Source organism: Athene noctua, chromosome 1 (genome assembly GCF_965140245.1).
Source record: "Athene noctua chromosome 1, bAthNoc1.hap1.1, whole genome shotgun sequence".
Taxonomy (NCBI): domain Eukaryota; kingdom Metazoa; phylum Chordata; class Aves; order Strigiformes; family Strigidae; genus Athene; species Athene noctua.
In genome coordinates this window covers 206615208-206853834 of record NC_134037.1, presented here as the reverse complement: position 1 = coordinate 206853834, position 238627 = coordinate 206615208, and the positions used below count along the sequence as shown (strand labels likewise).

General features: G+C 40.5%; 1 protein-coding gene across 9 annotated transcripts; it reads left to right on the top strand.

Annotated features, from left to right (window-relative positions):
- The first annotated feature begins 15876 nt into the window (after positions 1–15876).
- FARP1 (FERM, ARH/RhoGEF and pleckstrin domain protein 1) lies at positions 15877–233094 on the top strand. Of its 9 annotated transcripts, none has more exons than XM_074911249.1 (28): positions 15877–16189; positions 49875–49947; positions 58432–58627; positions 164904–165008; positions 169218–169260; positions 170363–170441; positions 172840–172937; positions 177695–177809; positions 178940–179087; positions 181698–181793; positions 182292–182455; positions 184096–184164; positions 184896–184959; positions 187140–187380; positions 201332–201519; positions 203346–203435; positions 205625–205758; positions 215515–215596; positions 218241–218478; positions 220321–220451; positions 222804–222872; positions 224829–224918; positions 226041–226123; positions 226504–226616; positions 227101–227264; positions 229685–229792; positions 230877–231028; positions 232158–233094. In XM_074911249.1, the coding sequence occupies exons 2-28, from the start codon at positions 49895–49897 to the stop codon at positions 232237–232239; spliced, it is 3195 nt and encodes a 1064-aa protein (XP_074767350.1). In that variant the 5' UTR covers positions 15877–16189; positions 49875–49894; the 3' UTR covers positions 232240–233094. The 9 variants fall into 9 exon arrangements, with proteins under 9 accessions (XP_074767350.1, XP_074767342.1, XP_074767333.1 ...); XM_074911241.1 differs by having other exon boundaries at positions 201329–201519; XM_074911232.1 differs by having other exon boundaries at positions 184896–184971.
- The last annotated feature ends 5533 nt before the right edge of the window (positions 233095–238627 follow it).

Here is a 238627-nt window from a genome sequence, read left to right as displayed (position 1 = left end):
CTGTTCAGCTTCCAGCCCTTGAATGTGAAGTCTCTTTGGCATGTCTGACAGTATCTCATTCACTCCTCAATAAATGACATTGAAACACAAGAAGCTTGTGTAGAAGTTCAGTGATGTGTGGTTCTTTTAATTTCCTCTGGTGAAAAGATGCAAGTAACAAGCTCTACAAGTCATGATTTTATATTTGAAACTTTGTATGTTGATGCTTATTAGAGATTTTACGCATTTTTGTTTCTTGACTTTTTAACAAACTTTTTGCCTGAGTGTGTAGAATGGAAACTTAATGGCATTCCTTTTATGACAGTAAATTTATGTATCTTGACTTAATGTTTTTCATGCTCAGATGCAGTTGCATTTCATAACTTTTAAAATATAGTGTTCTAGCTGCAAATGTGCAACATGATCTGGCAGCCAGTGATACTGTTATGGTAGTCTGTTTTGTTTAAAATAATCATATATTTGATAGCCCGACCTGAAAGAAACAAAAAACTTTTTTTTTTTTTTTGGTACTGCAAGAGCAATAAATAAATCATTTACCAGCTAACATAGCAGCAAACTTAAGCGTAGAGCATCTGATTTCTAACAAAGGTGAGTGATGCTTTTGCACTCTATTACTTTGAAGATGTTAGTAGAGGCATTGATCTTTAAAAACTTCAGTTTACTGAATTATTCTTCAAGTCAATCTCAGTAGTCTCTAAAAACATACAAATATTTTCACAGAGGTTGTAAGTTTTCTTCCATTATAACAAGAAAAGGTAGAACTTCATGTGTAGTAAATTCCTCTCTTACTAAAGAATAAACTTAGTTTTGCCCTTGGAAATGTTTAAAAACAAAAACCAGTACAGGATGAGGTGTACCAAAACCAGCCCAGGACCATTATATCCAAATGTTTGTGACACAAAACTGCCATAACCATATGGGTTGACACTGTAGTTTGTTTAGAGGCAGCTGAAAGTGTAATAAAGTATCTACTGGTCCAGTGTCTCCTTTGTTAAATATTATTAATCTTGTATTTACAGAAATTCAAGCATTCATACACCTGGAAAATGAACTGTTAAGGATTAGATACCAGTACTGTGAGAGAACTAGTAGGTCAGATCAGTTATCTCAAGTGCTGGTCCCAACTACAAAAACTGTGCTGTATTATATCCATCCCCTTTGCGTGTTTTTTTTGGTGTTGGGTTTTTTTTAAGTATTTTTTATTTTAATTTCCCCTGAGCATTTACATTTTCCCCTGCATCTTGCTCTTTGTCCTTTTTTTAAAAACTTCAGGCTTAATTTTTTTTTTTTTCTCTTCTTTGGACTACCACTTTGTAGACAAAATAGTAGCACAGTTGGTATTTCCCTGAAACAGCATCAACTTTGGCTCCCTGTAAGAGAGCAGTATTTGAATTGCTCTCCTAATGGACCCACTTTAATCTTCTTTCCTTCCTTTCAGTCCATGTGAATGAGAACATATAAAACTAGGAGATGGGGTTGCTCTGTGTGCCAGAGCCAGCACAGAGTAACTTTGTGCAATTGCTTCTACCTTGTTAATTGTTTTCTCAAAGAAAAGGGCACTGAGTGAGTCACTGTGCCAGTCTGACAGCTAGGTCAGTTCCAGAGAGTACCGGGAGATCTCATCTTGCCTGTCCCCACTGAACTTGTCAGGGTTGATCCAAAAGCTCCCGTAGCATTCTCTCAACTCATGCAAGCTTTAAAAATTCTAACTTGCTTTCCACCTATTTAAAAGCTGTCTGAATCAATCTTAGCCTTTCAGGTTCGTTAATTGATGATTGCAGTACAGAATTTTTAAGCAACCATTCTTTATCTTCCACAGTACTGAAGTACTGTTGACCAAAGTACAGTGGAACAGTAGCTTTATCTGCAGCTATCAAAGAATGAGAAGTCACATTAGGAAGGAGATGAAGCAATCTAACTGTGGTACTGGTATAAGGAGGGGTCATAGTTTTACTTTATTTTTCCTGAGTGTAACTCCAATCATGCTTTATCAAAAAGCTCAGCCAGTGCATTTGGTAAGAGGTGTACCTAACGTTGCAAACAATAGCAGTGCTCTGATTTGTCAGAACAAAGAGGTACTGAATCCACCCAATCCATCCAAGCAAAAGTGTTCAAAGCTTTACTTGATAACAACAAAACACAACTAGAAAACTCCCCGTGCTTTGGACAGTGTTCCAGTACTGCAGTTTCATTAGCTTATTTAAGCATATAATAGTAACTAGTATTTGTGAGCATTGCTTTCGGAAGTAGCTCATCTGAAGCTTAGGTGAGTTTCCATCTAAACACTCATCTGTTCTTACTGTTCTGAAGGTGAAACTGCTTGCTTTTTGTTTGCAGCTCTAGGTTATTCATGGAAGATACTAATGCAGATAAATGTCTAGTCTCCTTTGCCTGGCTTTGTCTATAAGATCTCCCTGAGAATCCAGTGCAGAACCTGTAGGAAAGTGACTTGTAGACTGCATCTTTTCAACACGGGGGTTTGTGTACTGCTGTGGCATTCTGTAATTGCTTTTTCTCTGCAGAGACCTCAAAGTAATGCTGAGTGCAGGGGCTCTTATTCCCCAGCATAGAGCAGTTGTTATTAGGCCAGTTGTCTGTTGTTCTCTACACATCTAGAACTTACAGTCTCATGTATGGAGTACACATGTGAGAGTAAGAAGTGTTGCACAGTTGGAATTTTTGATGAAATAAAGAACTGAGGAAGGTGAATTTCCTGATGACTCTGTATGCATATATGTACTGGATATGCAGCTGCCTTGAGCTCTTGAACTGGAGCTTTATTTTTGCCTTCATGGTATCTATAGGGGTACATGCATACCCTGAGTCCTCCAAATACAATGAGGGTGGTATTAATATGAAAGTCAAGTATTTGCTACCCCATGTTTTTTTCAACTTTGAAGTATTTCACTGTGCATCATTGGGGAGCAGCTTTAGCCTTTGCTGTTTAATCATTTATTCCTCTCTTATTTTGCTAACTTAGCCAATTGTACTTACTTGTATGGGGCTTGATGGTCCTTTAAATTCAAAGAAATGCATTTGTTGTCTTCCAAGGAGCAGTAAACAGGATCTAATCTTCTGTCTAGTGGAGGTCCTTTCCCATTTTTTGATTATCATGAAGGTGTTTGTATTGCTGCAGGAAAAAACATCTCTCAGGACAGCTTACCCCATCTGTTGAGACTTCAGAGATATGAGCTCAATATTGGATAAAAGTCACGGGATTTGTCTCACCCGATACTGGATATCTGTAGCAGTTTGTCATAAATAATTGTCTGCAGCCCTATTCAGTGGAGGAAAACAGGTGTGTCTAGATGATATATTTTGCATAAGGGAGTGTTTGACACTAAAGGAACTACTATCCGAGTTGGTGCTGATAGATGAGAAATTGTTAGTATCTTTGGTGGTTCTTGGGATGGTGTTCATTATTGGCAGTTTAATGGCTCACTGAATAGCCTCAGTACTAGTTCTATAATACAACTACTCAGAAACACTTTGATTTCCTGGAATTTATTCTTTTCCTACTCTTAGAATCAATCAATTTAAAAAAAAAAAAAAAATCCTTTCTGTAAAAGTCCACACCCCTACTGCCTCCTCATATCAGCTCTCAAGGAGATTTCACTAACTCTTGAGGTGTTTCACATTGACAGGTAACCTACCTGCTATTCCCCATTCAAAGGTGTGATTTTGAAGATGCTTCTGTTTCTGGAGAGTGTAAGCTGCCTCCATTGATACCCCCTTTTGTTATCTATTTAGACAGATTTCTCTCTGGTTTATGCCTCAGACTAACATACTAATCACATGCTATTAACATGTATAATAACAAGTTTGTGCCTCTGCCACTAGCGAATTAATTTTCCTCTTTCACAGGAGCCTCATCCAGGAGACACTACCCACTGCTGTAGCCCTAGAAGCCATAAATTTGGTTTGCTCTTAGTTCAGGAAAAGGTTTCCAGTGTATCTTCTCTGACACAAAACATACGTGAGGAATGGAGGCCCATTCAGGACATGAGACTGTTGTATGTTTTGTGATTTTGAATACTAAGCTCAGTAACAATACGGTTATTCCAGTAGAAATCTGGGTTTGTCTCCCAAGTTTCAGAACACTTTTCTGTATCAGAGTATTTGCTTTTCAAAGGCGATGTCTTGTTCCTTCACAGCCCAAGTATTTGATCTTTACATTGGTTGGAAGTTCACAGATTTTGCTGGCAGCATTGATTCTGATCTTTCTAATTACCTGATAGAGAAGAAACCACATAGCCTCTCAGCTCTTCTATTTAGAAAATCAGCCTGGGAGTGACAGCCTGGGACGATGAGCTCCAAGTGCTCTTGCAAGGCTGGAGTTAGTGTGAAATTCACCTCTTCTGTTTGGAGACAAGGAACAGCAATTTATGCTCTGGGGAGGCTGTTTCTACAATCTCTGAGAGATCTTTTCCTATCATTCTGGTTCAGACCAGTGATGTAATTTTCTCTGTTTTCAAGAAGGTAAGGTAGGACATAATATGTTCATGTCTTGATTTTTATGATTTTGCTTTCTCATTCCAGAGGCTGCCCATGACCTCACTTCAGGTACAGGGAATTTTGCTGCTAAACCGTGAAATTAAAATGTCTTCTGAGTTTAGTATTGGTACCACTCTTGGTTTAAGAATAACTTGAGCTAATATAACACTAGATGCACACAAGTATTTGTAGTGGAGTTTCACTTATTTAGCAATAGATACTGAAAATTAACAGTAAGCAGTGAATGCCTTAAGGGTTGGTTTTTCTGGAGGATGTGGTATATGTTGCTGCTAGCAGAGGAGGTTCAAAGCTCTCCTGAAGCACTAGATGAGCAATACCAGTTGCTAGAGTGGAATTTTGAAATTTTCTTCCAGAAAAGCAGGAAGGATTCATGTTGGCAGATGCCCCCTAAGGGTAAATAGTGAAGTATTCCCAAGTTAGTGGTGACTGGTGGGCATCAGAAATTTAACTTCAGTCAGTTTTGCTCAGAAGGTTGTTACTTGTCTCTCATTTTACCAACACCATTACCACTGCTTCCTACCTTTTGTGGGTGGCCAGTGTCTTTTGAAGGCAAGGAATGAGGCAAAAAGAAAAAGCATATTTCTTTAACTTACTATTTCTGCATTAGTGTGTGACTGCTTTTTTTCTAAGTAACAACAGAAAATTATATTTCAAATATAGCTGAAGTATGTTTTTTCATGTCATATGTGCTGGTAAAAAAATGTTAGACTTTAATAACTGCACTGTCCCATCTTGCAGTGACAGGTTTTTATGTAAATTGATTAAAAGATTTCATATTCAGTTCATATACTATCTTAAAAACTAATGTTAATCTTCCAACCAAAAAAACCCCTTGATATAAAATTCGTGGTTTGGATTCAGACTGGTGAAAAATATGGTCATAACACAGGATCTTGAATCAGGGAAGCAAACCTTGTCTGAATTACTTGAAGTAAAATTATGCAACATCACCATTTTTAAATATTTGAGAATAAAATGCCAAGAGATGTTTTTACTGTGGAATCTTGTCTGTTTAGAAGTTGCTATTCCTGGAAGAAAACCCCAAAAAAAACCACCCCCCCCCCCAAAATTCTAATTTTTGCCAATAGTTAGCATGAAGAAGTGTGTGGATGCAGTGATTATATTTCACCAGTTCTGTGCTCCAGCTAAAGTTTCATCTGGCCAGTAGATGGAGATGATACAATTGAATATTAGAGGGCCATACACTTGTTCTGGGGAAGTTTGCTACTTTACAGTCCCTATTTTTTTGGAAGGGTGCTTCTTAATAGGACCATTTTATAGGCGGAGTGTTAAACTATAACTTCTCTTTACTGGAAACCTGTGCACAGAGTAGGTAGTTTGTCTCAAGAACAGCCTATTATAACCCCAGAGAAAGAAAACAAGGAGAAAGGGGGAGTGTTAAATCAATACAGGTTTAACCAGGTCTTCTCCCTATCCCTGTTTCTCCCATCATTAAAAAGCCTGAATAAAGTACATGCATGTAAATAAAGGCCTCATTGTAAAATGAGACAGCCATAGCAACCTTCTCCTTGCCACTATGAAGGCAAACTCTGTCTTTGGAACCTGTCACCTCTCCTTACCCACAGGGTATGGAGGAAATTAGTTTCATTTGGGGTTGCCTGTCAGTCTCTGAGAGCAAGTGAAAAAGAAGGGCAACTTTGTGGATGAGCTCCTGAGGCTCTGTATTAACGTCAAAAAGTGTGGAATCCTGTCCCTAAAAATGAGTAAAAGCTTAAAAGACATTGCTGGAGGTGGCGGAGTGGGACAAGAAAATACATTTCAAGTGGAAAGTTAAAAAGGCTTAACTGGAAAAAAAAAAAAAGCTATGACATCTGAGAAGATGGAGTATTCTTTTGCCCTCATTGTTATTAAAATCTTGTCACATAATATTTATTACCCTTGGGGAAAACAAACAAACAAACCCCACAACCCAAACAAACTACATATAAAATGGCCTAGCCCAAGCCTCCAAGTTGCTGGAATTGGACTCCTCACATCACTCTTATGCCTGAGCATAAAACAGAACTCTTGAGTAGTTGCCTGCTGTAACTTCTGTTTTCTAAATAAACATTTAATAATGTTTTAAAGGTCCTAACATAAGTGCAGTAGATAATTTTTGTCCTGCCTCATTTTTCAGCCATCTTGTCCGTAGTGTTTGGTTTGCTGGAACCCAAGACCCTTTTGGTCCTGTAGAAAAGATGGTCTGTTTCAGTTGGTGCATTTTGTAGGCCTATTTTTCTTCTTTGACTCAGCCACCAATGTTTTTCCTTACAAAAAGGACAATGAAAATTCAAACAACTTTGCAAAAAATTAACTTCTTGATAAGAAATAATCTGGACTTTGTGTTTAAGCTATGCATGTTGGACACCTAAATATTTTCCCTTGCCCTTGTGCTGTAACACCTGTCCTAACCTCAAAAATGCAAGCAAGCTTCCATTAGATCATCTAAAAAAGAATCATAATCAATTTTCCCCAAAATCCTAGATTTCTCTGGCACTACTGTAATTATGGTGGAAGAGAATGATTGCTTTTGTTAGAAAAAGGGCAAAACTGAATGACTTTAGGCTGGTTTTCCTTGTGAGAACTCCTCTTCCTTCCTAAGGAGGTAGTTGAGCAGCAGGTGCTGCGGTTGCCACTGCCAGGGCTGCTCTGTGTAAACATCTGCACATATCTACCTTGACTTTGCATGCAGTCCTGATGCCAGGGCCAAAAGGATAGAGCAGAACTGGAAAGGTTGAAAAAGAGGTGAGAAGTTTAAGAAGTATGCAGTGAAGCTATCTGAGGTAAAACTGAAGAGGTTAGGGTTCTTCAGATTGGAAAAAGGTGATACCTCGAGGGAATAGGATACATATCTACGCAGTTGTGAATGTAGGGGAGTAGGTGAATAGGGAACGATTCACTGTTTCTCATAACACAAGGTCAAATGCTACCCAAATAAACTATTGGGATCTTTAAAACCAACAAGAAATATTTTTTCATACACTGCAATTAAAGTTTGAAACAGATTTCTCATGGATGTGTCTGGAAGTCAGAAAAAGAATTGGACCAATTATTTAAGGGTGTGTGAATGGTTAATAAGCAAGGTGCTCCAGAGGAAACTACTTGCTGAAGAAGTCCATAAATCGTTGGCTGTCAGAAGCTGGGAGAGTAAGCTAGAGAAAGGATCACTCTATTTGTCCCATTTCTTGTATTCTTTCCCTCAGGCTCTGTTACTGTAGCTCCTGTTAGACACCCGGTTCTCTGATCAGGCTTCATGTGGCCGTTTGTATGCATCCTTCATTACAGCACTCTTCTCCTCGCTTTACCTTCCTGGTTTTGTTTATACAGATCAGAATCTCCTCGCTGTGTTGGCGTGGGACTTTGTGAGATACAAATAACTCTTCACCCAGGTTGTACAGGATCAACTAGAACAGGAATCACTTCGTATAAAACATATCTCAGTGCTAATGCTCATGTAGTCACTTGCTCTGGGGCCTGAGAAGGAAAAAATGTTTTCTTATCTTGACACTGTTGAGCATTACGTGGATTCTAATAAAAGACAAAGAAGAAATGTATAACAAATAAAAGCATAATAAAATGTTCTGTACTTTTTTCCTTGTACCATTTTGAAAGACCTAAAGGATTTTTCATGCATTCAAATGTGATGGGTCTGAAATGCTGAATTTTAGTAATTTACACAAAGGATCAAGGTGCAGTAGAAAGCAAGGCGCATGGTGAGACATTCTGGCTTTCTCTAGTAGAAGATTAAACCATTTTGATATTCAGGCAGTTTTATGAGAACTGCAGCTCCTTTGTTACTGATCTGTGTCTTTAGAAGGATAGATTACAGCAGGAAATAGGGATTAAAATTTCCTCCCCAGTGCCAGAGGGAGATACAACACAGTACAGATGTGCAATACCCAGTGTTGTCAACAACTGCAGAGACTGCTGAGGCAACAAAATAAACAGGCAATGGTGAAGCAATTGGAAATATCAAAGAAAATAATGCTTTTCAGAATGTAAAAGTATGAGATGCTAGGTATCTTTATATGAAGAGCTGGTTAAATTTAGTACAGATTATTATTAAAACTCCTGGTGCTTTAAAATATTTCCTGGGAACTATTCTAGTTAAGCCTGTCCTATTTCAGCAGAGTGAATTCAATCCATTTATATTAAGCTCATGTTCATTTTGAAATCTAATATTTAAAAAATAAGACGTTCCTTGTTTTGTTGTTTCTATTGCAAATAGCAAATAATCACTACAGAAAATTAAGATATTTTTAAAGGACAAATTATCCTAAAGATTACTGATAAACCAGAAATTATTGTTTTCTGTGTTTCATTGTCAGAGCAAACAGGGAATCTCACATTTTAAATATTTATAAAGTGGAACACTGTACAATAAACTTAAAGACTATGTAACACCATAATGCTGAAGGGAATGCAGACATACATGACATGCAGACCATTAACTGAGGAAACTGAAAAAAATACTAGTAACAACAGACATAAGGGAATTTTCTTCTCTTAATTAAAAGTGGGAAAATTATCTAATGAGAAGCAGTGGTAATGAATTATGAATGATTATGTTAGGTGGAAAAAACTAGGCATGGGAAAAACTCATGCTGCCTTTGCCTGTACCCTGCACCTCAGCAAATTAAGAGACTGTAAACAAAAACTGTTTTCCATCCATCTTTCAGCATCAGAACCTAACCGGGGAAACGGGAGAGCATTCATCACTCACACTTGAAACTCACAGGCAGAGCCCAAGTTGCTACAGACATAGAACAGGTTAAATAGGATCTTTGACAGTGGCAGACCAGCTAACGTGGTTGCATGGGGAAGAACACGACCAACAGTTCTGCGTAATGTTGTCAGCAAGTTGATGGGAGCTGATAGGACAAAAAAGCATACAACTGATCTACCTGATCTTTAATGAAAATTTTCATTCCTGATTTTGAAAGTAGACTATAGCAGAAAGTAGATGATGTCATTGTATACGATTTTTCTAATCAGTAAGATGGAAATGATACTTCGTATTTTTTTAGTCTAAATTCCACCTTTTAGAGCAGTTATTGTTTTCCTTCACTGGAATTTTATTTCTGAGAAAAATAACTGCAGTGGATAAAAGATAATAAGCAGGAAAATAAATACTTTTCAAGTCTCTAATCATTTGATTATTTGATTTTATTAAATGTAAATTATGCAGATCTTGCTAAGCTTTCTACTGTGAAATATTATTTCTGTAAATTATTTAACACCTTTCACTTTCTGAACAGAAAGTTTTGCAGATCGCTTTTGAAAAAGGAATTTCATTAGTGATATTATACCAAGATAGAAAATAGATGGTCTAGTTTCCTCTTCACTCTGCTATGTTTCTCAATGGGAAGCAAATAAATTACCACCCTTAGAAGACCCGGCTTCTGGTCTGACATTTAGGAATAGGCTAATTTCAGAGGCTGCATTCTGAAACAGCAAAATCATATGCTGAATTGATGTTTGCTTTGACAGTTTTACAGTTGCTCCCTCCAGCCAGATTTCGATACTCTAAAAACTAAAACAGAAGAATGTGACAATGGAGAAGACAGTAATTAAGCCACCAGTTGTAACTAGCCGTTGTAAAAATAAAATGACTATCATCCAGTGCGAAGTTAGAAAGGACCCGTGGGAGATCCTGAATGTAACAGGGCACTAGATAAGGTTCCCACACACTCACTTTAAAGTGGGATTTAACCCAACAGGATTTGTTCAGACACACTGACATGTTCCAGGTGTATTTCCTTACAGGAGGTCGCAGCAAAAATATTGGCAGGGGGCGTGAGGGGAGAAGAGAGCAAGAGAGTTATTATTTTCATGGAAATCTTTTAAGTCTGATAGCGCTAAAATCCATGTATAATGTTCTATATTCTTCTCATTTTCATATTTGCCAGGGAACTCTTTTCCACTGTGTTTATTCATGGTATAAATTCTGAGGAGCTGCAGAACAGCATTTTTTTTTTCTGTTTTAGAACCATATTTGCTTATATCAGTCCAGGTACTTAAATGGTTCTTCATCACAGTGTTAAATGGTCTCAGAATCATTTAATAAATTTAGTTGCACTGTCCTCCTGGAAAGTATTGTGGGGTTTTTTGGGGTTTTTTTTGTTGGGTTGTTTTTTTTTTTTTTTAACAGATAAACAGTTTGCTTTGTCCAAAATGACAAAAGCACTGGAAGAGAATGAACTATGGTGCTGGGAGTTCTACCCTACACTCTGAATTCTAAGGGCACATTTCTATTTCAAACAACACATTCGGTTTTCTTCTCGAAAGTAATGTTGAAAGATTAACTTGGTTGGTTGGTTGTTTTCTAAAAGCCACATTCAACAGGGAGATGATGAGCTTTCATTCCTGCCCAACACACTACATCTTGCACGGCAGGCTCAATGGCACTTGATGAAGGCAGCAGCTTTTTTAGTATTATTTTTATTTGTTACTCAACATGTGAAATCTTTTCATATCTGCAAAGATTTTCCATTATCACTTGTCTCTTCTCACCATGACAGAAGAGGTACATTGTTTCTGATGGAAATACTGGCATAGAATATATATTTTATCCTGATATTCAGTGTTCTTTTTGCCTTCTTTTGGGAGAAAATGTGAAAATGGATTGTAGGAGAGGAAACCTGCATATATATGAATGGCAAAAGGATGTTTGGGGATTTTTTTACAAACCTTTGTATTTTTCCTTGGCTTCTCTTTTCCTGAAGGTTCTGATATTTGTAATTTGAGAAATGATTATTTTATAGATAATTTTAATAAATTACTATTAATATTTTCATTTTCATTGAAGTAGTTGACAATTTTGTCCATCAAGGAATACTTTGGAATCCTCAGTGTCATTTAAAAAATGAGTCTTTTTTTTCTCCTTGGGTTTGCAGAATGAAAAAAAAAAACCAAGCATGAAGCAAGTATAAGCCAATGCGATCTATGTAGTTTTAAGGAGTATAAATAGTTCATGAATTTCAAGTGAACTTTTTAGGTCTGAAGCTTCGGGGATGATTCATCTATTAATGATTGCACTGGTGATCATCTTAGCAGAAATATGCAGCTAACATAACAATGAAATTAATCCTGAAAGAGGCAAATACATTGGACAACACAACGTAAATATGATGAAATGTAACAGATTACTTTTTATGGTATTAATACTGAGGTTAGGGAGAGGGTCTTGTTCCAACAGCTTGATATGCAAAAGCTCTCTATATAAATTCTTAAGGACTTGGGAAACTTTTGCATATACCATTAAAAGGCTCTTTTAATTCATGACATTATACACTTTGAGCAGGCAGTAAACAAAATCTGTTAATTAGCTGGCTCTAAGCATTTAAATGGCTTCTTTTCAATGGCTGAGTATTTCTTTCATATGGAAATCCTGAAGTTTAAGAATGAAAATGGACTCCTTTGCTAACTGGCTAAATATTTATTTGTTTTTTTCTTTGTTTTTTTCCCTCAGAAGTTAAGACATGGTCTACTGCCAGAATTATACACTATTAGGAAAATTGTTAATTACCACTGCTTCTAGCTATTGTCTGACATTGCATTCTGATGTGGAAGCAAGAAAAATTAGTTCAACATTAGTAACCTTAAAGGAAGAGCTAGTGATAAGATAATCTTAACAACTGCTTACTGTAATAATATTTTGAGAAGACATGGATAAAAATATATTGCAAGCAAGAGCCACTGAAATGGTGGGAGGCATGTGTGCTACGAAACGTGTAATAAAAATAATGGTGAAATGATCCTGAAAGAACTGGATGGATAATTCTGTCATGCTCTTGCACTGAAATTAGCAAAAACAGATGAGTTAACACAAGTTAACATAAGACATATGAGAGAGAACCTAAAACTGACTAATCAAATGCTGTAGGTTTGCAAGATTGAGCCCCAAAACACATTTATACAAGAACACACTGATAAATCTAGCATGAAAGTATTTGCTGAAAGGGTCTTTTGAACAAAATTTCAGGCTCCAGGGAAAACATCTGTGGAATGTTTTATGAAAAAGAATTACTAGACAAAAGACATAGCTGAAATACACAGATTTTGATTAGTGCAGCATCTTAGCTTCTCGCCTTAATAAAACTCAGAAAAACATTTGAGCTCACACATATTTTAAAGTAGTTTACAAAGGAGGCATAGATTTTAAAGCCAGAAGGACCACTGAAGAATCTAGTCTGACCTTAGTATAAACCAGGTCAAAAAACTTAATCCATGTACTTGGGTTTTGAGCCCAATAATTTGATGAAGCACACAGACAGGCAAACAAGTTACCACATGGCAGGTGAAAATGGGAATTTGCAGGTACTCTGCCATAACTACCTGCATACATGGATACCTTCTAGAGTCTCACAACAAATATGAGAAAATGTCGATGAAAAAATAACCGCGAATCATCCCAGTTTACAAGAGCTGTAAAAAGTGAGGGCTTTCCAGAGATCCATATCAGCATTCCATCATAGCTGTTGCCATTTCTTTCCTAGCAGGGAAGAAGCCAGAAGGCACAGAGAGGCAGTCTCCCAAGACAACAGAACCCTTTAAACATATTTTTCTCCTTCCCTTCCTTTCCCTTGGGTTTTGTCTTATCAGGTAAGGCACAAATGAATGATCATGCCACCTTTGTCTTGCTTAATCTGAAATCCAGTTCCAGCTCTTCTCTTCTTTGTCAGTGGATGCAGACAAAGCTTATCTGTTTTCTTTCAGAAACATGAACTAACTATGACCATTTTTCTAATTTCAGCGACTTTTCAAAAACAAATGCTGTTTCTCTCCAATTCTCCTGTTTATTTGATGTCCCAACAAATTCCACATCTCATTCAACAGGGAAGAAATGTAACCCTGTACACTACAGGTAACTAACAGCAGTGATGAGTGCTTTTCTTAGCAATCACATCAGAGGAGTGCAAGTTGCTGCCATCTGTAATTTACAAGAGAGAAATCCATTTTAGATAAAAACTGCTGCTTATCAATTGTAGAGAGCATCGGTAGGAATGGATGAGTGAAAGATGACTTTATGACCAACTAGATAAACATCAAGAGACAGTAAAGAAGTCTTTTTAGACGTCAGTCCCTAATTGTCCTTGATGCCTTCAGAAGATTCAAGAACTGAAGAGTTAACACAATAAACACATGCAAGCTTGTCTGTGGCTCCTGGAGAAATGACCAACATATCATCATCTCTGATGCTTCAGTAAGTATACCATTCAAGATAGTATTTCACTGTTGCTTTTTGGAGCTCCCTCAGTAATAAAAGACCAGTAGCTGCAGGGCAACCTGTTACTTCTGTTCAGTACTGTGAAATGCTTCAAGGTCACTCAAAGTTGGAAGGCATTGAAGATGACCTCACTCACTTGATATAGATTACAACTCTTTTGTTACATGTGAATGATCTGGAACTGTACATAAAAAGCACCGGGAAATTCTAAATGCTATGATTGACACTTACAGTGCTGCTCTTACCCTAACTGCACCTTAAGTGAGTTAGAGCTGCTGACAGAACACGTATTTGGAAAAAGGCAATCTTTTTTATTATGTTGGTGTTTTTAACCACAGTTCATATGGTCAGGCTGCTGGACTAAATGGTTGTTGTAGGTCCCTTCCAACTGCAATATTCTATTCTAATTCTATTCTGTTTTCAGAACGAGAATGTAATATTTCTTCTTGATCTTCTACAGACAGACCATACATTTTGTATGGAAAATGTCTGGGGGAAAATAATCATAATTACTATCTTACCAAGTATTGACAGCTAAAGGCAATTTGCAGCCTTTCAGTCAGTAATGTATATTAACGTTTCAGGGCTGACCAAAGAAATGATCTCACAAGGTTGGTTGGCATATACATTGAGGTATTTGTAGCGAGGTGTTTGTGCACAGAGGCACTGCTGTTGACAGCAGAGGAATTTGTCTTTTGGGGATTAAGCAAGGCCAAGGCTTAGACAAAAAAAATATTTATAGCGTTCACATGTAATTTCTCTTTCCTTCAGTGATTAAAAACTAGAGATAGTAATTGGACTCCTTAAATGGTATTTAAATGCTAGGTGCTTAGAAGGGTTACTTGATAAATACACGCTTAGTTTACTGCTCCCTCCAGGGTCACTGAGAGAACTTCAAAGACCTGAAGTGTCTCCCCTGCGTCACTTATTTGTGTGCACCGCCCAGCCTTCTTCCTGAAAAAAACATTGGGTAAAAGACTGGAAAAGGCTCGAAGAGATGCACACCCCAACACTTCAGTTATGCAAATGGACAGTGGTGTTTTAGGTGCTGCTGTATGCAGGCAGCTATGCTGGTGCTAGGTGTGACAGCCTTTTTGCTATAGCTCCAAATCTTCTCCGAGGCAATGTACAGGGTCTCTGGAAAAGGCGCAGCCCCAGCCCCCGCCTTTGCCTGGTGGTCTCCTTTCTACTTACATACTGGAGAGTATGCCCTTGAAGCCCAGATTGCTACTACTTGTTAAATTTTAGTGCTGTGGTTGTCTAACTAGGAAGAAAATATAGGTTACAAACTAATAATCGTAAATGTGAATATGCTACCCATACACCTAGTCCTTTGGCTTCTCGGGCAAGCACTTGAGCGTGGAGGGCTACCTCTCGGTAAACCAAGCATCGATCTGTTCGCCGTTAATTCCTGGAGCCTCCCCCTAAAGCAGAAAAGCTGGGTATTAATAATGGGTTTGCCCAGACCCCCTCTGGCAATGCTCTGGTTCCTCCCGACCTAGCCACCTAGTTTCACAGCTGCCGGCCAGGGAACCAGCTCCCTCTCCAAGGGCAGCAGGGGACAGCCCCTGCCCATCAGGGCACCTACGTCGGACGGCCCCCGAAATCCGGAGAGGGGAGCAGTGACCGCGCAGGACCCCCGCGCTCCCTCGTCCCGGGGCAGCCGCTCGAAGGCGGGACGGGAGGCCCCGCCACACCTACTCGGAGCCGCCCTCCGCTCCCCCAGCTGCGAGGCTGTAGCCTGGCTTAACCCTTCCCTTCCGCCGCGGCCACCTGGGCGCTGCTCGCCCCTTCTGGTGTCCGGGAGGAGGAGGAGGAGGAGAAGGGCGGGTGTCTGGACCCCCCCCCAGCACCGCGGCGGCGCAGGGCGGTGATCGCTGCCCCTCCTCCCCTCCCCCGGACGGGCTGCCGGGTACCTGCGGCCGGGCGGCGCCGCCGAGGCGGGCACCCCGCTCCCCTCCGCCGCCGGCCGAGCCGAGCGGCCATGGCGAGCCGCTGCCGCCGCCTGTGAACGCTGGAGGGGGCTCTCGGCCGCCTCCTCCCGCCAGCGGCTCCCCCTCCGGGAGGGGGCAGGGTTAGGGGAGGTGCAGCCGCGGTAGCGCGGCGAGCGGCGTCCAGTTCCCGCTCCCCCGGTCTGCAGGCGGCAGCGGGACCCCCCTCTCCACCCCCCACCCCCGTCGCCGCCTGCCCCCGTCCTCGTCAGCGCCCGGCCCGGTGGGATCCCCCCGCTGCAAAGCTGGACATGGCGACCCTGCTCCTGCGAGCCCCCCGCTGTCCTCCTCCTCCTCCCCCCGCCGCCACCGCCACTCCTGCCGCCGCCTTCTCCTTCTCCTCCCCGCGGAGCTTTTAATGGCTCGGACCTCCGGCGGCCAAACGCGACTGCCCCTGCACCAGCCGCAGCGAGGAGAGCCCGCGGGAGCCCGCGCAGCCCCAGCCCCGCGCACGGTAAGGGCGGCACGGCGAACAATGGGGCCGGGCGGGAGCGGCGGCGGGTGGCACCGCGGCGAGGGCTCGGCGGGGCAGGCGGCGGGGGCGTGAGGGAGCCGGCGGCCGGGAGCGCCGGCACCGCCGCCCCCTCCCGGGGCGGTGACAGCCGCGGGGCCGCGCTGCCCGGCGGGCCCCCGGCGGGCGCCGCTCAGCCCCGCTTAATCCCATTACCGCGGGTAATCCGCGGGGAGGCTCCGCGCCGAGCGGCTCCCTGACCGCCCTCCCTCCTCCCTTCCTTCAGGCCACCGCGGCCGGGGGCAGTCCGGGGGGCGGCCGCGCAACTTGGTGCCTTTTGTTTCGCCCCCCCCAACCCCGGGCTGGGACCCGGCCCTGGCGGCGAGGGCGTCCCCCGGGGCGGTTGCTCTGCGGCTGGGCGGGAGCCCTGAGGGGACGCTCGGTGACGGGCGGAGTTGGAGGGAGAGCGTCCGCGCTGGCCCAGGAAAGGTTTCTCCCAGGACGGCAGCCGGCAGGGAGGTGCCGCTCAGGGGGGGGTGTGCGAGGGCAGCGCGCCGGTCTCCCCGCCTCGGCCCCGGGGCGGCTCGGGGGGGACGGGGCGGCCCGGGCCGGGCCCCGGCGGCGGTGGGCGTGGGCCGGGCTCCACGTTCGCCCCCGGCCAGCGCCGCCCCCCGCCCCGGGCTCCCCGAGCGGCTGTAAGGGCCGCCGCCGCCCGGGGCTCCCTCCGCCTTCGCGCCCGGGGGTGCGCCGAGCTGGCCTCGGCCTGATTCCCTCGACGCCTCGGCCGTGGCCGCGCCCGGGCCCGGGCTGGAAAGTTCGTCGCTTCCAAACCCGAGTGTTTCCCGCTCGTCGTCAGGGCCGGCCTCAGGCAGGCGTGAACCGCTGGGGAAAGTTTTGAGTAAACAGTTTATTTTCAGAGTGGGAGCTCATGTGTAGTAGGCCCTATCTTTTTTGATTTGGCTGCTTTGCTTTTTTTTAAAGCGGATGCAAACTCTGTGGAGGTTTTTTTTTTTTTTTTTTTTTAAAGTTGCTGGATTTGCTTGATTGCTGGCGTGAAATAAATGAAACGCGTAGCATATCTTTTTTTGGCCAGCCTTCTTACCAGGGTTCCTTCAAAGAGATTTGTCCCTGGAGAGTGGGAAGTTTATTGCGCTAAAGGAGCAGTATCGCTCAGCTGTTTTATTATTTGTCTCTCTCAGATACTTTGACTCTTGCTCCTTGTATTGCTTCCAATATGTATTTACAGCAAGCAGCTGATGTTGGAATCGAGCCAACAAAAATAAAAATTCTGAAGGAGTCCAGTGAAGAATAGCCCCAAATGTTCTCTTGAATTAAGATATCCCCTTCCCCTACTTAGGGATTTTTATGCGAGAATTGCGGTATCTAGCTAATTAGTGGATAAGAGCATTTTAGAAATGGTCCGGCGTACCAAGAAAGTACAAAATCCTCTTAGCTATGCCTCACGTGTCCGACCTGCCAGGGTCTCGAAACTCTGTGTTGGCTGGCGGGACGGGCTGGGAGGTGTGTGCTCTGCCCGCCGCGTTGCCTCCTGGGGCTTGTAGTTACCCCGACGTGCACCTGGCTGGTAAGCTCTGTGTGTGTAAGGACCAACCCGGTTCATGAGGCCAGGTGAGAGCTCGTCGTCCCCCTTTGCCCTGACCTTCCCTGCTATGAGCAGTGTCTGGTACTGAGCAAAGTGTAACAACCCCGGTGGCTCGGGGATCCCGCTTAATGGATTTGCTTTTTAATTGAGAGCTTCATTCTCTCAGGTATGGTTTTGCTCAAGGATTGGGTAGAGTCTTTTTCCTTTGTAACTCACAAAGATGAGGGGTTGTATGTAATACACCGAATTATAATGGCTATTTTTAAAAGCTTAGACATTGCTATGTCAGGTCAAACACACTGTAAATTCTTTTGTCCTCACAGACTTAACGTTCAAGTGTAGCTGTGGAAGGGGTCATTAGCAGTAGGGCCAACTGTCATCATCCAAGGGAAGGGGTTAGAAAGATGTATTTCTCTGCTCATTTTTTTTTTTGTACTATCTTGTGTATAGCCAGTTAAATTGCGTTTTTTTTTCTCCTGCGCTCTTGTTTTCTTCAACAAGCCAATAAATTAGGAAAGTGGGCAGAATGTTTAACCCACAGTAACATGGGACTTCAAAATGTCAAAAGTAGGTAAGAGATTGAATGTGTTATACCGAAGCCTGATTTTTATTTAATGGCTGGACTTCAAATTGGAATTTTTTTTTTCCTCCAGGTTGACACAGTTCATTAGTCATTTTGTAATCAATATCTTAAAGCATGCTACTTGTAACCAAACTTTTTGAAAGAAAATTGTTGATGATAAATGACCAAAGGGGAAAGACCACTTAAATGTGGTGGTTTGAAAAAGAAAAAACAAAGACTTGCTTTAGGAGATGTATTTCTGCATTAAAATTTAGTTAGAGAATTCTGAATTTATAGAGCTATCCGGTAAATTTTCCCTGCTGATTTTAGATTAATTTGACTTAAGAAAAAATTCAAACTTCCACTTAAGAAATTCATGTATGATGAAAATTAGCAGCTCTTAAAAAAAAAATATAAAAATTCTTGACACTGAGGGATATGAGGCTGCCAGTGCTGGCAGCTTTTTAGATTATATATGCTTCATGATGGAGCTATGCAAAAGAAATGTTTCTCTGGTTTGAAATATCTTTGCATTAAGTCTTTGGCTTGCTCTTAGGCATGGATTTCTAAAAGGGACTGACTGGTGCAGGGACTCCCAAACTGGGATCTGTTAGGGCACCAAGCTGGGGAAGATGGTTCATGGGACCATATTGTTTTCGCATTGTTTGCAGTGAGAAGTTGGCTGGCAGGCAGAGGAATTTCAGGGCTGCCCAGTGGGCTAAAGAATCAGGTGTACCTTTTTGGCTGAGTGTGACCCCTCGAGTTTTGTAAGGTGGAAAACTGTGCAGAGAACTATCTTGTGCCTTCTCTGATGGTTAACGGCTGTTCGTCCCTCTTTCCCGAGACTGGAATTTGAAGTGCAGGTCAGTGCTCTGACCTCACCCGCCCCTCTGCTTCGCTTGGGGAAATGCAGATATGTGTCTTGCTGACTGCAGCAGAGATCCGGATCCAGGACTTCAGTAGAATTGACTTGACTCATCTTTTTAAACTTAAATTCATAATTAGGAAACATTTTTTGCAACTGTAGGATCGGTTTGCAAAACCTGATTATCTACATAAATGAAGTTCTAGTGGATGTTTTCTGCTGTTAAACCTCTGTATTATTAATATTGGTTACATTCTAGTGCAGAATCAATGTATTTGCATTAAACTTTTCATACTGTGCTGTGATGTTAGTGATAGGGACTAAACTTAGTGATTTTGGTTTCTGTTTTGTTTGGGTTTTTTTTCACCATTTTTTCATAATGCTTGTCTATGCCAGTGTCCTTATTTTCCTTATTTTATATTGTCTTTTTTAGACAAGTATCATTAAAATACTGTTTCTTGAATTTGAGTCCACCAATTTGTCCTGCTTATTCTGTTTCTTCCTTTAGAAATTGTCATGTCTATCTTAAGATGCCTTTCCAGATTTTATTTCATGACTTTGAAAGATTGCAGTTTGTGTACCTTTTTTTTTTTCTTTTTGCATGTACTTTTCTGACTGGTAGGTGCTGAATAGGTGGTGAAGTTTATAGTTTACCGATGGACTACTGAATTAAAGGGGCAACTTGCGTGTCTGCTTGTAAAGGCGCAGAAGACTAATTACAGAGGTATAAAAGATCATCAGGCTCAGTCAGCTTTGAATTTGTACAAAATGTCAGTAAATTTGGCCTGCAGAAATGTATGCGAATCAGACAATTAGGTCAGTCTTTATCAGATGTGGGCACTATGTTGTTGGTAATCGATTGCAGCATGATGAGCTTTTTAGCCATGTCAGTAATGTAGTAGACTTAATTAAATATGAGAAATGAAAATATACGCCTTTTGGAGGATTTGGGAAACAGGATGTGAAACTACCTTTTTTTTTTTTCAGTGTGGAAATATAAATGGGGTAAATTATGTTTAATGTTTGGTTGTCAAAAAGGACTTAAAGAGAAAAAGAATGGTGGCTCTGTTAGATGGTACTCAAATAAAATGAAGCTTTGTTGGTGAAGTTCACGGAGGTGCTAAGTTCTGTTTTCTGTTGATCTCGGAGGGAACTGACATTTTTTGTAACGAGCCCTTGAATGTTACGCAGTAAAATCTGTACAGTAAAGTCTGGCTTTGTGTCACAGCATAAAATGGAGCAAAGAACTTTCTCAAGCCATGAAATCTGGATACTGAGGATTACACTAGAAAATTTCTATACAATACATGTTTGTTATTAGGCATGAGAAATACTTGGGGTTGGGTGTTATTTTAGTATAAGGCAGAGATGGTGTTTCCAGACTGTTTTCTTTCCAAGGCTGTAAATTTGGTATAGTGTAAAGGTAAAGCCCACTGAAAAGTGGGAGACTGTGTCTTTGAGATGGTGTTGCTGGTTCCCCCACTGGTGATGCCTTGCCTTGTGCAGCACTCCACTGCTTGCCATTAAGATAATTTTTTTGGCTACCTTGGCATTCATGCTGGAGGTTGCTGTCCCATGGTACAAGATTTCTCAAGTGAGTAGTAATGTTAACAATTTCCATACCTGTTTCCTTCCAAATATGCTGACTTGGGGGGCCAAAGTTATGGTCCGGAAATTGCAGGGTGGCTGAATTTTCCATAATGAAAGTACATTAAGAGATTATACTCCAACTTGATGTGTGATTCTACTGTCTTGTAAGGCTCTTTAAATTGCCATTTCAAGCTTTCTCCCTCATTGGATGTGTTAACACAGAAGTGAAAGGGTAAATTGTGTAACCGAAGGGGACCTTCCCCTCATTCCCCAAGGTACAGGTCTTCCCAAAGCGTCTATTTTTATAATACACAAGGTATTTTGGTGTATAATACACAAAGTATTACAGAAATTCTGCAGCTGGGGGTGTGTCACATGGACAGTTTTGTCTGAGAAGCTGTGACTTTCTGAACAGAGATATTGGTAGCAAGCCATCCCTGCTTGAAACAACTGTGTCTGAGTGCTGGCAGTACGTTCTGTATACACAGAGGAAACCGGAGCGCTGCCTCTGGGGCAAGCTGCTCAGGTACCTGGATTGCTAGGGAAGAGCGTGCATTTTTATAGGTCAAAAGATGACTTACTGGTAAACTGGAAAACCTAGCAGTAATAGGAGGGAGTTGGTATTGTTGGGTATTTCCTTCTCTAGTCTGGGGCTGCTGCTTCTGCTAGGCACTGTTGGTCTTTCTGCGTCTTTCACTCCTGGTTATTGCAGGACCAGTTGTTTGATCACTGGTCACTAGTAATACTGACAACTCCATCTCTTTAGTCAAAGACCCTTGTTTTCAGTCACCTGCACCACAGGCATAGGTCAAGAAGACATTTGTCAATTTATTCAAGTAGCAAATGTGGCATAAAGGGTCTGGCTGCTCAGTAACCTGTGTACATTTAATTGGCTCTTTCTACTGTGTTGTGCATTTTTCTGTTGGTTACGCTCTCAAATTTTTTCTGTGCCTGGATTAACCACTTGAGCTGTAGACATTGTGCATTCATTTCTCCCATCTCAGAGTGTTATTTTTGGACATGTCCCAGCCTCTGTCTCCCCATTGAACAATACCAAAGGTGTTCCGCAGGGACCTTTGCTAGCCTAGCAATGGAGCACCGTCAGACTGCTCATTAGTCTTTTATGTCTCTTCTTATCAGTTTTACTGTGAAACTCCCTATCGCTTCGGTTGCACATGTTAGAATAATTAGGCTTCCTGTTTGGCAGGTGTGTATAGCATTGATTTTGGCCTGAAAGTTCAGAGTAGGGGAAGGTTACTATTAAATTATATGAAATGGCAAGTATGCCTTTTTCCATTATGAGGTGGGTTTAAAACATAGTCTTGCACAGAGAGGTGCAAATGCTGAGCAGACTTTCATGCTACTTATACAGGAGGTTTCCTTTGCATTAGTAAATAAGTGAAAATAAATCTTTAAAATAAACCTCTTTTAAGAGGGAAAGAGGATGTGGTGACACCACTATGTGGTTGGAACAGGGTTTCCCATCATTCAGAGGCTCTGGGAACACAGCAGGTATTAGGCTGACTTGGAGCATTTCCCTGGCCACCCTGGTCTTCCTACGAATATAGGAAAAGAGGAGGGGGTGTCTTTTGGGAATTGAGGATTTTTTTCTGTTTGTCTCTCTCATCTCTTGAATTATCTTGGAGTTTGCTGCTGTTTATGGCTTACCATCAAAGTGAAATGAATTTGATTTGGTTTTATGTTGTTAATTCTCTGCAGTCCTATGATTGCAATAACAGTGATTACAGCTGAGAAGTCTCTGGCCAGCTCTTGCTGTGGTGTATAATAGTAGTGTCTTTTTCAGATTAAGGAAAAGTATGATTTGTTTCGTTTGTCCCGCCTGAGGTTATTTTCTCAAACATCAAGGCTAAAAAGGAAGGTAAAGCTCTTGTGAAAGTAAGAATCTGCAGAAGTTGTGTTTTCTTTCAGGAGTTTCCTATTTTCCAGGGAGCGGTTAGTATTCAGGCCCTGAAAAATATTAAAGGGAGAATGGGAAGGGGGAGATTCAGTTGCAGTACCTTTTAGGGAGTTAAGAGTGTCTATAACTATGTACCAAGTAATCTCTCTGCATTATAGAAGTTAAACTTTCAGTCTTTTTATTTGAAAGCTCCTATCTTTGTGGAAATTCCTCCTGAAAATCTTTGTTTTGCATTGTGTTTATAAGACCTGAAACCATTAATGTTTACCTGTAACATATTAAACATTCAATAGTTTTGTTGCTTTTTAAACAGAGGCATCAGTATGTTCATATGGGAAGATCAACTGTATGGCTGTGCTGTTTTAACCTGTGTTGTTCATTAGCCATTTTTTACAGCTTAGCTCAATTAACTGGTGTAATGTGGAAAATAAAATTGTTTAATGTTTTGGTGCAGAGCACTGTTTTATTCCCCTGTGTCCTTTGAAATCCTTTGAAATGTTGAGCATAATAGTTAGTATTAGGAAAAATAAAATACTAGAAACCATGAAAAGAAATACAGAACAAGCAAAAAGGAAAAGAAACCTAGAATGTACAGCCAATAAATATTGAACCTGAAGCTAGCAGAAAATATCCTCAAAGTGCTTCAATAGCAAATAAATAAAACAAAGACAAAGCAGATGGTGTGATAGTATTGCAGTGGAGAGAAGGGCAAGTGACTCTGCCATTTGAATATTAAAGTTTTAAAAGGCATTCAAATTAAGTGCTGCTCACAACTCTGCGTTAACTAATAATATTTCAATTTTGAGATAAGTCACAAACGGCACAATTCCAAGGATATAGGATCCATTTACCTAAGATGTGTCAGTTGGAAGTGAGCCTCTAAGAGAAGAATTTCTAAATAGACCTGCAGGAGAGGAGAAGTTGCTGATGGTAACTTTATGGGGCAGGTTTTTCCAACTCAATTTTTTTTCATATTATTTACAATTAAGGCCTGAATGGTAACGCTTCCTCTTTGTTTCTGGCCATACCTCTGTAAACTGTTGGGCAACTTTAACCATGTTAGACAAACGATGAAGCTTAATTAAAAAATAAGTGCTGGATGGAGGAGAGACTCAAATCACAGCAGCTGTTGCTGGAGGTCATCTGTGTCGCCTGTCAGCTGCCCCATTGGCATATGTGTTGGCCAGGCAGTCACATAGGTGCTGTTCAAAGCAAATGCAGCCTCATGCCATCTAATTAGCAGTGAGCAAATAGGACAGTGTCGAGAGAGGGGTCAGGAAGGCTGTCAGGAGAGGAGCTGTGTGGTGGAGCAAGCCAGGCAGGGCCTGAGGGAAGAGTTACCAGTTGGGTGGAAACCAGTTTTTATTAGCTCTGTTGGTTACCAAACGTCAGCATGTTTGCGTAGTGGCTCTTAGGGGGGAGGAAACAAACCTAGCACTAATGAAGCCTGTCCAGAAAGTGAAATCTTTATCAAAAACCTTGGCCACGTTGACACCAAGCACAGTTTCCCACTGTTACCTGGAAATGCTTCCTGTAGCCATGAAGTAGTGTGCCTTTATTCAATGAAGTACCAAAGCAATGCTACAAGAGCAGGATATCTGTGTGAAATTTACCTCCAGTTGTCCAGCTTTTTAAGTGCAAATCAAGGACTACTTCAGATTCTGAATCAAGAAATTATCAATCAGACAATACCTTACACATGAGCATTTCTCCCTTAATTTTGTGTGCAGTGACTGTACACTAAGGCACCAGAGAAATCATTGCAGCAGTTTCTGGTTGTAATAATGCTTCAAGAATCATTTGAAGCAATGGACCAGCAAATGACACTTGATGGTAGCTCTCTGCTTGAGAAAATCCAATGCAGGGAAGCCATCCCTGCCCTCCTAGATGAAGAGAAAGTACATGATGGAGGAGAGCTACAGACTAATAGTGGCATGCTGTAAGTGGGTGACTGAAAAATTAGATCACTGTTGTGATGGAGTAGTGTGTATGTATGTGTTTGTACATATGATGAGAAGTCTGAGTTCAGAAGCATTTTCTTTTTCTGAAACTAAGTTATAGACTTAGTAATTTCCTCAGATATTAAAAACCAAACAAACACAACAGCCTATACATACAGGAAAATTCAAACATGTATGTGAAAGCATTAAAACTGAACAAAGTTCTTATTGTTCTTAACCAAGTATTTGCTAGGGTTGCTTTGACTTCCTTAGATCTGCTGGTAAAATTTCTTTGGGCAGTAGATAAAACTACCAAATTTTCCTTCAAAGTTACTTTTCTTAAAAGTGAGAGTAATGTTTGAAAATATGTATGCTGCTATTTAAGATATTTACAGCAGAAGATAGGTGATGTGATGAGAACAGCTAATACACAGACAAAGAACAAACTAATTAAAGCTGAAGTAGTTAGCTATAGAGATGGTGAGCTGTTCAAGCGTGTACCACAATAGATGGATATAAGTAACAGAACTACATTTTTCCCTCCCAGTGTCATGTAAAGAAAATAACAGGGAAAGCTAGGTATTCCCCTTCATCTTTGGATTCAGATTCTCTGCAAAAGCTGCAGGATTAGGTGGTATCTGTACTTCAAGAAAGCTCAAAAGAATTTTCATTTTAGTGTAAACATAATTCAACAGAAAAAATCCCAAAGAAGAGTCTGTGGTCTGCTTTTCTGCCTGCTTTTGTTGAAACAAAATGCCCCCTCCAACCTGAACAAAGTTCTTTCTACTTAAAAGCACTCCAAGACTGGAACCAAAGCTTAGATGTATGCTGTGAAGGGAAAATGGTAGCTATACATCTAAAAAATATCTAGAGAAAAATGTAAAATACTTGTAGAAGTTTTAAAGCCTCATATCTGTGGCAGTTCTGGGCTAACCTTGGAGCAGAATGAATTTCAGAGAATGCTGATCTAAGAACGGTTCCAGCTTGGCAAGGAAAATGTGATTTGGAGACGTGGAAGAGAAAATGAATCAGAATAATGGGTCTGACCCCTGCAAGTAGATTAGGCCTAATGAAATTAATATCTGAAAATTAATTATAAAACCAACCTGATAATATATAACAGGATTTAAGAGGATGTTTACAAATCTGCAAGAACTCCAGGATTCTTCTGTAGAGGAGGTCCCAAGAGTAGTATAAGAATATCTGCTTTTGGCTTCCCATAAAATATTTCAATTGCAGTGAGCAACCCCACTTCACTCGTGTGCATATGTTTCCTGTTGCAATCAAGTGACAGCTTGGCTCAACTTGGAGAGGGCTGAAATGCCTCAGAGCTGGATTGTACGGTATCAGCTGGGTAAAAGTTTCCTGAAGTCTTTTGGCAGTGTCTGACTTTTGTGAAATAAAATATGCTGCAGCAATTTCTAGTTTGTGTGTGTGCATGTTGACCAATGAGTGAATTTATTCTAAGCATTAACTTGCTTGTTTATGGCAAATCCTGGAATAGCATATTGTTTTCATTAGATTTCCAGGCTAAATTTAATTGGAATTTTGTCAGGAGGACAAGCTACTCTGGTTACTTTTGAATGTGTTTAAGGAAAGTTTCATAACTCCTTCTTTGGTATTCCTCCAGTAAGGCCTGATCCTTTTTTTATCTACAAAGTTTAAAGCTTGAGGGGACAATAAAGACTCAAATCAATTGGAAGTAATTGCAACTAGATCATCAGCATAGTTTTGTTTAATTTACAGTGTTTATTTAGTGCTCTCCTGTTGAGGAAGTTTAATCAAATTCCTTGTACTGCGGGGGACTGCAGGGAGAAATAGCAATGATCCGGGTGCTTGTTTTGAAGACTCTACCTTATATATAATGTAGTTCTCCCGTTTGGGGAAAGAAAGAATTTTAATACCTGGTGTGGTTGCTGGAGTGGCTCCTCTGTAACTGGACATGGGGACACAGAGGTTTTCTTGGCTGGGTGCTTTCATTAGGGCCAGGCTTGTCCCCCATCAATGCTCTTAAAGCATCGAGAGAGGAGCTCTGCTTTTTAACTTAAAGTCACACAGCAACATAGTTGAAATGAGTCATTTGAATGTTAAAACAGAAGATACAATTGTGTTAATCCCATGTCCCCGCTATTTTGAAATAGGCAGAATAGCCTTTAGAAGCTCTTGGCTCACTACTTGTTGTTTGTACTTCTTGTTTAAGCGTGCTGTGTTACAGTGCTCATCTCTGAGGGCTGAGTTGGTGGTGCCTGATGCAATGCACTGTGCAGAGCTAGAGTCTTTAACCCCCACGTTTGAGAGTGTGCGCACTATGGGACAGCTTCAGGCTGTTTTCCTCAGGAACAAGATTTGATGGGGACAGTTGAAAAGCAAAAGTCTTGACCTTTGAATGCATGGAACGTCACAGGGGATTATCCTTACCCAGTATGCAATTAGCTCATGTTAGAGGGAGGAACAGTAACCCATTTCTTTGTGCCCATTTCTTTTGTCTGTGTTTTATATCCCCCTCTACCCTCCTTGAAATTCTCATGTGTATATACTTCTCAGTGTTTTAGCAGTATCTATGTTTTCTTTTGATTCACTAATAAGGCTGAATTTTGTTCAGGGTGAAAGAAAACCATGATGTAAATCAAGGTTCTGTGATTCTATTTCTGCACATCATGTGCGCTGCTGTTGGCAGTCCTGGGAAGAACCATTCCTCTTGTCTTAGTTTTAATGACAATTTGTGAGGAAAAAAAAATAAACCCAACAATACTGTCGCCTTTGCAAGGCTGAGATTAGGGAAATGTATTTAATCACTACAAATTAATGAATATGTGGCTTTTCTTCTTGAAATAAAAGGTGAAGAGTCTGAAATCTGAATCATTCCTTTAATGAAGGTGGGATGTTACTGATGCTGCTTTTATGAGGTTTTCAGGTAGTAATAATTATTTGGTGTTCTCCAAACCTGGCTATGCCCTTATGCAGTCAGGCTGAGAGAGTTGGGGTTGTTCAGCCTGGAGAAGAGAAGGCTCCAAGGGAGATCTTAAAGCGGCCTTCCAGTACTTAATGGGGGCTACAGGAAAGATGGGGAGGGACTCTTTATCAGGGAGTGCAGGGGTAGGATGAGGGGTAATGGTTTTAAACTGAAAGAGGGTAGAGTTAGGTTAGGTGTAAGGAAGAAATTCTTTACTGTGAGGGTGGTGAGACACTGGCACAGGTTGCCCAGAGAAGCTGTGGCTGTCCCTGCCCATGGCAGAGGGGGTGGAACTAGATGATCTTTAAGGTCCCTTTCAACCCAAACCATTCTATGGTTCTGTGACTCTGTATTATTTGTACAATATTTATTTGATCTTCCTTCTTGAATTCTATGCATGTTTTTATTTCCCGACCCCTTTTTTTTTTAATGCGGTTACTATATGTGACGGCATTCTATAGTATTTATCCATAATGCTTGCATTTATGTCCTCTATAGATAAAGTAAATTTGATGGAAGGACACACTGTTTACATTTTGTACAGTTTCAGTAAGCTCATAGCCAAAACTGTTGCTGGTATAGACTCCTGGAACTTGTTAGCTGTTCATTTACATCTTCAACAAAAGTATAAGTATGTAAGTTTTGAGTAATACTCTTTTTCCATTAGTCCTACAGCTTTCTTAACAGTAAGGAAGGAATGCAAATCTTTGGAGGCTCATCTGAGGTTTTGATAGCTCAATAAAATACATTTTTTTTGGCATGAAGCCTTTAAAGACCAAAATAGATCTTGTGTATGATTGGTATGATTTAAAAGGGCTGCAAATGGCAAGCCCGATAATCGGACAGTTATCTTGGTGGATTTGTTAAAAGTTTTTTTTCCCTTCTCCTTTATGGCAGAGGACAGTCAGCTAAAGATTTTCTTGGTGATCATCACAAGATTTGAATTTAAATGGTTTTTAAATTCTGTGCTCTTTCACGTAAGTTCTACGTACGCTTTGTTCTGTACCATATGATTAAGAAAGAAACATGCACTGATTGTGAGACAGTTACCAACTATTAAGAGAATCTGTCAATGTCCCTGATTTATTTTGTTCAATCATTTTTCCACTAAGAGAAATCCATCTAATTTGTTTTTTCATGGATTTACACATAAATGTCTTTTTCCAACATTTAACAGATTAGGCACTTGGAACAGTAAACATGTATCTTTGACTCTGTATTGGATAGGACCTGATATTCTGGCTGATAATTACCCGTGATATTGCTTGCTTCCGTCTTTGTTCAGTGATTTGTAGGATGAGGTTCCTGTTGTTGCTGTAGAGCTGTGTTTTCAGTGATAGATTCAAGGGCAAGTTTTAGGTAACTACAGGGTTGAGATAGTGTTTGTAGGAATTTTGGCAATGGTCCTAAATTGTCTTTTCTGTATCCATAATCTGATTCAAGGGTGCTCCCTATAAGGACTGATGTTTTTGTTCAGGCTTCTTTCAGATGTCTTAAATACTACTGCTTCCATTAAAGAAAAAAAAAAATCCAGTCTGTAATTTATGATTTTACTGTCAGGGATTTTTTTCCTGCTGGTAAACTGGCCTGTGTAAAACTGCTCTAATTCCTCCTAATCTTTAAACTTCCCACTCAACTTGCAGACCACATCCCCATGGTCCTACACTTTATTATCCTGGAAATGGTTTGCTCCCTTGCTGCTCTGCTGTGTCAGTCTCCTTGATTCCCTGGGAGGCTTTTGTTCTGCCCTGGCGTCATCCAGCTCTAGTACAGAGTTCCCTGCGAGACAGAGCCCTTCAGGAAGACCCTGTGCAGGGGTTTGTCTTCATGGCAGTTGGCTTTCCAGAAAGATCATGTGTAACTTAGTTACTGGACCAGTAGATCTGTCATTCTCCCTGCTTCTGAATTTTAATAATTCTTCCCTAACTACTATCTTCCATGTTATATAAAATATTCTGTATATTTTGTTTTCTTGAAATGTAATTGCTCATTATTTTATTGCTGAGCTAAAGCAGTTTGTCATTAATAACCTCAAGGTTCCCTTTTGTTACCACATATATAGTAATTTTATCTGTGCTAGTAAGGCATGATGACCTATTTTGGTTAGTATGTCTGGTTTTTGAGCTGAAGGATGATAGCAGAATTGTATCTTGGAATTTCTTGGGTTATGTTAGAGACAAAAAAGGGGAGTAAAATACCAAAAATGTTGGTGGAGCATGGATTCTGTTCTGTAAGTTGTTAGAAGCAGTTAGATTGTGAGAGTTTCAAAGTGTCACCCTTGTTTTTAAAAACTGTCTTTAATAAGGAGCTCATTTATATACTTCTGATAATTCTAAGACCCTTCAAGTAAGCCTGACTTTGCTACAGGAATTCAGTAAGGTGCCACTATGCCTTACATCCATTAACAGAGGTTCTCTGCTGCCTCACAGTACATATTCCTTACTGACTGAGACAGCCACTAATTTTTTTATTAGATGAATGCAACTTTGAAGGCTCCTCACTGAATGAATCCATTAAGAGAGTTGCCTAAAGGATATCTTATTTTTGCAGAACAGGCAAAAGTCAGTCACTTTGCAAGCTGAGGGCTGTGGTAACATACTATTTATTTCCCTTAAAGCAATACTGCCTTTAGCTGTTCTGTTGGTTCTTCATGCTTAGAATTTGCTAACTGGGGGGGAAAGATTTTGAAAGGATTGAATAATCATACCCATACATTTTTTTTTTTATTACGTTGTCTTCCATTAAAAAAATCCCCGTTTTTTTCCTTAACTTAGAAGATCTAACAACTTCATAGGTAGTTGCTGTTTATCCATTTCCCCATTTTAAGTATTTCCAAAAGTTGAAAACCAAGCCATAAGCCTCCCAAGTTGTACACATAGTTAGTAGTCCCTGGCTACTAGCTAGTCCTAGTAGTTGCAAGACTCATACTTTGTTGCAAGAAGGGTGAAAATGTCAGGTTCATGACTGTGTGTCTGCTTTGTTTTAGTAACAAAATCAGTGGTTTTTCTATCAGTTTTATTTAAATTGAGTGAATAAAGAAGTGTAATTCTTTATTACGCCTGGAGGCGTGCTGCGGGCGGCACTGAATGTTCTGAGGCAAGGATACAGGAAAAACTGTGTAGACTTGGTAAATGGGGATGAAACCCAGGATCCATCAGAGCAAACCCAGGAAATAATGTGAGTGGTGAAACTGCAGGGTTTGTCCTTGAACACAGCTGATAACTGAAGGGTAGGAACAGTTTATCTTCTGTCCATGGGATGCTCCTGTTGACCTTGCTGCATTGCGTGGGCTGAGAATAGTGCAGTTTTCCCAAGTATACCAGAGAGGATCTCGGGAGACCTTAAGAGGAGAAGGGGAGAATTAGGGCTTTTTAGGCACCAGCATGTAGTGTTGCATGTGGTCTTTTTCCTTTTTTTGTTCTTTTCCCCTGTGGCCCCTTACTGCAAAGATTGTGTCAGTAGCTTTTCAGTATTGTGGTACAGTTGCTGAGCGAAATGAGTTCCATTTCTGTTATCTTTAACAGGAAGTAGAACTTACCAAAATTACTGCAAGGCTAGAAAACAGACTGGTGTGTATTTGATTTTATCATAGTTAGGATTTCAGGTCCTTTCTGGTGTGAACCTTTTATTCTATGTATGAGTTGCTGTGAGCAATTGGGCTGCTTGCACAGCTTTCAGGGATTGCTCATACCTCCCCTGAAGTGTTACCCTGCCTAGTCAATTAAAACTTAAAGTTGGTACCACAGTTGTCATCTCCTCTTTGATACCATTCTGTAAGTACTTGAAAAGTTGCTGTAAGTGGCTTCTGTACAGCACTCTCTCGATTTCTGCAGAAACATCACTCTTTTCAGGCAGAAATATTCCAGGTGGTATTTCTTGGAGGGGCAGGAGGGAAGAAGGGCTTCCATGCCTCTCATTACCTAAATGGGCCTTTCCAACACCTGCTTCTTCTGTGCTTGATTCCTGGATAATCATTTTGCTGAGAGCATCCTTGTGTTGGCACCGGGAGCCGGAAAGGTTGGTGTTCTTCAGTTACATGCAACTTGAAATTCAGCTTCTACTGCTAGGAAAAGATAAGTTGAGCCATATTTTCCCTTTTGTAAGCTTACAAAACAACCAGATGTAGAAACATGAAAACCGTTCTTTCCAAAGTAGGGGCCCTCTTTCTGAATCATTCCAGCATTCTTATGGGCTATTTTTGCATAGATGGGTTGGGAATCTCCTGTAACACAAAATGTTCATTTACGGTCTTATTCTGTGGCCTGGTTGAAGCAGAGCGCTGGTTTTATGGCTACTGCATGCCGTGTCTCCATGTACACTGCCTTGGAGCCTCGTGAAAGTCTGCGGGCTCTGCTGGTGCTCCCTGCTGTGGTAGCTCCAGTTTGGAGAGAGCTGAAACAAGGAGCTGTGAAAGCACTGAGAAACTGGCAAAGGAAACTTTGAATTTGGATTTGTTTTCTTTAAGTAGTAATGAGAGATCAGATTCTGAATGGTGGCAGCAGTCTGCTAGTATTTCACCAGGATTTTGAGAAAAATTGTTTCTGCATGGAAGCAACAACTTGGAAACATTAACTTAAAAATCTGTAATGTGAGCTGGGCGCAGTGCTTAATACAGATCTTGTGAAGTAGCAGAGCTGTGGATGATAAGCAGGTTGATACCAGAATGGATAAAAAAAAAATAATGTAAACGTCTTTTTTTTAAAAAAAAAACCCAAACACCTTCCTGTTCAAAATAAAACTGGCAAATTAAATTTGAACCTTCTGGGAAGGCCTTACCTGTACCTGCTAGTTTCACACTTGGTATCAGTGACTTCTCAAATTAAGTAGGTCAAACGATATGCCTCGTGTACTGTCATTTATTGTATACAGTCATTTAAAATATATAAGGCAACTAAAGGGGAGCTACCCTTTACATTTTTTAAATCTCTATTTTTAATGTCTTTATACTAGATAAAGTTCTTATTTTTACATTTTTCCAAGTGTAAGTACTCTTCATTTTTTAAGAAGCAGAAAAGCTTTTGTGTTATGTACTTGCTTTCAGTTTAGCTACCAGATACAGAGAGAATGTTTTATTTTTGAATAAACTCAGGACTGAGAACTCATCTGGGAGCTCAAAAAGTAGGAAAGCTTTTTCTTCTTCCTTTGTCCCTTTTTAATCTATGAACAGAATAATCAGTTGGGAGAAAATTAGGATTATGTGCATTAAAGCTTGAAGCACACAAAAAACTCCAGGTATCTCACTGAAGGCATTCATGCAAATTAGGTATCTCACAGACTTATTAGATACCTAATAGAATTTCTTGATATTTCTGTAAATTTGACTATTAGTGAATTGGGAAATTAATTATGGTCACCAAATCTTAATCTCTCCATTGTATAATAAATTCTGTTTTAAATAGCCATCTTGTTTATGGTAAAGTTGTGGGTGTTTCATTTTCTGATGCATTTTTAGGGTGACTTTTAAGACATCTTAGTGGTTTAATTTTAGTTCCAAATGCAGTGTATTGAAAGACATAGTAAAATTGGCTTCTCAATATAAAGAAACAAATTCATTGCTAATTTCTAAGACAAAAGGTGTAAAAGCAATCCACGTAACCAAGACTGTATAACACTTAGAAAATGTGTAAATATTGTGTAACCTGCTGGTTATGGAAAGAGGTACCGAAGTAAATGTAAAGACTGCATTTATTGCAAATGAATCTTTGAGATGAATCAACTGATGGAAATGAACTTCTAGAGGAAATCGACAAAACCAATTTTAAGGTAAGGTTTTTGTCCTTACTAATGTGTTTACCTTCCAATAATGACTTAAGCCATCTGTTTTACCTTTCTTTCATTTGGACCATAAAATTTATCTAAAAATACTTTCAAATAGTCATATGTTTTTGGTTTTTTTTTAACTTCCCCAAATTTCATGTTCTATTAGAGCATGTATTAAGCCATGCAGATGAGTCAAAAGTAACACTGCCAAGCCGCAGACTACAACATAACTTAATCTTTTTTATATGTTGAAGGACATACGCAAAAAAGTTTGTGTGGGTCTTTTTTGTTTGTTTGTTTTGTTATTACCTATGTTTTACTGCAGAAGAATAACTGGTTCCTTCCAAGCAAGGTTGCTGATACTACTGCTACTAGTCTTAGTCTGGGAAGTTACATCTTATGAAATGTATTAGCCTCAGATATACTTTGAGTGTGCTTATCTCTGAGAGGTTTTCACCTCATTTTCCCCTGAAGATTACTTTGTGCATGACTGGTTGTCTATCCAGATGAGATTTCTGTCCCCTGCACATGTGAACTTGAATTTCCTGCCATTTCACATGTTGGAGGGAGAATGGATTAACCTAAAAGCAGATCCTCCCAAGCACAATTCCTGGAAACTGTATGCTGTTGTGGGCATGTTTATTTTCTACTCGTCTCCTTGCTGTGATAACCTCAGCTTTTTGAGGAAGGGAGCAGACAGTTTATTTAAAAACCTGCTATAGCAAATTTCATTTATGTAAGCAACAGTAGATGCCTTCATGCATCTTTTTTCTATTTTCCTTTGCAGAGACTAGGAAGAGTTTTTCTGTGAGTCTGATCAAAGGATGCCTGGGGTGTAGAGCTATATTATCCTGTAATGTTACAGAGATCTTTTCAGCAAGGCAAGACTGAAAACGCAATCTCATACATGATTAAATAAATTGAAAGGGGCTATACTTGAATTTTCCTTTTTGGAGAGATCAGGAGCTCAGTCCAGTGTTCAGGCTACATTTTTGTTTGTAGCCCAAGGCTCTTTTGCCTTCAGATCTTGGTGAAGTTGGAGGATAAAGAAGCGTTCTTGGTGTGATGGGGCAGTGTTTATTTATGCCTTTCTCCTTTTGCCCAGCTGCTTCCTGTGTGGTTACATCCAAGTTTGAACTTTATGTTACTGACACTTTTTTAGTTTTTGCTTGGATGCTACCTGGGTACTACTTGATACTGGAAATAGGTTGCTTTGCATAAATATGCCTGCTATCCTCTTTTAACAGTATGAAAACTTAAGTGCTGCTTCTTTCTGCAACTGGATCTAGAAGGGATAGTTTATATTGATGGCAGTGGTTCCCAGAATATTCATCTGTGATTGGTGGGTAGTCACAGACACTCCCGAAGACAACTGGAATGACAGTAGCTTTCCATTAGAATTAAATGGGGGAGCAGTTAAATAACCTTTTGTTTAGGTGAGACAGTAGTTTAGGAAGGATTTTTTTTTTTTTTTATTTTCTTCCCTGAACAATGGTCTTGTGAGACTGAACACAGAGGCTTGTGCTGAGCAGTTAGAGCACTGCTGGTGGTTGGCTTCATTGTCTGATTCCTTGACTCTGAATGATTCCTGAACAACACAAAGCAGCATATTAAAATCACATTTTTTAATGACAGTGAATATTGTATTACTATTACCAAAAGGTTTTAGCAAATTTCCTTGGAAAACGTTCTTAGCTCCAGCGGTTCAGCTTGCAAATTGGGCCTGAATACAGGAAAGGCTGGGTGATTGCAGAGGCACCTTGTAGATAAGCTGTCTGGAGCACCTAGCTGTTTAGGTGTAAAGAGTTACCAGCAAAGTCTAGAGACTGTATGTAGCAACAGATGAGGGCAGGGGATGCGGTACCCCCAAAATACCTCTTCCAGACAGTGGTACATTAAAAATAACATGTCAAGAGTATGTCTGATACTGGGCAAAGTGTGAACTATTATGGCAAAGTTTCCTGCTGGTGAGGAGGTCTTGCGGTAAGCTGTGAAGCTTGGTGCAGCATTGTTTCCATTCCTTCATAGGATTTATTTGAAAAATACCAGGATCATAAGCTGCTGCAATTGGAAACATGAAAGGAATTTCAGGGGCTGAAAAAACCCAGGATGGGTGAATATATCTTAACATTAACTTCAAAGGATCTGTAATGCAGGGGAAGTTGTTAATGCTGATTTCTGACTATATGTTTAGTACGGAAGGGGAAGAGTTAGTGCTTAAAGCATAGGAGAATGGAACAAGGTAATATTGAACTCTGGCCTGAGACGGAAAACCTGGCCTTTTCTTTTTGTAAGATAGTTTTCAAATATTATCTATTCAGACTGAACAGTTGACTGTACTAATGAGATCTGGTTTTCCTGAATGTGTTACACTTGCCATAAAAGTGCCTGGTGGTGGATCCCGTGACTGAATCAGCGTGATTCTGGGTGTTTACAGGAAAGTACAGGTCAGGACATCTAATGGCCGATGTCTGTCCGGTTGGACTGGTTGGTTAAAAGTGACCACAGAATAATAAATTACCTGCTATTAAATGATCTGGAGTCATATATTGTGATCTGTATCTAGCACTGGTAAGTTACAGAGTAGTACCAGAGGAACATTCATGGAGATAGGCCACATTTTGTCTATTCGAAAACAGAGCAATGGTGCTTTTATTTAAGAAACGTTCTCAGAATTAGTGGGAGCTCAGAGGTATGTGAAGAGAAATGAGGTACCAAGAATAGACTAGAGCTGTAGTTCAAATGCTTCTACAGTTTTGCAGAAATTGTTGATAAGGCAGAGTGTTGTTGGAGCACAGCATTATTAGAAGAGGTAGGGCAGCAGTTATATGATGATGATCTGGATGGAGTTGCACTTTGAGATGAGTGACACTATTTTGAAATCACAGTGGAGAAGTAGGGGCGAGTCACCAAATCAGTCATCTTAGTGCCAGTATTGAAATTTGTAGGGTAATCACTGAGCTGAGACAGGCCCAAGAATAGGATAAAATAAGCAGTAACAGACTTACTGCCATCTGACAAGTGGTGCTGATATCTCAAGGAAGAGTTGACCTCTTCACACAACAGCATAAGGCACATCGGTGACTGAGCTTTGTTGTTTAACAAGCTCCTCAAATATATTTCATACCATGCTAAGAGTTACTGTTAGTGTTACCTTCAGCGTGGGAAGGAAAATGTGGACAGCTGTTCCATACAAGTCTATTATAGGAACCAGTAGAAACTAGTGGTGGTTTTATGTGGAGGTTCATATGGTCAGTGCTGTACAGCTTAGAGCCTGGACAGTGAATAAAGGTGATCTCCAGTCTCTGTGGCTTTGAGTGATTTGTGCAGAACAGGAAAGCCACCACCCACTGTAGAAGTTAAGGGGCAGCTGAAATGGCAGCTGAGCCCATTACAGTGTTAGAACGGATCAGTTTATTGGTTGGGGTTTTTTGGGGGGGCTTTGTTTTATTTAATTTTGTGTGTGTGTGTAAAATTGTGTGCCTGCATGAAGAACATTATAGAAGAGTATAAGAGGTGGTGTGTGGAAGCAGAGAGAAAGTGCATGAGGGAAGAGAGATCTTGCTGAGCAGGCTGCTATCTTGAAAGAGATTTCAAGTTGGAAGTTTCCACATGACTGATTCGTACTTCCCAGGGGAAGGATTTTCTCTGGGTTTCAGCTCTATCAGTTTCTCTCAAGAGAAAAAATATACCTAAGCTCTAAATATTTTCTAGGTATTTGAGCTAAAAATGGGTGATACTGAGAAATGCAAATTCACTTCTCACTGGAAACTCACCTAGTACTTCTGAAAGGAAACCAAATTTTACATGCCTTTCTTTAAGGCACTTTAAGCATGTTTTAAACAACAGGTGAGAAATGCAACAGGTTAGCTGCTAGGCACAAAATAGAATTGTATTTATAATGTAGTGGTAAGACTGTGTAAATGGGCATATATCTCACCTTATGAGTGGCTGCATAAATCAGCTAGTGCCTCATAAATCTCATCAAGAGGCCATTTTCTTGACATCTCTCAGATTCGTAGTTTGCCTGCCAACCATTTTAGAAGGTTCTTGGGAGAAGAGCTGCATGAATGGCAGGGGACATGAAGGCAGAACAAGCTTTAATGCTGTCTGTAGTGCCTTCCCTTGCCGATCAGCTGCTGAATGCCTGCAGAAGTAACGGCCTCTTTCTTCCTCCTTCATCTTCCTCATCCCCTTCTGCTACTGCCTTTCAGAGACTGCGCAACTTGTTAAATAACTTTCAAATCCACTAGCACAGCACCGTAATTGAGCTCAGCCACATCAAGCAGGGGACAGAAGGTCTTCTTGTATAACTCAGCTTTAATGAGATTTTTAGTAGCAGGCCACAAGCCAGAAGTAGGTAAATCTGATTGTTTAATGTAGGCAAAATTTCAGGTTGGCTACACCTAACCCAGTCTACAAACGTGTAGTACAGCAGTGTTGATGTAACAGAAGCACATTTAATCAAGTGCAGCTCTCCAGTAGGAAGCAAATCTTTGTCTTGTGGCTTCAGCAGGTGCTGCTTATAGATGTTCCCTCACAACCTGTGGGCAACCCTCAAGAAAAGAGTGGAAGAGGTAATACTTCAGGAGGTGGACATCAAAAGACAGGGCTTCCCAGCTCTGCACATCTTGCTGAAGATTCCTAAGCCTGTAACATGGGATTTAGCACTGCAGTTTCCAGCCAGAGATCTGGTTACGCCCAGCATCCTAGCTCCAATAATGGCCAGTAGTAATGCTTAGGGGGGAAAAAGTGTTAGTAAAAACAGTGATTCCTCCTAGCTTTTGGCAGGCTGCAGTTCAAGGACTTTGAGAAAGTAAGTAATGTCTGCACCTTTGTTTAACAGTCCTTGACAGACTTTCTTTTATGAATACATATAATCATGTGTTAATCTGTTTTAAATTTTTGCCTTCACAACATCCTGTGACAGTGGATTCTGCAGTTAATTATAGTATGGAAAAAGTACCTCCTTTTCCTCTTGTTTTTAAACAAACTGCCTGATAAAACTTCTCTTTATACCACTTAATTCATTTATTCCGAGGCATGGTTTCCTATTTGCTTTCTCTGTAATACCATTCCTGGTTGTGTATCTGTCATCTTACCTAACTCCCCTTCTAATCTAAAAGCACTTGTTTGTTTAGTTCTCCTTAAGTGAAAGCTGCTCTAGACCTGTCATCGTCATGACCCTTCTTTGAACCTTTTCTTGTTCTGCTATGCCCTTCTTTGAAAATTGCTCAGAGCGGCAGCCCTAGGCTGCATCAAGGATTTGCAGTGGTACAGTGGTGTTCCCTGTTGCGTTGAGTATCCCTGATCTGCTCACTCCCAGCGTTCCCTGTGCTCTCTCAACCGGCACTGAGCTTTGCTGCCTGTGAATGAGTGGTTCCTCACTTTTAATTAAACTGCGGCAGCTCTGGGGTTTCCATTCACTATATATGATATTACTTTGTGTTGTGTGTGTATAAATACCTGACAAATCTATCTCTGCAGCTCGTCACAGTTAGTCCTCCTGATTCTGTAATCACTAACAAGCTTTATCATCCTGCTGCTTGCTCCGTTTTCCACATAAATAATGAATATATTGAGTAGCACAAATGCAAAATGAGAGCTGCTGTGAAAAGTGGCTATTTATTCCTGTGCTGTTTCTTCTCATCTAACCAGTTGTTGATTCACATAAGGACCTTCCATCTTATCCCATGACAGTTCAATTTCTTTAAAAGCCTGTGGTGAGAGACATTGTTGAGGTCCACATATGCTACATATATCATACATACCACACTTATCCATATTTGCCATGTGAAGTTTGTTGTAAAAGAAGCCATGCCATGATGGCACTCCTATATCATGTTTATTGGCATAGCTGCTAATCTGTTTTTACAATTTCTATCGATTTTCCCAGTGTAGGGGTGAGCCTATAGCTACCAGCCTGTAGTTCCCTTGAGCCCTTTTATTGAAATTGGCAGCACATCCTCAGTTTTCTATATCTCATTTGTTAAGTTTGTCTTAGAGGGAAGCTAGGCAACATGGTTAATAGTTCTGTGGTTATATGCTGGAGTGCCTTTAAAATTCCTGGGTGAATAGCATCTAATTCTGGTAGCCTGCTGTTGGTCCTAAAGTCTGATCTAATGATGCTGTGTTTTTGACAGTTGTCTTGCACCTGTGCTGTCTTCTTGCTCCTGTACACACCTTGTGGTTTTCCTGAGTTTCAGGAGAGTGGTGGCCAATTTATCTCCATTGTCCCTTGGCCCTGCTGAGTAGGTGATCAGATCTTTCTTCTCCTGTGTTGCTGCCCTCAGTGCTTCATATGTGTGAAACTGGAGCTGGAAAGGAGGCGGCTGCTGGAAGGCAGGAATATGCTGCCATGGGGGAGCTCCTCTTTCTGCCTCAGTCCTAGTTTATGTTGGCTTAAGTAGGTCCAGAAGCCATGGCAATAATTATATAAATATTTATTTATAGGCTTTTATTACATGAATTATTTGCATGGAAGGTGTAGTTGAATAATTGTTTCCAGTCCTTATCACTCAGAACCAATCTAAATTTCAGTTAAAACAAACTTATACAGGTGAACTTTTTCAAATTTTTGCATAGGTAATGGATTTATTTAGTATATTAATGTATACTGTTTTGGATTATATTCACAGCAATATTTTAATTCAACTCTTCAAACGTATGAGAATTTAGGATCAGGTGAAGGGGAAAATGTTTATCGTTCAGAAGAGCTAATGTACATTTTGATTTTGAAGCAGTTCAGAATTCACTGTTTCATATTCATTCCTGCCATTGATCTTCAACATTTGTAACAAATATCCTTAATTGTCTGCAAGCTCCATTTTTGATGTGAATCGGGCTTATGCTCCCATTGTGTCTCTTGGCTTTCTGTCTGTTTTTCTGGTTTTTACTCCTTGGAAAGAAAGATGTAATTCATTGTTCTAGTCTTGGAATACCTGAGGTGAGGCAGCAGCGCTGTTTTTCTTCCTCTTACCTGCTTTATTTTTGCCTTTCTTCTGTCTTTATGTATGTGGATATTTTTTTATTCTGCTTCAGTTTGTGTGTATGTGTGTCCCACGGCTTTCCTTAATTGCTTCTTGCTCTGACTGTGCAGGATTCTGGCTTGTGTGTGTGACGTTTGCACAATCATTTTTATCTAGTTTCTTGCCCTTTTCAATGGCTTCTGAATCAACTTCCCTTCCTTGAATCAATTGAGGTAATGTGGCGTGGTGTTGCTTAGCAATGCTGGGAAGCTGATACCACCTGGGTGATGCGTGTGCTGCAGCTGCGCTGAGCAAAAGAGACTACCTGTCCTCTATGGTCTGTGCAGAGAAGAAATCTTGCATTTTCTAACGTTTTCAGCATTCTTGCCTTTGTATTTAGGGTTTTGGTTTTTTTCCTTTAATGTTGCTGAGTAGCAGTTTTATAGACTTACAAATGTTCCTCCCCCCTTTTTCCTGATAATGTGCAAGTGTAAAAAAACTTTATAGCACGTAGAATCAAAATATAATTGGGATGTTGATCTTTAAAGAGCTGGGTATCTAATTAACTGTCTTGAGATAGGTATGTTTTCTGTCTTCCTCCCCCACATACCAAGCAAAGCTGTTGTGAAGGCAGAGCTGAGCTTTGTAGGATGTTTCAGTCTTTCTCCAAAGCAGACTGGATTGACAGCCAATCTAGTGTGCATAGCAGAGGATTAAAAACCAAGATGAATTTGATACCTCGACCATGTAAGCATATAGACTGAGTTATTTCAGCAGCAGATGTAAAGGTGTTAATGGAAGTTATTAGTTCTGAAATATTTCTTCAAAATTGTTGGTGCTTACATTGAAATCTCTGAATTTTCAGCTGTGGCTAGATTTTTGTTTCTTAAATTAATGGAAAAATTGCAAGTTCAAAAGAACTAAAGTTTCTTTTCCCCAACTTTCTTGTTTTGTGGTTTTTTTTCCAAATAAAAAAAAAATACTTTTCCACGTTAAAAAAAAAAAAATCTGCTCGTTTCCTTCTCTCCCTTGTTTTCTTTTTAGTAAGCAGCAGTAGAAAAATTACATATAGGTGAATCAAATATCTTTGAGCCACAGTTTTACTAGGTGGTTGCTCTTCAGACAATTTCATGGTGATAGTGTGGGATAACCCCATATTTAAGTCATAGGGTAGGATAGATGTGAAGGTGGTATTTTCCCCTTCTAAACCAATCTGAATACAAACCCAAGTTTTTACTTACCAATCCTGGGGGGAGACTGAGGAGGTGTTTCCCCATCAGCCCAGAAGGAGTTGTGTACCCTGACACCTTTTCTTTCTTTGGCAGTTATATTGAGCATAGCTGCATAGCAGGTATAAAAATTTGATCAGACTTTTTGTTCATTTTTTTCATGCAATAGTATTTGTGCTTCAGTAAGCACAAGCCTACCATTCTTTTTCAGAAACTCGCCCTTGGTGTAGGAAGGCTTGCAATCTGCTTGTAAACTTTGTGTACAGTTAGCCAAAGCAATTGAGTAAGCGATCAGAGCCTTCAGGTGCCTGGTTCCTGCTCTCTGAGCGCTGCCAGATCACCCCTTCCTTTGAGCCTGGACCCCAGAGCCAGACTGTCTTAGAGAGCAACCTGACAAACAGCTCTGCTGGTGGGGTGGAGGAAAGATAATGATGAGGTGGGGGCATGGACCTCCGCAGCTGGATCGTAGGGGCCCAGCCTGAAGAACGGAGCTGACCAACGAGGGTGCAACCATTGGTGCCAAAACGCACGCAGAAACAGACTGTGGTGGTGGAGAGATGCAGCCTGGACACTGACCCCACTTCGGTGCTGTTTATTAGGGCTGTAAAGGATTTCTTACTAGGTATGAGATTGCTGAGTGGTTGGTGTCTCTGATCAGCTACTCCTGTGCCTCTCTTAACCAGTACTTTTTATAACTGACAAATGCATTTCCAGTAGCCTGCTAGTTGATTAATTTCTGGTTTAGACCATTTAATGTGTAGTATGCACTCATTTATCCTTGTCTATAAGGAAACAAAACACTGAGCTGGTGAGGGGATTTATAGCAGGTTCATTGCCATGGTTTCAGACAGTCTTACGTAGCCTAAAAATAGATACAGGAAAGAATATTCTCTTCCCTTCTCTCCCTCCCCCAGCTCTAACTAATTGGAATTTCCTTTTTTGTTTGTATGGTTTTGTTGTTATGGATTTACTGACTGACAGGTCAAGCAAACTGGTTTGATGTTTTGTTTGAAAGAGGAAAGTTCATCATAGTGTCTAATACATTGGGGAGTGACTTCTCTGGTTGTGTGCCAAGGTTATTACCTCCTGCTCCCTGTCTCTTACACTTGAGTAGTGCTTCTCTGGTGGACTGTAGCTTATTACAGACCAGTGCAATAATAGTCCAAGATGTGTAAGGGACCATCCTGGGGATACCTTTGAAAATTATAACCTTGACTTTGCCCTGTTCTCAGCAGTGGAAACATACTGAGTACATGATAATGCGCCTTCAGCAGCCTGCGCTGCTGCCTGAACAGGCTTCTCTTCTAGAGTCGGGCTGGCTGCTTTGAGTGGATAACTGTCCTGCAACCTCACAGCTAGGATGTTACAAACAGGTGGGGGAAGCAGACAGTTCTGACCACTGCTTCCCCTTCTCCGTATCTTTGCTGAGACAGCATGACAGCTACACAGCCTTGGGTGGCTTGCTTCAAGCTTGCTAGGGAATGGCTTCGCGACCTCCCGATTGCAGTGTTGTTTGTCTATGTACGTCAGAAAAATGGAGGTGGAATGCTGCTTGGCAGTTGATGTGGTCTCTTCTGATGTGTACCGGCTAAACTATGTTTAGCTTTGGGCTGGGTAGTTGAATTTCCCTCCCCCTTGCCTTCCAACAGAGGTGTTGACTGTTTCTGTTAGCAGGAGTCCCGGGAGTCCCGGATGCTTTTAGATCTCTCTCCCCAGACAGGAAGGGCATGGATTGGAATCACACCGATGCCTTGGATTTCCTGCATTGCTTCCTGTTGAATTGATGGGCCAAAAGCTAAGAGGGGAGATACTGTATTACAGGGCCTGTATTCAGTGTGCAACTCCTGAGGCTCGCCGTGTGCCTATTTATGTTGGAAAGCAAGTAAATAGTCCCGTGGCAGACTTATCAACTCATATCTTGTAGTGACAGGTTTTGGAGCAAAGGGGAAGCACTCCAGGTTGAATTGCAAAGGGGGAGAAATCCTGTGTGTTCTCTTAGGAGATTGTATGGCAAACAAGGTGTTGGTTCTGCTGATCCATTTTTCATGACCAAGGCTTTGACTGCCCAAGAGAAGGTGTGGTAAGTTTATTGACTTATATGTGTTGCTACTAGTACTGGGCCTTTTCTTTCTTGCTGCTGCTGCTTTTGTGGTCAGGGTGCCCTAACCTTCCTCTGTGGGGACAAAATGGAGAAGAACTGATATGATGTCAGGATGCAAATATGTTACTGAATGGCTGCAGTGTATTGCTATTTCTTTTACATTTTGTCTTATTTACTGGTTGTAAATACTTCCAAATTTTCCCATGTTTCTGAACCGATTAGAGTTGTAGCTTGTTTTTCTTTATACCATGTTGCATAAAATTTATATGTTTAGGAAGAAGGTGGTACAACATAGATAGGTCTGTGGATAGAACAACTTAAAGGGAGGACTGCCATTCAGAAGAGATTAAACCTTATCCAGGAGTGTGCATTTATGTAGGGGTAGAAGGGTCAGATACAGCCTGGCAGTTGAATTTTTGATGTTTTACTATGAAGCCTTTGCTGTTGCTTGCATGCTGCATTGCATTTAGTAGCTGCAACATGTGCCTATGCTTTCCTGCTGCTTTGTGTGATATTGTGCAGTATTTATGTACCTAACTTTGGCAGCTGGAGAGTAGGAGAAAAGCAGCCCCTAAGTAGACGTGAGAAAAATGTGCCTTCTCAGCCTTCCACAGGGGCAGGGACCTGCCTTGGCCTGTTCATCACTAGTATAGGGCAGTCTATTTGGGGCAGGGGCATGGGTGGATTGGGGTGGCTGTTTTGTTGTTCTGAAGAACCACTCAGCTCCTCTTGGAGGGAAAGTGAGTTTGCCATCCTTTTGAAGGAGGCATGCTAGGATTTCCACAAAATACAGGGCTTCCTGGCTGTAAGGGGTAGCAATGCAGTGTTTTCATATTTAGTGATTTTTTCAATTTCCCAAGCCAAACTGAAGCTGAAGAAGTTCCTGGAGGCCCCTGGGTATGAGAGGATGACTACCATCTGTGTTCGTTTGTGTGCTCCCTCAGGAGAAGTGTACACTGTTTCATGCAGGCTAGCCCAGATTGCAGAGCCAGGCCCTGTTGGTGACCCTGTGAAAACATAATCCAGTATGATGCTAAAGGGGAAAATTTTCCATATCTGGCAGACGTTTACATATTCTTTAAGTGGACCTTCCTTATGTTGTAATGATTTAAACCCCTGGAAATACTCTACGCATGAATTTACATAAAATAAACCAAGCTGCATAATATTACACCAACGCACAGTAGTTGATCATCTCTTTCCCCTCCCATTTATCCAACACTTGTATTTCAAATGCTGTCATTTTACACCCATTTTTGTTCCCTCCAACCCTTCAGCTGCTTCCTTGCTCTTCTCACTGCGCACCAGTGTGTTCCACATGGGAATAGCTTCTGTATGTGCATGCTCCTGAAAGATGTCCAGACCTTTGCATGAGTGCTGACCTCCTCTGTGGAGAGATGCAGAGACTTAGGGGGTGTGTGTGTGTATCTGGGGGGTGGGGGTGGCAGATGGCTAGAAGCAGAGATAGTGGGTGTATGTATGGAGGAATTCTCAGGTTGCTGTGTGCATCTACAGCAGTAGAGAAGTTGGGGGCGAGGTGAAAGCAATGCCAAAAGCATCAAAAGCTGTTTGTTTTGTCTAGATAATGAGGTGTTATTTGAAGGCAGATGCTTTGCTTGTAGACCTTGTAGGAATTGGAGTATTCATATTCGGGAGGTATATTAAAGATACTGTTTTCTGGACTCTCAAGGTAGTGTCAGTCATGTTCTTTGCTTTCTTTAAAGTTCATTCAAGAAGTCAGTGCATCTTGATACTTCAAATATCATTATGGATTAGATGCTGTTTAAAGCACATGATTAACATTGGAAAGCAAAAGTCCATACTGAAAAGGTGTAATTCTCCCTTTTTGTGACTTACGACACAATCTCCAATTATTTAGTTACATTTTTCCCATCTCACAATCTCCATCTTGTTGGTTGGGCATGGTAGTAATGCACTGTTCTATATGATGTTGGCTGTGAGAAGGATCTTGTTCCTTGCCTTTTGCAGATGTTGAAAGAGGAGGGTAGTTGAAGAGAGCAGATGGCCTCCTGCATTTAAGGAGTTGGATTCAATTCTTGACGGAATTCCCTGTGTTGTTAGGAAGTGACTTACCCAGAAAATGGTTAAACTCTTGATAGACTTGAGATCTATGAGCTAATTTTTAGAAAGCCTCATGCTCCTAGATGCAGCCTGTAGTAAAGTGATCTATAATCGTGTGTAAAGAAAGCTGCAGGATGTGAAATACTTGAAGAATTATTTGGCCTTAAGACTCTCACTTCGGGGATACAGAATTAGATCTAGACTCCAAACTCCCCATGGCACCAATATCTACATGTCTTGAGGACCTGGGTTTTCTGTCTGTAGTTCATCATATGGGGAGGAAGGATAATGTGATGCCTCTTCCTCTCACAAGGGTACCATGAAGTTAGAGTAAGTACTTTTTGAGAGAGGACATCAGCCTACTATGCAGAAAGATGTTAATTCTGTATTAACAGCAGAGCACAAGTAGTTAAACAAGCCTTAAAGATATAACAGGGTAGAAAAAATTAAAGCCTGAGTTTCTCCTCCGTAACTGTATGTGATCCCCTGTGTACTGAAAGAGGCAGAGTGGTCTTTGATAGGGCCCAGGAAGGAAATCAGTGAAGGGTATGGTGTGCAAGAACGGGGAGTTACCCCCTTTTTTGGGGTTTGATGGCATGCTTAAATGCAAGCAATTCCTGATTCTTAAGTTTTCCTGTAAGGTGTGCAATTTTCCTCTGTTTAAAGAAAAAAATGAAAATCTGCTCTGTTTGAAAATTAAAGCTACCATAGCAGCTGTAAATTTTACACCCTCACTAGAGATTTCTGGCACTGGGGTGAGAGATGTGAGTGACAGTGGCAGCAGACTGTCATGCTCCTCTGTGTGGCTCTCTCCTGTGAGCGAGGGAGTCCCCTGAGCTCTTGGGAACATGCAGGACATGACTGTTGACTTCAGGCCCCAGCTCTGGAAGGAAATGTACATAGCCCTCTGTCAAAGAGCACTTTTTTCCTCTCTCTCATTTGTTTTGCCTTTCCTGACAAGCCTTTTGCACTTTTGGGGGCCTGTCTCCATTTCTTGGCTTCATATTCTTTCACCTGTGGTTTCTCCTTCTGTCCAGACTCGTTGTCGAAGACCCAACACCTTGACTGTCCCGGCACCTCTTCCCCACCCTTGTCCAGTTCTTCTCTTGCATGCAGTCGCCTTTTTCCCTTTTCCTGCCTAGTTTTATGCACTGCCTTGGGATCCTTGGCTCCCTTCCCTGCCTGTTTCTCTCTCTCTCTCCCCCTCCTGTTTTGGGCCCATGTCCCAGTCTGCTCCTTCACCTCCCTCTGGTCTGTGGCCCGTCCCTGCTGCGCTCCAGATGCATGCCTTCCGCTTTCTCGCTGCCCAGGTGCCAGCAGCCCCACCACAGCCAGGGCAGGAAAGGTGGGCTCCCTCCTCTCCTCTCCAGGGCCTGGACCTGCTCCAGTTTGGGCAGCCGTGGAAATGAAAGGCATCTTGGGCTCCTCTGTTCCCAGGCTAGCGCATGCTCACCTGCTCCGTGGGGAGACATTGGGTTGTTATTGGGAAAGTGTGTAAAGTTCAAGCATGCTCAGCAAGGAAAAACTCCTGGGCAATACTAGTTATTTACTCTAAGAGGTCTTTGCCTGCCATGGGTATGCTGTATACTACTATTGGATATGGGTACAAAAGCTGCTTTCCGTGTTCAGCATAATCTAAGGTTACTTGAGACTTGGGAGCCAAGAAAGGAATATGAAGAGTATAGGATGTTCTCTAAGGGAAGAGCAATCTAATACTCAAGTCTCCGTGTTCGCCTGGTGCAGCAGTGTGCTCTGCTGTGCTGCTTTACTGGGAGACTTGTATTTGGTGAGAGCACCTGTCAAAATTTTTCGGGCAGCCTTCACTTTGATTTGAAATGTGTTGTTTACTATGTCACTCTTTCTGCTTGATCTTTCACTGACAGCTCCTACCTCTTGATAACTTAATTTTAAAAAAGGATCTGAGTCTTATGCCTCTCTGTCCTGCTCGGACTGTAAAGGCTGTTTTGGAGTGTTACTTCCAACGATGTTTTGACATCGGTGCAGACGAGTGGGCCGCTTTGGCAGTATTTCTGCTTTCTCTCCTTGCAAACATTGCAAGGAAGAGAACAAAACAAGAGAATTGATGCTTCCCACTGTCCCCTTTAGTAATAAAAAGTACATATTCCACAGATAATGCTTTTTCACACTTGTAAACGAGTGAGTAATTAGTTTTGGAATGTAACAGAAGCCACAGGGATGTAATATGCACTAAAACAGGTTTGTTGATAAAGGGACAATGGTAGTTGAACAGGCAAGCCCTTCTCTAGGTACAGCTTCTAAAGCTTGCACTTACTGTGCTTTGGAGTAACATGCCAGTTTTCATTGTGAAGTAAGTTATAGTGGGAAAAGCAGTTTATTCTCCAGACACAACAGCAGCTAATAGAGCGCTTTTGGTCTAAATCTGTCTTGTATGAAAACCAACCCTAGTCTGCCTTCATGCAGCGTATATAATACTTATAATTTAGCCAGACATAAAATGAGGACTTACCTGTGGCAGCAGTGTATCTGTGTGTCTGTCTCACAGTATCGCTGATAGCTGTTCACAGAATAAAAGCAGTGTTATCAATTATCTAAAGACAGAGAAGTACTGTATCTTGAAAGATCGGAGAGCTGTCGTCAGACAAACAGGGGCAGACAGTGTCTAGACTGTGCTGTTCAGCACAGGTAGAGTTTCTCCAGGAATCTTTTGGTGGTTCAAGTATTTGCACAAAGATAAATGAGATTTCTATCTAAGCAAGTTTTAAAGTTTTGCTATAAATTTTAAAATAATTTTGAAGGAAGAATAAATTAATCATTTTAAAACACTATAGGATATTTGAATCTGGATATTATACAATCACACCTCATGAACCACTATATCTCCACCAGAATGCCAAAGAATCTATTAAATTGTTTTCTAAATAGCAGTACGTAAAGCAATTTTTTTGTTCTAATGGTACAAGCATTTCTTACTGGAAACTGTGTCATTACCAAGTGTGGTATTTCCTTGGTCAAGCATAGTAAAGGCTTCTGATGAAAGATTTCATTAAAAAAAAATAAATTGTATATTCAGTTATATAAATTTGTAAAACTACTTGATAAAAAGTCTTTTGGGAACAGATGTTTAAATATTTAAAGCCTGCAGGATTTTTTTTCTGTTTTTATAGTGGGTTGTATACCGAGCGTACAACTGTGACCATAAATATGTTTTTCTTGTTGGAAGACCTATGTAATAATTGTGTGGGATTCTGATCATAGGCTTTGGGCAAAAAGGAAACTAGTCAAGGCCATTATGGCTTCAAGTGACCATGTTTGGATAAGTATTTTCCCTGGGTGCATCATGCTGAACACTGGTGCTGTGTTTGTCTGTGGTTTCAAGCCACTGAGTCATAAGGGTACCCCTGTTGTGCAGCACAGTGTGCCTGGTGGCAAGCTCATGAGCTTTTGCTCTGTACTTGTGCAACACACCACAAGTGCAACAAACTGTAACCGATCTCTCTCAACAGGAAAGAGAAAGGGGTCTTTGCATGCTGACCACTGCAGTTTGGCCTTCTGCTAGGGGTCCGCCTGCTCAAGGAAGAGAGAAGTTCCTCCAAAGGGCTACTGAACACCCCAATCAGGCTCTGGTGCCTGAAGCTCTCTGAAGGAGCCAGCCTGTATTTGGACAGTGTAAATACCTCTGCTATATACTCATACTTGGTTCAGAAAAATAGTATTTCCCCTGTGCTGTTTTATTTCCCAAAACCAAGACTATATCAGATTTTCCCCCAACTGCTGAACAGTAGTATTAATGTAGTGTGTTATTTATTCTTTTGACATGTTTTTATTTCATGGAAAATGTCTGCGTTGTGCTTGAGGCTGGGTACGAGTTGCTGGATCCCTTTCAGAATTCTGTTAAATCTGGAAGTAAATCAGATTACTTTCTTCTACTATAAGCACATTCGGCTTGGCTTTCATATGAGGTGTTGTATGGGTGAATGAGCCCAGAGCACTCCAGCTGGTGCAACAGCTTTATTTATGCAGAGTGATGGCATGAAAGGGTTTTGGAAAATGCTTTTTAATGAGTTCGGGAGTGATTTGTACTACCATAGAACCACCAAACTTTTAAGTTCTTACCCACTTTGCTTGTTTTTTCCAGTGAAACTGTGGGCTCAAGTGATGACCCAGTTGATCAAGAAACTCTGTGCTGGATGGAAACACAAGAAAGAGAGGTTTTTCTTAAACTCTCTTTATATGTTCCTAGTATTTACTACATGGCAATAAAGGTGCCACAGTCTTTTTGTCCATAATGTGAAATAGCTGTATGCCCAGATGATGATGCTTTTATATCTCAGCCTTAGCTTTAGGTCGTCTTAAAATTATAACATGTACTTTGTCACTTCTACAACATGTTTTATCATCAATAAAGGACTAGCTGGGCGACTTCAACATGTATTTCACCTACTCTTCACTCCTATTCCCCCTCCCCTGCCCTGATTATTTTTTTTTTAAATTGCACTTTGTCACTTGTGCAAGCATGTTAAGTTTTACTTTTTCATAGGTTTTAGTGACAGTTGGCACAAACAGGTTATGCAGAATGGAAGGGGTGTCAATGAAATCGAATATAAGTATATAGTACCAGTAGCTTGCAACTTCTTCCTAAGCATCATTTCTTATGCAGTCAGTTTTGACAACAGGTTGAAAAACCTCTCAGAAAGCAGGTGGTGAGTTTCACAGTAAAGAAGAAATATCCTCCCCCTGCCCCAAGATAATGCAGAAATTTTATAGAAAATATGTGATCTGTTCAATTGGGAAAGTAAAGTGGCAGGAAAGTATTTAAGAAAACCCCCACTGTATTGAAGTTCATGTGCAAGTAAGTTAGAAACACATACATGGTAGTTAAATGGTGATACAATAAATGCAAAGCAAGTGGGCAATATTTAATTCAAATTTTAATGTGTCTAATAACAGATGAAGCATTTGTGTGGAAGTATCTTCATCTGGACTATTAAGGGATTCATGGCTGCGGGAGCTCCCCGTTTTGCTCAGACTGTGCCTTTGGATTTGAAGGGAAAACACAGTTGTTGGGGAAGAGTCACTAACTGAGCAATTGGAGCTAATCATCCCCTCTGCTTAACAGATGGGACACTAATTTGCCTTCCAGGAATAGCCAGAATTACCTGTTTGTACAGTGCCTTCAAGTTGACTGGTTTAAAACCTGAAGGAAAAGCTTTAAAATGGTCTGTGTTGGTTTGAATAGGATATTGGCATTCCTGATTCAAGTAACATTGATCGTGGTACAGGCGTGCCATGAAGGGGTAGTGAAGAATAAACAAGAGTAATTTGTATGAAGCGGTTTCTGAGGATTCCTTTGAGAGGGTGAACATATGAAGGCTTCACTTAATTGCTCACTTAACATATATATGATGGCTTTGCTTGCTTGTGTGTGGTGCAGGGAAGAATAAGAAATGTTCCTTGCCTGCAATAAGTTTCTAATGCAGGGTTGTCTGGAAAACATAGCATGCAACAAATCAATATGCTTACTGTTTAACAGCATTGACAGTCATCAAAAGTAATTCTAGTTTTGTGGGTTTAAAAAAGAATATTTGTAGACTAGACTGGCTTGATTCAATCTGTATTTATGTGTAAGAGATGAGGGTTTTTCACAGAGGCAGTTGACAAGCATACAGAAATCTATTACGGCACTTGTTGATAGATGTACTGACAGGTGTGTGGTTGAGGAAAAAAGATAGCATACATCAGACTTGTGCGGGATGGGAGTGCTCTTTGCTGACATCTGGCAGAAGACTTGGAATCTGGGACAGCTGCTAGCGCCACAGAATTGCAAACAGCTTTAGGACCTGAATGCAATGAAGATAAATGAGCTCCACTTGGAAGCTGAATGGCCCTAAAGGTAGAAGCAGTAATGAATGCAGGCACTCTGAATGCTGGACAGATAGGCTTGGGAGAGGTGGGGTTTTTGTCTTATACGTACATAAATGTTCATTATTCTGGATTTCAGGCCACATTATTAGCATACTGAATAGTTTGAGTTTGTAAAGCTTTGTGTTACTTACTGTTTACATCCCTAAATTTGTTATTGGTTTCATGTTCTAGCTAGTTTGGTGCTAACAACTAAGCTTACAGTATTGGTCTACAAATACGAGTACTTTGTCCATCTATGTGACAGTACCATAGAAACTGGGTCAAGGGATAAGACAGTGTGATTTAGACATTTTCAGAGTCTGACCAAGGTGGGCAACTTTGTGGACTGTCTTTATTTTCATAGCAGGTGATGAATTTTATTCTATTATTAATATTCTGCCTTAGTTGAGGGCATTCTTTATTGCTGTAAATTTTAGGAAGTGTGCAGAATGCTGAAGTATCTGGTTCTGAGACTTGCAAAAAGTAGACAGCTGTGGTGTTTTTGTGGGCAGGCAGGTTTTAAGAGATTGATTTTATGTCTCTTTAGGGACAGGAAAAAGAAAGAGGTAAATCTGTGTTTAGGAATTAAGCCCAGTTAAGGAGCTCCCCCGTCATCCTGTTCTCTCCAGACTATACAGGGGACTAGATAGGAGCTTCAATGCTCATCTTCACCTGACCTCACCTAGAACCTCCCTACTTCTGACTTCATGTGTCATCATTTTACAGTGTTAAAATACATCTCAGTGGTACAGAAGAATTGGCTTTTTATAATACTTCCTTCTCTATCTGAATATTTTGGATGTAAGCAGAAAGGGCAGACAGGTGTCTGAAAAGGAATCCATAAACCACCTTCAGTTGCAATGTTTCCATTAGAGGCTGAGCAACCAAGCATAGTCTGCTGGGTGCAAGCAGAGAAGCAGACACCCAGCACCTGTGTCTGTGCTACTGCCCTTCAAGCTTGAGCTGTTTTTCTATTAAGAGCTTTTTGGTGTCACATTTCTTTGCTTCCACAAAAATCCTGGTCTGTTAGCCTGATGAAAAATTTCTGGATTTATGTCAGATTTCTAATGTATGTTTTTCTTTGTAAGGACCTTTATGTAATTTCAAGAGTGTATGAGGTTCTGTGCTGAATAATATAAAACATGAACATTGTGTTAGTGAGGCACCTGTTTGTGGATTTTTGTAGTTCGTTAAGAAAATCAGACTTTTAAGGAGAAGATTTTTCCAATAAATCTTTGATATTCTCACATGAGAAACTGTCAAAGACTCATAAGATGATGGTGACTTCAAAGCTCTCAAAAAAATGCTCCCATCTCTGCTGTGGACTTCTCCTTCCTGCAGAACATACTTGCTTTGTATTTGTGAAAAGGATAAATCTGTCACCTCTAGGTATTCCCATACATCTGTCCCATGTGGTACATGGTGACTCCTGCTCAAGAAACCGATTTCGGTTATTGGTTTTTGACTGGAACAGGGCTGATCCAGTCACTTCATGTAGCATGACTTGAAAATGTGCCATTTATTGCTTCAATGGCTAGCCGTGTGCATCAAGTCTGCTGCCTCACAGGTTGACTTTCACCACTGCTGCACCTGGTACACACGAGTTTTCTGCTGAGCAAGTACTGGACATGGTTTCTTTCTTTTGCATTGATTCATTGCAACTTTCAAAATTGTGGCTTTTAGCAAAGAAATTGTATTAGTATTATTTAGATGAATAGCTTGAATTTTTGTAATTGCCTTATTTGCTTTTTTCAAGTCTGCCATGGACTTGCGGAAATTAACTGGGATAATGTTTCACAAAATATAAAAACTTGAGCTATATTTGCCCTCTGTCTGCTCCCCATCATTTTGGACTAGATTCGTTTTCAGTCTTCCTGGTTCTCTTGCCTTGTATTATATATATATTAATATGGGTTCAGGAAACTTGCTCTCTTATTTCATGTTTATAATCATTCTGGTGTATCAATGAAAGTGTAGCTTCACTGACAATTTATGCTGCAGCTATAGAATTTTCTCTTAATGAGTACAGGTCTGCTGTGTGCTTTTGGCAGAGCGATACATTTATACGTATTTTGCTGTTGTCCATGGGGAGGGAATAGGAAATGTGAAGGATCGGCACATCATACGAGAAGTGGGCTTAGTTGATAAATTAGCCTCTGCAGTTGAGCTGCAGAGGTGCAGACATGCCCTGCTCCCTCTGCTTTCGAGCATTAATGTCAGGTGCAGGGGTAGACTGGGTCTTGGAGAGAGGTTGCATCTTCAGCCTCAGTTAGATTTGCCACAGCTGCTCTCTCTGAGCCCTTCATGTGCATATTACCTGGTATTTCTGTGGAACTTACGATGATTCCTTAAACTTACTCCAGTTTGTCAAGTTTTATGTTTTTCTGCAAACATGAAAGCACTTAAAACTTGAGTACTTGACAGGAGTGTTACCTAGCAGTATTGACTGTAGTCCTCTCCACAGCTGAGGCTTTTCAGAAGTTTTACAAGAAGCTGAGAGTTAAAAGCACATTTGAGCGGTTTGCCTGGGTTGCCCCTCTTTCTCCTTTCTGCTTCATTTTTGTTAATGTTTGGAAGATCTGGATTGAATTTGTTCCTTTCTGGTTCTCTGGTACCTTCCTAGCTCTTACTGAGGTTTATAAGACATTGAGTCAGTTTGACTCATCTCATCTGGTATCATATTGATTACTTCAATCTCTTTCAAATGTTTCATTGCCATATGATCTGGGATACAGATCTGCAGCTGGTCTGCTCAGTGACTTTACAGGCCAGTCACACCATCCCACTATGCCTCAGGCTTCCCCACCTTTAAAAGGAGAACAAAATAAACGCTGTAAAAATGTGTTTAAGCAAAGCAAAAGAAGTGGAAAAGGCCTAGATACCTGGTACCATTCTCCCACTATAATAGGAGTCTTCAGGCTTCTGGGAACCTCTTGTATCAAATGTCCACACCTCATTGTCTGGTCTGGAAGAGGAGACTAGTTAACAGGTCAGATTAGCATCTATTCCAACATGACCCCTCTCCACATTTCTAACAGTGTCTTATTACTTCTCTTTTTCTCAGTATTTGGTAAGCTTTGTAACCCTTTATTCCCAACCCTCCCCAACCCCCTCCCCAAGTGCTGTTCATACTCCTAGCTCCCTTTAGACTACATCAGTTTGATTGTTTTTTCATCCTGTCAGAAAAACACGTGGAAATTTTAATTGGCTTGAATCTTTCCAGTGCTATAAAATGCACCTGTTTTGAACATGGAGAACTAAAATTGCTTTATGCTGAGCCACATCTTGGCCTTTGTCCAGTTAATGCATGAGTATATACAGAACTTAAAATTTTAATCAAACGATTTTGTATCTGTGTAAAAGGATTGTTAACATGTGATGAGGACAAAAACATGTTTGCTAATCTATCTAATGGCAGTTGTAGCTTTTTGTGCCTTCCAGGTGTTTCAGGTAGTGTTAGATGAGATGTCTTGAGTCGGTCTAGTGGCCTCCCAGCAGCTGGCTGGGCTCAGCTTACCCTGGTCTTAGGTTTGCCAGCCTGCTGAGAGCTGATCTAATTTGCTAACCCAGCAAAGAACAAAACACTGAATTGTTTTGTGTTAGGTGCATTGGCTCAGTGAAGGCTCTGAGGAAGGTGTGAGTCAGTGCATGGTATAAGGCAGGACTGAATGGGTGGGAGCTGGGAAGGAGCAGAAGAGGCCAAGGCTCGGCTGTGGGCAGCTCTGCTGTCTCAGGTAACTTTTCTCCTCGTGCAGGTTAGGATACAGGTTAGCTCCCTGCAGCGGTCTCTCTCCATCTTTGCAGATGATATAACGCTACTGAGAAGGGCACTGACACCCAACAAATCTGCAGCAGAAATGATAGATGTGATTTTGGCCCTGGGTTTCACCAATTGTCAGAAAGAGCAGGCAGAAACTCTTTAATTTTCAGAGTTCAGATGGGTCCTTTTTATTTGTCACTCTTTGCTCCTTTACTGGTTGTCTACCTCCACTTATGTTTTGCTTAGAGCTGCATGTGTTAGAATCTGGTGGCCACTGCTTTTTCTTCTCCATTAATACTCTCCACAATTCATCAATGTCATCTTTCTGCTAGTGTTTTTAAAATTCTCCATTCTCTGTCCAAACTTGATGCTTCTCCTTATTGCGACAGATGTTAGGTATCCTAATCCCTCCCCCCCCTCCCGTTTGTTCAATATTTGCTTAATACTCTTCTGTTGCATTCTGTGACCTTAGTTTGCTGTCTTCCTGTCTTCTAGATCAAAGTGATTTAGAGAAAGGTATGCAGCTTGACCAATGCACTGTATTATTTTCGAGAGCATAATTGTAATAATTTTAAGGCCTCTTACATAAAAGCATAATAAAGATATTATGCTGATGTTATGACAGCATCACAGTGAGACTAGTGTCACACAGAAAAAACCTTAAATAATGTCCAGTGCAACATACTGATGTTTAGATATGCATACAGATTAAAAAAGAAGTCTGCTTCTAATTTTGTAAGTAGTAGATGCATGTGATCAGGGTGGCCAATACTTCTTAGATCTTTGCTTCCAAAGGGAAGTGTGTGTGTAACTAATATTACAAGTTTCTATACTACTAACTGTTAATAATAATAATAAACTTTTCAGCTGTATATATGAAGTGGTTTGGCTTGTACTCTTCTTTCATGATTTTTTTTGGCTCCTAAATTTGGGTCTTTTTTTCTTGTTTCACTAAATTTATTGGCCTGTCTCAATGTGTGTATGGGCCACTAGATCATCTAGTCAGAAGGACATTCATAGAAAGGTTCAAACTCTGTAATATTTTCTTGCATTGATTATTTAATGGTATCACTCGAACTGACTGGACTGATTCCTATGATTATGATTTAATGGAAAGAACAGATTTCTTCATCCACTTAAATGTATACTTAGCTAAAACCTACTGGAGTAATACAGCAATTGTAGGTCCTTTCTGGCATATTGGTGCTGTCTGCAGTATATGGTGACTTCAGAAGAGCTCTTAAACTGGCTTTTGAAGTAATAACGACATGGACCAGTATCTCTGTGTGTGTAGTGGCACTTCCAGACAGGACGCATGTGTTACCTTTTTAAATGTTCCTCTCTACTTCACATGCAGAAAAATCAGATTTCTTTGTAAATAGGCTTTGAAGTCTTGCTAGGTAGAGCTTGGTGTCTTCTAGCCTTCTGCCTCCAACTGCAGTTTTCTTGTTGGCACTTTTTGTCTCATAAAAAGATTGAATTTAATTAAATTTAAAGAATAAAATAAATTTAATTGATTCCTTTTACATTTTTTAGATTACAATGCCAAGTGAAGAAAAATTTGCATCTCCAGTAGTGTTTGGCATGCACTTGGGTAGGTTTCCTTAGTGTCTCTCCAACCTTGATGAGTAGGATAGTGCCGAAAAGTTTGCCTGCATTTTTTTGTTCTCCTTCAGTCATGCCTTTTGAGGTGACACGTGGAAGTGTGTGATCCCTAATTTTTCATTGCCTTCCTTCTCAGCTAACACTTCTTTTAATCAAAGTGCTGTTTTAAAAAATTTTACTCCAAGCTACTTACTGTGTGAAAAATGTGTGGGAACAGATTAGTCAAGACATGGAAGAATGATGTCTAGTAAATAGTATATCCTTCTGAAGAAAGGACTGGTTTTATTATGTCATTTTGGAGGAAACTAGTGTCTTATTACCTGGCGCTGTTCTTTATAATATACTCTTGAACCGGTGATGCATTCACTAATACATAGGCTAGGTTGTGCTTACAATTTTTCCCATAGGCTTCTCAATAATTGTAACCTCAGTGTAAAGGCAATAATTGACACTACTCTTCTTGTGCTTCTGTTCAGCTGGAAAGTTACATTTCCATTCTTTGTGTGCTACGTGTTTTTTTAATGGTCATTAATCTGCATATAAAAGCCATGCAGAATGAAAATGCAGTTACCAAGAGAGATAAATAGACAGTAGCCGTGGGTTTCATCAGAAAGTGTCAAAAAGCAGGGGGAAAAAGTGAAATAAAATTCTAGTATGACGTGTAACATTTGACGAGTAAAACTAATGGTCCTTGAATTAGAAAAGAAGGTTCAAAGTTGTGCCAGTTAATGAAAAAATCACAGTGAATCACTGTTGTAGCTCTGCTTTCTTTTTAGGATAGAATAATTATTTAGCAGGAATGTGCTCTGTAATGTGGTGTGAAAGCTGCATGGAAACAAAATTAGCAAGCCAGTTTCTGAGGTTATTTTCCATGGATATGAAGCAGATATCCACATTCAGCAAATGATGCAGGTGAGCTGGTGCAGGTCTAGCCTTCCCCTAGCACAGCGAGGAAGGTGGGTTCCTTGCTGTTCCCCTTGTGCTTACAGGGCTCCGTGGGAAATCAGATTTACCGTGCTTTTTTCAACCAGTGTTATTGCTCTGGCTTTTTTGGGCCTTCCCAGTAGCATGTCCTCACAGGCCTTGGCCCATCAGTGGGATCAGGCTGGGCTGTAGGTTCTAGAGCAGCTCTGGTCTCCAAAGGAAACAAAATATTTAGGCCGTGTAATGGGAGTCATTTTGTACTACTTTGGCTCTCCTGCTTGACAGACCATTGAGCAAGGTGGCAGCCGCAGAGAGCCAGAGGAAAAAATGCTGATATAGACAGGAGATGGTCAGCAAGTGATGAGTTGTCCCACCTGCTCTCCTCACTTTGTGTTAATGGTCATATGGTTTATTAGCTGTAAGTATACGTACCATAATGCTTATGTGCAAAACCTCTTATTTATAAGTGATACGCTCATCTTTGTCCTTATTCTTTTATCAGATATAAGAAACGTGTTTCCCTAAACATGGGTGAAACAGAGCAGAGACCAACAGCAGGATCCCGATTGGGAGCTCAGGAAAATGCTGGGATCAGTACCTTGGAGCATGGACAGAAACCACCTATGACACCTCCAGGAAAACTCATCTCTATCAAAATTCAGATGCTGGATGACACGCAAGAAACTTTTGATGTTCCGGTAAGGATGTGGAGGTTGGGGTGGATAAAGGTTATTCAGGCTTTTCTAAAAACACATGTTTTCAAACCAGTTCTCTTTTTATTTCAACTGTGATTCGTTGGCTAATGGATTCATGTTGCGGAGAAAATGAGTGTTATATCAGCATTCACTAGATGATGGTGCAATAGAATAACATTAAACAGTGAAGTGAACTGTAAATTACAGTTATTATTCTGTTTCTGTTTGAACAGCTTCAGCAGAGGTGAAAGTCCTCGGTGTTCATTTTGTTATTAGGGTTTTTTTTTCCTTCAAATATTACATCAAGTTGTTTACTTTCTAAACTGTTGATACATTTCCTCGGTGCTGTTTTGCTCTTCATCTAGTAAACCATAGATCTATACAGATTTATTTTTTTTCCCCCTCTGGCAAATCCTTAGGGTAGTAACTTGAAATCATGAAAGTTTTCTCTAATTTATATCACTCTTACAGGCACCAAGTGCTCTCACACACATTGAGTGCAAGGAAAGAATCAAAACAATTCATCTGAAGTTTCTCTATACCACATTGAAATTAATCTAGGTTTGTACTTGTCAAGGGAACAGAGTTACTACTGCTTGTGTGTGTGTTATCGGAAGAATTAGTTTGAATTAGTTTTGATACAACTGATTCTGTTTTACACTATCTAGCTTTTAGTAACCACTAATGTTTTTAACATGCCACACTTAAGTAATTAACTTGTAAAGTTTTTTTGAATGCTGTTCCCATTATGAGAGTGTACTAGAATGTATATTTTTTTCAAAGTCCTCAGTGTTCAGTGAATAGGAGGCCTGAGTTCAAATTTCATCTTTTGTTACTTGCATTTTGTGTAGCTATGGTGACTTCCATGCCTTCATTGGCTCAGTTTTCCCATCTGTGAAATGGGGGGGGTTACCAGTGAGATACATAGATCTTACACATATAGTGCTTTGTCTGTGAAAGTGCTTATGGTCACTGAAAAAGTGTTATCCCTGTATTAAAGATGAAGGAATTCCAATTAGGTTTGGTTTGTCTGTTTTGTGTGTGTACATGCACATGCTTTTTAGTCTACCCTCTGCTGCTGTTTGTGACCCAACTCCAACTGTGTGTTTAGTCTCAGATTTTGTTGTAGTAGAAAGTAAGTTCTTTGGACAGGTGAGTATGTGTGAACTGAACTGTCATCAAATGAAATGTTTATGTATGTAGCAACTTGTGCTTTTGTGCCCTTCAGAATGTCTATCAAATATTTATAGCAAACGGACTAAAATTAGCAGTCTTTAGGTAATTATCACTGTTCAAAAGTGTAGTCCTAGTTTAAATTATCAAATGCTAAGGGAAGTGGTGCTGCTTATCTTATGGGGTCTGAATATCCCTATTATCCCAGAGACAACCTTTTTTTCCCTCTCCACAGCTGCTACTTCACCATTTTTTGGAAAGGTGTGTAATTTTGAGGCAATTATTCTATTTAAAAAAACCCAGTTAGTAGGAACCGTTTTGAGAATAGGTACCTTTCATTACATTGTTTAGAAGCAAATGTAAGTAATGTGTGGATGCAGTGCACCTATATAATTCCAACTTTGCTTCTGGGAGTTTGAGAAAACAGGATTTTTTCTGATCTTCAACATTAGAAGATACCAGCATTACTTCTTGTTTTTAACCTTCAGCAACACCTGGAAGACCTGGGTGTTTAGACAACTTCAACATCATTATTTTCTGAGGCTTTTACTTCGTAACTACCTCTATTCAAGGAAAGCCTAGCTGGTTTTAAAGTCAAATCTTGTGGTGAAATTTGCAGGATGCTTACATTATAAAGTCTCTTAGAGCAGATTCCTAAAGCCTTTAGCTTTAAGGTATGCATAGTCAAATGGAGCAATACATACTGTTTTCAGTCTACTCCTAAAAGGCATGAATTTTTTAGTCCTGTCTTGAAAAACAGACAAATTTTTAATACATCTAAATTGAGATGTTTATTCATGTTGGAAAACCCATGTTCCTGTTTATGAAGTTGCTGTTTTTAGACAGATTAGTGCAGTATACACAGAAAACTAAAGTGACACTATTTCAACAAAACGTTTTAGGAGCAGCAAGTGTGGCTGCAGACAGAGGGTATTAAACATACAGGCCTAAGCACATCTGTGGGCTTGCTTTTCAGTGGTGAATTAAAGGCTTTTTGCATGGTTGAAGGTCTGGACTACTCTTTCCAAAACTTGAGCTGCCATGGTTATGAAAATAACCTTCCAAATATGATACAAGTATAAACTGAGAAGGTTTTGTGTTTCCTACAGTTTGAGGAATTTTGCTGGATAGATTTTTCTTGATTAGCAAATGGGCAAACTGAGTGGTTTTATTGCTGCTTGTAATGTGTCTTGTAGGACGGTATGAAGTTTAAGTCATGACAGTTTATTATTTGCTTGTGAAGTCTGTAAAAATAGAAACATACTGGTGCTGCTACTTCCTGAATTTGGGGAAAGTAGTGAAGTAGTTGGGACTGTCCATCTTCTAGTCCTCCTTCCTTGCTACTCCTAAAATTCTTTTTGTTCACCACCACCACCCTCCATTTAGCTAAAACTGGGAAAAGTTTTTACCCATCTGGTGGTGTTCTTGGTTCATTTTTGGTTTGGTTTGGATTTGTTGTGGGTTTGTTTTTGGTTTTTTTGTGGCTTTTGGCATGTTGAAGTTTTGGTATTGTTGTTTGTTTCTTTTTTTTTTTTTTTTTTTTTTTTAAACTCTCTTCCAGGAGAGACAATATTCAATACCCTTGCACTTAGGCAATCCTCTTTATCCCATTGTATGCAGATGACTTGTTTTTATTAGAGCAGAAACCTTCAGATTTCTATGTCTGTTCTGGATATAATGAAACAGGAGAAAACCATGACTTACTTCCATTTCCCCCCCCCCAGTGCTGTTGCTCTTTGGGGTGAAGTAAAAGTGAAGTAACTCTGGTGTCATTTGTCCTTCTAAAGGAAAATTGATTCTTTTGGTGTTAATATTTTGATGTTACATAATCACACCATACTTGGCTCATTGTATTAGCTTCTCACAAGCAAGGAAAAAAAAAAGGAAGGAGAGATTCACATGAGCCTGTAAATGTTACTTTTTGCCAGGAAAAAACCCATAAAGTGCATAAAGTATATGAAGAGAGTTTGTATGGAAGACTTGAAAAACAGAGGCCACAGTGAAGGCCTTCTTATCAATTTTTCTCTCAGACAAGAGCTGACTTCAGTTGCAGTTGGAGGTGATCAGTGCCTGAAAATCAGGCCATAAGTTGAAAGATCATGATCATTAGGCAGTTGAAGCTGTTGGTCATGGTGTTAGCTTTATGGAGGGGTTGCATACAAGTGTGGAATACTTCTTTTTTTGGTCTCTTGCTTTTTGTTTCTAATTTTCAGTTTGTCTGTATTTACTGAAAAATTAGTTGGATATGCTAACTGAAGGCTGCAGAGGTCCAAATATAGCAGTCTTTCAGTTAAGCGTTTGGCTGAGTTACAACTATGTGATAGAACGAGAAAACACAGTCCCTTTCAGCTAGGTAAGAGGACAACAGCTTTAGCTAAAATGACTCATGTGAAGGAGAAAGAACATTTTTTTTCACCCTTATAGACATAATGGTAATCGTATATAGATAGATCTTGGGCACTTTGAAAGGTAGACACTTCTACTGTAAGACTTGCGAAACACAACAATGCCAAAGAGAAGTTGTGTATTGTGCAAGAGAGGGTGTAGATATACAGTTCTGCTTGATTTTGTTCTGGTTTTATTTCTACTAATCTCACCTAACTTAGTTTGTAGAGAACGGGATTGATTCCATAAAACTATAGTAAAGTTTACAGATTTCCTTATGTTTGTTTTAATATGATCTCCCCTATAGATTCACACCTGTTTAAGTAAAAAAGAAATACAGTTTTTAAGAACAGTAAAAATAGCTGATGGTTGCATCTACTGCAGATCATTCTGGGAAAGAAAAGCCTTTTATGTTTAGTGTCTGTGCCATTTACATTGTATTTACTTTTATAGTTGTTTCAGTGCCCAAAGCAATCTGCTTTGAAACTACTAAGCAGAAAGAGTCAGTGTTGTTCTTTTCTAGATAATCCTGAAGTCATGACTGATTCTCATGTTTGACTGCTGGGATGATTCAGTGACTCAGACCAGGTTTAACCCTGACCAACATGATGCTTGTCACTGATCATATCTTACTCTCTGAATGAATGACACTGATGTGACTGGAATGATACTACTGATGCTAAATAGAAAGTCAGAGTTGTTTCTTTCCAATTAGCATTAAAGGTGAGATCAAATTATAGCACAGGAGGTAAGGATTCTTCTTTCCATTAGGATCTGGTCTCTTTAAGTAAAACCAAACCAAAGTCCTCTTCATTGTGTCTTGAAGAAAGTAGTTGCTTCCTTTCTGTGGCTGTCTTTTGGAAAGACCAAAACATTACTTGCCTGTCAGATTGCTCAAATTTATTAAACATCTGTTTTATGTCTTATGTAAACTTTCTTTCCCTCTGAATGTGTTCAAGCTTTGTGAAATATGCAGGGTTGGAAAATGTCATCTGCTTTGAGGGATTAACACCTGGTTTCTTAACCAACAGGAGTCTCCTAATAGAAGTCAGGGTGAGGGTATAATCCTTAGTAAACATTGGTTGTAAACATTTCATTTCAATTTGCTTTTCTCAGAAGAGAAAGGCTTCCTCATCTTTAGGTTATCTGAGAATAAAGACCAGATGGTCTTGGTCTACAACTATTTATTTTCCAATGAAGTTTGGATGTAGTACCTTGGCAGGGAATTTCTGTGCCTCAAGTCCCAGATTTTCAGAGAGAAAGACTTCATATGCCTGAAGTCCCAAATTTTCAGAGAACTTTATTATCCTGCTGGGGCTCTGTTTTTTAAGGCCAATGTTCTGGGTGGGTTTTTTTGTTTGGCTGGGTTTTTTTGTTCATGCAGCCATATAATGGTGGTTCATATTCTTTTTGTGAGGAAAATGCCTTCTGTTAAGTGTACTCCCCACCAGCTTCAGGCCAGTGTAAGTGTGCCAGAAAAAGCTTAATATTAGAAAGTCTTGATACTTAACAGAGATTACATGTGCTTTATTATAAATTTTCATAAGCAAAAAATTTAAATACTGAATTTGAAATTTCACTCATGTTTTTATAAAGGTTTACATTATTTTCTGTAACATTTATGGGTTTCGGTAATTGCTTTGTCCTAGATATTTACCACTCTCTTCAATATGCATGTTAGAAGCAGTGAATAAAACAACTTTATGAAAAGAGCATTAGACAGTAAGGCAATGCGGAAACATGAAACAGTGTTTTATGCTTTCTTAGCCAGCTTCAATTCAAGATGAACTGCATTTTTTTCCAGCTTAGGAAGTGAACAGCAGGTCAAATGTCAAGTTATTCATCAGTCTGAGACTTTCTTTTCTTCTTATGCCTGAAATTATTTGGCCATCACTGTCAGAGTATTTCCAATGACTATCAAGCATTTAAATATTCCCTAATCGTCACACCAACCATGCTGGATCTTCTGAAATTACAAAAAAAAAGCTGCTTTTTTTTTTCTTCGCTATAATTCTGAAACACATCAGAAGCTTTTTTCTCAGCAGAAGATTATTAGTGGATACCCAGTAAACTGTGATTATTTTGTTGTTGTTGTTGTTGACAAATTATTAGAATGTCCTTGTTGAAGGACAGGGAATTTTAGTGACGCTTGTGTTCATAAATTATGTGCTTTTCAAACCAGAAAAGAGAATAATTCACAAGCAGACTTCTATAATCTGAGGCAGCAGGCTATTTAAAAGGCTGATTTTTTTTTTGTTATGATATTGTAAAGAATGAACAGAATAAGTGGGAATATAATTTTAAGTGCCGACAGATCCAGTCTATTTTCAGAGTGGATTGATGTATTTGAAGATAACTGGGGAATGAATGTCACTTTCTTGAATGAATTAGCCTAACTTTTAATCAGGGAAGTCTTTTCAACTAATGCCTTTTTACCTCTCAGTTCAGCTGGCTCACCAAATCACACAGCAGTGTGTGAGCTGGCACAAAGTGGAGGACAGAGCTGACACATGGAAGGGCAGTCATGAAGAGGCAGTGCATGAGCGTTTCTGAACACTGCTGCCCTGACTTAAGGGGTCAGTGAAATCATGCTGTTAATTTTGGTAACTGTGTCTGTGCCTGTAAGTTGGTTTGCACAGTACTGGTGAGGCTGGATTGATGCTCTGTGGGGAGAGCATGGGCTCCCTCCCCAGATAGCACCTGTTCAGGGAACAGAGGGAGGTGTTTGCCATCTCTCTTCAAAGCATACATGTATCAGTGAGTGGGTAGCTAGTGGCAGAAGTGGAGACTGGTTCTGCTGAGACTACGTTTTCCTGTTTCAGGGGCGATGAGAGAGATGTTCTGCCTCTGGTCAGAGGAAGGAGGGTAGCTGAACTGCCTGTTACGTGCGTCCTTCCTTCCCCCTGAGACTGAGGTTCATCTCTTCTGGTTAAAGATTTTAAACCTAGATGTCAAAGCCTCAGCTAATCACTCTTTCCTTCACAGTTAGGGTGAAAACATGGTACCTTCAACAGGCTGTTTATCACGCCTGTCTCGAACGTGTATTTTAGGATGAGATTAATTGCTTTCTGTAGGTGCTTGTATATCCATCCCTATAAGGGGAGCATAGGACAATAGCTTAGACTTCATTTATCATCTAGGCACCTGACTTGTTCTGCAGAATTCCTTTGTTTCCTTTTAGTTCCCAACCATGCCAAAGTGATATGTGAGTCTTCCCTGCACCCCATAGGTGGCCAGCGGTGCTGTCTAGCTTGGATGTGCTGGGGTGGGTGTATTATCCCTGCCGTGGTGCTGCTTTTCTCTGCCCTAATAGTAACAGAGACGTTGCAAAATGAAGCATGCTGTGAAGGAACAGTGCGTTGGTGCTGTGCTGCAGTGGTGCACATGCATGCCATGATTTACTTAAGCCCATTCTTTGAAAGCACAAGGTGGTCAATCTCAAGTTACTTTCCTTAAGCTCTATGAAAAACAGTTGTCTTTGCTTCTGGCCATATGCTCTAGAGGGGCATAATAAATGAGCAGGAAAAGCTTCTGGGAGAAAATAGCTGCCTTCCTCCTCCTCTTGAATCAAGTAAATGTATGTTGTCCATAGCTAAAGAAATGCAGCATGTGATGCTTTGCCAAGAGCACAATCTCATGCTAGACTTTAAGCCGGGTGTGCTCGGGAAATGCCTTTAGTCCTGCACTGAGCTAAAGATCAGAAAACTTGGGCTCATATGTAAAGCACTATCGGTATGTGATTATATCGCACAGCGTGATGAATGATGCTGTGAATTTCAGTAACTTACTTCACTAGTAAAAACGTATCTCCCTGTAACTTCTCTCACTTGTTTGAGAGATGAAGGAACTTTTATTGTGGAATCCCTGTGCAGCTGTTTTCCTCCATTATTTTGAACAGAATGGAAAGATATCTGTGTAAACAAAGACTTAAGCAGTGCAGGATAAAAGAATAGCAAAATGTTATAAATTGTCTATTCATTTCCCTTTCAGTTCGTTCTCAGTTAAATATGGTCACGTGTTAACAATTTTTGCCTGATAACACAACCTGTTGACATGCCTCTCTCCAGGTTTATTTCCCTTCTATGGATTCCTTGATCTGCATTCAACTTTGCTTTGCTTTTTAGCTTGGGATGTAAATTTTCTCTTTCTGCACTGGGATTCATCTCCATATGTTTGTCGGGGTCACCACCTGTGTTTTTTTCTTTCTTCAAACCTTAAATCTGGCACGAGCCCTCTCTTGCTCCCTCCTTCTGCTGGACGCCTGGGTTGCTCAGCCTTAGCAGCTACTGGAGGTGGCAGTCCCACCCGCTCTGCTACACTGGCAAGGGTGCCTGTCTGACTGTGGTAAGGCAGCCTGTGGGGGAAACCCTACATAAAAAGCTTTGTTTTTCACCAGTTTAGCTACAACCATGAGCTTGCTACAAAATCTGATAGATGCTGATGTGGGTGCAACAGAGGGGAGGAAAGGGACAAAGCACCATGTTAGCAGTGATTCAAACTGAGGTAGGGCTGCTGTAGAAGTATGCAGCTGCAGAAGTGAGAGAAAGAATAATTGTTAGGAAGTCCCCTTAAAATGCTTAAGAATATGACTTTGTATCAGTTCAGATTTCAGCACTTCTTGTTGGTATCTTGTTCCTTCCTCGCTTGGCACTAAACATGCCAACTTATGTTGCTTATCCTCCTTGTTCTCTCTGCCTCTCCACACCTCCTTTGCAACTGCCAGTTCGATTCCTTGCTGTTGGTATTCTCCACACAAACAGGAAATAGTAGTGCAGAAAGTTGTAGGAGTTGTGGGTGTATCTCCTAGGTCTGTAACCAGTTTCATTCTGATGATGATCTCCTTCCTCAGCGCAGTATCAGGTCTTTGTATTACAAGCCATGTGTTGCACTGTATAGGGGAGAAAGTGTTCATCACTTTTAAAAGCTCTGTCTTCACTACAGAACTAGGGATGCTTTCTGCAGTGGCGTAGTCAAATTCTCATCCATACCCAAATTCTGCAAGTGAGATAATCTAACCAAATTTTACCTAAGGTAATTTGGGGTTTTAAAGTGAAATCTGACCAGTTTAAAACAAACTTAAAAAACTTACAACTAGGATGAAATGTTTAAACAGTATGTCTTTGTCTAATCTTTGTACAATCTAAAGGGGGGTCCACCAGTTCCCAGACTTAAAAGCCTTCAGAAAGACTTAGTAACAGGCTGCTTATTTGTAAAATTGTCTCCTCTGCTCCAGCGAGGTGCCTTCGCAGGTCTGTCATTACGATACACATGCACAATTAAATGTTGCCTTTTGCATGCCAATGCATATATCACATAAAACGCATGGCTGAAAATGTCTGTCAAAGACTTTGTACATATTTGAGTAAGGCTAGTGTGTTTAAAATAATTTTTTGATAAATATATCAATTTTTGAATAAAAAGTGATGCATGAGGCACACATCAAGCACCAGATAACTCAGTAAATACAAACAGCAATAGCAGAAGTAGATTACAATATCTCCTTTTCTTATCCCCATCCCTAAAGAGAAGTCTTTGACTGATAGAAATTGCACAAACATAATGCTGCCAGAATATAAATAGCAAATGGCGAGTTATGACTTAGTGCCAATTTGCTTTTTGATGTCCTGTTGGCAGATGCAAATATTCATGAAGCATACAGCAACAGGCAGTTTTTCTCCTAATTTCTTTTACCCCTACCTTCTCACCTGGATTTCTGATTGAACATGAAGTTCGTCCTTCTTTTTTTCCTTCAGCCTTGTCTTGCTCTTATAATTCTGGTCCTGTTCTCATGCCATGATATCTTCATATGGTTCTTGCTGAATTTATTTGTGCTAATCTCCATTTAGTAGATAGAGGGTTTGTAGGTAGATGTGGCTTAGTATTCAGAGGCTAGTTCTTTGTGCATAAACGGGGGTATCTTTTGTTCTTAAACAACTTTTCACATTTCATTGTTTCATTATCTGGTGGAGATGCTCAGTTTTATTCCCTTCTGTCATCTCACCCCCATCTAACTTCTTAGTTTTGTCCTTTCTTAGAAAACATCTATCTTTGTATCTTCTGTATGGACAAGTTGTGTAGCTCCTCATAATACTCTGTTACAGAGCTCTCTTTCTGGTCTTTTAGAAGGAGCACATCTGGGCAGAGCAGCTGATACTAGATTTGGAGAGACTACAAGTTAGGGGAGCAACCTCCCTTTTTGATTACTGGCAGGGATAAGACAGATCCTCAAATACTGTGCATTGTCTTAGGTTGACTGTGGAGTTACTGGAAATAATCTGGGTTATATTATGCAATGATGTGATCCAGGGGTCTCCTCTAAGAGAGCTGACCATTGAAATTAATCTCAGATACCACAATTTTGATGAACAGAATTGAAATAAAAGGGCTTTTGCAGAATTAAGGTAATGCATGTAAACTGATGTGAAAGAGAATACTTTGTCAAAATTTATATAAGAAGATATCTTACAGGAATTATAAAAGGACCTTATAAAGTAGTTTCTATATGGGCTCACACAGATTAATGCTGCAACCAGAAATAAGTGTAGCCTGGTGTTTTATGCTCTTAGATGTTCCAGAGTAATTCAGAAACACCTCTGCACTTAGGGGGAAACACTGGCAGCTGACAAAAGAAAATGGCTTTTCACAAAAGCACTTGAGTACTCACTCATGGTATGATATATACTGGAAGGAACTGCTTGAGGTAGTCTGGACCAACTCTTTGCTCAGGGCAGGGCCCGCAGTGAGCAGATTGCTCAGGGTCCCTGAGAAACATGAACTGTAAGGGTTCAGGAGTACTGTCTTTTAGTATCTTTTTTCTTTGAGACACTTAGTTGAATTTCTGAGTTACTAGTTGAAGATCTGTCACTTTTAAGCCTGTGGCTGGCAACTCTGAGGTAGAAAGTTTTAAGTTTCTGTGTGGCAAATGGGTGTTTGCAGCTATATCTGCAGGTTTATAAAAGAAACAAGACAGTAGTCACTTTATAAATGAGACATGTCATAAGCTTGCTTATGTTCTCTAGTTTGTCAAGCCCTTCAGATTTTCTTCTTAGTTTTTTACTTCATGTCAGTCTATACTTTGGATATGTGTGCTTTGAAAGACTATGGAAGAATCTAAAATTAAAATTCAAGCGGAAAGCAGACGCTTCAAATGGCTGATTGTGTCACAACATGTTCAACTTCGTGATTTTGGCAATCTAAAGAGCAAGGTAGAAATATCAAGCTGCAGGAGAGCAGGCTTTGTGAACAGGGGAGACTTTCGTAACTGCAGCTGCTTAAAATGTCAACACCCCCCCACCCCCCTAAATCTTGTGAAAACCTTCTGGATTCACACCAGCTGTGGAAGAGCTAAGTTTCAGGCTTTTTTTCTTTGAAGTCAAGCTGGATTGCTTTTAGAGAAATAGAATTAGGTGCAGGTAATTTTTTTTGTTTCACTAACATAATCTGAGTCTAGCTGTTGCTATTTCTTCTTGTATCTGTTCCACGAAACAAGTAACTTTGAACAGATACATGCCTTTCAGTGGAAAGGTCACTTCTCTGCAGAGCGTTTTCAGATCTGTACTGCTTACGTTTCATTACAGGGAAGATTGCATATGCACAACTTAGCCAGGAGAAGTGACAAAAGGTTACTGAGGAAACAGTTCAGCATTTTCTTGGGCTGATGGAACACATCTTTGAGGAGTCAGTTAACGCTGTTGTTGCTAGTTGCACTGAAATGACAGATTTCCTCTACATGTGTAGCTGTGGAGTAAATGTGTTTTGGATTTGGTGAGGTTTTTTTTCCCTTTGAGTTTCATCTGTTTAGGATGCTGTGGAGGAAGAAGAAAACCAGAACTCAAGTCCTTAGCGTCAGTGGTAGTATTTTACTGAGAGTTAAACTGAAAGTTAACTCCTTCAGCACTCTCAGAATAAATTAACTAGCCACTTTTTCTGTTGAAAATAGAACTTACCTGGCAATAAAGTAACGTGAAAACATTAAATAACTAAAATAACTAACACAAACTAGTATTTTGGAATCTGTTGATAGTTTAGTTGTCAACATTTACATTTTCTATTTAAAATTAGCAAGATCTTTTAACAGGAGATGCTCATTTAACAGGAGATGCCTGTCTAATTTGACCATGAATTATTCCTGAAGATAACTAACTTGTCCTCCTCTTCTGCAGCATCCTAGCACTACTCACAAGTAATTAATTTGTCCTTCTTTGCCATCAGATCCTTACATTGATATTTCCCAGGTGAACAGATGTTACCAATTACTGCTGTTTTCATCTGGGGGCATTTGAAGGCCCCGAAAGGCTGTCTAGTGGTGATACAAATTCTTTTGGAAAGGTTGTACACATGGAAGCTAATACTTTATCAATGAGCTTACTTCTTATAGAAATGGACCATGGTTTCCTGGGCACTTGTTGCCATGGGCTGAAACTAGGACACGAAGTGCTTGGGTACGTATATAGCCCTGTTACCTTAGCATATAAACTGATTTTTACTCTTCATCTGTCACAACTGCACACAGTAGTCTGGCCCTGAAGAGCACTGTAGCACTGTAGCAATGAGTGAAGCCCTTACTGCAAAGGAATGCCTTTGCTTCCAGGCTTCAGTCCAGGAGTGGGTTTTGCATTCCTGTACTGGTAGCTAAGAGGACCAGAGAGTGAGCTGGAGCACTAGGCCCATGATTTTCCACACTCCTTAGTTGTTAGTTGGTTTTCTGGCTGTGTTTAGGCTGTTCCAAGGAGATCTCTCTGGGATAATCCTAGCTTTGAGTGACGACTCATCCTGACCTGCAAGTCAGTACGTGCATTTCTAGTCTTTGGGTTTGCTCCCTCATCCTCTTTTATTTACAGCTATAACGATAGCCCTGGAGTACAGCTGAAGACGTGGCAACTCTTCTAGCATGCCAGATAATAAGCTTGTTGGCTTTGTTTTCTTCTTTCTTTGTTGTTTCTGTGTACCCTGATCCTCTCTGATAAAATAATTTCATGGAAACATAAATGCCTTACTGAGTAAGGCTGGTGGTCCTTCTGGCTTTATATTTGTCTCCCACCCTGGCACATGATCTACCCCCTGTGCCTTTCTCTTGTTATTCTCCAGCATCCTAAGTCCCTTTTGAACCTGCTGATCCTCCTACCTCCACAGTCTTCTGTTGCAGAAAGTTTTAGCAGTTTACTGCTGCTTATTTAAAGAAGCTCTTTCTTTTACCTTCTCTAAACTGATGTATTAGTTTCATCAACTGTTCCCCTAATCTCTGCTTTGTAAGGTTGAGCTATTCTGTACAAACTGCATCACAAAAATGGGCCAATTATTTTTATTGGGGCTGATTACATTTTAGCGAAAAACAAGTCTCTTGGTCACTGACAGACTAGGAGAGTGGTAGGTGAAGAAGATAGGTCTGTTTAGGGGAGGGCAAATCTACTTTGGTGACAGATCACATGCAGGCAAGAGACTGATGGAAAAATGGTAGGATAGGTGAGGAAAAAGGGTCATCTGAAGATGTGAATATATAAGAATGCGTTGAGAGAAGGGGAAAATAATTGTTCTGGACATATACTTCTCCAAATTAATTTTCTTTTTTTGGCTGTACTTGCACACTGATGGTCTGATGCATTCATGTCTTAAACATCACAGCATGGCACAGTCACATAAAAGAACACTAGAAAACAGCAGTGACTGCACAGCTCAGTGTCAGAACTGGAAGCAGAATCCCTTACTCTGTTTAATTGCCTCCTATCAGATGTTTACACATAGCAGAGAGTTAATGATGTACCTCTTAAAAATTACTACAAAACTGCAGATTGCGAGTCTGTTACATTAATATGATTAATTTGAACTAAAAGCTGTATCTAAGATAGTGCAATAGCACAGTTGTGTATAAAGCTGTGAAGCTGTATGTGCAGTCATAGCATAACTGCCTCTTCCTTTCTCTCCATGTTTTGTAATGGCAGAAAGGGACTGATCTGTTAATTTTATTTTTAGCACTATCAATATAGGTGTTGGGAGAATGATCTTTTAAATAATATGCTGAATCCAAATTACAATGGTCTAAAATATGTTTGAGTGAAGAAAATACCTGCAATAAAAATACCCAAAATAACCAAGTCAGTCCAGGCCCTTACAGATATCCAAAATGATGGACATTCGATTTCCAAAACAAAACCGAAGTGATAAACTTAACAGTAAGGTGGTGTAAATCTGCTTATGTCAGTTCCATGCTTTTTAAACGTTGCAAGTTGCAGCAGTTTAAAAAGAAACCCAGGCTTCTGAAAACACAAGTGATAGAGAAAAGAATGATTTGGGTTTGTTTTGATTTTTGAACCTGTTTGTCAGAGTTTAATGTTTTGAATTCTCAGAATGTAGAAGGATCGGGGGATTTTGATCCCCTCCAGAAACTGCCTGCCCCAGCTGCTTGAGGGAGTTAATCTCCTACTTGTCTTCACATCTGCTTGTTGCCTCTCTCTGTTGCCCCCATCTTCACACCAGAGCAGGAGCCCTGTGACTCTCCTGGCCCCTTTTGCCCACGCCAGGGCTCAGCCTCTCACTTCCTGCCCCTGTTTCAGCCTGTTGCCCCCTGCTCAGGGAAGAGCTGCCGTGTGAGTGCTGATCCTTGGGGAGGAGAGGGAGGATGGTGCAGTCCAGCTCCTGTAGGACAGGCTGTCTTCTCCAGAAGGGGAGGGAAGTGAGGCAAGAGCAGTTGGAGCAAGATTCCCAGCATATGGCTGAAATGACCAACAAGGTAATTCCAAATTACCGGAAAGGCAGGCTTCCTGCTGCCGTAGCAACAGAAGTTCCAACTGAATCTGTGATTCATGGAGAAAATAAGGTAAGCCTTGGCAAAGCTAGTCCTGCTTATTCTTCTATGCTTTCATTTTCAGTTTCTCAGTGATGCGGTGTTTAAGATAGACATTGAAAGGAGATTATCATGTTTAAAACGAAATTGGGAATGTTTGGTTTTCTTGCATTCTTTTTAAGAGAGTGGAAGCATTTTCATCCTTGGTACAAGAGAGCTTTTATTCAGCCAAGCTTGAGCTAAGTATGATGAGAAGTCATAAAACTTGTAAGTAGCTTGAAGGTTTTTCAAGTTTGCATGAACTTTTGTCCGGTGAGCCTTTGTCCTGGAGAGAAAATGTTTAGCTTGAATGTTAAGATGAATTAGGTGACTTTTGATTATCCAAAGAATGAAGGCTGTGTTCATACCCTCATTCCTGTTTCCTTTGCATATGGTTCTTTCATCCATTCAGTCTGTGCTAGTCAAGGAGGAGGACTGTTTGAAGAAGGCACTATAGAGCACTCTGTCTCTCATCCAGCAACAGCTGAATACTTTATGGAAGTATATTAAGTCCTTGACAGGAGAAGGTAGCCAGCTGGCTGCTGCAGCAGGATGTTCTTGTTCTCCCTCTCAACTGAAAAGGAGGAGTTGGCAAAGCGCCTGCTGAGCTTACTGGGGAAGAGGGAAGGCACAGACTCTTGCAGTATTTTAACAAGGTGGGCTGTAAACCAAAAAAATAAAGTAGAAAACACACGTTTTGAGTCTGCCCAGGCCACCAACTGGAAAGTGGTAAAGGGCTGAGTTTAAAATGAGTAATTACCACCTAAGAGCCCCCATGGTTTGGGGTAGCTTAAGAAACTGTTTACTTAAAGGTTGCAAACATAAAAAGTATCTACACCAGTATTTATCCTGCTTGAAACAGCATGCAGAGTGGTGGTGTCTCACTGGTTAATATAGTGATGTGACAGCTCTGCAAAATCTGGAGTTTGGAGATTATTTGACTATCCTTTTTTGTCCTAATGAGTACAGTTCAAGTCAAGATGTCAGTGTGGGTTACCAAGAAAGACAACTGAAAAAAAAAGGTATTCACATGATAATTGGCAAGTTCAGAAAAGAGAGACCACTAAAACAGTACTCACTACTTCATTATGCCAAGTTTTGAAACAACAGGAGATGCCATCCAGTCGATCATCCATACCAAAAAGCAAGCAGGTGAAAACAGCTTTAAGACACCAATTAGCACAGAAATAGATACATATTTTGGGGGCAGTTGACCAAATGTGCTGAGGTACGAGTATTTGAAACAAATCAAGCCTCAGGTCATTAATTTATGGTCTGTTCTTCCGTATATGCTTCTTTAAATTAACTCTCTCAAGAAACGCTGTGCAGATTTTTCATTGACTGACAAAGTAAAGCTCCTCATTTAAGCACTGATGTTGGTGGTCCAGGTGATGTTTTCAGTAATGTAATGAAGGAATCCTACTGGCTTATATAGACTCAAAGGACAAACCAGATTTGGGGTCCGTGTTCATAGATGCTGTTCAGTGACCTCCACTGTATTTTGGAACAGACCTTCTCCCAAGTTTTCCATGAGTACTGAAGATATTAACAGTAAGTGCAGAGGCCTATATGGATTTTTGGTGATGGAGTTTTGTGTACTTGAAAGGTATTTGAAACAAGCATGTTATAGAGGTTCAGCCATTACAAATGTGCATTCAGATGCTAGTTCTTTGGATACATAGTCATAGTAAGCCTCCATATCCAAGACCCAGGTCGTCATTTATGAAAATTACTAAATATCCATGTGGTCTGGACTGACCTTTCAAAAGGCAGGAAATACTGGTCTGAATTGCTTTCTCCTAATTTTCTTTTGATTGACTGCTTCAGTAGAGTTAGGGAAAAAACTTGAATGCTGGTATCAGTTTACTCTCTGTTCCCAAACTGGCAAAATTAAAATAAGCGCTGATACTTTTGTGCTAATGCACAGTGAATCAGATGTGTTAAGTAAAAAAAATACCTTTGAGCCCTGAATGAACATGTTATGGCTCTGGTTTAAGATTACAGGTTGTTATAATAGGTGCTGGTTTTATCGCCATCTTAGTTGCTGTTTGTCCACTTCACAAGTTTAAAGATTATCTGGTACATATGCAAAGGTACCAGATACAAATAACCAACCTGCCTCAAAATAGCAGAACCATACAGAGGTGGGTGTTCTGTATTATACATCTGTCTGAAATCTGGTTTTCCTTGGCTTCTGTTAACAGCAAGCACAGTCACATTGGAAGTGATTAAAAATATGGGAATAGTTTATATGTGTAATGTAGATGTAACTACTAACTGAGATGTTACAAGTAACTTTGTCAAGCATACTGTGTAGTCTTTGTTTGCAGATTTTATTTTGCAGCTTGCAGACCCACTTCAGCTACTAGTAGAGCTCTGTGGGCAAAGGTTGAGAGGAGGGTTGGGAATTCATTATACTTTTTCAGTTGTTTAGAGAAGAGGGAATGGATACAGCTCAGGTTTCTCTTAGCAAGTTGAAGGAATTTCAGCCCTTGTTTTTAGACTTGCGACTGCTTGAGGCTTCAAAGCTGTATATGTGTGAAAGAGAGGAAAAGAGGGAAGGAGGAATACATAACAGTGCTAATCTTATGTTAACATAAATGTAAGGGTTGAAATCCCAGCTGTAAGAAAACATCTGCAGTAGCAGAGGGGATATTCAAAACACAAGCATTCAGTGCTCTCTGAAACAGGTAATGCCTCATAAAGACTGTTATCCTGTTCACCAGGGTACTGATTTTTAAAAAAATCTGTAGCTGTTTTTTTGTTTTACTTCCAAGAAAACTGGTATATTTTTAGTTACAAAATTTGACCAGAAAATTTGTAACTGAGCAATGTGTATGTAATTTGCAATAAGGAGACCATTTTAAAGAATTTGTCATACATCGAAGAATGGAATGTAAGGAGAAAGATTAATTTAACAAACAAACAAACAAAATTACCTCTAGTTTCATTTGGAGGAAGAAAATGGGAAGCTTTAGTTGCTTATTTTTACTTATGGTCCAAGTGCTGAGAGTGCTTAAATGTGTTGTCTCCCCTGGTTTTTACTGTGTGTGTTGTCAGACTTCTAATGTCTCCAGCTGAAAAAGGAAATTAAGCTGGAATCCCAGTTCTGTCTGTTCTTTTGTACAGCGGCACTTTCTCACAACAAGGCAGCTATTTGAAGCAGAGCAGGAATGTGTTGCCAGTTTGTCTCAAACTCTTGCTGACCACATGGGAAAAGCTCAAGAGCAGAGAGAAAAATCTTGGCCTTAGTCTGTTTTGTCCACTTTTGCACAGGGGCAGAGTAACTCTCAAACCTGAAGAAGCACTTGTTACTGGGTACAGGAGCTAGAAGTGTTGCTTGTTTCCGAGGAGGTGGCTCTGCTGTAGACTTCTGCAACAAATCTAACTCTGTGGGTTGCATTATAAGAATACATACGGTTAATGGGCAAAATAATGTGGACGATTATAAAATGTCTTCTTTCTCTCCTACAGTTAAGTAACTTGTTTCAAATTCCAAATCACTGAGCAGAAGTAGTTAGTCAAACAGTAGTGCTGTATTAATATACTATTTAAAGAGAAAATGAGAGAGTATGTATGTATATGACATTACAGGATCACAGACTGGCTGAGGTTGGAAGGGCTCTCTGGGGGTCATCTGGGCCACCCAGAGCTGGTTGCCCAGGACCGTGCCCAGGCAGCTTTTGAAAACCTCCAAGGATGGAGACTTCACAGCCTCCCTGGGCAACCTGTGCCAGTGCTCGATCACCCTCACAATTTCTAGATCATTGATAGTGGTACAGAAAATCGCCCTGCATACACACTTGTAACTATGGGGCATGAAGGCTGTCGTGTTGGCAAGGAAATCTTGCTGAACGCATTAGGTTACTTTTTCAATTTAGCTGGTGAATTCTCAGCAGCAGACAATCCACACCTATGTGCTAAGAGTTAGGGGATGAAACTGCATTTGAACTCCTGCCACATGTGGAACATAAAGATATCATATCTCTTATCAGGAAGGCTTCAAAGGCACCTATCATCAACTGTATAGAAACCTTTGACACATGAGCTAGTTTCTACGTGAAACTAGGTGAACTGGATGCCATGCTTGTGCTTTGAAACAAAACACAATTACTGCCATAAGTTTTGCAGACTTACATGTCTTAGAAGCGTCTTTTGTTTTTTACTTTTGAATGGTGATTTTGTTACAGGACTTGATGTAAGTAATTGGAGTAATTAATGTTAGATTTTGCTATTTTAAAACTGCTTGGAAGAAAGGTTGATGATTCAACTAGCACAGCTTTCAGTGTTCCTGCTATTATAAAAGATGTTTTACAAAGTATATTTTAACATGTATGTGTTAGCACTGGACATTATTATTTGCATTTTGGAGTTAATCAGTAATGCATGTCATACAACCCCTGGTATACACTGACTTGTGGTGTTAGACAGTGTAGCTACAGACGGGGTTAGAACATTCCTGCTTCAGACTTGTAATTTATACAGAGAAGAGAGAATTTTTCTCTCTCTTACTTCTGTTCATCCTTCTCAAAAGAAGAGAGATTCAGGGATGTAATTTGAGGGGTGACACAAGAGTTTTGTACCAGAACTGTGAAAAAGAAGTGGTTTCTTGGGACTGAGCTGAATGCAGTAATCACAAAATAAGAGCTTTCTCTAATATGAGAAGTAGTGGGTATTTTAGCAGAGTTCCTTGCCAAAGATTAAGCATTTACATTCATTTCTAACTGTTAAAGATATCTGGAAGCATTAGTGTAATCCCATAGGATGAGGCTCCATAAACTGCAAAAACATCTGATAAATAGGTATTTAGTCTTGGTTAGGACTGTATTCCCTAGAGCCATACTAAGCTTAGGTTTATCTCATGTGCTGTTTGTTTGGGATGCTTTTATTCAATAAACTGTTCTGATTAATCATAACATCTGCTCAGACCCACTCTGTTTAATGTGACTTTGTTTTAATTTCTTTTTTCCCTGGCTAGCAAGAACATAGTGCTATCTAAGGATGTAAGTGTCCTTTCACTGTAGAAATTATTTTCCAAGAGTCCAAAGTAGCCCAGGTTCAAGATTTTTTTTTGTTGCAAACACTCTTAACCTTTTTAGTAAGTCAGAAATACTGGGTTGCTAACTTCATTGATTATTTTTGTCACATTGACCTTGAACTACTAGACCAGACAGTAGCTGCCATTTTGAATGTAAGCAGAACTGTAGCTGGCATCAGCAGCTATTGTGCTATTTTGCATCATCTGTCTGTAGTCAGACTCTTCTGTTTTGCTTTGGCACCTGCTGGCATTTACAGACCTAAATTCAACGGCAGTTGCACTGTGACAGTCAAAAATATGCATGCGCAAACTTATGAAATGGAGAGATCATACTTAAATGCCTTACAAGGGAAGGGAACCCAAAATGCAAAGCCGAGACAAATTATCTGTATAACTTGATACAATTAGCAGCTGTTGTCAACTACTGTCAGACAAGTTATTCAAAGCTAAGTTTTTATAAAACATCCTGTATCCCTCCATCTGAATCATTTACTGTTAAAAGTATTAAGAAAGTTCAAATATAATTCTTTTGAGATGTCTGTAGAACAAGGTAATATAAAATACTCTGACTGCTTCTGTTGATATTAAAAGTGCCCTAAAATATTTATGTTCTAAGCAGGGAGGTATATACTTTTCCTTTAAAGGAACAGGCAAGTCTTTTTCCTTACAGTTTATCCACTGCCCATTTTTTGCAACCGGGCAAAAATCTGAATCTTCTGGTTTTGAAGCATTGCTATCTGGAAATATCCCACTGATTAAGATCCATATGAGACAATGTTTATTCCATTTTTAAGTAAGAGGAAAATACAGCCGTAAACAGGAATCTTTAGCTTTATCATTCTTGTTCCAGTGACTGCCAAACCATTGGTTTCCCACCATGGTTCTGGTTTTTGAATATCCATCAGTTACAATTTCATGAATTCTCACTGCTGGCAGTAACACACATGTTTTCATTTACTGCATTATGGCTATTCTCTAGACAACCAGTCTGTTGAAAAGAAATTAATCCCAGCAGTGAACTAAGATACTGAATTCTCAGCAGTTTGTGAATTCATGTTTTTACATTGAGGCTATTTATATCTGGATTGAATTAATTTGAATATGTAACCAGGTGGTTGTGGTTACATCTTTTATTATCCACTGGATGTGAAAAGCCAGCAGAATGCAACTGCAGGATGGGAAAACTCAGCAAATTCAGTTGGGAAGTACAGTATTGTATGGTTGAAAACTCAGCTTCTATTTCTCTCATTTCTGCCCATGATTTCAGGCAAGACTAGGATCAAGGAATATAATTACACAATATATTGTAACTAGGTTATCCTAAGTAAGGCACACTATATACAATTTTTATATCTGACTTAATTTTAAAATTTCATTGAAGAGGAAAATCTAGTAACTTGTTGCTATTTTATCCTATGGTCCCAATTTCACCGACAATGAAGTCGCAGAATATCCAAACAACATCTTAGACAACCTCTTTTGAAGGAGAGTGGAGACTTCATAGGTAACTTGCAAAGCCTGTTACTAAGCTGCAAATTCATACTCAGCAGGGTTGTGCTTTTTATGTCTGTCTTCTCCAATGAATATTCAAAACTGTTGGCTCAAGGAAGAAACAGGCTTAGTCCTGAACTGCATTTTATATGGAGCAAAGAAAGTAAAAACCTTTAACTTTGCTTCTGTTTGATATTAAGCACTTTAAACCACCCGACCGATTTTCTTCAAACTGGGTTGTTCCTTCTAAGAGGAGGCTCACTTAAAATGCAACTTCTGTCTGTAATTATCTCCTCTACCCTATTTCACTAAGATTGAACAATGAGTGTAAAATTGAAGGGATTTTTATCTCAGTCCTTGATTTGGTTTTGTGCAGTTTGAGAGAGTTTCACAGCAAAAACTGGAGAAAGTGATAAACTTGGAAGATTGTAAAGGCAAGTAAAAACTCCACTGGCAAGTTCTTTAGAATTATATTAAGCCCCAGTTAGGCATATCCCCATGATGTTAGTCTTAGCTGTAATACTTGGTCATTCTTGCAGTAAGTAAACAGCAACTGCAGGGAGTGGGTAATAGTGGCTCCTGAAGTCTTTGCCTCTCTCTGCCATAAGTATCACCTGTTCTGGAGGTTGCCTTTGGTAGAAAGTGGGTGATAGGTGTTCTAACACTGAGCAGTTTCTGATCTTTGGACAGGAAGGGATTTAGGATGATAGATACGCCAGGCTGCTTTTTTTTTTTTTTTTTTTTCCCAGATGTTGCATTGAAACTAGTCTTGCCTCCCTCTTGAAGACTTGTGCTGGCAATTCACTGTTTATGATGTATTACTTTTAGTAGCAGTCTCTAAACACAGCCTGCCTTTTTCAAGATGACAACATGCCTGGAATGAAAAGTTTCTGATGTGTTAGTAAATAATTGCATAGTTCATTTGCAAAGAAGTATGCAGGCAGTAAACTTGAATACATGCAGATAGTTCAGTGTTTTAATAATAAGAGTATGCATAGCTAGAGGATTAGAAAACATCTGTTTTAGAAATTGTTCTGTTGATTTCTTTTTCACTATATTGATTTTACAAATTCTTTTTATCTAGTGAGTAATATATGCATGAGTAATATCTTTGTAATCCCTTGTGTCTGAGGGGCAGCATCTCTGTTGAAATGTGTTTCCCAGATCAGTCTCAATCAGAATATTCTCTTCTATCTTGAGTCAATATACAAAGAAGAGGAAAAGTCATGCAGTTTTGTTTTGTAAGTGGTAAAGAGAAAGGAAGCTATATGGTTGTTTTGATATGGAAACTCTAGGATGACTTTTTTCCTGCTACGTATGTACAAGATACATGTTGATAAAGTGGTACAAATGGTTTTGAGAATACCCATCAGACTCCCTGTAATCTCACAGAAAACTTCTAACATGTATATTCTTGTTTCCCTTCTGCAAATTATGGTATTTGAATGCAGTCAGTATTTTTGTTACTCATTCACCTACTCCAGTGTCTGTCTGTCATTGCATTAAATAATTTCCACAGGAGCAATTTGGGAATGGTGGTGGTGCTTTCTTATGCCACAGCAAATAACATTAAACACAAAAAGGACTTCGGAAGAAACTTTTTTATTAGGAATAACTTTTATTTCTATAGTGAAATACCTCTCTGTATATTGTGGCAATGGAGAGAAATACATCTGACAGAGAAATCATTTGTTTTGAGGTTTCATTTATTTGTGCTTCAGGGAGCAACCAAACCCCAGTGACTCATGCGTGTACTGAGTTTTCTCTCCATGAAGAGCAGTGCCTGGCCCTGGCTGAGGCTTAGTTCCCCTTGCTGGGGAGTGCAGGTGCAGAAGGCAGCTGACAGAATTCGGCCACTTTTTCCACGGAAAATATGAAATCAAGAGACACAAGCCTTGGTTGGCATCCCTCAGGCCTCCACCGTGGGTATGATGCAGCTACTGTTGATAGAAGCCCTGAAAACTGTGAGATGCAAAAGAGCACAGAGGAGTCGTTCGTTGTATTTTCCTGGCATCACATCTTGAACAAGGAGGGCCATAATCAGGAGCGCTGTATTACAGTATGTGTAGTGAGTTACACACTCCCTTAGGTGGTTCTGTAGCCATCTTCTCTTTCTGCTATCATATTTAACGCAGTGATTTCTCAGACAGTATACATAGGAGTTTAAATAAATTCGCAGTAATTCTTGAGGTTCTATTTGATTCTTCTGGTCTCTGCAGGAATGCTACTAGGCCCTATCTTCCCATTTTATGCATGAGAGAGTATATTCAGGGCATACTAAATCACTGTCTGGAAATGCAGTGCAGTATGGAACATAGAGCAAAATTAGGTTATTCAGAGCAGTCAGTTTTGTTTTTCTCCCAACTTATAAAATATGTATTGGGGGTGGGGCAGGGGAAGGCTCCCACAGTAGGTTGTTAGACTTCAAATGTGGATACAATTCAGTAAGTATAAAAAGTGAATACAAATATCCTCTAATAGATACCTTTGAAATCGGTATCTGTAAAAGCTTCTGTATTCTTAGAGTTTTCTAGCCAATCTATATACTTTGGGAAGGGAAAACAGGCTGGGAAAAAAATGTGTGCTCATGATACTGAGGAATGACCCTAGGCAGCTCTGTGTAAAAGGCATCAATTGTTTGCACACCAATTAAAGGCTAAATGGCCTACTTCTTATTAGCTAAGTCTAATTTTGTTTCTAATCAGGAAACTAAATATCAAGGCAGAAAGGGCTTTTCTGATTTTCTTCAGTGGCTATTACGTAAACATTTCATTTCAATGCACCTATCTAGGAAACAACACATGAATGGAGCTGTTCTGAATCCTTGCACTGTTGTTAGAGTTGGTCTTTTTTTACTGCTACTGCTGTGATTTAGAAGAGCTGCTAACTTCTGAAAAATGTTTAGCAGATGCACCATCTAAGTAAAAAAGCACTCAACATAGCAACAAAAAGCTCTGCTCTTTCCAGTACACCACCTTGTTGTCTTCCTCTCCCGAAGTTAAAATCTCACCCTACTAGTGCTATCAGCAATGTCACTTTTTTTTGTTTCCTTCCAAATCAATCAAATCAAGCATCCTTTAAGAAGAAAAATCAATTTAGCCTGTTAATTAGCTGGACTCAGTATAGTGCCTTAAGGCCAGAAGGTCATTTCCCATAAGATTTGCTTTGAAAATACAAACTAAATCGGAGCACTCACAGCTTGTCATCAGAAAGGGCTCTTAATATTTCAAAATACGCAAGTAACCTTTATCCTACCTGATACAAACCTATCTGAATATTCTAATTAGATATTTTGGGTTGTATTTATTTTGGTTTTCTTTCTACCACATGTTAGATATAGGAACTTCAGTCAGCCAATATAGCCAGTGTCTAGGCAAAATGTTACTACAGCAAGCTACCGGAAGGCAGCTTGGATTCTTTTCTCATGGTACAAGGCTCTTTAGTTTCTCAGCCTTCAACAAAAGAGATTATAAAATTTAGATTACCAACTCATAAATAAAGGAAAACAGGATTTAAGAAGTTTTTAAATGAAAGTGGGTGTGTTGTAACTGTTACTGTAGATTCATAATTACCAGTGTCCTCCACCACGCTGTCTCTCAAAGCTGCATGGAGAGAGTAATACTTCTTAGTGAAAAGCTGCTTTACCATTATATCTTTCTGGTGGCAGTAGTGAAATGTACTGAAATAGACATTCAGAGTGATTTGAATGGCCGTCAGGAATAGAGACAGTAAATTCATCTCAGCCAAACCTCTCTACAGACAATCCCAGCTTATACTCAGTATCTTATAGTCCATGAAGCAGAAGGAATACAATTACTATTCAGAAAGACAGTGTAAAGACTTGTACGTCCCTGGTTTCACCATGAGCAATACTCAAATCTAACACGATTCTTGTACAGAAGCTTGCCAACCTTTCAGCAGGCTGTCTGTGCTAAACACCATATTGGTAATGGCAGCAACTCAATAGCGCATTGGATTTCTTGTTTGCTGAGCCTGCCAACTAAATGCTGCAGGAAAGGAAACTTTTACATATTCAACCCCAAGTAAACTGCAGGCATACAGTCCCTGCTTTTTATGTGTTCTTGTAACTGCTCACCAGCTAGCAGCTTCTAAAACTTTTGTGAACACTGAACTATGCTAACCCAAGCCATGCAATGGGTTTAGCAAAGTAGAAGGATCCTTTTCAAACAACAAAAACAGACCAAAGAAGTCCTGACAAAAAACGCACTTAGTGATTAAAATGTTTTATCAGTCAAGCCACCTTACTTTTCTTCTGACTTAGGTATGAATTTTAGTCCATGTTTAGAACTTGATCTAGTGGAAGGTGTCCCTGCCATGGCAGGGGGGTTGGAACTGGATGATCTCTAAGGTCCCTTCCAACCCAAACCATTCTGTGAATTTATGAGTTCCAACTGGTAACGATTGACTTAGAATATTCATCAGCAATCAAGCAGAGTTTTTGTTTGTAAGGATTGCATGATTAAAGTAATAAACTCTTGCTGCAGACATGTCAGCAGTATAGTCTTTCATCACTTTCCTTTGTCATACTGTTTGAAGGATTTGGTTCCCTCATGTGCCCTGACGTGTCTGTATTATACAGTATATTTTTCCAGAGGTTTACCTGGCTTGCACTGCTTAAAATGAGAAAGAAGATGATGACCTCAAGAACTACTTATCTGTTAAGTGCATGTTAGCCACTTGAGAAACTTCCCTCTAAGGAAATGCATCTGAGTATCATTTAGGCAAAGATTGTGTTCTGCAGCTCATCTGGCTAGGCAGATGCCAGTGCGTTTCAGTATAGCCACTCACAGAGCAGCTTGTGGGATTGGAACTGAAGATGCAGTAAAACCATTCAAATATTAAAATCACATGCAGGAGGAAACAGGAGAAGAAAAATGGAAACCATGGTAATTAAAAAAATGAAGAGTTTGTTGTTGCTTCTTCAACTTACAAGTTAAAAAGGCATTTGTAGAAATATTCTCAGATTTGCCAAATCCATGAGTTTAAACATCCAGTTGGAAAGACTTAAGAGTCATGTTGGTAGTTCTTATGTTCATAAAAATCTTTCTTCTTCATGCTTTTAAACTTTCTCTGACCTTCCTGGCAGTGCACGTATGACAGTTATAAATTGAAAAACTCAGCTTGCAGCACATACAGAATATTCACATGAAGATTCTTCACCTTTCTCAGGTGCCTTCCCCACTGTGTCAAGGGTCTCAAAAGTGATGGCATCCTTCTGCCTCTTCGCTGTGAAAGTTGTTGTTACTGGGCTGACTTTTCTCTTTCCACGTGGTGGGTGAGAAGTAGTTCAGGTTACTGAACTGCTGAGTTCAAAATTGTGTCACTTTGGAAGTGATTGGCATGAGAAAGTTATCCTGGTTACACAGGAACAGTTTACACCGGTATCAGTTAGGCAACTAGATCACAGTCCTATTACATTCTAGCGGTGTTTTTTTTCTTCAATCCTGTGCTGGGTGATGTAAGCTAGAGCAAAGATAAACTTTTAGATAAAAATGACTGCCTGCTTAGAGTGATGATCTATGGTAGTACAAATGAGAAGTTTGTTCCGCCTATTATTGAAGTTTCATGATATTTTCAGACAGTGATATCACTTTAATTCACTTGTTACTGTACGATTTTTAAAACACGCATAGTGCTTTTTCTTTTTTAAGGGTGTTTGCCTGACCCTGAATTTGTCTCTGAATTTTTTCAGCAAAAAAAGTTCATGAAGTTGCAGAAATTCAATTAAGTTACAAGGTGCTGTGCATCATCTTAATCATGTTCTTGTTCATCTTCCTAGTTCTCAACAGATGTAACGTAAATACAGAGGCTTCACTGAATTTTAAACACATTTTATCTGTTGGGTTTTTTTTGGTTGTGCTGAGATACCAGTTCTGAGTTGTGAGCTAGAAAAAAAGCTTGGCTGTTTCATAGCTTTTTGCTCTGCCTGTTAACCTTTTTCTTGAAAGCTCCTAATGTCACAGTGTTTTAGAGCAGAGAGCTTTGCAAATTCATGAATGAAGGGCACACATTTTGGATAAAGGGTTGACTGCTGTTTCACAAGCACTAGCTAATATATCCTTATGTCACCCAAGCAGTGTGAGGGATTGTAATTATTTCTATTTTTTTTTTATGGATGAAAAACTGTATGAAAGCACACACCCACAAGCTTTTCTCTTGACTCAACTGGGCCAGCTTTACACTAGCATCTCAGTTTTCTCAGTACAACTACTCTCAACCCCAAGCAGAGGTTGGGATGGGAAGAGGCACTCTAGGAAGTTACTCAAAGTCCATGCAGCATTTAAAACACCACCACTAAAAAACCAATATCCCCCAAACCAAATTCAGTAACTGAGAGAAGGAATCTGCAGTTCTTGGTTACTTCTGCCATAGCAGATTTTGCCTTAAAAAACCCGCTGGATAGTGTCCTAAATCTGAATATATATTTCAAAAATATCAGTTGTATGGTAGAAACCAAACATTGTATTTTTAATGTCTTTGAATTAGTAGGACCTTTGCTTGATTTCTCACACATTGGGATTGGCCATTCTTGTGCTTGGAAGAGGAGGTCCTGGTTGCTTTTTCTGGGAAAAGATCAGGATCCCCTGATTAGGAACAATCCCAAATCAAGTAAAGGTGGCAGGAAGCCTACATTGATGAACAAGGAGCTCCTGACTAAACTCAGACATAAAAGAGGAAACATACAAGAATTGGAAGCAGGGATGGATGCAGCAGACCCAGGAGGGATATAGAGATGTGGTCCAAGTGTGTAAGGATGGGGTTAAGAAAGACAAAACCTGCCTGGAATTGAGCCTGTCAAGGTACATGAAGTACTTCTCCCGGTATATCAGCAGCAAAAGGAAGACTAGGGAAAATATGGGCCTGCTGCTGAATGGGAATGGAGACGATCACAGTAGATATGGAGAAGACTGAAGTATTCAGTGACTTCTTCACATCAGTCTTCACTGGTGTAAGACTTGCCTTTGGGAAGTCCGTGAGGCCCCTAAGACCAGTGAAAAAATCTGGGGCAAGGAAGATTTAACCTCACTGGATCAGGATCAGGATCAAGTTAGAGAACATGTAAACAAGCTGGATGTACACAAATCCGTGGGACCTGATGGGATACCTGCATGGGTGCTGAAGGAGCTGGCCAATATCTTTGCAAGGCTGCTCTTGAAAGTTTGTGATGATCAGGGGATGCTCCTGATGACTGCAAGAAAGCAAATGTCTCCCCTAACTTTGAGAAGGGTAAAAAGGTCCGGGGTGCTATGAGCTGATCAGCTTCATCTTAATCCCTGGGAAGATGATGGAGCAAATAATTCTGGAAACCATTCTGAACAAGTGAAGGACAAGGAGGTGATTCAGAGTAGTCAGCATGGATTTATAAAGGAGAAATAAGGCTTGACCAACCTTGATAGCCTTCAGTGAGATGACAGGCATGGTGGGTGAGGGGGCAATAGTGGATGTTTATCTCAACTTTAGTAAAGCTTTTGATACTGTCTCCCATAATGTTCTTACAGTGTCCTGGTTTAGCTAAGATAGAGTCAAGTTTTTTTTCCCAGCAGAGAGAGAGGGGGAAGGGATCTCCAGCCGGGTTATTCATACCATGCTGACGTCAGGTCCAGGGGCGGAACCTTTTCACTTTCGCTTCTGCTTTTGGGGGTTGCTAAACACGCGGCGGGCTTGCTCCTTGATCATCTAGCAGTATTTCTCTGTATATCTTTTATCTTGTTCACTGTTATTGCTGTTCATTGTTATTATCACTGTTACTGTTGTTGTTCAGATTGTTCTATCACTCTGTTGTATTAAATTCCTTGTTATTTTAGCCCGGGTCTGTGCCTCACTGCCAGCCCGACCGGCCGCGGGTGGGGGAGGGGCAACGGCAATGTGCTTTCCGGTCCCGGCAGGAGCTAAACCTGCACATACAGACACTGGTGAAGGGTGAGTTAGGTAAGTAGATGGTAGGGTGGACTGAAAGGACTGAACCTCTCTGAACTGCTGGTGCTCAAAAGTAGTCAAAGATCAGCAGCACAAAGTTCAGCTAGAGGCAAGTCACTGTTTGACACTGAGACCAATACTGCTGAATGTCCTTTTTGATGACCTGGACGATGGGCATGATGCACCCTTAACAAGTCTACAGCTGATTCAAAATTAGGAGTAGTGGTTAATACACCAGTTGCTTGTGCTGCCATTTAGATGGACCTTGAAAGGCTGAAGAAATGGGCCAGTGGGAACTTCATGAAGTTCAGGAAAGGCAAAGTGCTGCCTCTGAGAAGAATAACAGTGCACACCAGTACAAGCTATGGACTGCCTGGAAAGCAGTTTTGCAGAGAAGACCCTGAGGGTCCTAGTGGACAACAAGTTGACTTGAGTCAGCGATACATCAGTGTGACAGAGAAAAAGCTTTTTCCCTGTGAACATGGTCAACACATCAAACACTAGAGCAGGTTACCCAGAGAGGCTTTGGTGTCTCCATCCTTGCAGGAGATTTTCAAAGTTTTAATTGAACAGGGCCCTAAGGAACCCAACCAAACTTTGAAACTGGATCTAAATTTGAAGTTGGCCTTGCTTTGATAATGTGGGAGAGAGGCTGAACCAGAGGATCTTCAGGGCTTCCATCCTACCAATGTTATGTTGTAATTCTCTGATTGTAGCACAAATGCTATAAAAAGCACTCCTTTCCCCCAGAAAAAGCCCCAGATGAAAATACAGGCAATGGTCTTTCATGTTTATGTGCTGCAACACAAATTAAATCAAAACATATGTTTCTGTGGCTTATAGTTTAAAGTTTTTCCCATGTGTTGAATGTATTTAGACTAAAATGTACACTTTAGTCCAGTGTAATCTTCAGTGTTACACAGTTCCTTTGCTGCTTTCTATTGTTTGAGCTATGCCAGGTGCTGTTCCAGGTCACTTTTTTTCTTTCTCACAGACAGTGTGTTTTTCTCTTTTTCTCCTGTAAATTGTTCTCTCTGGGAGAATTCAGTGTTACGGTTCTCCTGGACACAATCACTTGAGTTGTTATTGCAGCTCTTTTTCAACAGATACAAAGGCACTGCAGTGCTTCCTTTGCTGAAGATGTTGCAAATTAAGCTCTCATTTTTTGTTGTGACTTAAATTTAATGGAGAAGTATAGCAGAACTACAAAATTTCTTCTCCGCTTTTTTTCCCCTCCCTCAGGGTTGATCCTACTTTCACCATCTAACCTCTGAACATGAATTTTAGATAATAAGTTGACTTGAGCCTGAAAAAGATTAGAAAAGGCATATTTATTCTCAAGGGAGCCAACTTTTAATACAAAATAGAATTCTTCTCAGTCCCCCATAACGTTATTGTTCTCTGAACCCATGAAGTCTTAGGTAGTAATATCAGATTTTTGCTTGTGTGCACTTCTTATCCTCAGTTTTCTAAATATTTGAGTAGATGGTAAATTTTGTGAAGAAAAATTTTGGGAAACACTACATTTGTTGAGTCAGAACCAAGCCTGAGCTGTTTATTTTAATCCAGAACACCCAGGTCTGACTAACTTTTAGCCAGTCTAGATCAGGATACCTGCTGATACATCGAATTTGTGATGGTTTGTCTGAGGGCTCGATGTAACTGACTAAGAAAGAAGTATTTAAGGTCCTAAATTTCCTATAGATCTTGGCAGAAGGTTAGAATTCTGAGTGTTTCATTGACCTTAGACCAATATGCTTATTATTTTGTTTTGATGGGAAATAACATCAAAATTCCTGAGGTGCCCGGAGGAAGAGATGGTAAAGACTTTGTATAGGCTTGCTTTTATGTTTGAGATAAGAGAAAAGGAGGAAAGAAAGTTTTGGCATGTGGATTCTAGAAGTACTTTATCTGAAATTATCCTAGTAGAGGAGATGACATGAGGATGTTTGGGAAGCAGTAGGTACTAATTTTACCATGAGATGTCACTGTGAAGAAACATCAGTTTGCATAAGATCTGTTTGGTATTCCCCACACTGTGAATCTCAAGGGTTGTTTGGAGTCATCCACTGTCAATAAATAAACCAAGCCCCAAGTTTGTCAAATACTAACTCAGAGATTATCTTTGCCTGTGAAACATTTTGTTTTAATATAAATTCAACATCATGCACAACTCTTTGAAGGATCTGGGCCAAAATTTGTTACAGTTGAAGCTAATAGGTTCTAACATTTTGGACTGAAAGAAATTGTAAAACCTTTTTGAAATCTAGGAAGCAAGTGCTAAAACCCAACAAAGTACCCGCTTTTGTTTAAAGGGAATTGAAGTCTGGATGTTTTCTGTACCCACTCTGACAAGCTAATGATTTGTGGAATGAGCAGGAGACATGCTAAATGTCCCTGCTCAGTCATGTCATTTATTGTATCCTACATTCATCTGCACTGATGTCACCCTAGACTGTAACCTGTTCTGGTTGTGGACCTTGTAAGTCAATTAATGCTCTTCTGTTGCTATATATAAATATTGTTTTACTTTTGACCCTTTGAGACACTGGGGTTTTTTCAAGATAGTATTTAAGAGCCAACAAGTTTTAACATTCCAGTTGGTATTTGTGTTAATTTAAGTTCAATTTGTTCCCTGAGTTTTTGAGATCAGCTATTTTTAGACTGGTTTCCTGAGGAACTGAAGTTTATAGGGTGGCTGTATCTATCCATCTGTCTTCCACTGAGCTTTTTGAAGCCAGTGATCAACTATCCTGATTGGGTGGAGAGAATGAGGTGTCAATGCTGTTAAGCTCTGGCAAATTTCATTAATTGCCTTGGTTTGGTAGAGAGAAGACACACAAATAGCTACCCCATCTAAGGGAAAAGGTGTAACATAAGATCAGCAGTTGTGTTTTGTGCGGTTTGGTGGGAAACCAGTTGAGCCATGACTCAGTGCTGCTTCTCACTCATGAGGTACAGAGACAGCATGAGTGAGAGCTGAGATTGCTGTGGCTGGGGGGCAACTGGAAGTGTTTAGATTGTGAAACATGGGATGTGGATTATCACAGTTGGGGGGATGTGTGAAGATTATGGGCAACGACCCCATGTTCCTGTGGTGAGGAGGATGGTGTGAGTATGTAACAAGAGGTCTGTAGGGCATAAGTTTTATAGCTCTGAAAACTGCTTGCCTTTAACAAGGGAAGCTATAGTATGGACACTATTCATATTCCTGAAAGCCTGTAAAAACATATGGTTTACTCTTCATGTTGGGAGAGGATTCTTGGATGTGGCACACTGGCTTTTATTTGGAGAATTTGCACCTATGAAACAAATGATCTCAAAGTGCTTTAGAAACAAGTTGGGCTTTGTTTTTCTTTAGCCCCTATATAAATGAAGTTAGGATTTCTTTCTCTTTGTGAAACTGGGAACAAGAGAAGAAATGAGACCCAGAATTTTGGTTACCAATGGCAATGTGTTTGTGGAAACAAGCTCTGAGCTGAACTCTTAAAGTCAGCTCTCGAAAACACCACACCTAGTGATGATTTAAAAAAAAAAAAAGTTTCCTAGCAAAGGTGGTGCCAACAGAGTTTACTGCCAGAAGACAGTTCACTGGTTTCAGTGACTGAACTTAAAGTATTTATGTACTGAAATAAAGCTGAGATTTTAATTCTTCAGGAGTTACCTCATTTCTTCAGTATTCAAACACTTCTTGAGAAGCTCAGTGTCTAGATAATCAGTAGCTGTAATACTTGTCAAAAGAAGAACAAATTAAATAAATTCCATGTGCTCCTACGAAGGGAAGATTAGCACACCGAAGGGAGAATCACCACACGGCCTCTGCAATTGTGCTCATCGTAAAATATAGGACGTGAGTTTTGTTGAAATGCCTGTCAGCTGTGATACTGTTTCATAAGCCGTGTTACCAGCAAAATCTGTTCAGCTTTAAATCTCCAAAAGACTTTCTTGGGCTTTGCACTGCCTTCTAGTTATATGAATGCTTATAAACGAAAAGCACAGCACAGGACTAGAATCTTACATTTAATTTTTCTGTCTCCTTCTGTATAAAGCATATATGCAATTATCTGTCTAATTACAGATAAGCTTGTAGAGAAGTGTGTTTCAATCTGGTTTGGGAGATTTTGGTTGACTTTACAGAAGTCATTTCTTGAGGAACAGAAAACAGATTTTGGTTATAATGAACTAGAAAAGCAAGACAAAACTAGGTTTCAGTTTTCTTCTTTAAAGCTGCTTACTTCTTCAATTTTCAGAATCCAAATCAAGCCCCCTGCTTATAAGTGTTAAGTCGGCTTGTGTATCCATTCAGCTTGAAGAAGGGCTGGATAATTTGTAACAAACTTGGAGATCATGCAGTAGTCAGCTGGAATGCAGAAAATGAGGTCATGTTTTTTGACCTACAGTTGATTCTGCATTGCCCTGTTGTATCACTGAAATGCATTAGTAAAATTCAATCCATATATAGTTTCAAGCTTTTGGAGTTTTTAGAATTCTTTTGTTTTACTGCTTATTTCTGCAGTTACATTTGGGATATTTATCCTAATTGACCTTTATGTGTACCTCATGTACATAGATTCTATAAAATATTAACAAATCAAACTGCTCTACAGATCTGTCTACAGTAAAGAACTGTCATTTGTGAACTTGTCATATGGAAAAGCTTCTCATTTTTGGTAGTGACAGTATATTAGGAACTATGTTTTTGATGTGCCAGTTCCTAGAGTTGCTTCTTATTCTGTTGTGCCAACAAAGCTGTTTTGTCAGTGAAGGTGATCAGGATTTAATCCAGCCCAGTAATGACGACCTTTCTTTCTGTTTGTCGGGCCGCTGTTTTAGCTGAATCAGTTCCCTGAACTGCTTTGCTAGCCAAAGAATTTCTGCCATGTGTGTGAAGTTGGTGACAGTAATCTGCAATGTTGAAACTTGAGAATTAGTGAAAAGTGGGCTCTGGGAGAGGTGGGTTTGACCACCTGTCCTCTCAGTGATGAGAGGTTCCTCTTGGTTCTGCCATTGCATAGACCAATTTACTGAATGAACTATAGCTGAAAGACAGCTCTGCTTGGAAGGTCTCTCCTCTTTATTGCCCTCTCCAGGAGAACATCTAACTGTCCTGCTGAGCCTGGAAGTTGTTATTTTCATAGCTGGAAGAGCATCAAGAGCTGGAAGTAGAGGTGTGGGGTTGAGCTAGAAGAGCTTTGGTAGACACCACCCTGACCCCAAAAAGCACATGCAACTGCCTACTCTGGAAGTGGCTGGCTGCTTTTCTAGAGGAAAGGAAGGGAGGCACAGGTGCTCCCTGTAGTCTGTAGTCTGTGTAGTCTGGAGTGGGATTATGCACAGGGTGTTACAGGGTCAAACAGTTGTTGTGGTGCTGTGTTTTGGGTAGAGCTGCACTTCTGCATCTGTGTGCTGTGGTCTCCCCCTCTGCTGTAGTCAGTAGGCTGGCAGGACCCAGTGGGGTGAAGGGAAGAGGCTGAGGTCCTCATTGCCTAATCTGGATGAAGAGCTCATCCATGGAATAGAGTAAGGAGAAGAGTAGAAAATGTTTATTAATTGATTTCTTACTGGGTTTGTTCCTTCTTTCTCCTGTCTTAAAAATACAGTATGCTGTGCTTTCGGTTCTATCCTATTCTTGACTTTAAGCCCAGAGAAACCCATGCCTTACCATGAAACTTATCCCTGACAGTTATTTTCAGGTACTGCCACACTGCAATTCTTGAAGATACTGAATGTAGCAAAAGGAATGAAGACACCAGACAGGAACGGAGGATTACTGGAGCAAAGGGAAGGCAGGGGAGAACAGACAAAGTGTTAAATCAGAATGTCCCATGTAAAAACTGTTGCTCTGTGTACACCTATGTCAGGTGTACTTCTGCTCCACAAAAATGGCTTTTTCCATGTAGCTTAGCCTGAGGGGGTGAGGCTGGGCTTTTTGCTTTTGCCTTGTGCCACTTTCAAAACACTTCCTTTACCAACGGGTATCCAAAAATTCATTATTATATTAATAACAGAATTTCTTCCACCATTTACTTATGAAAACTCAGTTAACTGAAACTTATCTTAAATGCCTACTTGAGAGTACATTGACCAAATTACCAGTGTATCAACTTTATTTTTTAAAGAAAATTGAATATGCTGAACATATTAGTATTTCCTGGGCTGCTTGATTACATATAGAACTTACAGAAACATTTTCCACATTTTTGTCAGACAAATAGAGGATAAATAGTTATGTACAAATACCTTGGCCATTCCATATAATAATAGATGTGCAGGTGCCTGGGCAGAGAACGATTTTTAAAGACATGATGAGAACTAAGTGCTAAGTATGTAGTGATAGTAGCAGTGCATTTGCCACAAAGCTTGATGTCATGATAGCAATGTATATAGGCTGTAAACATTAACACAACATAAAAATGAGCAGATGACAAGCATGAAAGTTTAATGGTTTTAGCTTGACATTTCCTTGCTAATCAAGTGTCTAAGCATACCATTGTTACTTTGCTTCACAAAGGAGCCTTGTGTATTTCCAATTTTTGATATGCATCAAATCTATTGCACTGAATTTCTGTTGATGCATTTACCTAAACTGTAATTTGGGCCAGAATTCTCATTTGAAGGTCATAGCTATTTTCAAAGATGAAAAAAAAAAAAATCTAGAAATGAATGGCTTTTCTTTATCAAATACATCTTATGTTGTACACCTTTCCATTTCTTTCATACTGGTTTCTGCTGCTCTGAAGCTGGAGAGGCAGCAGAGCAGTGCAACATAAGCAAGAAATTTTGAAACTACCAATAGCCTTACTTTTACATTTAATGTCATTATTCACATCTTTACCCTCCATTCTAGGCTTTAAAAAAACCTTTAGATAATCAAAAGCTCAGCTGACAAAATTAATTGTATTTTTTTCCATTACAATACTTGCTGCTACAGGAAGATAAGGAATCAAATATTTCTGCTCATTTTTTAACATTAAGAGTTTGGTAATTTTATACCATATCAAAAGCTATGTGTGCTAAGGTAATTATAATGAAAATCAAAATTTAATCAAAATAAACCAGGGCATAAAGTAGTGTTAAGGAGGGTGAGAAGAAATCTGTGTTCTCTTGGACCCCAAACTCGATAGATCATAACTAGCTGGGAGGTGACTAAAGACTTTGCTCTCCTCTACAGGGTCACATTAGAGGCAGGGTGTTGAAATGGATTGACTGTTGATAGGATTTTCCATACTGGATCATGCTTTCAACTGTGTGCTTCTATTCTAGCCTATTACAAGCAGGCAGAATGGTCACAAAGGCTGTATTGAAATATAGGTTAGCTTATATATAGTACATAGTTAAGAATAGACTCTATTTCATGAGAAGTACAGTCTGAAAGTGTTGTTTTTATTGTTATCTGCGACGAGGATCTGTTCAGTTCAGAATTTGTAGTGGGTTGTTTCACAAATATTTTCCAAGTATTTCTGAAAATTAATAGAATCAATGTAAATGTAAAGGTTGAATAGATATATTTTAAATGTTTGAAGCTTATTCTTTTGCACTGGAGAGTACATGAGGTACATGGAAGGGAGAATATAATGGCACATCGTATCATTTTCTGAAAAAAAACACTTGCTGTTCCTTAGTCCTTCCTGCTGGACAGAATATAAATTGCTGGTTAGAGCTTTAAGAGCTGATAGAATGCATTTAGGGTTTTTCAAACTATTTTTGGATTTGCTTTAAAAAAATTCAGAACCTGGCTCTTTCATAAAGTTTGGAGATGACAGACTTTGTTTCTTTCAACTGCCTTACATTGTTGGTAAACTTTGTCTAGTTCAGTAATTCAAAGAAAATCAGCATGGCAAAGCAAGCTGGAGTTAGCAGAGCAATGGGAGAGCAGGTTGATCTGGTAACGACCCTGAGGTTTTGAACTGGTGTGTTACATATTCATCCTTCCTGTGTTGTCAGTGTTTCAGAAGCAGAGCTCCCTGAGATAATTATAAGTGCTTTACGAATGACAACTTTTTCACATGAGGTGCTTCTCTGTTTTCTGTCCATGCATGCAGGGACACCACCACTGTGTGCTGGGTGCAGTTTTCCTGTAACTTATAATTCTTCTGTCTTCTAATAGATGTTCAGTGACCAAATTCAGATGTGTTTTTCAAAATAGTCAGTAATCCAAGGTAATTTGATGGTGATTCAGATGTGTTCTGACTCTTGAGGCTCAGAGTAAGAATCTAAGCAAAAGATGTAGGAGCAAATGACCACCAGTAGAAATGGACATGTCAGCTCCAACACTGGAAACCAACGATTCCATCCTAGTGTTGTCAATGGCTACCAACACCTGGAAGAGCTGCTGAGTTACAGGGCTGCGTCCTGGCCCCTATCTGGTGAAGCTCTCTAACCCTACAGCTCTTGCTAAACTGGGAGAGACTTCTGGCTGAAAACAACCCAGGTGGTGACAGTGACAAAGAAAAGACTTTTCTGACAACATACATAAACATGCAGCACATTTAGCGAACCTGCAACAGTATGTTTTGTGTGCTAGATAAGTAGCAATCTGAGAGGCCAAAACATGTGTGATCTGCTTATATGAGCACCACAGTCCTTGCAGGATCTAACAAGATAATCAGATAATAGGCTTCCAGCAGTTGCTTTTGTTATACCTAGTCACGAAAAGAGGAAGAGGTAGCCTATAGTGTATCAGGAAGTGATACAGAAATAAACAATATAGAGATAAAATCAAAAGGCTTAGGATATCATGGAAAGGATTGCACAGAATAGCCCTAAATGCTCTGATTACTCAGTGTTATGTTCTTGTTTGCATGAGACTTATTTTATCATAGAACGGAGTGGCAGAACTGAGCAAATTGCTTTCAGTGAGGGAATGTTTAAAGGAAAGATTAATAAGGACGTTACAACTCATTCCTGACAAGGAAAAAGACATCTCTTGTCCTAAATGCTTGTGTTAGTGTGAGCCGTTTTTTGTTTTTAGGAGAACCAAATGCTAGCAGTATAGACGAGAAGGAACAAGTCATCAGTAAGTCCTTTCTGCATCTGCTGCCTTTGTCTGTATATCTGCTTCCTTTCTGCATCTGTTGCCTTGTTTTACAGATCATTTGATTTTCAGAGATTAAACAAAAAATAAAAATACAATAAGCAGGTTCTGTTATCTGTTTACCATCCTTTTTGGCCTGGACCTCCTTGCAGGCTTTCTTTAGTCTCATTCTGAGAGTTTTGCTTATCCCTATCTATTTATTAGCTTTTCTTCAATTCCATTCAAAGCTCATATGCATAATACAGTCTTTCTGCAGAGCCCTTATTCTGTCCATATTTAAATATCTCTTGACTCAGTTTATTGAAAGTAAATCTTCAAATGAGAAATATATTGCCAATTTGTTCCCTTAAATTCTTTATAATTCTTTGTCTAGCTTTAGGTTTTGACTTATTCTAAGACAGTAGGTCCCATCCTGAAAAACTAGAAAGACCTTCTCATGTGTTGTTAGCCTGTGTAAACTGACAGCTGAATAATGAAACACTGTTGAAGCAAATGGGAGCACGTCTTGAGTTGTTGCCCACTGAAAAAAAAAGATTGGTGATGGTGCTCCAAGACAAAGCTGTTTGGGTTACCATGATAATTTTTCTAGCAAGTAGAGTCAGTTGAATAAATTTACCAGCTTCAGACACAGTAAATGAGGCAGAGATCATGCTCACTAGGTTGGATGGTTTTAGGGAGGAGGATGAAATTTGCAGTGACACTTTGGCATGTATTAGAGCAAAGCTCTGGTCTATAAAAGAAGTGAAGGTATCTGTCTGCTTGTGTGTCCTTTCCTGTGGCGCAAGCATATAGAAATGTGGGAAAATCACAATTGTCATCATCTGCGGATTGTCCCAAATATGTGACTCTACATATACATTTGCTCCGATAATTGTAAAATACCAAAAACCCACCTATCTTTTTTCATAGAAATAATTTGTTATTTGAGGTGACTGGTGTACTGCTCAGTGACAAAGCATGCTCTGTCCCTGGCATCTCTTAAGAGTTTCCTTTTCAGATCCAGAGTGGTATTTTGAACTTTGTGCCTGTGATGGTTTGACTCTGGCTAAATGCCAGGTATCCACCAAGTCGCTCTATCACTTCCCCCCCCCCCTTCCCTTTGTTTTCTCAACAGGGTAAAGAGGGGAAAGAAGATAAACTAGCCCTTGTGGGTGAAACAAAAGCAGTTTTAATATAAGCAAAGCAAAGCAAAAGTCCGCGCGCGGAAGCAAAAGCAAACAGATTTATTCTCTACTTCCCATGAAGAGGCGATGTCGGGCCTTCTCAGGAAGCAGGGCTCCAATACGCGTAGTAGTTGCCTCGGAGGACCAAGGGTGACCCCACCCCCTTCCTCCTTTCTCCCAGCTTTATACTGAGCAGACGTCATATGGTATGGAATATCCCTTTGGTCGGTTTGGGTCAGCTGTCCTGGCTGTGTCCCCTCCCAAGATCTTGCCCACCCCGTCCCACTGGGGAAAATATCAGAAAGAGCCTTGGTGCTGTGTAAGCACTGCTCAGCAGCAGCCACAACACCAGGGTGCTATCAACACCCTGCAGCTCCCAGCATAAACCACAGCACCGTGAGGGCTGCTATAGGGGAAAACCGATTCCAGTTCAGCCAGACCCAATACAGTCTCCACCCCTTATTCCATACCATTTACGTAATGCCCAGGTCCCACATAATATTCATTTATCTATTCCATAAGCTTTCTTCACTTCTTCAGATGTTCAGTGTCTTGGCTTCCATCTGTCAAGATAGATGCTCAGGACAGAAGTATGCTTGACCGTTGGACTCCAGCACCGGCTAGGTTTGGGTCGTCATTGCACGTGTCTGGTTCACTCTTCATCGTTCCTACTTCCTCCATCACTTCCTGCAACATACAACTCATCCCACAGATTACTTTCCCCCCAAGGTTAAATGTTCTTGAGGCACACACTGAGTAGTCCCATCCTCCCGCATTACCCACCAAGTACATCCAGGTCCCTGGGCAAAGACAATCCCACGAGTGGGCTTGCCTTTTCCCAAGGGAGGAGCAATCCACACTGCCTTCCCCAGCCACCTCCCTGTGTGTACTACAGGGACCTTATCTCCTCCCACAGTATGAAGGGGGTTTGTTTGGGCAGGCCCAGGACGGTTAACAGATCCTCTGGTATTAATTAGCCAAGTGGCTTCTGCTAAATTTATATCCCAATGCTTCCATCCCCCATTGTCCAATGCTCTCAACATAGTCTTCAACAGTCCATTATATCTTTCAATCTTTCCAGACGCTTGTGGGTAATAAGGGATGTGATACACCCACTCAATGCCATGTTTCTTTGCCCAGGAGTTTATAAGATTATTTCGAAAATGGGTCCCGTTGTCTGACTCGATTCTTTCAGGAGTACCATGTCGCCATAAAATTTGCCTTTCAAGACCCAAGATGGTATTTCGGGCAGTGGCATGATTTACAGGGTATGTTTCTAGCCAACCCGTAGTTGCTTCTACCATGGTGAGTATGTAGCGCTTGCCTTGGCGTGTTCATGGCAGTGGTCCAATATAGTCAATCTGCCAGGCCTCACCGTATTGAAAACTCAGCCATCGCCCTCTGTTCCAGGGAGACTTTACTCGTGTGGCTCGCTTGATTGCAGCACATGTTTCACATTCGTGAGTGACCTGTGAGATGGCCTCCATGGTCAGGTCCACCCCTCGATCACGAGCCCATCTGTACGTTGCATCTCTGCCAAGATGCCCTGATGTTTCATGGGCCCATCGAGCTACAAACAGCTCACCCTTACGCTCCCAGTCCAGGTCCAGCCGAGCTACTTCAATTTTGGCAGCTTTGTCTGCTTGCTCATTGTTTTGGTGTTCTTCAGTGGCACGCCTTTTGGGCACATGAGCATCTACATGACGCACCTTTAGAGCCACGTTTTCCACTCGGGCAGCGATGTCCTGCCACAATGCAGCAGCCCAGATGGGTTTACCTCTGCGCTGCCAATTGGTCTTCTTCCACTCCTGTAGCCACCCCCACAGGGCGTTAGCCACCATCCAGGAGTCCGTGTAGAGATATAATACTGGCCACTTTTCCCGTTCAGCAATCTTTAGGGCAAGTTGGATCGCTTTTACTTCTGCGAACTGACTTGACTCTCCTTCTCCTTCAGTGGCCTCAACGACTTGTCTTGTGGGACTCCACACAGCAGCTTTCCACTTCCGATGGCTTCCTACCACACGACAGGATCCATCAGTAAAGAGAGCATAACGCCTCTCATCTTCTGGTAACTCGTTATATGGCGGTGCCTCTTGGGCACGAGCCACCTCCTCAGGCCGCACTCCAAAATCTCTACCTTCTGGCCAGTCCATGATCTCTTCCAGGATCCCTGGATGGTTGGGTTTCCCCAGTCGAGCCCGTTGAGTGATTAACGCGACCCATTTACTCCAGGTAGCACTGGTTGCATGGTGTGTGGAAGGGATGTTTCCTTTGAACATCCAATGTAATACAGGCAGCCGTGGTGCCAAGAGGAGCTGTGCTTCTGTACCAACAACTTCTGAAGCAGCTCGAATCCCCTCATATGCTGCCAGTATCTCCTTTTCAGTCGGAGTGTAGTGGGCTTCTGATCCTCGATATCCCCGGCTCCAAAATCCTAATGGTCGACCTCGAGTTTCACCTGGTATCTTCTGCCAGAGGCTCCATGTGAGTCCGTGCTCCCCAGTTGATGTGTAAAGTATATTTTGCACAGCTGGTCCTGTCCGAACAGGCCCAAGAGCTACCGCTCGAGCTATCTCTTGTTTGATGTGCTCAAAGGCTTGTTGCTGCTCAGGACCCCACTGAAAATTGTTCTTCTTTCGGGTCACTTGATAGAGAGGGCTCACAAGCTGACTGTAACCTGGAATATGCATCCTCCAAAATCCCACAAGTCCTAGGAAAGCTTGTGTTTCCTTCTTGTTGGTCGGTGGAGACATAGTTGCTATCTTGTTGACAACATCCAATGGCACATGACGGCGTCCATCTTGCCATTTTATTCCCAAGAACTGAATTTCTCGTGCTGGTCCCTTGACCTTGCTTTTCTTTATGGCAAACCCAGCTCTCAGAAGAATCTCAATTACTCTTTGTCCTTTCTTGAACACTTCTTCTGCCTCATTGCCCCACACAATGATGTCATCAATGTATTGTAGATGTTCAGGGGCATCACCCTTTTCCAGTGCAGTTTGAATTAGTCCATGACAAATAGTGGGGCTGTGCTTCCACCCCTGGGGCAGTCGATTCCAGGTATACTGGACACCCCTCCACGTGAAAGCAAACTGTGGCCTGCACTCTTCTGCCAAAGGAATTGAAAAGAATGCATTGGCAATGTCAATTGTGGCGTACCACTTGGCTGCCTTTGACTCCAGTTCATACTGGAGCTCTAACATATCTGGTACAGCAGCACTCAGTGGTGGCGTCACTTCATTCAGGCCACGATAGTCTACTGTTAACCTCCACCCTCCGTCAGACTTTCGCACTGGCCATATTGGGCTATTAAAAGGCGAATGTGTCTTACTGATGACACCTTGGTTCTCCAGTTGACGAATCAATTCTTGGATGGGAGCCAGAGAGTCTCGGTTTGTACGATACTGCCGTCGGTGCACGGTCCTCATAGCAATTGGCACCTGTTGTTCTTCAACTTGCAACAGTCCCACAACAAAAGGATCTTCTGAGAGGCCGGGCAGATTAGACAACTGTTTTACCTTTTCTGTATTCACACTGGCCACACCAAAAGCCCATCGGTATCCTTTTGGGTCTTTGAAGTATCCCCTCTTGAGATAGTCAATGCCCAAGATGCAAGGGGCTTCTGGGCCAGTTACAATGGGATGTTTTTCCCACTTGTCCCCAGTCAAGCTAACCTCGGCCTCCAATACTGATAGTTCTTGACAGCCCCCTGTCACTCCTGAGATCCAGATAGGTTCTGCCCCTCTATAACTTGACGGCATTAGTGTACATTGTGCCCCGGTGTCAATTAAAGCCTGGTACTTCTGTGGATTTGATGTGCCAGGCCATCGAATCCACACTGTCCAATACACCCGATCATCCCTTTCCTCCTCCTGGCTGGAGGCAGGGGCCCTCTATTCCTGTTCTTGGTCGGAGTACTCACTGTCTGACTCTTGCCGTGCCAGGCCAGAGGTTCCTTCTTCAGGATCAAGGGAGGTGATCTCAGTCTTTCTGTATCTGGGAGATCGCTGGTTACTTCCTTGTGGTTTTACACCAGCTACATTAGCAACCTTCTTAGATGTCTTCTTGTTGGCAGGGGTCTTTCCTCGCAATTCATGTACACGTGCTTCCAACTTAAAGGTGGGTTGACCATCCCACTTCCTCATGTCCTCCCCCTGGTCGCGCAGGAAGAACCAGAGTTCGCCACGTGTCATGCGCCTTGGCTTTCCTTTCCCCCTGACTGGGACAGAAGAGAAATGATTTCTTGGGGAGCTCCTAACATCCAGGGCACTCGCCCGTAGAGATGAGGAGGTACCAAGACTCTCTTCAAAGTTCTGAAGCCAGGAAGAGACTGCCTCCACAGTTGGCGTACATCTTAGTCCTTCTCCTGCATCCATTTCTGGGTAGTACATTGCGGCCAAGCCGGCAGAATACGAGGATGGCGCACCTTTAATCACCTTCCTCCACATGGCCCGTGTGCATGGGACATCCTCTGGATTTTTAGGGGCTTCATCATTATCTGGATCACCATAGATGACTTCCATCACTGCTAATTCTCTCAGGTACTGGACACCTTCATCTGCAGTAGCCCACTTCCCTGGGGTGTGGTCCATAAGATCTTCCTTAAAAGGATACCTTGCTTTAACACTTGAAAGGAGCCGTCTCCACAGACTGCAAATTGCTGTCTCCTTTCCAATGCCCCTTTCAATTCCTCGATTTCTAGCAAGGGAACCCAGCTGTTGGGCTTCCTTACCTTCCAGCTGTTGAGCATCTGCCCCGTTATCCCAGCATCGCAGCAGCCAGGCAGCGATCCGCTCACCCGGCTGGCGGCAGTAGTCTTTCCGCAGATCTCGCAGTTCTGATGACGTCAGGGACCGGGTAGTTTCTGCCTCCTGTTTCAGTTCTGTTATTCCCTCTTCTGATACCTTTGCTGAAGGACCAGCTTCTTCCTCCTCTTTCTCCTCCCTTATTAATCGAGGGTATGGGCCTGTTGTTCTCCTTGTCCATTGTTTCTTTTTTACTACTGGGGCAATCTCTGTTGTTGTTATTGTTTGAGTTCCCATGTCAACCACAGCCCTTTGAGAGTGCTGAACTGCAGCTCGATAAGCACAGGCCAGGCCCCAGTAAAGTGCTAGAAGTTGTTGATTCTCATTGGGATAGGCAAGGCACCCCTCTATCAGGTGATGTGTCAATTTTGTGGGGTTGCTTGCCTGTTCAGGGGTGAGATCCCAGGCTACAGGAGGTGATAACCGTCCTAGGAATCTGCCCAACTCCTTCCACTCTCCCTGCCACCCAGGAACAGGCCGCCTCAGAGCACATTTTGGCACCGATTCACTCAAAATTTGCGTTCTCTTACACCAAGAGCATACCGAGCTCCACACAACCCACAACAGGCGAACAGCATTAATAAAGAGTATCAATGAACTAACATAAGGATGACTAAGTACCTCGGGAGCCTGCAAAATAAAACCACTCATGATGTTCCCGATTCCTTGCAGCATGTTCCCGAGCTTAACAAAATAAAGATAAGCAGCGCAATAAACAAGCCCGTGACCAGCACAAGAGCTTGTTGCTTAATAACTACTATAGCTACAGCACATTTAATATAAAACTGCTGTTGTTTTGCCCCACGTTGGGCGCCAGAATAGACTGTGATGGTTTGACTCTGGCTAAATGCCAGGTATCCACCAAGTCGCTCTATCACTTCCCCCCCCCCCTTCCCTTTGTTTTCTCAACAGGGTAAAGAGGGGAAAGAAGATAAACTAACCCTTGTGGGTGAAACAAAAGCAGTTTTAATATAAGCAAAGCAAAGCAAAAGTCCGCGCGCAGAAGCAAAAGCAAACAGATTTATTCTCTACTTCCCATGAAGAGGCGATGTCGGGCCTTCTCAGGAAGCAGGGCTCCAATACGCGTAGTAGTTGCCTCGGAGGACCAAGGGTGACCCCACCCCCTTCCTCCTTTCTCCCAGCTTTATACTGAGCAGACGTCATATGGTATGGAATATCCCTTTGGTCGGTTTGGGTCAGCTGTCCTGGCTGTGTCCCCTCCCAAGATCTTGCCCACCCCGTCCCACTGGGGAAAATATCAGAAAGAGCCTTGGTGCTGTGTAAGCACTGCTCAGCAGCAGCCACAACACCAGGGTGCTATCAACACCCTGCAGCTCCCAGCATAAACCACAGCACCGTGAGGACTGCTATAGGGGAAAACCGATTCCAGTTCAGCCAGACCCAATACAGTGCCTCTGTTAGCTCCTGCCTCATATCCACCAGCTCCTTAGAGCTGCTGCCAGGTCTTGTCTGACTCGTGTTATCCTTTGGGCAAGCTCTCTTGTTGATGGGCCACATCTAGTCTAACTTCATCATACACACCAGCAAATCATTCATAAATGTCTGTTTGCCCTGTGAGCATTCACACTGCTTTGCTGGATCACAGGACACAACTTTAATCCTCTGTAGCCCATCCTTTGAAAAATGCTAATTCAGAGTATTTGGGCACTTGCTCACCTGTTATTCCCTGCTCAGATCACAGCACTAGATTCATTTAATGGCTGCCTGCCTGAGTTGTGGCTTTGTCTCTCTGCTTGAGGGTTCCTCTGGAGGCTCAGCTCAATGCAAGTATGATATACTGCATGCTTTATAAGAGGCCTCTCTTGTTGTCTGCACGTTGTGTAGTTATAGCTCCTAAGGGGTTCGGCTGCAATAGTTAAGTGTTATGGCAGCAACTTCCACTGTCCTGATGTTATGTATAGATCACTTAATTGCATTCGAATGCCTGATATTTACAGGTTTAAGAGACGTTTTGCTTTTGCAAAACCACCAGGCAAAAAGAGGTATTTTCAAATTAAAGCCTTAATTAGACTCTTTAAAACCTATGTTGGAGTGTAAGTATAATTTGTTTCAAATGTTACTGCACATACTGAATCCTTTCTGAAGAGCTGAGTGAAACGATGATACTTTGTTCCGATCTGAAGTTGGATCACTTGGAGAAACATTTTCTGCATGAAATTAAGAATTGTTCTGAATCAACAAGGGAAACAAATTAAGAGGAGAATTTTTTTTTTTTTCAGTCTCTCTTAATCCTTTACACAAGAAGGAGCATTTATTTCCGTCCAAAAGTATAAGATCTAGTCAGTAGATTATGTGAGTTTTGTTGTTTATCCGCAGAAAGACTTGAGGGGAAAAATGTGATAGTGAATGCCTGTTAGTGAGATCCTTTTCTCTTAAGAGAACTGAGCTAGGGCCTGAAGTAAAATTGGCCTTTTCTTGAACTTGTGAATTTGTTTTTTTCAATAGTTAGTAACAAAAATGTCTTTTTAAACATGAAAGAACTTTAAACTTGCATCAGCAGGTTGTAGTAGGCAGGAATGTGATTTCTGGTTTAAGTGTGATGGTGTGTTTAAAAAAAAGCACACCCCAAAACTGGAGAATTATTTTCTCTTAATTTGTTAGTAATATGGACAAAAATCTTGTAAGTCTGACTGAAGCAAAAACGGGCATTGACCTTAGTGTAAAGATACAGCACTGTTTAAAGTATTCTAGGCAGGATTAATTCCCACTTAGTAAAAAGTAAATTTAAGGTTTGGGATGGGGGGGTTGGAAGGAGACAGATATATAAATAATTGCCTCCTGATCTGGAATTTCCGCTTGGTTCATGGCCAGCTGGAGCAGTGGACATCTTGAGGCAGGACAGTGGTTGTTAGTTTTTCTCATCATTAACAGTCAAGAAAGTTTGTCCTTTGACTTTGTTAACTGAGAAAACTTACTGAACTTTAAAAAATTGAGCTGTCCATGTCTATGTTCTATTTATGCAGCAAACTGCATCTTTTAAATACGTTATCTTAAATTAGTCATTAAAATTGTTACTTTTGACAGGAAGGAGGCGTATTTCATTTACAGTGTTTCCTTACATATCCAAGACCTATTTTACTACATACTTAAATAATTATGCAGCGTAGTATTGATATCGCAGACTTTCTTAAATGCTGGTGTGCTGCATGGGCTAACACGTGTGCATGAATATGGCCACGTTAGTAGCTCAATAAAATGCGAAGGCCTCTGACATGAGGGACAGGCCTTGCTGGAAGCAGGTTGTCCATTAGCTCTAAAATAAATACAAGTGACTTTAATTGGCAAAAATAAACGTTGCCTTTTCTTTTTGTGCAAATCAGAGGAATATTGGTCTTGGTTTGCTGTGGGCTACAGGGGCAGCTGCAACTGCAAGTGGAATCTTGAGTCTTGCCCCTAATCTCGATGATGGGAAGCATCTCATAGCTCTTCCCTCCCACCTGGGCTTGGCCCCTGCACCCTGTCCATCCCATAGCCCTGGCTGGCCTGGTGGGACAGGCATGCCCTGAGGGCACTGCCAGGCCTGTCTGGCCCTGCCTGCAGCCCAGGACCGCATGCCAGCCCCCACAGGCCATCAGCCCCTGCCCCAGAAATGCCCCAGCAGAGCTGGTCTCCCACTCCCCACTGCCTGGCCTGTCCAGGGCCCCTTGAGCTGGGCCCACGTCCTGGCCCAGCCTTGGCGCCCCTGTGCCTGCTGGCTGCCCTGCTCCTGGCTGGGGTGGTGGGACAGGCCCAGGCTGCCAGACCTTGCTCTGCCAACCCATGGGGAGCCCCCACTTTTCCCAGTGCCCCAAGCCAAGGGGGGCCGTTGAGCAATGCTGCTCTTTGACACTGTGAGACCATGAGTCATCTTCAAACCAGACTGCTAATGCTTATTGTGACCAGTAGAGCAAGAAGGATTTTGTAAGCAAAACGCAGCACAAAGCCTAGGGATACACTCTGTTCTTGTGCACTGCCCCTGCCAAGGCTTGTCCACAGTGGTGCTGGCTGCTCCTTGGTGTACCCTCTGCAGCCTCACCACTGACTTCTTCCAAGCATTTCGCACTGTTAGATCTCTCAAGCATTGATGAAGGAGCTGTTCTAATTTTCCTTCTTTAATGTGTGGTGGGTGTAGGAGGGGTTGAAGTTGTTTTCTGTTGTCACACAGTGCTTTTAGAGCCAGGAGCCCTGCTCTGGCTCCCTTCAATTACTCTGAGTCAATGTCTGACTTTCTCCTGAGCCATTTCTGTTTAATCCTCCTCCCAAACCTTCAGGAAGAAGTTGTCTTTCTCCTCCACTACTCGCCTCCCCCACACCCTTTAAATGAAAACTCATTCTCTGGTTTCCATCTGTAGCAGAACAAAGAGAAGTTTAAGAGACTTAATTACTGAAGATGTACTGCAGTAAATATAAAGATCATTGATAGCAGAATTAAACTTTGGCAAGTAAAAATCTTGCATTTCAGGTGTGGAAAAATTAATGTTGTGTGGATCTCAAAGTCAATTGAAAGAAATCAGTGACTTTTATAAGCACTACTGTCTGCTACTAATCAAAGCTGTTATTTTAGAAAAAAATTATTGTGCTCATTAAACAAGTTACTTCTTGCAATGCAGGACACTCGTATCTTCAATAATCTACTTATTCCTATTCCTTGTTCAGTTTTCTACTACCAAAACTCCATGGATTCTATGTAACAAAATATGTAACATGTCACACAAATGTATATTTAAATATTGTGATGTGACATAAAACAACTAATGAAGAGGTGACCACCTCATTGCAAAGCTCTGTCTTCCCCATTGTTCAATCTATGGAAATAGGAAAAACTACCATATTGACGACAAATAATGTTCTTACTTGGTAAGTTGCCATGAGAAAAGACCCTCTTTATATTGGTGTCTGCCTCATGCCTCTCTGTAGGACATAATGCATGCATAAGATCCCTACGTAATAAACATACACTTTGTTGTGCATAGGATTTATGTAGTGAATTTTATCTATTCCTGGAATCCTTCTGTTATTAATGATTATAGTTGTTAGGGAGTGTGAGCCATAGTTGCCTTTCCCAAAGGCAGCAGTCCCTCACCCCCATTTTCACATCCTCATGGTAGCAGCATCACTTTAGCAGCAAGCTCAGATTTCCAGGTTTCTTCAGCTCATCCTGTTCTTTCCGTCCCATCTTTGCTTTCCCCTCCTGTCAGTGATGCTAGCTCTGCCCTGTCCACTGCCCACTGCTGGCTCTCAGCCTAGACATGGGTGATGGAGTGCAGTTTGCCAGTACTGCATTGCAAACCATATTTGAAATGGTTTTCCTTTGTGCGTGTTTTCTATTGCGTCCAGGGCCCAGCTGTCAGTGCATGGGATAAGTAGCTATTCTTTTTCAGGTTATACCTGAGGAGTCGTAAGTTTTTTTACAAGTTTTTTTCAGTTCAGGTTAGATTTCCTTCAAAGACATGTGCTTTTAAAGTATAATTTAAAAACAGAAGGTCCTGAGTAATTTCAGGTGGTTTTTCTTCAAAGGCAAACTCAACAAAAGTAAGTTGTTTAAGCTTTTGGTTTTCTCCTGAAATTGTAGACCATGTGTACTCTAGACTCCTGTTGATGGGTGTGTGTCAAGTTACTCTGTCGGTGAAAGTGTCAAGGAAAATATGTACCATTCAAAACCATTTGTATGTGAGACAAGTACCAAAGAAACAATTTTCTGGAGCCTACAGGAAAAGTCATGACTAGTGCTGCAGAAAAAGAAAAAGGTGACTGTGGAAGCGTGGCCTCTGCAGTCAGGAAGTGCTAACCAGCTTCCCCATCCTTCAGGTTTCTAATCGAGTAGAAAAATCAGTAGTACTATGAAAATTAGAGGGATAGTGGGTGGCATTCTCACTGGTGCTCATTTACCTGTTGGAATAAGGGCCTGCAGGTACTTCAAGCTTTCAAGGTAGTTGTTGTTGGTATTGGTGAAAAAAATGCTGTCTCTTTTGAAAATCAGAGAGTATCAACTACCTGTGCAACAGAAGCATAGTCTAGAAGTTACTCAGTATTTCTCTCTCTTTCTCCTGAACATTTTGCTGCATGTTTGTAATGCAAATCCAGCCTCTTGAGAATGAGCCAACCTGGCTCCGTAAACAGGGTGAGTGGTCAAGTCTCCTCTTCTCCTGGACCTTTGTAGGCCCCGGTAGTGGATGTCTGTGTAGGCAGTGTGTCTTTGCAGTGGGACACAGTGTCCTTTGGTGGAGCATATTGCGAGACCTAAGGGGTAATTTTAGCTCAAACAATGGCCTCTTATGTTGCCGATCTGATAACAGTCATCCTGGTTTACGGAGATCCCTATCTACTTTATGCTTTGTGCACTGTCAGTCTTTTGCATGTTAAAAATCAAATACTGTTTATATAAAGAAACAAAGTGGAAAAAATAGTTTTGTTCCTGTTGAGAACTTGTCAATTTATGTTACTAAATGTCATATGTTTTTCCTGCCTGCGATCATTTTTTGCTCTGTGAACTTGCGGGGGAAGTGCTGCGCAGCATCTTGCGGAGAGGAAGCTGCTCATTCACTGCCCTGACCTCGGAACATCTCCTGGCAGCCTATCCTCAGCCCGCTTCCTATGGCTTTTCCCACTGCAGAGCAGCCCTTCCTCTGGGGACTCATCACATTGGGTTGATGCAGCTCCTGCCTTGGGATGCACAAAGTCTGCTCAGTCTCTGCACAGCCTGGGAGGTTTTTAGAAGCTGTTTGTCGAGCGGCATCAGTGTAGCGGCTTCCCTCCTTTGATGAAGAGAGCTGAGGATGAGTTCCCAACCACAGAAACGCAGCCTCCAGCAGTCTTGCTGCCCACCTCTGACTGGGTGTTTGGCATTACAGCAAGCTGCTGTGAGCCAGCCAGCCACCTCTCCCACATCAGTTCCAGCTCAGGGTGGAGAAACACTTGTGGTACAAGGCAGGGACAGTAATCCAGAACAGTACCTGTGTGGTCAGGGGTCACTGGGTACCTCAGCCAGGCCCTAGGCTGCAGTCTTATCAAACTTAAGTTTTCTTAATCCTCCAGCCCATGCTACTCTATCTATAAAGCACCCATTGCCTGTTCATGAGAATAAAAGCCTCCAAAATCATATTTGTACAATTAAAATCACTCTGACCCAGTAGCATGCAGATGTTCTTGCCTATCCCCCAATACTCTGAGGTGTAGCCAGAGACTGTTTCTGCTTGTGCTGTGGAAACAACTGTTGAGTAGGAGCTGTCTCATGCTTTTGCACCATCGTTTAGTAATTAAAGGCTAATCTTGCAGCTGCCTTAAATGGCAAAATGGGAGCTAAATCTGCCATCTTTTTTTTTTTTTTTTAATTAAATAGGTTGCAGTGCCTTGAAAATCCCCTTTTCAAATGCGTTCTTTGCTGTTTGACTGCTTAATATGTATCCCATAGTCTTACTACATGTTGATGCACTGACAGTTTTAGATCTTTGTATGATACATGAGATTATTTTTCCAGTGTGAAGCAATGGCATGTGTTACAGGTCTCGTAATTTGGAATCTCAAATTGCATTCCTGTCAGTAAAAGCACAACGTTCCTTCACTCCCTTAACGAAGAAGAAATTAAATCTAAAAGTCTTTACATTTCAAATATTGAAAGATGGTAAAGGTCTACTGTGAATTGCCTCAGGGAAAAAAAAAAAAGGCATCCCGTCCTTTTTTCATATAACTGAACATAATTATTTAGATATCTAAACCCATTCCTTGTTGGACAAAGACCGCAGGATCAAGCTTTATAGTCCCTCATTGGAAGTCTGCTGCAGTATCAAGGTGTGATGTGACAGAATCAAGACAGAGCAGCTCACTCAGCCTTTTTCTTTTATTTTTTGGGGGGGATTCTGTGCTACTTAAGCAGTACTTGATATCTGGTGCAGTCTATTCCTCATCCCTCCATGCCAAGAATAAATTGTCACAGAGTTCTCAGCCTTCTGAATGTGATTGATCTCACAAACAGTATGTGGTTTTTCATTATTTTCTTCAATACTCTTAAGAAGGTCTATAGGAGAGGTGGATTTACTGTAATGGCAGTTAAGTAGTTTAACTTAATCCTGAATAAACAAACAGATGCTCTCACCAAGGACCTGGCATCTGGGGCTGTCAGCATTTATTACTGCAAGGCTCAGAAGAGATAAAATTATCATTAGCCTTCACAGAAAGACCACGGATACATTTTGAAAGGAATGTACTTCAAACCACAAGCTAGCCCCTCAGAGAAACTAGTTGAGATATTTAGATGCCTGTATTAGTAATGACACAAAATGCTGCTTTCTTCACTTGATTGTGCTTCAAAGCTCAACATTTTACCTGTTTGTGGTTCCTTCCTGTGGGCCAAGGTTGAAATAAGTGTGTGTTTACAATTGTACAAAGGTGCATTTGTGGTTGTGTGTCTGTGCATCCTGCTATGAGTTTAGACTCAAATTTTCTCTACAGCTTCTGCTGGTTTTTTCTAAAAACATCTCCATTAAGGAAACAGAATGTTACTTAGTAATTAACTGAGGTTTGGTAGGGAGTAGCCATATGGCAGCATGCCACTGTCAATAAGCAGTCTGGGGTGCAGTGCCCAAGGACTAGCAGGTCCAGGGGACTGTGTTGACCATCCTTATTATGCATGCCTGTATAAAATACTAGGGTCTAGGATCTTTCAAGCTTTCAGGCCATTAGTTTTAAACCTGTATCTGTCAAAAACCCTAAATCCACAACTGCACACTTTATTTAATGCAATAAGATGGTGGGTTTGTTTTCCCTGTGATCATTGTTCTTGTCAGTGGTTTAAATAGAGAACTTCAAACTCAGATTTCATCCCAAAGACATTTTAGCAAAATTTGCATAAGTATTTGAAAGTGAATTTGTAATAAAAATAATAGGTTTAAAATTGACTCTTAAGTATTCCTCTGAGGGGGAGCACCCCCTATCCCAGTCCCCAAGAATACTTGGATTTCAGTGGGTGAACTAATACTCCTTATAAGCCTGGGTTTAAGAGTTATACTGCAGTTCCTGTGAGAAAGAAAATGTTTTCTGAAGAAATATCTTTTCCTCCAACCCTCTTTTGCAGTAAAGCTAATATTTTCATGACTCTGCCAGGAGCGCTTAAGCAGAAGGATTGTTGACTACTGCTACTTGCTCTGTGCATGCTGAGGCCTGGGTCAGAAAGCTGCTGTGTGTGTTTTACATACAAAAGACAAAGGCTCAGTGGAATTTAATGTCATCCCAAGGGCTCATTTTCTAATTATAGCTCTCCTTCCCTAAAAAAAGCATATATATACATCTCAAAGCAGTTCTGTCTTCCTGAAAGGTTGGACAGTCGTGTGTGATATATTCAAACTGTGCCTTACAGTGAAGTTTCCCAACAATACATTAGCTGAATGGCTTTCGGGAGGTTTGAGTGAACCACCAGAGGCAAAGATGATTTTCTGGTCAAGCTTGTCATGAACAACTATGCTAGATAGACTGGAAAGTATTTTTATTAAGAATTCTTCACCAAGATGAGGCATTGTTTTTTTTGAGAGATTATCTATAGCTGGGAGTCTGACTACTGGACAGTGGTTTGAATTTAAAAATTTCTCACTGAATCAGTGGACTTTGGTTCTTGATTTCCTATAAAATTGAAATGAAAGTTTACTTCTGAGTTATTTCTTTCAAAGAATGACCATAGAACAGAGATTTCTGAATTGAGCAGATCAGAACAATTTGGATAAAACATTTGGAAACTGAAATTTCCTCCCAACATATTTTGAGAGCTCTCCCGTCTGCATCGCTTCTGTTTTCTTCTTGCTTACAGTTGGCAGTACCTTATGCCAGAGGTAGTTGAATTAAAGTCAATAGGCTAGATTATGTCCCGAGGATTTGACCCACAGTAATTGTGGTATGTTGCTGAGCAACCTCACAGGACTCCCAAGGAATGAACTGTGCTTAGGGAGCAACAATTTACTCCTTTTTTTTTTTTTTTTTTTTTCCCCCCCAAGGGTTTTAGCAATTTGTTGCCAATAAACTGCTTCTACTTAGCTTTTTTCCAGAACTTGCTTAGTTCTAAACCTTAGCTGGTCTCCATCTACCTGTCTTGGGAGAAGCAAATAGGGGCCTGTCCCCCAGTCCTCCATATACTTGTATTCCAGCAAGGAGCAGAAAGGGGTTACTTACAGCTCTTGTTCAGAAGCCCACCATATCAAAATCAGTCTTGAAAAGATTGAGTTGTTCATTAGTTGTAAAAAGACAAATTACAGTCTGGGTTAATGTTTTGATAAAAACCAGACCTTTTTCCTTTTTTTTTTTTCTCTTTCTGCATGTCTACCAAGTCAAGGAACTTTTTAGTTTTTCATTGAGCAAGATATTTGCATGAAGTTCATATTCTGCTGTTCTTTGTGTTATCAGCTGAAAAGAGTCAGTTCTTTCAAGGCCAGATTTACTGCTGAGCTTTGTGAGGGAAATAATTATTTTCAGAATAAAGTGACTTTTATTTCAGATCAGCATGTCTGGAGGGAGAGTGGAGCTATTCCAATGTAGTTTATTATTCAATACCTCTTCCTATTAACTTCTCATATAAAGAGGACATCCGTTCTAGCATTCTTCATGAGCTCTGCCACCACCATTTAAACTGGATGCTCATCCTGACAGGAGAACAGTTTGTAGAGCAAACCAGCATCATGATGAGACATACAGAGTTATGGTATGTTACGGTACAGAGTTACAGGCATATGTCCACAGGTACAAATCAGTATTATAAATAGTTTACAGGAAAATATTTTTATTTCCACAAATAGTAAGCAAAGATTTTTTAGGCTTTCTTCTTGGACTGAACTGTTACTCAGAGAAACAGTTTGGCAATGGGGCCTTGAACATTTTAAAATAATGTTGCAGCACACCCACGATGCATAATATACAGGAGGGGAACCAAACCTCTGTAATAGCAATGTTCTAATTTTTTATGTGAATATATATGTTAGGACCTATATGTAGTGACTGCTGTGAAGCTGCTTTTTCATTCTGCTAATGAGCAGAATTTCATGTGTCTTGTCTCTGTGTAAGCTGTATGAACTTGCAAGAAGTTTGTAGCTTGTTAGAGTAGGTTTTCAAAATAGCTACTGTGATGATGGGTATGAAATTTGCACCTGTAAAAGGTGAAATCTCTCCTTTGATGTCTTCTTCATGAGAAGCAATACCATTAAACTGCTCCAGATGAGACTTAGTATTGTTCGAGGTCTTCCATGTATGGATTTTCCTTGACAGCACACTTTCTGTAGGTATTAGTTAAGTCACCTTTTGGGAAGGTGTGGAAGCAGTCTCAGGAAGAGCTTTTCCCACAAAAAAGGTTTGAAATGTATCAACAGGAGTTCAAAGGGGGGTTCTTGTTTAGTGATGCCAGAATAACATAAATAAATTATTGCTTAGTCTGTTCTCTTTTTCTTTGCAAAACTCTTTTGTATTTCTTAACTTTGATAAAGGGGAAGCTAATAGACAACAGAATTAAAATAAATGATGGAAAAGATAGAAGAGAGTATTTTAGGCCCTGACATTAACCGATTCATCTCCTTGTCAGGGTAGAGGCAAAGACTGCGAAAGCATGGAGAGTAGAAGTGAACTGTTATTAGGCAGCTCCATTGAGGGAAGACTTGGGATTTCTGCCTTTGCACAAGTTGCTGGAAGCTGAGTATGTGGTAGCTATTGTTCGCTGCTCTGATCTCTCACTGAAGAATCACTATGTTTTCGGTCCTTACGAACTATGGACTGCTGCGATTCTGGTTAGCAGCTGGCTGTTAATCATTATGGACTCTTATCAGGCTTAGGTTTGGGAATCTGTAAATAATCAAACCAGTTTTATCTTTCTCAACCAGTTGGTCAGTCATCCCTACTGTCGCACAGAAAATGCAGAGTGGTTGGCCCAACGTTTCATAGCAACCTGCTATCTCATTCCACAGGTGTCTGCTGTATAGTGCTTAAGCAGGGAGGTTGGTAGATATCCTTTTAAACAGGTGCAGTATGAGACAGTGTGTGTACCTGTCTGTGGTTTGGAGAAGGGAAAGAGATGACAGTTCATTGCTAAATTTGAGAATATATTTACTTAGTCAATCCTAGCATTAGTACACCTCAGACAAACACTTGGAAAAAAACCCTGCTTACAGGGTCCCTGCAGGCTTTTCACTGCCGTGTTGCTTCTGTGCTAAGTTGCCCTCACCATTACAGTCTGAAGAAGACAAAAAGCCAACTTGACATGATGCAGAATCATGATTGATAGTCAGATGAACAGAAGCTCCAAGTGTGGTTCTTCCATCGTGATACCTAATGTGCTCCATGGATGCATCACCAGAAAAATCCCAAGCAGGTCTTGCAAGCCTGTATTACATCTGCGTTTGGCATTAGAGAAATACCACTGGAATGTTGTGGCTGGTTTTGGTGCACAGCATTGGAGAAGATAGCTGGTTAATTTGTAGACATTTCAGAAAAGAGGTGCATGAGTGAAGAAAGGGAAGAGATTAAAAAAAAGCCGACTGTGGAAAACAGGAGGTCATTTAGGAGACAAAGCTCGAAGTGATGTTTGGGTTGTGGTAACAGAGGAAACAATACGGTGTGAAGCATTACACTGCAGTGAAGAAGAGAAAGTGCTGGCATGCAGCTGAAGTACAAGCAGCAGGTGGACCTATCCTAGGTGTTGCACAGAGATTACTCAACAGCAAGATTAGAGGTAAAAAAGAGGATTTGAGATACCTGTAGAAAGAAGCTGAAACTGGATGTTACTCCAGCCATCCATCACAATTTTTCCTTATACTTGTTGGAAACCTGTTCCCATTACTCTGAAGCCAACCAGACCTTTTCCAACCAGTGTCAGTTTATCAGAAGTTCACAATTACATACATAAATTCTCTTCCATCTTTGCTTGGCAGAACTTCTCTGGGTTGTCTGGCTTCTGCAAGCTTAAAATAATTAATTGGTTGTTGCTTCCAAGACTTCAGTCAAGCTGAGATTCACTGATTCATTATACCACCAGATACTGAAGTGTGGATCCATCTGCTCACTATGCAGAAGAGAAATAAAGGAAGGCACTAAGGTAAAAGCTTGGCAGCTGAAGAATATAGGCAGCTGAAGCCTCCTTGGTGGTACTTTTCATGTCCATTCTTCCATGTATGTAGGTCCTTTCTACCAGCCCTTTTTTTGTCAGACTTTGAACATTTCAGAGAAGATAAACCGGAGGAGCAAAATAAGTCAAAATCCAGCACTTTTACAAAAAATCAGAATGCTGTAAAAGTAGCTGAATTTATACAGTTTGCAGAATGATGTCAACTATTGTTGGCCATATTGGCTGGAAGCAGATGGTGATTGTCCCTCTGAAATCTGCTTCTGGCTGATACTTTTGGAGATGTTTCTTGGTGGCCAATCAGAAAATGATATGGTAAAGTTCTGTCTCCTACTCACAGTACAGTATGCTGTCACTTCAGTTGTACTGTCAAATCACACCTTACTACAAATTTTTTGGTATTGTGGCAGTCTCTTAGGGCCCATGTTAACAAAATAAAAATTTGCATAGATTAGTAAGGGCACTTTGAGTGTGAGAGGAAGCATGTGTTTTTGTGCAGCCAATTCAGGTAGTTTCCAAATTGCTTGACACTAAATTGCTGACATAGTTTTATTTTGTTTAACTTTTTCTACATTGCCAGGGGAGGTAGGAAGAAGGTTGTATTTTATTGTCGCCTCCCCTGTGACTTTGCCACAGAAGCATTTTATGAGTTACACATATTTTTCTTCCACTGTCTGAGATGTAAATGCATTAGGCTGTCTGTGCAAAGGTCCGAGTTAAAAACATCTCTGAGGTGGAATGGGATCTCTCTGCTCTGGTACACTTTAAAGCTGTGGTCAAGGAGGATTTCAAGGGCATGTTCACCTTCATAATTCATAAACCTTTCTGAATCTGGAGAAGTTAACTTCAGATAAAAAAACTTTTACTATATTAAAATAACAGGTATCTCTATCTTGTATTGCTTTATTGTAGCTTCTATTAATCTGGTGACATTTTAGTAATTCTCCTACTTTTTTGACTCATTACTCATTACTAATGTATTTTAATCTCAGGCCAGTCTTAATGCAAACTAACCTTCCATGTATAGGTAAGTCCTTTCCTTAAACTTCTAAGATGCATGCAATCCAGCTATGAATGACACAATATGTTCCACTACTTCTAGTACTAAATATGGAAATAAATCTGGTAATTTCATTATCTCTGGTTAGTTGTGTTGGTCAATGGTGTGGCTGTTAAAGAATGAACAAAATACAACTAACTTAATTCATTGCATCTTGTTACTGCGGTAATAATCATGAAAAGCAGTTGTTTCTCTCTTGTTATATACAGAAAAACAAATGGAAGGTTTTGTCATTTGTTATTACTAGATTTTGCAGTACGCTAATGGACTAAGGAGTAGAAAGGCAGGTTTTAATTAAAACTCTCCCTGCTACACCAGGAAAACTTACATGGCTAATAGTTTAGCATGTGGCCTAGAAGAGACTTCATGTGAAAACAAATAAAGCAGAAAGTGCCGCTGCCTCACCTAGAAATGCTTTGAACGACATGATTCACTGAAGAAACTCTAGTAGAAGGTAGATGATGTTGTACAAGCTCTATACAATGTAATAGACATTGATAAACATTTATGTGCCAGAATAACTGGATGTGACTTGAGATGTACTGTTTGTGTGTGCAGTGCGCCTAGTGTCGGGGAAAAGGCAGCCTTGTAGCCAGCTTGTTACGTACTGGAAAAGTGCAATCTTATAACCACTGAAAGGGCTTATTCAACCAGCTGTAGAAGTGAACTAAGCCAGCAAGATGTGTTTTTCATCATAGTTCATGTTTCAAGCTGAGCAAACTTGTAAAGCTCATTTGAAAACAAATTCCTGAACACTGCTCTAAGCCCCCAAAATTTAGCATGAGGCCCAACCTTTCTGTCCAGTAAAACCTTTCCACATTGACCAGGATACCCGCAAAATTGACTTCTCTACTTTCTCCATTTTCTTTTTTCAGTAAAAACAGACGAGCTTAAATCCAGCAGAGGAAGGTGTGTGAGTGACTCTGTAGACATTAGTAGGTACATTATGGCAACCAGGCTTTTGATTTGAAAAGTAATCAGGTGTTTACAAGTTTGAGTAAGAGTAAAGTCCTGTAAATTAAGAAGAGAATGATTTTTTAATTAGTAATAGGCAATAATTAGTGTATACTGAGTGTAAGATGTAGCCCTAATTTTGTAATCATTGTTTGCTGATGTAAAAAGTAGTAAAGAAAGAAGAAAATGTGGTGTTTTAAACTTTAGAGCTTTATCCTGGAATTCCCCCTTTATCTGTTGTACATTTTAGAAACATTGTCTTTACTTACGAACTTGCACATTAAGCCCTCTGACCTCAGTGCTAAAGATTAGCCACCACTTGAGACACTGGAAAAACACAGAGTCAAAAGAAAACAGAAGAATCTGCTGTTTTCACTTTCCACAGTGTGAGTTCTGGTTGCATGTAGGATGCCTGTCACTGTTTAATACTTTTTGCGTTACTATAAGGATAGTCATCTTGATATGAACAAGAGCATGTCTGTGCTGAATCCAACAGCATAGTGTAGCCTAGTTAGATGTGAAAATAGCAACAGCACTATGACTGTGGCAGCAGGGAACTCTCTGTAAAATATATTTATCCTCCTCAGTAAAGAACATCAGTCTACACCTCTGTGTTTCCAGTGGTAGATCTCTTCTGGTACCCTAGTTAGCTGGGGTATCCTGTTGGTGTCACACAGACATACACTTATTTTGAATTGGCAATGACTAAAGTCACTGTCTCCCGATCATAAAGGAAAATAAAAAGGCAGTTAACTCCAGGTAAGTTTACTAGTTGACTCCTACAGGGTCCCTAATCCTGAGAGTCAAGTGTAGCTCCCACCTATTCAGTTCATGTAATAAGCTGCATTAACTTCTCTTCTCTTTCATGTGAACAGGCCACTGTTAGTCTCAAATGCTATGTGTAGTACTTGCAGTTCAGTCTGAGAATGTCTTTGCTCTTTTGGTAATCGCTTAATCTTGATATTAATGAATTTAGATGTGGTGACTGGTCCCCACAAGGATTTTGACTACATGACTACTCATCTTGGGAATATGCTTCCTGGAAAAGCTAGCTTTCTGTGCAGTCCTATATCTGTCCGGACCTTTCCTACGTGCTGCTTTGTACAGAGCATGAACACCACCTTGGCTCCTGTTAGGCTGAGGGAGAAAACCAGCACCCTGCACACATAACATGTTGAGGTCAGATGATACTTAGAAAATGAAGCCAATTTGTTTTTCAAAAGATGATTGCCTAGATTTATGGACCTAAATGAATGTCCTGGGTATTCTTTCCCCAACTTAGTTAAGTATCTTTAGCTTTCATTGCCTTCATTGACAACTGATTCTGATACTGCTCCAATTTTATGGGAATTTTGAATTCCAAACTAAGACACCTTCTTCTGATATTTTGTCTGAGTTGCCTTGATTTTATTGCACCTTCCCTGCTCTGCTTGCACCTTCTTTGCAGGAGGTATTTCTGCAAAACAGACTAACTTTCTAAGCTGAAAATTGAGATTTTTTTAATTTTTTTTTTTCCCCAGTGCACCGTTGAATTTCCTTCTGCTCCATTTTCTGTCGCTGCAACAACTGCAATGGAAGATAGAGGCACTGTACATTTTTACAAGCTTGCCATTGCTTAGGGGCATGTTGTGAAAAGCTTAGCACATCCTTGTTCAGTGCTTGGAATTCTGCATTCCTACAGCAGAGACACATTTGCTCCAAGTGTAAGCTTTGGTCTGGAGTTTAAATATAGCACAAATATTCGGAATGATTTTTCCCTTCTCATGCCCTCCTACCCTCAAGCAAATCTCTTGTATGGTGTTGCTTTCCAGATGTTCTTGTGAGAAGCAGAGAAGAATCACTGAGGTTTGCACAATGGGAGATAAGTTGTGGGTTTCCTTCCATTAGCTCTGCCAGGCAACCTGAAGTGTGAGATCCCAGCAATTGGCTTCAAAACTGGGGTAAAGGAGAGAGGACAAATATTCTGTCAATAACAGAAATTCTTGATGTCGCTGGCTTGTTCTGTAAGTTATTTTATTATTACTGTTCTCCATGCAAACCATAACCACTGATGTAAAGGTGAAGACTGTAAGGAATGAGAGACCTGTAGACTCCACATAGGTCATTTCACATTCCAGGTTTGCAACTGAATTTCAATGTACAGCTAAATATAAATGTGAAGATTCAGTTATGCCAGTGCTGAGCCTCTAAGGCATGAATCCAAACCTAGTGCAGGCTGCAGACGTCACAAGTTTGTTCTGCCATCTCTGAGGCCTTTGAAGGAAGGGGTGGAATACTAACGATAGAAACAGGACAAATCCTTTCAGAGTCCAAGTGTTAATTGGGTTTCCTTTCTGGCAATTTTGCTCTTTGTAAAGTCTGGACCCTTTCCTTTTGGAATACATGACATAGACGTGACTGTCAGAAAAAGACTTCTAAAATAAAACTTCTACTGTCTGGTCTGTTCCTCCCTGCAGTTTGGAGAGGTGTAGCAGAAAACCTACTAACCTGCACCATCCTGGCTCCTTCCTTTTGCTGTCTCATGAGCTTGTACAGAAACTGAATTGTTGGTTTGCTAGTCTTGAGGTTTACTCTGACTGTATCTACTTGCTAAGTCATTGAAGAAGTATTCCTAGTGGTATTCAACATTAGGATCTGAGTCGATATACAACACATTCATACTTTTTTCGTTGCCTTTTGTAGTGCAGAAAGGTGTGCCAAGCTCCTCCTAAACAGATAAGGCCATGTAAGACTTTGTAGTCTGATTTTAACCATAAAGTAGGTTAGATGTAAAGTATGTACTCAGAACAGAAAGGAAGGACCCTGACTTGCTGGTGTCCATTTTTAGCTTATTAAGAAATTAAAAATACATGTCTTTGACTCTTTGTGTCAAAAATGGTCATTGCAGAGACTTAGGCAAGGTGGGTACTGTCTCTGTGAAGAAGAGTAAAAAGGGCAAAGTAAAAGGTGAGAGAAATGAGTATATGGGATGTTGCAGATGGAATTGCAGATGGACCTGTGTCAGTAATAATGTACCTAATTTTATGTCTGACCCATAGGAGCTTCAGCAGAGAATCTTCATAGTTTCTAAAGAGCTTTCAAGATTTCCCTTGATGTCCACAAGAACTTGCAGTTTACATTAGCATGTTGGAAATGTGGAGAAACTTTTTGTGGTGGCACTTCACTTTATGTTCCCAGAACACCTTTCCTGAAAACGATGAGTTCTGCAATGAATTCTGTATTGGTTTTCCTTCTGTCATTTCCGAGGTTTAAGTATTTTCCAAGTGAAGTGGTAACTTGAGTCAGATGAATGCTTCTTCCTTTGGATCTGACCCTGAAAGATGTTATGAGCCATTCATTTCCACTGACTTCGAATAGGAACAGAGAGTGCACAGGATCTTGCCAATTCTGGCCTTTAAATTGCAAATGAATGTAGTGCTTTTGATGTTGAGCACTCAGGAATACCCTTCTTTTTACAGAGTTGCTAATTGCTTGATTCATTAAAAGTAGTACTGTATTGCTGTGAATGCAAGTTAAGTCTTCCTTTCAAACATATTGCTGAACTTCCTAAAAGGGCAGTACCTGATGTCGAGCACCTCCTTATTTTACACCCAACTCATGTATGATCTGATGGTTTCAAAGAGGCTCCCTACCCTTCTATAAATTGTATTTAGCGGAACGCCACAGTATACATATTTAACATACTGTAAAACAGAATTCAGATTTATGAAGTTTCATAGAGTGGAATTGTTAGATATCGATAGATTTGGAAGATGATGGTTGAATGCCATCTTCCTTGTCTTGTAGGTTTCTGAGAAATCTGAAGCTCTACTCCCCTCTAGCTGCTGTTCTGTCTCTTAGTTCCTTATTGTTGAGGGGGCCAGCAGGACTTGTACTTTTCTTCTCACTTGCATGCTAGGTTCCGTCCCCCTGTAGCAGTGTCTTGCTATCTACTGTGACTGCTCTTAGTCACCCAGCTATCAGTGTTAAGTGGATATAATTCCTGACTGGTTTGTTTTTGACCAAATGGTCGGTCAGCATAGCAACAGCTGCGCTACTTGGTGTTTTGATAATTTCATACTGTAGTTCCTTAACAAAACTTAGCCTCAGAGCATTCAGTGTACCTCAGACTCTGGAATATGGCATTGCATTAGTATATGCTTGATTGAATATCTGTGAAGGTATTTTTGCAGCCATGAGAAGCCAAGAGAAATCCTAGGTTCTGTAGAAATTAGTATATTAGGTCCACGCATACAACATGCAAGGTGTCTCAAGATGTTCCTGGCGAGTTGAATTCTCATGCACCTTGAGTGGATTTTGTTGAAGCAATGCCAGCATGATCTGCAACAGTAAAAACTGATCATGCAAACGCTATTCAGCAGAAAATAACTGTGGTAGTACAGGTAATCTCACGTAGCTGGCATTTAGATAATTTCTGCTCTGCTGCACATTTACAAGTGATTTTTACCATCTCTTATGTTGGCTCAAGTGGAAGGCAGAACTTTCATTTGAGCTCAGCCACTGGATCAGTTCATACAGTTGGTCTGATTTATTTTCTGCTAGCTCAGCTGCTTACTTTTCATTTCATTCACAAATAAAATGTGCTTAGACTAAATCTAAAGATTATCAAAGAATAATACGTGGCTGTAAATTTACAACAGTGAAGTATTACTTTAGTAATACTCTGAAAGTTGCAGAGAAATAATCAAGCACGTCAGAGTGGATCAAAATTTATCTGGTAGTTTATGGACTCCTCTGCTGCTAAAAATTGTCCAAAGACCTAATGAAGGCTCCACAGATTAACGATAATATGCAAGTCTGTTTGTCACATGGTCATTAGGTGGAATGTGATTCATACTGCTACCACCCCCCAGTGCAGTAGTTGCCCGGTAAATTAAAAAAAATACCGAGCAAATTACTCTTCAGATTTGCACTCTTGGTGGAAGATTCAAAACATGATATGTAAGTGCATATATTGTAAACACCATCTGAATTTTCTCTCTCCATCTCACATGTTTGGTCCCTCTGGATTAATGGCAATGCAGAGAAAATCTGCATTCTCTCCCATGTTGACATCTCACTGGGGTTTATGACATCTGTCCCTCCTCTGCACTTGCTTAAAATCTTCCAAAATGTCTTTGCTATTGCGCAGCATCACAGCCACATGGTTATGACTTTGACCCAGGGGTCGGACGGGTTAAATACAGCTGATAAACGTTTTTAAGTTTGAAAGCATCTTCCTCATTGCTGGTAGGCTAGATGATTACATTTGTGAAAACCGTTTTTTCAGTCTCACAGAGAGGTGTGCTTGAGAAAACAGGCATCTGGGGTAGTTTGTGCACCCAGGTCCCTGCCCAGGGGAGGAGGTAAAGGAGTCCACATGCCTCCTCTGCTGCAGGCAGTGTGGGGATTTGCATGAACAGATGAAAATACCTGCTATTTTTGGGACTGGAAGAGTCGGTCCTCAGGGACTACATGGTTTCAGGCATGCACCTTGGTTTGGCCTGCCAGCTCTGACCTTGTGAGTAGAGAGGAAAGGTTGTGGGGATGTGCCAGAATCCCGCTTCCCAGGAGATCAGGAGTATAAATGAGCCACTTGCATGGCTGGTGGGTGAGTCATGCCTTAGAATAGCTGGCATTTTTAACACTGTTGCATTCCTGAGTTTCCAAAAGCTGATGGGTGGATAGTCCCAGGCAATTTTGCTAGGCTTCGGTGCCTCTCAACAGCATGTAACCCTGGTACCTTGTCCTGTGGCACATGGGCTAAATGTTATGTTAAAACCAAAACAGTGTGCTTATGGTGCTCTGCAAAAAGACGGTGGAAGAAGGGCTTTTTTTGTTTGAGATCCTACGCCGTGACTTGAGGGAACATTTGCTTTGCTGTGCTTGTGAAAACTGAGCGAGGACGCAGTTGCTGCTTAGCCCCTGCTGTTGCAGCCCCTGCTGCTGAGGGGGACAGCCATGGCTTGCTCTCCTCTCATCATCCCCAGCCGTATCCCTTGGTCTAATTAAAAAAAAAAACAACAAACACCTCCTCTTCCTTCTCCAGATCATGCGTCTGAATGAAAGCATGCCATATAAATTCAAGAACTGATGATTGCTTGCAACTGGTGTGGCATTTGGCACCACAGCCTGTTTGACTTACTCTTGTTACCTTCTGGGTTTTTTTTCCCCCTCTCCCCCCTTCATTTACACAGGCCAATTACCAGTGCACTCATTCTGTAAATTGGTTGCTGTTCCTATTGATCAGGGAATTGATTGGGCTAAACCTAGTTCCTTCCCATTTTTCCTGCCCCTGAGGTCCCTTTCAGTTAGCCTGGCACCAGCCCCGGTGCACAAAATGGGTCTGTGGGTGAGGGTGCCAGCAGCAGGAGCAGCTCCTTTCTGTGGGAGGTCAGGGGTGGGCTTCAGTCTGCTGTGTTTGTGAGACTCAGCCTGGGAAGGCTGGTGATGGGCCATGCAAGCATGTGAGGGGAGTGATTGATTTTTGTCATCAGTGAAAGCATGGGTAACTACATCCAGAGTGGGTCAGATCACATGGTTTTATCTCTTTAATGAAACATTTCTTGTGTTGACCTCTACTGCTAATTAAAATGGAAAGTAAACTGAGGTGGCCTAACTATTTTAGTACTTCACTGGTAATTGATGCTGCTAGTCAGAGCAAAAGCAAACAAACCTTTTATGGGTTTTATTTTATGTTTACCTGGAGGAGGTGAGTGTTTATTGAACTGCCCAGAGCTTGTGAGAACAGGAATGGGATGCGGAAAACATTCTCCTCATAGCATAACTGCTTCAAATGGTTGTGGTAGAAGAAAAGAGCTGCACTGCCCTTTGCAAAGGGCCTGGCTTTAATCAGCAGGGGGTTTTTTCACCTTTTGCCAGCACTATGGACCTTATCATAATATTCCCTTCTCCCCCTTTCACTCCAGCTGCTTTTGTTTCTTTTGGAGGGAAGGGAAGAATCTTGCCACATCTTTCACTTCTGTTTTGAAGTTGTTCCCTCGCCCACTACCCACCTTCCAGCTTGTGGTTTGTAAAGGAGTTTGTGTATGTAATTTAGACTATGGAACACCTTTTTGATGAGACGTTCTTATTCAAACTGCGCAGAAGTAATTACTTAAATATACCTTGGTGACAAGGTCTGCAAATCGTGTTTTACACTGAGATTTCCTTCTGAACGCTCAGATACCTCAGCTCTTGGATAAGAACCAAATTTCTGTGTTCTTTTTTGGGGATGTTTTACTTGGTCCTTTCTAGACTCTGCATTAGGAAAGTAAGTTGTGGAGTTGAGACAGGATGCTGTTTGATACCTGTAGGTTTATCTTCCTTTGGAATTATGTACCTTTGCATATATATATATAACCCAACTGCAGTGCTGAAAAAGCTGTCGTATGGCAGCTTTGGCAAGCATTAGTAAAAATTGCAAGTTCACATTCTCTTAAGCTGCTTCTTATTTTTCTTAGTCAGTATGGCTTGGTGAGTGAACTTTATTCTTCAAAGAGCTCGGCACTTTGCAGAGACTATATAAATCCTAAATTAAAAAAAAAATGTTATTATTGGCTGTGCTAGACAGGGTAAAAAAGGACCCTAATTTAAAGACTGTACTGTTTTTCCCAGAACAGCAGCCAAAACACCTTCTTAGTTTGTACACAGGGTAGATGGGATGTAAAAGATGTCGAGAAAGTGATGTGTATGAATTCCCATACCACCTCTCCCAGGAATGCTTTTTTGGTATTACCGAATGGTAAACAAACAGTCATTTCAGATGAGATGGTGGTAAGAATGCCACCTGTTTACAGTCATTGCTTCATCTGCCTGAGATTTTCTTTTCCTTCTACCTGCATTTCTGCCAGTACCACTGACCTTTTTCCTTTAATGACTCCTCTACATTCTCTCTGAGAAAAATTCTGATTTGGGTGAAAGAGAAATCACAAGCTCTTGGCAGATAGTGTAAGGGGAAATTTAATTGGTGCACGTATTCTCTTTCCTTCACCCTTGATGCTAGGCAAGTTTACGTGTGGTGATCTATTAAAATAATCTCTGCTTTTACAGTGTTTGTTTGCATTTGCTGTCACTATTAGACAACAAAACCTTTAACATTGTTAATAGTATGGGTTTGGCATGATGCTCAGTTTGAATTGCTTCTTCAAGATAAAGGTGTTTTCAGTTTCCGTTTTGGCTTTTCCCTTCTTTTTGTCGAAATCTGCAGAGGATCAAATCAACTCACCTGAATATCAGGTTTTGTACAGATTATCCTCAAACAGACACCTACTTTCCCAGTCTGGAGAAGTCTGTATGACTCAGTATTTGCTTGATGGGCCATGTAATTTTTTTTTTTCATGCTGAGAGAAAAGACTTTTTGAAATATTATTTTATTCTCTGTTGATAAATTTGCAGTATTATCTTTATTGCCTTACAAGTTGGCCGAGTATTAATACTTTTATCTCACACTTTTTATAGCACTTCTAAACTATTTTAATTTATTTTCATTTCCGTCACTTCATCCTTATAGCCTTTATTTTGCAGCTTTTGCTGTGAATGTCGCAGTGGTCACTTCTGGAAGTCTTCTCTGGGTTGTAGTCTTTGGGGTTTTTTGACACTGACAAGCTAACTACTAGCTCCTTGTGGTTTCCTTTTCAGGTTTCTGAGCTAGCTAAGTAAGAGACACCAGCCTTTGGCAGGGGGCTGCTGTTTGCCAACGATATATGGTTCTCTTAAATCCAGGAGAAGAGGGAAATTTTGCTTCCTAAACTGGCAGCATTTTTGGGCAACTGATTTTCCATTGAAGTGGTGAGCTAATTTTGTCCCTGCGATAAGCATCTCTGTGATGTTTATCCAGTAGCTGATCTTGCCTGGGTGAGTAGACCAAGAAATGGAGCCAAGTCCAGACTGCATCACTTCAGATGCCTCTGGTGGTGCAAGCGCCGTTGTGTTTGGAAGTGAAGGTCATCTTCATCTGGTAATTCCCTGTTATTGTTTAAAGCTGTGGTGTACCGTGTGCATGTATATGTATGTGTGGATCCAGATACGTATCGAAAGAAATGATGGCCACAAGTTTTCAACTGCTCTTGTTCTCTGGTTTCTGGTATCTTGGAAAATTCCAGATTATCTTTTTAACACCTGAGAAATAAGGACATGTCCCTTTTTCTCTTTCCATCCCCCAGCTTTTATGGATAGATGATGGTAATTACAAGTTGACTTACTGGCAGCAAAATTCACCACAGATGAGTATAGTTGAAGGGAAGTCACTTAATTTTTCTTTCTGAGGAGACGTAAGCAGTGCTTTGAAGTTGGAGTTTGGAATGGGAGTCAGTATTTATTAAAGGAGTGGAGGTTGTTCAGCCCATGGATGTGCTTCCCACCCTGTGAAGCCCTAGGCATGATGAGGGCTGTAAGATGCCACATCAACTGTGACAGAGCGCTGCTAATCATACTGCCCCAGGTAAGCATGTATAGATTGCTGTTGTAAATCACTCTCAGAAATCCTTTTAACTGGATGATGGGCCTTAATTTTGGTTTATGACGTTTGTTCTGGCAGGTCAGTAACTGTTATGGATTTGATGACATTTCTGCTGTTGCATGTGTCCTAACAGAAGGCTGTTTGCTTAGCTGTCCTGAGAAGCCATGGGCATTTGGCAGAAAGCCCAACCTGGTTTGGTTTTGTTTTTTTTTTTTCTCAATAGGGTTTTAACCGAATCACTTCCCTTTGTGCCAGTTGCTCTTTCTCAAATACAGAGGCAAGGAGCATCCCGATGAAGAGTAGCCAGCATGCGTAGAATCATAGAATAGCAGGTTGGAAGGGACCTCAAGGATCACCTGGTCCAGCCTTTCTTGGCAATAGCACAGTCAGATGGCCCAGCATTCTGTCCAGCTCAATCTTAGAAGTGGCCATTGTTGGGGAATTCACCACTTCCCTGGGGAGATTATTCCAGTGGCTGATTGTTCTCATTGTGAAAAACTCTCCTCTAGTGTCCAATCAGAATCTCCTCAGGAGTAAATTGTACCCACTAATCCAGTCTTTTCCATGTGACTCCTTGTAAAAAGGGAATTTCCATCTTCTTTGTAGCGACCCTTTAAGTACTGGAACATGGGGATAAGGTTCTCACCTAAGCCACCTTTTCTCAAGGCAGAACAAACCCACTTCTCTCAGCCTTTCCTCACATGGCAGGCTTCCCAATGCATTGATCATCTTTGTGGCCCTTCTCTGGACCCTCTCCCAGACTGTCCACGTCTTTTTTTGTACAGTGGGGACCAAAACTGAACACAGTATTTAAGGTGTGGCTTGACAAGCGCTGGGTAGGTTGGGATAATGAATTATTTATCTCTGCTGGTGATGTTCTTGTTGATGCAACCCAGCATCCCGTTGGCTTTCTTTGCTGCTGCAGCACACTGTTCACTCATATTGAGCTGATTGTCCACCAGGACCCCCAGGTCCCTTTCCACAGAGCTACTCCCCAGCCAGGTAGATCCCAGCCTGTGCTGCACTCCTGGATTATGTTTTCCCGGGTGCAAGACCTTACACTTGTCCTTGCTGAACTTCACAAGGGTCTTGTTAGCTCACTCTTCCAGCCTATCCAGGTCATCCTGCAGGGTGGCTCTCCCTTGTAAAGTGTCCACTTCCCCACTCAGTTTGGTATCATCAGCAAATGTCATGAGGGTACGTTTGATCCCATCATCCAGATTGCTTATGAAGGTATTAAACAGCATTGGGGCCAATATTGATCTCTGGGGAAACCAACTTGTGACAAGTTGCCAGTGTGAAAATGAGCTATTTCCTACCACCCTCTGAGTGTGACCTGTCAGCCAGTTCCCCACTCACCACACACACCACTGGTCTAGACCATAATGCCTCACTTTCTCTAGGACAAGGCTGTGAGGATGCCTTGAAGATATCCAGGTAGACAACATCCACTGCTCACCCCACATCAACTGAGCAGGTCACTTTGTCATAGAAGGCAATCAGGTTTGTCAAGTACAATTTGCCCTTGATGAATCCATGCTGGCTTTTCCCAATTGCATGCTTCATTTGACTTATGATAGCCCCAGGAGGATTCGTTCCATGACTTTCCCAGGAACTGAAGTATGACTGATGGGCCTATGATTTCCTGGACCCTCCTCTAAGCCCTTCTTGTAGATGAGAGTGACATTAGTCTTCTTCCAGTCTTCTGGGATGTCCCCCAATCTCCACGACTTCTCAAAGATTATGGAGGGTGTTTTAAATTTTGTGACAAATTCTATGGATTTCATTACCTTTACACTAAAATAAGGCTACAAGATTTTTGAAAAAGAGGTCATTTCAGAGTATTTCTGGTTTGTTTTTTTTCTTTCAGGGTTTTTTTTTTTTTATAATTTACACTTTTTGTAAATGGTAGTCAAACATTATCTCTTATGGAGCACTTACCATAGGCAGTACCACACCGTAATTCCACTTATTTTGCAAGATGTAGAAGTATGTGTCTAGAATAACTATCTTAACATAGATTTTCCATTCCCCTGAGGGTTTTAGATTTGGAGGAAGGATTTTGATTATGTTTTTGTCTTGTCAGCAGGTTTTTTCATTTTCACATGCCAGTCATGGACCCTTATGGATTAACTGTTAGAGTTCTTTTACTCATACAGTAGTGCAAAACTTGCATTAAAACTTGCATTAAAATAACTTGCATTAAAATCTTCTGAATGTGCATTTCTCTCATCAGTTCTCTTTACACTACAGTACAGCAACAGTTCTGGAAGTCTTCTACAGTACTAAAATTATCTACTACTCTGGGGGAAAAAACTTGCATGGGTTTATTTAGAGAAAGCTGTATTTCTAACATGATGAGGTACTTCTCAACCACAGTGCTCTGAGATTTGAAGAGCCTAGCAAACAGGATGGTTGCATGCAACTGCTACAACTGATACATACAGCTTTGTTGCATTATTTTCCCACCATCCTCTTTAAGAAATGGAAGAATGTTACTATGCTCTGTAAGACTACCATAGGTCACCAGGTATCTTTAAAACACACCCCCCCGCCCCCCACCATCAGAATTAAAAGCCTAGGCACATTACTGCGGGCAGTTAATCATTCTGTGGGGAGGGAATATGCAGAAACAAGACATTTCTCTGGATGAGAATGTAAACCATGCTTTTGATTGAAATGATCATGTGGTGAACTTTTATATATGTAACATGGCATGCCAGACTAAAACAGTGGTACCAACTGCCTTTCTGCTAGGAGAGTTCATCCAGCCAGTGGCTCCCTTTCCTCTGCCCTTTTCTTACGACTGCTCAGACCTGTGGCATTATGGACTCCTGCAGTCTTCTCTCTGGGCTTTTTCCACCAGAAGTTCTGGGATGGGACTGTATCTGCCAGGGTCCACAGCAGGGATGCTTGCATGAGTTTGGTGATGTGTGCCACATGCAAGTCAGGCAACAGGCACCTCTCAGGCAGAAGCCACAGCAGCTTGCCTGGCTCACTGCAAGAAATGCTTTCAGCTCTTTGTCATAGCTGTTCCCCTGCTCTCTTTATTTTCCTGGTTGAGAGAGACTGGTTTTCACAGAAGAATATTTAATATTTTTAACTTGTGCTACTGTGATGAGCTCAGAGCTCAAGAGTGATGTTTAAAGCCCTGAATGGATCAATGCTGATCTTGGGCTATCTGATAAATTCTTATTTGGGTTAGGCCTCCTTGGGGCAACCTGTAGAGAGCAGTGTTAGATCCTCTGGCAGTTTCCTAAATGGAATAAACCAACCCTCTGTAACTGGCCTACTTTAAGATTTTTTTTAATAAACCTGACAAGCAGACAGCTGATTTATGGTTTTTTTAACAGGTAGACAGCTCTCATGCCAGATCCATGCTTTCCTCTTACTTAGCAAGATGAAAGAGTACCTGTTGCACAGTTATCCGTTGCTCACTTGCATGCACTGTAAGGACACTGGAGGAACAAGGGGTGCTTTGAAATGCAGTCTTATCACTAAATGTGGTTCTGCCTCTTTTCCCTGCTTGAGTACTGCAGAAACTGAGCAGGACTGGAGTAGGCAACTGTTGCTAAAAGCACCTAACTGCAGCCTTTGGCACTGGAGTACCTGCTTGCTGCCCATTGTTCTTCTTCCGAGCCTATGAATTGTCAAAAGCTTGAGCCAAATTTCATAGACCCAAGCATCAGAGAGAAATACATTTGCTGTAAAAGGCGAGGGCACCCTCTTCCTGCCTGGAACAGCCTGAGTTGGTTATGAGCACAGAGCCGCTATTGTTCTGCCCTGGGAGACTGTGTTAAAAGCTTTGAAGCAGGGTTTGCATGTAGGTGTCAGTTTTCTAAGAAGGTTTTTTTTTTCTTTGCTTGCTAAAAAAAAAAAAAAAAGAAAACCAAAGAAAGAACCCTGCCACCCTCCCCTCCCAGCCTTTTCTTGGCAGCAGCTGTTTGACTTGGTAATTGTTGATTTTATGATGTGTTGTTTAGGCTTCCCAGTTTTTCTTTGGCCTGGCTATTTAACTTCTTTTCCTTGTTGGATCTAAATCAGCATATACTCAGTGAGTTAATGCAGGAATTTTGCCATTACAGGTATTGGAGATTCATAATGTTATATTATGCAGTATATTTTGTGGAGTATTATAGGTGATATGTGTAAACTATTGTGCATGTCCAGCATTTATATTTTAAAATTCCTGTGTGAAATCAAAAGATTAATCAAATGGCTGCAGTATAAAATGTGGACAGGAGCTTAAGAACTGTAATACACAGTACTGCTGTTGTGTCTCAGCTCCGCTGTGCTGCACAGTGCCTCTGTCGCATGACCCTAGCTTATGTGCACAAGGTTCATCAAAGTTTGAATCTAGTAAGGTGTCGGTCTGAAAGGTGTCATCCTGCTCTGCCTCTGCATAAATCTCAGTCAAGCGCTAGGGGACACAATGAAACTGTTTTTAATCTAGAGACTCAACTCAGATTGAATTGTGTTGGAAAGTTTCAGGGCTGGTGCAGTGAATGTAGGATAACCAATAATTTCCATTCCTGCATGATTTTTCCCAGTCTGCTGACCTGCACCTGACTTGCGTTGTATGGGGAATAGCAATCAGGGGAACTTCTAAAACAATTAGGTTCAAACAGTGTTTGGGAAGGGCTAGGGAAGAAATTCTTTCCTGCTTTACCACGTGATAGCTTCCTGTTCCCTCTTATTAAAATGTAAGATCCCACCCAAAGTGGAAGAGAGTCATCAGTTTACAGATGAAGAATCAGTCAAGGATGAGGGTACTGTAGGAAAGAGCCTGGTATGTCATGCTTTTTTACTATTATCACTTGCAGAAGATAAATCTAGAGCGAGTGAGAGCAAATGTGGAAAGAGTAACCTTCCATTCTTCAGAGAGCCTGTGGGGAACATGGGGTGATTGAGCACTGATGTAGAGAAACTTCTGAGCAGGTACATGCAAGTCATAGGCCATGCAAGATAGAGTCCCCATGGTCTGTTCAAGGGCATGATATTGCTAAATTCAGACATCAGAAAAAAAGCTTTAAAAACGTAAAAAGTGGGAAAAGTAATTTTCCTTTTATCAGTGTTTCTTGGAGATTTTTAGATTGTGTGTGGATTGGGCTTTTAATCTTTCATGTGAAACTGTGAAAGTTAGACTCTGTTCTTTTTCTGAAAGAAATACCAATTTAATGGACAGATGGTTCCAGATTCTGGAGTTTTAGGAAAATCACCAGGATACCTGTTTAAAAGGATAAGAGTTGGCAGAGTGGGACAGGGCTTATCAGAGGGGATCCCCATTGTGATTCCTTTAAGTGAGGAGGAAAGACTTGACTTCTTTCCTTTCTTACTCCCTGTGGATAAATGTGAGTTTATTCCCCTGTTTTTGTAGATGTCCTGGTATTTTTCAAACAGTGCAACTACAGTGTGAGGAAGACAAGGAGGAGAAAAGTGAAGGAGATCACTGCCAGGAGTGTTGTGGTGCCCTTGCAGAGATTACACTGGCTTTCCTTCGAGCCCTCCTGGCTGAGGTTGCCCTTGATTTTTAGCACTCCTTCAGACAGCTGGAGGTGTCTGGAGGACTGGGGCAATGTTGCATGAGTTGTTGTTGGCCGAGCGGGTGGAGCCGTTGTGAACCTGTGGATTCACAAGGAAAGGTCATGAGGGCTGCAGCCACGTGTTCCAGGTGGTCAAGGATTTGGTGGCATCTCATGGCTTGTCTTTACTGCACCTTTCTGTTGCTGTATTTTGTCACTGTTCAGAAGCTGTAGTCTGTTGGTTGGCCTGCTACTGCCTCATTCTTCAGCCCAAATTTTCCAAAAGCTTCAGCCTATGCTTATCAATGCTGTGCTTTGCTTTGCTACTTTCCCCTTCCTCTTCCAGACACCCACACCATCTGGGAATGTGCACAGAGCTGCTTTTCAGAGAGGTAAACATCCTGCCTGGCAGCTGCCTGCTTCATAGGAATAGCCATTAGGTTGCCTGCAGTATCTGCCTTTTGCTTTTCAGCTGGTGTCAGTGGATCAGGCTTGTGCCTGCCGAGATGTGGGGGAGAGAGGAGAGGTGAGGGGATCTCACCTGATGGATCTGTGCAGGGAACCCACTTACAGGGAACACATAGAAAGGGTAGAAAGGGGCAGAAGCCACTGTGTAGGGAGGAATGCGCAGCCTTGTCTTTAAGGCTACATACTTTCCTAGGTAAGAAAAATGGGCAGCAGAGGAGGAAAGGAGTAACGCAAAATAAAGAGCCACTCAGAAATATGGTAGAGAAGCTGGAAAGAATGTGAAGTAAAACCAAGGAGGAAAAAAGATGCAACAAAATTAAGAGATGCTATGTTTTAAAATTAAGTTATAAGGAGTTTAATGATTTGCAAGAACTTCTGGGGTGGGAAGAGAAAGGGTAGTAGTGCTACATACCTTTAGTCCCCCATAGTAGGAATAATAATCAGCTGAAAAATTAAAATCTGTCAAACCTCATTTTATAGTCAATAAATACATTTCTCTGAGATGCTGATTAGAATTGTTGAGTTAACAGCATTTGAAACAAGGCCACTTGCCACCTCCAAATGTAAAGGTTTTTTTTGTTGTTGTTCTCAAATAATTCAGTAACTTTCTATGAGCTTTGGTGAGCAAGTGCCAGCATGGCAAAGTTAAGTTCTTTATCATCTATTTTGATCTCTTCTAACTTGCTGTTGTAAGAAGTGTAACTTGTCCTTGAGTTGGAGCTGCTGGACGCTGGTGGCAGCACGTAAGTACAGAGTGTTTATTGAACTGGGACTGTGCTGCCTTTGCTCCAGCCAGCTGTGGGAGAAAGGGAAATTTTTAGGGTACACTTTACCAAAGGGAGATGAAAAAGTTTCAGCTAGGGCAGAAGATCTGGTGCTTTGTCTCTCCTGTTTCAGAAGAGCTGAAGGTGTCAAGTTGCTGAGGAAAATGCTGATTTACCTGTTTCAAAAGAATAGTTCAGAACCCCGCAGAAAAAAAAAAAACACCACAGTGGGTGCAAAGCTGCCATATGTGTATGTTGTTTTGCCTGTTCAGAGAGAAAGATGTGCCCAGAGAAATGTGGTCTGGAGAATGGCAGTGCCTGCCCCCAACTGGGGAGGTGGCACTGGGCTTGGCAGCTGTACCCTAATGGCTTGATTAAGGGGAAAAAATTGGTAGTTGCTAGGCGGCAAGGGGCGCGGATAGACTGATGAAAGCGCAGAGGGAACATGTTTTCAGCAGATGCAAGACATTTGCTTTCCTTTTTGTCCCTGGAGCTTACCTGAGAAAGCCATGTCTGCTTTAAATTGTGAAAAGTATACATCTACATTTGCTAAAAAGACTCTTTCAATTATATGTTTATTCTTACTTTGATCTGACTTTTATTGTGTAGGGTTCAAAACAACCCCGTAAACAATCTTAAGTGTGTTTAAGCTCTAATAGAGGATAATTTCTTTGTGTTTGTGTCTCTCTTCCCAGCCTCCACCAGGGAACATGGAGGATGATTCTCTAACATGCTGTGGTGAGAGCAGAGGGCAAGATAGAATGGGGAGAACCAGGGTACCAGGAGCAGGGGTGTTTGGCAACACAATCCTAAAATGAAGAAATAGTGGGTTTTGATGTGTTTTTTCAAACAGCATGGAGAAAAAAGTGGTTAATCTGGCTATGTCTGAACTCTGACTTTTGTATTTGATGTAGCAGAATTCTTTTATTTTTAAGGGATAGATTACAAGGAAATAAATTCAGGTGACTTTATAGAACATGTTACTTCTTTCCTTTTTTGATAGGAAAAAGGAAAGTGAGATTTCAGTGTTCCTGATGTGCCATTCACAAAATCTATATTAAATATTTATGCATGTTTTAGTTTGCCGTTCAGAGTACTGAGTACTTTTAGGAGGAAGAAAGATCTAGCATAATCCAGTCTCAGAAATGTTCACAGTCAATCTTCTTCATTTCTGCTTGCATAACATGGCATATTAGCTTCTTTGCACCCTACCTGAGTTATCTTCATACATCTTAGTGAGGTATTTGACAATAACCATCTTTTTTTTTTTCTCTTGACAGCTGAGTGAGAAATAAGAGATTTATCTCATTATGTTAAATTTATCATTAGAAAGATTCATGTGATATTGATAAAGATGAATATCAGATGTTTCTTCTTGTGCCTGATTCTGTCCTTGGCATGATTGGGACCCTATGAATGCTTGAAATGAAAAGGAAAATAAAACTGCTTCCTTGGTGGCAGTTCTGAATGATGAAAAGGTTGCTAGTGCACACTTAAGGGCTCAGTGTACAAAAAATCATAATAAGTGGCTCTCTGCCAGTTTCCCTCCTCCTTTAATTGTAGAATAGGGATGACAAAGCTGTTCAACTCAGGAATTTTGTTTCTCATGTGTGGTAGTTTTCTTGTGAATTAATAGAAGTGCAAGCAGATACTGTGCTGCTTGTGGTTGCTGTACAGTAGCAAAAGAAGATGCAGTCCTCAGATTAATAAGCAATTTTCAGTCCCTATCAGCAGAATTAGCATTGATGAAGATTTTGCAGATTTTGTTTAATTTTTTTTTAATGGTAGAGAAGGGAGGAAAAATGACTTGGGAACCTAGTTAAGAGTACGGTCTTTATAGGTAATGCAGAAATGTTACAATTTTTCATGGTTAAATACGCAGTTGTTTTTGATAAAAATCGTGATGCTATACTTCAGAAGCAGTGCTTCAAACACAGCTGAAGTATAAGTGAATGCTTGTAATTATTTTTTTGGCTCCACAGGAGTGTCTCTTTAGAGTGATGGACTTGCCTGAAATTCAGTTTGAGAGAAGCTTGGTCAGAGAGTCACGTAGTAAGGCAGGGAGGGTGTTTGGCACACTAGGGTCACAGAAGAGAAGCTCCACATGGCAACAAAGAGGATGCTGCTCAGACAGTATCTCTTCCAGTGAAGGCCTTGCCAAGGACCCACAGCCTGAACAACAGCCATGCAGAGCAGAAGGGAAACAATAGTTTTGCCAGTGTGTAAAAAGTATGGCTTGGAGAGCTGGGAGAAACCAACTGCAAGTTTCATGCTATGAGTGTGAGACTTTAACAGGCTTGTACCTTGTTTATGCTTAGAAGTTTCAGTGTGAGAGAAATATGGGTTTGTGTTTCCAACAAATAAAAGATACTACAGATTTCTGGAGATTGTTCTTTGCTCCAAAAGGCAGAGGGAATTTTATACATAAACCAGTCGTATAGCTCTGCGTGTCACCACTATATATCTTCAACTCCCAAGTACCAGGCTAAGAAGGACAAGAAGAAATCTCTTCTTGTCTTCAGGTGAGTGACCTGGTGGGGGTCACCCCACCACAAGGCAGAAGACTCAGCAGAAAAAAGTCAGTAACATATAAATAATATACATGTTTAAAAGGGCCAACTAATTTCAAGAAAGCTTGCTTGTTACAAGCAGCTCCCACATCCAACAAACCCTCTTGGGTGCACCAGGGATGGGCACTGTGCATGGAGGCAACCTGGAACAGAAGTTTGGGGTGACAGTGGCCTGGGTTCCAGCTGTTCCTCAGAGGTGCTGCCACCAGCACAGGTGTAAGAACAGAGCAACCCTCAAGTCCCATTTCAGAGGCTCTTCCTTTTTTGCCTGGCTTTGGTTCTGCCAAGTTGTATGCGCCATGATATTCCCCAGAGGCCAACACTGGGGATCATGGCTTCTGACTCATTTTTATTGCAATCGATTACGATCATCTCTTGCTCTTGAAGAGCTATCAATGAACTGCATGCAGCAATGCTCTTTATTTTCTTTGATAGAATACACTTGTCAAGTGCCAATGTTTGAGATCTATTTCAGCACAAGAAGAAGTTTCACCTTCAGATTTGAATGTTGTCCTGCCAAAGAGAAAGGAACATTTTCCTCCTGACAGATTGTTTCTTCTTTGTTAAGCAGCAGGCTGACACTTACCTTGTTCAGTTTACCTCTGAAGAAGTGACTAGATGGTTTAATCCTACCCAAAGAGCATTAACTTTTCTTCAAGTTTGTTGAGGGTAGGATGTGTATCAGGAAAAGAACATTTTAGTTAATATTCTTGCTGTCCTGAGGAGCAGAACATTTGGGAAGTTTTGAATGAAGGTGAACCCCTGGGAAGGCTCTTTTTATAAAATGTGCTGTCCCTGAGGTAGGCATACCTCAGGATTTTGGGCTAGCCTATGAGCTGTCAGGGCTTGTGCCTTCAAAGCTGGGGAATACAGACAAAGGGAAAACCTCTGGGCTCTGATCTGCAGTACAAAGTTAGTTTTGGTCTCCTGTTCACATATTGCTAAAGAAATTATTGTCGCTACACTCCCTCTGTGTTCAGATTGTGTAAGGAAGTTTTCAACTCTCACCCTTTCTGGTTTTAAGGGCAATTTCAGGGTGACTGTCACACAAAAAGCTCTTAATTTGTCCTAGGCATGGGGTCGTTCAGATGTTGGGCATCCCAGCACAGTTACCCTGGGCATTTGAGAGATGGTATACTAACAAACTGCAGACCCTCTTGGGAATTACTAATGCAAGCTTCTCTGGGATTGAGATGACTTTAATGGGCCACAGCAGTGTAGTTGTGGGAAGAGCTTCAAATGCGAGGATCTCCCAGGGGATTTTGAACAGTATCTCAGTTTGATTTTGCATGCTTGTCTGGGTATACGCAAATGACAGCTTCAAAATCATTTCAGTGTGTGCTCCTTTCTACTGCCAAAACATCTGATGCTGCGGTAGATTCCATGGTCATAAACCTAAATCTTACATCAGTTTCAGACTATAAGAAGCTGAAATTATTAAGTCCTTCCAGAAGATAATGTTGGGAGTCAAAGGGAAAACAATCATATGATAATAATTTTCATTCTGTTCACTGTCTTCAGCTCTCAGTCAATCTTTTGGATGTTTTCTCATGGGAGGAGGTGCATGTGTGTTTATGCTGATTCTTTTATTGTGAAGCATTTTGGTTCACTGGGGTGGAACTTTCACAAAAGTGATTTTTAAAAGAATAAATCTGAAATAGTTAAAGAAAAATGTCTAAAAGAATGTTTCCATTGCTAACTTAAGCCTTCAGACATAAGCACATTGTAGGATTAAGGCTGCAGCCTTATTTCAGGTGTATTATGCCATAAATTACTTTCACAAAACAGTATACTACTTCCTGGAATGGTTCTGACCTTAGGCTATTCCTTGCCCAAATTTTAAGCCCTTTCTCAGAAGCATGAAACCAACTGAACCTTTGCAAAGGAGTACTTGCAGGACTGTTTAAGGTGAGGAAACAGGGGATGTTTCTCTTTTCTCATTTTTAGTAGCCTGCCTAAATGGCTGTGGTTGAAACTTTCCTGAGAAAACGCACCTAGTGTGGAACATGACCTAGCAAAATTTTAAAAGTAACTGAAACCAGGTTTTAATAATGAAAAGTGCCTGATAAACCCAACTGTAGATGCCACTACCTACTTCTATGGCATGTAGCGTGTTTTTCATGTGTGACGTCTACTTAAAATAATTTATCCAAATAAATGTAGGAACATTTGGAGGCTCTCTGGCTTGTATACCTGCCAGTCGTGCCTTTGCTTGCAAGCACCGCTGCATCCAAGCCAAATCCAAACTGAAATGCTAACTCATGACCCTTTCCATTTGTCTTCAGTCTCCTTCAATGGTAGCAGCTACCTAGACCTGCCATCTTCAATATTGTAAAGACTGAAAAATCTTTCTGCTGCTGGCCATATCCAGTTGCTTTTTCCAGTACTGGTGGTTCAACAACAAATGCTACAACAATGTTGATACCTCTTCTTCTGTTAGAATGTAGTGGGGTTTTTTTGTGTGTCATACCCCAGTAAGGAAGCTGTATTTTACTGGGATTTGAGTATCCCTCTCCATAGCAGAGCTGAAGTGTATGCCCTCTCTTAACTGTTGGCAAGAGAGTCCTGTGCTCAGCAATAGGACATTCTTGTAAGAACTTAAGAGTCCAGTAAGCACTGGGACTATATCTAAGGGCCTTCATTAGAAGTAGGTAGAGTCAAATGGGGACAAAAAGATTACTTTATTGAAGAACTTTTAGGTTGCAGAGATTTTACATATATGACATCATTCCATGTAAACAGAGTTCAGGAGAAAGACCGTGAGGTGGAGAAAGAGTGACGGTTTCAATACCAAAGCAACAGTTTCATGAACTGTAGGGACTAGTTGGAGAAGGAGTGGCCAATGGTGAGTTGAATATTTTTTGAAATGTGCTTTACTGGTTGCTTTTAAATGTGACTTTTTAAAATGAGTGGGTGTTACTCAGAAAGACATTGTATGTGTTTAAAAATTCACAGCACATCAGTGCATTGCTGGATATTAGCTTTGATGGAGAAAAATTAATTCACAGCATCATTCAATGGCTGTGGTGGGTTGAGGAAGACTAGCATGCAAACTATTATGATCATAGATAAGCATACAAGTAAAATTAAAAGGTTAGAGATTGCAACTTTAACAGGTGATGCTTAACAATTTTTTTTTTTAATTTTAAAGGAAAAATCAGTCCCTGCCTTATGAAAAACAATGTTATTTATATTTTTATCTGTTAAATGTAATGCTATGTCATTAATTTTTAAACTGTCTCCATACCTAGCATAACTCAGAACTACTGTACCTTTAAAATATGAATGTGAGATGCAAGAATTAGACTTTAAAGGTTGTTGACATTAATTATAGATTAAGGACTACTTGAAGATGTTAGATGATTTTTCTTCTGCTAGCTGTATTGTAGTTTGCTTTTCAGATTGGAAGGAGGACAGACAGTTATGCTTGTGTAATTTTCTTCCAACAGTGCATTCAGAAACAATGTTTAAAAAAAACACGGAAAGGGATTTGAATTCTCATCTTCTGGATTGCAGGCACAACAGGCTAATGCAGCTGTAGAGATGTGCTCAAGTAAGAGAGTTTATGTTCTGAAAATGTTATTTCTGAGTAATTACAAACAAAATCATAGCCCTTGGGACAAAATCAAACTATTACTCATAGACCAATTGTTTTGTTATCACTAAAATATTTAAACTTTTCATACAAATTCAAGGTCAGCAACTGCTTCCAAGGTCCAAAGCAACAATTCTGCTATAGTAATGGTCCAAAGCAGCAATTCTGCTGTAGTAACCACAGTGCTTGAGGGAAACGGATGGCTCAGACTGTGTCCTAATGGCCACCTTTCGCTAATGTACAAGCAGCAAGCAGCAAATACCAGCTAACAAGAATTTTTAAAATAGTCTTGTTTTCTGTTTTTACAATTATCTTTTGAAGTACAGAGGGGAGCTAAAAGGTGAAAATAAATCTATAAATCTCACTATTCATGGATGTGTCTATTAATTACTCGTTCTTTAGGTAACAACTTTCTGTTACAGATATATTGAGAAGCTTTGGCTTTGCTCTGCTGGGCATTAGGCACCTGGAAAAGAATAAACACTCAGAGTTAGTCATGTGAAATGCTGACCAGCAACATTAGAGTGCTTGAGTTAAGTGTCATTCCTTACGCTGAGTGGGGACCCTGAACCCAGCCAGCAGAAAGAGCCAAGAGAGTTTTAGACACTCATGTGTGGTTTTGTGGCCTCAAGGAGAGCAGGGTGAGGGGGCTTGGCTTTGGACCTTGCTGATTAAAATACTTCAGTTGCAGTCATGAGCTCACCTCACTGTTCCAGAGGCCATTAATGTATTTTTCTCACTTAACTTGAATTTGATATGAAGTATTTGGTCTTCGGATGGAGAAGACCAAAACCCAGGTCTGTGCCCAGGTGGAATGTATTTGTGAAGGGGTTTAGAGGTTGATATTCATTACCTCCTGATTCATGTTGTCCATTAACATAAGGTAGGGTAAAGGCAGAAAAGGTGGAATAGTTTGGGTATGACTTGGCAGCATTAAAAAAGAAAACAAATGTAAAACAAGAGCTTATTCTTTTACTACTGACACACTGAAGTGTTATCTTTTAGGTAGCCCATTTTTTAAAAGGAATTTTCTAATGTCCCCGTTTATGAAAGCTGCCTGAAATACCTTGCCCAAATTTTCTTTTTGGGCTATATAAGAATGTATTCCCATGCTTGGTGTCAGTACCTGACTCTGCTCCTTTCATTTAGACAATCTTTCTGGACAGTAGTGGCATGCTTGCTTACCCACTGCAATATGAGTCCAGTCTGCTTTCAAACTCATCAAATATAATTTGAGTGCAAAGCCTACAGTGTGGCACCTGTATTGCATGAAATTCAAACCAAAATGCAATTGTTTGTCACAAGAGAGAGTGAGAGGTTTGTAGGTTTGATCCTCCCGTCAAGAATCTAATCAACCAATGAAGCACTTTTGCTATGTAAATAATGCAGGGCTTGCTGCTGTTAGTGTAGCAGAACGCACAGCTGGTTTTTATTGTGGATTTTTTTTTTTTTTTCCCTTGTAGCTGTACTCTGTTCAGGCTGTCAAGGTGGTGGTAAGGTCTTACTGTATTCTGATGATACCCTAGGAAGAGATTTCTGCTTCTCTGATGTGTCATGTCAAAGGTAGCAGATGGTGTAAAGAGACAGTGCAGTTAAAGCTGGAAGAATATCAGGGAAATGTGAAGGGATGAGATCAGAGAGCACAGCAGCTGTGGAAGTCCTGCAGGCAGGACAGCAAATGGGGGGAAAGGAGTTCTCCAGTGACCCACCATTTCTGCTTGAAACTCGTGTCAGCCCACCATCTTGAAAAACAAATGAGAACTCTTATTATCCTCATTATCTCTACCAAATACTTGAATTTAATCCCGCCTTGAAGGTTGAACAAATTGCTCTCAGGAGTCTGCTGGGAATAAAAGAAATTAATTTTATAGTTGTAACAATTATTTTTAATGTTACTGCAGTACATTGGTATCGTTTGAGTGCAGATACGCAAACCCAATGTGAGTAAACATTTGAGAGGTTAGTTGTCTTTTAAAAACTGAGATGAAGAAGCAATCCTAAACCTGAAAAGTGCTGGAGTTTTTAAAATTAGCTGGAGTTCTACAAGTCTGTTAGTAACAGCACTGAGTCCATGATTTGCATAATTTTAAAGGGTTTTTCTTAATAGGTCCACTGACTTTTGCTTAGAAAGGACCAACTAGAGGAGGAGGAACTGTGGATGGTGATGAATCAGGACAAAACCAAGGGAGAAGACCTCAAAGCAGCTGGAAAACAAAAAACATTGTGTCCAGGACAACAGGCTGAGAGAGAGCTCTTGAGCAACCAGAGGGCTGTGGTCAAAGCTCATAGCTGCTTTCTGCTTAAAAGCAGCAGCAGCAGCAGCAAAGTTCAAGAAGTCTCATTTGGAAATTGAATGTTTAAATTGGGCATCTACACTCTTCCATTTTTAGGCATCCTAGTGCTTTTGTGTGTGAAGTTTTGGACCCCTTCACACTTTGTTTCTTTGAATTGTCAACCTAAGCATTCAGAAATCATGAATCAGCCTCCCTCTGCCCCCAGTGTCTTAGAAACCATGAGATTTTAAGAAGTAACAGATGTTTTGTTCTTTTTATTTGCCTTCTGGTTTTTGAGCTTGCAGAGTTCATATTTTAAAAGTGTTTCTCCCCGAACCCCTGGCTAGCACTTTATTTATTCACTCTTTAAATTTAAAACAGATTCTCCCATCAGCCTTAGTAATGGGGGCTTAAAGAAGAAAAATTCCATGCTCATGACAAAATAATGAGTTGGCATTGCTAGGTCCCTTTAGGTTTTCCTTGGGAATATAGGATGGGACTTGATTTTCTGGGTTACTGAGCACAGTTCTCTCTTATTGCAAGCAGCCATATTATATAATCCCATCTGAAATTTATTTTGACTCCATCTTAAATGTACTTACATTTACTGTCCTGTATATACCCCATGGAAAACTATTCCAGAGCCTCACTAATCAATCAGTTATAAAATTTCTTCTAATTTCTAGTCTAAACGTATTCATAGCCAGGCTAATTATTTCTGCTTTTGCTCTCTTTCCTGACATCTAGCTTTTGTTCAGGTGTGGCCAACATCATCTTCATCATTGCAAACTATTGGAAAAATTGTACTAAATCTATATAGCCTCCAATGATCTTAAGCTGGTAAGCCATCCCCAGTACACAGTGGCCTGTCTTTCTTTCACATCTTTGATGTGAGCAGATTTTAGGGATTTTGCACGTTTGTGTATAATGCTCGAATGTTGGGTCAGTTACAGTAAAAGTAGCACAGTCTAGAAGGAGATAAGTTTATGATACCCCTAGGAAGCAGTGTAATCAAAAGTATACGTATGCTTTTGATTAACAGTTCATCCTAAAGATTAAATAGAAGTTAATATGTGAAGTGATTTAATGGCAGTATGAGAATAAAGTGGGGAAGGTATGCTGCTTACCTCCCAGGTGGTGTAGTGTAACCTAGCATGTAACTAGTTTAATTGGTGATGTATGGAAAGTTACAGTGGAAATTATGTAAACATTCAGGCAGAATGGGCGTTCTCTGGAGATTGTCCCAGCTAATCATTGCAGATTATATTACTTCACAGTTCAGTCTTACTTTGAGAACACACTTTTCAAACTTGAATACTAAGGATAAGAAGATTAGGCTGACATTTGGGGGCTTCCAGTGGCAATTTGAATGCTGATTGAGCTGAAGACCTGCAGCTCAATTGCTTCAAAGATTTTGTTTGAAATTTGTCAGTGTCCTGGGTTTGTTTGATGCACTTAAAGAAATGTCTGTGGACATATGGGACATTGCATCAGATCCTCTGCAATTAGTTTTCTGACAGATTAGCTCTATGGAAGCATCTACCTCCATCTTAGACTTTGACCTGTGTGTCTTAAATTTGATTTTGGTCAAGGAAGGTGAAAAGTGAGATGCCTGAAAGTGAGATACCTTTCCCATAGCTATTTTCTAATAAACAATCATTTGATAATCTGGTTTCTAAAATATCATGATTGCTAGTGGTTGGTAGGTGTCTGCAGTGAAAGACTTTCAAGACACAAGTTTGAAATGGCAAAATGAAGAAAGATCATAGAATAAAATCATTTAGGTTGGAAAGGCCCTTAAGATCATCGAGTTCAGATGGCCAGTTGCTGCTTATGTTACCACTTCCCTAAATGGTAACTGCAAGGTCTTAAGGAGTCATCTTTTATGCAGATAACCCATCATTTAAATATATGAATGACTGTTATATGAAACTGAGCTCGCCAGTCTGGTGTATTTTGACTACATCTAGGTTAATTGCATGACAGTTCACAGTACCAGATTTTCTGGAATTGATTTGCTGAGATTTTTCAAGAAAACTTATCTATAATGATAGTGGGAGTGTATAGTTTGAGGATTTTTGTTTTTCTGGATGATTATCATTATATGTTGGAACAGTAGTAAGTGATCAGACATGATGGATTTCACCTGCATTTGTGGAAGAGTACTGCTGCTTTTGTCAAAAACATGTTCATTTGGGATATCTGGTCTGACTGGCTACTATATTTTGAATTATTTCTCTAAGAATTTGTTCTACTTTTGGGAGTATTGCTTCTATTTTGAATTATACATAGAGGATGGTAATAACAGTCTGGAAATTTTGTTCAAAAAGGCATAAGGCTTTTTTAACTTGTTTTTCTATGCATCAATCTCTTTGAGAAAAGACTTACTACTTTTGAAGATAAAATAGCAAACTAAGGAATACTGAAATATACTGTGCATGCTTGTTTTTATTGTTTTCTGTTTGCCTCCCAGCCCAAATACAGTTTGGTGCCCAGCTCTCTGCTGTTGTTCAGCACAGGTCTTCTCTGAAATGCGCTTACACCTTCTCTTCTCCCGTCCACCTTCAGTGAAGGAATACCATTACTTTCACACTGCTGTGGTATGTGTGAGTCACTAGACATTGTAGGGAAAGACATTTCAGGTGCTTCTGCTGTTGAGGCTTGCCAGCCCTAGTGGGAAAGGATGGCAAGGTGACATCCACTTACAACTCAGCAGCACCTGAAAAAGATTATCACCTATGTAAGTCTCTGAACTTGGGTTTAGTTAGGAAGCTTATTGCTACTCCTGTGGCAGGGTCTGTGTTTAGGCTTCACCTTTTTGTGAGATGATGAAAGTGAAGGTAGCTCAGAAATTGACTGCTTTAAATTAGCTTATGTTCCTTATCAGAGCTTCCTGCTTGGACTTCTGTAGACCTCTCAGGGTATCTACACTAAGTTTCTTTATTTTTGTTGTTGCAGGCATTCAGATTTTTGAGGTGAAAACACTAGGCAAACTTGGACTCAACTCAGAGCAGCTGTTGCTTTAGCTGTTCTCTCTCTTTGTTACAGTACTTGGCTAAAAGGATGAGTTTTTTGTTGTTCATTTGTTTTAACCATGTGAACAAATGTCAAGAAAGCAAGATATGCTTCCAAGTCTGAGATGTAACACTTACTGCTTCAGTCCTGATGTAATCAGAGATTAATTTTTATTCTACTGGGTGTGAACTCGTAACCGTGGATAAAAGGGTTATGGAGTGCGAGAAGCTGCCTCTTTCTATTTCTGTATGATTTTGAAATGTGCTTTTGCGTGATAGTGTGTGCCTTTCTGTGACAACAGTGACTACAGGTAAAACATACATGCACACACATCAGAAATGAAGTAGGACAACCATTTCCAAATGTGTTTTTGGCCCTTTACCTGGCCTTGTGAGAGTGTAGGGGGGATTTCCAAAGAGAAGGCTGCCACCAAGTCCTAGCTGATTTTAAGAACTTTACCTTCTTGCCTCCCCTGTGCTTGTTCTTGGTTTAAGGACACAAACCAGTTTTGCAGTAGCAGTAACTTCTGGGTAGAGTTTTGATGTGAAGGCTGATGCCACAGGGACGGGCTGCCCCGCCTTGACTGCTGAGCACAAGCGTGTGCTGCCTCCAGGGTGTGCCTTCCTGTGTGTTGGAAGGGCAGTAGCTGGGGTTGTAACAGGTACCATAGATGAGCCTTCCAGTTACGGACAAAGTGATCAGAAGTCACACGTTTAAAAACCAGCTGTGTAGTGACCAATGCAATCATTGCAAAGTTTAAAAAAAAAGGAAAGAGAGAGAGAGAAGAGCATGTTGCTGAGTGTCAGAAACCCACTGTTTGGTGAAAACAGTATTGACAAATTAGTTCAGATATTGTGATGCTCTTCATTAGGAGACATTGTGAAGACATTGAGAGTTTCTGGTTCAAGGTGTATGGTTGTAAGGAACCCACGTCTGTAGTTCTGGGGTTTTTTTTTAATATGAGAAGTGAAACTTGTCAGAAAAGTACAGCAGCATAGAATATTGAAAGGTGAGTGTGAGTACAAAATTTTGGTTGAAGTTTTCTGTCAGTCTTTGTATAGGTGATTGACAGTTTGAAAATATAATACTTGGTGTTGTAGCAGTGGCTTGTGATTCTATATGAATAGTGCCCATTGTTTCTACGTAAAAGCCATCAGAAATAGTAGTATATCATGTATGCAGAGTATTACATCAATTGCTCTGACTGCAGGATCAAGTCTCTAGTTTATGATACCTGTTGAAAACTTAGTGATATTTTTCTTTCCAGAGCATGGTTGTCAGTATCCTAGCATGCAACTCTGTTATTACATTATTAGAGTGATATTTCTATGAATATTTAGAGGTTAGAGGTGCCATTTTTTTAAAGACATACTGCTGTAGGTATTCTCATTATTTAGGCTATTTTTGTTGTCAGCTTTGGGCAGCTTCAGACATTCTCAACAAAGAAAGCAAAGCCTTGTTTTGTTTGATTGATTTTATTTATTTATGTTTATGGTGCATGGACTTCTGTGATGCTTGGAACCATGATTTACAGTGTATCATTTCAAGCCTATTGTGAATACTTTAGAGGTCCCTCCTGGCCCCACATAGGATACTTAGCTAATAGTGACTGCACAAAACATCTTAAATGAAGTCACAAAACCAGATTTCACAAACCACTTAGCAGCAACATAAAAGGTTTTCTGCTGGGTTTGTTAGGGGGGTTTTGGGTTGGGTGTTGGGTTTTTTTGTGGTTTTTTTTTTTTTGTTTTTTTTTTTTTTAAACGCAAGACTGGCTGTTTAGAAAAGTATGCTATTGCTAGAAATAACAGTAAGCAGATTTTTGCCTTTGGCAAATGCAGTCATTAAAACAGGGCTATAAATCACCCCTTGTGTAACTGCATTCATTGTATGTGCCATGGGTATTTTTCAGTCTGTTACTCTTAAGTGGTGAAGGAAAAAACCATGCATACATGTATAGTCAATATAACTATATAAATATATAGCTGTCTAATGGTTTTTATAAGGTATATTTTTCAAAATCACTTATTGATATATCAGTGTGGAGGTATCAGGGTGATGGAATGAGAGACTGAGTATATCAGTTACCTGTTTCATTTAATTCATAATTCCAGTTCTTCATAACTAGAAAAGTATGGCTATTAGACAGACATGTTGTTCCATTACTTGGCATCTATTTTAAGATCTTAAGGAGCAGCCTATCCATAAAGCACTTTATTTACATTTTTCCTCTCTGAGTTTCTTCATTGTTCTTGAAGATTGTTGCTGAGCAATTTTCTGCTAGCAAAATTTTGCCTGTGGGGCCACATGTGTTCTGGGAAATATTACAGGCCATTCCAGCCGGCTGGCCTTGCAAGATGCTCAGTTCCTGGAGAGCAGCACCACATGTCTGCACGGCCAGGAGGTCACTCAGCACCTTACGGGATGGGTCTGCCAAGTCAAAATTCGATCCTTATTCAGTAGGCTACTGTTGGACTCTGAATCTCCTTAAAGCCTTCACTTGAAGTCTAAAAGAAGATAGTCCTTCCTTTGATGAGGATAGTGCTACTGAATATTGTGTTGTTGAGTCTTGAGTTCCCTTTCACCGATGCTCTAGATGTACAAAACTGCTCAGTGTTTGTGTTTAGGTAACAAATTTACTGGAGCTCCCTTTTCGTATTGGTCTCAACATGATACTGAATAGAAGTGGTTATTTAAGCTGTGAGGAAACATGGGACTTAACACTTTACTTCTAGCTCTGGATTCCAAGTGTTGAGCAACACATTTAGAAATCAGAAGGTTTTCCTGTTACTCACAGCCTGCACTGTAGCTCAGCTTTGGGGACTGTCCTTCTTGTAATACATTCTCAGTGCTACTAATTTTATTTCTGCTTTGTTGACTGTTGTCATCTTAAGCCCTTTCGAGACCATTATCTCAATTAAAACAAATATGCAGCTTTATAAGAATGTATGTTTCTTCTATTCACCCCTCTTCCCCCAAACAAAAATGCCATGTGTATCATATCTCAGGCATGTGGAAAAACTCCAAGCAAAAAGTGTGCCAGACCATACAATCTTACCTGTGCTACAGTTTTAGAGCCGGATTGGTTCACCTGATTTTAGCTGTTTAAACATCAGATTCACAGGGACTAGGAAAGGCTCTCCCACTTGTCAGTGGAACAAGAAGTGCCCCTGGTGGGCAGTTCACCCCAGGTGTGTGATGTATCTGTCTCCAGCTGGGATGAATTTTCTCTCACAATACTACTCTCTTGTATGACTACAGAGAGACAACACGGACGTTGGGCTTAGACTAAACACATAACTTTTAGACAGCTGAAGCTGGGTGAGTTGAATTCCACCATGGCCACCAGTGTAGCTGCAGGAGCAGTCTGCACAAGCCCACCACTCACCCCACAGCTCAACCCTGACAGAAATCTGTTGCTTTTAAAGCACTCATTGCCTTAGTTAAAAGTGTATTTAGGAACATCTGGGGACACTGTTGCCAGCAGTTATGAGGAGTGAAATGGATTTTAAGTGTCCTCTCTTGATCATAATTATTGGGAATGGAAGAGAGTCAGTCATGAAGTGCAGTTGATGGGGGAAGTTCACATCTCTGCTGCTTTCAGGATGAATGGCTTTTCCCACATCAGCAAACATGTGGTCTGTGGAAATTTTATGTTCAGTATTGGATCCACATGTGATGTCAGAGAAATAACCTCAACAGATCCTGTGATTTCTCAGGCTTTTAAAATTACTCAGTGTAATGCTAACCCTAATTATAAATCTCCAGCAAGGGCACATATCCAGATATATTCAGCATCACTCAAAAAGAAATGTAAGCCCTTCCTTAAATATTTGATTTAATGTCAGCATATCCTGAAATAGCTGGTGGTAAGAGCTGCTTAATGGGTATGAATTACATTTTTTATTGGGAAATGTTTGTCTTTAGTAGTTTGGTCATTTGAATTGAGTTTCAGGAGACTGTTTAAAATATGCTGATGATGTCAGCTAATATGCGTAATATCTTTTGTGTAAGCACTTATGTGTTTGGTAACAGCACAGTAGACAAAACACAAAACACCTCATGAATGTTAATGATAAAAAGAAATGAGCATACCACCATGTTAAAGATCGTATAATCCAGAGGGAGAAGCAAAGTAGCAATGAGATGAAGGCCAAGTTCATCTATTCAGTTTTTGCTGGCCTGAGTGTTTCCCTGGAAATACTCTTTCTTTACTTTTGCCATGAAGGAAGACCATGGCAACTGGATGCTTAATTGCAGTTAAAAAGGGATGAATCTCAACCCAAGCAAGGCTCTGAGAGTCATGGGGGAGAATAGCCATCCCAGTAAATAACATGAAAACATGTGTCCTGGTTAACATGTAACCAGAGGTGGAGAACACCCTGTTTTGGTGCTGGGAAATCATGTTACTTTATACTCGAGAAGGAAGTGTGCACCCTCTGGATGAATGGTTTCTGAGGGTGATGATCATAACTCACCTTTTCCTGGCCTTAATTGTTCACGGTCTGCTTACAGTTGTGATATGCTGGGTGGAAGGAATGATCTGGGAATGGACTGAATTCTTGTTTTGGATTACATCCTTGTTTTCAGCCCTTTCCCTATCAGATGGGAGCAACAGGAACTATTGGCTGCTGGCATTTGCTGCTTTCTTAAGAGCAAGTACTAGTCCTCTCCAAGGCAAAGACTGTCTCTGGGTATGATGGTCCCACCAGTGAGAGCCACACACTAAACCACATTGACCACACTGGTGGTCTAATCTCTGTATCATACTGTCGCTGAATAAACCTCACTTTCTTCTTGCAACAAATTGTCTGTGTTGTAAGTACTCATAATACATATTAATTATGTTTTTAGATTTTTGGTACCAGCAATGGTGATGAGATGTAAATTCCAGTGCTGACAGACCTCTGTATTTGCTAGTCTTCACAATTCCTCAGTGTGGTTTTAGACCTATTGTTTTACTACAGACGTGAAGACTTTTTTTCTTGGTGTGATCTCTGGATGGCTAGAAGCAGAACTGCAGCACCTTGTTTGGTCACCAGGTCTTAGGCCTACCTGGGGCATGATGGCCAACCTCCTCAGCTCCCCCAGGCTGTGCTCTGCAGGAGTCTCCTACTGGGGCTCAAAAGTCACTGCCTTCAGTCAGCTGGTATGAACATGCTGAGGAGTGTTGATGAGTTGGTACAAATTAAAAAGCCATCAGGATGCCAGGCACACATGGCTCCACATATCTTTCTCAACCTGTAAAGCCTATGCCATTCTCTTGTCTAAGAGTTCTTTCAATGTTCAAGAGTAGACAGGATGTCTCAAGCTGTTTAGTACCAACAGTTTAAGAAATATTTACAGTCTTTAAAAGCAAGAGCTGATAATATTGGCTCCTTAATGCCAAATCAGGATTACAGCTCTCCCTGTTTCAGTCACATGCTGTTCTATGTCAAACGTTAGGAAACATGATTAAAAATGAGTAAAAGACCTGTGTAAGAAGTATGCGAGCAGTAATCACGGTTCAGTGCCATTGTGGTCTTCTGTATTCAGTTCTTTCTCTGTGGAGATTTATTCTGAGTCTGACAGGGTAGTCTGACTTCTCTAATTATGATGAAGAAAGATAATTTCTGAAGCTGGTAGCAAGACAGTGTTTTGGAGTTGTATATATGCTGGGCCAGAACTTGACTTGAGGGCTGGTGAGAACATGGGTAAACTAAACATTTTATAAATAGTCAAAGATGAAGGATATTTATTAAGGCCCATAATAGATATAAAAGTGTTTTCAATTTGGAATAAACCAAATCTAGAACAACTTTCTGATGAGCCTATTAACATAATAGATGATCAGTAGTAAATTCTAAGGGGCATTCTGTCTAAGGGGCATATTTGGCTTTTGTCTCCAGATATTTGTGGTCTTTAAAACAATAAACATTTAACAGGAGTGGCTGTTGATACTTAAGGTTTAATGTAAGGTTTCTATATCCTGTTGAGACTGTTCCTAGAAAAAAATTATGTCGTCCTTTTCGGTGCTTTGGCAAATCTGATCTCATCGGTGTAGTGTTGGGCAGGTGGGCCCTTGCTGCTTTGTAGAAGCACCTTGCTTTTTTTGCTTATGTTCATGGCCAGGAAAGGATAGTTGCTCTCAGGTAAGCAACAGCTGATGGTATTGAATTCTGGCTGTTAGAGGTTCAGTCATCCTTTCACTGCCTCAGTCTCCATCTGGAGGCACCTTCAGCAAATGGTGTGCTCTCTTTACATGTGGATTTGCTTAGTTTTATCTCCCTTTGCTTTCTGTTAGGGAGTTTCAAAGCCTACCTAAGGAAGGAATGAGAACACTCTGCTTTTATTTTGGTCATTTTCTGAAATGTCTTCTTATAAGAGCCAAAATTCTATTTTAAATAAGAATGAACCTCTCTATTTTATAAAGGTTCCCTGGTTGTGGTTTTTTTTTTTTCTTTTAAAAGTTAAATATTGTAAAGAATATATACCCATGTAAAACTGTTTTCAATAAGACATTTATGACAGCTGCAGTTACTCTAGTTTATAAAAAAAGTGGAGGAAGAGGGGCCACCTCCCAGATGATTCAGATTTTAGTTTGACTGACAGGTAGTTTGAAAGCACTTATTTTCACTCTGTTGATTAGAAAGGAGTCTGGGAAAAATACTTTTCTACCTTAGGCTCCTCAGTGAAGTGCTTAGAGTTAGGTGGGAATAATTTAGATTTCTGCTTAAAATAAAAAGAAGATGATGGAGAAGTTTGTTTTCTGACAAGTTGCTCAAACCCTGACAGAAAATAATTCTGTGGCAGTCTTTACTGATATACTCAAATAGCATCTTGTCAATAGTCACTTGTAGCATTCAGCTATGTTGTTATGTTGTAATAAAAATATTGCTCTTGCATAGCCCCAGAATGTGGAAATTACCTGAATGTTAACACTAAATAATGCATATTTGTAAAGGTAAATTTCAAATTAGATGCATGCCATCTTTAAGCACATAAGGACTTGGTTTTCAGCACTAAGAAAAAACTGCAAATTAGATAAAATCAAATCCTTTTCCAGTTACACACATTATCCTCAAGGTTAAGTGAATTAAAACTCTCTGCCTGAAGGAATTCAACCGAAGACTGAAAGTGTGGTCAAAAAAGTCGCATTGTGTCAGCCTGATGTTTGACTTTTGATAGCACATCCCCAAAGACTTCTCTTTGACGTATCCTGAACAGAGAACGCTTGTTTCCCACAAAGCCTGTTGTTGCTGATAAAGCTCATCTATATCAAAGTGGTATCTAATATGGCACTGCTGTACTCTGGCTTCAAGAAAACATTTGAGTGGCTCATTTACGTTTGTAAATCTGCTCCACCTAAAGATTTATTTTAACAATACTCTCCAAAAGCAAATCACAATAACTAAGTCTGTACAACACGTGTTTTTAAACAGAGCATAAAAGAAAACAGTATTGCATGTTAAAACAAAGTAGAAGCCATAGAAGTTGTGTTTCAGAGACTGTGTTAATGTACTTGTGATAATAATATGGTGTTGTTTTCCTTTGATATTTGAGGCCTCTATCTGAGTGACAGAGAGCAGATCTCTTAGGAATCTCTTTAGCTTGAACATTTTGTATGGTTAAATGAGAAATGAAGCAGAAAGGGTGTAAGCTATTTTCCTCTCAAGGATTGCACATTAACTGCAGACATAGACAATTCTATAAGATGCACTCAGAGCACACACATGCAGAAGAAGGGGTGGAAAATCAGGTGAAAGCTGAAGGTCTCACATTCAACGTTGGGCAATGTTTTACTCTTACCTTAGTCAGGAGGAAGCACTCTGAAGATCAGTGAGAGGCTTTTTGCCTAGCTCAGACCACGTGCTGTTAACAGGCAACATCACGTGCAGCTTGGAAGCCCTGCTGGCCTTTCTTCCCCCTCCACCTTCCCCAACTCTGCAGATGCAAACACAAATCCCTTCTCTCCTTGGTTTGCCACAGATGTATAAGAAATCTCTGCTCTGTGTGCACTGCTTTGCTGTTTAATGCCAGATTCAACATATGGGTCAGTCCCAGCAGCTTTGGGTTTTGAAGTGACTGGAGGCTAAGTCACTGTTTCTCCAGTGCACAGCAAGTGGCACAACTCCTCTGTTTGTTCTCCCCAGTGATTGCTACAGTTATGTGTTATTTGCTAACAAAAAACATTCATCAGACTTATACAATCCAGAGGCAGTTTCATCTTTCAGAGAGCTGGGGTGACTCACAGGTGGATTTTTCAAAGAGTCTGCTGTGTTAGGAGACACAGCAAGTTGTTGGCAGTGTGCAAAGAACGAGCAGTAAAGCTCCTGAGGATCCTTCTAAAAAACTATGTATCTCAATTAAAAAGGGAGGTGGTTATTTTTTATCTTTCCTTGAACATGTGGCTTGACTACATCGTTATGAGGTGCCTCTGAAATCTGTTGGTAGAAGCAGCTGTTGTTGTAACAACCACTACACCAATTCCCGTTATTCTTTCCACTCTGGTTTGTGTCCCTCCAAAGGTAGCACTTTACGGTGATGCACAAAACACAGAGCTTGTACCTTCCCTTGTAAATCCCATAAGTGTGTAGACAGTTCTCACTTCTTGTTCTCACAGTTCTGCGTCTTTATTAGCATGTTTGACAGTTCAGACTCCCAGTGGATTCAGTCTTAAGGTTTTTTGAGGCTGCTTAGAGAAATGTTGAATACATTTCCTATACATACATGATACAAAAGTTACTAAGCTGTTTGAGTTGGTAAGGTTGGTGACAGATCTTGCATGACCACACAAGAAATTCTTGCATATTGGGATCTTGACTGGCAAAAAACAACCCAAAACTTCAGCCTTTTAGATACTTAAAGATGAGATAGCTTTCTGAGACTTATGTTTTGGACTTGGAGGTTTTGTTTCCATGAAAACATTTTGTGGGTATGAATTTTACTCATTAGGAATGAACTTGGGACCATCTTTGGTTTAGATTCACACATAAAATATAGGGTTACTCCACATCCAATCTGGAGTAATTATAGGATGCTATAGCCGAGATTTTACTTAGCCAGTCCATGTCAATTTTGCAGGACAGACTAGCACCAAGTGGATCCTACAGAAACTCTTTAATTCCTTGAATTTCATGCAAGGTTGCCTTCCTTACCCTGTCTAGCATTGTGGCTGTAGGAGCACCAGATCCAGCTGGAGCAGTAGCCTCGCTGAAGGCAAGAGTTAGGGTGTAACGTGAGCACATTATAGATTAGCAGCAACCACAGCCTGAAGGCTTCATCTAAAGGTGTCCTTTCCAGTTAGCAATCCAGTCATGAAAAGATCTGTATCCTATTGTTAAAATGTGCTTTCCTTCCCCTAGTAAAGTAAAAAGTAAAATATATACAATCCTGGATGTTGTCAGCTCTTGCTCAGATTAATAGTCATGCTGAGACTGTCGCAGGGCTGAACAGGGATTATGAGAAGCTTTTTCCTGTTACATTTGATTTTGCTTTAGTTTTAGGATTTAATATTTTGCCTGAACATCTCTCATTTTTTGTTTGTTTTCTTGCTTGAGTTTCTTTTTCAGGTTTCAGAGTTCTTGCATTTAAATAATTTATTTTCTTCAAAGGGTTTTACTGGAATCATGGCTAAACTAAATTATATCCAAATAAAAATAGTACATAACCACTTCACATCTCAATCTGGCTTTATAGTTAATAACTCCCATATAGTCATAACACTCCATATTCTCATGTTTCCAGTCTGCATATAAGGTTCTGTTTTCATGTTTGATGACTTCAGAATTGCCTACTCCTTCATTCTAATAAAGTGTTTGCTTATGGCTAAACAAAATGAGGAAGAATGAGCAGGCAAAGAAAACAGGCCAGAGAAGAAAGTGTTCTGAATAATAGAATGATTTTATTTTCATCTCAAGCACAACTTAATGATAAAAAAAGAAAACCTGAGAAGGTGGCTAGACGATTTTTGCCTTGAAACCAAGAGGGGTGGTAAAGTGGGAGGCAGGGTGTGAGGGGTGTCACAGAGATTGGGGTTTCCATCCCCAATTACGTGCTGGCTGCTACGCTGCTGAATTACACTGAAAGCACTGAATGGTGCCATTATATTCCTTTTCAAAAGTTGTGGGCTATGAAATTCAATCTGAGGTATTTTTAATGAGTGTTCTGAGCCTCAGTTGCAGCTCTTCCCAAGAAACAAGGAGCACAGTGTGCTGCTAAATAGCACTGAGGCCAGGGTTAAACTCATTCAGTTTTTTGCTTGCAGGGAGGGAAAGTAATATCAACATTTATTTGACAGGTATATACTTGAGCTTCAGTAAAACAGCTTTCCATAAAGAAAACATTCTGAAAAGTGAGATTCTATCAGCTTTGCATCAAACTCCCATCTAGTCCCTGAAAACGAATCTTGTGTTTTCCAAAGCCAATGCCCACAATGCATATGCTGGGCTTGTGCTGTGAGCATCCCTGTGTTGTAGGATGCCATGCCGATAGCCATCAGGCACATCTCTGTGGGCAGAGGCTTGTGGTGGAGGTGCAGTTTACACCAGATGGGGACATCTGCCCGGTTACACTCCCTGGCTGTCAATTAAACATAGATCATTCAGAGGTAATCTTTGCCAGAGAGGTGTCATCTGACATCCCTGGGTCTCTGCTAAGTGTTTTGATGTCATAGTTGTGGTGGCTTTTGCGTGACTCCCCACCTTCTCATACTTCTCAGCAAGACATAGCTTTTCAGGGAAGAATTTTTAGCATGCACCTGGTTTTAGAAAAGCCATGTAGCACAGAAGTATTGTTGCTTTCCACTGCTCTTGTGTGCTGATTTGCAAACGAGTTTGTTTCAGCACTTGAGGAAAGATTCGCTCCAGGATCTGAAATTCATGACGGGTTGGCTCTGGTTCTTGCAAGTCATTGCCATTCAGCATCAAGGCTCTGAAGCTGGAATACATAGTATCAATGATACTCTTCAGAAAGGAAAATAGTCTATTCCAGCAGTGGACGTTTGCCTTGCTAACAGAATAGAGAACAGCCACAAAGCACTTCTTAGTTTTGTAAGTAAAATTAGGCAGAGATGACTCAGCATTTTCAGGAGCTAATTTAGGGAGTAAGATGACATAATTTTAGTATGTTTTCTCATTGTTTCTCATTTTTCTTGTCCACACTGTGCATTTAAAATTATGTGCAAGTAATTTTATGCTAGTAACAGTGGCTCTGGCAAGAGTCTCCCAGTGGAAGTCTCCAAGAACTGAGTGGCTGATGTGTGAAATTTTGCAGCCTTAAGCAGTTACTTAAAAGATTTGCTGAGCCACTACAGATTTCCTGCAAATATTTTACAGCTATCTGAAGGAAGTTAGCAGTAATGGTTGTACAATAAAAAACAAGGTTTGGGTTTTTTCAGGAGGACTAATTAGCTGTGTAGAGACCTGTTGTTGCAATTTGATGGTTTTTTGGAGTTAGGAGTTTTTAGCAGTTACTGAGATCAGCATTCTCATTTCATATGAAGGCATGCATTGTCCCCATCGGGACAATTTCTTGGAGGATGGTTAGGCAGACAACAATGAAGTTTTTCAGCTGAATTCATTAGCAGATGGTATCAGAGCATCCCTTTTAAGTTGATAAAGTGATTTTTTTGGTGCGTATATGTCAAATGTAGTTCTTTTAAATCAGTACAGAAAAGCTAAGACAAGGTCAGTTGTACTGTCTGAGAGTTAGATGTCAGCCAGTTAAAATGCTGTAAATACAATGAAAGGAACCAGTGAACTGGGAAACTAATCATAAAGTGTTTTGTTAAAGCTTTTCACTGTGAATAACATTTTGTAATAAACAGATGTATACTTAGACTACAGTGACTAAAGGCTGAATGTTTTCTGGTCTTTGGGTTTGTGGTGTTTAGCTGATTGAGAAGTTCCAGATTTCCTTTGGCGCTGACAGTGGGATGGATGTGTGAAATAAATTCTTCTGTGGGATTTTGTCCCTACAGCTACCTGAGGAGGAAATTCTTCAGGCTACAAGAATCTGTCTCGTTCTTCTTTTTACAAAGGGCTTTGCTAACTTTGTGGTGGTTGCTGCTGGCTCTTGTAGTAACAAACTCCTTGTCAACTAGAAATTAGAGTAATGTAAAAGTGGGAAAGAAAATCAGTATTAATATCAGTTTGCATTTGTAAGAACTGCTAAGAAATCAAATGATTGGATCATTACACCTGAAGATGACAGGTTGATCTATGATATGAAAGGCTCAGTTCTGAAGGTGCCCAGCCCATCTCTTCTCCTTTTTTATTTCCTCACTTGCATATTGAAATAGCATGTACAATACAGTGTGGGTGGTATTTGCCCATTAAGTTAAAAAGCTATGATTTTATCAGCCAAGTGAAAAGAGACCAAGCAGAGCCTTCAATTCCAGTAGCTTTACTGTACTGTAATTATGGAGAGGTACAGTTACCTGAGGTTTTACTGTAGTGAATTATGTATTAGTCTAGCTCTGTTGTAAGAAAAGTTTAACCAAGCACTACTGAAAATACCCTCATCATAAAACTTTACATTAGCTTTCCTAGATAATCTTTTGCCTTCCACACTATTTAACTATTAAAGAAGGTTAATTAGTTATTTATTTTCCTGATAAGTATTTAATTTTCACCAGAATTTTACTTTAGATTATTTCTAGTAAAGTTGATTTCAGGCATTGGAGGAGAGTTTAAAGTCTAGTCAGAGCAACCCCTCTGCTTTGGCCTATTTTAGAAAATATTTTGACATACACCAGTTTGTTGTGATCAGAAAGAAAACCAAGAGCAAATCTGTATATGTTCAAATTTATAAAATTGCAAGTTTCTTTTGGAGACCATGCTAGAAATGCATGCTAGAATGAGACCATTATTAAAATCCTTCCCTTTGTATTTTTGCCTCAGTAATTGTTTGCTGTGTTGATTTTTTGGTTAGCAATTACATACCTAAAATAGTAAATTTTTTAAGTAGTCTTGTTGGTCATAGCTGATAGATGGAGGAGGGAGTGTAACTTAGCTGCTGCTTTTTTTTATTTTTAAGGGCAGGTATTTAGAGTAAAATGTACCTGAAGTAAAAAGCACCGTATCTTACAATCACACTGTTTAGAATAGATGACAGCACCACAAAATCAGCTGAAGGGTAAAACTGTACATCCAAGCCTATGGAAGGCAGGCACTAACATTAAAGGGAATATAGCTTATATGGTGAGTGTAAGCTAGGAAAGCAGTCCACTAAAATCTTGAAAGAAAGGAACACTAAATAGTCTTATTGTACACACACAGCAGATGATCAATCGCCTGGTTTTAAGGCAGTATAAGAGACTTATTCTGTTACTGCATTTGACCTTGATCCTGCCTTTGATGGTATGTGCACAGTCTGTGCAAAAAGCATGTGGGATATGTGCCAGGAGTGGAGCCTTCAACTACATTCTAATGGAAAATATCTTAGAAGCAATGATGTGCCTTTTAGGTTATCATGAAAATTGGCCTTTTCTACACCCTTCCTCCAAATGGGGTGGATACCTGGTGGCTGTAGCTACAGAGTGGGGATCTGCACACTTAAAAGTAGTGGTGGGAGTGTGTGGCTGCTTTGTTAAAGGTGTCACTTCCCTTCTTTGCTTTGACCTGGTATGTAGGGATGACGAATCATGCTTCGTCCAGTGCTTCCTAACTACCCCGTCTTAAGCTGAACAGCAAAGTAAAAACTAGTAAGCTCAGGCGTAAGAGCTATCTTTATGGTTTAAAGCTATTTTTATAGCCATCTAATCCTTTCTATAGGATTAACACATACACTTTGAAAGGGAGGAGAGGAGAAAAGGGCAGAGGATCTCCAAGCATCTTCACAGTGTTAGGTCCAGAGCAACCACACTCAGAACAGTGCTTTTTGCTTTTCACCCCACCCTTCGAGCAACAGACTTTTGCTAAATATGAATTATACATTTTCTTTTATGCCAGAACGGAGAACTGTTTAAAATACAAAATTTGTCTTTGGATGCTGACAGCATTGTTCTCCTGTGAGTAGTTTTCAAGCTTCCTTTGAAGTATAAATTTCTGGCAGGGTTATTTGTTTAAGAACCCTGTTGCTCAATCTCATCTTTGAGGTTATTTTTATACTATTTGCTTATCATGAACACTTGTTGGTTGGTTTTCTTTCCCTTCAGAGCTGTAGATATATATATATAATTTTTAACAGCTTTGAATAACTGAGAAAATTTATGCTGTTAAGAATGTAGGGTTGTTATTTTTAGTATTGATTACGACTGTATATGACTTCAGAAATAGTAATGAAAATACTGGATGAAGTTTCCACTGTCATTTCAATGCAGTTATTAAAGTGGAGTATAAAAATACTTTGGGAATCAGACTGATCTGAAGTCAAAGGGGTTTACTGTGTCATTACCCATGAAAGAACAACAAAAAAATTTAAACTTTGTGTTTCAACTTTATAGAGCATAATATTTAAGGATTTGTAATATATTTAGCATGGCCAAATTGTCACATTCCATTTTTGAGCACTCAAAATGTGATAGGAACAGGGCATTAATAGAAGAAGCGCCTGCCTTTATATTGTGGCAGGCGTGAATGGTGAATGTAGCTTTTTCTTTTAGATGAACATAAAGGAATTATTTTCTCTCCTTACCAGCTGTTACTAATGCATAAGAAAGTATAATTTAAAAAGAAAAAGACAGGTTTTTTCTGATCCATTTGCAGCAGTTTTGAGGAAGTAGAGAAGGAAAATGGAGTAGATCGTGCTTTCACATGAAGCTGTCTTTTACTTTGACCTAAACACTGATAGGACTTAATTGTCAGATGTTCTGAAAAAAGTACTTATTTTATTTGAGTTTTTTATCTGGTATTGCTGCTCAGTAATGTAAAAACAAACAAACGAACAGAAGCCTTTTAATCAAAGATCTGTTCAATCTGGGATCTGAGATTAGTTGGCTGGACAGATAAAAAATGGTGAAATCACTATTTGATCCTAAACAGACACTTTTTTTTTTTTTTCGTAGTTAGTGAAATAATTGCTAAATTAACCAGGGAGTGGCAGAATGTGTCCAAACCCACTTCTTTTAAAGTACTGGATATCTTCCAGATATTGCTCTGCACTACTTTTTTTTTTTTTTTTTTAAAAATCTGTACTGCAGTCTGTGCCAAAGAATGGTCTAAACAAATATGTAGAGGGAGATTTTTTTTTAAATGATTGGCGATTGCTAGAACATGAAAGAACTGTTGAACCTATTAAAATATTCACCACTGGAAGATCATAAGCAAAGTACTATTTTGGGTTTTGGTGGGAGTATAGGGAGGGTGAATTGAGTAGGACTGAAATAATGAGCAGGCAGCAAATGTTGAATTCATAATGTGTAAAGCAGGCTACTCAGACTGGATACCTTCATAGCTTGCAGCTAAATGTGGTGATGCACATTATTTGTAATTTAGAACTTAGTGGCCTGACGTTCCCTGAAAATGTAAAGTGACTTTTAAAATGCAATTTCACAGAGCTAAATGAAAGGCCAGTTCAAAATGCATTAAGCAATAAGGATGCGTAGCTGGAAATCAGTGAGCTTTTCACTGCAATAAATTTATAATGTTATTTTGGTATAACTAAACACCACCTCAAGAGAATAATAGTAATTCCCTTCTGTCAGTATGTCTGGGATTCACCTCATCTAAAATTAACCCTGTAACAGAGGTGTCTGGACTCCTTGTTGCTGAGAGTAAAAGAGTACAACTGTATTGCTAAGGAAAAGTTCATTGTCAATGTGCTCAGATAGCTGGTTTGGGGTAGGAAAAATTTCCCTCTGGAGCCGCAATATTTCTTGAATCTGGTTGTCAACAGAAACAGGGACAACAAAAGCAAGGGACAGCCACCCGCTGCAGCTGCTTCCTGGCTCCTGGGTGTTGCATGTGACCTTCCCCCAGTTGTATTCCACCAGTATACCACACCTTCCTGTTTCTTTTCCCTCCCTATCTTACGGTGTGGCATCTATGGTAGTGAATGGCCTGGTCTTACCACCAGCCTTCAATGTGGCAGCTTTGATGTCAATGTCCCACTTGCATGCCTGTCCTCCTCCTTGATCTTCACCTTTGGGTCTGTTCTTTCCCTCCCTGGTGCGAGCTCTCATTCAGTGATGCTCAGGAAAGGCAGGAGATTGGTCTTCTGGCTCTCCTTTCCCGTGTCCTCCATGTTTGGCCTCATTGATGACCTTCCCTCATTCCAGTGTATGAGGCTTTCGTGAAGGTCATGGAATGGGCCTGTGCTTTCTCACTGTAGCAGGGAAAGGCTCTCCTATACTGTAAGCTGTTGTGCAGCCTTTCCCCACCCTGCAGCATTACATGCATGCATAGTTATTTGGGGGGGGCTCATGGGCCCCCTGGATCAGACCATGGAGCAGGGAAAGCAGCCAAGCTCTGGCTCACGGGACACGGGTGCAACCGCAGGGCTATAGGATGGGAGCCAGTGAAGCTTGCCTAGTACTTGTTGTCTGAGGCATGGCAACAGGGCCACACTTGATGGTCAAAAAATGCCTTCCAGTTTCTGTGGAGAACTTGTGTTGTCCCATAGCCCTTGTAACCATGTTCAAGTCAGACACAACTGTTGGCTACAGATGATGTAATTGGTGCGGCACACTCATTCCTGAATGCTTCCTCTGTCATCTCGTGTTTACTGTGCCCTGAGTGACTGCTGGTTTGCTTCCATACCCAGCGGACTGAGATTTTAATTTACTGTGTTTAAATTTTTTAGTAGGGATGTCATGGAGCTGCACTGAATCAGCATCTCTCTGAGACCTGGGAGTTTCAGTTTTTTTGATGATGTTGTTCTCTTTCTGGTTTTGCAAGACCAGAGTGCTATCAGGCTCTAAATCTGAGCAGATTTTACATGCACTGTGTTTCCCTTGAATAAACTGTCAGATTTTATTTTGAGGTAGACTGATCAAAGCTAAGATGAGTTTAGAATAGCCATCTTATTTACAAATACTTGAGGAAGAAGCATTTCATGTTACTGAGGCATACTCCAGAGAAAATGCCAAGTGACATAAATGCTACAAGACTGCCATTCCATTGTTTAAATGCCTATAAGAAAAAAAACATTATGGAAACACTCAGCAGGTTTTAATCAGATGCTTTTACTCGTGGTCTGAGATCAGACAGGCTTAGTGTCCTCAGCTAACCTTGGGCATTCTGCTAATGCGGATGGGCTCATTGCCTTTTTTCCTGTTGGTCAAAAATCTCCATGCTCTCAGAGATGTCTTTTTTTTCTGGGAGGGACAATGAAATTTGGTCTTTGTCAGACTGGAGTCCATCAGGTACTTTAGTAAGATATATATACACGTATGCACAGGCACTTTCTCATTTTTCTGGTTGTGCATGAGGATGAAAGCAAATATCCTCTGCCTCTTGCTGCCTTGAGGGTAGCTGATAAACATGTCCTTCCACTCTCTAGCAGCAGCAGCCAAAGTGTGGAGGCCTGAGATGAGTCTGGGAGCAGGAGAATTTGCCTGAAGTTTCTAAATCTAGGTGTATTTTTGGAGCAGTAAACTGATATCATTATTACACTAAATCTAATGTCTTTTTAATATTATTCTGTTACCTCCAATGAAATGCACTTTCTGGGAAGCTTTTCCATTAAGAGATGATGTATGTTTGGATGCGCCTATGTGCAGTGGCAGATGGAGTGGAAAATGTGGGAAGCTTTCTGTTAGAACTGACACACAAGGCACGATGGCTGGCATGGGTTGGGTGGTGGTCATTGGGGATGCTTTAGGTTTAATGAAGCTGGAGAACGTGAAGTGAGTGTATTCAAATATATTTGCACCTTGAGACTTATTTTGGATGGCATTGTGTCAGATCAGAAGTGCTCTGTCTAGAAAAATAGATGTCTTTTCCTCGGCTGCTCTGTATCCTCTTATTTGGCTTTTGGTATGAATTACTACTGCAAGGTTGGTTATGGCGAATGCTTAAAAAAATCAGTACTTCTAGCTGCAGTTGTTCTTGATGTGTTTTCTGACAGTGTTCATGAGGCTTATGTTTGCTACAACTAACATTAACAAACAGTTAATAAAATAATCTAAGTGAGCATTGCTTCCTGGTGGCATAGGTCTATTAGAGGCATTGACGGTATGTTGGGCAAAAACCTGCTCAGCAAGTTCCTGTGGAGGTGAGTTTGGCTTTTCCCTTCTATCTTTCAAAAGCAGCCAGCATTGAAGGATTCAGTCATCATGACCTGAGTCTCTGGGGTGACAGCGCCACGGTGGTGGCACACATATACTGTGCCTTACTTAGAAAAATGTCATCCTTTTGATTTCTGTGGTATAAGCCTCTCTAACGGGTATTTTCACAGTTCATATTAGATGATGTTAGATAAATTGCCTTTGGAAAGGTGGTTTGTACTTCAGATTGTGGTTGAAAACCGGGGGTTACCCTAGGTGGACGAAACCTGGGGATTTATTTTTTGGTATCCCAGTGAAACAGAAACCAAAATGCATAGTGACACATCTGGGAGGAGGTAGGATTGAGCAGCTGCCCACTTGCAAGTAGCCTGTTGGTATGGGCACTGCTTGGAGATGCCAGGACCTGGGCTCAGGCTCAGATTTGAGCCAAGTTGACCAGACTGCCCACCTCTAATGGTTTGCTTTTCTTCACTCGGTTGCTGCTGTTTTGTTTTGCCCCAGTAATTATTTACTCAACAGAAAGGGAAAGGGCCATTCTGTAGGTTGAGTGCAAGGGCACTCGTCTGGGGTGTGATGAGTCTCCTGTACCAGTGGAATTTCTAAAGTTTAATGAGTTATTACTTGTTCTGAAGTGAGTGGATGAGATCGGTGTTGCAGGACGTCTTGAGTTAAAATAGGTGCATTTGTCCAAGGAACAAAAATATTTGATTTCAGTGATTGGCCTTTTTATACAGAAACAGTGTTTTTTGCTGAAGGCTTGCTGGTGAGCTGTAATTTATAGTATTTGCTGCAGGTGTGGATTTAACTGATGTGCTGATGAGAAGAATCCTTATAATCAGCAAAGCAGCAGTTCTGGGAGCTAATATTGGGCTAGAACATCTGGTCTTTATAGAGGGACGACTTTCAGTGTCTGGAAGGAAATACTTGCTTTTGACTCCTCCAAGTTACTTGACAATTCTGTTAGAGTAGCACAGACCGGCCTTGACCAGCCCTAATGCTTCACAGCAGGTGGCTCAGGCTAAGCCCATATAAAGTCAGAACCCAGGACTTGAAGCCTATCAAGCAAAGTCCAGCAACCCCTCAGATTCTTGTGTTTTGTATGACAGGTCTGTTGGTGAATGTTTTGATTTCAGTATGTTGTACCAGATGCACATAACACTATCTGACACGGGTTGAAGGTCCATGGGATAAAATACCTATCCTGCAAAATTCACAGTAGAAATTAGCCTTGGCAGATGTAAGAAAACTATATCCCAAGTCCTCCCTCTTCTACCTCTTCTATTTTATGATATTTTTACCTCAAAAGTACAATGCACTAAAGATGGATTCTGAGCTGCCATCCAGGAAGGGATGGATACTTTCTGCTGTTTTAGAACTCGTGTAATTATTGTCAACTGCCCTGTAGGTATGGTTGGAATATCCACTGATTTTGTAAACTATTTTTGACAGTATTGTTTGCTGGACAATTAGTTAGCACAATCATTTTTCTGCCACTAGTTAAAAGCATCTTTGTAACCCTAGGCTTTGATTTCTTCTTACAGCAAAGAGCTCCAGGGAAAGTTTTGCATGATGCTGTTTGCAACCATCTGAACCTTGTTGAAGGCGACTATTTTGGTCTTGAATTTCCAGATCATAAAAAGATGATGGTATGTATAAGAATTAATTTTCAGCTGGTTTTCACATATATGAGCACTGTATTCTCTTCTTCTGCTCCTTACTTATATTTAATCCTCAATCTCCAAAAGAAAAAAGGACTGCTTTAAAAAAAATGTTCTTGCCTGCTGAAGTTGAAGAAATGTTTTTAAAACTTTGATTACTCCTGTCAGATTTCATCTGTGTTGAAAGTAACAGCCAATTCAGACACAAGCTGGAAAAGCATTTTATCTTTATCAGTTGCAGTAGAGAAGCCAAATGCTGGACTGTTGCAGAGTCTCAACTCTGATTTTACAGTCCTGCTCAATTTGGAAAGCAGGAATAGTCTTTCTCTGCAGACAGAGAAGTTGCAATGATTGTGACACAGTTCCATGAAAAGCATCATGGGGCAGGAAGATGGATAGATTAAATATAACAAGGTTAATAAAAGCAAAACCAAAAAAAACAAATAAATTGATGCAAGTTCTGTCTGGGGAGCAGTGTGGCACAGGCCAGGTGTCCTGGTCCTGTCTAAGAGCAGCTGCTGGCAACATTCAGGTGTTGCACTAATACTTCTGTGGTAGAAACGGTATCATGTAACAGAAAGAGTTAAAGGCTAATGACTTCTTAGCATCTAATGACTTTCTTTCTGAAGTTTGTTCATTTGGAAATTTTAAGAATTGGACATTGATCTTTCAAAGTGAGCCACTTCACAGTTTGCTCCTGGATTTACAAGAAGCACAGTTTACTAGAAAGTTTCATATTCTGCCAGATACCCTTGGCTAATGCTTTAAGTAAGTAACTTGAGAGCTTAACATAACTCTTCAAAACAGTGCAACTGTACAGTACTATTACAACAGAGAGTTCATGTAGCCATGTTGGTAATGACATACTGACATTCCTGATGTATGTATGCAAAGCTGAAAGAAATCCTAATGTCTTGTGTATATACAGTTGCTTTTTCATTTCCTAGAAAATAGAGGTCATTTGATGGACATTACTTCACAGGCTATTAAGTTTCAAATAGATGACCCTCTCCATTTTGCTCAGAGACCTGAAGTGAACTAACAGTTTTCAGTCTTGTGAAAACAAAATGGCTTATTTGCTTGAGGAAGAACACAGGAGAGATTGAGGTGCTGCCAGTGCCTGAGGTCCTCTCACTGGCAGGAATTGGCTGGCTGGAAATATGTCCAGATGGTCACAGTCAAGGAGCCAGGGCTCTGATGAAGAGGAAGGTGGAAAAAAACCCCTAAGGCTATTGTCAGTTTGACCTGAAGGGAAATGCCTCCATCCAGAGCATGGTAACTCACATGGCTCCTACTCTTGCAAAAGGAAATACTAACCAAATATCTGAGAGCACCAGTCCATATTTATGTTGGTTGTTCCAATCGTTGTTTCTGAAATAAGGAGAGTTCCCAAATCTTGCCCACATCTAGCCAGCTGTGCCCCAAAAATGGTGAGATTCCGTGGAAGTAATGCCTTTTAGTAACCTAAAAGCAACTCTCGGAAACTCTGAAGCAGGAGATTTGATTATGAATCATTGTTTCAACGTGGAGCAGTGCTCTGAGAGTAATATTTACACTCAAAGTAACCAGCTTATATGGTGCAGTTGAGATGAGTGTTCCTGTGGGATTTACAACTTTCTGAGCTTCATAATGGCCATAATGTAGAACTCAAGCATTATGCAAATAAAAATTGCAGTTAATGGTGTGTCTGAGAAATAAAACACACATGTATTTTACATTCATCACCTGAAGAGAATGAGTTCCTTTGCCAATGTAGAGTGCAATGTAAAAGGAAAAATAAATATTTAGAGCATATTTGTTTTGATGTAATCATATGTACATGAAGTCACATATTCACAGTTCAGCTGTATTTGTTTCAACATGTAAGGCTCCAGACCTCATATCTGACATAATGACAGTAGTATGTCAGGAGGCCTGGCAGCTGTATATATTCAAGCATGCCATGCTTGTAGCAGACAAGATCTGCATGGGAGATGAACGTGGAGGGTCTGAGGGCTGCACTTCCTTCTGGGACAAGGGGAAATGAGGCACTCTTGCCAAGCCTGGGGTTTCACAGAGTTTCATCACACTTGATGTCTGCCCCAATTCTCCAGCTGCTGAAATCTGGTCACTATCGTGGAATGCCAGACTTTGTTTAAAAAAATAAATAATCTATCCTTTGTAGTTCTGGAAAAAATTGAAAACATGGATTTTAATTGAATCCTTATTTTTCATTTCCAGTTTATAAACCAGTCTCAGAGTGGCTATGTTTAGATACATTGTGGGAGTTGCATAATGCATAAATTTTGATTGCTTGGGTTTGGTGATAGTGGTACTGTCTTCATTTTGCCCCACCTTTCTCCCTGCACACATTCAATACGCACATTTCTAGCATCCAGCAGTGTGGTCAGGATGTTGTAACTTGCTTGTAGGATGATTGGGAAAGTGGGGAAAGTAGTGACGTACTTGTGTGCTCATGCTGTCTCATAAACTCCCTGTGGAGAGAGAGGGAGAGAATTTTTTTTTTTTTGGTGTCAAGTAAAATACATTACTTCCATATTCTGGTAAACTGTCTGTTTTATATTCAAGATTTTTTTTTTCCCCACTAAACTTGGCAAAAACCCTGACCTTCGTTGCAGATTATGTACATGTCAACTTTCTGAAACAAAAAAGTTTTAACTTAGTGAAGTGCCAAAAAGTGTCAGAACCAGTTTAATGTGTAATAAACACTGTGTTCCTATTCTTGGATAACTAAGTTTCTTTAGCCCTTCTGAAAAAAATAAAAACCCCCAGACTTTCATAGGCTGAGAAACATAAAAAAGAATTTCATTGAGAAACATTAGTGGGTGTGAAAGGACAGGAATGTGAGGTCTTTGCTAATTGGAAGCACTCATATTAGTAATGATGAAAAAAGCAAACGGCATTGGAGGTGTTATAGCTGCAGTTAAAGCAGGCCTCCTCCTGTCTGGCTTCTCAGGTGATTTTCTAAAATGGATATTGTGATATGTTTCAGTCTCTGCATAATCTAAAATTATTAAAAGGTTAAAGATGTATTCATTTCAATACATACTCTTTCTAGAGGAAGAATCAGTTAATTTGGTTTTAATGACTTTAACCTTTGTGACAGTTGCAGGATGTTCCTCCACAAATTCCAGATGTCTCCAAGGGAGGATCCATACAATTTAGTGAGACAGCAAAATACAAATCTTGGGCATAGGTAGTTACCAGTTGAGGACTGTGAGATGTCACATTTCTCCAGTCAACTGGCTTTTACCTCTGCGTGATTGTCCCTCGGCTTTCCATAACATTTTGCCCAGGCCCTTCTGACTGAGACTGCAGAACATGGGTTTAGGCTCTGAAAACTGTGTTTTCACCCACTGCTTCTCTTTTGAAAGCTGAAGGAAAGACCCACACACTGTCCTAAAATGTGGGTTGTTAAAAACCAAATGAAAGTAAACTATATGCAGAAGTTACACTGCCCCCAATTAAGAAAGCCTAGGCCTGAGCTTCCCAGGTTTATAGAAAAGAGAAAATGTTGCACAGCTTGAAAGTAAGCTTCCTCCTACCCACGTTTTGTGCTGTTGTCTGCCTCACTCCCTTGACCTGAGAGGACGTTCCTCCCCCAGGTGGTGATGGTGAGACTCCTTTATCTCCATGTAGCCAAGGCAGAGAGCTCCATCCACATTTATGCCCAGCCCTCACAGTGAGACTCCTGTTGGGTCCCCAAAACCAGGAGGCATCTGCCTTCCGTTTCTCTGTTTGCGCAGTGTTCCCATCTGAAAGGCAAGCACCGGCCCCTTTCACTTGCCTTTCTCAAGGTTAATCAGGGTGAGCACCACAATGACAATATAGGACTGTCTTTTTCTGAACTCCTTGTTTCAGTTGTTCTTTCCACAAAATGAGTGGTACCTGGCCAAATGTGCTGTGATTGTTGGTATCCAAGACAAGTGAGGGGGAGATTTCCTCACTGTTTTCCAGCTTTCTGAATCTGTACTGCTTCAAAAGCTGTGCCACAGTGACAGTTCATTAACAGTGCTGTTTCCTGAGCATCTTCCAGAGTTTGGGGGAGAAAACCCGCTAGGTATACTTAGGGAGAGCATGATGACCACACTGGAAAAAATAAATAAGTGACTGTAATCTAAGGAGTGCAATGAAAAATGCTCCTCTGCAAATGGTAGTTTGTTTGGAGATGATGACACCACCTTCTTTTGTTTTCAGGTGTGGCTTGATCTTTTGAAGCCTGTTATGAAACAGATTAGAAGTAAGTACTTCCTTGCTGTCATTTATTTTGTCAGTCTGAGAGTACTTGAATAAATTAGGACTCTGTCAGTTGGGATCTTTATCTTCTCAACTTTCTTCACTGAATTTTGTTTGGATTATCTTTTATTTGTGGTCTGTTCTTAAAAGATGTACTCTGCATGCTGTGAAATTATATCACAAGAACATATGAAGGGGCTGACCCAGTAGGAGGCTGAGACTTAGTGAATCACTAGAAGAGGCAATGGTGACAATGGAAGGAACAATTTTGTAGAGAAAAAAAAGAGTGCAGTAAAAGCAGGATTAAAGGAAGCATACATTGTCAAAAGGCAGCAGTATTCAGGATAAGCGAGAAAGAACAGGAAGACATTATTACTGGGAAGGAGCTAGCAAATACATTACAACTGTGTGGATCATTGCTGCAGAACTTGTTGCTGTCTTGAGACCAGGAGGATAGGGCCAACATGGTGGGTGGTGGGAAAGGACAGGAAACCGTAAATAGCTATCAGCTCTGGGAAGAGTAGAAGTGAAAGGGAAGGTTTTGGTAATTCTGTTTCTCCATCAAATATCAGCAAAGTTCTTAACTTATTTGAGCTTTGCCACTGAGATTAAGTTTTTCTAGGTGCCTCTCTGGTCATAATAGTCTGAATGTATGCTCTGGCACCTCTCCCTCTCCTGAAAGAGAGAGGCATTAGTCCTTTTGTCACTGGTCATACTTGTGAGAGTCAGAGCAAATGTGCTGCTGTTAAAACAGAAATAGGAATTGACTAGTGGACTTGAAAAATAGAGTGTATTTTAGCTCCCTCCTGTTCTGAAGCAAGGAGGAGAGACACACGTAGTATATTTTATTTGTTCAACTGATGTAATTACTAAAACCAGACTCAGTTTTGGCAGAGTAACCTTCAACCAAGTTACTGGTGTATTTCATTGTGTGTAAATTTTATTGTGCAATCTCTAAATAACCTGAATACTAACAAAGGACGGGAGGTTATCATTTATGTATGCACTGCAGGTTCCATGAATCATCCCTTGTACATCATTCTGTGTAATAAGATTTGGCCAGCATGTCACTGATGTTCACTAACTTACTTTGACATTTCCCCTAGGACCAAAGCACGTTGTTGTAAAATTTGTGGTAAAATTCTTCCCACCTGACCATGCTCAGCTGCAGGAGGAACTGACAAGGTTAGTAGCTGCATGACTGGGGTTTCTTTGTTCAGTCTCTGGTGGACAGAGGGGAGAACATGGAATTTGAGATGGTTGTGTGAGGATCAGTGGCTGCCTCTTAGTATTAGCTTGATGCCGTTTGCCCCCACCTTGAATGCACCTCAAAAATAGGCCCTAAGATTGGTTGCAGTCTGTGCTGAGGGACTCCACAAAGTGCAAGAGTCCATTGCCTCCTTGGATTTGGGGTCCTGGGAGAGTTTTGCTCACCCCAAGAGAAGGCAGTTCAGCAGCATAGTTCTGCAAGCCCCTTTGGCAGTGGTATTGGAAGGGAGCTGACTAAGGGATGGGTTGGCACCCTGGGGTGCTCCTCATGTGGACACATGTGACTGCACCCGCATTTGGAAGAGAGATGTTTTGGATGAACTGCCAAGTTGCAGCAGCATTGGACCCTATTTGTACACCCAACGCAAATACCAAAGATGCAAATGCACAGATGAAAGTGTGACTTTGAAGATGGAGAAATGAAAAGGAGAGGGAATAAAATGAAAAGAGGAAGGTAGAGAAAAACACACACATATGCAGAAGAGTACCTTAAAGATGTATTTATTTTCAGTGCATTTCAAAAACTTCATTTAAGCTCTGAATTTCACACTGCACTGGCACAGAGTCATATTTCTCTGTGAATAAATATGTATATGAGGAACCTATTAAGGTTCTTCCTTATTAACAGGTCCTTCCTTTATGGTCAGAAACATTGTTTTGTTGCAGTATTTCTTCACTGCAACTTGTCAACTCTTACTGATCTACACTATTATTATTTTTAATTACATTTTTTCATTCTGATTCAGTATTTTCATTATTAGTTTTTATTTTCAATCTTTCCACAAAGAGCTCTTCTGTCCTTATAACCTGCTTTATAAAGAACAAGTCACACTTTGTGATATTCTGTGTTTATCTCTGTCTTGTTTTATTTTGGCAATAGAGCAATGGAATGGAAAAAAAAAGATATTATTGATATCTCTTGCTGGCCTGGACAGAGAAAAGTAGAAAAGTGGGGTAGATAGAAGGAATATTTTCTTGAAAGACTGAGTAAAACCAATAAAAGGATGAATGAAAACTCACAAAGTGATGTTGCTAATGAAACATTTCTGTTTCCAAATAGATATTCTGCATATCAGTTGCTTAGTATGTGAACTAAAAATTAATTTTTGGTGAGCTCTTTCTGCACCTAGAGACATGTCTCTGAATCGTAATGACTCGGTTAGATTTTAAATGTGTATGCGAGGGACCTTGAATATATGTACACATCAGTGTGTAGGATGGGAAGCCTATCTGCAGTGAACAGCTTCATCACTTGAAGAAGCAGAGAATACAACACTTGTGTGCTATGTTCTTCTTCTAGGGTGAATTTTGTATGGGTAGGCAGATGCCTGCAGGTTTTAAAAGGACATTATTTAGATCTGCTGTATTATTTCATGTACTGTGCGTGTTTCCATACTCCTCAAAGCAGCTCGCCCTTTTCATTTAATTTACCTACATCTTCTCATTCAGAAACTCACTGTTCAAATGAGAGCTTTTCACTGAACCTATTAAAATCTAGTCTTAATAAAAACTATTGAGATCCTAGTATGAGTTCTCCAGAGGAGCTGCAGTCTGTGGAAGGGTTTTTAAGATGCCTAACCAGGTTTCGTACCAACTGCTAGCTCATTTTGTTTCTAGGGAAAAATTTGGTGCTGGGTAGAACTAAGCAATTTCAATTCCTGTTGAAGCTAGAAGAAATTTAAATGTTGAAATAATGTCATGGACCTATGTTGTCTCTGCACTTAAACTGATGATGTATTGCCCTATGTGGCTGAGGTGGTTTGGAGGCGATGTTAAAAATGGCTGGTGCACAGGCAGTGCAGTTAATGGGGCCACAAAAGTACCAGAGCTAGCTAGAGCTTTTGATCAAGATCTTGCTCCTCGTTTCCAGGTAAGTGCCAAGGTGGAAGTTGAGAGTTCTCCTTGTATTCTACAAGAACTAACTGGTAACTCTAAATCACTGGTTTATCAGGCATTTTTTCATAGTTACAAGCAGCTCCATTATCTAGTGCTGCTCGCTGTGCGGTTGCTGAGCACTTAATAGCTGTCACATTTGCTTCCACTGTCATATCTAATTGCTCTGGTTCCAAGGGAAGGAAGGAGAGAGAAAAAGAGAGATATCTTGGTTCTGCAAAGCAGCCACCATGTAAGACTCTAATGGCTGTAATACAGTATCTGTTATGTTTTATTTAGCCTCTAAACAGGAAATTCAGATCACATCTGTAGATTCCAAAAAGTGAAAGGAACATGTAGTCAAAACCAGAGTTGGCACTAAAATACTTTTCTGTCTTTCCCTTATGCTTTGTGTAACTCTTTGTTCACTTCTGTTTTGCAGGTACCTATTTGCATTGCAAGTGAAGCAGGACCTGGCACAGGGAAGGCTAACATGTAATGATACCAGCACTGCCCTCTTAATCTCACACATAGTACAGTGTAAGTTAAGTTCCCTTTTTCCTTCTTTCCGGGAGGATAAACAGATTGATTGTTTGGTACATGCTTTGCTGGGTTACCTGTTAGTAGATGCTGTAGGGACAGGTTTAAACCATATAGGCAATTCACTGTATTTCTGTATAATGGCATTCAAATACAGATAATATACTCTTTCAAAAAAAGAAGAGCTCTTGAACACTGGATTTGCATTTTTAAAGTACTGAATTTGATAGTCTGCCTATGAGGATTTTAAAAGCAAACTTTGCAGGTCATGGCAAACAGGTTAAATTCTTTGGAATTCCTGTTTTATTATACTATGTATCATGTCAGCAGAGCATTCAAATTCCTGGAGATCTGTATGCTGTCTATAAAATGTCATAAATATACGTGCTTAGAATGCCAGACTAAATCACAGTCCTAAGAGGAAACTGATAGAGAAGAAAAAAACTAACAGTTTTTGAGCCTTTTTTTTTTAATTGCGAAGTATGCACAGTAAGACTGTTCAGTTCAGTAGAATGATACGTTAACTTTGTTCTTCACATCAAAGCTTCTTTTAGCTTCCAGATCCCTTGAAAGGCAGCGTATGCTTTCCATTTCAAGACTTTATGGATACTCATCTTGAGAATAACAGTAGGAAAAAATACTTAGTATTATAGCATGTATAATGATTGGAATAGACCATTGTTTTGAATGGTCATTATACAATTCAGTATCGTATATTTCCACTGAAATGCTGTTGTATGGAAATTGCAGTCAACAAAGACTTTCAGAATCTCTTTAGTGACAAATAGATAAATCTCATGATCCTTTGTCATAATCAGTTTGAGTGTTAGGGCAGTGTCTCATTAATTGCTGTTGGAAAGGCAGGTGTTGCATGTTTTTCTATTTGCCGTGGTCATCGTTGCCCAGGGTGACTGAGTAGCAATAAGAAGCTGTTCAACAGCCTTTGTGAAATTCTATTCTTTGTACCATTTTAAAACTCACTATTTTTGCAGTACAAACTTAAAAAAAAAAAAAAAAAAAGAAAAAAGAAAATCTTTGGCTAGCAACTTTTTGTGTCTTTTAGTTTTTTTCTGTTTCAGTGTCCAGCATGCCAACTGTAGTTCTTTCCTTGGTTGAGCTTGTTCTAACTTCCTTTCGTCTCAGACAAAGAAGTCTTGATTGTTTGGGGGAAACTGAGTAGTATTTGTTACACTGCATTCTAGGAGGGTGACTTTTCCTATTAAATGCCTGTGCACCAAACAAAGGTGTTGGGGAGAGGACACCCTAATCACATGTGTGTCTCTTCATTTAAGATATTTCTTCACGATCATCCTCTCTTGAGCTCTTACACTTTATATGCATTATTTTCCTTATGATTTCTGCTTAGATTCTATGTCATGTCTTACTCATCTCTTATTGATTACTCAATTAAGTTCTTCACTGAACCATCTACAGCTCTGGTCTCTGAACTGCTCAGACTGCAACTGCTCGTTTTCCTAAAGCAACAGCATAAGAGGATAAAATACAGGATGTCCTTTCACCTTTACAAGCTGTCCCTTTCCCTTCTTCCCACAGTCAAACTCAAATTTACTTCAGTGTTTTTTCAAAATTCCTCTGTTACAGACCTGGCCGTTCCCCCTGACACACCTATGCAGGCCAGAAAGAAGCATTTCATTTCAAAGTCTGCAAAAATGGCGAATCACCACAATCGATTGCTCTTATGCTGCTGAGATGCATTAAACTGTTGGATTAGATAATTTTCCTTAGTTGCTGGAAATTATCATGATGCATTTGAAATCTTTCTAGTTCTTTTTGAAATCTTTCTAGTTCTTTGTCCCCTTCACCTGTGAGCTTGAGGTGCAGAGTGATTCTGAACTGGGATTTTTAGGAATCAGGTAATACTCTTCTTATGGGGAGAGTAAGATAAGATACTTCTGTACTGAAAAATGGAGTTTTTCCATCATGCCAGAAGGAGAGAGGTGAGAGATTCATCATGCAGAAGTGAGACAGTGTTCACACAATCTGAACTGCCATTTTGGACAGAGGGATGTTGTGTCTCATGGTGCACCTGCAGTGCTGCTTCTCCTCGCCATCTCCTCATTGCAAACTGCACCATGCTTTTTGCTATTTATGATTTTTCCTCTCTCCCTTTTTTGTGTAATAATGTTTGCTAGAAACCTCTGCTAGAAGCTTACAGCTGTTTCATCCGTCTTGTTTCTCACTAACATTTTCTTGTGAAAATTTTCTCTGGTAAGAGTCTATAGCTGTATCTTACCCACATGACTGTCTTTTGGATTTATTTTCTCTCTAGCTTGTTACTCAGTAGCAAAAAAATATTACGTATTTGTCTGCAACAAAAATAAAACTAGACAGCTGATAAGAATAATGATATTAAAGTGGAAGGATTGAGGATGCAGGAGGTTAGGTATTGTATGCCTTATCGATGCTGCGCCTATGAGTGGTTTCTGTATTATGTCTACAAGCTTATGTCAATATTATGGACTGTTATTTATATGAAATCATAATATGACAGCAAATAGGTTTCTGTTAAATTAACGTGTATTACAGAATGAAATTTATATTTTAAACATGCTTTTTAAAAATACCTTAAAAGCATTATAGAATGTGTTAGAAGTGAGAGGACACTTCGATACTGCAAATGATGCAGTAAAGTGAGTATGTGAAGTAAGAAGATGGACATTAAAGGAAAAGAGGTGAAATACAAAGCATTAGACATATCAAAATTGCTAATACAGACAGAATACAGCGTGGTGTAATGCACTTGGCAAGGTAAGAGAAAAGGGAACATAAGTGGAAATCCATCTTTGGCTAAAACACATGAGAAGATTTTAAAGAAGAGTTATATGTGAGGTTAACGATATCCAAAATATAACTTCCTCTTATTCTAGAGGGAGTGCTACTAGAAAGGCATTTAAGGTGGAAAATAGGACTAAGGAGAGAAGTAAAAGCTATTGAATATGAGGTCAGAGAGAACAAATTCAGAAGTAACTTGAAAGCCAGGAGGACAATTTGGTAATGGATTTACAGCTGACAAATGTAGAGAACATTATAGAAATCATGTGGAGGTACTCTTGGCTCTGAAGAAAGCCCTGCAGAAGGTGATTTAAGTCCATCCGTGTACAAGGACGTAAAGGTTATGAACTGCATTTCAAAGAATCAAGGCCCCTGTTATTTGAGGTGTTGCAAACGTAGGTGGGCTTATAGCTTTACTAAAGAGAAACTCGCCTTTCATTTGAGCTAGGGTTAAAAAAGGACCCTAAAGATTTTTGATGCTAAGGTGAGTAAAACTGATGTGAAGGAGCTGTTTCTGAGATGGAGACAGAAGGGACATTTGTACGAAGGAGAAATCTCACAGATTCTGTAGTATTTCTGTTGTCTCAAAGAATGATTTAGAGCAGACGGGATGAAGGAGGGGTGGAAGTCAGCCAGTCTCAGTTATCAACTCTTTTCCATCTCTTATCTCCAAAGTATAAGAAGTCATTCTGTGGCTGCAGGCAATTTAGGTTGAAAGGCTACTGCTCTGTCATTCATAGATGCTTTGGTCCCCATCTTCCCTGCCTACGCAAGGTTGTTGCTCCCCCTCTGCATTTGTGAGTACATCTGATCGCAGGCAAACTTTTGTCATAAATCACTCACGGTGTTTTAAACATCGTCTGAAATCTTTCTTAAAACCGGCTGATTTTGGACAGAACTGGTTTAAGGGTTCATTTACACAGACAGAATAAGATGAGGATGAGGCAAGCATCTGAGCTTGGGCCTGTGATATCCTAGGTCAACTGCACAACATGTCTGACTGCAACCTGGATTTAATTTGAGGGTGCTGCATTTTAATTTCACTGACATTATTAAGGTAGCAGCCTTTGTTGTAGTGATATGCTATTCCAGCAAGTTTTCAGGCAGAAGTAGCTACACTGTGTCGTGAAAAAGCTAATAACAAGATTTTCAGAGGCATTCCAAGAATAGCAGGCAACAAGATAGTAATCTAGCACACCCACATAGATTTCTCCCCCCCCCCCCCCCCAAAAAAAAAAAAGAGGGGGAAAAAAAAAAAAAAAAAAAAAAAGTCTCAAATCTCCCTGAATGGGCTGAAAAATGAAAGGTGGGTGTGACATACTGTTGCACACATGGTATTGAATAACTGCAGCAGATGGGAGCAACTTTGAGGAGGAGGGAGACAGAATGTGTCTCAAACTGCTGCAAAACTAGAGGAAGACAAATGTTTCATAACCCCATGAGGTGGAATACATGCCTGTTCAAATAAGCAAACAAAACCATCTTTCAGATTTTCCCCAAAAGGTTACATTGTGTGGGACATGTGCCTGAGGAGGAAGCTTGTGCTTGGCTGCTCCAGGGAAAGGCACCTGAGCACCATTGATGCGTGTGAGAGAGATGGATGAGTTCTGCTGAATTAGTGCTCTCCTCCCTGTCACACCTGCACGAATCCCATACATAAGTAAAGGCAGTGCTGTGATGGCTTCATTTGTTCAGTTGACATCCAACAGCTACTTTCTTGGTTGGGATGGATGGGGAGAATCCTTGGGCTTCCTCTCACGTATCAGATACTAACACAGAGGAGAAAGGAGAAATGTGTGGAAGATAATGTAGTGGGAATCTGAACCAAAAACCATGACACAACTTGCAAAAAACTATTAGCTTCTCTGGCCTCTTCCCAGCCATCTACACCTTTTGGATTGCCTGAAGAATTCAGATTTAATGTAAAATATGTTTTAATAGACTTTTCTTGAAATTCTCCATAGCTGAGATTGGGGACTTTGATGAAACCATAGACCGTGAACACTTAGCGAAGAACAAGTATATACCTCAGCAAGAAGCACTAGAAGACAAAATTATGGAATTTCACCGTAGCCACATGTAAGACTTTTCTGTTCTTGTTATCGGCCTTATCTTCCTTTAAATAAAGAATTCCTGTAAATACATGTTAGATCATAAGTACAAAAGAGATTTTGGACCCCTGAGTTTCTCAAAGGTTACTTCTCAAAAAACATTCAAGCCTATGAATTTCCTGAAGGTTACTCCTGCCCTTCTCCCATCATCATAACAAGATGTTTAAAGAGCAATTGATTTTGATATTCATTCAAGCATGCCATTATTTTACACTCTATTTCATACAAAATGCTTCATTGCATGCACGTATGATTGGAAATGATGACTGATTAGTCAGACACTTCTGACTGCAGTCTTTTTGATTTCAAGGACATTGAATGTTGCCTTCTCACCTTTCCATGCTATATTTTAGAGGTGGGTGAAAAAGCAGTTTAATGATAGTTTTAGGAAAAGCACAAAGTACTTGCAGAATTAGGGATTTGGGGGAATAGGATTCAAGATGATGACTCAGATTGGTATCCTAAGGTCTGGAGACAAGACTAGTAGTAAGAAGATGGATAAAAGAATTACAAATAAGGCATAGAATGGTATTTTTTTTTACTGTTGAGACCACTTTTTCATTTTGAACTACACTGAATTAGATATGAGTAGTATAGGGAGTTCTACAGCAGTACTAATCAAAACTTTTACATAATTTCATCATGATTACTTTAGTGCTTATGGGTTCCCAACATTTATGTTGTTTTTTTATGTCTTCTGTTTTACTTCATTTTGGTATTGCATTCACTTTTTAAATTAACAGCATCCTCACATACTTCTATTTAGAATTTTTTTTAGGAATACAGCATGTTTTTTCAATGAAAAATATAGAGAGGTAGTGAATTCTGTTAAACCTAGCTGTATCAGGTGTCCCAGAATTGGAGCAATCAAAATTTCTTATAGACTGTAAAATCTGTGGATTCTTTGGTATTGTTTTAAACTAAGATAAAGTTGTTCTAGCTGATATAAATCTGGGGACATAGAAAAACCATACGGATATTATACTCTGACAGGTTTCAGTCTCTTTGATTAAATGGCTCTTTGTTCTCTGGAGGACCTGTTGATCTCTATTAAAAGGTGTGAAGAATTTGTGTGTCTCCTCTGTTTTCTTTCTCAAGGGGACAGACACCAGCAGAGTCTGACTTCCAGCTTTTGGAGATTGCCCGTCGACTGGAGATGTATGGAATACGCTTGCATCCAGCCAAGGACAGGGAAGGGACAAAAATTAACCTGGCTGTTGCCAACACAGGCATTCTGGTGTTTCAGGTTAGAGCTGCTCAGGACACAACTTCGTACTTTATAAGGCAGAGAGATATCTTACGGCAACAAGAATTCAGGACATCAGCCATGTCTAAAAATGGGATTGGGAAAACTTCCAATTTTTTTCTAAAAATGACCTTAAACCTTTAATAGTTGCATTAGGTCCTTCACTTCCAGGGTCTCTTACCTTATTTGCATGCACAGGATAGAACTCCATCTACAGCCACAGTGTGCTGTTCTAGATGCAAACTGATCCACAGCTCACATTTTGCAATCCGGTCATGCTGACACCTCTTGCATATAGGAGCAGGTAGGTCTTGCAGGCATGGTGCGTACTAAATGGGTGTGAAGAAGGGACAAATAAAATAGACAACTGGAGTACATAGAGAAGGATGTAGGTAATGGATGTAAGCTGTCCGTAATATTACTTTATCAGAGTTTTTACAATTTTCTTGACCAGTGCTGGCCATTCTGTCTTTGCTGAATCTATGAATCCTACTTCTTTTTCTAAAAGATCCAAAGTATTTCCTTAGATTTCCCTCTTCCCTCCCCCTCCTCTCCCCATAAATTTAACAAATTCTTGTTCTGCAGTTCCCCTTACCTAAATAACAAGTTGGGCTTTTACAGTTGTGAAGGTACAGATAGTCAGCTACTATAGACTGCTTTCACTTCAGATGAACTTCTGTCTACTAGCATCCAAAATGCTACTTACTTTACTCTGTGTTAAAAACAGTAAGTAAACTGTTCTTTAAAATGTCCATTTTTACAATTATCAGAAAAAGACTATTCATTTTAACTGTTTGATTATGCTTAAGATACTAGTGTTTCCAACCTTACAAAGTACATTGAGTCGTTTTGTAAAGAAAACCAACAGCAACAAACCAACCTAGAAATATGTCTGACCCAGATGCTCTGAGATCTATATTTAAAATAAATAAATAAAATTAAGAAAACCCTGATAACTACATGGGTAGCTAGTAAAATGCCAAAACCGAAGCATAGGTTGAAACATAAGAACACCAGGATGTTGTTAGAAATGCACATAACTCAAATAATTGTGTGTTCTGGCCCTTCCCCTGCTACTCGACAGTATTTTCATCAGCTGAATTAATGAATTGCAAAGCCTTATAAATTAAGACTGTCTTAAGCTGAAAGTATATGTCCACACAAAACATCATGGACCTCACTGAGTCAGCTGGAATCCTTTCATAAAGATGTAGCTGCTGGTTGAAGGCTCAAGGCCTCATTTGTAAAGCTCTAAAACTCAGCAATCTCCTCCTGTCCTAATGTGTTTGGGACGTTCAAAATGGGGTGGGGTGTTTAACTTTCAGAAAAGCTTGGAAATTTTACTGGATCAAGCTCCAAGACTGGATGCTGAAAAGGCAGTCAGGCTCTGACCTGCTGCAATCTGCCCAGCAGTAGGCATCTGGCAGTAGGCGTAGAGCTTCCTTCAAGCACTTCATAGGGCAAGAGCCTTAAGTTCATCTTTTTATTTTCAATATAACTGAAATTGAAATATGAAGACCTCAAGGAAAGTAAAGGTTCGCTCACAAATGGCATAAAGAGTAGCCAGACACTTATTTTAAAGCCTGCCATTTATTTAGAAATCAGTGTCAGTTCTGCTGAATATTCTAGGAGAGATTAATTATGTAATTCTTAGACAGCAGGTTGATTTAGCAGAGATCATCACACTGTCATTACTCCTACGTCCGTCTGGTAACAGCACCCAAATCATCATAGATTTCTACATTTAGCAATCCTGTAGTAGCTCCCCAAAACTTCTGTGCTGTGCTGTAGGCATGTTTGTATTGAAGTCTTTACTGAACAAACTGCTGTAATAAATATTTTTGAATAATAGCTCCAATCATTTCTAACATAGATTAAGAACGAGACTTCTGGGGGGTAGTGGCTGATGATGCAGTGGGTGGGAATTGTAGCCTTTTGGAGATAATTCCTCTCAGGTTTGCTGTTTGCTTCTGGGTTTTGGTTGCCTTTTTTTGGGAAAAGCATTTCATGACTCTTCAGAGACAAGTAAGTTATTTAGGTTCCTTTTATTTCTGTTGCTCACTATGAAAGGTCAAAATACTCCCAGTATTTTGTACTTCCAATGCAAAACTTTCATTTGCTGCTTTTCTCCCCCAGTTCAGTGTATATTTAAAGGGGTGTTTATTTTGCCCTGTAGACAGAGAGGAAGGAAATCTACCTGATCTGTTATGTGTCTGGATTCCCTGCATTCTCTGTAGCTGGTGGAAAGAGGAGGTGACACTTCTGGGAGGTGACTTAGTCCACTGAAAATCTGAGTTTGCATAGTGGAACAAGATAACATCATCTTGTCAAAAGCTGGGCCTCCCTGTTTTGTGCAGTGATACTGGGTCAGATACTTTCACATCAACTCAGTATACCTAGTCCTAGAAATTGGCAAGAGTTTAATGATAAGTACCTGCTTTCAGTCACAGCACCAGATGCTCATGGTTTGTGGTATCAGAGAATGAATGTTAAGAAATACATAATTTCAAGTCAAGTGATAGATTAATTTATAACAAGCTTTCTTTAGTGGTTTAGATTTTTCCATTCACATATGGAATGCTTAAACTCTGCTGGCTTTGTTCTCTGTAGGGTCACACCAAGATCAATGCCTTCAATTGGGCTAAGGTCCGAAAGCTGAGCTTCAAGAGGAAACGTTTTCTTATCAAACTACGGCCTGATGTGAATGTAAGTCCTTGTCAGGAACTGATGAAGTTGATGAAAGGTTATTTGGTAGATTTCTACTTGCAGATCAAACATACATGTTTATCACTCAAGAAGATTTTTTAAAAAAATTAATTTCTAATGTTCACTGTTGGTACTGCACGCATCAACCTGGCATCTCAGGTGAGCAGTCCTATCAAAGGACATGTAAACTAAATGTCACAGAGTTGTCTTCTGGATGCAACTCTGGTACTATATCATCAATTATTTCTCATTAATGTTAAGACCACTACTCTATCTCTGTCATATTTGTCAATGAAAGGAAGTTTGAGCAATAGCTCTGGTACTGTCAGGCAGATTACTGGTGTCTCAAAGTGGGAAGGACAAGGCCTCTTAAGACTGAAAGCCAATAAGTTGGGAAAAAGTGGGGGTTTTTTGTAGCATGGTGCCTGTTTTGTCAGTGCATCTCTGTAATGTATGTTGCTTGCTTGCTTACATTGCAAATGCTATCTCGATTTTCAGAGTTCGTTCCAGGACACCCTGGAATTCCTTATGGCCAGTCGAGATTTTTGCAAGTCTTTCTGGAAGATCTGTGTGGAGCATCATGCCTTTTTCAGGCTTTTTGAGGAACCTAAACCAAAGCCTAAACCTGTTCTTTTTTCTAGAGGTTCATCATTTAGGTTCAGGTAAGACCTGCATTGTTCTTTCCACCTTTGTTACGTCCCCATTTCAAAATCACATCCATAATGATCTAGGATTAAACCTATTATTTTCAGCTCCCTTTTTTACATTGTAGTTTGCTGACATTTTCCATGGCATCTTCTCAGCCAGTGCAGAGAACACTGTAGGGAAAAAGCCTACTTCAATTTTGTAGTAGCTGTTGCAGAGTAGCTTTCTGGAAGTCAGCTATAAAGTGTATAGGTTCCAACTGGTTTCACATAACAAAATCCACCTGTGTCCTAAGCAACACTAGCTAGGAACTTTTTTGACACTCTTTGATGCTCTGCTTCTAGGATGGGATCCTTCCTATGTATCAGAGTAGATTTGTGTTTGCATTGCATGTTCCTGTGGTAAACCCATCTCTGTGCAGTTAAAAGCAATGGCTTGTCTTTATACTGAGACCTCTATGTTTGCAAAGGGTTTATGTGAGATGACCACTTATGCTAAGACCAAGTCTACCTGCAATATTGTTAGACCTATAGAAAAGTTTTTAATAGTTGGGTTTTTGGTTTTTTTTCTTACACTGCCAGAAGTCTCACTGTAGATATTGTATTGTGTATGCCCGGGGGAAGATCCTTTTATTGTTACAGTTTATTTTGTTTGAAAAGCTGATACAAGTTGAACAGCCCAGAAACCTTCTTTGCTGAGATAAACTGTACACTCCAGTTGCCTTGCACAAGAAGATAGTAGATATGGCCCTTCTAACTGTCTTTCCACTTTGTTTCCTGCCTGCAAAGTAAATCAGTTAAGATGGAAGGATGTGTCTTAGAGTAAACAAGATATCATTTTTTAAGTTTCTGCCTGAGTAAATAGAATACTGTAGGGGCATTCAAAGTACCTCCTGGTTTGGAGAGTAGGCTTTGGCTATATCCTCTACTCACTGTGGTCTGTGCTACATACATTCAGTAACTTTTTCCAGGCCTTGTGGTAATTCAGTTAGTTGAAAGCCTGTAATGAATGGGAAGAATTTAGTTCTCCCATTTTTGGGAGCATTTTTGAGGTGTGGGTTTCCTTTACTGCTCTCAGTTCCCTTTGGAGTTTATAACTTTGCACAATAGGAAGTGCTGTGCTTTCTCACTACTTTTTCATGACCTGTAGCAGAAGAGGAGAAGGCAATTTCCAGCCTAAATCTCTGCAGAAAATGTATATATGATTAGCTAATGTATATATGATTAGCTATGTGTTTAATAGTAGTAACTGAGTCATGAAATAGATTTCAGCAGTTTTCATCTTGGCTCCAGGGTTTACTGATACCAGGTAAGGCAGGTATTTGACTCAGAAGGATTCAAGAATATTTTTTGTTTATGAGAGGAGAACTTAACCTCTGCTTCACTTTCTTTTGTGGTGACTTCCCAGCTGAATTAAAGCAGTTCTGAAATGGCAACAAAAAGTAGCTCTATAGCAAAAAAAGAAGCAAGTAACATGCAAAGTGATAAAAATCTGTGTGTATCTAATGAGGTTGCCTTCCTTATGATCTTACGTGAGCTTCTGCTGATAGGAACAAATACTTTTCTGGTTGCTGTGACTTCATATGCAGGTTACATACATGTTTATGATGACCAGGTGGTATATTGTATTAAATATATTAACTGTGGTTTTCTTCCAGTGGTCGGACTCAGAAGCAAGTTCTTGACTATGTTAAAGAAGGAGGACACAAAAAAGTGCAGTTTGAGAGGTGAGAGGAAATAAATGAACTATGCCAATATGTTTTAATCAAAGAAAAGTCAATTTTCAAAGAAAATGATTTCCAGTTAGTTATATTCTAAGATCTCGGCACCAGTCCAAGTAAAAAATTCCTTCTTTGTTGGTTTGACAGTTTATCACTTGTATAATATCCCCCTGGTCCTGAATGTTTGGCAGAAGTTGGCATAACCTGTAGTTTGCTTAAAATCAATAGTGTTCAATCTGTTTTTCAGCAATGAATGTCCTACCATCACAGGTAACTTCCTCCCGTATTGATTTGCACCCTCTTTGGTGGGATGTGTTTATGTATGTGGACAGTGATGTTCACCACAGATTAAAGCTGAAAGTAACAGGAATAGGTATAGGTCTCCAGGGAAAGCTTCCAACTTGCTAGAGCCAGTTCTGTCTGAACTCATCTTGCTCATGGTGAGCTGAAAGTAGTGGCCAAAATGCTACAAAGACCGTGACATTCATTGCTTATGACTCCTGTTCTGGTGATAGACCATTTTTGCTTCAGTCCCTCTCCCTTTTCTTACAAAGGTATGTTTGCAACACATAGAGTGTTTAAATTTTACAGAAAGGAGGAATGTTAATCTGCTTTGGAGCAAACTTTTATAAAAGCTTCTATTCAAAGGTTTGATTTTAAAGGAGGCATGTCTCTGGATTCATGTTTGTAGAAAAAACCAAAATGGCTTCTTACTGTTTTTTTCCTTTTATCTCCAGGAAACACAGCAAGATTCATTCCATCAGGAGTCTGACTGCACAGCCTTCAGAACAGCATACAGAGGTGCCAAAACAAGTCAGTGATGTTGTTGAAACCCTGGATCATGCCTTTTAAACATTTCTTGTTAGATTACCCTGCACTGCTTGCTGTTTTGAAACTCTAGGAGCCATGGGTGTCATAAGTTTTAGGTTCTGCAAGTGGAACAGAGTCATTTCTGCTGTGGAACAGCATTGCTTCCAGACAGCCAGACAAATATAAATAGTGAGCTGTCTGAGCTGTACTAATGACCATCTGAAAAATTGCAGTCCATAGTGTTACTGCTGGGGTCCTAGGTTGTAGTTGGTTATTGCATTCTTTTCTTTTACTAGGGAGTCTTGGTTGTCCATGACATTGTGTTGTATTAAACAGGGAGGAGAAGAATTATTTCCTCAGAAAAATTATAGCTCTCGACTTTAAGCCATTGTCTCTGGTAGATACCTAATGGTGGTTTTTTTATGTTGCTGTTATGCATTAGGAGTTTGCAAATCAGTAACCCAGTAGTGGCAAGGTTGCAGCAGTTGCATGTTCACAGGTCCAGCTAGTAGTAAGGCTGAGCATGTATTCACTATAGGCCCTGCAAAAATGCATATATACAATATATATACACATATACATATAGCCAGCCACACAGGTAAGCACAAACAGAAAACAGCACTCCAACAAGCACAAACAGTGCTAATGGCCTCACCCTGTTCCACTCTGGCTGATCAGGATGAAAGTTCATTCATGGAAAATACGTATACATATATACGATGTGGATCTCTCCTGCAACTAGTATTAGACAGTCAGGCAACTGGTATTAGACACTCCAGTAGCAGGCACCTGGATCCCCAGGTCTCCCAGTGGCTGGAACGTGGATGTGCAAGCCCCCAGAGCTCACAACCCCACTCCAATTGCTGGTACTCAGCTCTACAGAGACACGTGCTCGGGTACACACACACAGACACACACACAGACACAGACACACACACACACTTCTTCCAGTAATTTATCTTAGACACTCAGGCTATCCGATAATGGACACTTGAATCCTCTGATTTCCAGTTACCTCATACACATGCAAAAGTGTCTCTCCAATAGCTGGTACAGACTTAGGACTATTGCCAGTAATTGACCCCAGGCCCCATGGCCTTTTCGGTGTCTGGCCTGACTTATGGCTGCTGCAGAACTTGGCTCCCAGCTCTCTTATCCCACTCATCACCTAGTCCAGTTTAATTGTCTGTTTGCAGACAATTACACACTGACCTACCCACCCAACCAATATGCACATGTTCTGGTCTCCCCTGTTGCTGGCATCCTGGAAACACCCAGACGAGGGCCTGGTGCCTCTCCTGGGACAGGCCCCAGAGGAGCCAGGCCGGGGAGCTCCATTTTCCTGACTAAGTTATTGGGGTTCCTCCACCTGTCAGCGTTTCTCTGTGCTCATCTGTATTTGTGGAAGTGAATCTTTAATCCCATAACCTTATATTAGGTGAAGCTTAGATGGCAGGAGCAAGCTACTAGGTTAATGTAAACCTTCACCTTCCTTGCATTGCTTCCTTTTGATATTCACAAGCTCTCTCATTTCTGAAAATCTAAGAACTTTGGAGAATTCTGTTATAAATGCAGGACATTTCAAATATCTTTTAGCATTTTAATATTGCTAAGACAAGCTCAGGTAGATGGAGCATGGCTGCTGGGCAGATTCAACATATTTATGTGTACAGAAAAGCCAACCCATGGCAGGTATGCTCCAGGGTTTAAATGTGGGGTGCTTAAAAGCCCACACATGGCTTTTTTATGTCTATAAGTAGGCTGTGTAGAATTTGTCTTACGTGTTTATCTTTTCCTCCAGTTTCTCAGAGTAGTGTGAACAGGTTGATGTTCTCAGAGAGTTGATGGCTGCTTTAGGGCATGGAAACACCTCAAATACCCCTTTTCACATATCAGCACATTCTGTATGCCTTCTCTTCCCTTGCTTAGCTTATGTACTTTTCTGTTCTTCAAGATCAGAGACCTCTTTTTTAATTCTAATTCATTTTGAAGCTGAGGTTACCTCTTCTACTTTCAAGAGACTCTTACATTGCTGCAGATGCAGTGCAAAGTTCTGGTGCATAATTACACGTAGCCTTTCCCCTCTGGCTCCCTTCCCTCCCAAACCTCTCCCCTCCCACCCCTCCCTCCCCCTTTGTCTCCCCCTTGCCTTCCCTCTTTTATCTTTCCAGAGCTCTAGCTTTGCCTGCGGAGACGACAGTGATGCTGCAGCAGTGCAGAGCTCCCGGCAAGGAAAGGAACTGAAAGCTTCAACAGAAGACACTGGACAGCACAAGAGCCCTTCCTTGAAGAAAAGCCCAAAGGAAGGCAGAAAGGTGGATGGAGCAGTGGTATCAACAGTGGAGGAAGAAGAGGAGGCTGCTAAGGACAGGATGCAGCAGAACAGACCTCAATCACAGCAACCAAGCACAGGTCCAGCTTCCAGGGCTGCTCATGGCAGCAGCACCTCCATTCCTTTCATTGACTGCAGTGATGTAGATAGCGAGTATGATCTCCTCAGAGGACAAATAACCCGGTCATATTCCCAAACAAATGACAATTATGAGGGTGATTTGACCAGTGGTGCCTGTATTCACTACAGAGATGAAAATCGCAATAGAACTAGATATAGGGATTCCTCAGCCTCTCTAAAGTCTTCCCAATATCTCTCTGAAGAGTACCTTGATGATGACCCAGGTGATCTCTCCTTCTACACTGGGGGAAGCCCCAGGATGCCAAGGCACAGCTCACTGGTTGATGAAATGTTTAGAGGGCCAGGGAGCCGTAGTCCACTGGCCACTCCATTGCCTCCCAGTAGCAAAGGGTCAAGTCCTAACAGGAGCCTGAGTAGAACTGGCTCTCAGGGTTATGTCTCAGAAAATGGGCATGACTGCAGGGCGAGGACTGGGGAGGAAGACAGCCATGCCAGTAGCTGTCATGGGTATTGCAGATACTCTCCAGGTTCTCAGCGGCCTCGTGCACAGAAAATCCCAAATCTTTGCAATAAATCAGTTACAGATCCATTTATCCTAAGCCAGATATCCTCAACGCCTGGGCAGGAGTATAGATCAGAGAGATATTGTAAAGGAGGCAAAGTGGCTAAGATGTCTTCTCCAGAAGGCAAAATGATGGCCAATGGTATGCCAGCTGGGGCACAGCCAAAGCAGAGTCCAGTCATACAGTCACTGCATGCTGGAGGCGTGATGGATCACATGGCTGCAATTCAGATGATGGAGGGCTCCACCAGCAGTGGGACAGAATCTAGCGATTCTGACTCGGAAATCATTAACCCCTTCACTCACCCCTTGGTGTTTGGAAATCCCATTGTGCTGAGTTCCTCTCCCATGCCTAGAAATAAGTACTCCTTTGGAAGCCTTCAGCTTGAGGAGGAGGTAGAGGAGGATGTGTCTGTTGGCCTCAGTGATGAAGATGGTGTGCAGGTTTTCAGCTGCTAGGGACTGGGACGTATGAGACCAGTGGATACTGTGATTGCTCATTAGAGTGGTTGTGTCTTCTGGGGCTCATGAAGAGTGGCTGGTAATCATTTCAGCGCATGGGCTGTTTCAAATGCTATCATTGCACTGACCAGCCAGAGGGAAAGGATGCTAGAAATACAATAGTAAGTCTCAGTGAAGCTTAACAGTAATGCATCTCCTCTGAAAGGCAGGAGGAGAGGAAAATTATTATTGAATTAGATACCTTTGTAAGACTTTATACACTCACTTATTCTTTGTATGAAGTCATATTTTAGGTATATATTGTAGCTTCTTTGACACTTGACTAGTTATTTTGACAAAACAAACAAAAATGAAATTAAGTAGGTATGTTGTGCTCTTTTGTATGTCTATTGCAATTTTTTTTCTCTCCCATATAAGGAGAGCAACTTATGAGTGCCTCAACAGGGTTAGGGGAAAAAAATTTAAACTTACGGCCAAATGCAGGCAGCTTGATATTCAAGACCAAGACTTGCTGAAATCTTGAAATATGCTGGAAAATCATTTCATAGCAAGAATGTGTTTGGTCTACTCATCTTCATAACCCATTTTATAATCTTAACTGATGAACTGAGGATAGAAATTAGGCATGTGTACAGGAACAATGACAGTATTGGCTTTTTCTTCAGTGGGTTCAACAGGCTGATTTGGGGATGGAGATTTTGAAAATCCAAACTCTTCCTTGGGCAAGAGAGAGAACCAGATGAAAGATATAATTCAAGTGGAAAAAAAACTTAGATTGAAACAGCTCTAGTGAAGAGTGGTATGAATTTGACTTTCAAGGCAATTCTTTCTATCCTTTATCAGTGTGGTATAAAGATTAATTGCAAGAGATTTTCTCCCCTTATTCTTTCAGTGGAATTACTATGGAGACATCGAAGTTCTGTTGTGGGTGATTTTTGGTGGGGGGTTTGGAGGTGGTGGCTGTTTAATTTTATTTTTTGCTTTGATCATAAAAAGTCTTTATCTGTACAGGATCCAATTAGTCTGTCATAGACTATTTTTTCAGTAGTGCCACCTCATAAATTTTTCATCCCCTGACAAAGTGAGTGATGGGACTAGCTGTGGTCCAGGCTGATTGTCTTCTATCTGTACATAGAATAGTGAGATTTTGGCACATGTGCAGAAGGACAAAGAGACTAATTCTTTGTAAACTTCCTTTTCACAGGCTAAAAGTATTGAGAATTAAGGCTGTATCCTAATAAAATCTGATTCTAGTTTCTCTTGAGTTAATTAAGAAAATCCAGATGAAAAGTCTCCTGCAGTTATTAGAGTGGGAAACAAGACGTGGTCTTTAACACGGGCCTTAATTTTAACTCTTATATATTTTTATTGTGGGGGAAGGGAACTAAATCTGAGAATTTTAAGTGATGAACAACAGCACTGACTGGACTGCCGATCACCTGCAGTGATCTGTATCACGAAGTATATGCATGCAGCAATGATTAATCTACCCACATAAGTACCGATGAACAAGTTACAGGACTTTGTAAATCTAGACAATATAAAATTTTCAAAATTGTTTTTACAAAAATAATAAGAAGTCTTTTTAATTTTTCTAATGCCTTGGTCTATGCACACTTTAACAGAGTTTAATCTGAGTGAAGGATATTTAAAAAGATACAGTAGTTAGGCACGTCTTGTTATATACTTTACTTTTTTGCAGTAAAATATATCTTTGTGTAAATATAAGGTTTAACTCTCATCTCCTTTAGTGTGTTGGTTTTCTTAAAGATTAGATACCTCATTTCTGAACAGGAATGATTTAAAGCATCTCTTTAGACAGTGGCATTTGGAGACAGGGAATGCTCTTGTTTGTTCCTGTAGTTTAAGCATGAATCTAGAAAGCAAGATAGATAATTAGGGGAAAGCTTGCTTGTATATTATTCTAAAAGAAGGTGGTTTGTGTTTTGGATTTAGAATAGCTGTAAAATAATTGCCTTGAACTTCTCAATATTTAAGGTGAAATATAAGTAGCTGAAGCCCACGTTAGCAGATAGCGTGAGCATGGGGAGTGGGTGCATGAGTGTTCTATTCATTTTTTTGCTGCGTGTGCAGCAAAAGTACCGGTAGTTATATTATACAGTAAAGTAATAGCAATCTGGACAGAATAATTAATTGCTTTGTTAGCCAGTAAAATTAGAGTTCAAGTAATGGATTTTCAGCAAAAGCATTTGCAGTTGTTTCTGCTACTTAAGTGAATAGATTTCCTATTGTTTGGATTTTATAAGTGGTGTTTACTGTTTTGCATTCTTTCAGATAATGTTTTCAGGCCTGATTTCTTCTCTCATATGCCTACAAAGATAATGGATTTATAATTTTATGAAAACTGATGTGCTGGTAGCTGGACTTAGCCTGGTTGCTAATAATGTATCTCAACATCTTTTCTTTCTCTTTTGACTATTATCCTCAAAAATGAAATATGAGGATTTTTCTCCAACTATTGTGTCATCTGGCATTTTTTCAATTTTAAATGTTTAAGTGGTTGCCATTTTAACACATGTGGAATTCTTCCAGTTTGAAGAAATAAAGATTGTAAAGTACATAGGAAATAATTTCATTTAGGATGAATCATTTTTGCAACATTCTTATGCCACTGAAGTTCCGTTTAATATCGGTAGACAAGCATTTAATTGAAAACAGTCTGTGGGCCAAATTCCTTCACCAGACATGTGGTTCATATGAGTGTTTGCCAAGAATGATAAGTGAGAAAAACCTGATGTTTTCACATAGGAACAGGTCCCTTAGAATTCATCTGGGAGTTTGTTTCTGTGGGATAAATACAGAAAGGCCTTACAAGAAGGAACAGAAACCTTTGGGGCAAGACTGCAGATGAGATGAGATGGGGGAATTCTTATTCTGGTTCACAAAGCACACATGGGAAGAAGAGCCTGTCAGTTCAAGTTAGTCATTGCAATTGTTGATTAATCTGCATACACTGGTCAACAGCAGTGATCTAAGCATACCTGTCAAGTCTTAACAGAGGTAGTTATAGACTAAGTAAAAGATTTGATTCTCCCACCAATTCCAGTAGATTTTGGAGTGTGGATGATGGTACTTTTGATTCACCATTCTAAATTTTTATTCTCAATAGTTAGATTTTAAATCCCATACTCAGTAAATGCCCAGATATCCTTAGGCAGTTGCTACAAACGATGGAGCCTAATCCCAGCAAGATGGAGCAGCTACGTCTACTCTGAATGAGTAGTTCTGAGCCACCCATCTCCTCTCTTCCCAGAGGATGTGGAGGAAGCCTCTAGTTGGGCTGTCCAGACAGCTTCTCACTGTGCTGAACCAACTCTGTCCACATATTTGGATGAATGTGGAGACTAGTGGCAAAAGCAATTTAGGCATTTGTCCCAAAATATGTGCAGATGTAGTTAGTCTATGGATAAAAGGCACTCTGATTCTTTCTTTGCTATTCCAACTACTTGACCACATTCCGTCATCTGCTACAATGACAGCAGAAAAGTCACATCAGACAAGTTTATGTTTTCTCCAGCTCAGCAGCAGCTCAAACTTGTGATGTCCTGCTGGGATCTTCTGGAGGTTTTTTTCATATCAAGTCTTTCCTGTAATTTAGTTTTCCTCAGTGACCTGGGATATAAAATTTGAGAATAAATTTGGCTAGATGAAGGAAGAAGAGTAGATAGTGGCAAGTTGATGTAGCAGCCAGGACCTGTGTAGGATATTGCAGGTATAGAGTTTTGAATAATTGATATCTGAATAGCCTAGACTGCACTATTTTCAGTTTAAGACCATATCCCCTATCAAACATACTCTTTGTGCATGACAGAGACGGGTGTTGTCTGAAGATGATTTGCATCTAGTGCTGCCATTGTCTGAAGTCATCCATAGCTCATAGGCCTGCCTGAAAGGTACCATCGCATTAACCATTGTAGTGCATGCTATATACAAATTATATCTAAGAAAAACTGGAAGAGAAATTTCTGTAGCTGAAAAATGTCAATGTGTGGCTGAAAGTTCTGCTGTATTTGCATGTATATTATGTGAGCTATATGGAGCTGAGATCAGTTATAAAGTAGACAGATGAGCATAATGAGAGTTGCATGTTAATTTGAAAAATTAGATCTATCTACCAGTTTGCTTCAAGGTTAAAGGGCATCCAAAATTATTCAGAATTTTCTTGACAGAGTGGCATTGGCAATGACAAGCATAATAATTAGAACCGAGCAAAGGGTGAAAAAACAATGGTTTGTGAATTAGTTCACTAAATAAGGCCAGTATTATTAGAGTGCTTCAGGACCTGTATTTTACCCCTTGATTATTTGTAGGGCTGGTTTCTGTTTGCACAGATGTTTGTGAAGCAGCTGTTATTAGTTGAAGCAGCTGTATTCATTCTGAAGCAGTAGTATTCATGCCAAAAGTTCCTGTCTGGCCTCTCTATCTGTACATGTAATTACTTGGTAGCGGCCAGAGAAAGTCAAATGGAAAATGGGTTAGACAGATCTAAAACCTGTTTATAGCTCCTCCTTTTCTTCACTAAGAAGCAGAGATGTTTCAAATTCTGTTGTCTTCTGTCCCATGATAAGCACACGCACATGCAGAGTCTCCGTAATGAACTAGAATTTTCTTCTGGGGGGCTCCAGGGTTGGGAAGACAAGAAAAAAGAGAAGAATAGGAAATATCTTAAGCACACTAAAAATGTCTAGCCTTATTTATTTGCAGTTTCCTTTGGCATAGCATGCTTTCCACCCTTTTTCCTGAGAGTTTAAAGCCCCAGTATTTTCTTAGGGTATTTAGACAGCAAGAATTGTGATGATCAGTTGAACTGATGAAGCAGATCTGGTTTTGAATATTGAAAAATTGATTGAGATCTCATCAGTATAATTTATATGCAATTACCATGAATTGTGGCTATTTCTGGCACAGTTCTTCAACAGAAGACAGGATGTCTGACCTATAAATTCTGTCAAATACCATGTCTGTTTAACTAGTGTCGTTTGTTATAACGAAGAATTAGGCTGCTGTCAGAGGTGACTTTAGAATGAAATTTTAATTGCTGCAATTTAACTTCTAATGATGAAAAACAAATTAACAGTCCAAGTTTTTCCTGACTTCCACACATGTGTGAAGGAGTTGGGTGTCACTTACCTTTGTGCACATGGATGTGGACCACTGGAGAACCACCTCATTCAGCATCATGGTTGTTACTGGCTGGAAAGGGCAGTGAGTGTGAAGGAAAGAGGTTCTCTGCTCAGGCACGTATAAAGTGAAGGAAGCCGAAGTCCCTTTCAGTCTTCCAGTAACGCTTCTCTCTCTGAATGGTATAGTTTCTTAAGGCAGCTTTCTGTAGATTTTAGCACATCTCTTTCCTCTTCATTTAGGGGATCAATCCTCTCCTCCATACCAAGTAAGAAAGACCCTAAATATATGAGGGAATTTGAATCTTCTGGAACAATTTTAATACATATGCCTTTCTTTTGTTAGCTGCTGTCAGACACAAGTGGTAGGAGAACAGTGCTTTTGTCAGAAACCCACTTGCTTGTTGGTGTCTCCTGCTTGATGATGATAGTTTGGGGGTTTCTGATTGTGGCTGATGCACAGTGTTAACATCAGGAGGTCCCAAAAATTAGACTGATGTGCAACTTTTCTCAAATGTGGGTAGCAGCAGACTGGTTTCGGTCAAGCTACATTAGGAGAAATTTTTCCCCATGCTAGAAAGGAAGGAAATTCAATAAAATCTTTCCTCTTCTGTTTCAGTAATTTCTATAGTTGCTGAAATATGCCTAGACAAGGGCACATATCTTATTTACTTATTTATAAGGGAAATAATTCTTGTGTAACAGGTGGACCATGAGCAAAGACATCTTCTACATTCCTCCCTATGGTTAGGCTGCGTGGTGCCATTGATATTTTAAAATACAGAACTTCTACTGAAAAATCAAAGGCATCAAATGAATAAAAAGCCTAGTTTGGGTGACATGTAGCAGTTCTTAGAGTATTTTGTCTTCTGTTCTAATTCTGTGGTCTATAAAGAGCATGTAGAATAAGCTTGGTTCATGTTTGTTATTAAAAGCAGTGAGCACTTTCTTTGAAATGTTATGAGATCTGGAAATCCTGTGTGTCTGGCTGAGCTGCATATTCACAGGCACGTTTTTCACAAGTATGAGTGTAAGTAATGGTGGTGTTATTACAGTAAAGGGGGTAAAGACCTTAGGAGCATAAATTTGTAATGATGATACTTAGTTTACTCTAGAATGATTAGAGTTTTAAGGTATAATTTTTACTGATTTTTTTTTTTTTGGTGAAATTTTGGCCACTGAGAACCATAAATTTCACAGTTTCTACTGATAAAAATTATCTCGAAAGCCAGTAATGACACAGCTGTCACTGAATGAACATGGAAGGTTGAAGGAAAATGAATGCTTTCTGATTCAAGAGCTTCCAAGCTTGTTAAAATTAGATTAGATGCTTGCTTTAAAATGCTGCAAATCCTGTTTTGAGAAGAAAACAGGTTTTTGCCTTTGATGGTTTACAGCAAAATCAGAGGTAGGTCTCTCTGTTTAGTTCAGTGAATGTTAGAGCTCATGCCTGTTACTTTTACATGAGGCACTTAGAAGTCTTTGATTAGCTGAATCCGTATTTTCTCCCTTTCCTGCTAAAAAACTCACCTGGACCCACTAACAAAAGTTCATGAGCCTGGCAGTGTTTCACTTATCCAGCCCTTTCCTGATTGTGTGTGCACATGCATAGATTTTTTTAATAAATCTGAATAGTCAAAATTATTTTTTTAAATTGAAAATACTGGGGACTTCATTCTCATTTTTGTCATTTGTTTAATACCGTTTAAAGAGAAACATTTTTTTGTTTCATTGTATGCACTGTTTTGTCAGCATGTACCTCTCTCGGAGAAAAAGCCTTTTCAATGTTCTGTCTATTCTCAAAGCATGGTGTATCTTCTGTTCCTTGCATTGTTTGGAGCACTGTCTCAATGTCCTTTTATTGCAGAAATACCTATTTGTATTGGGAGTACCTAATTCCTCTTATTACAGTGATCCTGTCCGTAGAGCACTCCTCATAATTGGAGAAAACCCATCCAGGTTGTGAATCTCAAGTTGAGAAACCATACTATGTTGAGGAGCAGAAGAATGGAGGGAGGGGGAAAGAAGGTCTGTTTTCCAGGGCATTTGGGCTCCATTGAGCACGATCGTATTGCCCTTCATTTCCTAATGAAGGCTGCACCCAACGACGATCAAGCCCGTCTGCCATAGCTCGTAAGCAGGATCACTGCAGTCTTGGGGAGATGTCATGTTGAAATGGACAGTATCTGCGGTATAAGCCTACATGGGGGCTGAACATTTTCAATTCTGTTGTAGCACTGTGTCTTGCTGATTTAAAGACAAACAAATAAAAGCAAACCAACCCTAACGCTGAGTACAGCTGGGAATCCCCCTGTAGGTTGCTCTATTCCTGTCTGGAAAGATCAAGGCTAGACAGAGGACTGATGCCCAGTGACCTTGTATTCTTCCCAGGCTGTAATGTTTGCTCTTTGTTCAGATGTGAGTATGCCCTAATGTAGGCCAACAGCAGTTACTGTCTGATTTCACATTCACTGCTGTCTAATACTGCAGTATACCAATAAAGCATGGACCTTTACCACCTGGAGAGGTTGCTGGCTACTAAACCAACACCAAGCTTGATGAGACTATAAGCATGTCAAGCCATTTAACTGTGTATGCATGGAATTAATTTTTTTTCTATTATTTTTAGTTTTACCTGTACTGAAGGCTTTTACTCATTCTAACTGGTATTTTGCTGTAAAACTGTCACTGGTTTAATTGTTCTGTCCATTTGCTGGCTGATGCTTTGTCCTAAATGTGAGGAAATTGGTTCACTGAGGAGGTGCACCATTCTCCCAAATCCCTGCCACTCACTGCCACTCCTTCTGTGTGACATGGGATCTCTTCCTGAGTTGTTTCTTCTTCCTGTTCCTCCTCAGATTCTTTGGTACTGTGTTTAGGGATGTTTATGGCTGATGTATAACGACTTTTCAAGATCTTCAATTCTAACTAGCTGAATCCAGCACTCCAGCTTGTTTTGTTTAATGGGGAAGAGAAGTGCAGCTTGATGAACGGATCCCCCTTAAGCTTTTGTGAAAGTCGGTGGGATTTTGTTCTTGCATTGAGGGAGAGCAGAGCAGAATCCTCATCTCATAACTCTGTTAGTTCAGCAGTACAGCTGTGCCTGGTTCACAGCTAGGGAGAGAAGGGATGGACACTCTTATGAAACTCTTCTCCAGTCTAAGGTACTTCAGTCATTAATGAAGTGCATATGCAAACTCCTGCCACTTCATCTGGTGCTATCTGTCCCCTATGTCATTTTGTACTATGCATCTTTCTCTGACCAAAACCGTTAGATAGAAGTTAGAGGTGTGCAACTGTTGTGACTGTGGAAGATAAAGCAAGACCTAACTGTGTGGCCACAGCAGCATCATCTCTGCCAGATACTTTCTTATTGAAGAGCCTTCATAAGTGGTGTGCTCAGTAATGCCAAGGACAAAGGGGCAACAGCTTGGGTTTCATCTACCAGACTGGAGTTTAGAGAACACTCATCTGCCCTGAAAGCAGAGTAAGAGTGATCTGGATGTCACAAGCTTCCCCTGACTGCAGAGCAGGCTGTGCAGCTTACCTAAGAGAGAATAAGCCCTGCAACATTTCAGGTATTGAGAAAGGTGCTTTTTCTGGCTCTTAACACATTTTGATCTCTAATAATAAACCTATAAACCTTGAGAACAATATAACCCTTAACAGTTGAGTTAGTGAGCACTGTAGCTGTACATGAATTTCCAGCAGAATTTCATTGTCCTTAGTAATGGTTGATGTTTCCTCTGTTTCCATAATTGAGTCATTTTCACTTCTTGGTACTCCACAGAGGAGGAACATATCCAGGAGCATCTTAACACTGCTGTACTCTTCCTCGCTGTTAAAACACAGTGTGTAGGGATGGGAACTGCTTCTTTTGAAGCATATGCAGCGCACTAAATAGCCTGAGTGTGTTATTCAACAGTTTCAGGAGAAAAGGAATAGAGGAGGAGTATCTTCAGGAGACATTGAGTCCCATTTGTCTTCCTCACCAAAAGGGGAGCCCTCCTATGTTAAGTTAAAGTCTCTATCCAAGGATTTCAGACTATCAGTCAGCAAAGAAGGAGGCAGCAGGCAGTTCAGCTTGTCTATGATTTGAACTGATCTCTGGGAGAGAGTTCATCAGTTGAAAAGTAGTGGTTTGAATGTTTTTTCCTGGTACTAGCTACGTTTCAAAGTGGTGTAGCTCAGCCAGCCCAAGGCTCCGTAGGTGCCAACCTCAGCCCCAGTCCCTGTGGGTTAACATCTGCGCATGGCAGGAGCCTGGAGCAAAGCAGATACTGCTGTGGGATGGATCACAGCTCTCCAGCCAAGTACAGAGCCCAGCTTGCCCCTCTCAGGCTGGGCACCCACCTCTTGCCAGCACTCCCCTGCATTCCCACCACCAAATTGCAGCAAGCATCTGTGATGTGTGTTTTGACAGAGGTATAGCTATTAAGTATTTGATTTTAGCCACTGGGCTTGTTTTACTTAGCACTTGGAACTTGTATGTTGATGGGGAGTGGTTTGAAACACATGTAAAGCTAGGATGATAACCCATAGTTTAATGTCCTGTGACCATGTAAAATGTCATTGTCATTTTGTAGATTTTTTTCAAATTAGATTTCAATCAAGGTTTACTTTTTCTGTCACCTTCCCTACTGCAGCACCTTTCCCCAATGTCTGGAGAGTAAACTGGCTCAGTGGAACTAAGAACCACTCCAGGTATTTTGGCACTGATGGGCTAACGTGGCATACCATGGTAAAGTGTATTCTCATTATTTGCCACTGTCATCAACCAGTGTTTGTTTCTCTTCTTAAAACCAAGCTCAGAAAATAATTGAAGTGCAGGCTTAATTCCTACCCACTCCACCAAGGATATAATCTTAGTATGTACTTAAGCAATCCTTTGATAAACATTTTTTTGTATTTGTCTCTTGGTTTGTGTGTATATAGTTGGCTCCATTATATTTGAAAGATGGCCCAGGTCGGAATCTAAATAAAAATCACTTGAAGTATGAGCAAAGACAATTCTGTGTTACCAGCTGCAAACCTTTTAGGTGTCTGATGTATTGTGCAGTACCGCTTGATATCTGGCAACTGACATGCTAATAATTGCCTGTCAGTCAATGACTCCTGTAGGGTAAAATGTGAGAAATTTCAGTACCCTGTAAATAAGATTGGTCCTCTCCCTTCTGCTTCTGTTTATGTTCCGCAGTTTGTAGTTGATGAGTAGAGCCTGTGTGAATATACTCTTCTGTGGCAGGAGGTCAGATGTATGAACCAAATGGTCTTTTCTTAGTGTTTCAAGTTATTTGTTCCTCACCTCAGTGAAAAAGAGAAAGTCACTTTGCAGCATTGCCATGACCCATCAGCATGACACATATCCTGATTGATTGACAACAGAGGAGAGAAGACCTTCCATTTTCATTTCTTCATGACTTACTGACATTCTCACAGCAGAATGAGTTTGTTTCCCACCTTTACCAGAAAAACATCTAATGTGTTGATCTTTATTGCTGTGTTGGTTATAATTAGGCCCCAGAATATGCTAATGTAACAGCATTTTAAGGCTCTTCTGTAATATAGCCACTTTCTTATACCTAGTTTTATTTCTTACTTATTCAGCATATTAGCAGATGGGGTCTAACTGATCCCTTGACTTGTAGGTAGTGGTGGTTGGATTTTGTCACTCCTTATGTCCACATTGATATCATAAAGGAGGATGCAGCATTTCAACTTGAGAATGTCGGTGATGTATTGATGTGCAAGTCTTTAATCAGTGGGCTGTATACTCAATGCTGTGAGCTGCCAGGCATGTTTTTTGTGACACTTTCCAGAATATTTTTCCCAAGTCGTGTCTTCCAAGTGTAGGTTAGGAAGTCTTTTAATTCATTGTTCATTTGATATTTTATAGTTTGAAATACTTGAGTTGTACTGATAAAAATTCCAGTACATCACAAGTTAGATGTAGGATTATAACTAGGTAGGTAGATATGTCAATATATCTATCTATCACAGGATAGGTGCTATTTAACTTCTAGAATATAATGCCTGTGAACTTCTCACAGAGGTGCAAATCATTTATTCGCTGTCATATGACAGGCATAGTGCCAGAATTTCTTTGTTTCCACTTTCGAGGTGATATCACTTTTCTTATGTCTTTTGTAACGTAGACTTAAGTACTTTTAACCTTACAACCTTGCTATTAATCTGTTTCACTATTTCTCAATGATGAATTCCATTTCTTTTGAAAACAATGTATACAGTTGTGTGCTAGTGTCAATAAAATTGACATTTGTGTAACAAGCTGTGGCATTTTCTCAAATTTCACTTAACATTGATTTAGTGTGAAACTGTTGGTAAATCCTTTCTTGCTAGCTGTAATAATACAGACCTTTATTTCAGACAAATACTGCTTTGAATTTGATTTATAATAGGCTACATAACTGTCATGATTACGTAAACTGATAACTGTATTGGTTTTTTCCTTCTCTTTTCAAAGGAATGACATATAAACATGAACTGGTTTGGAATTGGAAAACATTCATGTTCTAGCAATAAATATTGAGTTCTTCCAGAAAACAAATAGGTTTTACCACTAGCCTAATTACATTTATTGGTGCCTCCGTTTACAGGAGTATCTCAGCTTGTTGTAGCAACAGGAACACTTACCTGTCATAATCTAGGGAGGACATAAACATAATAGTGAAATGTATTTTACCTTAATTATGTATGGCAATGTATGTGTTTTACGTTTAATCCTAGACAGCGCATTCGCTGTGGTAATCAAGAACTTGTCACATTTTTTTGGTTGGATTTTAATGTATGATGCCCAAACAGTACAGACTGTAAATGTTCTTCCATGGCAAGATCCATCTTCTAAAACAGGTTTAGATTTTCAGAGATTTGATAGAGGGGATAACTGGGATAACACTGGACATTTTGGCAAACTCTTTCCTTCGTGCAGTCAGTAGTCTGGCTGCCTCCCAGAAGACAAAATGCTTTCAGTAATATTTAATGTAGCATATATTAATCCATGGAACTGTAACTAATTGTCTAATACTTTAATATTTTTAATCCAAAATTAAATGGGACTATATCTGTGATAATCTAAAGTTGTCGTGCTTTGTGCATTAAAAGTATTGCTTTTCTTATGTAAATGTAATGCTAGCATTTCCATCCCAAACAATCAGAGGAGCATGGAAAGACCTACAAGGTATAATATACGTACTTGTGTTGTGTTTAGAAATTGGAGAACTAGTAGTTTTCTCCCTTCATGTTAGATCTGATTGGTCTTAGCAGCAACACTGTTGTAGAAAGTCATAGTTTCTTTTTCTCTAGACTTCCACTAGATAAATTTGTTCTAACTTGTCCCCCGTAGCTCCCTATGAAGTACTGATTTGAGTCTTTGAAGTTCTACTTTGCTAGAAAGAGTGGCACTCCCAGGGTGACTTCCTTATTGTATTTATTCTCTTTCATATAGTGGATTACAATGGTGAAAAATTTTGTATTAATTTGATATTTAGCAGTAAATATTGCAGCTCAGTCATGCATGCCTTGATCTGTTCCCTACAGAGACATTATTTTCAGCCAGTTTCATCAACTAAAAGAACACTCCAGTCCCTTGGTTAATGCAAGTGGATGCAGTTCCTCTGGCTTCAAGTCCATTTGGACTAGTTTGAGGACCCTGATGGCTGTCTCTTGTAGTGTAATTTCACATGCTGCAACTCAAGGTTCTCTTTCAGGTACTTTCTAGAGAAAGCCTGTCCTAACTGATTTTTACCTTTTTTTTTTTTTTAGCAGGTTCTCTGACTGGCAGCCCTCACCTTTCAGAGCTTTCCATCAATTCCCAAGGAGGACCATCGGTGGCAAATATGTCTTTATCTCCAAACTTGAGCCCTGATGCTAAGCAGTCATCTCCCTTGATCAGCCCTTTGCTGAATGACCCATCATGCATCAGGACTGAGGAGGAGGAGGACGTCAAAAGAAAGGTAAGGCAGAGGCAGTTGGCCTTGGCTTTCTTCATGTTGTGTTGCAACTAGTGCTGTTTGTCAAAGTGACTAATATCTAGAGCCCCTGCAACTTCCTCATCAGAGATCCACATAGATAACTTTAAGTTTGGTCACTTGGTATCTGCTGTGCTCAGTCACTGTGTGTCCAAGAGCATCCTTATGCTCCTGAGGCCAAACACAGCTTGGAGCAGTTCAGAACTGCTGTAGCCAAGGGCTCAGTGCCCTAGATTTGTTCTCCTGCACAGAGATGAAGGAGTTAGGGACCCCAGCTGCTCTTTAAGCAGCAGAGAGAAGATAGATACCTCTGTGTCCTAAGGTTAATATGGGATAAATCTGGGCCAGTACCATTGGTTACAACTTAAGAGCTTGTTTTGACAGGGTCTTCTGTAAATCTAGCTTGTTTTTAAGGCATGGAGATTGGTAGTTTGGTGTAACAAAACCATCAGGCTCCAATGTATTATCAAAGGGAAAATTTCCAGGTGACAGAAGGAAAAGGAACAGCATTGGGCCTGTGCAGGAGTGTGCAACCCAAACTCTCCAGTCTGTCTCTGCTGGGAGCACCACTGAGAGCATTTGGTTGTGGGAGTAGAAAATGTTCTCTTTGAGCCACAGTCTGCAGCGTTCAGCTGGGAGCATTTGGCTCAGCCCCATCATTGCAGCAAAGCCATAAGGGAGCATCACATCCAAAACTGCTCTTTGAAGATAGAAGTGATTCTGTCAGAGCCAGGGTGTTCTGGGTGCCTCTGGCTCGTCCCTCCTGTGCTTCAGGGTGAGAGGGAGTTGCTCTTGTCGTTCTGTTGTCTGCTTTTTCTCTTGAGCCTAATTAGAGCATCTCAGAAGGAAGAAGGTAGGAACTCAGATGCCTTTGCTGGAAAGTGGGAGCATGTGTAAGGAAGACCTCTTTTCCCACTGTGCATAGTTAGAAGATATGTGACAGAAATTTGAGAAGAAAAGCCAAGAATCAATAGACTCAGGATTCTCTGTGTCAGTCCAAATTACAGCAGCTGGTGACTCCTGCATATACCAGCTGATGATGGTTCCTATGGGGTTGTATACTGACTAGGAAATGCCCATACAGTCTCCCCTTGCATACCTTCCTAGTGCATCCTCTGCATCATTGATCTTAAGGGAGGAAATATAGAAGCAAAAGATCTCTGGATGTTTTGCTCTTCCTTTTTGCTTCCTGAGCAACACAGAGCAAGATTAATTAGGATCCTTTAGTTCTTCAGAATTCAGAAGTCAAAACCACTTTTGCCCCTTGGATAACACATGAGGATTTGGGGGCTTTCTTCCTGAAATTTGAAGCCTGAAGCATACCCTAACATCTCCCTCTGTTAGGTTGTCCAGCCACACTGGGAAAATCTTACGGACTTGATTTTTTTTTTTTTTTTTTTTTGAGAGTATTTTTAGTTCTTAACATTGATGATGGAACTTAAATAATCAGACACAAATTTTTGTCATTTTGCCAAATCTGACATTTGTCGAATTTGATTCAAATGGTTATCTAGCCTACAAGGGATTTCTTTGTGAACTTCAGAATGTGTCCTGCTCCAGATGTGAGAAAGAAGCTGAAAGGAACATCATCACCCCAAAGCTGTAGAAATCACCTTGGCAGAAAAAAAAGTCTCTCAAGAACCCACAGCAAGTGCTTGTTCTCTTGTGTTTGCAAGGAAGGATTGTTTTCAGGCCTTTCAGGGCTTAGGAACAGTCAAGGGTCACTACTAGTCTGTAACTCTTGGTGATTGTTGTCTGCAGTTTTTTCCTATGGAAAGCAGATGAAAACCTAATGTGTTTGCAATTTGCAGAGATTCCCAACTGAGAAAGCTTACTTCATTGCTAAAGAAGTAGCGACCACAGAACGAACATACTTGAAGGACCTTGAAGTCATCACATCGGTATGTTTACGTAAGCGTTACTCATGAAACATGTGAAGCTCTGGTCAGCAGAAGTATTCTATCTACGCTATTTAACATCTTAGCTGTTCCATGCTACTTTTCCACTGTATGTATTCTCTGGGAGTTCTAGGGAGGAAATAACTCAAAAAGCAGAAAGTAGAGATTTTACTGTGGTTAGTAACATGCACTACAAAAACTGTTTCAAATTGAGGAACTTGGGACACGGTTCAGTTATTTTTTTCTTGCTCCCATACTTTGTGGTTGCAATTACTAAAAAAGCCTGTGGTTCTTCAATGACTTCTCCTAAAACTGAAGTAGCTCCCTAGGGGGACATAATAATGTTTTCACCTGGATCAAACACCCTTCATTTAACATGAAATATTGTGGAGTACCTATTTGAATTGTTTGATTTTTCAGTAAGTAAAACTGTCTGTTAGACGAGTCATTAATCTGTAGCATCTGATCAGATTGTGACTGTTAAAATCACCAAGACAAATATTACGAGTCTTCTTTGCACACACACCAACAGTCTTGTTTAACTTCCAAAAGTAACGTGCGCAAGATTTGGCCTTAAATAACAGTTGTCTGTAAAAGGGCACTGGATCCAAAATCCCTCATGGTATTTCAGCAGGGCTGCCAGCTCCAGACCTCCCAGCTGTTTAATCGCCCAGTGTGTGAAACTGCTGAGGTGCGTTGCCATCTTCTGCATTGAGTGTTGTGGTAAGGAGGATGTGCTGTGGAGAAGAATCTGTTGGTGCCAGCTGGGAACCAGGGAGAGACACCTTCTCCCCAGCTTCTTGTCTATTCCAGGAGCCCACATGGCAGATGCAGTTGATCTGATGCCAGCTTAGACATAGCCAATGTAGGCTGGAGCAGCATGGTTGTTACAGGCAGCAAGGTAGCTGTGGCTCCACTGCCTACTTACCCTGGCTTTCTGGGAAGCAGGGCCAACGAGGGAAGAGACCAGGTTCTGTGGGGTGGTGGTCATTGCTGCAGTCTCGACAGCAGATATACTGTTTTCACCTTCTATTTCACCCAAGCCACAGAAACAGAAAGATTTAGCTCTTCAGAGCTAAACCCCATTTCCCACCTTGGCCTTTATTCTTGTAGGCAAATTTGAATTTGCTGTGCCACCAAGAGGCTCTAAGCTAATCATCAGGCCCATCAGCTGTGCTCCACAGGTGACTGGCCCAGGAGGCCACTGATAGTGAACAAGTAGCCAGCGTTATTGGAAAAGGTAGAAGGAACAAGTGTCATGCATGAATTTTGAGACTTGGTAGGTGTGCAGTTCTTCAAACTTAGCTGTGCTCAGTGCAGAGATAAAGCAAGGGAGAAGGTGCATTGGGAGGGATCTGTCTTTTATCTCAGGTCTGGGTCAGCTCCAGCTGATGCAGTGTCAATTAAGACTGTTGTAACAGCCTTCTGTGGTCCCAGCATCCTTCTAGGCATTGCTGGCAATCAACCACAGATAGCTGGAACCCTTCAGGGCAGGGAGGAGCGAGTAGTATTATCATGTTGAAGATAATAGTCTGTGCCACCTCGGCAAGTCCCCTAGTCCTATGGCTTTACGTGACCCATAGGTCTATTAGGGTGAAATAAAGAGAATATGGAGCAAAACTGAGCAGGAACCTGTTGCAGTCTTAACAGTGTTTGGCATGAGCGTTCTATTTTGTTATACTAGTGTCTTGTCTTGGAAATGCAAAGTGCTGTCCTTCTACTTGTTCCCTTTACAAAGTGCATGATGTTCTCCATCTGCACACAGCAACGTGGGCTTGAGTGCTTACTGCACTGACTCCTGTCAGAGGGATTACAGACAGAACTCAGCAAAAGAAAATGCAGAGCGTATTTTTTGTTTTACTGGAACATTTGCAAGTGTTGCAATACTCTTTCCCTTGCACCTACAGCATTTGCAAATTCAGTTTGTATTGACCAGCCAGTTTGGGCTTGAAAAGAATTTTCAAGATTTGATCAGTGATGGCAAAGGGGAAGGGAGCGTTTTTTTAACTGTGCAGGGCTTGACTGCTGATAAGAACACCAGTTCAGTATGTAGGAGTGTCAACAGTAGCCTGGGTTGTAGTCCTAGTGCCAGCTAAATAAGGTCCTTACAGGGTTAGGTGTATAAAGACAGCAAATGATCATTCCTGCTGCATTCCACCCACCGATAATTTTGCTTCTTTTTTTCTTTGTAGTGGTTTCAGAGTGCAGTGAGTAAAGAGGATTGCATGCCCGAAACACTGAGAAATCTCATTTTCTCCAACTTCGAACCTTTGCACAAATTTCACACTGGTTTTCTCAAGGAAATTGAGCAGAGACTTGCTCTGTGGTAAGAGTATTGTTTGTTATTTAACTGTGTTATTTCATGCAGTTTAGCATCTGCATTCCCTTTTTGCTAACTCTTTGTGATTTACTGCAGTGATTCATTTGTGAAAGTCACAGATGTTGGTTTTTAACAGACTGGGTATATTGAATCATGCTTTGTCCGTGTTTACTTGACAGACTGTTGTTTGGATATCTCAGTCAGGTACAGATATATGCAAATGAGATCCTAATTCTGGATGGAGCTTTCTCTTGCCAAACGTCAGTGTTTCTGTATGGCAGCTTTTCTGAAAAACATGTTGCAAGTAAGGCTTATCAGTAATAAAGAGGGAGGAGCAAAGGACCAAGTCCTATTTCTGTCAAATAGGTGTAGTCTGGGGGATTTCGGAGACCAGCTTCCTGTTCTCCAGCACTGCAGCCTTGACACTCTCAGGGTCTACAGCATACTCTACAAATTGACAGGGTGTTGGAAGACAATACTTGGGTTAAAAATTATCTATCCTTAGCATAATAGTGACAGTAAAACATGGCATTTTTGTGAAATAGCTATGAAGTGAGTAATTTTTCCCTGGCAGGACTCTTAGGTCATTTGACAACTGATATCTGAGCAGAGGCAGCACACAGAAGCCCTCACTCTGATTTAGACCTGTCTTAACTAGATTGTCTTGGTCTGTGTAGGCATTTGTTGGTAGTTTATCTTTGGTGCTGGGAGCTCAGCTTTTTCATCTCTGTTAGAAATATGACAATGGAAAATCATGTGAAAGCAGAGCAGGCAGACCTGATGAGTGCTAATCAGTTTAATGCCTGTTTAATTAATCAAAACAAAAACAAAACTCAGTCTTAGAGTGTGTGAGTTCAGCTCTTCTGATGTGATGAGCAGCTCTTGTGATGTGATGAGCAAGGTCACTGAATGTGAGCACAAACCACCCTGCACAGTTCCAGAATTAGCAGGTATTTTCTGGAAAGAGGGGAGTGTAATACTGCCTCTTTAGAGCTGACATCCTCACCCAGGACTTCGTGGCTGATGCTTGACATAAGGTTACTTCTAAGGCATGTGCTGCACTGCAACTCTGCCTATATCTCCCTTTTTACATTGGGCTGCTACTGCTTTAATCCAGTCAGGATTCTTACTGGTGTTAATTGCTTTTCAGTAAGGAGCATTTATTGCAGGTACTCCAAGAAGGCTCTTTCAGATGTTATAAAATAGTGATTTTTTTCTCCAACCATGGTGTTGGATTAACAATAGTTGGGGTTAAGGGTGCATGGTGAGAAAAGGAAATTGTATACAGTTAGTGAAGGGTCAAGTTCTGCTCTCTATCAGACCAGTCTAATCTAGGGAGCTTGCTGGGTGCTGATTCCTGGGGCGTGTGTTGAAATAGAGATTCCCCCTATATCCTTTTGGTAGCATTACAGTTGGATGCCAACCTCCTGTTCAGGTGTGATGTTTTTAAAAAAATGGATGATGCTGCAATAACAGTCCACTGTGGAAAGGTGGCATTGTGGTAAATAGGGGGGAGGTATGTTAAAAGAAAAATATTTAGGCTTTTAGACTTTCCATGGTTTTATTTTGTTTCTCCTTTTCAGAGTTTCTTTCAGAGCTGAGTAAGCCATTTGTTTTCTAACTTTGCTTTGTGTCCTAAGGCTACAGTTTCACAAAGCAGTAAACCTCAGTTTAAGGCTCCTAATAGCATATTTAAACTGCATTTACTCTATGATATAGTAAAGTGCTGATCTGCTATGAAGTTACTTTGCAATCCAAATTTGTTCAAAAATATTCTGCTGAGGTAACTTTGTCCCAGCTGGCACCTCATTCTGACTTTGTCAGCTCAGCTATTGCATGTCCTTCCACAGTTAGCATAAAGCCAGTGGGAATTCTCTGTTGGCTGCTCTGATTCACTTGACAGAAAAGCAGTCACGTTCCTGCCCATGATCTGCATCCAGTTCACAACTGACAGCATGGGTTTGTCTAACATAATGCCACTGTCGTAGACGGTGTTTGTTTTTAAAGTTCTGAAAGATCTGAATACATGCCTTAGGAAGGGAGGCGGATTTGCTGGCAGGTGTTACTTTGGAGGTGTTGGTGTTTTTATATAATGCCACAGATGCTGAGATAAGCTGCAAGCAATAAACTCGATCCTATAGAGATTAACATTTAATTAAACAGTGAGTGACAAAAATAAACAGCCCCTCAGCATGTAGAAGAAACTGGTGGCAATGTGGTAGGGAGCTTCTTCAGCCGTATGATCAAGGTCACTTAGCTTATTGTCCATACTGTCATGTTTGTACTTGTGTCTTTGGCCCTGGGCTGTTTTCAGCCAGAAGGCTTCAGCTGCGTTCACCACTGCAGCGCAGAGGAGTGCCCAGCTTCTGCATCAGTTGTGTAGCTCCTCACAGGCCTGACTGAGCCAGTGGCACTGCTGCCCGGCAGTGGGCAGGATTCAAGCAACTCATTTAAATCTGACTCTTTTACGTCAGCTCTTTTAAATTTCCAGGCAGGTGGAAGGGGGAGGAAGGTGGGATGCTTGTCTTGAGACATGAGCATGCTCTGCATTCATCAGAGGGTGGCATGTCCTACGAAAAAAGGGCCGTTGAATGAAAGGTTGTGGACTTCTGCAAGTACTGGAAGCCCCCAGGTGTGTTGTCTGAGAGGAAGAGCCTACCGCAACCAGTCATCTGTGTTCCCCTAGTAAGTAAGATGCTGGGTTTTATCAACTTAAAGTGCAGTTCAGCCTGCTCGCTCTGCCTAGACAGCAGTGTGTTTGTCTCAGGTTTGTTTCAAACCTTCATGCTGTGAGTTGGAAGATCTTATGGGAGGCCATTCCGTGGTCTCTTAGAACTTGGATCACGTTGAAGCTGATGCTCTGCAAAAGAGCTGTGAGGAGAGCAAGGCTGGGGAGGATCTCATGTAACAATGTTAGGTGGCTCTGTGCTTTTAATTCGTTAAAACATCTATAGACTTTTAGTATTTGGCTCAAAGAAGCTCAGGTTGTGCTCATTATTAAAAGCATTTCTGGCTTCCTCAAAGACTTCTGAACTGTTTGAATCTGCTGTCAGAGGCAGGCTGTTTGCTTCTGAACATCTTAACAGCTGGTATCCTTTTGACCCAGTTATAGATTCTGGCAGGTCTGATTTGTTTCTTTACACAATTCACCCATTATTCTCTTTAGTACTGCGTTTCCGAAGAGCAGAACATCTCAGTGTCTAGTACATAGTGATAAAGTTTTTAACAAGACGTGAATTGATGCTGACACCAATAGCCAACTGCAGAATATAGGAAGTTGCTGCATTTTTCACAGCCAGAGTTTCTTTCTGGCCATGAAACTGAGCTGAATCCTAGTGGTTTTATTTCACAGCATCCTAGTGATCAGTCATACCATGTTCTGGGCAATGTTTCCTGCCCTGCCTGTGCTGTTGCTGGGCCAGTGAAGCAGCCTATGAATGAATCCCTTTGGTTGCCCTGACTGTGCTGAGCCCTCTGTTCACAAGACTGACTGTGTTTCTGGGAGCAGGTGAAAATGTACCCCACTGTGGAGGCCCTGTGATTTGAAGAGAGGAAGAATGAGCTTTGGTGGATGAAGGCAGGCAGCAGGCAGGCATGTGGCTCTGCCCTCTTGCGCAGTAAGGGAGGAGGAAGAAAAAGATCAGGAAGCTGCTGTGGTGGGAGAGGCAACAGAGCACATCAGGCTGTCCTGTTAGCAAATGCCAGGAGAGCTGTGTCCGGCACTCAGGCATCCAGGTCCTGGTCCTGGCTAGCAGGGCTCATCCAGGTTGCCCCTCAGCAAGGCTTTGGGTGCAAGGCCAAGAGTGCCTAACCCTTTTTTCTGGGAGGAAACATGGGAAGCATAACTCAGTGACTTAAAGCTGGCTCATGTTTCCCAGGACCTGAGAGATTTTATGACAAGGAGGAAGAGGTGTGGGCAGTTCAGGCAGAGCGTGACATGCTCCATTAGCATCTTGCCAGTTGAATCTGAGAAGTCACTTAGGTTTTGCTCCTTCATTTGTCTAAGCTGTTTAATACACTATTCATTTGGGCCACAAGCACCATTTTCCAGCCAAAAAAATTGAGCTCATCTTCCCACACCCCTTTAAATGTTTGTATTCCAAGTTTCCAAAGTGTTTTCTGTAAATTCTGACAGAAGGTGGCAAATGGAGAACCATACATTTCCTGCCTTGGTCAACTGCTAAGCACTGCAAAGAGCAATGCTAGGGCAAGCCAGGATAGCCATTTCTGCCCTAGGAAGCCCTATCAGGTAGTGTGAATCTGTGTTTTGGGCCTTATCCATGTGCTAGGAAGAAAAAGAGTTGCATATTTTCCAGAAATGCAGGCAGACTTGTCTTATTTCAGAGAAGCCAGTAATTTGACTTCCAGTTCACAGGCACTTCTGAGGAAAGCTGCTACTCAGTACTACCAGATGTGGCTGAGAAATGTGCGGCTGGTAATTTGCGAAAAAAACCCCTCTTAGATCTTAGCATATGAGAGGAGAAGCTCAATCAGGATTCATGAAAGCCAGTTTGAAAACGTGTAATAAAAAGCACTCAGGGAAGTGTAGGAAGATGAACTAAATGTTGATTTATTAACCATTTTTTGTTTGGGAAGCACTACTTGCAGTCAGGAAGAACAGCTTAATAAAGAATTTATATAAACAAGACAGCAGTCATTATCTGCCTTCTCAAATGCCTGAATGCTGACTCTTCAGCTGGTTGTGTATGCCTGGTGAAGAAGAGGACAGTTTCTAAAGTGTCTTTGTCCTATGTACAGAAATGAAGTATGTATTGTAATAGAAACCTCAGAGGCACGCATGTGGATTCCTGAGACAAAGACATTTAAGAGGGGCTTGGTGCTGGTGTGTTGCACTCACTTTTGAGAGGACAGTTTGCATTGCTGAAGTCACTTTTGGGTACTTCTGGGGATTAGAGTCATGCTATGCCCAAATGAATTTGAAATGGTGGAAGAGAAATAGCTTGTCCAGGATCCATTAATCCCCCCCAGAGCCATGTTATGTTCATCTCTGCAGCTCTTCCATCGGGAGTGCACAGGATCGCCTCTGCGGACGTGCCACAGCAAGGCATGAAATGTGTTTTCAGTATATTCCTGTGAGATGGTGTTGCTCAGATCTCTTACCATTTAAAAGCATTATTGACTCATGCTTGCTATAGATTGGGTTTCTCCCACAACAGGGATAGCCAGCCCAAAGTCTTTAAATGTATCTTTAAATGGGCCTACTCGCTGAAGGCTTGGTAGGACTCTGGGAAGCTCTGGTGACTTCAGCAGTACAGCTCTTGGGCTCTGAGCAGCGTTTCATGCACCACTTACTTCTGAAAGGACAGCTGCAGCGTCGGCTAGAATGGGCAGGGCAAAAAGAGGCACTGTGTATAGCAGGGTATGAGCAAGGAAGAGGGTGTTTTGCTTTCATCAGCTCTTCCAGTTACAAAATGTTCCTCTTATTTAAAAGTCAGTTGTAAAGGGGAATGTTTAAGGTATTTCTTAATATTAGAACTTTAGTTAATAGTACTCTTAAAAACTCAAAGCTGTGTAAGTGCTCAAAGACAAGCTATCTTTGGATACTATCGAGGAGGGACATGCTGTTTGTGAGCATGTAATAGAAGGTCATACACTGTAAATATAATAAGCAGCAATTAATACTTTTTTTGCTGCAACTGAAGGGCTGCAATCAAAGTTTTTCATGTTCACCTGGGAAAAAAAAACAAATCTCTGTTGAGATACCTTTCTCCCCTTCTTTGCCTTCACACCATCCCCACCAAATTTTTGTTTCTTCTACTACCATTCCTGGATGACTGAGCATAGGATGGGCTGACTTGAGATTTCTTTCCATTCATTTTTCAATGACGTATACTGAGAATTTTATGCAGTTCCAAAATCCAACATAGCTGGTTGCGTAGTCCCTGTAAGTTGAGCAGGTGGCCATTTCTGGTAATATACAAGGTAATGCCAGCATTTCTTATCAGGTATAAAAGTCAGTGGTCTCCTCTTCACAACTGTATGCTTGCAGTACTGTAAAAAGAAAAGGACTATTTGGAGAAAAATGGGAAATGAGCTTATTATAGAATAATATCTCCACTTTTCAGCATGATTTTTAGTTACTTTAGACCTCCCCACACAATGTCAGTGGAGTGAAGGCACGCTATGTGTGGGCAAAGCAGCTCCTATACCTTCTATGGAGCTGGGAGTCATAAATCAGCTTCTGACAAAAATTTGTAAAAACCTAATCCCTGATCTCTGTCCCTTGTCACTGGTAGATAGATACTATGTTCAAACAGTGACCCATGAAAACAAGGAGTAAAAAGAACAATTTAGCCATCGATGCACAAAAAATGAGCAGCTTCTTCCCCCCCAGCAAGCTGAGTGTTGTTATTCAAAACATACACCACAGGGAGAGATCTCTGCTGCTGTGCTTTGGGCTGTTGAAGCAGTAAGACACCATCTGATGGGTCAGGGTGTTTGGTTTTTATTTGAATATTCTGTGTATTTGGATTCTCTTTTCTTGGGGTTTCTTTCCTTCTTGTTTCCTTGGGATTTGCATGTTGAGGAGCTGGGGAAGAGGGCAGCGTAGTGTAGGGGTTACTGTGAAGTCCCAGCAGAGAGCTGGGGTGGAGTGGAGGATGGGGTTTAAGAGGCAGATGTGAAGCCATCATGTTCCCCCATGCCTGACTTCAGCTTTCTCTGCCTCTCTGCTCCACGTCACAGCTTCCATACCTATGCACCATCCCCAGTGGGAAAATCATCTCTGTTGCAAGAGACAGCATTTGCATGGAAATAAATAACCAAAGCAAGGAGAATGGCTGGAAGAAGGAGCAATACCTGGCCATCCCATTTCTGGATTGTCGTGGGGTTTTATTTTTTCCAGCAGTACGGATCTGCTGGCAGCACAGGTTGTCTCTGGCCTGGGCTGAAGGCTCTGGTGTGATTCAGCTCTTCACTGCTCAGCCAGCAGCTGGAGAGAGGCTGTTGCTTGTGGGGAACCCCTTTGACTCCCTCTTTGTCATTCTGCCAAGATGCAGAGTAAGATTAGAAAGCCCTCAAACTGTTTAAAAAAAGCCTCGGACCAGTCTGTGGCCAAAGACAATGACGGAGAATGTTCCTGATGCTTTGCGTGTGACTGATGTGATGAAATGCTGTGCAAGTAGTCAGTGCTGGCTGTACTGAAGAGGGGCCAGGGGATCAGCTTTTAGGAAATAAGGACCTGACCATTCAGTGAACAGCTGCACTAAGTATTAGCTGAAGATCACAAAGTCAGTGGAAGCATTCACTTTGGTAGATGTGGGGTCAGCCTTTAAATAGTTAGCTAGTAGATAAGAAATTTGCAACAGGTATTCTAGCCAACTTGTATTGTGGCCTTGAGATCAGAAAAGCAACTTGTATTTAGAAACAGCAGTCTGTAACGATGTACTTAATGTTTACCTTGGCAGTAAGTCAGAAAGGTACCAAACTGCTAAAGTCCATTAGATTAAATCAAATGTAGAGACATAAAAAAGGATCCAGTCAGTGCCAGAGAGTTAGAGAATAACACATAAAGCAAGAATTCTTCTAGAGATAATTACTGAATACCATGTCGTTACTGGCAGCAGCACAAATTTATCTGGCTTTGACATTTCTGGGATTGTGGCAGCAGCACAGCATGAACCATTTGGGATGGGATGCTGCATGCTGGCTGCACGGGTGGAGGGCGACTTTCCCTTGCTTCCTGCCAGTGCGGTGCTACTGCCTTGGACTTCAAATGGTTGTGGTTTTCAGTCGGGGGCACTTTGATATGCACCACTTTGAGCAGAGCTTTAGTGGCTGGAAAGTTTTATTTACAACCTCTCAGAGGAAATCTCAGTGGGGAGAACTTCTGGATGGATAGGATGTGGGGGAAGGGAAAGGCAGGGAACAGCATAGAGGGAGATGACTTGACAGGCAGAGGTTTCCTGGAGAGAGAAACTGGACTTTTATCCTCAGGTAATGTTTAGTCTTGTAACGTCCGTACATACCTCTGCTGTTCCTTGTAACATAGACCATTTCTTGGACATATTTGGACTATGGCAGCATTTATGTAATGCAGTGCTTTTGCAAAACTGGCAATGCTAATTAAAGTTACCATTGACACGACCCAACCTCCTACCCCGCTGTAACCTTTGGGTTCAAAAAAACCACAAAAAGTCTTGTTGAGTACTGTGGGTTTTTTGCTTAAATAGACATGTGAGTGCCTGGGAGACTTAACACAATAGGATATAATTAAAGACAGCCTGTGAAACTGGAAATTGTTCAAATGAACATGGAGCAATCCCTTGTTTATCAACTGAGTCTCTGTGTCTGTTGAAGGATAAAACAGGAGATGTTACTGTGTGGTATTCATAAGCTGTGCCCTCTACATTTCCCAGTTAGAAAAGCATGCAGAGCATGAACATAGCCATTTTTAACTTTACAAAACAAAATATATGCCTGAATATGCATCTATTCATGTAATAATATGGAATGTTTTTAAATAAAAAATTTCTGTGGGTCTTACCAGTGATATTTCTAACAACAGCTGTATCCTCTGTGATTTGGTGCCTGTGGGACCTCTCTGGCTACATTACTAGTACTAAGGATCGGAGAGATTTACCACCTGGTTGTCCACTTACTCCTTCACTGCACAAAGAATTTTCTTGGAAGTGTGAGCTACTGCAAGTGGGTGAAGAACAGTATATCTGTTTAGTAGCAAAACAAAACAAAGGTCCTGTTATCCTTGGGTTCATTTAAAACTTGATTATATTTCTGTCCCCTTCCAAGGTGGTGCATTTCTCTGGCTGAATTGCAGTTGCTTACACCAGGACTGGGTCTGCCTCCCAATACTCAGTGTGGGAGTTGAGTTGAACTGAATTTTAAAAATTTGAGGACAGCACATAAAAAGCCATGCTGCAAGAAATTTAGATGCAGTATTAGAAGTTGGAAAGGGGAGGGAAACAGTGCTTTTCCCCATACTCCCCCTTAGTGATTTTCTTTTGAAAAACTAACTTGGTTGGAACAGATCTGTAACAGTTAGGTTCTTATATTCATGATTTTTCCTCCTGAGTTTTTCAAAAGGTATGTCTGGATTCAGTCAGAGTGTGGTATTCCTGCCTGTCTCGCACATGGGTTTAGAAGCAAGCAGGAGTATCTCTTTCATCAGGAGCTGGATTTCTCCCAAATGGAGCACCCACCCAAGTGCAGCTGGCTGGGTGGGAGGGAGCAGTTTGCATTTTTAATACCGAAAGTGACATACTGAAAGAAAATTCCTGCCAGTATATAACACTTATGAGTCAAACCCTGATGCTGGATGGATAATTTTTTTGGTCCCACTGTCCCTTGCACAAGCAGAAAGCTTTTCAGAGGAGGAACACCTGCAGATTCTTTGCTGGCATGCAATCCTTGTTTCTGAACAGAATTATCTTTCTGCTCTGAGCCCACGTGTTGTGATGGGATTTTGATGTCTTCCTTTTTCTCAAGCCATTTCCAGCCTCCTCTGGTGTGTTTAAAAATGCAAGCAATTTTCTTTAAAGGTCTAATCCTTCTGTTAAGTACCTACCCTCTCTGTTGTTAGGAGTGCAAGCCAAGCTGTGTGAAGGATGTGCTGTACCTGGGAATTACATGTCTATCAGGAAGATTCCTCTCATGCTTCTGAGTGAAGGAGCATGGGGGTTAGGAATTTAAAAGAAATGAGCTATTGAGTTCCTTTCTGTGCCTGTAAGTGATTATGCGATTTTATTGCATGACTGAAGTGTGTAATATTTCTGTTGCTGACAGGGAAGGCCGCTCTAATGCTCACATTAAAGGAGATTACCAAAGAATCGGAGATGTTATGCTAAAGAACATTCAGAGCATGAAGGTAAGAGTCATCCTGTAACTATTAAGCTTTGACATGGATTGGAATTATTGTGCTTTTCATTTTCATATGATGGTGCCTCTTGTGCTGGTTTTTGTGAATTGTAATCAAGGCTGATGCTATAAGTTTCCTTTGATGAAGTAGCAAGCGCTCAGTGAGCCCTGAGACTTCAGAATTGCAAGCTGATTTTAAGTTGACCAGCCCCTTTCCTCGGTCTACTCTCCAAATGTAGGAACAGTGAACACAAAGTTCAGGAACATTTCATTTCCAGTTCTTTTTTTTCTCAAATAAGAAGGCAAAACACTGGAATTTGTATGGCTGAAGAGACTGTTCAGACCCCGGGTGAACCTATCTGTGCATGCAGATATGTGTTAAGATACTGCAGGACTAGTGACCATAACATGGGTATTGATTTGGGAAACATTTGTGCACTGCGGTGCCGAGTTAGGTGAAAGATTTTGAATAAATATGAATAATTGCCTTTGATCCCTTTAAAGCTAAAAGCAAAAATACGTGTATGAACTGGAAATCTAGGTGTAATGTTCAGCAGACTTTGCATCTGTTCTTAGTCTGGCCAGAGGAGTAGTTTTGATGCTCTGTGTTACTGAACAAACAGCGTGGAAGGTAGGTGCAGGAGCCTGCGGAAACCCTACGGAACTTTACAGTATGCTTGGGTAACATGCAGGTCTCCTTGTTATAACGTAGCTATGCATCAGTGCCTGGCAAAACATGGCACTGCATCTTCAGCATGTGGATCTCAAAGTGCTTTCGAATCTATCTGATAAATCTTTCCTTGGTGATTGCCACTTCAGCATTCTGCAGTTAGTGAATGGAGCAGCCTTGAGTCCTTGGCTGGAGGAAAAGGCAGTTTAATCTTTACAGCTCTCCTGAGACATTAGTACTAGGCTTACATTTCAGGACAGAGAGATCCAGAGAAGTTAAGTGACATACAAGTGATTATACAGCAAATCAGAAAAAGAGAACGTCGAAATCTTAATTTGCACTCCCCAACACAGACAGTTTGTCACCAATAAGGCAGCCTTACTCTTTCTGCAGGGTCCTTAGCAGGAACTGCTTTTTGCCCTCAAGACATAGTTCAGATGCGTTGGAAGAATCACAGAGGGGACTTTTCTACCTCCATCCTTGCTCTCCAGAAGTATGCACCTTTTCACAGTTTTTGGAATCCCAGAGAGCTTCTGACAGTTTCTGCTTCTGCTCTTGGAATCTTGCAACATTAAATTGTCTGGCCTTCACTGTCTGCAAGTCTAAAGCACTTGGTGGCGCTAGTCTAAATGCAGTGTATAGTCCTCACTGTAACTTACACCTGTCGACATGCTTTTACCTTTGCCGTTCTCCCTTTCCCATTAGAGCATTTTCTTCATTTGCTTTGAGATCCACCACCACTGATAAGCACAGATATGTGGAGGAAAGAGGCAAAATCCAGTTTGACTTAAAGAACTGCACAGGAAACAGTGAAGTTAGTTAAAACTCTGTATGGTTATCATGAGACCTCTTAAGAGACCTGAAAACTGACACTCCTTGTTTAATTAACATAGAAAAGAAGTTAAGAGCAAGTAATTAATGGGCAGCCTCTGTAGTAGTCTAGAGGGTCTGCTGTGTCTTTGCCTGAGTTAAATGCTTGTAAAATGAATATGCAGTGTATGAAGTGGCTTGACTGTTGGGAAGGTGTGTTTCTGGTAAGGACGTAACGTATCACAGGAGAAAGGGACTTGATTGGAAATGTGTCAAAAAGCACAAGCTTTAGATTAAGACAAACTGTCTTCTCAAGTGCATTCAACATATGCATTCAATTTCTTTTTGTTACTGGTTAATATTCTACCGGGTACTGGGAGATTTTATGTGGCTGCTCAGAGAAGCTCTGTGCATCCTGAAGAACCAGTTTACCTTCTGCAAAACACAAAGCCCCTGCGTTAATTGTTCAAAAAAAGTACTGCTGAATTGTTTTAAATGGGGCTCACGAATGTCTCTGATACTGAGACCCAAATGAAGTTATGTATTTCATGCAGACTTCATTCACTTGTTAGTGCCTAACTCCCCTGCTGCCAGTGGGATCCTCTTAGAGACTGCACTAAGGAGAAGAGGACATAATCTAAGGATGAAGAACTCTACCACACCCATTTCTGTCAGACAACTCCTCTATTTTTTGCATTTGTCTGGATTCCCAGGAGATGCAAATTCTTGTTAATAACGGGAACAGAAGCTCCATTTGCCTTCATCTTAGTTGCCCAAAAGCACCTAAGGGAATGAGTGTAACTAAACCCCTTCATCCTCCTAGAAAATTCCATTTTGTTCCCTAGCTCTGCAATCGCTCTCTCCCTGTTGTACCTACTTGCTTGAGCTGTGTTCATGTTATCTTGCCTTTGGACTTCACACTGATACCAGGCTTAGTTTTGTTTACTCATGTACTTTTGTTTTACAGGGAATGCAGAGGGGGTGGGAGCATGTATTTCGAATAGTAATGTATTTCAAAGAGTAATGTCATTCCTCCTTTTCAAATTAATATCAGAGACATTGTGTTGTACAGTGATTTTGTTTGGATTTTTTTACTGAAATAGGTTTGGGCTGAGTCATGTCTCACAGTGATTACTAATAGCTCTACCCTGTGCTCTTTCTTTGTGCCTGTAAGCAACTGACAATTCACCTGTGGAAGCACAATGAGATTTTAATTGAGTTGGAGAATGGGATCAAGAACTCTCGCAAGCTGGAGACCTTTTGCAGGGATTTTGAGCTACAGAAAGTCTGCTACTTGCCTCTCAATACCTTCCTTCTCAGACCTTTACATAGGCTTATGCACTACAAGCAGATAATGGAGAGGCTTTGCAAACACTATCCACCAAGCCACATAGACTTCAGGGATTCAAGAGGTAAGTAAGAGAAAAGACACCAATTCCTGGATCTGGAGAATGGCATCCAACTCCATTAGAGGTGTGTGGATAGGCAAAAAATAAATCTTTTTTTTTAAGCTCACATTGAAAGAGATTTGAGTTGCAAAATCCAGCACTCAGAAGACCAGAAATAGTAGTATTAAGGTTGCTCTTGTATACACATTATGCCACAGTCTGGATAAGTACTTGAAAGATCTGCGGGGGGTTATTAAACACACAGAAATTATATGCAGTTTGGGAAGTCGCTTGAACTGAAAACAGTTGGGAGGTTGGGAGAGAGCACAGGGAAAATACCCTATGTGCTTGTCTTGTTCCTAGCTTTCCCTAGAGATCCACTAGGAACTTGGAATATTGGCCCAGGTGAACTCTTGTCCTGACCCAGTGTGGTGGCTGCTGTTATTATATATATCTTTAAGTGTTACTTGTCTTTTTTTCCAGACATATAGTTTGCTCTATTACCATTTCAATGATTTGTTTCAGAAACTCAAAGCTGCCAACATGTTGGTTTTTCCAAATGTGAAGAAATTTTTCTCCTGTAGTCTGAACTCACTGCCTGCTATTTCTTTCTGATGATTTGTTTTCCTCCTTTCTTACCCCTGTTCCCAACCCCTGTTCTAAGCTGTCTACTTAGATAACTGTGTTATCTATACTGTTACCACTCAGTGCAGATCCACGGAAGGACCAGGGCAGGGAGCAATGCTCTGCATGGCTGCTCCTGGCTGTAAGGTGTTAGCTCAGTTAGCTGGCCAAGTTTCCTTAGATGCCATGCGATGAGACCCACAGGAGGGAATGCACAAAATGCAGAGGGAACTTGACCAGTAGGAACAGGAAATGCCACAGAGGTCTGTGGCGCTGAAGTGCTGCGTGACACAGATGTTTGCCTAAATGTAGCTACTACTCGCTCGGGTGTATCAAGGTTGGTGCTCACATACATGATGCCACAGGGAGCCAGTCCATGAGCTGCTTCCCCAGAAAAGATCGAAGTGATTTTCAGCTTAGTTCTCAGAGTGGACTTACTGTGTTGTTGGCACAGCAGAGACAAGATGCAGGAAGCAGATTGGCAGCAGCCTGCACTTGATTTGGCTTCTGCGGCTGCAGAGTGAGACTTTGTAGGGCCTGCTTCCTCCTGTATCCCACCTGATTCTTCTTCACCTGGCAAAAATCCCCATGGACAGTGGAGATTTCCCTTGGGAAAATCACTCCCAGGTTTTAGGTCACTGTTGGTAGTGTCTTCACAGAGAATGAAGTAGAACCATGATGCGACTCGGTGAAGTGCAGCCCTTTTAGTTGTTCTCATTGCTGGGTCTGAGGGCATACCCCAAGATTACTGTGTTTACCATCTGAAGTGACACAATACATGACGCTGCCGTTTTCTGGTGTTTTCAGATATGGACCTGATATGGACCTGACCCAGGATGCTGCAGGCAGGGGAAGAAATGCTTTTTTTTTTTTTTTTTTTTTTTCCCAAGCATAGAGAAGATCCCTAGATTAGTTGGAGATGTAGGAAATTAAGTCCTCTAGGAGAACCCAGTCACTGGTGCTCTGGATTGACCCAAGTATTCCTACAATGCTCCTGTGGCTAAAATAGAGCAAACTTTTGGTTGAAATAGACTGTCTCTTCATTACAATGTTCCACCCTCTCCACTGCGTAAGATGATGTCCAGCGTTTGTGCAGTTTTTAGTCTGCCTGAGTAGCTTTACACTGTGAAGGAGAAGGGTAACATAAGAAGGGTGATGTTAATGAGCAGGGTGCTGCAGACAAAAGCCGTCTTTCTTTTTGAACGTTCTTGTAAATTTTTAATAAGTGTTTTATCTGTCTAGCTGCTTTGGCTGAGATTTCTGAGATGGTGGCTCAGCTCCATGGCAATATGATAAAGATGGAGAATTTCCAGAAGCTGCATGAACTCAAGAAAGACTTGATAGGCATTGACAATCTGGTGATCCCAGGAAGGGTAAGTAGCGGAGTTGTGATCAAGGTCCGATACAATTCCAATTAGGTATGGTTTAGAAACATGTTTATTAGGAGGAACTGTGAAACTGCCTTTCCTTATACAAACCTTTTTCTGTCACTGAAAACTATCAAATGTAAGCACAATAATACCATAGAAAATGGCGGCCTTTAAAGCACGAAGAGGCAATCATCTTTATTACCTTTTTACTGATTTTATTAGGTTTATCTTACATATAGATTTGGACTGTTGTTAGCAATTCCAAACACCTATTACAATAGAAGTGGTAAAAATGTAGTATTTATCACAGAGTTCAGAGCTTGAGCAGTTTCCTCATTTCTTGCTGCCCTTAATTTTTTTTTTTTTTTTTTTCAACCCTTGATGCTAGAGTATGGCAGATTAAAGGAAAGTAAGACATTTGTGCTGGAGGACCTTCAGCCTTTTCATGATGCCTAGCTTTAAAACTCACAGCCCTGGGGATGAGCAGTCTCTTTAGTCTACATGTAACATGAGGCAATAATTTTTGAGACAGACAGTGTTGCCTTAAGTAAACAATTAATTGTGTTATAAAAATATCAAAACCCCTTTTTTACTTGTCATGCTTTTTTAAAAATGAGGGCTTATTTCAGAATAAATGAGCCTCAGTGTAGTATTTGTAGCCTTTTTTACTTTTCTAGGTGCACATATCTGTGCATGAAAACTTGAAGGGAAAAAAAAAAAAGATGAGTTTTGCATTGAACTGCAAATACAGCAGCACTTGAACTTTCCCTGCAGCCCATACATCCAGCCCAGACGTGCTCCTGCAGGATGGCCAGGCTACTGCTCAGCAAGAGCCACAGCCCCAGGTCTGCTTGCCACGCCATGTCTGTGTCTAATGCCACAGTGGGGTCATGGCAGAGAGGCAGCTTGCTGAACTGTCTAGAGTCTAGTTCATGTAATGATTCAAACATTTAGAAAAAGGGGTTTGAAGATGATGCGACACTGGGAAGATGGGGCTGAGCACCTATTTCTAGATTTGTGTCTGTTTCCCACTCCCTCACTTTGCCTTTTCCCTGTCTCCCAAGCAGCCGCCATGGCTCATACCTCCTTCCAGTGATCCACAGAGCTCTCACTTCCTTGGCAAGCACGTCGGGACATTCCACAGCCCGTGCATCTCTATTACATGAAATTAAATGCTGTCATTGAGTGTTTCTGCTACCCTATTCTATTTAAAGACAGAGCAGCCAGCCTTCCTGTCCTAGGAAGTTCAAGAAAAGGCACACAGCGGGTAGAGATTGTTTGCCTGCCAAGGCAAAAAGCATTGGCCACCACGCTCTGACACGTGCCCACGATGTTGCTGCTTCCAGCCCTTGGCTGCTTTTCTGCCTCTGACTGAAGTCCCTGCCCCAGTGCAGGCTAGGTTGGGAGGCAAATGCCACTGTCACCCATGGCTGGGGGTACCCAAAGGTGTCCGAACTCCACATCTCAGAGGAGAACTCTCATGTTAGGCTGGTGATTCAGTGGTCTTAAAGGAGGCTGTAGGTAACTGTCCTCTTCACATTGTCCCAGACCAGGGTCTCTGATGCCGCTGAGCTGCTTCCTGTGTTGGACGTTAAAACATCCCATGGTAACTCAGTTGTGCTTGCAGATTGCAATGACCCACGGCTCTTGATTCATGTATTCGCACAGCACTTGCCGTGGTGGGGCTAAGCCTGCTAGTGGCTATTAGGTGGTACCGTATAAATAGTAATTATGATTAATAGTCTTTGGCGGCTGACAGCAGCTTCCAGTGGCCTCTCTGGTAACATGAGCCTACCGTGATACAGCAACAACCACCTCTAGCCACTTTTTCCACCCCTTGGCCCTTACGCAATGCAGAAGGGGCGGGACTGTACACATCACATCATCTCTCTGAACAGATTAATCTTATACAGCCAGTTTATTCCCAAACTGCAGGTGGTTGTGATGCTTTATATGTATTTTACTTGCATGATTATGAGTAGAGTGGCCGTAGGAAGACTGTAATAAATAAATATAAACCTTTTGGCAGAAGCTGGAGGTAGTGACTGTGAAATTATATTTTCATGCGTTTCAGATAATTGGAAAGGGTAAGTTACGGTATAGTTCACAGTAAACCCAGGAAATCCAGCATTTTGAAAGTTTCAGATGTGCTACTTTTCCTGTAATTCCATCCCTAAACATTTTTAAACAGTTTTACATAAACATATTTAATAAACATAAAGAAAAAAAAAAAGCCTTTGTGATTGATAGTCCAGTCAATCCTATGACCAAGTAGTCACATTCATGCTTGTATAATAAAAAATTGTCATCATTTTTGCAGAAGATCCATATTTGGTTTTTATTTGTTTCCCACAGGAGTTTATTAGACTGGGCAGTCTTAGTAAGTTGTCTGGAAAAGGTTTACAGCAACGGATGTTCTTTCTGGTAAGCAAGATGACAGTTTTTCTTTATATAATGAAACACAACTATAAGCAACTATTAGACATTGAATTGTGAATTACAGTAAATGTTTTTAAACAGCCTTATTTAGGTTAACACAATATATCACCTATGTAGCTGGTTAAGAACGTATGTTTCTGTCCACACCTAATATTCTCTTTGTAACTGCTTCTTACAAAGATAAATCTATTTATTTTTATATGACACAGTGAATATAATGATAAAATAATACATCCTAGCACACTGCCTTAAATAAAAGCAGAGCCATCATAAAATTAAAAGTGGCACCGGGGTTAGTGATTGTGTTCAGAGAAGAAGATAAAGGGTAATTCCTGGTGATACAAGCACTAATCCACATAATGCTCTCAGGACACATTACAGAAGTAATTTTCTCCATAAACCATCCAGTTTCAGCCCATGAGTGCCCAGCATGTTGATGGACCTGCATTTACCTGGAGATACATTTTGTAGCTCTTGCACCAGGAAAGGTTATTTCCTCTCACCATCACTGGCAGCATTTTCAGGTTACAGTGATCCCACTCAGTCTCTGATCCACAGGAGCTGACCAGATGGTTCCTCCTCCCTTTTCTTCCCGGCCAGCTGACTTGCTCCCAGGGTCCTCTTCCTACTGCTGCTGAGCCCTTGGTGCCGGGACACTGGGGTGCCCAGCAGAGTGGATAGGTTTTCTAGTCCAGGGTTACAGGGCAAAACATTAGAGTCAGTGCAGTGTGGCAGGTAAATACTTCATTGGCTTGTTGTATGCAAAAAGTGAAGCCAGTGTAGAAAAGGATGTGTAGAAAAACTTGTGCTAGGTTTTAGGAGATGTTTGACATTTAATCTTTCAAATGAGCCAAAGATAAACTAAATCTACCTGGGTAGGACTATCCTCTGCCTTTAAATGCACTAAAGAGGAAGCCTAATGAATATGGTGCTTATTTTCTCACATAACACAGTGCTTGTTACTAGATGATGCCTCAATAGTATACCAGCATAAGACACGAAAAAGTTGAGACTAGACTCTCAAGTCAATTGCTCATGCTGTCAAAGTCATCTTTGGTCTGTCTCAAGCACCAGAATCTTTTTGGAGGTAAAATCCCAGGTCAGTATTCTGGGACTCCGAATACATGTATAATCATTGGCAAAATTAAATCCCCCTCTAGTGGCTGATCCACATAGCTTTGTGAATAATTGCCACTGGATTGTAGACGCCTGTGGTGAGAGCTCGTTTCAAACCACAGAGATTTCCTTGATGCAGCTATCCAGTTTGAGAAAAACTTTCTTTGACCCAGGTGGCACAGTGAATATGCCATTCATTTTGTGGCAGTAAAATGCAGGCAGTCATTTGACATGCTTTCGACAACTGCTGTTACATGCAAGAAGCTCTACAAATTGAGATACTCAGTCTCTTCACCTTGATATTTCTAACCTAAAGCTGTCTACCTTAAAACAGGTCTCCCAGCTTCCTTCTGAATATGGGGAGTAATAGTTAGCCACTTACTTTGTCAGAGTTAAGTTGGACACACCTCTCTCAGGCTTGCTTATCTTCCCACACAAATCAGAAGAAAATATTGGTAAAACACACTTACCTTCCATAGCTTCGAAGTGCAGCAGAGTGTGAAACGTACTGCTTGGTCTCACTGCTCTTGTGGCTTGTTAATTCTGACCCAGAGATCACAAAGGGAATATTAGAAGGCATCGGAAGATAATACGGTGGAAAATTGTCGAAACATGCCTGAGACTAGCTAGGAAGGAAGGCTGGGAGAATAACAGGTGCCAATACTAGGTCCTGGGATATTGTGGAAGCCAGTATTTTGCATTCATGCATTAGGGCTGCCATATAAACAGCCAGTACTGGCTAGATTTCCCATATTTCCCATTCTGATTTTTTTTTTTTTCCTGCATACATCCATCATTTTAATAATGCTTATTCTTGCTTTTTAGTTTAATGACATCTTGCTGTACACAAGTAGAGGACTGACAGCCTCAAATCAGTTTAAAGTCCATGGGCATCTTCCACTGTATGGCATGACAGTAAGTATTGTGAGAGCTTAAGGGATTCAAGCTTAAATGACTGTTTGTGGTCCCTTCTTAATTGCTTGATGAATTTATGCTGGACTGAAACAGCAGCAAAGGGCTGTTCTCTGGTTCAGGGAAGTTGTGGTTACATTCTGCAGTGCCTGATGGGGCTGTGTTCTGTTTGGGATGTGTTCATGCAGCCTTCTACGCAGAGGTGATTATATAGCAAAAGGAAGGGGAGGAGAAAGGCATTTTGGGGGGTGGCTTCCTCATAATGCAAACTTCTTGTGAGATGGGTTCTTTATTTTTATAAAACCATAAATTTAACTGTGATTCTTACAAGTAGTTCATCACCAATTGCTTATAGACACACTGTGCAAGGCAAGTAAACAGCAGCGACAGTCTAATTTCTATAAAAAAATATTTCCTAATATTTTCAGCTCTGTATCTTAAAGCCAAATTAGTGGGAAACAGGCAGCAATATGTCATTTGGAGCTCTTGTGCAATTCTTCTGGAAAACAGACAACTCAAGCCAATAGCACCTATTTACCCCTTCTTTTATGATTTCAAAAATATTCTTGCTAGTTTCAAAACGCTTTCATTCCTCCCATTATTTTCATTGGAACTTTTCAAGGGTTTGTATCTATTCGGTACTGTTTTCCTGAGAAATGAGTTAGGTAATCACTACCACAGTAACTGAATTTCTCTAAACACTTGCGAGGCTTCAAGTTTTATCTAGCATTTCTAGGAATCTATTCAGTTATTGGTGTCCATTTGGCATGGACTTGTTCACAGCAGAACTGTTATGCTGCAGTGTCCGGAGCACTCCCAGCCTTTAACGTATCCTTTTATATGATGAATCACTCTTCTGATAAAAACACCGCTATTTCTTTCTTTTTTTTTTTTTTTAACACAAAGAAGACAAAGCCATGCTTTTGATATTATTGCAGAACTAACTTACTGTTTTTCCAACTTGCAAGCCACCATTTTTTTTCTCAATATAGCTTGAAATCGTTGTTTGTGAACGTTTCTTAGGGTTTTTTTCCCCTAGAGCTAAGAGTTTGTTCAGTTCACTGTTTCGCCTTACAAAATACATACTTCCTGCAATCTGACTGCATTTGGGCTTTTATCTCTCAGATAGAAGAAAGTGAAGAGGAATGGGGAGTGCCTCATTGTCTAACACTACGAGGTCAACACCAGTCCATTGTTGTTGCTGCAAGGTAATTCAGTGGAGACAGCATGCACATGTAAACTCTGATTCTCTGCAGCTTTCAGAGTGGAACATGTAGAAAAGCAGAGAGGCGTCATTTTATTGGATTAAATGGTTATTTTGGATTCACTCCTTAAACAATTTCAAAGGTATATTCTTTTGTGAAAGTCACTTGTTAAAAAAAAAAAAAAAAAAAAAAAAAAAAAAAGGACAGAAGACAGTGGCAATTGTGCAAGTCAGAACCAAAACTAAGTTATTAGGAAAAAAACCCTAACATCTTGTGCCTGAATTTATTTATTTAAATGAAAAGTAAGCTCAACTTGTGACTGTTTCTTCGAGTTTACTTTCAGCCTGTATGAAAGTGAATAAAACCTGAATTTTCATTGTTAGTACCCGTGCTGAAATGGACAAATGGACTGAGGACGTTCAGATGGCAATAGACCTGGCAGAGAAGAGCAGCGGCCCTGCCCCAGAGTTACTGGCTAGCAGCCCACCTGACAATAGTAAGTAAATGCTAGAGAGTAGGTTTTATTCACTTTCATTAGTATGATTGGTGATTGCTTCTAAGCAAATGGTGAAAAATACTGGCCACGGGTCAAACTGATACATTTGAAGTTGATTTATATATATATTCTTTTATACATGTGCCATTTTAATGTTCTTGTTGATGTTAGCAGAAAGCTTTCACTGAGTTGAGAAGTGACTTAAGCATAATGATTCCAGGAACTATTTAACAAGATTTTGGGGCAGTGCCTGTCCTTGGAAGGTATTAAAAGCACCAAAACAGCACAGTAGTTAGTCTTTGATTCTAACACTTGCAGAAACACGTAAAAAAAAAACCTACTTAACATCTGCACAAAATTAGTTCAAAAAGTGTGTTTTAAAATTAGTTCACGATATTGTGGACAGAATTGATTTGTTTAATTTTTCCAATTATATATGTTGTTGCATAGAGGAAGAAAGATGCTTTTTCCCTGCATTTCATAGAGTCTCCTGATGAAACTACTGTAGACCAGGAATCTGAGGACGACCTCAGTGCATCCCGCACCTCACTCGAACGTCAGTCACCACACCGTGGCAACACTACGGTGCACGTCTGCTGGCACAGAAATACCAGTGTTTCAATGATCGACTTTAGTATTGCTGTGGAGGTATCTGCCTCAGAACGATCTGAACTGCAGCTCCAGACTTGCTCTTGAATGACAATTTCCTTTTTGCTCCTCCTTAAAAGTGCACTAGTCCATTGTCTCCTCCTGGGGAAGTTTCACCTATTAAACTGACTCCTGTATCCTCAAATGCTGGTCTAAACCATCAGTCAAGAAACAAGTACCTGCTCCCTTAGTGCACCTTTGTACAATCACTTAGAGCAGTGATTTTCATAGAAGTAACTGCCCAGAAAAAGGCTGATGCCCTTTAAAATTTAAAGCAGGTCAAACTGTCTTAATGCTTTCAGTTACAGAGGCATTAAGTCATTGCTTGAGCTGAAAGGATATTGTCTTTAGCTGCTGCAGCCAGAGTTTCAATTATGTGTATTACTAACGTACTTTCTTTACCTAGCCATCTTTTCTGGAACCTTGTCTCATTGCTCAGTCTCATCTGCTTTTTCTTTATTTGCGTTTTCCACCTCAAAATGAAAATCCTTTTTCCCCCCTGATCACAGCTAAGCCGATTTGATACACATTCGTTAATTCTGTACTCAACTGAGATGCAGACATTGACTTTTCAAAGATTAAAATGAAAGACTCCTAGTTCAGTGTAGGTTTTAGAACGAGGTGGTAAGCCTGTGCAGGTGTTCTTCCTTCACCCAAGAGAGGCTCCAGGAAACTCCGACTATGTTATCACAGTCCTCATCAAATGGAAATTTATGCTCAATGAAAATGGTAAAAGGAATCTTAAAGCTGAGTCAACCTGCACTCATGAGGCAGCCCTCAGACACCAGGCCACCGTTGCTCTAGATGCGAGGACAGACTGTATTCATAGTTTGCATAACTGCCTCTGTTTCTAAACAGAAAGTGAGTTTGTCATATTTCAGCAACAGAGAAAATTATTCTTTACTAGAAAACGTTGACTGTAGAGCCTGTCTACATGCAGGTGGATTTTCTGCGCTTTATACCCTATATCCTGCAAGGGAGGAATAGTTCAGCACAGAACAAGGTCTCATATTTTTCCCTAAAGTTATAAACAGATGTAAAACTTAAACCAGTGACTAATTCTAACAATTAAAACATTTAGTTAGGCAAATCTTTTGGTCTGAGATGGGTGCTCATCGTTCCTTTTGTTCCTCCCCATGCCTCAAATGAATACAAACAAAACAGTGAAGACCAAACACACCCTGGAGACATACGTTGTTCTGTGAAAACATCTTCAGCTCCACTGCTGTTCCATGCGTGGCAGGTTACGCTCATGCTCACATCATTCTGTTGGTGCCTCTCACTTCAGCATTATCGTTTATTTTCTTTGTGTCTCTCCCTCCTTTCTGTCTCTCTCGTGGTAGAAGATCCTCTCTCTGTCAGTGACTGTACTTCCCTACCTGCTGGACTGATCAGTGATCAGCGGCCTGTTTCCATTTCATATGTCTGCTGGTACCGAATGCAAAGCCTGTCCTTTTATGATATCCTCCAGAGTAATGAGGTAACAGAAAATTAAGGAGTACGCCTGTAACTTAGGGCAAGGAGGCAGCAGTCCAGATATCAGAGAATGGGATGATTTAAAGCAAAGGCCTTAATGTATATCCAAGACTGGTGAAAACAAAACATTTTCAAAAGTATTTCATTTGTAGTAGATACATCAGGACCACCAGACTGACTATTAAGCTTTGCAGATTTAAGTTATTAGCTTCTGCATAATATAAAGAGAACTATGTAAACAGCTATTTTCATCCAGGTGAGAGCCCTTACAGGCAACAAAGAATGGAAAGTAATTAATAATTCACTGAGAACTCCCCTTCATTTGCAAGGCACAATGATACTGGACTTAACTGCTCTTCACATAGTGAAGATGTATCTTCAGCCAGCCATTAAATATTTGTACTTGGCTATGGCTTCCTCCTCCTTTTTGCTAAAATACCCTGAAATTCAGCTAAGAATAAGGTTAACAGTCCTGCTTTTAAATTCTGAAAAGTTACCATGTGAACTCACTGGGTACTGAGAGCTCAATCTCTATCTCCAATTTTAAAGTATGTCATAATTTTCCTTTACATCACAAATTCATGTCAGACTTTCTGTTTCCATTATTCTATTTAAGTATCATTTGAAAAGAACAGAGACAGACTAGAGTAACAAGACTGATGTTTAGTAATATATTACTGAAAGCCACTGCAATTAAAAAAAAAATAAATAAAGCGTAGTAGCTTGAAATTTTTGGAAGTACCCAGCTACAAACAAAAAAATGTTACATTAAGTAAGTACTACTTAGTAGTAGAAAAATGCAAAAGAAAAATACATCCATTCAACCAAAACTTTGTCACATACAAGGTCACTACAACCAAATAAAAGCAGATAATTTTTTCTTACAATAATTAAACTGCAGGTACCTTTCACTGTTTTATTTGGCTACTTTTGATCTGTTTCAGAACCAGCTGTCTGGAAATCTCCTAAGAAAATTCAAAAACAGCAATGGGTGGCAGAAGCTTTGGGTGGTGTTCACCAACTTCTGTATGTTCTTCTATAAATCGCACCAGGTAACAGACTGCTCGTGGGGGGTGGGGGCTGGAGAAGACCTTTTGTTTTTTCAAAAGAGTAGCAGAGAGAAAAGCAGACATCGGTCAGGGATGCTGTAGGTGAGAGAAGCAGCTGCAGTGGTCACAGCTACCCAGCCTTTTACCATCTCTGGAACATGGAGCAGAGACTGTTCTCAATCTGTTTACTTGTCGGTTGAAGAACACCTGCGTGTTTCCTGAAACTTTGAACACTGACAATGCATACCATCCCTAAAAAGTACAACAGATATCCCTACTGCTCAGAAATCGTGGTGTGAGTTTAAACAAGTTTCCCCTTGTACAGATTCTGAGATTATTACAATTAAAATTTAATACTGACTTAGAAATTTTCTTAAACAAAGAGAACAGTGGCCAGTGCTTAATCCAGCTGAGCAAACATCACAGTGCAGAAGTAGGGTTTCCTGTCTAGAATCTGCCAGACTTCTGAATCTTTGTGTTAGAGCAGTGCATAAGTACAAAATAATCCCAGTTGCTACGTTGTACTTTCACTGCTATAGAAATCCTTAACAATAGAGTTTCCACACTAAAAAAAAAAAAAAAAAAAAAAGGAAAAAAAAAAGAATTGTAGGATATTCTACACATACACAGCATAACAAAATTACTTGTTCATACATGTCTGACTAAGTAAAAGGACTTGAGCCATGCATGCGGCAGGATGGCCGGTACATTTCTAAAGGAGTAGGTGTTGGCAAGCCTAGCATGAACACAGGTGGTGCCCTGCTGAGGCTAAGTGATGGAACTTTATGTTCCTCAGTGTGAAAGTAGTGAAAGTCCAAGATTTCAGACAACTTTCTTAGAAGGAAATACTGATAGGATCAGCCTGCAGCAGATCCTTCTGCGAAGGATCCAGAAAGATGGGCAAGCTGAAACTACCAGACAATTAAGTTCATTGCAACTGTATAAAGCTGATATTTTTTTTCCATGTGCGTGTGGAAATAATTTGGAAAAATGACCTTTAAATGAGTGTGTATCTGTCTTCTGTCTTTTGTACTCTCTTTACTTCAGGGCATTTGATCTCACAGCATTTTCCAACATTTCTTTTCAGGACAATCATCCTTTAGCCAGCCTTCCTTTATTGGGATATTCACTTACCATTCCTTCGGAATCTGAAAACATTCACAAAGATTATGTGTTCAAGCTACATTTCAAATCCCACGTGTACTACTTCAGGGCTGAAAGTGAATACACATTTGAAAGGTAAGTCAGTCTTCTGTGAGAGGGAATTTTGTAAAATTCCAGGACTTTCTTCCAAAGTTAGTAGATGCAAAGTTCAGTAAATGGATTCAGTAATACAGCCAAGTAGTTCAGCTCAACTAGAGAAAGAACCCTTTAAAATTCTAAAAGAAATTTTAAACCTGGTAATTCTAGAACCAAGCAGTTGGTTTTGATAATGCAGTATCTGTGAAAGTAATCACTACAGAGCCTGTGTTATGTACAGGAATTATCCAGTCAAAATTGATGAGGCTGGCTGCCCAGGGAGCTCTATGCTTCAGACTTCAGGAAGCATGTAAACAGATCACAGGACTTTTCAGTAGCTCTTCAGAATAACTTCAGTCCCTCTAGTACCACTGGATGGAACATCCACACCTGAAACAAAATCTTAATTTTTCACAGAAGCAGCTGTTATTACTATATATTTATACCACTTCAGCATGTGATTTTTACACCTCCCACAGAATTTCAGATACACAGAGAGCCAGGACACAGGCACTGCTCCTCCTAAATTGTGGTTTGAGGTGGCTGATACTGGGAACTAATCTAGTTCTTTCATATGAAACATTAACATGTCAAAAATCTTCATGTCCACTCTTACAGACGAAAGCTATTTAGCCGTGTCAGTCTAAAACTATAAATAAGCCAAGTTGTGGGAAAGAGGTGATTAAATAAATGAGTAGAATAGGAAAACATGCAAAAGCCTTTTCTCAGTTCTAGGAAAGAGAAGTAGGAACTTCTGCTAAATTGCTTTTCACTCTACAATGCAGGGCGGTTGGTCTCAACTGCTCATCACTTGGACCATCCAGAAGTAAAAAAGACATTTGGTTTCTGCAGAACAAGTAAAATTGCTACTAAACTCATGAATTTTGGGTCCCGTCAACCCTGTTTATCCTCCCTAAACCTCCTTTCATATATGCATTTGGCAGCCACTGGGATCTAGAGCTTCTTGACTTTGGATAGACTTAGGAGTAAAGTAGCAAGCAAGATGCTCCCGTAGGCACTGAAAATAAAACTGTGTTCAACTAGTAGTGCAAACGGTACCTTTCAAAAAATGTTTCCTTGAGGAATTGACGGTTCTTTTGTTTGTGTGTCTCCTCATGCCTCCTCACAGATGGATGGAAGTGATCCGAAGTGCCACCAGCTCTGCCTCACGCACTCGAGCTCTGAGTCATAAAGAGCCTCACGCCTATTGACGGCTGAACAAGCCGCTGTGTTGATTGTCCAGCAGCTGCTGATTTTCTAGAGGACATTTGAAACTCTTTTCTCCCTCCAAGTTTAGTAAAACTTAAAATTTGGTAAAAGAAAAAAAATAAGTGTGGTTTTGCAGAAACTTTTACCATTCCTCGGCAAAACTGTTTAAGTTCTCCGTATGTTCAGACTAGCTTACCATCATCCCAGTGGCTGCAGTTCGTTCCATGTCTTGTATTTTGTCATTCTGTGCTGTTTTTAGCTTGTGCCAGTATTAAAATATTGTCCTTATTAGTGCCAAATGCCAAAAGACATTTTGTTGCCTCAAAGATTGCACCTAAAAAAAACCCCAACTTCACAATCTGAAAACTTTCTCCTCTGAGGCAAACACTATTTCTTCTCTTTTCATAAAAATATATTATTTTTTTTTACCATGTTAATCTGTAGACTGCTGGATTTTTAAATGTAGATGGACTTTCACAGTATAGAATATAATTATATATACAGCAAGCAGTCTAACAGGAATGAGATAACTTTCAGATTTCATTTTTTTTCCCAGTCTTTCTACATTTAATCAGCAAGGAATTACTAATTTTCTATCTTTAACAAGGAAACAGTTTACAGCTCGTTCTCCTTTCCCTTTGGGGTTACAAATCCATGTGGTATAATAAATAAAGTATAGGATTCTTATCTAACCATTTTCTTGGTGCAAGTTGACCAAATTGTTCATCTGTTGGCTTTGAAAAGTGAATACTACTTGCAAGATGAAAAATTTTTAAAATAATCCAGTGCAATATTATTTGGGCTGTTAATGTACTGTGAATGGTATGTACAAGAAGAAATTAAAGGCTGTGGTGACATTCTGCTGTTTGTTTTACAAGCCTGAAAGAAAACCTGTACGCTACTATGAGAACCGCAGCTATTTGGTTAGACTGTTCCAGTAACTAGCATTGACTAAATTGCTCTAAGTGGGAGGTACTACCAAAGCCCCAGGTTTTCATCCTGCCTGCTACACATCCAAGCATGACTTTCAGTTTGTCGCTGGAATTTCAGTCTCTCCCTCTCTGCCCCGGTGCTCGGTGTCCAACCAGCGGCAGAAACGCCCATTTCATATACGTGGCTTGAACAGTCATTAACACTGAATTTTGCATAAGCTGTTGGCCCGCTCAGAAGGTTGACAGCACTAAGTCTACTATGCTTAGATGCTTTGCTTTATGTTTTAAGAATGACTTCATCACGAGGGTGACGTAAGACTTCCATTAACGGAAGTTCAACAAGCTGGAAATGCATCTATTGCATCTATCGCCATTACAGGCCTTAGAGGAGACACAGCGCTAGGCAGAGGGGGCCTGAGTATAGATATGGGAAATGAAGCTGAGACAGTTCTACCCCCACGTTTCTTCATCTAGCTATTTGCTCTGTTAATGGCTTAACCTATGTGTGATGTATAAAAGAGCTTGCATCTTTGCCCACAACAAAAGGGAATAAAATACCTCACAATACTATCATACCTATTCCTGGTTCAAGAGACTAAAGCCGTCTTTCTGTCCCCTCCCACCCCGAGCACAGATACATGTGTAGCTCCGTCCAAGACAAAGATGGGGTCCTGACCCCTTAGGACAAGCAGGAGTCCCCATGGCCAAACCTGAGCCACCCTGACAAAGGGAAACAAACAAGTACTTACACGTGCTGCCTGCAGCTGCGGGGAGACCTTCAGGCCCTGGGCAGGTAACTTGTTGCAGTTGCTCTTTTCCTTAGCTATTGCCCATGAAAAGCAGTACAGATAAAATAATGCTACCCTACAGCATCGCCTCTGTCTGTTTATGACATGATGATGGACAAACTCAGAAAGTAAGTAGAAAAAGCTGAAGACATTTTCCCAGGTGCAGGTCCCATGGGCTTGTCCAGTCCAAGCCTCTGACCCAGCTCTGCAGGGCCAAAGGGTGTGAATTCAACAACCTCAGTGAACCGATACCGTACAGGAACGAGAGTGCTTCAAGACTGACCAGGAATGTGAACAACGATCCATATAGCCATGAAAAGGGGAAATACACAGCACAGATTAACAACTCCGCAGGAGGCTCCAGGAACAAGGCTGAGGAAGCAATGGCCCATGATGTTGCTGTGGAGTACAGCAAAGGGCTGCAGACCTTATTCCCCCAAATTATTACTGAGCTATAAAATAATACCTGCAAAGCCTTACAAGCTAGGTCCCTACACTTGTCCTTTACAACTGTTACCTATCTATAACAATAAAAAAATTTTTTATTAATTGGAAATTATATTGAGGGCCTTAATTCAGCTGAAACTGCATTTTATTTTAGATCACAGCCTTGCTGGAAACAACCTTTGTTACTGCTATCTGCTGCAGTCGTTTATTCTGAGTGCTTAAAAGAAAGGCTTTTATTTACATTCGTGAATTCAGGTAACACCGCTTCTAGGGATGTTCCATTTTCATACAAAATAAGTTTGGAAAATAATTTTTCTGTAACATCTAGGGGAAAGATCAAGATACAGTTCTATTTATCATGACAGCAGAGACCCAGCTAGGCTGTGGATGCAAATTCAGCATATCCACCTGATTCATCGTTCAGCATTTTCACTTTTTTGTATTATTTTTTTTCTACAGATAAAGGGTTTAAAATAAGGTGGTTTTAATCCTTTTTTATCAGTGTGATTTTTAAATATTTTTTTAAATGAAACCACTTTAACTGCTGTCATTTGTCAGCATTTTTCTAGTTCTTATTCCTAAGGTTAACCCAAAACTGAACTAATGGTAAGAGAATAAAAGCAACTGTCTCGACAGTCTTATCTTACAGCCAGCTGCAGTCTATGTGTGTAAATAAAACTCATAGTTTACTAGAAAGCTGTAATATCTAACCACTTATTTTTAACCCTGATTCACATCATACTGCTGCCCACCTCATCAAGTGGGACATGGAGACAAGACAGGCAGAGTCACTGTGTGCCAGGTTAGTGTAGCCATGACTAAATACACCATCTCATGTTTCAGCAGTGGAAAAAACCTCCAACTGGTCACTCCAAGAGATTTACTCTTGCTGTTATTACTCACCATGAATAATCAGTTGCCAGCTTCAAATAATGAACTAAAAGCAAAAAAGAAACTTTACTGCCATAGGAACGTGCACCATACACAATGGGATAAGCAAAGCCTGGACTCCTGTGTATTTTTTTTTTCCACAAGACTAAGTTTCTCCATCATTTCTCTACTGCCTAACTTAAAGACGTATTTATTAATAAATATACCCCACGCCTACCTATTTTCACAACATTTTAATTAAACACTTGAGACCTCAATGCCTTTGTAAATTCAGCTGAAACCAGCCAAAAATGACAGCCTGAAAGGGAAGTTAGCAGATAGGGAAACACATGCTGTGATTGCAGAAATCTTGATAAAGATCCTTGACTAGAGGAAATAGGTCTCGCAAGGAAAACTCATCTCGGAGACAAAACCAGGGGCATCAGCCAAGAACAAAACAGAAACAAGCAGGACATAAGAAGCCTGGTTTTGACCATTTTCCCTTTTTATACAGGACCAATTACATGGTCTCCTTTAAAAAGGGAAAAAAAAAAAAAAAAAAGCGTAATTAATGGATGTGCACATATACAACTCCAGTTGCTAGAGTGCACAAACAATCCCCCCTCACTCACACACACACCCCGGGACACAGCAAAGTTGGTAGAGGAAAAAAAACCTGGCAACATGGCACACGTATGTTTTTTTTAACAGGAGAAAACAGTAATGATAATTACAGGAGTGTAGCTGTCACCCCGTTTGTCACCAGTTACATGGGTAATTAAGGATGCGATGTGTGGGGCTAAGTTAATACAACTTGATATAAGCTCTTCATTGGTTTCACTGGGCTGGCAGGATGGGGGGAGCAGGTTTTAAATCCTTGCCATCTGCAAAGTGGCACATTGTCTTATTATAGGAAAAACTGTAATATATAACTGCACATATTTAACAGAACAGTACACTATCAATCACTTGTATGTGTACATAAAAAAGCCTTAATCATGAAAAGAACTAAACTTCCCACATGGTTAGGCCATCTGTGAGATACAAGCTTACTAAATTACCCAACAGAAAAAAATATTCTCAGTGTTCTTGCTCAGAAAGTGCTTGTTGTTGGAGTTTAACCAAGTTCTCTCTTGTACAAATTCTGATACGATTAAAAACTGAACACCAATTTATAAACTTTCTGCTTACTGTTACTGACACGTGGGCAATAACTGAGCTTAGAAACCCGCAAAAGCATCCCCTCCTGGGAGGAGACCCCCGAATCTCATCTTACTGACCACTCGGCAAAAAGTCGTTAAACTTTTCCTTCTTTATTTCTAGGTCATGTAGTTTACAAGGAGTTTTATTATCTTGGTGTAGAGTGACAAAAGTAAAATTTAAATACATGGTTATGAACAGGCAGCAATATTACAGAAAACAAGATATACACTTAATTGTCCTCTGTAATCATGCTTTAAAAGAAGGCAGAAAACCATTACAAACAATTTGTCTACTGCATATGGTCACTGCAATCACTAGCACACCTGCAAAGCACAGTTTAAAAGAGCAAGCTTGCAGCTGTGCCATACTTCAAGCTCCTCCACAGCAACTTACAAAAATAATCTGCGATTGTACTGATCCTTGCATTATACCTGTGCTTATCAGCACTTCTGATAATCTTCCAATGGTAATGTTTTTTGAAGGCAAAAATACGTTTCCTTAAAAGTAAGGCTAACGTAAAACTATTACAAACTGGTACCACCTTGTTTAAAAAGTAATCTAGAACACCACATGAAGTAGTAAGAGCTAACTAGACGTTTCACAAGTACAGTAAAAGCACAGGCAGACAGAGGAGGACATGAACTCACAAGACGGCAGCTCCTTTGCTGTGAAGGGCCAGCATTCACCCTTCCCTTGGCCCTGTGCACACCCCTGTGCGGCGAGAGCAGGCCACCACCGCTACCTCGTTCCGCAGTCACCGGCTCATCTGTCCATACCCACTCTAAATGTCTGGGGCTGCAAAGGACCACGGCACGGTGGAGAAACTGCTGCTTTGTTACCACACCAGAAGCATTCGGTACTACAGCGATCATGCCGTCATCCTTGAGTAAACTGGTGATCAACTACAAAGTGCAACTGCAAGGAAAATTAAGTTAAAAAAATAGCTCACACATCTGATACTTGCAAAAAGCAAGCCTGCAGTTCAAGTGACCGATTTTATTTTTTTTTTAAACAGTGACTTTATTTACTGCCTAATCTTCAAATCCCTGACAAGCAGTTCCACTAATTTAAATGTTTGCATAAATAGGGATAGCTTCCTTGCTTAGTATATTCAAACACTGAGTGAAGTACTACCTGCACAGAAAAATCATCAGTGCAACATTATAACACAGACATGTTTTTAGCATGAAACAACCTCTCAAAAATATCAATACACTTTTTCTTTCAGAAACTGAGGCCACGCTTCTTTCAAATGAAGCTCTTGTTACCAATATAGATCTGATTTTTAAAGCAGCACTACTTTTCAATAGCAAATGATTGTAATCTTACATACAGCACGCTTTTTGTCAGTGAATCTCAGTTTAAGATAGTCTGTCTTTAAATAATCTATATATTACATATAAAAATACACATCTCTACCATAAATGAGGTCTTGTCTTTTTCTAAATGTCCCAGCCTTTTGGCCAATGGGCCTTGTTGTAGGTCTGACTCATCTGCAGCTCGTAAACCAAGGGATACATTCACCAAGCAAACTCTGCCACAATCTACTCAGAGAAGTATTTCCTCAACATACAGTCCTGGAACACAAATCAAATGCAACTCAAAAAACCGTATGCATAACTTTTAAATGATTGTTCAAAACCAGCATACCTTAGACCTTCATTCAATTTTCGGAGAAATTCTTGAGATTCCAGCCAGCACCATAAATTTAACTTCCCCACTGAATCTCTGAGTGCTGTGCACCTCCAAGTAAGCTCGCTTTAATTTCAAGTCCTTACATTAACAGATGACTGGGGAAAAGCTTCCATTATTCTATTTATATTTCAAATGCAAACACATCTCTTTATTTCCAAATGCTGTAACAGCACATATTTATTAAATGGCTGAAAGTTTTAATATGGAGACATTCAACAGGTAAATTTCCCATTGTGCTGAATTCAGATGCGCATTTCATAATAGCAGAGCTACATCTGTTTCCTCAAGGATAAGCCTATCCTTAATGTTTAAGAGCACACAAAACAACATAAAGATACTAATCAAAGAGGAGTTATAAACCATTGCTCAAACTTATGCATCGTTCAATTTACCTTCAATTTACTTAGCCATAAAAGGGAAACAGTTACCTCATTGTAATGGCAAACGTGTTGTGT

Coding starts and splice junctions, on each gene's coding strand:
- FARP1 (XM_074911212.1), top strand. CDS start 49,895: ATGACCCAGTTGATCAAGAAACTCTGTGCTGGATGGAAACACAAGAAA. Junction 222,873..224,828: donor AGCAACGGATGTTCTTTCTG/GTAAGCAAGATG, acceptor CTTGCTTTTTAG/TTTAATGACATCTTGCTGTA. Junction 224,919..226,040: donor TTCCACTGTATGGCATGACA/GTAAGTATTGTG, acceptor TTTATCTCTCAG/ATAGAAGAAAGTGAAGAGGA.